Source organism: Coturnix japonica, chromosome Z (genome assembly GCF_054131305.1).
Source record: "Coturnix japonica strain WE chromosome Z, WE-NBRP24, whole genome shotgun sequence".
NCBI lineage: Eukaryota > Metazoa > Chordata > Aves > Galliformes > Phasianidae > Coturnix > Coturnix japonica.
In genome coordinates this window covers 8,970,286-9,256,692 of record NC_140702.1, presented here as the reverse complement: position 1 = coordinate 9,256,692, position 286,407 = coordinate 8,970,286, and the positions used below count along the sequence as shown (strand labels likewise).

Here is a 286,407-nt window from a genome sequence, read left to right as displayed (position 1 = left end):
GCTCTCTTCCATCCACTGGTCCCTCACCAGTCCCTGAGCTGGGATTTTGGCATCATGGTGGGCAAACAGGAAGATCCACATGGCTGCCTATCTGCCATGTCAACTAGAAACATCTGCAGTGGATGTCCACTGTCAAGGGAAGAATCCTCAATGCCCAGTGACAGTCTGAGAGGGGAGGCCTCATGCTTGCTGTAGCTCCTCATAGGGAGCAGAAGGCAGTGCTGAGCTCTGCTGTCTGGGGACAGCAACAGGGCCAGAGGGAACTGCATGGAGCTGCGTAAGGGCAGAGTAAGGGGGAGTTAGGGAAAGGCTTTGCCCCAGATGGCAATGGGCATGGAACAGCTCCCCCAGGGCAGTGGGCATGGCAATGAGCTGCTGGAGTTCAAGAAACATTTGGACATTGCTCTCAAATATAAGGTTTGGATTTCGGGTGGTTCTGTGTGGAGGCAGGAGCTGGACTCCATGATCCTTGTGAGTGTCCCCCAAATAAGGATATCCTGTTATCAGAACTTCATTTCTACTAAGAAATTTTATCTGCATCTGCAGCTAAAATTTTGGCTGAATTAGAGGTATCCATCAAGAGACTGCAACATGACAAAGAGACTGTGTGTGAGGCAGAGTTAGGACAGCTCCTCTGTTTTCTTTCCAGTGATAAACAACATAGCATGATAAATATCATCCCTGCTTTCTCTGGAGTTTTTTCTGCTTGTGAACTGAAGAGTACTGAAATTCAAATGTGGGTTTAGCAGATAATACATCTTAGATAAACTACTTTCTGGATTGTTGCTGAAAGTATAATTCTTCAAATAAATATAAAGCCAACTGTGTACTCTTTGAATTCATTGATTCATTGTTCTAGAAAACCATGACTGGTATTGAAAAGTTCAGATAAGCTTGGAAGATCAAAGAGATTTGTTCGACATGGACTTGGGATCCAAGAGCCATCAAGTCAACAGTGTGGTTGTACAAATGCAGTGCAGGCAGGTGACTAGAATCATAGAATATCCCAAGCTGAAAGGGACCCATAAGGATCATCAAGTCTATTGAGGTCTTTAAGTGACGACATCTAAACTTTTGTTGCAGTATTCAAATCCAGATAAGCAGCAAGTCCATGCAGATGTGCATTAAAAAGAAACCTAGAAGCAGACACGGGAGTCAAGGCACCAGTAGACACACTCTTCTAATTTTCATTCAAACTACAGAAAAAGTGAGACAGGATCTCAAAGTCAGACCTTCATCCACTGCACACTTTGCTGCAGCAACAGAGAAAAGCCCTAAAACTGCTTCAGAAAAACAGCGGACATTTCCCACGGAACCCGTATTCACACAAAGGTATTGTTACCTTGACCTCATAATGAAGTTAAATTGCTCTCAAAGTTTATTCTTAGACTTTAGAACATTTTTTAAAGATCCTTGTTATATCAAAGCACTTTCATTTCTAAGTCCACTGTCATTTATAAGAAGCATGCCTGGGGTAGTTTAGTGACAGCTACTCAATGGATTATCAGATGAGAAAGAAGAAAGGATAAGATCTGACTGGAAATCCTTACCAAAATACAGGCTTTATGTCAACTTTACCTACTTCAGCTTCTATATGCCTATCCTGTCCACCCCTTGGCCCCACCATCAAGTAGAAGATGGTCTATGACCCAGCAAGGCCAGATGGTCAAGAAAAGGTGGTAAGTGGGTATCACAGTTATTGCTGCTCTCTTCACTGATCCCAACCCTAACTTCAGGCCCTGAAAAGATTTCACAGGCATTTCTTCCAGTTTCCAACCCTGGCAGGATGTAAAATGATAGCAAAGAAATTGTAATATTTGGGGGGCGGGGAAGGATTCATTCAAGGAAGGATGGGTAGAGAAAAAAGCAAACAGCAGAAGGACTGGGTACCAAGCAGAAAACTGTTTTTAAAAAACCCAAAAGCTGCTGAATCTATTGGCTCTCTGGGAATAAAACACATTATCTTACGAGACACGCCGTATTACAAGATCATTCTGGCAGCCCGAATGCAAAAAGGATGAACAAGCCTAGTTGGACCCAGATCCTACAGTCTGTGCCATGCACTATCAGTTGCCATGGTAACCACAGTCAGATGATGTTGCCGTGCATGGGACTAATATCTTTCATGGGAAGCTTGAAGCGAGCAGAAGAGATATGATTGCCACCTCCTATTCATGGAGAAAATGTACTCTTCACAGAAACTGATTTATCATTGTGTGGGTGTTCCCTCTAAAGCCAGTCAGATGTTTTCCCCCCGCGTCTGTTTGCCCAACAAAAAGTGGCCTGTTCTATAATTGAAGAACCACCTCAAATTATTTCCCGTCTTTTATTTGATATTGCTTTTAACATTCCATATTTGCACTAATATTGAAAATACTGTGAATCAAATATGAAAGTCTTCTCTTCTGAAATGAACACAGTAAAAAAAATTACAACATTTTTCCTTTTCTTTTTCTTTTTTCCTAGCTTCCTTTTGTTTGCCAGTCTGGAATTTCTGTAAAATGTCTGAGAACTGAAATGAATGTATGCTAGTAAAAACTAAGAAGAAAAACCAAATAATAGCACTTTCTGTATTTCCATCACATTGGCACTTCAAAAGTTGTAGAATATTTTAAAAGACATGAAATGGGAAAAGAAAAAAAGAAAAAGAAATTAAAATGAGAAGGGAACGTCTGTTCTCTTGATGTCCTTCATTATACTGCAGTTGGTGATGAAAACGATTTGGAGGAATAGGTACTGTTCTAAAACTCAGAAAAAAAATGGAAGCACAGCAGACTGTTGAATTCACATCCCTTTGACATTTAAAGTGTTTTGTGAGATTTTAATTGTTTTCAACCATCACTAGCTACAATATTTTTTAAAGTGAATGCAGTGTTCTCATTTGTGTTTCACACCATATGCAGGATTTCTGGGCACATTTTGATGTTATAAAAAGATTTTAGCATGAAATAGATGCTCTTTAATTGTTACTTCATGAAAGAAAGTAATAGATTTCTCTTCAGGGAGGAATTCAGAAGTGTCTGAATACATGATGTGGAAGTTAGTAAAGACGTGACTAAAAGCTTACACTTGTCAGAACTTCCACAAATAAAGTTTCTTCTCTGCTGGATCTCCTCAGAATAGGGAATCTATATCAGATGTATTTTAGTCTAGAGAACACCTTCAAGTAAAATTTGGCTGGAGCCCTGCTGGGCCTATATTGTCTACTGCATTCCTCTGCAGTGTGGGCAGACTATGGCAATGCTGTATGTGACACGTGTGAAACATTCCATGTCTGATTGCTTTTTACTGTATTGTGAATGAGTCTCGTTGTGCAGATGTAAAGCACCCACATGTGAATGAAAGTGTAGAAATCCTTGTCATATATAGACTCTATAAAATCTAGATATATAATCCATGACTAATTGTTCATATTATTTAGGTCTCTCCAAAAATAATGCCTCCAATTTTATTTCCTTGGAAGTGACATCAGATACAGTAAGACACTGTCTAATAGAGCAAAGTCTCATCTACAAAATGCTGTTTTTCAACAGAGTCACCACCATTAGCTGTGCATTTTTGCTGGTGATGAACAAGTGTCTGATGCACTCATAAATGTCGCAACGAGTTAAGGTGGCAGCCATGTGTGGCTAACCAGAATATGGCTTGTCTTTCATATCACTCTTGCTACTGCTGAAACATAGCTCCCAATACCTCGCTGTGCTCACATTTTCACCAGTGATGGATGAGAGCCCACATGCCTCACTAATATACACTTGCACCACAGAGGTGACCCACTGTTGCTGTCACCACTGCTGAAACACATCGCCCACTGCCTCACTGTGCAGACTACTGTCTGGTCTCCATAAACATTCACCAAGTGCCAATGAATGTCAATGGATGCCATTTTGTCCACATGTGAGAATTCTGTCCCACACTTTTGCATCATCCACGCTTCCATGCCAGACACTATTCTGTCACATTGCCCTTCTGCTGCCATGGCATCAACATAGAAAACAGTATCGATGGGAAGGTTAAATCTCTACTACCAAACTTCCAACATCCACCTCTGACATCATGGGCAAACATAATAATACAAATGGCATTACTTTCAGAGCAGCCCTCATATTCTTGTGACAAATATTAAAACCAGTTTATCTCAGGGATTTAAATTAGGTAGGTGCTTTTGCAAATTGCTGTTTCTCAGAAGATACTGGCCTCTGAATGCTTTTTTATCTCAAGATACATCAACCTTAAGTCACCAGGATTTACTGTATAGAAACCTGGATTCCACTGCTGATCTTACTATGAAAGTGAAGTCTCAGCCAAGTCAGTCTCAGTCAAGTCTTCTTGCTGCACAGTATGTTTTGGCAGAGTGTTGGCAGTTTGTTATGGTTTGTTGCATCTAGCTACTCAAAACTAAGCTGAACCGAACAAAATCCTGTCTATCTTCATAGTATCATAGAATCACCAAGGCTGGAAAAGATGTTGTTGTTATCTCTGTGGTAATGAATGTGTATAGAAAGGTCTTGATCAAATTCTTCACTTGAGCATCAACTTGGGGGGAAAAACTGGAAAAAGGAAAAAAAAAAAAAAAGAAAGAAAGAAAAAAAAAGCATTGTGGCAGTTACCATTTGGTGGGTGTATGACTGCTTCTGAAATAAGGGGTCTGGATCAAGACAGATTCAGCAGTTTCACTAATATGAGAGCACTGCATTACCTTTTACAAACAGCTAGGACCTCTTTAGATTTGTAACACAAGCTCACCCCAAAGAATGAAATTTGTACAGCTTGTACTTCATGAACTTACCTGCACAGATGAAGACTGGCATGGTGTAGGTTCTTTTGGTGACTAACAGATCCCATTTTCAGTTCATTGGCTGGGGAAAAAAAAATCAATGAATACACTCATTTGGTGTTAATCTGACAAACGATTAAAAGCTCAGCTTTTCTGCTCAGGTAAATGTTAGCAAAGAATATTGTCAGCCTCCGAGGCAGCTGAAAGTTTAGCTATGTAGAAATAAATGGAGTGTTTGAGTGTTTGAGTCTTTTTTTTACTGGCATAGTACTAAGTATGTCTATATCAAATGTAGCATTCATCTCATATCAGGTTTTATAGCAACTATAGTATGGAATTTATTTTTATTATCTTTCCTATGTCATGATGGGAGCACATAAAATTTCAGCTTTGTCAGAATTAGTCTTACAGCACATTTCAAAGAAGTGGAACCAATTTTAATAGGATTTTTATGCATTTCCATCCAGATAAAATGCAGCTTTTTAGAGAAACAAAGAAATGCAAAAAACAAAGATATTGCAATTTATTTCTATGCTCTATTTCTATCTGCATTCTCTCCAACAAACAATTGCCTTCAAGAGGCATTTTGTTTTTAAATATAGATACTGTCACTGACATGGAAAGGGTCTATTAGGTTTATACTCATAGGAGCATCTAAATGTAAAATAAAAGCAAACAAATGAAAATGTATTTGAACATGGAAAGTAACAACACATTTAAGGGAGAGAATGTGAATGCGTTACACTGTCAAAAGAGGTTCTTCTGCTAACTTTTGGGCACAGTAACAAGCAGCACAGCCTGCCTTTACCATGGTAGCAGTCTTTTATTTTGGTGTTTAATGTAGCATAAAATCTCAAATTTCAAGCCCAGCCACTGGGTACGAAGGGGTATTTCAGAAACCTTGTTGAGGTTGACATAATTCTAAATTCTAGCTTAGACTAGCAAAAATATCCCAGCAGTGCAGAAGCATTTTTGTTCAGAAACCAGTTATGGTCCTGACTGAATGCTGGTTCCAGAAGGAGAAACCTTGCTCATAGATGCTGAGGCATGTGAATAATCCCATTTTCAGCAGCCACATAAGAATCAGACTCAGTGTAGAGCTGAGAGACAAACAAGGAGAAAAGGATTTGGAGTGGGAATATTTACACTTATTCCACTAAATGTTAATACCTGTGAAACAACTAGTGCTGCAGAGCAGCGCTGTGTATCAAAAATACTCAGGGAGAAAAAGCACTAATTAATATATTCTTCTTTAATTTAGTTCCAGAATTTGTTTTAGGGCTGTGCACAACATAAAAAAAAATATTTATGTTTCCTGATTGGCACTATGAGAACTACAGCCACTCAGGACCTTGGAGTCTTGGAGGAAATCATGACTTTGCTCTTTTAGGGCTGCCATAAGCTTCTGCTCCACATAAAGCAGCCTTGTTTCAGACAAGTGCTTGCTCCCCAGTGAACTTACTGCTGTATGGTGCCACACTGAGGTAGGCTGGGGAGACCCACAAGTGTGGCTTTGCATTCCTGGGCACTCTGCTTCTTGCTGCTTATGCATATCTCAGGGTCACTCAGACCTGCAAAAGAGTAGAAATTCATGGCTTAGGAGAAGATAACAGTCATTTTAGATAGACATTTCGTATTAAATTAAAAGTTTTTCTTGTGTATTTTCACCACACCAATTTCAGCATTCACACAAAACTTAAACTAGAGAAATTTCCATGGGTGTCTATTCTCAAATGCATGGGCCAGTGGATTCAATATGAGGTGGCTGTGGCTATGTTGGGCTGCTTGAAGCCTTGTGGGCCTACCTCCCTCAAAAGCAAATTGCTAGGAGGCCATTATCCTTTTAACAGCACTGTGGAGGCCCAGAGGGAGGCAGAATAGCTGGGCAGAACAGACCTACCATCAGTGCTACTCCAACCATGGAAGCAACCAGGCGCCTTTGCTTTCCCCACATATTGTGCTGATGTATTCCACCAGCTCTTAGTTCATTTTAAAAAACAAATTTCTATCTGCAGGGTTGTCACCAAGCAGAATATACCAGAAACCTATTGCAAGCATCTGGGAAGAGCTCTAGTCTCTGGAGAACACAGGATTATAGTGAAGTGAATGACAACACCTGCAGCCAAAACAGAGCAGTGCAGAGGAGAGAAGAGGCTGCTTGGACCTTGGACCTCCCAAGATTTGCTTTGACTTCTCCTTCACTTTCTTCATGATGCAAAATGCAATGAGAAAGAATTAGCTGTGAAGGAAATGGGAGTCCTCCATGTGCATGGCAGCTGTAATCTGAGCCTCCTCCCTTTTCTGACATCCAAGGTTTCCTCAGCTCTGGTTGTTTGTGCCAAGTGACAGCTCCATCCATTTTAACATAAAAATATAGCAATCCTCAGTTTGTCTTTATCAACAAGTGCCATTTTGACAAATGCTTTTAATAAACATTAAGAATACTGAAAAACTATACTAGAATGTTGACAGAGCCCACTGTGTCAGCTGGCATCATAAGAAATGAAGCTGAAATCCATAATGTTTCCTTACACTTATAAACTCTGGAATAGATGCAAATCCTACCATACACACATATTATCTATTTTTTGCCTTGGTTACCTTCAGCTAATTAACCTTATTCTTTCTAGTAAATTACTTTACAAATTACCTCTCAGGAATGCACCCTGTTTAATTAAAAGTATTTTTAATATTTTTGTGGACATGATTGCTTAAGTTACCTTCCACATAAGTGTCAACTAGGGGTTTAAGGTTATTATATTTTAATATCATGCTGTAACAAAGCTATGCTGGCGTTTGCTAGTGGCTAGTTGTTAAATTGCTAATAAAACAACGCTATTCTTACAAATACACAGATTTCAGATATAGTGACCCATGCTCTTGTTTCTCAGGGTTGCTCTGGCCTAATTTGCACATACCAGTGAGGAGTAGAACTCAATTGAACAAAACATTTGACTGCCATTTAGATGAAAGCTGCAGGGATAGAAGGAAATCAAATGAGCTTTGATAAACGAAAAAGCCTGCACCCAGAGAGAAACAGGAACAAGTTCCTGATGACATGCAGATAACCAAGCAGGTAAAACCAGTGCACTAAAGCAGATTTACTGTTTTTCAGTCATGTCTGGGAAGGCAGATTACAGAAAAGGAGGCAGATGAAAAGTGGAAATAAACTTGAATCCCACCAGAAAATGAGTGGCTAGAAGAACAGACCACTCTAAGATCCTTACTCCCAAGGTACTGTCAATAAATGAATAAATAAAGAAATAAATTGAAAAGCACTTGGTAATGAAAATAATGAGTAAACAGAATTTTTTTATGCTGCCACGTAAACATTTCACTGGTTTTAAACTAGGGTCACAAATCAGTACTTGGAAATTTAGGGGAAAAAATGTCTCAGAATATAATTTTTTACAGTTCTTGTTGAAAAATTATGAGTAATTCCAGAGGTATCTGAACAATTCATTTTGAATTTATTTTATGGATCGCTTTAATTAGGAGCGGCCTTTCATTTCAAGGGTATTTATGAGTGCATTATATATAATTTTATAATTCATAATAACACGTTTAAAAGACCTGAACAGTTTGTCTTGACAGTGTCTCCTGGAAAATTTCAGTGTAAATTGTAGAGGGATTTTCCAGAAGTCAGAACAGAGGGTATATATTTATTGAAAAAGGCATAACAAAGCCAACAATTCTGAAAGGAAAAATGAGATTTCTTTGTTTCCCTCTTCTGACACAGAACTGATCCTTTTCCTGTTCCTGTGCTGAACTGTTCTATTTTCAGATGCAATGCACCTGAAGGCTTTGAATGCTCTCTGATCTCTATGCAGGTAGAAACAGGTATCTTAAACAGGCATGTACAAACAAACACATAAAACCTCCCTGCAAATTTTGTGCTTGAAAGAGATAGCTGTTATCCACATTAATGAGTTAAAATTTACTTTTCATGCTCAGTAATTCTGGTGCATGAACCAATACAAAGGGAGGTCATTTCCCAGTGGTCTTCTGTGTAAGAAAGAGAATACTCTAAAAAGCTCATTTATTGCTGCAGTTGACTGCATAATTCTATTTCAGAGCCTCAAGGAGAGGGGAGAGACAGTTTTTCAGGGAAAAAATACAAGGGAAAAGAGCTGGCTCTGATCTAAGTTACAACAAAAGTGAACTACTGAGAAACACCATTTTATTGCTGGAGAAGGAATGGTGAAAAATCAAAACAAGATCTATCCTGTGCATAGTTATTTAAATACCCTCACATCAAGTGAACTTAAAATTCATCATTTGTCTATGTGCGTATATACATAGATAGGTATATGTATGTGTGTGTGTGTACATATGCATGCGTATAAATGCATGTATGTATATATGCATATAAGTATACAAGTATACTTATGTGTGTATATATTCTGCCGTTTTATATAGTAAACTAATAAATGAGCTACACTAGCAAAGCTGGAAAATGCATTGTCAATATTAAACCGTTAGTCTATCAGCAGGGATGAAAGAAATTAATATTCTTGTAGTAGATAATATTATTGTGAAGAGACTAGCAGGTGGAGATAGATGCTTGCTTTTGTATTTAATTTTTACTCTTTCTCAAATAAAAGAATAAACTCTATATCCATGCAGACGGCTCAGACTGAATTTTACTTGCATTTGAATAGCTGCAAATATTGACATCTTTAATAAGGTTTGCTTTGTTAAATGTGTAGTTGGAAATAAAAGGAACTATTAATTTGAAATAAGAGCATTAAAAACTATATAAATTAAAAGTTCTTCCAGACAGTACATTAGCTCATATTACATTGTTTGTCTAGGAGTCATCTTTTTTTTTTTTTTTCTTTTTTAATCTACTTTTCTTTCCTGTATTTACAGTTCATGAAGCACACACTAATAACAGCATAATATCAGTAATAAAAATAGCAATATGTAATCAAGTTATAATAGACAACCTGGATTATCCAGCTTTAGCAGAATTCCAAGATTTGTAATCACGTTTTCTTGGCTTTTGTCTTTTCAAATTATTTAGGGATGACAAGTAGGAAAAGATACATAAAAAAGAAATGGAATAGAAGTGATACCACTTAGGCTATTCTTAGTGGTGTTTCCAAAGTGAGAGAAAAAGAAAGGAAGTTCTGTTCTGAACTTTTTCATGTGCAATAAATGTATCAGTACTTGTCACTGAATAAACCAAAAACATTTAAACTGGCACTGAATGGCTTTAAATGATAGATATCTCCTTAATCACGTATGTAACTCTTTTGATAGTTAATCCCAGGGAAGTACTGGCACAATGCTTTCAATGCTGATCGAGGAGGAGGCATAAATAGGTTCAGGTATCTTAGTCCATGAAATGCCTGCAGGGTGAAGGGGGACAGGGGAGTGGGATGCAAACCTGGTAATCCAAAAAAGAAGCTGGATGCAGAGGAAGTAAGATATGCATGCACATATTGAAGGAAGATTGTTTGCAGAACTTGAGCAGAAATGCAAAACTTCATGAGTGACAGACTACAAGTGAGACCTCTTGCCATCTTTGAATTTTTGTCATGGTGGTTTTTTTGTTTTGGGTTTTTTTTTAATTTTTTTATTTTTTTTTTTTTTTTTTTTTTTTCTGATTTATTTGTGTCTTTCCTGATGTTGCAGTCTTCTTTCGGAAAATCTGCTCATGTATAAGGTGGAAGACAACTACCCATCACTTCACATGTCATTCTGTTATCTTCATACCTTACAGCAATGCAGAGACAGAGATCTTTGAGATCCCAAATATCCTACAAGGTAAAAGCAACTTCAGGAGAGTGACAGTGAGGCTTTCTGAATTATCAGCAATATGACTTCCCCACCTTTAGACCCCTCCAGCTCCCTCTGAGAGAACAGGACAATTCTCACCCCTTCAGCCACATTCCCACATGAAGAAGGACAGCAAAGACTTAGAAAATCTCAGTATTCTAAGTAACAGTTTAAGCAAGCTATAAATTCAGATTGCTTTGAGTAATGAAAGCATTTTAAAGATCAAGCTTACATATGTATAAATCTGCCATTGCTTATACCTTTCAGGTCAGTATATTTAATCAGAAGCAAATTGAGAAAGCACAAGGATAATATATGGCAAAAAATTAGGTATATCACTGAGAGCAGCAGGGACATTTCAGAGATGCACAGAGAATTACAGTGCTGAAACAGGCAATCATTTAACTCTCCTTTCTGCATGTTGTGCTCTATTTCTGCAATAAAAAGACCTCTAGTTTTTCCTCAAGCCATTTTAACAACAGTGCAGAACCTTCTTCTCTTATTAGCTGCCTTCACTAGTCACTGTGGTACAGGTATTGGATGAACAATGTGACTTCTGCACCCCCTGGTCCATGTGTACATCTGGATGCTGCCCTCAGTTCAAGACAAAATCAAGCTACTAGTGCTTCCAACTCCAAATCTGACAGGTGTCATAGAATCATTGAATTACAGAAGCATTAAGGTAGCCCAGTTATGGGCTACTTACCAGCTTCAAGAGGTAAATCTTTCAGAGTTCAGAGAAAACAAAATAACAGGAACCACACACTAAAGCCAGTTCACATAGGGAATTTGCCCATAACCTGAACACACACACTAGCAGAGGCTATCAGGACTTCAGTGGTATTCTCAGATTTATCATGAATATGCATGAAGTAGGGGCAATTTCACATAACATAAAGCCTAAGTAATGTAATGTTTGATGTAACTGCCACGTGACTGAGTTGTAATGATCATTAAACCTGATCAGACATTATTATGGGGTTGGGGTTTTTTTTGTATTTCTGAGAGAGTGGCTTTGCCAAGAGGTAGTCAATGTCATTGTCAAAGAACAAAGAAAGAATTTAATCAATTTTCTCTACCTGAATCAGAATGCTGTGTGACAGTATGCCATACCTGAGACATGTGCATCTTGCATGCAACTGATGCAAGATGAATTGCTTCCATCAAATATACGGTTCACTACTTTGTCAGAAACAGTGACATAATTTATATTAAGAATAGTATAATGTAGAGTCCTGCAAGTAATTTAATAACCTTAAGATTTGATCCACTCCTTCCAAGATTAAGTTGGCTCTAGACATCAGGGCACTGGTTAAATGCTACACAGAATTATCAAAGCTTTCCCTCTTAAAAGATACTTGTTAGTCTCAGGCTCAACTGTGAAGTATCAAAGAGCCTTTGCGTATTTGCAGATGTTTTTGGAGATTTTTGCCTCCAATTGCTAGGGGAAAGCATTGGAATTTAGTGGTTTTTGAAACTGATTTTGAATTTGGATTTTGAAATTGAGCTAAGCACCCGCTAATGTGCTACATGTACAAACAGAAGAAGAAAGTTCTCTGATTCCTTAAATTGAAGCACAAATTATTCTGCTCACAGAATCACAAAGGTGTTACAAAGGGAAACTTTAAGTAGATGTTCCTTAGTCATAATGTAATATAGCATTGATTTGCCTGAGTATCTTTGACTTCTTGCCAAATCATGACATTTTCTTCCTTTAATTGTCTGAATTCTTCAGTTGAAATCCTTGGTGAAATTTTAAATTTTATACTAAAAAACACAGCAAGACAATGAAGATTAGTTTTTGTTTCAAACCTGGTGCAGGTCTGTTCACCACAGTGCTCAGTGACAGATAAACTAATGATGAATGACATTTGCACCACAAATGATAGAGTCTTATGCTAGGAGCATCTGCCAGAATTTGCATTTTCAAATTACTGGGGTTTTGGGGTTTTGTTTGTGTGGGGTTTGTTTGTTTGTTTGTTTTGCATGTTGGTTGTTACTGATGTCACTTTGCAAAACAGAATAGTGACTCAAGACAGGACTAAGGCAAAGGAACCATGTTTCAAATTCAACTTCACTTACATACCCCAGAGACAACTTCCAAAGAATGCAATTTTAATATAAAAATATAGTATCCCTCTTTTATATAAATTGTGCTTACATGTTTTCGTATACATATTTTGGAGAAAATAAAAGCACTCTTCTGTTTTGTTTTTTTTTTCCCTGCAGACTCTTTACCCTTATCATAAATGGGGATTCAGTTTGTCAGTTCACTGCACAGGTTAGCCTAACGTATTTTACAGCAATGTTGTACACTAAACCAAGAACAATTTCCTTGTAACTGAAGAAAATATAATGCTGGAGGTGTAATCCACAAATCAAGATTCAGTTCACATTAACAACAGAGGAGGATGCCTAAGAAATATGATCTAGCAGTTACTTACTTGCATAGTATGCTAAAAAAACAGCCTTGAGCATCCACTTAGCATTGCTGGCCTGATGGCTGTTGGCACACAGGCTTTCCTGGCAGCTAATCAGACCAGGTGGAAAAGTGAAATGGGTAAAGGACTGCTCACCATGGAAAAAGCAGAGCAGGGATGCAGAAACTGAAGAAGACTTGCTTGTTATTAACCCAGGTAGGCTGTTGTTTCATTCCTCGCTCTAATCACACCGCTGTTCTGCTTTCCCAAATAATGAGGAGAAATTAAGGTGATTATGCTCCAGTAATTCCTTGATAAAGCAATTCCACTTCTGAAATGGGGGGGGGAGGGGGAAGAGAGAGAAAGAGAAATTGACAAAACCAAAATTCTTCTCTTTTTGTTTGTTAGTCTGTGTTCTCTCCATTTTTCATTCCCAGAAAGTTCAATGAAAGCACAGAGCAGGGATTCATGGGTTGCAAAACCAGAAGAGACTGTTGTAATTAGGTCATATCACCTCAGACTTTCAGCAGGAGACATATCTTCATAAAGAAGAGGGAAGCAAATGTAATCAGAGACCTTACAGCCTCACTTGCCTCACTGATCTTAAATTATTAGCTCTGAACTGCACCATCTTGAGAATCTAATCTAATCTACCCCACTGTATGATACGCCGTGCAGAAAAACAGGAAGAAGCCATCCACAAAGTAGAAGAGGAGTTCTGAGAGTCCATTTTTTAAAGAAAACAGTCTCCACTTTTTAAACAGAGCATCTTACACACTCACAATCGCATACAAGGTGGGGAGAACATTTTAACCATTGCCATCATCCCATGGATACAGAACTGATCCTGTCATAAAGTATTCCTGGAGGTTTGCATCAAAGCTGTAGATCAGTCCAGGGTAGGGGAGCTGCCACAGCCCACTCCTGGTGAGCACCTGTGGGGACCCACACAGGGTGGGGTGGGAGGGACTTTGTGACACCCAGGGCCTGGGAGGGGGTGAACACCTGTGGGATTACACCTTCTTAGGATTTACTATAGAAGGCTGTTTACAGCACTGTAGGTGTTTCCGAGTGTTTTGTAAGTGACTGTAACTGTAGTTTGTCTGTTACACTTTTTTTGTTGTGGATCCTTATTTTATAGTTTAATGAGTTGTTGGTTAAATACATCTTATTGGTATATCACTAACTGAAATCCTTGGTTAGAGTTTTGAACCGATAATTTTCTCCCCAATGATACAATGTCATTTTGGCTTTCCATCCCACGAGCAAGCCTCATTATCTGTCAAAATGGACATGGAGAATTTTGGATATCTAGATCATTCCTATCTTCAATGCATGAAAAACAACTGAAATAAAATGCAAAAATGTTTATAGATTAATCTACAAATAACATTTCTATATATTATTCAGGCAAATAACACCCCTGCCCTTACAAAGGGATGTTAGTTTGATCAAATAGTGGAGTAGGTCATTGCAAACCTGCTCTCACCATCTCCAAAGAGAGCTTTCTTCCCCCTGTTCTCCCCCCAAACCCCAAATGGTGTTGCTGGATACACTCTGGAGAAAAAAAAATATATATTTATATATATTTTATATATATACACATATATATTATATATTACACATATATATTATATATATCTACATATATATAATATATATGAATTCATGATTGCTTTTTCAGAACAAAGCCCTAGTCCCCCAACCAGACAAGGAGGGCAGTTAAGGCTCCTCCGTAGTATTTTCCAAGAGGGAAAATCCATTTCAAGGTGGATTATGTACTGATAAAGTTCCTAAATGTAAGGCAGAAGCATTTATCCCTAGAGTGGCAAGAACTTAGGCAAGGTGCTTCACATCTGTTATCTTTTATTATAACTCTGTTATTGAAGGGTGGCCTTTTCAGTCACCTGCTCTGGTTAGACTCTTTTTGTTTTTCCAAACCTTTGATCACCTCTTGCTATAAGAGCATGTATATTCATTTCCAAGTCACCATTTCTGAGATTCTTTCCCAGGCATCTGCTTTTGCTTTGCATCCAGCAATATTCTTTTCATACCAACATTTCCAGACATTCTGTTTCTGGGGCACATCCAACTTCTGTCTCTGTTAACGTGTCTAAAAGCTCACAAAATTATATGAGAGAAAGACCTAAAAGAGTGAAATATGAAGTGAAAGGGAATTCAGATGGCCAAGAAGGAAATGACACTGAGGTCACAAATATAGTGTTGTCATCTGAATCCAGAACTGGGAAGGAAAAGTTGGACAGATTCAACAAATTATCTGAGATTTACTGCATGACAAAGCAGAAATTGGGGTAGAAGCAGAATTCAAATAAATAAGTAAACCTCCATTCCTTAAAGTAATATGGGAACACATAAAGAAGAGCTGAGAAAGCCTGGAGGACTTTTTCCAAGCCTACTTTGTTGCATAATCTGCCCACAGTAAGAAAATCCTTCTCTGAAGCTCCTGCAAGCTATGTAGCATCTGTGAGTAAGACGTTAAAGCCTGCTAATTGGCGAGACCATCCATCTGAATGCTGCTCTGTAAACCTTCTGGCATTTCATAAAACACGTAAAGACAGAGCAATCAGCAGAAAATGCAGAGGGATAGCTGTGCTGCAATCCTTTCAGGTTTTGTTTTAAACCTTCAGCTATTCAGAAGACTCCAGGTAGTGTATACTGTACCCATTTTCTATAAAAAGCAAAGGATTGTTTTATCCCTCTGAGCACTGGAAGGCTCACCAATGTAATGGAAATAAAATTGATTGATCCAGAGCATTTTGGTTAATGTCTGACCTTTTCTTCTTCGTTTTCACACCAGCCTGTCCTTCACCAGACCCTCACTAGTTTCAGGCCAGATAAGATGGAGCAGCAAGGAGGGAAATGCAGCAAGGATAGTGGAACTTCTTTTTGTTGTTACTCTGTTTTGAGATTAATAGATGCTGAAGCAGCCAGGACTACCCCATGGAAAACATGAACTATTCTGATGCGACACCTTGGGATAAGAAAAGACAAATAAGTTTTTCTCTAATTATCCACTGATACTCTGTGATGTGTTATTGCATTTTGAACTCCAGAGCCTTCAGCCATGGGAGGTGGCACATGCAATTGATAGGAAACAGCTCAGTTCATTTATGTGTCAGTTTCCAGCTCAGAAGAGAGGGTTGTGATGCACAGACTTTCCAGGAGGGAAGTAACATCTATTACTTCAATATTTTCTGTTCATTTGTGCTTGGGTTTTTTTAATTATTATTATTATCATTTAAGTGCCTGAATTTGCTGAACAAACTTTATGCTAAAAATCAGCTTCAGTCAGATTCCATTTATCACTGCAGCTTTACACACAACTCTGAAAACTTAAAAAAAAAAAAAAAAAAAAAAAAAGATATCAGCTAGTCAACAGGAAACAGAGACTCAATCATTTCACAGAGATTCTGGATGGAGAGAATTTTAAAAGCTGTGTTTACAGTGATTTAGTAAAAATAAAAATTAGGAATTCTTACTCTGACAGGTGTAACTAAGCTTGTAACAGCACACTCACAATATACATAGGTAGGTAGGTAGGTAGGTAGGTAGGTAGATAGATAGATAGATAGATAGATAGATAGATAGATAGATAGATAGATAGATAGATAGATAGATAGATAGATAGATAGATATAGATCTCTAACAAGAAAGTCCTGGATGGTTAAGTTCATTTGGGGAAGTTGCACTGGCAACACTGTCTAAAGAATTCCACATTAAAAAATCAGAATCTTTCAAACTCTGTAACACCAAGCACACAATTATGTGTCAGTCCTGCCCAAGATTTTACATATGCAGAAGGATTTAGAGGGAATGCAGTGTAGATTGGTTCTGGGTTACAATTATTTGCAGGCATTTTTCACTGGAGTGCACCCATGCAAGGAGTCTGACTCTTCCAAGTACCAGAAGTACTATGTGTGAAGGATATGATTGATCTGAGCATGCACCGTAGAGGTATCACCACGTTTCAGATAGTGCGTGGCCATCTGGAACATGGGTTGTCCTTCACATCGCTCTTGCCACTGCTGAAATGCACCACCCACCACCTCACTGTGCTCACATCCACTGCTTGGTCTCCATAAGCGTTCAGTAAATGTCAGTGAATATCAATAGCTGCCATCTTTTCTGAGTGAAGGAATTCAGTTCCACACTTTAGTTTTATACATAGTTCCATGTCAGACACCTTTCTGTCAGACTGTCCCTCTGCTGCTGCCATGTGATGCAAGGCAAAATGGAATGGGATATTGGTGGGAAGACTCAACCTCCACTGTCAAACCTCCAGTATCCGCCTCTGATACTGTGGGCCAGCATCACAAAACAGGAGACATTACTTTCAGAGTCACCCTTGCATAGACTGCTAAAATCTTTTAAGTCCGAAGTTTATACAAGTGCCAGAAATTAATGTTCAGTCCTGAAGAAGAGCAAGGGTGAGTCTTTCCAGAGGTGATGTAAATTCACAAGGGTCTTGCTCAGCCCAAATGAGAGCCTGGGACAGGAAATCTGCCTGCCATCACCTCATAATATGGTTTGAAGGATGACGGCTGATGTTTCCTTTTGAGCAGAGCATTCAGTGCTGACCCCAGCTGCATTTTCAGAGCATGGTGCATGTTCACTTGGTGCAATACACTAATCTTCAGATGTGCCTTCTCTTAAAGGCTGGAGATTTGCAGCAATTTGTTATGCATTTCCTGGGGTTGTTTATTTTGCTGAATGGCAAAGGAAGATTTCAACACTGCTTTTCCCAGTTCCTCCTCCCACTTCTTTTCTCTTTCATACATACTACCCAAAAAATCAAGTTTCTCTGCTGATTTCCAATCTAATGTTTCATTTATTCCTGCAGATAGAGTAGCTATTTTTAATTTTTGTGTAATCATCAGCTTTTGAAGCAGTTTCCTTTTTACTTCATATTTGCTACTATCTTGACCCCTTTAGGCTTTGCTTTTATTCCTTTGAAATCCCACTGAATTATACATTTAAGTCCTTTCACTTATTCTTATAATGTGTTCTTTTCCTTTCTAGTTGCTACTTTTTTCAGTGTCATGCTGCTTTCCTGAAATCTCTTTGTAGTTTGCTAAATGACTTTGGTTTTCTAATGACGGGCCAATTTCAATTTCCTTAAGGTCCTTTCTTAATCCATTATTTTCAGATTCCAGCCACTGATTTTCCTACTTCAGCAAAATCAGAAGTTTAGTATTTTAGCATCCTCTCCCCACAGTCCCAGCAATAAGAGACATGTTAAGTTTCACTTTATACAGCATACAATTATCTGAGTTAATATCACAATATTAACAGCTCAATAATCTGACATATTTCAACATTTTATCCATTCCTGCATAATATATTACCTCAGGTAATATTGTATTACCTATATTAATATATTTTCTTCTTCTTCCACAGAAAAATGCCCCAAAGCCATGTTGTTTCCTACAGCTTAGCCATGTTTCTTTTTTAAAATGTACCCAGCCCTTTCCATTTTGATCTTGAACATTCTACATAATAATATTCACTACCAGACACATAAATTATAATCTTTCTACAAGTGTGACAGGAGTATTCAAAAAGATTGCCTCAAGAGAAATAGATAAATAAATAAATAAATGCCTTTTCTGCTCTATGTATCTTTACCTACCACTCTCCAGCAGAACTTCAAAGCACTGAAAGATTGGAGTACCTTTTAGGAATTCGTGAGTCAGGACCAAGAGTTAGACAATAGTCTTCTATTAGTCAAAAAAAAGAAAAATACAAAAATTCACCCTTGGCCATTTCCTTCTGTCAAGTGTTTCTCCATTCATACCTAGATGATTCATTCATTCCTCTTGAGGATGTTAATACGAAATCAAAACCACTCTACATAACCAAATACTGAAACATATAAGCACAGAAATAGAGATAGTCAATAGATAGTCATTCTTATGTACGTCATTCCCATTTACTGAGACGAAGTATGAGGTGGTAGATCTCAGCAGACTACTAGACTTCTGAGAACCATCTCAACCATCCCCTTGTCCTGCAGTCCCACATTTGTACTTCTCTGAGATCTTCCCCACTTAACTCCAACGTTGTTATTGCCCTCCAACCCCACAATGAATGCTTTTCTTCTCTTCATCATTTCTTCCTGGGATCTATTTTAATTCATTTTTAAGATTACTGGAGTTAGAAGTGGGTGGTTGTTTCTAAAATCCTTATCAGACTGAAGGATTAGATGAACACTTGTGCGAGTACTTCAGTACTCAGTGTAGATCCTGCTGGGCTTTTGGCACTGAGAAGACCACTACATATCCAGGCATTCCCAGAAACAGTAAAAATAAGGCACTGATGACATAAATTCTGGCCTACGCCCCTGAAGGTCTCACTGGGTTGTGAGATGTGTCCCACTTTTTTTACCTAACTGTCTATTGTCTCTTGAACACTAAGTGCTAAATTCTTTCATACTCCACTGATATCAACATCATATGTAGAAAACTGACTTTCTGAAACTCAGCAGCTTACAAGAAAGATTATTTCCCTCTTCATTCACATTGTTTTAAAAATGCACAAGCCAAGGGAGAAAAATCAGTGTCTTTTTCTTTAGAGCATTATAAATTATCTTTTCTTCCTGTCTGAACTAAAGAGACCATAACTGTGCCATGGAAATAGTACTGTGCACTTCACAGTGTGAGCAAGTCATAGGACAGACAGAAGTTCGTCTTCCCAGCTCTGTGACTATTCAGTAATACAATGATCAGCTAATTGAAGGCTATTATTTTTATATTTTTTTTGGTCTTGAAGGAAACATTTAGATTTTTATTACTTGGGGGCATTTTGCTGAGGTTACTGCAAGTTTAGAAGACTCTGCAATTAAGAACTATTTTTCTCTTTCTAGGAAACCAAATATTCTCTCCTAAACTGTCTGACTGACATTGCAGATAAAAATTCACAACAGTTCATGGAAACTTTATGTTGGTCTTTTGTGGCTATATTACCTTATCTTAAATATGGAAGTTAAACTTCAGTCAGGCGAGGAATCTGGTAAAGAATGGCATCCTGCTAAAGGAAAGCAAGAATCAGCCTGCCTCCCTGCCCACAAAGAGAAGCATTTCTTGATGAGGCAGTCAGTCACGTACTTTGAAGCCCAGAGAGTGCATGATAACATTCAGCACGATGAGAAGTCTCTTAAATTGGATCTATGTTATCAAAGAAATGTAAGAAGAAAAATTAGAAATAACAACAACTAGGCAACAGGTGTCAGTTTGGACATGTTTATCATCCTTCAACAGAGCATCAAAGATTAGAACTGTGGACAGAAAACTGTCTGTTGCTTCATGCCTGCTTGGAATGAAAAACTTTGTTAGACACATATTTTATGCCTGCCAAGCACTGCAACATAGACAAGTCTACTGAAATGCCTTCTTCCTTCCTCAGGGAGCCAGAGGTAGAATAAATCTTCCTTGAAAGGTTTGGTCATGTGTCCAAGCAGTTAGAAATTCAGTGAACCTAAAATTACAGTGACATTTTGTTCATGGAGGGTTGTCTCAGTTCAGTGTTATTAACACTGCAATATTCTAAGCATTTCTGACAAAATTTGTAATTGCTAGTAGCTTTTTAATGGTACATACTCCACATCATTTATCAGCATTGATACAAACTTGGGTAGCCTGGAAGTACACTAGCATGTTCAGAAAAGGAAAGAATATCAAGCCATCTGTGTAATTAAGACTGATAGGCTTGTAACGTAGGAGGGCTACTATTCCAGCCAGTTTTCTAAGGACTAGATTGGAAGCACAGTTTTGTATTTGTTTACCCAATGAACATCTGCACAGAAATCTGATGTCGTAGCTTGCCAGGAAATTCTACTGGAAGTGAGCTGAAATATTTAGCAATTTGATCAGTCTGTTTATCTGCCCCAAGGAGGATATGGAACTGTGTCAGTTCTTATTACTTCAGCTACAGTTCTTGTATGTCCTTATCAAAGTGCTGACTTAGCAATTCAGCAGACTCCTACACAGCTTAAGATGCTGATTTGGCAGTCCATATGCACACATACGTAGCTTAAGTGGGACCGTGAGATTCCACCTGAAGGTTACTAAGAGCCTAACTAGTAGTAAAAGCTTTAGGGAAAAGTATCTACCCACAGAAGCCACTGGAACTTTTGTTGCCAAATTCAACTGCTGGGTATGTGCCTACATCTACTTCTGCCATCACATAGGTCTGGAGTCTCTCACAATGATTTAGGTCTGCAGTAAAAGATGTCCTTGTGTTAAGGAGCTGCATGAACTAGTAATGATAGGAAAGAATTAATGCACAGGGAACTGAATGAGCTATAGTTTCCCTGTAACGCTCTAGCTGTGGCTGTTATTCACTTCTGTGATTGTTGCTTTCCTCATTTTTGAAATGTGACAGTTTCTCTATTTTATTTTCAAAATATGCCTCTCTGATTTAAAAATTTAAAAATAAAAAAAAAAAAAGTCTCTGAAAACTGCATAGCAACATCAAATCAAAATGAATCAGCATCAAAAGCAATTAATTACTAATCAACCGTCAGTTTTTGGAGTAACTAAAAGATCATTGGCTGACGTCATGCTGTGAGCAAGTAAATGCTCTACTTAGCAGAGAAGAATAAGGACTGTGTTCACCATGGTCACATGGTGAACAAAGTAAAACTATTTTGGTTGTGTATCTGAGTAAAGATGTATCTATCTCCTCTCCTCATTTTTCTAGGTTCTGAGAAGTGTGACAGCACTGACTTGGTATTGTTGGCTATTATACCTGCAAATGTTTTTTTTTTGTATTTATGTACCTTTTTATAAGCAATCTCCAACAAGAACAGTGCACACACAATTATAAGACACAAATAAAGAAATTTTAAGAGGAGAAAGAAATGGAGCAAAATATTTGTACCTTCAGCTCTATCACTTTTTTTCCCACCTCCCTTGAAGTCTTCTCCTTCCAACCTATACCAATGTATAAAAATGTCTGAGGACAGAAAAAAGGGGGGTGGAGAAGGGAGCTGATAAAAACAGACCTTAGAAATCATCCCCTCAACACACAGTAGTATGCCACTTAAAGAATTCTTCTCTCTTATCTTTTTATGGGAGAGGAAGATAGCTGTTCAATGTCTTCCTGTTATTCTCACACTGTGAGACCCTGGAATAGTCTCTACCCTAAAGAAGTCAAGAAAAAAAAAACTACAAAAAAAAGCTGTCCAGGACCAGACTACTGCACATGTAAAGACTGCTTGAAGACCTCTCTCACTCTCTGCACACCTAAGTGAATGAAGAAAGGCATCCATTTCAAATCCCACAACACAAATACCTGGATGCTGAAGATACCAGCTAACTGTCATCCTCTATTCACCTGTATGTGTACATTCATACTGAATTTCAAGCAAGTACCTCCTGTAATTGGATAAGAATATGACTTCTCAGCATGCCTGCCTCAAGTGAAATATAAACTGTCATGAATGTCAAAGACTGTTCATTAGTTTTATTTTGCTCTTCACACTTGTAAGATACACACGACAATGCAGACTTTTGGACAGCTTTGTCCAATAATAAAGTCAGAGTTTTCTAGCAAGAAATCAACCATGTCTCTGCACACTCCCTTGCTCTTAAGTACATTAAAACTTCAGGAACTGATATATTTCTGTCTACAAAACACCACAACCACTACTGAGCAGCTAGTCTTTATGATGTTTCTGATATCTCAGCTATCCCCTGACAGGTGTGTTACTGTGATTGTGGTGTAAACTAGCACAGGTCTTCTGTCCTACTCTTGCACCAGCAAGATCTGGATCTGACCAAGGAGTCAGTGTTGGGAAATGATCAAAGAACAGAGAGAAAAAAGCATCAGATTACTGTGTCTCCACACAACAGGACCAACTTCAACCATTCAGCACTTGTAGTGTTGAAACACAAATTGTAAAGTACAGTGTCAATATAACAGCTTCTTAGTGTAAGTCTATCTCTTTTCTGATGCAAATCAAAGCATCTGGTAAAGGGATCAGGATCACGCTGGCAAATATTCCGATATTTACAACAACTCTTCACCACAGACAGACAAGGAGACCTTCCTGTTTCCTCTTCCAGATTATATTTCTTTCTTGTAACACTGAACCTTGTATAGTGGGATGTCTCCACTGAAGGGGAGATGGTACCACCTGGAAAAGAATACACATGACTTAGTCAGCCTATCCAGCCCCTCCTCTGAGGGGTCTGTTCTTACCCACATCTCCTAGAAATGCCATCAAAGCTCAAGAAGCCATTGGGATGCATGGGTGTTATTAGAAATTAAAAGATTCCGTCTTGCCATTTCATCTTGATTCTCACTTTCTTTTCAAATTACCCTGTCTCTTGTGCCCTGTTAAATTGATTTGTTAAGCTAAATTTGTGCCAAATAAATAATGAGCTTCCTAATTAGCTTATGCAGAAGCAAGACAAGGATGAAATTATATCCAACCATCTCAGTGTCTGGGGCCCTATGAAAAAACACACTGAAGATATCAGACACTGCTCAACTCCTCAACACATTAGTTGCTACCATGTCGATTTTCAGCACTTTGATGCTGTGGCAAAGCAGTTACTTAAAATGCTTCTGAGAGCTCAGAGCTACACTCTCATCACAGCAGTCTCACAGCTGCAAACTGCAAATGAAAATTCCATTAAATAGTAGAGGAAAAATGTGCATTTACATAAATCCTGTGAACAACTACCTGGCACACCTTTCCGAGTTAATAGTTATTACTTTCTTTTTCTTTTTTTCTTTTTTTTAACTCTAAACAATCCATAAAATAAGCCAGTAGGCAAAAGTAACTTAGGAGCTCTAGCAACCTTTCAAGCTTTTGGCAGGATCTAAGCCCCTTTTGCCAGCTCCTGGGTAGGGTCTCAGGCTCACACAGCACATAAGGGAATTGGAAAAAAAATTGTCTTAGGGATCCCAAGGAAATCTTTGCCTCTATGTATATTAACAGCAAAAGATTCATGGACCTCAGGCAGCTCAGCCTGTAGCCCTGAGTTAACCTGATGGAGGAAAGAAAGAAAATCTTTGTATGTTTGGTTGTATGTATGTTATGTGTATATTTATTCACTCCCGTAAGCAAAAGAATATATATGATATCTGTTTTTATTATTAATCACACTAATGCTAATGCTAACAGTATGCTATTACAGACTTCCTCTAGTACTACTGATCTGCCCAGACAACTTTCAGTATTTTTATATGGTAATATTTCTGACCAGATGTACATACATCTGCTGCTGCTCTTTTCAAACATTGTTTTTAATGAGAAATTCAGGAACAACATAAATTTTTGTCAGGATTTAGATGATGAAAACAGCGCAGATGAAGCAGAATAAGTATCAGAAACGTTAATAACTAACCAAAGAACACAGCTAATCTATCAGCCATGACAAGTAGTTTCTGCTTGGGAGAAGTCTTGTGAAAATACATTATGAAATGTAATTAGACACATGTATTAACACTTTTGTCAAGAAAGAGAACTAATTCTTAGATACTGTTGTTCACAATGAGATAAATAACCATATGGTACACTTAGAAGCAGAATGAACCATAGATAAGGGAAGCTGTTCTCCAGATTTTACTTGAAGCTAGTGATGTTTCACTAGAAGGAAAAGAAGAGTTTATATTTAAACAACATCTTTATTTGCATCAAATAATATACAGAGAAAACCATGGATTATATGTCCAGAAATTAAATAATTTGGGATATGACTAAAAACCTAAGAATTGGTCTGTCTAGTTCAGTGCCAAGTTTCCACTACAGGCCAGGATCAAACACGTAGGTAGAAGGAAAAAATAAAATGAAGCATTTATATTTTCTAGGAGCAAGGAACTTCTTTTCCCTGTCATACTGAGACATAATGCCTTGAGGAACAGTGATGATTTGATTAACCCTCTCATTCAGTGAAATTAAGGGTATCCATTTAAAAATATGTTGCTGACACTTCTTGGAATTAAATTCACTATATTATAAAATATATGTATGTATGGATAAAATCATATACACAAAAATATATATCTGTGCATAAAGCTATATATGTGTAAAGGGAAAAGGCAATATTAGTCATCAGAAATATCTCAAACTTACAGTTTCCTCTTAAGTACCTCACATTAACAGGGAAGATGGAAACAGGCTTTGAAACTCAATTAAACAGGAGCATTTAATGCTGTGTTAAGACAGACAAGTGCTACAGAGCATGAACAAAACACAGAAGGTGCAATGACAAACTGCAAATTTAATATACATTCATTTCTGACATGAAACAAAAGTTCTCACGTGGCAACCATTTCCCTTGTGGATTTATTATCTGTTTTAAAGAAAATATGACTAGATGGTCAAATTTTTGTTCTCAACACAAAAGCATAAAAGCAGTAGGAAAAAAAAAAAAATAGATCACACCAGAAAAATATGAATAAGCTCACAACACATGACAACTATTCAGTATGTGATTTTAAGAAATGAAATCATTCTGGGAAGAGTCTGTGTTCAGCTGAAGAACTATTATCTTCAATTCTATACAAGCTAATTTATTTTAAGTGCATATGATTTGCTGTAATGATGATATGTATGGTCACTCTGAAACAAAATTAGCGAATGTAAACAACACAGTTTAGATTGTTTAGATTAGATCCAAGTTAGATCTAAGTGTCTTCCCTGTCAACAGCCTGAGGAAAGAGAAGTCCATTTTTCTCAGGAAACTTGGTCACAACCCAGTCAGACTCTGACTTTTATGTGAGTTCTGTCTCTCATGACATGACTTGGACAAGGGCTCAAAATGGGGAGAAAGTTGGGAAATAATAGATAATGACAGGAAGAGTAGCTTAAGACTGAAAAACTAACTGTACAGAAGTTTAGCTGTCCCTGAGTACCATAAGTTGAGCAGGAGGGGAAGAAGACTGGTGTGGATAAACAGGGAACTGTTGCTGAGACTTTGGAAGGAAAAGAGTGTCTGTCTACTGTGGAAGAAGGGACAGGAAATTGGGGGAGAGTGTAAGGAAGTTTTTAGGATATGCAGGGAGAAAATTAAACAGGAAAAAGCCCAGCTTGAACTCAACCTGGGCATTGTAATATAAGAGAACAAAAGACTTTTACAAATATATTAACAGTGAGAGGAGGACTAAGGAGAATCTCCAGCCTTTGCGAGATGCAACGGGGCATAAGACCACTGAGGATAAGGAAAAGGCTGAGCTTTCGATGCTTTCTTTACATCTGTCTTTAAAATTCAGACCATTTATCCTCAGGGCAATCTATGCCCTGGCCTGGAAATCTGTGATGGGGAGCAGAACAACCTCCCCACAACTCAGCTGGAAACAGTTAGTGAGTGACCTTCCACTCCACCTGGACTGCCACAAGTCCATGAGGCTGGATGGGATCCAGGTAAGGGTTGTAAGGGATCATCTTGAGTGAGTTCATACCCAGTGTGCGGGACAACCGAGGGATCAGGCCTAGGCAGCATGGGTTCATGAAAGGCAAGTCATGCTTCACCAACCCAGTCTCCTTCTATGACCAGGTGACCAGCCTGATGGATGGGAGAAAGGCTGTTGATATTATCTACCTACAGTTCAACAAGGCCTTTGACACTGTCTCCCACAGTGTCCTGCTGAGGAATCTGGTAGCATGTGGCTTGGAGAGGTGCAGGAAGAAAGAAGAGGAAAAAAAATTAAAGAAAGAGGAGAAAGAAAGAAACAAAGGAAGGAAGAAAAAAATGAAAGTGACCTTTCACAACAGCTTATTTCTGATTAGAAAGCTTGCTAATGTGAAAGCTGACAGAAAGCAATGTGCTTGTCTACTGCAGGGATAGACTAGACACATTCTGCTAGTTGAAGATAAGTGGGTTTAATAAATTAATTAACACTTACACGGTGGATATCTTGAAATTAGTGGAAGAAATAGCTAGACAAGGGAAGGAAAAAGCAAAGGGAGGTCTGCATGTGTGTGCAGCCTATTTGTTTTCCGCCCACCTCTTTTTGAACAGCTTGTGATCTCTTTCATGCAATACTCACGAGCATGGCTGGTATGGACTGGGGTGACAGAGTTTTTCAACACAGAGTGAGGGAAGCTGTGTGAATACACTATACCCTCCCTACCACTTGTTTTTGCTCCCTCCAGAACCTCTCTCAGATTCATCTTCAGCAGGAGCTGTTTCCTCTCCATGGTCACTGAAATATGTTATGTGAGACAGAATTTGGAGGAGTTGCCTGTGAGTAGAATTTTTATCAGAATAGTCACATCTTCACGCGTGAAATGGTGGCAAAGAGTCTTATGTCCTTTTAGTAAATGGAATACCAGACAGACTGAAAAAAAAAAAAAAAAAATCTTTAAGACTTTGCAGGACATAAGTAAAAGAGAATAATTTTGTGATAATTGGAATCTCTCTCAAGCTCTTTGCTCCCAAGATCTTAAAATGACAGAGTGGGACAAAATCTGGCATGCTAAAATCTGTTTGCAAAAATGCCAGGGGAAGAGTTAGCTTTCCGAATCCCTGTATGTCCTCCTTATTTTGTGAGATAATCAACCTTTCAGATGAGCACCTGGAATTTGGGTGATTAGCATTCACATACAACAGCAGTTATTAAATAGGTTTAATGATTATGCTGACTGTATTCAGTAAGTTGTGAGACTTACCTGGTCCTGGAGTGTTTCCTCTCCAATGCTTCCTTTTTTACTTTCATTAAGTGCCCCTATTATTTTATTTTCTGAGTCCCTGGGAAAAGGCGTACAGAATTAAAGTGTTAGATGAAAAGCTTTCATTCTGGTAAGTGCTTAAGGGTAAGCTCACATAAACACTGGCAGAAAATAGAAATAACTCATTTCCATTCCTTTATTTCTGAGGAGTGACTGATTTCTCTGTCAACAGCTTAACAAAGCCAGACCAAAAGTTGTTCCCCAAGTGAATAATAATGAGAAAAGAATGTAAATTGTGAAATCTTGCGCAATATATTGGCCTTTTCTTCAGATCTGGTAGCTTTTACACTAAAATGAAAGAGAGGCTTGGCCCAAATAAGTCAGTGAAAATCTCCTGGCTTTGTGTTGGGTCTTAAAAGGGTCATCCTTTAACTGGAAATGGAGGAAAGAGGCTGTTGTTTTTTTCTATCTATCTCATTAACTCTTCTTATAAATCATCATTTTCACTGTGAAGTTTCCTTCGTCCTTCTAGTGATGATTTTAAAGACCTTTAGTGTAACATTTGCAGTGCATACATATGCAACCAGAGAGTGCAGCAGAGATTTATTTTCTTCTTTCATACTAGCAGCATCTCACCTCAGAGACGCCTCTCAGGCTTACAGGCTATCCGTGAAGAGCTGTGACAGTGCTCATAAATCAGTGCAGAAATTAGTAGCAATACATTGCATTACAGTTATTATGCATGTTGTTTCTGCCAGATCAGTGCTCTCAATATCCTACAGCCCAGACTACCCTTGAGCAGAAGACTCTGTAATCTTCACTGCAGCAAGATGGCAAGACGGATGCAACATATCATGTATAACTCTTTAATATTCTTTTTTTAGTCTTGGAGCAACAAAAACAACAAAACAAAACACCGATATGTGTCTCAAGCATATATATTTCCAATGAGGGAAAAGTCAATAGAGACAGCAACCTGACCCAAGACTTATGACAGGTAAGCAAAAAACAAGCCAAGGAATTACCTCATTGCAGATGATGATTCCTATGGCATATACAAGGTTTGTCCATAACTTGTTTTGTTGTAAGCAGACAACAGACAACCAAGAGGTGCAAAATCCCTCATCCTACAATTTCACATGTACTTTGGCCAGACCACCTGAACACATACATTATAACAGCTAAGACTGTGAGTGCCTGAGGGGCACAATTACTCTGCTGAAGGCTTATGTATAATAAAATCAGCTTCCTCCTCCATAAGAACATGCATTAAATTTTGTGACATTGATTTTGAGCTGAAAATCCTTTTAGGGACATGGTCTAGTGGTGAAAATGGTAGTGTTAGGTTGGTTATGGGCAGATGATCTTTTGAGTCTTTTCCATCCTAACTGATTCTTCAGCTTCATGGAAAGGAAGAGCATACAGTGCTTTGTGAAGACATCCCAGGGACCACTGGGAACCTGTGGTAAATGACTTTATGGTGGTGAATATAAATTGCAGAAACTCAAGCCTCAAAATCCCAGACAGGGGTAGCCAGAGGAACCCGTGGCAGCCACTGAAGCTGTCAGAGCCTTGACCTAGAAATAAAAGACAAGAGTCAGTTCCCTGGGACTCAAAACAGGACTGAAAAAGAAACCCTCCCAGTCACCTGTGGGGACAAAAGCTATGCACAGCTTACTTCTGACAGAAAAAGCTATTTGGCTATAAAGATGATCAGTGTCTGAAGGGTTACACAAAGCCAGCAGTACCTTTTCTGAGTCTCAGTGAGAGTCTCCAGTTCTTCTTTAGATCTTGACTACCCTAATCCAAAGAGTAGACAACAGCAACAGCACAATATGAAGTACAGCAGGAAGCCCCGTGTGGAAGTACAGTTCTCCCTCAAATCCAGGGGAAAATTAAAAAATATCACAGCATTTCTTAAAAAAATAAAATAAAATAAAATAAAATAAAATAAAATAAAATAAAATAAAATAAAATAAAATAAAATAAAATAAAATAAAATAAAATAAAAAATTGTAGCTTCTTTTTGACTACTTGGAAATAACATATTAGTTCACCCAAGCTAAAGTATCCAACAAAAAAAGATGCATAGATCACCATTAAAATAATCAAATTAGCAGACTCAGGTGAAAGTCAGTCTGGACCAGTGAAATGGCACCACTGACCCTGTTTGCTCTTCTTCTTCATGTCCCTTCAAGTACTTCTGATTGGTTCTTTGCATTTTTTTTCTCTAGAATTATTTATTTTAAGATAAAATACATCATATATTGATTTGTTTATGGGTTCATGTTTGTTTATTTATTTTTATTTTTTTTACAATCCATTAGGTTTATAAACACTCTTTCATCTGTCTGTTTCATTTATTTGAACTACAATATATCAGACAGGATTAGTTGCTTAGCAACTTTTCAGTGGCAGAATCTATTTAGGAGAATTTGCAACGCTCATACTAGAGGTCAGAAAAATTTATAATAATGTAAGCCAACCAGAAAATGTGTTTCAGCAACAAAGATTTCTCACAAGGCTTCTGTTTCAGTAGGAGAGGATTGCAGATTACCACTAGAATAGGGATAAGGTAAATGTAATAGGGAGGAAGTAATAGAAGACAGGAAAAAAAGATTCGGAGAACATAGTAGTATACATTTCGTAAGCACATTCCATTTCTTCCAGTATTACAGCATTACTCTTTTCCCCTGCATAGGCTGGACTCCTGTATTTGCAGAAATGATAAACAGAATTAAATTTAAAGTTTTAAGTGAAGGTCTCGTACTGTTTGCATCCTACCAAGTGGCAATGCCAAGAAAACCTAACATACAATGACACAATTAAACAAATTGAATGCATTCGGGGAAGATGGCATCTGCCATAAAACATTTCACACTGTGCTGAGGATGCTGCAGATTGCTTGAAAACAAATTCCCTCAGATGGCAGAGTAGCTGGTGTGATTTCTGTCATCTTCTCAAACGTACAAAACATTCTCAAACATACGTTTCAGCACAACACTTGCACTACTGTACTGAGGCACATATGAATCGCATTCAGCTCTCATCTTGCTTCAGAAATATTCCTAACTCCCATACTGTGATTACAACAGTCTGTGTACCCTATCCAGAACTGCCAAATCTGTAGATGAATGGCAGCATCCCTGAGTTGTTTTGTTTTGCTTTGTGGTTGTTTCTGTGGGTTGTGGGTTTTTTTGTGTTTTTTTTTAGTTTTTATTTTCAATGCCTACATCAATATCCTTGGATTCTGTATTCTTAAAAGAAAGAGTTAATACTTTACTTGGGTCTCAGCAGCAACCAAGATTTTGGTGCATCCATGAACACAAAGTGCTCTGTGCACCAGCATATTAAATACCTCTTTTAGAAATACGCTATCCCTCCCCTGCTTTACACACCCTTGTGGAAAAGATGAGTGAATCTTCCCTCTTAGGACTATAGAAAAGTACTGAACACTGTGATCAGAAAACCACAAGGTTTGTTTTAGATTTTTCCCTGCTGAAAATAACAAAGCACACCCAAGATTTTTCTGTGACCTTTTCTCCTGAATATATCAAAAGTAGTCTGCATTCTAGAGCCTATGGAGGTTAATGTGTTTGCCACCACTCTAAGCCTTTCCCTCTGCACTTCACACCAAGTGCAAGTCTTCATTCTCTAACAACATGCATTAATCCACACACTGTGTTCTCGGGTGCAAGCTCTCATCACTCAACATTTGCAAGGAGCTGCTTTACCCAGACATTTTGTTTCAGCAAATGCATGCATACAGACTGGTGATTTTTTCGGGGGGGGGGGGCGGGGGGAGAAATCTGAACTGAAGATCTGAAAGCCACTCACCAGTTGTAGGAAAATGGTTGGTGAAACCAGATGCGTTCAGTATAAACTAAAAAATATTTCAGGCTTTTTCTTTTTTTTTTCCTATTAGAATATATAGATATAGATATGTAGATATCCATATGTGAGTTTTCAGTATTTCCTACTACTTACAAAATGGAGCCAACTTTAAAAACACTTCTCATTTTCACTGCTCTCTGCTTTATATAAACATTTCCTTTAGGCCAGACAATTTAATGCCTTTTTTGGACTAACAGGGATGACTACAGAATACCTTAAGTAACGGAGGAGGCAATCAGTTCTACTCCTTATTGTTATTTACAATACTATGTGAGAAACTGGCTTTAAAGGATAGGGTACAGCTTGGATACAGTGGTCAGATAAAGCCGCCAGGCACTGTTTGTCTGCTACTAAGGTATCGAATAGCAATAGAGAACAACAAGATTTAGAGATAATTAATTTCCAGTGATAGCACACTCATTATGAATAATAGAATTTGCCCCATCTTTCTCAGGCAGCCTTTTAGATTGAGATTTACATTATTCAAAGTTTTTTTGAGAGAGAGTTCATAGTAATTTTTCATTGGGAAAACCAGTAAGTTCTTCAAAGTAATCGTTCATCAGGATAAAATTCCCACTTTGAAGTTTCACCATTATAAATTTAGCTGGCTTTCTGATGACTGTTATAACAAAGTACAATAATATGACTGTTGTACAGTATCTGTGCATTGGCTAGATAGCAAATGCTTTAGTTAATGTGTCAGTGTATTTTCACATCCTAAAAAATTAATGAAACATTCATCTTTGCAAGTGGAGCTTCCCATGCAGGCTGTCACAATCACAGTTTTTGAAAAACCGAGCCAGTTTCCATATTTTCCTTCCAGGTCTGACAGAAATGATTATTACATTTCCTTCCAATACAGAAGAAAAATTTAAGCACACAGTGGAGGTCTTAATGGTGGGCAGATGCCCCCAAGAGTTCTGGCAGCAGAACTGCATGTCAGGTGCAGGTTTGACATGATGGTGGCATGCAGGGTGGATATACCTTGGGAAGTATGTCAGGCAAATGAGTGCCTTCTCCAAGGAACTAGGAAAAGACAAATAACTACTCTGTAGGCTGAAAAACAATTCAGATCATGCAAGGTCCACCTAATGCAGCTGATGGAGAGTTCACGCGGTGGAGCCTTAGATTCAGCTGTCTTCCAGTGAGCACAAATTGCACCCGGGCAGAGCAGTAACACAACAAAAGATTTGAGGCCAGCTTTAGATGGTCTGCACCAGACTGTATAGAGCTTCAAGAAGCTCGAACACAAAGCATGTCTTCAGAAACAGGCAGTTCCTAAACTGGGAGAGCTGTAAAAGGACAGTGAGAGACCTTATTTTTATATAAGATACCTATAATATCTTCAATTTCTGTCCAATGCAGTAAGTTGCCATTGATAAAGAAGATCAGAAGTTTCCTGGTGAAATTCTTGGCTATGCTGGTGAACACTCGCTTTTTCCCTGTCTGAAGTACTCTGACAGCACAAAACTTGCTTCCATTTTATCAGATAATCACACTTGATCATAATGTTTATGAATATAGTGGTGGGTTTCTTCATTCATTTCCTAGAAACACTGAAAGTAAAGTAAAGCATTAAAATATTGCACACTGTTAACTTGACACACTTCAGTACTCAAATCAAAGCCCAAATGAGTCCGAAGCCAGAAGAGCTGTCTAATATCCAGTGTTTGCTTCCAAGCTTCCAGAAGAATACTCTCACCGTGGAGCTACATGTTCATTCCACCACCTGGAGGTGGATTTATAAACACTGACTGATCTAGTAAAGCAACAGACACGCACACACACATTGAGAAAACATCTCCAGTAGTTCTCACAGCTCAGTCCACTGACGCACTGCAACCACAAAAAATCTAAACACTTCAGAATTAGTCCCCCAACCTTTTCCGAGTATTGTTTTTATCACCTAGTTCTTGTTTTGACGACATTCGGTAAATTCAGTCTGACTTAACAAGCAGGTATTTTTACACGTGGTTTCAGAACATGGTGATTTACCAAAAATGTGGCTGGACCCTATCAAAACATAAGAAGTGTATCATTGTAGATGTATAAGTGAAGGAGGAAATGTCTTCAAGGCTACCAGCAAGCTGCCTTATAAGTGTAGAGAGACAAAAATACTTTGAGATCCACAGTCATTCCTGTATTTTACCAGAGTAGTAATCACCTACATCTTGTTTCTACTCACTAGTTTGATATAAATCAGCATGAGTTCATGGAAACAAGTGAAACAACATATATTCTCTGGGAAATTACTAACTTCTGAATTGCACAAAGACTTTCAGTTCTGGAAATTAATGACACTGCGTACTCATGAGTTACTAACACATTGCATGCGTACAAGAAAGGCTTTAAAATGAGAGAATAATGAGTTAGAGGTATTCTGTGACTTGCCTTCACATCCAGTGGCACTTGTCCCAGACAATAGAAGGGTGAAAGGAAAAAGAATACTGTGTAAGCAAATGGCAGGAAATGGTTGTGGCAGCAGTGCTTTCACTTGGAAAACCTGATCACAGCTTGTACCCACTCATCAAACATACGGGTCAAAGCACACTGCCTGGCTCTCAGTATGAGTCTGCATTCACATTTGGCATACGGTTGCTTAGGAAATGCATTAAAACCAGAAGCACAAGACAAAAACAGGCACACAGATGAGCTTTCAGAAACAAGGTCAGATCCGGGACTGCTCAGGGCAAGGTGAGACTTTGTATGGTGTTCTCTGTGTGGTGTACAGCACCAGCCTATGCCTGTGTCACTGATGTTGCAAGATTCATTTGTATGTCCCAGAGGAAGAGTACTCAGAATATTTTTTATCTCATGCTGGCACAGGGCAAGCGTGGAGACAAGGTTTAATCTCACTTGGCATTAGTTGATTTCCCAACAGAAATGAAATCAGAACCTGTCCCATGGTCATTTATCCAAAATTAATCTATCCTGGCAAACTTCAGATTTTATTTATGGTTGTGTAAACGTCAGGATAATTCTGGAGTGCAATTTAGGCAATTTTTTTATTTTCATCATAGTTGTTGCACTATTAACATTCCCTAATAAACTGCAGCAATCAATGAGGAAAAGTATTTCCCTACAGACTGCTGGCTTAAGAAGCACTCAAAGTTGTAGATTGCTACAGTCATCTTACAGGACACAGCCTTAACTTCACCCTCCAGTAGTGCTGCTGGCAATAGAAGCACTCCATCTCCATGGAGCTTAAACATAATACATGATGTGTGGAAGAAACATAGTTAAGGTATGTCATCTTCATATGGAAAAGGTTCTGCACCAGAGGGTGGTGGACCCTGGTACAGGCTCCTCAGGTCTGTGGTCATGGCCACAGGCTGCCAGAGTTCAAGGAGCATTCAGACAACACTCTGAGACAGAGTTTGATTTTTGGGTGGTTCCATGTGGAGACATGAGTTGGACTCGATGATCCTTTTGGGTCACTTCCAATTCTATGATCCTTACCACAGGTGGAGGTGTAAATGAGAGCTGGGTAAGGAAAGTGGTTGAGATTAGCACTGCAAAGTAAAATAGAGCCATGCAGTGAGGTCTTCTGCTCTGCTTCCTTGGAAAATACAGCGCTGTTAACAACAGTCTTATAACTGCAGTCTTTGGGAATTTGCATTTGACTGGGAGATGCTGAGAAGGTGGGGGGTGGGGGGGGAAAGGGAAAGTAAACTGACAACTGGCAACTCTGCCATTCACTCATCAGGAGAGGTACACACTGTATGGCCTGTCAGCAACACTGTTGGCCTCTGGAAGAATAGAGCCTCTCTGCACAACTGGAGCAGGAGGGATGCTCTGGGACCCCCAGACACACCTGGAGTCACTGGGCTGAACCAGCTGAAGTAGGACACGTGATGGTGGAAAGTCATCCCCAACTGAAAGCAAAAAGCTTTGCAAAGACTAAGGGGTTAAACTGAAAACTGAAACAGGCTGATGGCACAGCCATCTATGTCTTCTAATGGAATATATATTTCCTTTCAAGATCTATTATGCTTTTCATGTCTGAAAGGTTTTGGCAGCTATACTGCATTCCCACAGGCCTGCATTTACCACTCAGACAAAATTTCCCATTTAATAAAGGTGAAGGACGTAATATTTGACCCAATGTGAACAAGTAAAAGAGGCTTCCACCTGTTCAAAGGTATTTCTGTATTTCTGCAAAAGTGTTACTGAGGTGCAAAACAGCTAAAAGTCATCACATTGTCATAGAAAACTATATTTTCTGTGCTGTGAAGGAGAAGGAAGCAGTGCAGTAATTATTAGCCATCTGTGGTGGGAGCTAGGGACTCTCTCACTCTCTCTTCCCTTCCTGCTTTTATACTTAGACAGATTCAGATTGATATCCCTTGAGCATCAACCAAGAGATAAAAGCACATGAAGATAGTCCCTGTTGTGAGCTGATATGCATCCCACAAGTGAACATCAAAAAATAAAAAAAATTTTAAAAAAAGATCAGATAATCACCAGTTTTCTTTTGATTATTAAGGATAGTGAAAGAGAAGAGCCTTCCTGACTGATCCTGTGATGCTTCTGCTAGCTAACAGTATGGTCCAGCCCTGGGCCCACACCCAGCCCCTGCATGGCATGTCTGCAGGAACCAAGGAGGGCTGCACAGTGCTGTGGACTACCTGACACTTCTGTGACTGTGGGATACAGCTGGCAGATCAGACAGATGTTTGGGATGGGCAGAGATGGGACATGCTCTTCAGACAGCCTTTGTCACCAAAGCAGAGTCTGTGCCTGGTAAAGATGCAGAAATAGGAGGAACTCAAAACACAACCCAGGTGATTTTTCTATCATTAGGAGCATACCTTTGCCATATGCTGCTTAGTGCGAGACCTCTTTACCTCTAGAGACTGAGATGTATAAATATTCCAGGACTCATAAGTCACACACTGAACATTACAGCGCAACCAGAAAAAAGCCAAAAACAGAAATTATCCTCTGGAAAATGTCAGAGTCTTCAGTTACATAATGATATCTCATGACCTGTCGCCTTTGGAAGAGCTACTGTGAACTCTGTGAACTCTCTTACCCCTGTGACACTTTAGGAAAAATTGGAGCTAACCTTTTGGACACTGTTTCCAATGCAGCTGTACAGTATTTGAACTTCATTCATTACTGGCTATGATGTGTTCAGCAACTTCCTGACTTTTCCAGCTTGAATAATCTAGAATAGTTAATTCTACAAGATACAGTATGAATTGTAACGTAAATTGTTTCAATAAAAGTTACTCCATAACTAAAATTTCAGCGAGACTCCCCAAAAAAGGTTGAAGAATAGAAGCTGTCAGTGATCAGTAAATTTAGGACACGTAAGAGAAAGACAACAGATAGCATTAACTTTCTAAATGAACTCCTGATCCATGGGGAGATGAAGCCAAACACACACACAGGGTCACACTTCTTTCTTCTTCATCCGTTCCTCTGACTCTGGGTTCCACTAGAAAGAAAAAAATGAGGATTTTACATGGGAAACAGGTAAGAATAGGTCTACTGTGTTTTGTAAGGCTGACGGGACATCAAGCCCCAAGGCTTTTTGTTTTGATTCTGCAGTGTGGGACAAAAGCAAGGCATTTTGGGAAGTGTAAGCAAAACATAGAATCCCTCTGTGTTGCTTTAACATGAAAAATAAGCTCTTTGGGAGCTGTGAGGGATGCAAAGACAAAGAGATCTTCTCTAATTTTTCCCTAACCTAATTCACTCCTCAGTAGTATAAGTTAAGTTGTACTGAGATGTGTAATTGCTATCTCTTAAATAGATCTTGCTGTGGATATAATAGGAAACTTTAACCTCGATTCTAAAAACATAATTACAAGTGAGAATGCACCGAGCAGCCTGATATTATCAACTAATAATGCCATCCCCTGTCCCAGTGTTAGCACTATAAATCAGGGTTAATGACATGAAAATCAGAGAAACACAGTGAGATAAGCCATACCAGAGAAGGACCATGACCACTGCAGCTTCAGAGTGCTGACACTGTTAAGTGCTTGACTTGGACATTGCCTATTTTTCACATTCGTTTTCCTCTTGATTTTTCACTGTTCCAGAATGAAATTGTTTCTTGTATGGAGAAGAATCAGTGGAAAGTTGCAAGCTGTTCCATTTCATGCTTGTCTTAGACACATCATCCTGTCTAGTCCCACCTAGAGTCCCAGGGAGCCAGGTCTGAGTTTGCTGTCAGGAGGTGGCTCATGCTGAGCTCATACCCTGCTGTAAAACTTGGGTTTGTGGCAAACTGTTCTGCCTCTCAGTGTAACACAAGACACAACTAGGAAAAAAAAAAAAAAAAAGAAGAAGAAAATAGCAAACATATCAAAACTTACCAGAACAAGCAGCCTGACTTCTTTGTACACATCCTTTGAGTAAAAATCTCCTTCTTCGATACATTAATGAGGAGAGCAAAAAGTTCTCTGCAACTTTTGCATGAAGTGCTTTTCTCCAGGCATCACAAGCACCAGCTCCGAATTGTTCATATTCTTGACTTTCTTTTACTTCAGCCTCTTTGTAACTGCCTCGTGTTCCCCCACTGAGCTTTCATCATCTATTCTACTTTCCAAAGAACAATTCTGTCCAAGAGAAGAGAGGCCAAGGCTTCATAAGAGGGGTAAGGATTACATCAGCTCTCCCTGCAGAAAGATGAATCACATGATTAAAAGCTACTGTGACATAGGAGAACTGAGTCCCAGACCTGCCACTGCTGCTCAGAGAGCTTATAGGGAGGTCAGTCTACCCGTCTGGAGTCTTTCAGGTTTCTGTCTTTTTTAGAAAGAAGAAGGAAAAAAAAAAAAAAAAAAAAAAAAAAAAAAAAAAAAAAAAAAAAAAAAAAGCATGAATATGTATTCCTGGTTTCACAAAATCCTGATGTTTGAAGTGATGAAGGGTCTTGAGGGTCAGATGTATAAGGAACAGCTACAGCCTCTGGGTTTGTTCAGCCCAGAGCAAAGGAGCTCAGGGGAGACCTGATGGTGGCTGCAGCTCCTCACAGGGAGCTCTGAGCTCTGCTCTCTGTGACAGCAACAGGGCCTGAGGGAATGGCATGGAGCTGTGTCAGGGGAGAGCCTGGTGGAGGTAAGGGAAAGGGTCTGCCCAGGGCAGTGGGCATGGCCCCAAGCTGCTGGAGCTCAAGGGTGGTCTGGGCAGTGCTCTCAGACACAGCGCTTGATTTGGTGTGGTCCCTGTGGGTCCCTTCCAACTTAGGATGGTCTGTGATTTTTTTCTTCTACCTTTTGCTGAAGAAATGCCATTAGAAAATGAGATCTATTCAGGTAATTATCACTTTGTTCCGCAAATACTGATTCAAAAGTGCTAGGGAGTCTGATATTTTACCATGAGAAGCAAATGCTGCAAGGTCATTTTTGGACATGAGGTCACCTTAATTTTTGAACATGAAAAGATGTTATTTTGACCCTCTAAAATAAATATTTTTAAAATACAGAAATTTAGACATCCACTATGGAGCGTGCTCGACAACTCTGTTTCTCCCCTCACATTTTGTTCCAAGTCTTCCTCAAGAGAGACCAGTGCAAAGGTACCATGGTGGATGAAATACTCTTCTGGGAAGAAGTATGAAGTCACTCTAGACACAAAGCATGGCATTAACACACCAATATAACAAAATGTAAGCATACAGCAAACTGTGGAGAAGAAAAGCCTTTTTCCTGTCAGGTGCCCTGCAGTTTCCTCCCCAAGACCCAGTCTTGTCAGATCTCACTAGAGCTGCTCTCCACCAGCAACTACAATTGTAATTGATTACTCAAGCAGAAAAGCTATAAAAATCTGATAGGAGAGCTGGAGGAAAGGAGAGATGTCAGCACTGTTAGCACAACCTAATTGCAGGGAATTTTGCCTTCCAGCCCTCACATGCCTTCCCACATTGCTATTACTCTAATGTGTGGATGCTCTTGAGAGCAGAAGCAAAGCTTTAAACACATGTATGTGTTTATGTAGAGCTTTATGTATGTCTGTGTGTGTTTGGGTGTACAAAATTCTCATTATTATTAGAAAATGCGATCAAATCTGTAAGTCAGGGAGGTTGAGGATATCTAATTTCTCTTCACAGAAAACACACAGCAGCACAGAGCAATAAGCATCTCACACTGTTTGCTGCTTTTGAACAGATCCCCACTTCACTTTTCAGATGGCTTTTCCTCGCAGCTGTGTTGCCCTATAATTTCAAATCACAAAACTAATCCTGAGCGAGCAACAGTAAAAGCAGCCTCAGTGCTTCCTTCTGCTCACTCTGCCTGCCTGCAGAGCATCCATGCACACAATTACTGCCCTCAGGCAGAGGTGAGGAGGCTGCAGGGGGATTATTGCAGTGCCTACTTTGCTGTTGCCCCAGCGGGACTATTTCCTGCTTTTCTTACAATGCACCCAGTAAACAAAGAAGTGCAGCAAGGATTTTGAAGCAGTGTTAAGAAGGAGTTGGGAGGGGAAAATCCAACAGGGATGTTGGAGGGGCTGCATAAATGCTACTGCAAGGGATCTGGCATGAAACCCATGGAAAAAGATGCAAAAAGGAGATGATGTACAGGCACTCCGCTCCAGAAGGGGACAGCACTGCAGCTCTGTCTGGCTCACATTGCTAATACAGCTGAGGGAAACAACTGTTCATCTGGATCTAGCTTTGGCAGCAGTTGGGGAGGAGAACAAAGAGGAGAACAAAGAGAAGGGAAAGATAAGAGGGGCGGTGGCTTTATGCACAGGGACAGGGAGTGAACTGCTACATGACAAGGGAGGGAGCAGCCTCTCTGTGACCGCACTCAGGTGCGGTCAGCAGTGATGACATGGAGCACAGTCCAGTCCCCATAGCACAGCTTCAGCTGGAGGCTTGTGACCAATGCCATTCATGTCCATAGCAGGTGCTCACAAGCAGCTGTGGCTTGTACAAGACTCTGGAGCACCCTGTGGAAGCCAGGTGAAGCACAAACCCCTTGGGAAAAAGCAAATCTTGACCAAAAAGAGCAACCTAGGGGAAACTCCTAGAGATCTCTCCATGACCACTATGTACCTACCACCAGCATCTTCCAATGGTCAATTTAATACAAAGCATTGGAGCAAACCTTTGTGGGTGGATCAATCGAGCCTGAAAATTCAGTGAAACAGAAAGTCAGTTATCTGCTGGGAATGAGTCAACATTGTTGTGGATCTCCACAGAGGACAGGGCTTTTCTCATTTTTATGTCTGCATCTTCCACAAACCACAGACACAGATGTGAGGGTCATAGTCCAGGTGCCAGCTTCATGCTAAGCAGGTGTTGAATTCTGTGTTATCCCTGTACACAAAAAGTACCCACACATCATGCAAGAATAATGCAGGCTCAAGTAGTAGGAATCACATCTAAAGAGAAGCAATTGAATTGGACAGGTGCATAGAGAGGGATTCTATGTCTGTGAGCAAAAGGAGAGTAAAATTGCAAAATTAGTTCTTTTAAGATGGGACAAATTGAATTTGAGCAGTCTTTACAAAAGAAAGAAAAAGAACGAGTAGCAAAAATTAGTGCAGTACTGGAATATGTAACACAGAGATGCTGTAGAATCTTACCCTGGGAGGCTCTGAAGGTGCAGACAGACACAGGCTTCCTGCTGGCAGCAGTCCTGCTTTGGGCATGAGGCTGTGCCATGGACCTCCTCTTGCACCATCATTTCTGATTTTATGAAAAGTGCCACAGCCTTCTCCCTGCAGAGGGCTGACTGAGCATACCAGAATCCCATGGATTTCAGAGTATTCAGTCTTCTTAATATCAGACATGAAATTAAATGTTTATTTAGCATGACCTCCTCAAACTTCATCTGCCAAAAAAGCTGCTATTTTCCTCCAACAGTGCTAACTAAAAGTCCATAAAAGATAAACAAATAAAAACCAACTGGCTCATTATGGGAATAGTTTTCCAAAGTGACTTGATCTTGCACCATTAAATGGCTACTTCCACAGACCTGATCTATTCAGTATGAAGGAAGGGAACACCTTTAGAATTGGACAATTATTTCTGCAATCAAGATACGTCAGTAGTAGACTGAGCGCTCTCTAACTGCATAATTTAATTTCACAGTCCGTTAACTTTCCCTCTTTCTTGCTTGCCAATGTACTGGCATTACATTGTGATCTTTAATCCAGTGTGGAAATATTTCAACCTTTAACTTTTAGGCTTCATATTATGACACTGTATGTTCTTGGTGTTTAAATAAAATGAAACTTAAAAAAAAAAAAAAAAAAAAAAATCTACAATCTATGGTTTTTGATTGACAGACATAAAATAACTGAAGACTGAGAGCAAGGATAGATCATGTAGTATCAAAACCCATAGGTCTTCCAGAAAGACTGTAATTAAGTTGCAGAACACAGAACCATAAGAAGATATGAATTGTCAAAATGGTTCATGCTAGCAATCTGAGCCCTGTAAAGAACCAAAGAATCTGCTTAAGTCTGCTGTTCTGCTGCAGTCACAGAGAAGGCTGTGCCACTCCAGAACTAGCTGGAGACTGTCATAAATAGTGTGTGAAGAAATGGCTCCTGAACAACTTTTATTTGGGTGGCAACTAAAACTTCTACTGATTTTTACTTTTCATAGAATCATAGAATCAACCAGGTTGGAAAAGACCCTCAAGATTATCAAGCCCAGCCATCAACCTAGCAGTACCAAGTCCATCACTAAATCATGTCCTGAAGTGCCATATCTATGTCCACATCCACATCCTGGGATCTCTCTTTAATTTCTGCTCAGGAATTTTTTTTTTATGGAGGATTATGAAAAGGGCCAAAAACAGAGCTGTACCCAAAGCAGCAGGGTCCTGATGAGAAAATACGTAGTGCAGAGCGTTACTGCTATGGCATTCCCTAGCCTCAGTTTAAAGCTGTTCAGCATCTTATTAATTTCTGAATGATGCTGCAAATTGAGCAGACATCTTCATCGAGCTTCCACAATGCAGTCCATAGCTTATTTTGTTCCCTGGGAGATGACAACTAATTCAGAAACCATTGATGTATATAAGGAGATTAATTTGTTCCATCTGATTTGTATTCCCTTGCAGCCATCAACAATGAATGTAATTTACTGTCATGTTGCACAACTGTCTTGAACTACCTGCAGTACTCTTTTCATCAAGTTTGGCCACTTTGCTATTCAGAGTCCTTCCCATTCAGTAATAGTGTGAACCACTGTGAATTAAGGAAGAAAATTCCTCTCCAGGTAAATTAAACTGGAGCTTCTAGTAGCAACCACTATGTGAAATAGGGCATAGGAGAGAAATTGTTAGGTGGGTTGCATAAGGCATTCCTGCATATTTATGCACATAAAATTAACTGTAAATTGCATTCTTTCCCATCATCCCACAACACATTTTCAAGGTGTGATACTGTTATTATCATCTCCTTACTTTTGGGTGAGCAGGCAGATTAAGGACTCCAGTATCTGGGCATGCTTCTGCTATTCTGTGATAATCACAATTTGAGTGTTTTCTTTTAGTGCGTGTGGAAACCAGGAGGCCATTTAGTTTCAACTAGCCCTTAGTGGAGAAAAATCGATCTTGTTCAAATTGACTCACATTCACAGACAGGAAATTACTGTGGACAGGCAAATGTCCTATAACTTGATAATGAGCCTGCCTGCCCAGGGTCACAGAAGAAGTCTGCAATGGATCTCGTAGGATGTCGCAAACATACAATAATTCTCTGAGTATCCTTCTGCTCATGAAGGAGGTCTGTGAAGTGGATGATGTGAAGTGCTCCAGGTGCCTTTTGTAGTTCATATATTGTGTTTATGTTCTGCCTTTCAGGTTTACCCTACTTCTAAGGATACGGATTACACTAATGCCAACCACAGAGGCACTGCTCAAGACCGTTTTGGTACCAGAATCAGCTTTACAGAGATTCCAGAGGCACTTCCCTCAGTTATGATGGACTTGACAGTCAAAATCAGACTTAAGCAAATGGTAAATATGGAACATCTGAAAGCTGCAAAACTCTGCTATGAGCATGACTTCAGCAGTGTATTGTAATTTTGTCAGGAAACATACCAGCCTGCCAATTTCATTTCACAAAATCAGTCAACTTAATAATCCTTTTAATACCAATTTCCCTTTTCTTCTGTCCAGCTTCCTTTCAGCTTCTATCACACTGCAGTCCAAGTGACTGTGCAGAAAAACATAATGAATCAGACAAAAAATTTCACTTGTGACTGACTCCAAGTTCTGTGGAGGAGGTCATAGTGGCCCCCAGGAGTAGTCCATACTCCCACCAAGAATGGGACTGCAAGGGGAAGGGAAAGGGGAAAGAGGATTGCTGTTGTTGTGAGGTTTATTTACTGATGCAGATTGGATATGGAAAAAGAAAACAGGAGTTGAACTTCCAAACCAGTCTAGGCTAATAGCAGTCCACCACTTTAGAAAAGAATTTCATATTCATGAAAGGCATTGATTAATTCACATGCTGAAAATGTACGTCCCCATTCCTGTAGCCACAGGTGATATCTACCAGTCATAATGTCTTCACTACAGTTGTTGCCTTTGCATATCAGACCTGATTTACAAGAGTAACCTCTTGATTTGAATCATCTGTTCTGTACCAGCATGTCTTTATCAGAAGAAACTTCCTCAAGGCATAACCCTCTGAAACAAGAGACACGGTAGTAGTCAAGGAGTCACCAACCATTCTGGCTTAAAACAATATACGTGGGCTGGCAGAGTAGCTGCCTAGGACCTCCCAGTTTCTTTTTTGTCTTGAGAAAAAAGGCACAGCTATCCTCTGCTTTTGGGCTGCCAGTGCAGAGTCCCTTTGTGTTCCCATGCAACACTTTTTTTAAAGGTGAGTGACTCTGATGATGAGAATTTATTAAATATTTGGGGAGATCCAAAAAAAAAAAAAAAAAAAGGATATTGATGATTGGGTGCAAAATAAGGTTCTTAAATTTGCAGGAGCTTGAAGACTTGCTATGGTCTTGCCTGTGCACGAACAGGAGCAAATGTGATAGTACAGAAAGGCTCATCATAAAACTCCAGCTGTTTTCAGATTATCTTCCATCCTAACATGCACTGAAAGAAAGCCAGCAAAAATTTCCCCAAGTGCAGTCTTGTCTGTGAAACTTGAGCCAGGCTTGCATTCATGAAGCAATGGAGAAGGATGATTTCATGCTCTGTGGGATCTCTGGCTTTTATAAACAGCATTGGCTTTGTTTTCCCCGGAGAAGCTGCACATCAATTCTCTCAGGCCATCAGCAAGTTATCTGGTAATAGGGAAGAGACAGAAAAACAATTTTCCAAATCTTAAAAGGAACAAAGGCTCTGTAGGAAGGAGGTCAGAGTGATGAGAAATAGAGTGAGAGGCACAACCAGGTATGCTGCTGTTACACGCCAACACGCCTTCAGATATTAGCAGCACAGCAAAGTTTTCTGAACAACCATATACCTGGCAGAATACAAACAATAATCATAGAAAGGTAAGTCACCAGGGCCAAATGAAATCCTCCAGAGAGAATAAGAGCAGACGGAAATAGAAACCTGCAGACTGATCATCCTGGAGAACTCATTTAATTCTGAAGAAGTCTCTGGAGTTTTCTCACATTAATATTCCAAAGTCATTAGTCTGAGGCTTCTAGCTTTGTGAAAGGATGAATACCTGCAGGCAAGATAGAAGAAGGCACTGCAGTGATGGACAGTGTATGCTTTAAAGTTTATGCTTTGACCTCCTTTTAAGGAGCAGAGAATTAAGTATGGAGGAGAGATGGAGAAACATTTGTCAGGTCTTTAGAAAGTCACAACATGAATGGGTTTTGCTTCATGCAATAATCCAAAAATGACAAAGCAGACCAGTAAATGAGCTAATATCCTAAAGACAGAGTAAGGGGTTGTTCATGGACATAGGCATCGGGTGACCCCATCTGTGGTCTTGCCAAGCTGCTTGGGCTGCAGCCATAAGAGGCACACTCTGTGAATGACCTGTGCAACACAAGACCAAGTGAGCTATGCTCTACTTCCAGCAGATGGGAGATCTAACACTCAAACATTCCTTGTCCCCACTGCACCAGAACTACAAATGCCTCTCAGCTTGCACAGATTCTTCAGGTGTTAGTGAGTTAGTTAATACTTGCATTGTATTTCTGCCACACAAGTCGTCAAGGAAAAAGGTCTGGAGCCTGTGTAAAGAATATAAAGAGGAAGTGTATCTCTTAAGGAAAAGTGTTAAAGACCCGTAAAGTAAAAATCAGGTCCTTTAGTAAAGATAATTGATTAATTTATGGTGGAGTAAAAGCAAATTGCACTTCTGAATGGGTGATCATCTGCAGTATATTTGTGAATACAGTGTCTTTGCTTGTCCAGAGACACTCAAAATATTTACGTTCATAGGATGGTTTGGGTTAGACGAGACATTAAAACTCATTCAGTTCCAGCTCCTTCCCATAATCAGGGCTGCCACCTACCAGATCAAGGCACCCAAGGCCATCCAGTTTGGCCCTGAACACCTTCAGGGATGGGATATCCACAGCTACTCTGAGCAGCCTGTGCCAGAGCCTGTAAAGAATTTCTGCCTAACATCTAACCTAAATCTCCCTTCTTTCAGTTTTAAATTTATCCCCTTTATCCAATCATTATCAGACCACGTAAAATGTTGGTCTCCATCCTGCTTGTAAGCTCTCTTCAAGTACTGGACAGCTACAGTGAGATCTCCTTGGAGCCTTCTCCAGGCTGAACAAGCCCAGCTCCCTCAGCCTTTCTTTTTAGGAGAGGTGCTCCAGCCCTCTGATCATTTTCGTGGTCCTCCTCTGGACCTGCTCCAACAGCTCTATCCTTCTTGTGCTTGGGGCTCCAGGCATGGACACAGAACTTCATCAAATATCTGCAACCTCGTTAGGAGGAATACCCACAGAAATAGAGACAGAGTTCCTCAAAAGATATAGGCACCACTTAAGTCACTTTTAGATAAAGCTTCCCTTCAAATAGCATATCTTTCATTTCAGCTAACATACCCGAGAAGCACAACTGAAGATGAGTTTGCTTTGCATTTGTGTAAATAATCTCTCATTATGCTTTTATACTGGCATGGCTTCAAAGGGTTAAATCTGCAGATCTATCCTATTACTCAAGAATGCTAAGGATGTAGCCTCCTTTTCTTCTTGCATGCAAGACTGCTTCCCAGCCTGACCATCACAAGCCTATCAGTTTCAGCATAATTTTCTCTCTCTTGTTGAAGATATGCTGCTACACAGTAATGATTTAACCCCACTCACACACCCTACCCTGAAATGTTTTATGCAGTATAAAGGAAGGAGGTACAATATCATTACTGAGGAAAATGACATAATACATTTTTCATAAATCATTTCAAAACCAATTGCTGCAGTTGTGAACCTGTCTTAATTCTGTGGATTAATCTTAATCTTGTAATACAAATGCCATCCTGCAGCCTGTAACAAAGGCTATCAGCACTTACGTGACCTGAACAGTACATTTAGCATTGCACTCTACAATATATAATTAACTTCCTATATGCACATGCAGCAGGCCAATGTCTGCCAAATTACATAGTGCAGTTTGGCCTTTAGTACCTTAAGTAGAAATATAATAGGTAAAAATGATCAACACCCCCACTTTGGCATGAAATTGATTTTCAAGGTATGCTATTTACATATATAAAGTTGCATTCATGTATTACACTGAAGTGTCTCACCTCAACAGCTACACAGCACGAGATTGATTTATTTTGTAGCTGGAAAGGACAAACTTGGAATCAAAAATAAGATTCTACTCCTTCACAAGACTCCATGTCAGCAATTGCTGCTCTTGCCAACACAACAAGGTTTCTCCTCATATCCACCCAGTCACCAATAGAAACACTCCGGGAAAGAACTGGGCCAAAGAGAAAGCTTTAATGAAAGAGCAGGAGTGGGTTTTTTTAAACAAGCTGGGTAAAAAGCTAGGTCCTAGCTTTCTGTATAGCACAAGCAGCTTTGAGAGTGACATGATTTCCCTATCAGGATCTCAGCCATCTCTGGAAGAGATGACAGTTGCAGCCAGATTTCAGGGTATCTTTTTTTGTTTATTTGTTTTGTTTTTTAATTAAGTAACTTGAAACATTTTCCTCTTTTTCATTTTTCTCAGTAACGCCTTAGTATCAATTGTCAGCGGATTGATGGAGAGATGAGAAGGAAAGGCATGGAGGATGGCACCAGAGTACCTCCTGCCATTTTAATGGATTCATGTCCAGGAAAACATCGGGCTGGTATGCAGATTTTGGGTGTCTGATCTTCACTTCCAGACTCAGCTAGGACCAGTGCCCCTGAGCACAGATGGGGAGATGCACACAGAATCACAGAATGACCCGGGTTGGAAGGGACCTCAAGGATCATGTAGTTCCAACCCCCCTGCCTAGCAGGGCCACCAAACATACACATTTACTAGATCAGGTTGCCCAGGGCCCTGTCCAACCTGGTCTTGAACACCTCCAAGGACGGGGCATCCACAACCTCCCTGGGCAGCCTGTTCCAGGACCTAACCACTCTCCTAGTGAAGAACTTCCCCCTAACATCCAACCTAAATCTTCCCTCTTTTAACTTAAAACCATTTCCCCTAGTCCTGCTATTATCAGCCCTTTCGAAGAGTTTACTCCCCTCCTGGGAGTAAGTTCCCTTCAGGTACTGAAAGGCTGCAATGAGGTCACCCTGCAACCTTCTCTTCTCCAGGCTGAACAAACCCAACTCCCTCAGCCTGTCCTCATAGGGGAGGTGCTCCAGCCCCCTGATCATCTTTGTGGCCCTCCTCTGGACCCTTTCCAAAATCTCCATATCTTTTTTGTACTGAGGGCTCCACACCTGGACACAGTACTCCTGATGGGGCCTCACAAGAGCAGAGTAGAGAGGGACGATCACCTCCCTATCCCTGCTGACCACCCCTCTCCTGATGGAGCCCAGGATCCCATTTGCTTTCCGGGCTGCCAGAGCGCACTGCTGGCTCACGTTAAGTTTCTCATCTATCAGGACCCCTAGGTCTTTCTCTGCCGGGCTGCTCTCAAGGACAACTCCTCCCAGGCTGTACAGGTGCCTGGGGTTCTTCCGGCCCAAGTGCAAAACCTTGCACTTTGCCGTGTTGAACCTCATTAGGTTCACCCGAGCCCAGCTTTCCAGCCTGTCAAGGTCCCTCTGAATGGCATCCATTCCCTCCACCATATTGACTGCACCACTCAGCTTGGTGTCATCAGCAAACTTGCTGAGGGTGCACTCCATTCCCTCATCGATGTCATTAATAAAGATGTTAAAGAGCACCGGTCCCAAGACAGACCCTTGAGGGACACCACTTGTTACCGGCCTCCACCTGGACATAGAGCCATTGACCACCACCCTCTGTCTGCGGCCTTTCAACCAATTGCTTATCCATCTAGTTGTCCACCCATCAAATCCACTTCCCTCCAATTTGGAGATGAGGATGTGATGGGGGACCATGTCAAAGGCCTTGCTCAGGTCCAGGTAAATGACATCGGTCGCCTTCCCTTCGTCCACCAACACCGTCACTCCATCATAGAAGGCCACAAGATTAGTTAAGCATGACCTTCCCCTGGTGAAGCCATGCTGGCTGTCTATGACCACGTGCTCGTTCTTTATGTGATCAAGCATGTTGTCCAGGAGGATCTGCTCCATAATCTTCCCAGGCACGGAGGTGAGACTCACCGGCCTGTAGTTCCCCGGGTCCTCCCTGCTCCCCTTCTTGTAAATGGGAGTGACGTGACCCTTCCTCCAATCATCCGGGACCTCACCTGACAGCCACGACTTCTCAAATATGATGGAGAACGGCTCGGCAACCTCCTCAGCCAGGTCCTTCAGGACCCTGGGATGCACGCCATCTGGCCCCATAGACTTGTACTCATTCAGTCTAAGGAGGCACTCTCAGACTTACTCTACCCTTACAGTGGGGAGGGATTTACCTCCTTGGTCCCCACATAGAGCTATGGGGGTGCAAGACTTAGGGACGTGAAAAAGACTAGAATCCTGGCCACCAGTGAAGACCGAGGTGAAGAACTCATTCAGCACCTCAGCTTTCTCTTCATCTGTTGAAGCCATTTCTCCTTTTAAACTTACCAAAGTAGGTACACACGTTTTGGCCTGTCTCTTCTGGCCAATGTACCTGTAGAAAGTCTTCTTATTGTTTTTCACGTCCCTCGCCAAGTTCAGTTCTGCCTGTGCCTTGGCTTTCCTGATCCCACGTCTGCAAGTCCAGACGGCATCCCTGTATTCTTCCCAGGTGATGCAGCAGAGGAGCTAATAATTCCAGCTGCAAGAAAATGCCTGCTAGTCTGGGAGCTAATCCCTTCTACTCCAGCCAATCTCTTTTCCATTACATAATCCCTTCTGTTAATTTCCTAAGCATGCATTCATACACCAAAATATATAAAATGAAGGAAGCATCCACTGTCTTCTAGGTCACCAAAATATACAAAATGTAGGAAGCATCCACTGTCTTCTAGGTGTTCTCACAAATCCTGCTGGGGCTGCAAGGGCTTAACTGGGCTTCTTATGAGACAGAGACAGAAAAATTATATCCTGTTTTCTAGTTTTTTACATGGCTAGAATGAATGGGAGATTTTGCCTGTGATGTTCTGGACCATGGCTGTAAAATATAATAGTGTAGCAGTTCTGAAGATCTACAGGTTGATATTTTATTATTGTTTTCCTAATAAAATTCTCAGAAAACCTCCCTATATGTATTGATGACATGACTGAAAAAAGTATTCTGAATTAACTGCTGGGGGGCAGGTCACTGCAGTGGGGAGCAGGGAAAATTTCACAGATGAGGGGTCTGGTTCTCTTGACAATAAAATATTCCACAGCTTCTCCGAAGAGCACACAGTCAGCAACTTGAGATTTGTGTGATTAACCGTGTGAGATTAAAATACTTCATGTTTTTGATGTCTCACCACACACTGTTCCCATCTGCTTTCTCTACCTGGAGAAAGCTCTCCTTTTATCTAAGATGCACCTTTCCCATCACTGCCAGAACCTCCTACATCACATCTACTTGAAACACTCTCACCGTCACAGCTCCTACATGGGCATAAAGGCACTCGGCTGATGCTGGGTGGCCATTTCCACTTCTCTCAGCTTTCTTAGTGTTCCCATCTCATTTCTGATCTAAGAACCATAAAGGTACTTCCAACACAAAATAACAGAGCCATCAAATAAAGTGGGTGGGAAGAGGCCTCTGGGGTAGGCCTGGTTTAACCCTCTCACTCAAAGCAAAGTCAGCTTTGGAGACAGATCCAGGGGAGAAAAAAGAAGAAAGAGTAAAGAGAGAGAGGGGGAGGAAAAAAAAGAGTTGTGAAGGAAACAGGGGAAAGAGGAATATGTTCAATAAATGTAGAGAAAAACCTCAATTCATATTTCTTGACAGACCTCTAGGAAAAAAGAAAAGAAAGGATTAAAAAGAGAGGAAAAACCTCAGATATCACTAAACTTTTTATCAGCTCATGTTTTCTGACAGCAATGTATAAACTCTGGCCTCATAGCCAGTCAAACAGCATTCTTCTGGTTCCACCACAGATGCACATTTCAAGTTTGCAATGGCATATATGCTGATAATAGATATCTTCTAGGATCGACTGCTGGCCGTCCGCACCTCCTCACTGTTCTCTTCTCCAGCCTGGTGTAAAACCATAGAGTCACAGAATCATAGAATGGTTTGGGTTGAGAGAGACCTTTAACTTTGTGACTGCCTCTGCTGTGCTGCTTTATAAACCACCTTGCAAAGGCAGCCACAATGGCTTCCATTTGGATTCATCAAACAAAGAAGAAATGAACAGTGCCTGTTCCTGTTCTCAGAGCTTAATGGGGAAGAAAAGTGCTCAAAGCAATGAGACACAGATGGGCAGGATGATCCAGTTGGATGCTCTATGCACAGAGGGCCACAGTAAGGATTCTTCTGAGCCTACAAGATGGTTGATGAGTATCCTGACAAAACCTGGTATTCTGTGGATCCCATCTTACTGTTGGGTTTTCAGAACCAATCTCCACTTCAGGCTTTTTTTGCAATTGCAGATTTCTGCCCCATGAGGACAGAGTTCTGCTGTGCCTTTTCTGAGTGGAGTTGTGCTGCTGGCCTGTTCTTCATCTGACAGGAATTTATCTTCTTCAGTACTAGTATGTGTCTATCAACTCAATTAAATTCCTTTCTTGAGTGTAAAATGACTGTGGGACAACAAATGGAAGAACATACAAATGGAGAAATAGCTGATTATACCTGTTTGCATGAGAGAAAAAGCAAACATTTCAAACTGAATCTATTTTTATAGATTCTTTTTTTTTATATAGATTTTTTTATTATTATTATTACTTAAGCCACTGTGCGGCAGGCAAAATATGATCTAGTTGCCATAATGGAAACGTGGTGGGATTGCTCCCATGACTGGAGTGCTGCAATAGATGGCTACAAACTCTTCAGGAAGGATAGGCAAGGAAGGAGGGGTGGTGGTGTGGCTCTCTATGTTAGGGAATGCTTTCACGTTACTGAGATTGTGACTGGGGACAATAAGGTTGAATCCCTATGGGTAAAATCAGAGGAAGGGCTGACAAGGCAGACATCGTGGTGGGCATCTGGTATAGACCACCAAACCAGGATGAAGGGACAGATGAGGTGTTCTATAAGCAACTGGCACAAGCTGCACGGTCACCAGCCCTTGTCTTCATGGAGTACATCAACTTCCCTTCTGGACAGGCTGGAGAACTGGCTGAAGCCAATGGGATGAGGTTCAACAAGACCAAATGCCGGGTCCTGCACTTTGGCTACAACCACGGGCAACGCTACAGACTTGGAGCGGAGTGGCTGGAAGACTGCACAGAGGAAATGGACCTGGGGGTATTGATTGATGCTCAGCTGAATATGAGCTGGCAGTGTGCCCAGGTGGCCAAGAAGGCCAACGGTGTTGGCAGCAGGAGCAGAGAACTGATTGTCCCCCTGTGCTCAGCGCTGGTGAGGCCACACCTTGAGTACTGTGTCTAGTTTTGGGCACCTCAATGAAAGAAAGACATGGCCCTGGAACATGTTCAAAGGAGGGCAACAAAGCTGGTGAGGGGTCTGGAGCACAGGCCATATGAGGAGAGGCTGAAGGAACTGGGAATGTTCAGCCTGGAGAAGAGGAGGCTCAGGGGAGACCTTATTGCTCTCTATAACTTCCTGAAGGGGGGTTGTGGTGAGCTGGGGGTCAACCTCTTCTCTCGTGTAATCAGTGATAGGACTAGAGGGAATGGTTTCAAGCTGCAGCAGGGGGGATTCAGGCTGGACATTAGGAAATATTACTTCACAGAAAGGGTGGTGAGGCACTGGAATGGACTGCCCAGGGAGGTGGTGGAGTCACTGACCCTGGTGGTGTTTAAGGAATGATTGGATGTTGTGTTGAGGGACATGGTTTAGTGGGAGCTATTGGTAATAGGTGAATCGTTGGACTAGATGATCTTTTAGGTCTTTTCCAACCTTGGTTATTCTATGATTATATAATTTTGCGTAGGAATCAATTGAATAAAAATGTAGTATTCAGTAAGTGTCCAACTTAAAAAGAAGGCCTATAAGTATATGTTACTGCAGCACTATGACTATTCTTGGAGGATGCCTTCACTCACAGCACCGCTCACACCTAATCAGATAGAAATTCAATATGGTATGGAGTTATTTCCAGTTCAGCATGAAATCCTTAGGTTCAGATAAGATCAGTGACTACACAGTTCCATAAAGCTCTTGAATAACAGCATTCATGATGATTAATGATGATCTTTCTGCAGACACTACCACCATTTGTCTGCATAAATGTATTGCAAGTATGCTAATTTATTCTTTTTTTCAACATGGAAGATTTATAAAGGTGAGATGTTGTGGTTATCTGCACTAGGAGCATTTGGTAGCTGAAATCATAGAAACTAGTTTTCTTTTATCCAGAATTACTAAAAAGTATTTAACTGAATGAAAATACAAACTTGGGGGGAGGAGGAGAGGGGGCAGGGAGAAGGGGAAAAAAAAAAGAAAGAAAAAGGCTCTTCGGGATCTCTTTAACTTCACTTCACTAGTTTTGCTTTAAAAAGAGCCTTCTAGATAAAACCAAAGTAAGAAAGTGAAGTTTACAGATTCAGAGATCCAAAGCTATTCTCCCCTCAAAGGCTAATTGCTATATCCATTTGATAGGAAACATTAGAAACTGTGAGATAATAGGGATGCCAGGAAAAGTCTGGGGATTAAGTTATTTTCTTTTCTCCTCTTACATGAATAAATATTAGCCATGCAGTAACATCCCTTTCAGTGTATTGCACTCTCGGTTGTTAATAATAAGATACCAATTAAAATACAAAGTCAATGGGAGACAAGAAACAACCTGTGACTATGACTGTGAGGAGGTGCAGGATCACCCAGATTAATCTGGGTTTGGAGCTTTGATAGAGCTAAATGCTGGGCAAGATCAGATGGCAGAGGAGATAATTAAAAAACATTAGAAGGAGGGCTCCACATTTTTGCATTCTGCAAGAAGCTTTAATGACTCCCAAGGTGCTGGAACGTACCATGTATCTTGTTGAGAGAATACAAACCTGGTGTTACAATAAAGTAATTGTTTGATTAGACTGGGGAGGCGGGCTGAAGATGGAGAAGGGGAATTAATATTCATTTTGCATTTTGTGGATAGCCTAAGGGAAGTATAATTTAATTAGGTCTATGTATATTTTTGTGAGATGCAGCATTCACAGCTAAAGAAAATGTCTGTGATCTCAGGCAGTTAGGGAAGAACAGTGCTGACCTTCTACATGCTCTCACCAAATAAATAAATAAAAAGGGCCATATAACTAATTTCCTAAAGGCAGTTGAGATCAGTCTGAATGAATTTTATGCTGAATAGCAGTTACAAATGCAAAATAATAATAAGATAGCATCCTGGTGTTAAAAAACATCCAGACAATACAGACAGGAAAATTTATTATACCAGTGGTAATGCACTGCAGTGATGCCAGAAAGTAGGACTTTAGAAACTGTGACAAAATGGTTCAGAATTTATTTGTATATATTCATTTGTAAGCAGTTATCTACCAGCTGGCACTGAGGCCTGCTACTGAACTAGCTCTTGCTCATTTTGTTTTCTTCTCATCCCATTGGAACGACTTGATGGGGTTAGCAAGAAGACTATGCTGAGCATGAAGCAGAGTCTTAATAAGAAACAGCATTGAGGAAGAGCAACCACAAAGAGGAAATTGTGAAAGCTCAGTTTAAAACCCAAGGAGATATGTATCCTGCAGCTGCCCTCAGGTGCCTCCCCATGGGCTAGCATGGGTGCCACTCAGTCTGGTCCAGAAGAGCTGAGCCAACAGAGACCTGGAGTCCTGTAATGCACTTGGCTCACTGTGACCAAAAGAAGCAGCTCTGGAACAGAGATACACTTCTATGGAAGAAAATGAAAAAAACAGAGACAAGCGACAATAACCTGATGGAAAAACAGAGAAGAATGGTAACTGAAGGAGAAATGGAGGGTGTTCAGGAACAGAGAAGTTTGTTTAAAAGCAAATACACACATGTACGTATGAATGCATGTTGAAAATTAGGAAGAAGGTTGACTTGGAAGGGGAATGAAGTAGTACTAACTATATATTTTTATACAGTAGGCAAATGTAGGAAAGAAGACAGATGTTTGTACGTCTGCTCAGTATATCTTGCAATGAATATTTTTAAAGGCATAAATTACTATAAGAAATGTCTAGATCTGCTTTACCTATTTTTCAGGACAGAAATTCAAAGCTAGAAAAATACCTCCTTCTGTATTTCCTTGAAATTTAATAGAAATAATATTTTTCCTTTTTGCAGTTTTATTGTGAATGTAGTGAGGTAACTACATGGCTTATTCAGATTTGATTACTCTGGAACAAATTACAAATAATCCCTTCTAGAGGAAGGTGATGACCAGATTTAATACACACTTCCTTGTAGTCCTTGATCTGAGGATGATGGCTCTGAACATGCAGCCACACTTCCCACCCTGTCAGACTCCTCAGTAACCGTGAAGGCTTCTGGGCTGCCCTGAGGAACCTACTGAATAAAATCAACTTTGAAGGGTTAAAATGTTTGGCTTTTTATGTACCACTTTCCAAAGTTAATTATCTACAGATTACTATGCCATACACAAACACTTCTTGTCATAGCAAAGGTGCATTTGCGATGGATTCAGGTTCAGAGTTGTTTTCTTCTGCAGGAAAGAAGGGAAACCAATTAGCGAAAGCTGAAAAGCCCTGATTTATTTGGAGAAAAAATATATGCTTCCCACTTCCAAACTTTAGAATGTAAGATTCATACAACCCACTCTTGTAGGAGATGAATCCACTGCTTCAGTTCTCCCAGAGCAATGCTTTAACTCATCTCTTTTTAACCATCTCCACCATTAAACCTCTGACCTGTAATATCATGCTCATGTCTTTTCTCCCCAAGTCTGTTCCTCAAGCTCTTCCAGCATGACATCCATTGCATCTCCTGAGCTCATTCAGCCTGCCATTGTCATCTGACAGCCACCATCTGCATCATTCTGTACTTTACTGCCCACTGGATTGTTCTAAAGCACTTTTTTGCCTAGCTCATGTACTTCATAGTCATGTTAGAATGCCTCAGTGCTGCACCCCAAGGCAGTTCTGACCTACTGCATTTGTTCATTGGATGATATTTTCAGCTGGAAGAGGAAAAAAAAAAAAAAACTTAATTGTGTGTGGTTTCTGCCTTTCTTTAGCTGTGCTGCAACAGCAAAAAGCAAAAAGATTTGGCCATGGTGTTTTCTTGGCTTTCATGTTAGAGTCTACCTCTAGTCCATAAGTGTAAGGCTGTACAAATGCTTCAGGTGCTATTCCTCGTGTCAAAATAAATGAATATATATATATATGCATAGAAGTCACAGAAAGTAAGCCCTTCCCTTCCTGATATTTTGCAGCCTCTAGGAAGCACTGAGATGTTTATCCCAAACCCATTTATAGGGAACCTAATATGTGGCTATTATTAGGTTTGCAAAATCTTACCAGCCACCACTGCTCTGATACGTCTTGTGTTACCTGGTCAGAAAGCAACCAGAATGCTCAAATTCCCTACTATATCCTCTTACTGGTGACCATTCCCTTATTTTTGCCAACCTTTCTTGTACTTCTACAGCAGCAGAGAGAAACAGGCTTTCCGGGACTAACACAAAGCAGATGCAGACTGTCAGAAAGATCTGGTGACATTTCCATGCTATAGAAGCAATTTGAATTACAGATTCACACAAAGCAGCTTGTAGCCTCTGATTTGGATTTTTATTTGCATTGAAGAGGCTACTTCTCAAGAATGAACTATGCCTATAAAAATAGAAAGCCAGGGGGGAAAATGGAAAGTTGATCAAGATGCAAGTGAATATATAGATTCCCCACCACCTTACCTTAGCGCTTGTTACCCTAGGTAATTCAAGACTGCAGCACATCACCAAACAGTAAAAATCAGCTCACTAAATGACTCCAGATGTGTACGAGGTGTGTTTACACCCCTTGGGCCACATTCTGCCCCTCAGGCTGCCCTGGGACCTCTTGGCATTGGGCACAGTGGGGCTCAGCAGGTGCAGTGTACTGACAGCAGGTATATCTGGTGGTTGTTTCACAAGCATAAATGTTGTCATTCTCACTTCTCTCAGAATTTGGGAAAGGAATTTGTTTTTTTTTCCTAATATCTGTGAAATCCTTTCTCCCTTCAGGGAGAATAGAAGAGTGGCAGAAGAACCAGACCAGATTTTTTGGCTCTCATCACAGCTGCTTTCTCCCTGCAGGCAGGAAAAGAAATGGCTAAGAGCCCTCCATGTGCAAAGAGCAAAAGCTGTCATTTTGATTTCTCCTGGATGCTCAACTCAAAATGCTCAGCAACAGAGAGAGAGTTTCCCTGCAGCTAATCCTTCCAATCACTCCCCACCATTGAATAAAGGCTCCTGGAATCCTCCACAGTCAGAATGGATTTCTGGCCAAGAGGAGATTGGTCACAGTCCTGTGGATACCAGGGAATTGAAGCAGGGCCCCCACAGTCTGATGGGGATCTGTGCAGCATGGCAGAAGAGCAGTAATTCCACCAGGTGTGTTAAATCCTTTTGCAACTACTGCTGTTCTGGGATCTCCAGATTCAGAAGGGGATACCACTAAAGTCCCATTAGGTGATATGGACAAGCAGATGAGACTTAGTCATTGCTTCTTCCTCCATTCTCATACCAGTTTCTTTGTCACAGTTGCTTACACAGGAAAAGACAGCAAGTCAGCACCACAGAGCTGAGACAGCAAGTCAAGCCAGAGGTCCACTATAAACCAAGATCCTGAAGGCTCTCTATGCTCCACACATACAGGATCAGATATACTTTGGGTTTACAGCTCACTCCAGCTCCAGGCAGTTTGCTGAGGAAGACGTCTGTCACAGTTGTTCATTGTGTAACTCAGGGCTGCACAGCATGGCCTCCTCTAAAGGATACACCCAGTCCTCACCACAGACAGGTATTAACTTTATTAAAGAATGCAGTTACAAGAGGAGAACAAACCTTGCAGCCTGTCAGATATGCTCCACATGGGAAGAGTTACATCCCACATGCACCATACGTTCACCTTCCTCCACAGAACAAGCTCTGGTATAAAGTATCAAGATATTTGTGCACAGATTTCCCTCGAGACAATGGGTTTCCAAATAAATTGGATGCTGCATTACATCTCTTTTCCATTGGGGAGAAGGGAGAGACAATAAATTTAGAAACAAACCAAGAGTGAGCCAGAGCACAAAAGAAAATGAAATCAGAGGGAGAGCGGGGAAGGCTCATAATAAAAGCATATCCCTTTGAAGCCTCCTTCACACAGATACTTTTTCCTCTAGCTGCAGCCATTTTGCAGAGCTTTATTAAAATAGCATCTCTACAGAGGAATTACTTAAAAGAGAGAAGTAATAGATTTTTTAGAACCAGTGAAAACAAGCCCCCTAGAAAGAAGGGCAGTTTCCTTTTCTAGACAGGAGTTCTTTCATTCCCTTCTCATCTTCATCCATCACAGGGATGGGATGGATCAAACCACAGCAGAGGCCTGTGATGGTGCTGCCAGCTGTCCTGGGAATGCACTGGGCCAGCCAACAAAGCAGTTAAATGGCTGAACTACTGTTGCTAATGCCTTGCAATACCAAACCAGGAGGCAACAGATATCCTCTCTGAGCGGCTGTGCTGGAAAAGTGCCTTGGTGATGACTTTGTGTTGTTGGTTTTGGGCAGCATTTCAGCAACTTGAACAAGAGAAGGAGGAGGAGGAGGTGTGGTCTCCTTAGGCAGCTTGCAGCCTGTAGAAATAAAACAGAGCAGATGCAGCCCTTGTATACAGTCAATCACATTTCCTGGCAAGCTGAGATATTTGAATTGCAGATTTATGGCTTTCCCTAGTTATTATTATTATCATTTTTTATGGAAGTGTCCATTTTAAAGAGGCTTTAAAACTATTTTGTATATAAATGATATAACAGGAAGAAATGAGGTGAAGTTCTGATGGAGCAAATGGGAATATTCCCTCTGCCCCTACATATCAATGAAAATTACAGTTAGTTTGTTACGTGGTAACTTCTTCAGGTTTCTCTGCTCTACAATGCTGCCCATGATGGAATTTTACCTTGTTTCTCCAATGATGAGGCATTCCACCAGAGACTGACAGCAACAGCCTTGGCTCTCCCTAAACTAAATGCCTTCAAGATCTGCAGTGGTATCGGAAGGATCTCAGCAAAAGAAAACCTAATTCAGTCTCTCTGTCTTCTCTCCTGATTCATTTGGCTGCCAGCACTTTCTCTCAGCTTGACATCTAATTGTCAGACATCAAAACTGCCTGTCCTCTTCAGTACCAAAGCAAAGTCCCAGTAGTTACAGTGACAGTATCAATAAACCTCTACCCTTGGGAATCCCTTATCCTGTGTGATCTCTCACAGATCCCATGACATTTCTTCTTTTGCAGCTACATAAGCTAACATAAATTCTGGTTTAGCACCTTCACAGTTAAGCAGTAAGATGCCAGCTCCAGTTATGCATTTTAGCAGAGATTTGTTCCTCAAGTTTTCCTTCCCAAGCACTTCTAGACCAAAAGCAATACAAACAACAAGGAAGCAGAACATTGTTTTGGAAAAAACAGCAATTAAAATAAATTAATAAATAAACATAGTACGCAAAGCAAACAGCTACAGCCCAAGATGAACAGAAGCATCAAGGCTGAACTCTAAGTCTAACCTATTACTACAAACACATTTGTTGTTCTTCTAAATTTAGGGTACCAGGTCTTTGAAAGGAAATCTCATTTCCAACATTCTGCAAGGATTCCTTCTGAAAGGTCAATCATTCAAACATCCTTTGGAAGAAGATTAAGGGATCAGAGAGCAAAACCAGCACAACCTCTGTAACTTTGTAACTAAATCCCTTTACCCTAAATAACGAGCTTTCTGCTCTAAGCCAGGCTTGTTTGACTTCTGCTCCTGAGATCCAGGGTCTTCAGCTATTTTATATCTTGTAAGCAGAAGGATGTATATTATTCTTATATTTCCTTTTTATTTAATGCTTCCAGACAATCTCTGGGACTGCACCGCACCGTGGCTCTGGCTTCAGATAATTTCACCAGGCAATTACTAATTTTCCTGCAGTTTTCTGGCTGACAGTACTCACTGCAGACAGAAAATAAATGCTTTATTGGAGTGAATGAGGGGAGAGAGGAGGAAAGGGAGAAAGAGAATGGATAATTTTTTTTCAGGTGTGCTTCATCCTCCCTGCTAAATTCCTGGCCGTGTTTCTGCACTGTTTCCTTCCTTGTGACATTAACACCAGCAACAAGCAGGATGTAAGGTGCTATGGGAACACACAGGCACTGCTTTCACCCTTTTCCGCTGTCTCCACATCTACTCCACTCATTATAGCACATCAAAGGGTTGAGGTCTGCTGCAGGTTGAGCTGTAATAACACTACTCTCAACCAGGAATAGAGGGACTGTAGGAATATAACAAGTAACCGCTGTAACAACTCTCATATAACACCATACACAGCCAGTGATGTTACCTGTTTATGGGCCATGAAAAATATCAGTTCTTGCCTTAATAAGAATAAGTACTCTTTACTGAGCTGAGGTAAAACTAAATATGCAATAACAACGTAATCCCAAGCCAATTTCTGCTATTTGTCTGTATAGCTGGCCCAGTATACCCATTTTATCTTCATGAGATCTGACTGGCTGCAACAGAGTTAATCCTGTCTGACAGTGTCATATGTGATAACTAACTCTGGAGTTTTCATAAAGCTGGTGATTTGAATTCTACACTGATTTGTAGCTCATAATTGAGACATTCCCTGCTCCATTAAAAACACCAAAGTGCTCAAAATTGCTGAGATGCGTATTTATTTACTGAGAACAGAATTTCTTTGTTAAATACCTGGGATATAGAAAGAGTAAATTATTCTCATATAAAAACATTGCCATCAGACTGTACAAAGCTATTTATAATTGAACTCAGGACATTGATTAAATGCTCTGGCTATTAAATAAATATAATCTGTTGAAGAGGACTGATAAAAATGGATCGGCAGCTCAGATTTAGCTTTGGCTTGGCCTCATGTCTGTAATCTACCCATCCCTGCTACAGAGACCTGTCAGAAGAAACAACATGTAATGCAAGATGCATTGTACCAGGCTTGACTTTCATATCCAGGCTATGTTTTCAGAACTGTCAGGAAACACGTGTACATATATACAATTGAGCATATAAAACCATGGAAGAACAATCTGGCTTTCCTGCAATGAGAGGTGATGGTGCCCTCAGAATTTGTTTCAGGAGCCCCATGATGCCTCTCCATCCTCACCTGGCAAACACCAGTATGAAGTGGGAATGGCTGTCACTTCATGTCATGCGAACAGATTCACAGGCTTAATTAACATCAGAAAGTTTGTTCAGACAATTATGTCTGCAGCACAAATGGCTCACACCCACACCCTCCCACCATCTTTCCCACCAGCTGGACACTTTGTTCCAGCAGAAAATGTCTTTGAAGCTGACAGAGATCTGACATTCAGTGAAACGCAGTAGTAGAGCATAGTGTCAGCCGTAGTTCCTATAGATACAACTTCAGCCTCCCCAGCTCACCCTCTGTCAGGATTTCTCGAGGTCCAACCAGCAGAAAGAGGTTCACAATCCAGCAGAAGCAGTTTGGTGGGTGGGAAGTTGCAGGAATGCCACCAAAGCAGCACCCACACTGCCCTGCATGATGCAAGTCCTGTGCTAGGTGAGTCAGGATCCCTGTTCATCTCACTGACAAGCCAGAACCACCCATTTTCTATCCATCCTTTTTTTTTCCCCATTCCTTTATAAGTCTTTCTGATTCCACAAAATCTCACATCTTTTACTGATCAGAAGTTTTGGGAAGGGTATTTTATTTTATTTTTAACTTTTTCTCTCTCAGCATAAGCACTGGGGAGATATTTGCTATCCTCAAGACACTGCTGTTGTCCTGATGCCTGTTCAGATCTTCGCAGAAGTTAGGCACAGCAGGGACCGTCAAACACCAAGTGAGCAAAGCCCATAAACAATTGCACAGCATGGGAAACCCTTACTGAAAAGTTAAGAGAAGAGCTGTGAACATCTGGCATCACAGGCAGCACTGTGAATTCTCCACATTTGTATTGCATACATGCACAGCAGTGATTGCTTAACAGATTGCCATAGAGCCTCCTGCCAAGTAAACACCCAGCAGCAGTAAAGGGCTTCTGTTGGACCTTTCCAGGCTGACAGCCTCAATGTGACAGAGCATCACTGTGGCCAAACTTTCCATCCAGTGAACGCTCAAAGCCTGCAGGGTGGAGAGGTCACTCTGCTCCTCAGGTAGGGAACCTGTGCAGCCAGGGCTGGACATGAAGAGCATCTCTCAAGGGAGTGAGAACAACTGCTTCCATCCCAAGGCCTTTTCTGTGCTGCTGGAACAGGAGAGATCAGTGCCAAGGCTGCCCTGGCCCTTTCCCACCATCCAGCCCCTAGTGCCAGGTGTAGTATCCCAGCCCACACCCATCATCATTGCAAAGCAGTCCAGACCAAACAGACATGTTCAAGCAGGGCATTCAGACACTCCTGTGAGTGCCACAGTCATGACTGCAGTGGAAAGCATGCAAACAACCAATAAACAATGATTTATGAATTAATATATATGTGATATTCATTCAATTATAACAAGCACTTTGTTAAATAGCCTGAATATGAAAAGTGGGAGTGAGGAGGGAATCAGCTGGTGCTGTTGCTTTTTTATCTTTTTTATTTATGTATCTATTTGTTTGAAATATCAGCTGAAAGCTGAAATCTCTTATGCACTTCGCTGGGAGAAGAACTTTTTATTTAACACACTGCGTACTTTCACCAGCCATTTCCAGCCCTAGACAATGGAGGTCTAAAAATGGGTTGTTTGGTAATGGATTGTTCATTTGTTACTGCTTACACTGCAGTGAAATTTAGCACAGGATCCCTGAAAAGAATGAGATGTTCCCCTCCTGTGTAAGTGCCATCACAAGGCACTACAAGACAAAGCCTAATGCCCAGAGCCTCGGTGATATATGGGTACTTCACTTCCATTGATTTCTCTGGAAAATAGGTCATTAATACTTCAGCAGACCGGATCTTACTCTGCAAATCTGAACACCGTCTAATTTTCTAGTGGTTCAGAACACCCTTTTACTTATTTGTTTTGTTTTAGCTGAAGCCTACAAATATTATTAATATACAACACAAGTACAGATGGAATAAATGCAAGAGATTTACAGATCTCGACCAGATTTCTCAGTTCTGCCAAAGTGAACTTAAAAAACATCATTTGTGCAGGATCACCTGGGAGCTTTCCACCCAGGCCTAACTCAACACAAGAACACCTATATTTATTTTACAGTATTCCCACACTGTTGTCATGCTCTGTGTCAAGTACAGCAGAAAAGGAAAATGAGGGCTCTTTCTACCATCCCAGCTTTAGGACCTTGTCTTTCCACTGAAATCAAGCTAGATCTCAGTACTGAGGATAACAAAAAGCTTGCTGAGTAAGTACTGAGGTTCTGCTTCTCTTTGTCATACTGCTGCCTGGTTCTCCTGCTCATGGGCAAATGGGCAAGAGAAGGAAAACCAGTGCAGACATTTTATGTAGGGCACTTAGCAACCAGGTACTGAGCACAGCATCAGTTTTCATCTGGGACAAAGTTCAGGAGTTGAAGAAGGGACATATAGAGAATAAACCTTTCAAAATTGGTGCAGCTTGGATTAAAGTTGTTACGATTTGTTCCTCGGATGCAAGAGGGAAAAGGGTATTTTTCCCACTTTGTCTTTTCTTCAGGCTTAAGTTACACTCTGAAATGAGTCCCAGCAGGAAGGGGAAAACACACATCTGAGAGAGCTTTCTGTATAACACAGGGTTTCTGTTGGTCATGATGGCTGGGATGTTTGGGTTATGTTTTGACTGAGAGTTACAGCATCTTGTCTTAACCCTGACAGTTCAGGCTCACAAGTGCAGCTTCTGCTTGGTAAAATAAATAAAATAAAATAAAATAAAATAAAATAAAATAAAATAAAATAAAATAAAATAAAATAAAATAAAATAAAAATAGATGTGGCAGTAGTTTTGAATAGGAGGGTGAACAGCAAAGAACAAGAAATAAGAAACATTTCTGGGATGGGGCAAATTCAAAGGCAAGAGTGAATCCCCTGTGGTGCAAGTGGTAGAAGTGCCGCTCTGCTACACAGAGGCTCGAATCCCGGGGGGTTGGACTCGATGATCTCTAAGGTCCCTTCCAACCCGTACAAAACTATGAAACTATGAAACTATGAAGAGTTCCCTCAGAGCGTCTCATGTGAGCTCCAGGAGATATAAAGCTTCTTCACCCATCCCTGACTCCCTGCACCCTGGATCCAGAAGTTAATAATGTCTCTCCCCACTGAAATTTCCTGCATGGAGAGTACATAGAGTATCAAGAGAAAGATGTGAGTGACACTGCTCTGAAGAGGGCTGGAATATCAGAGGTTGCTCAATCATACTGAAAGGTTATTTCAAATTGCTGCATGTTTACACTTCCCAGATTGACTTCAAATGGGTACAGCAAGGGCTTTTTGAGTTGGGCGCTGGCTTTTTGAGTGAATCAAACATCCGCTCTTCAAAGAAACAAGAGACAATATTTACTTCATAGCCACTCTCTGACTCAACAGGCACTTGGAGAAAAGCTGATGCGTGTGCTCTGATTCAGACGCCCGTCACCGTTTTTGAAGAGTCTCAAATCTTCCACCCTGTGTTATAAAACAGGAAGACAGGCAATGAAAGAAAGCAACCTTTAATTCAGTTTTACTAAGATATCCTCATCATGTTCTTTAAGCGGTTCTCTGAGTAATTCCTTCCCTTTCATAATCTGAAAGGTCATTTTAATTCATGGCCCCTTTAGCATTATTAAGGGGCTTTTTTTTTCCACCCTGAAGGAAAAATCTTCCTTTTTTTCACATCAGTCATTTCAAAAGGAGCAGACTTCTTTTATACTGAGGTTGTACTTTGTCACATCTTGCTCTGGTCTAGAATTCAACTATATTCTCCATCCTTCACATCTGTAATAAAAGTCCTGTTTCTGCATTTATTGATGTATTTCATTTAGTACTTCCCAAAAAATAAATAAAAAATAAATAAATAAAAATTTAAATTAAAAAAAAAAAAAAAAAAGAAGAATTTTGGGAAATGAATATTAGGAAAATACATTCAATTAGTGCTTTTTTACTTAAATGGTACAGATTCAGTTGAAATTCAGTAATTCAGTTAATAAGAAATTATTTCTGCTCTGTAAGTTTATTTCTGAGTGTAACTTTTATAACTGTAAATACCAGCAATATGGTTATAAAATCCGCAGATCTCATCACCATATTTGAATGAATATATTACATAGCCAACTTTGAAATATGGTTAGATATGTAATATCCTGCCAAGAAATTGATTCCTTTTCTATAAATATGGTCAAAACTCCACAGGCTGCTCTGGGTTTTATAAGCAGCAGAAGACAATGTTACAGGATTACTCATAGCTTAAATCTCGGTTTCCAGTGGTCTAACTTCAAAGTCTTGAATGGATTATAGAGAAGGGTTGCTTATAATCTCTGTTTTAAAGGAGACTAACTATCACTATCAGACCATTCGGGATTTACATTTATTATAAAATTTAATTTTTTCCTTAAAATTGGTTTCCAGCTATTCTTTAGTATCACAGTTACACCCAGATCCTTCAAAAATGCACTACCTACTAAATATGGCACGTGGGCTGAAGAAGAGCATTCAGTGTCATCAAAGGCAAACCGCCAACCTCATTCTTGAAAGAGGAAGACACAGGAATATTTACACCATCTGACTGTAATTCAAGTGCAGGATGAAACTGTAAATACTTGCAGGGTACCTCAGGCTAAGAAACATCATTTTTAAATACCTTTGAACCATCGTTCCCCAGGGCAGGAGCAGAAACTTTATTTTGCAGTACTTACTGGTGAGTTATCAGTTAAAGGTTCTACTTGGAAGATAACCTTTGGCATCATCAAGTTATGCATTCTGTAACATCTCACGACTTTCAAAGCAAAGCGACCTAATGTCTGCCCTTCTGTCTTTACCAAGAAGGCTAACAGCTGTGTAGCAGTTCTCCAGAAGACAATCAGAATGCCACAGATCAAGCATTTTGACTGATTTTTTTTTCTTTTTCAGATAAAATGTGGCTGTGTTTCAAAGCAAACCTCTCCTCTGAAATGGGGACACTTACTTTTCTAAACATTTTTCTTTTTTCCCACCCTAACTTCAACCATATAAAAGAATTTTGCTCAGTTCCATGGTACTTCATGACTAGTTTACTTCATTGCAATGCTGCTTCTCAGCTAAAGCCAGCTATCCACAAATTTTTCTCAGTTTCTTTACCATGGTCCCACATGAACTTCACAGTCTTTCTCATTATCTATCACACAACTGCTTGCACAGCACAGGGTGAAATGTGCAGACATACAACATCCAGGGCAGCCACTTTGATTTTATATCTGATAAAGATAGTGCTTGACAATGCTGATTTTGAATGGCAATCCAAATAAGCACTACCAGTCTCTACTTGTGGATGTGCTTTCACACACACACCTTCTTCAGAAGGAGTGATGCAGACTGGTTCTGATAACTTTGGCCAGTTATTCTGCAGTAACTCCAGCCAGGTTCTCTTCTATTAAAAAAAAAAAAAAAACAGATTGATATTGAGTTCAGCGTCCCATAGGATCAGACATTAATTCAAAAGAAGTGCTTTCCAGGGTAGTGAGAAACAGAATGTAGGACAATACTTCATTTATTTGACAGAGCCGTGATCAAGAGGTCTGAGGCCAGGGTGAATAGTCAGGGACTCACATGGGCTAATTCAGTTTCTTCTGTGGCCAGAAGTCCTTTGTTTCAATTTCCCAGCCTCTGAAGCAGAGGTGATATTTACTCACTGCATCTACCTTCCAGGACTGCTCTGAGATTAATCGATACCCGTAAAGTTCTTTGAAGATCAAAAGAGCCATAAGGAAACTAAAGGGCTGGTGTGACAAACAGACCTTTTCAAATACAGCATTGCAGCTGAGGGTACACTTGCTTGACCTGATGGCATTTTTATTTTCCTCCCCAAATCCATTTCAAGGGGCACAGCCAACCATTACCATATAACAGCAGAACTGAGATCAATGGCACTGCAACAGGGATGAGCTTGCCCCTGTGTGTAAATTCCTGGATAAGTCCTTTGAAACAATGTGAAAATCCTTTTCTATCAATGTCATCTTGCCCTGGCAGGCACAGTCTTAAGTTTTTAAGCTCATGTTTTATGATCTCTCCCTGCTTGGCTTTAAAGAAGTAATTTATGCAGCCTTCTACCATGGGCCCTCTCTGACTAAATGCCCAGCGCCATGAGTCAGGAGGTGGCAATACCACCTAAAACATGCACTGTTTTGTGCACTAACAAGCTCAGCTTCTCTTCTCCAAGGTGTGAGTGCCCAGATCTGCAAGCCAGCTATGAAGTAAAGCCAGGTCTGAAGCCTTTGCTATTAAGCCAGGCCACAGTTCTGGGCGCTAGGCTTAACAAGAAAGGTCTGAAATGAAAACTAATATGCAGTCATGTTTCTGCTGCCCACACATAGCTGGTAGAGCAAGAGAGCAGTCTTTTTAATTCAGCATTAGCTATTCAATTTAGATGACAAAATAGTGAACAAATTCTGTTTTGCAGCTGCAGAAGAAATGAAGGGATTAGCCCACCACTAACACTGAAATAACCTTTAGCTATTATTTCTGTATGCCAGATTTAACACTGATAAGGAAGTCTTTCACCAATCAAAAGAAAGCTGTTTTACTGCAGTAACCCTAATATGAAGAAAAACACATCTTGCTGCAGCTAACAATCCCCTCCCAAAGCCTAACTGATCTATTCATTTCACCGGCAATGTGTGGAAACTCATCTCTGATTATCCATGACAATAATTTGGCTAATGTTAGCACTTTTAGGAGCCCTTCTGCAGTTTGCCAGCTGCTGACATGTTACACACAGTGAGAAAATTAACCTAATTGCTTTGTCTACAGCTGAAATAATTCCTGGTTAGTACGTACGCCTGTGAGAGATGCATGTGTGATTTAAGCCACAAGGACAAATGTGATTATGAGACATCCATCACCAGTCCAGGCTGACACACAAGGCCCTCACTCTCCTTTCGTACTGAGTCTCATTGAACAGTGGGTCTGCACTACTCTCCCAGCACTTCATGATGCCCAGGTTTTTGCTACACTTTTAGTCACCACCTTAACAAAGGCCATGCAGCATAGCTCTGAACAGTATTCTCTTCCGATGTTCCTTCCTTTCTAATTTACTCATTGCAAACTTGTTGCTCTGCCTCTGTGCACTGAGGAAGGTAAATTATCTCACTTGAGGAATGGTATCACTTGTCAAACAAAAATACTCACTACAGTGAGGATAAATCCATACCTGGCAGGAAAAAAGTACGGAGAGCAATGTGCAAAACATTGAATATGTATAATCTTGATGAGCAAATGATTATCAAACACTTCGAAAGCATTACAGTGAGTGAACCTATCTGACCAGCAGACTGGTTTCAGATAATGCATAGATTATTCCAGCCTCCCTCTGGGCCGAAGAGCTCAGTAAGGAGAGTTCCTGTCAGTTGACACATGGCATACTTGCTCTTTCCACCAAGCTATTTGCTGAGCCAGTGACTCAGCCTGATGTCAGAGGGCAAATGCTTCCCGATGAGATTTAAAACTGAGGTCCTGACCTGCTGTGATAATTAAAGAACTTCAAGCGCCTTTTTTAAGTGCAGGTTTGTGTCCTGGCTAAACTGCACTTCATGTAATGGCATTGTACCGGCTTAAATTGCCTCTCCAGCTCAAATAGGACAGGGATTCCATTCCAGACATGGTTTCAATTGGCCACCTTTTCTTTCTGAATCAAATAGCCTCAGCATGTTCAGCATTTCACCTCAAAGGCAGAAGAATTCCAAGCCACCTAGCACTGATCCCATTTCTTGGCTTCTTTATTAATAAATGAGACACCTACTACTGGTGACTCAGTCCAGATGCAGAAGGGTTAGGATTTGCACATGGAGGACCTCTAACCATGTTTTCTGCAGGAAGATCAAGCCAGACTCCAAATTTCAGGTGGCCAGGAAAAAGGGAATTTTCCATTCTTAATCAGCCAGGAAATTGCATAGCAAAGCCAGTATTAAAATATCTTGGAAGGCTAAAAAGAAAAAAGTAAGTGCCAGAATAAGGCCAACTGCTCAACCTAACTTCCTGCTGCTATCCCACATGATTCTGGCAAGCAGGACAGAGATGGAATTAATATCATGATCTACGCAGGAATCCTACAAAGGACCCTATCAGCACCATGGGCAGAGTGGAGAGACGGAGGACCAGTGCACAGTCTCATATCGATACAACACAGGAGGCCTGTGGCACTCTCACCTAGCTGCAAGATGCTAGGGTGCTGTTTTCCCACTTGTTCAGCATTGCAGAGGATGCTGGGACTCTGTCTAGTCCTATTGTCTCAATCAGAAAGTGCAGCTTAGGACTACAAAAACTCCTCTGTCACCAGCTTGGCTGTTTTTATCTTAATTCTCAACCTTTTTCTGTCCAGAATCCTCCCTCTTTTCTCTGTCAACCCTGTACCCTGTACCACGACACACTTTCTCCCCAGCATCCCTGGCATTTTGTTCTTCTCTGTTTCCACTTCCATTTCCCACATTTCCTAGTTTCCTTTCTCAGCGCTAAGATTCCCACAAAGCAAAACAAATTCCTCACAGATATTAAATCAGGAAGCATTGCAAGATAGACTTTCAGTTTCTACAAAGACGCATCAAGAGTCTGCCCGGTACAGTAGCTAATGAACAGTCTTCCAGTATGAACACCACTGACACCCACACAGGTGATGGACCATAGAGATCCACGTGTGGCAGAGTGCAGATCAGACTTGCTCATAAAGCTGTTGTTTGGAAGCTCTTCTGGCTAAATCCTTTTTGCCGTAACTCCATAACAAGCACTGAGGCGCCATGGACAGGTAGAGTCTATTTTAGTTGACCCAGCAATGGTTAAAAGAACTAACAACTACCAGCATACAGCTGCTGATATTGAAAGGATTTAATCTCTTAGCAGTGTTTGCCAGCCAAAAGTTGCAAGGATGGTCTCATCATTCACCTTTAGCTGGTAAAAGTGAAGTGGGAACTTGCTAAGCAGCTTGGTGCCAAGTGTAGTAACTGGGGCCTTTCAGTGTCACCTCCTGTCTCTTCATTGGCTATTCTTACTCTGCTGCCTCAGGAAACCCAGCAAAAAAAAAATGACAAAAAGAATAGGGGAAAACACAGAATTATGCTTTTGATTCTACTCTCCTCATCCCACAGAATTTCTACATTTGCCAGCAGTCTGGAAGAGCACTGAGCCAAAAATCGTTGAAGGAAAAGTATCAGAGCAGACTGCTGCAGAAAACACACAGCTCATGTGTCAAAACATTGCGGGATGATGTGAAGCTTAAGAAGGAGGGAACAGCGCTGCTGCTTGTGCAAGAGCTGCAGCAGACCCCCTCATGTAAACAAAGCCAGCAAGTAGCTTCAAAGACAAACGTGCCCTTGCTCACCTTGTGTGGGATGCAGTTATTTTCCACTGAAGCTAAGTCTACAGGAGCTCCTCTTATCCAGTGGGAGAGCACTGAGCCCAAACGGTGCAGAATATGTTCGAACTTTGAGATGTGGCATTCCTTTCATCTTGTCTCAAGCAACATTATTTTCTGATTTCTGTCCCATACATTAAATAATTTACAATCAGGAGGCTTGCTGGGCTGGCTTGTACCCTCAGTTTTTGTGCCAGGCACGAAGTAGAGATAATTTGAGTTTCTTTTCTTCTTTTTAATTTTTCAGAAAGCAAGGTTTTTGGATTCAGTTAAAGAATTTTTGCCATTTTCTGCTTGTGCTTTCATTTGTTTGGGGTATTTGTTTTTTTGTTGTTTTTTCTCTTGTAATTAGGGTAACACAGTTTATATTGCCTTTAATCACAGCATACGCACTCTGTAATTACTCTGTAAATACATGCATATGAATTGTTTATATGTGTGGAGGTGGGAGAGCAAGAAAGTGGATGTAATTATGCGTATAGGGAAATGTAATGATTAATTATCTGGAGTACATAATCTTACCAAGAGGCTTGATAAAGTGCAAGCACAACTGTCTCTCCTGTGTGTTAATTACTTACAGAGAGCTTGATCCAGCTGTTTCTACTCATGCAAATTCCCATTTCAGCCTGCCTGAAGGGGAGTCCATAGGCTGAAAACAGCAAGTGCTTTGCCTGAGCAAACAGCTCATACCCATACAAGTTCACCCAGAACTTTTGAAGCTGTCTTCACTTTGTGGGGCTTGATCCTTATTTAAACCAGTTTAGCACCTCAGCATCATGCCAGCATGCAGCAAGTAAGGGGCGTGAACACTGCGGCTTGTTTTCTTCAGAGGAGACAAAAGAGAGCCATGCCCAGCTGACAAGAATGTTTTCCCATGTTGTCTAACCCAAATCAGTGCAGCATTTTAAAATGGCTTATGTAATAACTTAGCACTTGAAATAAAGCTTTCTGCATCAATAGCAGAGGGCACAGGGCCAGATGTTCACACCTCAGTAATCAGCAACAGGTTCCAATGAGCAGCAGGCTGTGAAAAAGGCTGCTTTTTCCTTCCAGAGCTCAGTGCTCAGTTGATGTCCTGCACCAACTAAAGCAGTACCTGAGCGTGGAACTTCCCAAGAGAAAAGCTGCCATGCTTACATGCCAATCCCTCAGGGCAGCAGGGCTGGGTCAGCCTGGTGCCACCATGGCATGGAGAGGTTCTGCACTGGAGAAGGGGCAGAGAAAAGAGCCCTCAAGCTCACTGCACACAAGGCTGCATCACCAATGTGTGGTATGGAGATAGCACACTGATGTAAACTCACTAATCATTCAAACTCCTACAGAGATTTTCTTCTTGGTTACTTATTTAAAGTGCAAATGAACAACAAGGAAAAAAATTACCTGTATCTTCAGATTCATCCATCAGACAGCAATGCCAGATTCTTTCCCATACCTGCTGTCACTAGCAGTCTCATTTTATTATGAGACATGGTGACCACAGGGGCATGAGGGCACTGTGATACAATGCAGGGAGGAGGAATTAAGCTTCACTGCAGCTCATTATCAGAGCTCCTGCTTCTGATGGCACTGGGGTCAGCACTTGGCCATTCCTGGCCGCCTTTTTCCCCTTCCCCTACAAACTTCCAGATTTCCTCTCCAGATTTCGCAGGCCCTGCATGCCAGCCACACAGCACCATCAGTTCTGACTTGTCTGTGTGCACACATTTCCTCACACCTCTCTGTTTTCCCCTTCAGTGATTATGCCTGTCTGTCATTTCTTTCATGAACAGACGATATTGAAAAGCGTGTTTAAAAAAATTCCCGTTGAATACTGCAAACCTAGATCTGTGGAAAGCCAAGTGTGAATAACACAGCTTTTCCTTACCCTCCACTCCTACACACTCATCCTAACATTTCAAGCAAGTGAAAAAACCTAGCAGGAAAAAAAATGATGCCACAGGACTTGTCTGAACAAGGACAGAGTTGGGCACATGCTGGCACCAAGGAGGCACTTCTGCATTGCTGCTGCACTGCAGCAGTCTGGCTCAGGAAGCAGGATACAGACACTCAGCTTCCTATCACCATTTCACACCTGGCAGCAGTGTTTTATATGAAGATGTCATTGTTTGCTTTGCCTGACTGAATGCAGGTCTCGTTTTACAAGAACTTATTTCCCTGGATTGCAATTATCCAATTTTGTTGTTTATAGTACTCCATTTCTCTTTTAAACGTTCCAGCTTAGTCTGCCTCTTACAGCTCATATACCAGAATGCATTACAACAATCATATGTTTAGAAAGCCTCTTGACATGGAACCCAGATAGAAAATTTTCTTATTTTTATTGCAAACCTTAACACTAGTTAGCTTCTGTCAAAACTACTCACAGGACACAAACAGCTCCCAAGGACAGTAGTCTCAGGACTGTCTACAAACCAGGATCAGAGCATTGATTTAGTACAGATAAAGGTACATTAATCCTCATAATTTCACCGGAATTCTATATGATGAGGACCACTTCAGTGTGAGCCAAGCTGCACTGTGTATTGTCCTGCCTTTGTCATTTCATATATCTCCTGTAGCACATAATGGGTGGGATGTTATAGTCTTATAACTTAGGCACTTCTCAGTTGGCTGTTTGTTGCACTGAAGCTAATGTCTCTTTTTAAATGTTTCTTCTTTCTTGACAGTCTGTTCTGTAAGTCAATGATATGAACATTGGGAAACATCAATAGCTATTAAATATTTGAGAGCAACGCTTCTCCCTTTTCTTAGAGGTGTTAGAAGAGTCATTTATCCTAATGCTGCTGGTGGCATTCAGAACAATCCCAATCAATATGTGGAATCTAATTTCACAGCCCTGATACCCCCATGGCCAGATTGTCTCAGCTGCAGTCACACCTGTCAAAATGGTTTGAGATCCAGACCACAGTCAGATGCTCTTATGCTGAAAGCAGGCAAGGCACAAATACCCTGTGCACATACACAGAAAAAGAGCTCCAGCAGGAATGTCCAGCTCCTCTGTCACTGAACTCACTGTAGCTCATTGACATCTGTCCCACCCTTGGCAGCATAGAAAATATTACCGTGAGTTAGTGAAGTGAAAGCTTCCAGCACTGTTACCTCATGCATACTGAGAACATACCTTAACACTTCAAGGAACTGGACTGCAATGACAGCCATGTGCAAAGTGGGCAAATATCTATTAGACTGACTGAAAAATAGCAGAAACCAAATGTAAATTATTTTCACTTTCCTACACAAAATAGCTAACTTCAGTTCTTCTATGAAAGGTGATAATTCATAGTATCTCTGCCACAATCTGAGTTGCAGGACTCAAACGCAATGCAATCATTCAGGTTTTGTGTGTGAAAGACAGCAGAACCACTTCAGGGACACCTGGAAAATGCAGATAACTTGTACAGGAACATGAAAAGCTCAATGAACAGAAATTTTGCAACTTTAACTTCACCAAGCACATCCCTTTCACTCTCAGAAGAGATTAATAGCTGCAGATATGGTGAAAGACTGTAGATGTTGTCACTCATTTTTGAAAGCTTCCCTTCCCCAGTCAGAGCAAAAAAAAAGATCATGGGGGAAAAAATGAGTACTAGATATGAAAATCTTTCAGTCTTTTTGCAATGGTGTGCAAAAGTCCACAAATTAAATGTAAGTTTATGCTGCCTGAGTTGGAGAGCAAGCTTGTTTAATGAAGCCATCATTACAGTTCACAATTCTTCAGTAATACACAAGAATTCATCTGGTATTAATAAAACAAAGATAAAAATCTCAAAATAATTTCTATTAAGTTTTTGTTCAAGTGGGTGCTGTATATCCATGAGGGCCTTGAAGTATGGACCCCAATGTCCATGACCCAAAGTAAAGCATTCTTGGTTGCTTACATTAAGAATTAGCACCTTGTTTAAAAGAAATGAGGGTTATTTAATGAATTCTGTATATTCATTTAGGGATAAATACATACAGTGCATTATTAACATTTTTAAAACTACAAGAGGAGAGATTTAGTTTAGCTATAGAGAAGGAATCCTTTACTCAGAGGGCAGTTAGACCCCGGCACAGCTGCCCAGGGAAGCTGTGGATGCCCCATCCCTGGAGGCGCTCATGGTTGCACGGGGTCATGGGCAGCCTGATCTGGTCAGTGGCAACTAACTCATAGTAGGGGATTCTAACTAGGCAGGCTTTAATGTCCTTTCCAATAAAAGCCACTCTATGGTTCTATAGTGTAACAAATGTCGCAGTGATGAATAATGCAGCAATGATGACATTTGCTTTAGTTGGAGGGTCATCAGAGACCTTCCTGCATCTTCGTTTGTGGAATATTTGTCTGCATACAGCTGGGGTGCATTAAAAAGAGTGTGGCCAGCAGATCAAAGGAGGTGATCCTCCCCCTCTATGCTGCCCTGGTGAGGCCACATCTGGAGTACTGTGTCCAGTTCTGGGCTCCCCAGTTCAAGGAAGGCAGGGAGCTGCTGGAGAGAGTCCAGCGGAGGGTCACGGAGATGATCAGGAGCCTGGTGCATCTCCCTGGTGAGGAAAGGCTGTGAGACCTGGCTGAGGAAAAAGAAGCCCATAAGTTAGAACAGATTAGAAATGGAGTTCTAAACCTTAAGCACTGTTTAACAGATGATTTTTCTAGTTTTGGAAGATGTTCATGACATTCACTAGTCATAGTTTACTCCGGATTCCTCCATGTTCTTCAAACTCTTTTCTGTCTGCTTTAAAGCATCCATTGACTTTGGTGGGCTTTGAATCAGGCCTCATAAGCTGCAGCGATTGTAATTAAATGCCTTTTTCTTCATGATTGGCATGACTATTAGTGAATCAAAACAAGTCATATCTGCACTTCTGCAGTAAATATAGGGTTGGAGTAGATCTTAGAGTAACTACAAAAGGTCCCTGCAGAGGAAAAATACTGTGGCTTTTTGTGTGACAGAAATCACTATGGATGCCCACGATCCCATGATTTTTAAGAGTGGGAGTGACTGTGATAATGAAGTATGGACTAAGGCCACGATCTCTGTTATTATTCTATTACATAGATATTGGCACCAGGACCCAGGAGGTTTATAAATGCTAGTCAGTTATAATGAGAGTTTCACACTCCATTTTGCATTGGGTAAATGACTGCTGGAGGAGCAAGAATCAGACCCCTACTAAATCACATCCTTTGCACCCTGAGCTGCTCCGTGACACTAGAACACATTCTGGAAAGGGGACTCGATGCAAACAGGAACAGCTCATCCAGTCTTTTGCAAATGCTGTGCTATACCTGAAAGCAAACACATTAGCACTGGCCAAGCAGTGCAGCTACAGCCTAGAGGTGTTTTTGAGGGGGGTTCACCCAGGACCTCTCCCAAGGCTATGTGCACACTGTGCCCTCAGTACTGTATGTGAGGTTTATTCACTGCCTTAGAGTGAGGATGGATACTGGAAATTAGGATGACTTCAGGCTTGAGTCCAACTTCTTAAGTATAACTGCTCAAATTTAGGAAGTGTTTAATAATTTTTAAATCTCTCTTTTTGTATGTATAATTTATTTTCCTTTGCACAGCAGTTGCTGCCGAAGCTAAAAGCTGGCTCTTTTTTATTTTTAAAGTGTATGTTGGGGAAGAGTCTCCAAAGCAACTTTCATGTGACAAAATGACTAGAGCTGGCTGACGGTCTTTGAATTCATGCCATTTCAATTAAAAAGGTTTTCAAAAAATGTTAGTTTTCACAGGAGCCTTGTTCATTGTAAGCACAAGACAAAAGACAACATCCACCATGTTAATTAAATAGGAGATAGGGAAAGAGAGAAACTAAAAGTTAGGACTTAATTATCATAACAAAGATAGTGCGTAAAATAAACCTTACAAATACAGGACAGGAGGTGGAGGCAGTAGGTCCTGCCAAGAACAGTATGGTTAATAACATTTTCTTCTCTGCTCAAAGACCGAGCACACTCTTGGCCACCACATTCTTTCCCTTATTCAAAAGTAAAATGGAATTGTGAAATTATTGTTCATGCAAGGACTTTCAAGATTTGAGGGGAAGATGAACAGGAGATTAGCTGCTGTCGGAGCTGTGTGAGCACCTATAATAAGAATGACCTTCTGTGTAAAAGAAAGAAGTTTCACTGATTCTAGATATTCTACAACTGTTGCTCATCATCACGTACACTTCAGTAGCCAACAGACAGATGGATATCTCTTTCACACAGCACAGATGCCCCAGTTCCTGTAGAAGCTTCTACTTCTCCAAGCATCAGAAAAGCCAAGCAATGCAGTGAGTTTCTACACAGAAAATAAAGGTTTAGCAGTAAAGTCAAATTTTATATTCAAGCAGGTAAAAAAACGTTGGAACACAAACCAAATTTATTCCCTCCCCCCCCCCCCCCCCCCCCCCCTTCCCACTATGGACTGGTTTTCCAGCAGAGGAGCAAGCAGCATCAAGCTTGGCAGCCACGTAGTTGTTACAGCTCAAGCTTTGATCAAGGACCCTGCCTGGCTGGCTATGCAAAGCACAGAGGTACTACAGGAGACTGCTGATTTTGTCTCCCAAGCAGATAGAAAGAGCAATTAGCAAGGCATCCAGAAAACATAAGTTCTTTGCGGTATCAGAGGAGCACCCCTGATGTCCTTGTGGAAGCTGTACTGCATCGTTTGTACGCTGAGTATTGCTCTCACCAGCAGCTTCTCCAGTCTAACAATATGACAGAACAGGTACTAAGAATGCATTCTTCACAGCTGCTAATTTTTCTGTGTCTTTTATATGATAGCTCATGCATATTCATAAAAAGCTCATCTGCATGTTAGCCAATAGCTCGCAGGTAGCTACAGATTTTGATTTATTCTTTTAACACGTGGGACCTGCCAGGACAGAAGGCAGTATTGCATGCTACGTTGTGCTCCTGATAAAACAAACACAGCACTCAAATATAACAGAACAATATTAGCCAGGCTATCATTTTTCCTGCACCTGTTTCTTCAGCAGTTGGAGGAGCTAAAAGGCAAAGCAGGCTGTAGAGCTGATTCCTCTGCCTGAAGGCACAGAGCACTTTGAATTGTTTTGACAATGGTTTGGTTCATTTTATTTCATCACAGTAGGGAATAAAGTCACTTGCACCAGAGAAGGCATAACAGGGAATCACAGCCGTGATTATAACTATAGGTTTATGGAGGGAAAATGATTAGTTTGTCACATTTCTATTAAGCCTTCTTGTTTCTGAGCCATGGAACAGGCTCCTGGTTTAACCTGTGCAGATTTAGGCAAATGCTGTGAGCCCCAGCCCTCTGCACCTCACTTAACAGCATTAAAAAAATGGGAAGTCTTGAAAAGTGATTTCTCTAGCATTTGAAACCGACACTTCACAGACTGCTCTCTCCTGTGGAAGAATTAGCTGCATCTCACCACGTTATGTTTTAGATATCAATGTCATAGCTGCAATAACAGGAACACTGGCTGCCTTTAGAATACCAGTCATCTCTTGTGTGCTCCACTCATAAGAAGCTGCACCTTCTGAGCAGCAGAGGGAGACCCCCGGAGTCACATTAATCCTGTGCTGGAGGAGGTCCTGCCCAGGCCCCCTTTCTGCCCATCCCACCAAGGCCATCTCAGGATGCCTTGCAAAAGCTGTGAGCTCCTCTTTTCATCATGACAGTGCTCAGGAAGCACAGCAAAGGCTACTGTGATAAATAAAGAGATGACTGAATGCTGCTGTGTGCTAACAAGCTGGCTGGGTGGGAAAGATTTCCGTAGCAGTTTGCTTTCCTTGCTGCTGTTCAGTTGTGGGCAGCGTGAGCAGGGACTTGTATTGATTGTTCTCCTCATAATTTAGCATAAATGCAAATACAGGTTGAGACCCAGCATGTTCTGTTTAGTAGAAACCATGAAAGGAAAATGAAATTGCTATAAATTAAATGTTCCTGTCTCTTCAGGCATTAACATGGGGTTTCTGATTTATTTTAGCTGAAGCAAAGAAAGGCAGTAAAAACAAAACACAACATTTATTTGAGGAGGATTCACTAGAAGCTTACATTAGTAGAAAAGGTTTTTTTATCTTATTACATATAACAACAGAGCTTAATAACACCGACAGATAATAGCACAGGAAAAAAAAAAAAAAATCTCACCTAAGTAACATCAGAGCAGCCGTGCATTGCAGGCTGAATATTCACACAGTGTGGAATCCTGGCTCTGGTGTGTCTGAGCCAGCAAGCAGCCCAAGAAGGAATGAGGACCAGGCCTGTGCCCTTAGCAGCCCCTCAGAAACTTCACCACATCCAGGCACCTACAGCTGAGGAATCATCCCAAGCCAAATGCAGGTACACCTCAGAACCTTGATTTATCTGCATCACACTCTGCAATATTTTTCTGATGGTTTCCATATATCTGAACCCAGATAGAGCGTTTCGCTTCAACCTCCCACCTGGTTCCTCTGATGTAAACAATTCCTTCAGTGCAATCGCAGATTTGTTTAAGGTGGAAAGTCTGTCTCCTGTCCACAAATGACTCAGATCAGTGATATCAGCTCTCTCTGTATTTGACAGATTAGTGCTTAAACAAATCCTACAGACTGCAAAACACCATTGAGCAAAGCAGTGTTCAGAGGAACTGAAAGCATTTCTCTTCTGAGATGAATGGCTTTAAAATCAATTTCTGCCCTTGAAAAGTTATTTATGTGGATGTGGAATCCTTTACCATTAGTTGAAATTTTATCACAGAACTTTCTTAGCGGCAAAAAGAAGTTTTGTTTGGTCTGGTTTATTATGGTTGAGTTATGTCATTACTGCAGTGTCATCATACATATGGAAAGGGAATCATATTTTATTTTGGCATCTGCATCAGCAGTCGAGCCATAAACCAAGAGGAAAAATTCAGAGACAGCAGTTTCATATTAGACCAGCAGTAAAATTTGAGCTAAGTAAGATGAGTTAAAAGATGTGAATAAATCCAAGGCTTTCCTAGGCTCCCACTTTACTACATGATGAAAATTTACCAGATGAAACAAAACAAAGGAAAAATACTTCTCTGCTCAGGAAAACCTGGCCTGGTTTTATTGCTCTTGTGCCAAAACCAGCAGATCAGTCTGATCCCTTGTGCTCTATCACAAAACCAAGTTAACTCTCAATTAATTCTGACTTTGGAAACCAAAGCAAAATTCAGAGCTGAAGTCCCCAGCAAGAGTGGAAAGAAAAGAAGTCTTCCCACAACTAAACTAGCACAGAACCATTTCTCAGTGGCATCTGGTAAGGGAGGATCAGGGTGGAATTAACCTATCTTTACATTGCTAGGCTTGCCAGCTTGGCACAACTCTCCTCCAGCCTGGGAAGGGCACCAGGTTCCAGTATCCCTTTGGGGATACTTTTCCTAAGGAGGCATCTCGAAGTCCCTGCCTACCTTTTCTGACAGCAGCTGTTCTCTCCTTGGGGGAATGCTTTCAAAACCTTCCTTAATTCAGAAGCATGGGCAAGGTGAGATGAGTCACGCTGACAGACAGACCTGCCCAGCTTCAGAGGGATACTGCATGTTTCCAGACAGGAGGTTGCTGTGCTGGAGTCACAGGGGGCACCCACTGCTTCTGCATGGACACCAGGAGTTCCCACAGAGCCACTGCAGGATTTTGCAGCAGCTTATCCCAAAAGAAAAAAAAAAAGAAAAAAAAGAAAATTAAAGTCATACACAGCCTCTAAGCACAATGTGAAACTCCAAAGCCCGTAATCCTCTCCCTGAGAGAAATGAAGCATGAGGAAAGTCCTCAGGGCATGACTTCACACACAGACGCGTGCAGCCTGACACCTGTATTGCTCAGCTGTGCTGCTTCACCAGTCTGCCTGCACTGAGGCAGCTCTTTGGGCTTAACAGTATTATCACTCTGGAGCCTTTTGTAAAGCTTCAGGTCTTGGAGTCATGTGATAACAAGCAATGAGTTTTTGCTTTTGGAAAAACAAATGTTTCCAGCCTCCCCTGATGCTGAAAGAAAAAGAAAGTAAAATAAGAGCATAAACAAGTAAAAATAGCTGAAATGTATGTATTTATTTTTAAGTCTCAGAACTAGGGCTCCTGAGTTTTAACAGCGTTCAATATGCCATATAACTGTGCTTGTTGCACAGATTTCCCTCAAGCTAATCTGCCATAATTCCATAAAACTCTACGGCACTGATTTACCTTTTAAAAGTTCAGTTTTTAGGAACAACTAAGCACAAGTCACGTTACATTCAGACTCAGATAAGTGTTTGCAATGAATGGCAATAGATGACTCAAAAGCGAGCTTAAGAAAATAAATGGGAGTTATTTTTCTTCAGTCATTAGGACAGAATATTATATGGTATATACTGGGGACAGACCCCAAGCTGGAGAGAAATAGCCATGGAGAGAAATGTTGGGGAAAAACAAACAAACAAACAGGTAAATAAATACAAGGGAAAAAATAGTAGAAAAAGAAATAAAAAGAGGAGATGGAACTGGATGCACCCACCTGTGACTGCAGACTTCCCACAACATTTCTTTCCTGTTGATGGAACTTTTGCTGTCCTGGAGGTAAAGGGACTCCATCAGCGAGGCCTTGCCTATAGGAGAGGCAGTCCTTGCTAGCACGGCTGCTTACAGGGTCACTGCTGGCACAGCTGCCCCTTCCCTGCTGGGAGATGTTGACTGTGTTGGCCCCAAAATTGGCTGGGAATGGGACTGAGTATACTATATGGTGGGAGAAGAGGGTGATTAGAGAAGAAGTGGAGGAAACCTTCAGTTCTGAATCAAACCAACCAGCACTTTGGGTTGGCGTTCAGGGTGTGGTTTGATGTCTTTGCTGAGAGGGAACAGGATCAGATTTTATCCCAGCTCCGAGATCACTGAACACCTATAGGTGGAAGGGAGATCATCTGCCCTTTGCTCCACGCATCCTTTAGGAACTGCTGTCAGGTTATGATGGCACACACATCACAGAGCAGCCCCTTCATGAGCCAAGGGTTAGTCTGGCTTTGGGGCAGCCTGAACCACAGCTGCACTGTGCAGCACTGGCAGCCTGGAACACCATCTCCATTTTGGCCCGCACACTTATTTGTGTAGAGCTTGGTGAAACTCAGGGATGGACTGTATATTCTGGCCCATTTTTCCTTTCCTTTTTGGCACCTGTCAGTTATTCAACAGGTGACAGCGAATGCTATCTTACTGATTTATTTATCTAAACATTACAAATCATGCCAAAAGATGGATGTGGGCTTCTTAGGGTAAAAGCATTTCTTTTAAAGAAAAGGGAAGGGGGAAAAAAAAGAGAGAGAAAGAGAAAAAATAGCCTATGAGCCAAGCTCTCTTCACCCTCTCCCCCAAGTTGAAGGGAGAGGTGCAGAAAGCAGCGTAAAGTTTTTCCCTAGTTAAAGAATGCCATCTGGTGGATGGAGAGCAGATCTGCTGCTCAGCTCCGGGAGTTACACGGGGGAAGACACCCTTTTCTTGTAGGAACAGCCGCCTGGTCTTCCTACAAGGCAGCAGCCAGATCAATCAGGCAGGGCTGACCTTGTCAGCCCGGGAAGCTAAATACAGAGCTGAAGGATGAATGTTGGCACATCAGTAGATTTTGAACCTTGACAGCACTGAAGCTTTATTTAATTTGATCAGCTCACACAAGAGGTTTTAAATTGCCCTCAGCAAAGACACACTGCCATTCTTTCATAGATTTTTTGAGAGCTAACATTATTTATGGTGTATAAGCTAACTATGTTTTAGGATTTCAAATGAAATGAAAGAAAATCTCTTGTGACCAAACGCAGGGATAAATATAAACACGGTTGCTTTATCCTTGAATTAGCCCTTCATGAGGCTTCCAAACAGCCAAAGAAGGGAGGAAATCATAACAAATAAATAAATAATAAAAAATGAAAGAGAGAGCGGACAAAGAGCAATAAAACAGTAAAGAGAGAAACAGCAAAAGGAGAGGGAGGAAAGAAGGAAGGAAGGCAACAAGGCAGGCAGGAAGGAAAACAATGTTATCCATCACATGGATTTTGATTGCAATAACAACCAGCCTAACTCCTCAAAGCAGCTGCCTCACAAACACAGGTTACAGAACTGCTGAGGAAATGTTGGGATAAGCTGGTGGGGAGTTAAGGTCCATCAGCATCCCTGGTGCTCATGGTTACAGCTGTGGACAAAACAGCCTGATGGGGAAGAAGCATCCTAGAAATGGGAGTGTCCTCACTGAAGTCTTCCTCCGACCAATTAACCCCAGCAAGAAAACATTTAGGAAAAGGCTAAATTACATGTATTAATTTAAAGCCCTAGAATTTATACATCTGTAGACAATAAATTGTCATGTAACAAGGATGATGGAATGGGGACTTAATCCTAAAACTGCAAGCTATATTTATTCCTCATCTTCTGTGAAAACAAGAAGGTATTTTAAATGTTTGCAAACTCCTCCTGCTGGAGAATGTGTGAGTGCTACTGACTTCTGATTTTCTACTGTACTGATACAGAAACTGGGTTATTTTTTCAGGCTGCTCAGAGAATCGGGAATCATGGGGGAGACTAAGCCAAAACTCTTTGAAATTAATGGAAAGCAACTGAAATATAAATGTTTCTAAACAGAAATAGAGAGCAGAATTAAATATAGATTTAGGAATAATTGGTAAAAGCAGTATCATATTCTACAAGAATGTCAAGCTAAATAATTATACTGAGAAAGATACCTTGTAAGTGATGTGGATGTCTGATTAGCAGCACTGTGATCCCCAGACTGAAAATGTCAAGTAAACTTGGAATTTTATCAAGGACACCAAGCCTTCCTTCCTGAATGTTAAAACTCAGAAAGCATCAATGTTTTGGAGTGAGTGAGAAACCTGGGGGAATTGCCAGTAGGGTCCTGGCACACAGCTTTCCTCAAGTAGAGAAATTCTACTGTCTGTCCACATTTTTGTCCACTTTAGTCCTTTTCACTCAGAACACTGAAAACTTAGCTACATAAAATTAAATATATGTTTGCCAAGCGTGTGTTAAAAGGGAGACATAATATCAGTGCTCGAATTAAGGCAAACAACATAATAGTAAGGAAAGAAGAGACCATAGAGTGTTCAGTGAAAGATATTACTATAATTACCTCTGTAAAAGATCTTTGAATGTGCCACAAGACTCCTTAGCAACCCACGGGGCAATCAGTCACATGCATGGCCAAATCTGGCTATTATTCTCATGTCTCACCAGTTTAGCTTTGGTGGCAGTATCAGAACACAAGGAACCCAAAAAGGGGCAGAACTACACTGCTTTTAAGTCTCTTTCTTTTCCAAAGTTGTCTCCATCATGGGACACTCCTTCCTCCTTGGGATCAACAAGAGGAATTGCAATGACTGAAAACCAGATCCATCTTTGGCATGCACAGAGAGGGAAGGCAGACGTGCACCTGCAAGCCTTCCTTTTATCTGAGAAGAAACACAGAGGACATCATAACACTTTGACCTCCTTCTCTGCTGCTCTTACTAATTGCGTGACAGATGTTGTTGGTTACCTTGTTTTGTACCCACAGTACCTTGAAGGTGACAGCTCTTCTGAATTAGGTAGCTGACAGTGGGAGCAGTAAGCAATAACACCCTTCTCACTGAGCTTGCAGAACTGGAGTCCCCTCTAGATCTGTCTTCTGGATCTGCAGGCTCAGAGAGAAGGCTACTGTGATACCACGTGCGCACCAACTGCCACCCACACCTCTGCTTCCAAGTTTGGATTGAGAAATGCAAAGACAGTGCATTAAAAATATGAGCACTGGGTCTCCAAATGTGCTTTAAAAATAAAATTGCATTAGCGTGACAGTTCAAAGAGCTTTCTCCCTACAGTTTCCCATCCTAATTTATATATATATAAATATATATGTGATATTCTTTTACAAGTTCGGGCTCTCAAATGACAGAAGCAAAAGAAATGCTCTTTATAGCATCAAACATGGTCTGAATACATTGAAGAACTGCTCTAAGTAGCAATAGCAAGTATGCCTTTAAAATTATGCAAAAGCAAGTGGGAAGGAAAGTGGATGAGAGAGTGAAGGTAGTTCACTGCAGTGATATGATAAGAAAGCACATCAGAAGGGGAAAATTGTGTCAAGTCATACACGTAAATGAAATATTTAAAATGAAACAAAATGTTTGGATCTAGAAGACCATCCCAGGCAAGTAAAATAAACATAATGGTTACTAATTAATTGTGTCATTTGTGTTTACTGAGTGATCACTTTTATTGTCTGGGATTTCTAAAGACTGCTCATCTCTCCTGCATTTAGCCTGTGCTGTCATTTGTAATCATTGCTTGTTCCCATCTGATTGCCATTCGTCAGAACTTTTGCTGAGCACGGCAGGATAATTACCCACTGCAGAGCACAGGGGGGTTCCCAGTCCCAGGCACACATGAAAGGCAAGGAGGTAAACCTGCATGGGAAAAGAACCGTTTTAATTATTTAAAACAGCAAGAGACTTTGCAGGTAAGAACTCTTCTCTCATTCCTCCCAAACTATCTGGCAGGGGAAAAGAATTATACCTTTTTCTTTCCCCACCTGGTATGCAGTATTGCTCCGTACAAAACAAATTACTTAGACACAGCTGTGGATGCTGAGTTTGGTTGGCTTAGTTGTTGGGGGAAATCTTGCATACAGCCCTGCAACTGGGAATACACTATCAAGCACTGTGCTGGTAGATTAGTTATCCTCAGAGCCCTGCTATCCCCTTTCATTAATGAGGTCTGACTGATGATTATCTTGAAGGCTGTTTACCACAAAGAAGGCAGACTTTGATGGGCAGAACAGAGCTGTGGTGAGTGGGCTGGAAGGCAGTATTTGCAGCAGAAGGAGCCAAGCATTGCCTTCCTGGTCTGACCCCGCTCAGATTTGAAGATGGACTCAGATGGGAGAGAGGAGGTCAGGCCATCAGCTGGCAAAGGGGCAGACACGTCACTTGTTACTGCGGTGGATATACTTACATGTTAGCCAGGGGCTGCAGAAGCTATAGAATCATGGAACCATGGAATCATTAAGGTTGGAAAAGACCACTAAGACCACTCGGTCCAGTCAGCAGCCCACCTTACCAACCCCACACCCAAGCATCCCATGGTGGGTCACACATACCAGTAGCAATGGCAGATTCCTAAAACATGTGCAATAAAGCAGTGAGATTCTCCAGCCACTGAATGGATAGAGTTATCAAGAGACAGCACTACAGCCGTGATGTGAAAGGTTGCACTTTATAATCATAAGCTTACAGGGTTGCTGTTTCTAGAGTGCTTTGCTGTTTGGCTTTTAAGATAACTGAATTAAAGGAGTGGTGTGAAGGTGTCCTATCCTTGCAGCAGTGCAGAAATAAAAATACAAAGTTTCTCCCTGCTTTGGGTAGATCATAGAATCATAGAATGGCCTGGGTTGAAAAGGACCACAATGCTCTTCTGATTTCAATCCTCCTGCTATGTGCAGGGTCACCAACTACCAGACCAGGCTGCCCAGAGCCACATCCAGCCTGGCCTTGAATGCCTGCAGGGATGGGGCATCCACAGCCTCCTTGGGCAACCTGTTCCAGTGTGTCACCACCCTCTGGGTGAAAAACTTCCTTAGTATCTAACCTAAGCCTCCCCTGTCTCAGCTTAAAACCATTCCCCCTTGTCCTATCACTATCTACCCTCATAAACAGCCGTTCCCCCTCCTGTTTATACACTCCCTACAAGTACTGCAAGGCCACAATTTAGACTCTTCTTCATTATATAAACAAACATTCCATTACTAAGACAGGGTGCCTTAATAATGAAAATTCTATGTATGGTCACATTACTTTATACTCCACCAGAAATGTAAACATGGTCATTCGTGGCAGGAGTAAGGAGACCAATCTTCAAAATGCAAACAATTGCTATAAACAGAAATCCCTCTAGCTTGGTGAAGTGTGGAGATTTACAACAGGTTAAAGGAGAGAGGAACACTTCTCTATCTAATTTAACCTCTGGATAATGCTGTTTCATGCACTGATCCCTGCCACTAGTTCACAGCTTTCATCTGAACCATGACATTCTTTGCAGACAGGTCTGAGATTAACCCCTTCAATCAGGGGGAAAAGGGAGACTACGTCCTGTCACAAGATATTTAGCTGGAAGATTAACTTTAAAAACAGCACCAATCATTTCTGCTTTCAATTGGCTGTGCTGCTCCTTGCCAGATTATTTTACACACGTTGTGCTCAATATCATGAATAGATACGGGAGAATAGACTATGCCTCCAGCAATAGCTCCAAGCCGTTTTATTATTAAATGGTTTCCAACTTTCCATAATCACTCTCAAGAGATTTAATTGCAACATAATAAGCACAAATGGCAATCTGCCACTCAACAGCAAAGACGCTTCCAGCCTGATCAAGGGCCAGTGTTTGGGAACAGATAATCTTTTAATTTTCAGGTTCTGTTCCAGAATATGAGGCTGTGGAAGAAAGGCACAGACATATCAGACAGAGACTGACAGACTGAAAAGAATCAGCAGAAGACCTTGCAGAAGTGAAATCAGGATTGGGGGAACTGTCTCTAAAGAGGGTAAGGAAAGTAGGTGAGGTGAGTGAAATGGTTTCTATACCTAAATTCACTGTCTTTTCATGAGTGCTCTATGACTGAGGGATGGGTGTTTCTCCTCGGGATGTCAGCATTGGCAGGGTTCCATTCTTGTGAAAGCCAGTCACTCCCTATGGCATCATCTGCATCTTCCTTCAGTTTCTCGGTGTTTTCTCTCTCACATCCAGCAGTTTCTTGTGTCACACCCCGTAGTCTCTCAGGATCTTTTTATTTGGGTTTTTCCAGGCAAATGCTGCCCAGTCTGCATGCCTCAATAATATCTTCTTCCACATCACTGATTAAAAAGTAATAACTATGGATTGCAAACCACAACCAGAGACCTCGACCTGAAATAGCCAGCAGGATGATGTGCCAAAATGATTACTTTCCTTTATCTTCCAGTGAACTGCTTCTAAACCTCGTTCATCCAGCAGACGTTGATTTTGAAAGATGCTGGTTTTTTTACACAGGTACCGTTCAGGAGTGAGCAAAACGCCTGTCAGAAATGTCAGCATCTTATGACAACGCAATTCTCAACACAAAAATAGCTGAATGCATACACTGTATTGCCACTTCTTTTACCACTGAATATGCCTTCCCAAACCTTTTTCCCTGTTTACTTCGAGCAATGGCTCCAACCTATTTAGGTTATTATATTTACGTTTCGTGAGCACACTCTTCTCTGTTTAATGGATGTTATTTGTTTCCCTTAAAAGAACAAAGGCTGATGATCACACACTTTCATAGCATATGCCATGCCCTGAAAAGCGAGGAATTCTTTTATTTCTCTGTAGAACTCCGTATGGAGACTCTGTGACAAATTATGCAACCCAGTTTATAATTGGCTTTCCCCACAAACTCTCTCTTGGGAAAGATTTCTGAAAGCTTCACAAATCCATGCTGATTTTGGAATAAACCTTCACCGGTTCATGACTTCACATGAAAATCATGCAATATGCAGACAGCTTGCACAATTCTTCCGGAGCTAGCAGGAACATTTTCAAAGAAATGAAATTGCATTAAAATATGCTGCTTTGAGGAAGCCAAGTATTGTTCAGAGACCTATTGATTGCAACAAAGTCCTCCTCTAAATCCTCTTGCTGAAGTGAAGAGGAGGCAGGGGAAACCCTGGATATTTGTGAATCAGTCTCAATAAAGGAAAACAAGCTCAGACTTCTGCCTTCCTTGTGGGCATCTTCATTTGAAATTCTCTCTGGAAATTGTGTTAGTTTTCTTATGAGAAAGTCCCTATAATTTGCCTAATTATCAGCCTGACAGCTTTACGTACAGCTTATCTGCAGAAAATGAAAGGAATGATGAGGGAATTTCAGGAAAGAGCTTTTATTTCCCCCGATAGAAACATCATCTCAGCCTAATTTGCATGTAACATTTCACACTGCCTTCCATATCATATTGGTAGAAATACGTTCACTCTGGTCTATTCCCATAAAAACACAAAATGAGAATTGACATTTGTTCATCTTGTTCCAGCAAAGCAGCTCCAAAAAAAGCAGTGAATTTGAGTCAGCCTACCATACAGATATTCAGACTTTTATAAGCAGATGATTTTAGAAACAAGAATGAGAGGAGAAATATGAATGCATTTCTTCTTTCTTTATTTTTTCTTTTTTTTGGAACTGTGGCATAATAAATAGAAAGAGAAACAAGAAAACCATGTTATGCCAGTAAAGTGCTGCTGCATCCATGTAGGGCGTCCTCACCCAATGTTTAAATATGCCTGCTGACATCCAAACTTTATCAACCTCAGAACTTCTGAGAGGCTGGCAGCTGCCATACACCAGCAAGACCTGCTGATGTTTATTCCCTCATGACAAGCGAATGGCAACCAGAACTCTCCCATTTTACTTGGAAAACAGTCTCCTACCTCCCTGTCTCCTTTTCACTCTTTTTAAATCCCAGTGTACACTCATCCACTGATGAAGTGTTTGAGAACACCAGATGAAAAGAGACTGCAGTTGCAGAGGCTTATATTACTGATCACTTGATACTGATCGACAGCATTTTTACAAACCCACCAACCATTGGTGCAGTCCCATTGTCAAAGCTACCAGGCTTCTGAAATCGCTGTGCTGCACCGATTTCTTCTGTATAAGAATACTTTCTATAACCCTGGACTAAGAATGGCAGTGCTTCAGCCTCTTTCAGTAAACTGTTCTCCATTTCATTTTAATTGAGTTCCAAGTGTCTGGCAGAAAATAAGATATCAAAGTCTGTACTCTGGGAAAAAAAAAAAAAAAAGAGGAAAAAGCCAAGATTTGGATGATTACGTAGATACATGTGGCTAACATGACGTGAATTCTCAGCTTCTGTGCTGCCTTGTGCTTTCTGTTTAAAACACAGTCCTGGAGTGCTGTTAGCCCACATTTCTGCAAATGAACAGGGCCCCATGGAAGAATTTGGCTCTGCGTCATAATACAAAGTGTAAAATTAATCTGTATACTCAACTATAGTTTTCAGAGTTCCTAATTTTTGCTGTGCCTCACTATGAAGCCCAGCACTGAAATACACACATTTCTACAGAGAATATGATGCACTTTCTCTCTCTGATGTTTTACTGTTTTCTGTTACACTGGGAAGTTTTCGATTGGTGCTTTTAAAATACCATCGTATATTTAGTTGGTAAAAGGTTTACAAATACATCCTGTTTCTTGACCTGAACAGTACTTACTGTATTCACATTCTTGAACAGAGATTTTCAAGACAACTCAATGGTAATGCTCTAAGCGTAGTACGGTTCATTTGCGTTCTTCCTTGAGGGAGAAGGAAACACAAACACCATTTTAATTAATTCATGAAAGACAGATTTGGAGTTAACAGTAAATGTGTCTGAAAAAGACCTCTTGGGAAAATATAGGCAAGTGTCATTACATGAAGAGGCAGCTATCCTGATAAGGAATAACTCCAGAAACTCAGAAGCTCAAATCATATACATACAGCACTTCCATTGTAAGCACAGAAAGTGCAGATTCCAGTTTACAATCAGCACTCAAAGCTGCTCTGAAGTGAGATTAAAATAGAATTAATGAATGCTTCCAGCATACGGAATTTAGCCACAACCAATACCATGGGTTCAATCTCCAGAGAGATTTATGTTTCATTTGGCTAATTGGTTCAATAATTAGTTTTAAATATCATCATTTGCTTTACAGATAGTTTGCACACATTCTTGGATTGCATCCAGGGCACAATGTAAAAATCACTTTTGCAATGAACATTTGAAGGCAGATAACACGTAAATAAGGTGGCAGGAAATACAAAAACAAATTGAAGAGGCTACATATGTGCTAACAGTATGGGATTTAGGAAGCCATCTCATGTGAAATAGCAATGTTTCTGTCTTTCTAGTCAACTACTGAGCCTCCTTTGGCAGGAAATGCATATGTGCCACTGTTAACTAGTATTTCAATGAGCAGGACACATAAAAAGTCTACTGCAATTATTTGAGTCCACTCTTCTCATAGCATTAATTTGAAGAAGAGTAAAATGTGCAGAAAATGTCACCTTCCTTTTTTTCTTTTTCACCCTAGTAGGGTGAAATAATTGATTTCAGTATCCAGAGGGAGAATAATTAGTTTCCCTTTGCTTTAAATATTGATCATTTCCAGTGCAGCTTAGTACAATAGTATTGTATTAGAATAGCAAGCTTCATTTGCTGTTCCCAGTATGTGTTTGGAAAACTTGACAAATGGGCACATATCAAGAATAGCAATGTTCAGTTTAAATTGCTATTGTTCAAGTCTCGGGTGAACCTCCATAAAGAAATCTTTTTCAATTATGCATTCATTTCGACATATGTTCAGCACACAAATGCTGCTCATTAAAGACTTACCTGCATTCTATAAATTGTGTTTGGTATTATTATTGAGCAGCACTCCCTAGAAAAAGGCTTCCAGATCACAGTCTCACCACAGAGCTACACAACCATTTCCTGGCACAAGGAAGTGCTTTTCTAGGTTTACACACTAAATACTGGGTTAAACTCAAACCAGTAAAAATTCAGCTTTGTGAAGAAATCAGTGTTTCACAGGATGGAATAAGGCTTGTTCAGTAATCCAAATGAGCAAACTGGAACTGGGCATCTTCAGGCAAGCACATCATCCTCTTAAAGCAATTTCAACTTCAATTTCAGGCTGCCTGCAAGAAATAAATCTGGGAGGCCCAATAGCCATTGTTGGGAAGAGGTTTATATGGTCCTAGCAGCCTTCTCAAGCTAGCAAAGAATTTTCTGATGAGGCTCAGAAGATATTAGAGAGGAAAATGACATCCCCTTGTCTGACAAGCTGTCTGAGGCACAGAAGAGCACAGCACAGAAGCATTGCTCTCTTCTTTCTATACCCCCCACCCATATCTGGTGAATCCAATCCTTCCAGTCTGCTCAGGAAATAACAGGACTCCTGTCACAGCATTTTTCAATGAGCTGTTTTACAACCACGTTTATGATAAACACTGTGGACAACAAAGTTCTCATCATCACCATAAATCAACATGTTTCAAGGTAAAAAAAATCCCTCTTCTATAGGTGTCCGTACACATTACACTGAGCCTCCCACTCTGACCCACCTGTGGAGGTAGTTGCACTGACCCTGGACTACCCACCCCTACAGAAAAACCTTCCAGCACCAATGGTCTGCTTCAAATCAGTACCTTAAGACCAGGCAGGTATTAATCAGTTAAGATCAACAGTCTGCATTAGACTGAAATAGATGAGGGAAAAGCTTATCTGACTCCATGAGAAATTGCACAGAGAACAACAACCTTCTGGTGACTGGTTGTAACCAATTAAGTAGGCTGAACTCAGAGACTACTAATGATAACCACTGGCTTAACAGCTACAACTGTTAATTGTAAAAGTTTCTAGAGCCCTTTGATACTCCTGCCTAAGTCTGTAACGTTTAGCTGTAGGACAGCCAGTGGATCTCCTAGAACTTGCTTGTCTCCAGTAACACATGACATTTTATTTCAGACCATTCCAATAACACTTGATCATAAGGTTAGGTATTGTCTCTTCTGAGGTATATGGAGGTTATATGGGATGCTCCCACCCTTTCATGTTCAATGTGGTTTCCACAGTGCTTTCTGAGAAAATCTGCTGACAGCAAATGCTTCACTTACCAGGAAAAGCTCTTCCATTCCCCGTCTCTTGAAGAAGCAGGGAGTCATCACATGGCGAGAGGATTTGATACGATAATGTAAATCCATCCTTTTCCCCTCCAGCCACTCCGTTACAATCCATGGAGTTATCTCAAGTGTTGGGATTAATACAATTTGCACTGGCTGTTTCTTCAAGCAGAAAGATGAAGTGAAAGCAACAGAAGCTCTCTTGCAAGTAAAACAGGGTTGATAAATCTCTGGACTTAATTCTCACAGATAAAGTAACTTTCCTTCCAGAATAGGCATGCTTTGTATGTTTATCAAACATAATTTTATGTTATAAGTCTCAGCATATCTTCATGTCTGTCGTGGCTTTTAATGGGATCTCATCTATATACGTGCAGTTCAGAGGCTGTCCTGAGCAGCAAAAACACATCATCAAGGTACCTAGAATAAAATAGCAGTGAATCTTTTTCTTATTAAAATTACTACCGGCAGAAATAGCTCTTATTTGCTTATCTGGCTCTGGAGATGATTTGTCACACTGGAGTTGTCCCCATTTCCTATAATGTCTTTTGCTGTCAGTGTAATGATGCAGCCCCTCCTGGTTCTATAACAGCATGAAAGTGTACAGACCAGAATCTGTGTGAGGACGCTGAGAAATTGCTGGGTTGCTGTAGAAAACTGGTTTTGCTCTCTACAAATCTAATTGCCCTGGAATAATCTTGTTTGCATCATAAGGAATCAGCAATCATTTGCATTATATGTAAGACAGTTGATGTGGGGTGAAATGTTCTCTCTGAACTGTGATGATGCAGTTTGAAGCGATGGGAGGAAAGGTTGAGATTGGTCCTTCAGAACTCATTTCCAGAGCAGTGATTAGGAATTATCACTGAGATGAGGAGGGCTGAGTCATTTGGATTGCACAGTGCCACACTCTGATGCCTGGTGGCTCACAGGACTTTTCATGGTTAAGCAGAGCTGGCAGGCACCCGGCATAGCCCTGTCTGAAAAGGCGCAGCATAAACAGCAGAAACGTGAGCAATGAGATGCCCAAGCAAGCCTCGCATTTGACTTCCAGCACCCCCACACAATCCCCTGCAAACCTCTTGTGGATAGAGAGCACCACTCACTATGCACCAGAGTCTATTCTGCAAATCATCTGGACACACACAATAATAACATCAGTTCTGTGAACAACCCAGGAACTGATTTCCAGCGAATTTGATTGTTCTGGCTGGCTGACTTTTAACTGAGACTTACTGAGGGAATGAAGTTCACCCTTCATTAGGCAGCAGATTCTTTCTAGCATGAAGAAGCAGTCATTGAGGAGTTAGGTCCCCAGTGGCTTGGGTAACTCTCCCATGCCTGCTTCCAGTGCTCTAATTAGTAACAGAGGTTGAGTTCAAATTTTATCTTTTTTGTTTTGTTTTTTTTTCTTTTACAAGGGAACCGATGGCATCTTTTAATTTAACAAACTAATCTCTTTCCATGAAATTGATAGGAAGTTGAGTGGCTTTGGCTATAACTATGAGTAAGGTGATGAGGAATAAAAGGAAGGCTGTGAAGGACTGGAGGATGTCCATTCACAAGGTTTGGAACAATAAATGGAGAGAATAACCCCGTCTCATTCAAATGTCTTTCACTGATTCTTTCTCATTATGACTTGATGAAGAAAAGTGTTGGAAGTGTTAGAAAGCTTGGTCTGTTTATATTGCAGCCAAATAGAAAGATTTTAGCTCTCATTAGAAACAGGTTATTGGTTGTTGGGTTTTTTTTTTAGACCAAGCTACCACATGCACAGTAGCTGTATCAATGCAGGCTGTAATCACTGAAAAGAAGGATAAATGTGAACAAGCCTCCATAAGCCTTGTGTCACACTCTCTCCCTTCTCCAGAGCTGCTTTCCAGTTGACTTGCTGACAACCAGTGGAGTGGGAAGGTGGGTTAAAAGCTGCAAAATGGATGGGTGCTTAGCTTAGAGGAGGTAGAACAAGAAAGTCAATACCAATCCTTTAAATTCTGACCTACTTTCAGCCTGTGAGTATATAATTGTGCTCACCAATGATAATTGCCTGTTTCATATTTTTTTTAAAGTCCATTTTCTAGAGATCTATTAGATCCATCTTAAAAGGGACATAGTGCACTGTATGACATAATTTCCTAAGGAACAGGATGCAGAGAAAGCTCATAATTGATTTTTGTGTGACTAAAACTACATTTAATTTTGGCTCAGGTAATCTGAGGAGAGAACTTTCGCCATTTTCCATCTTTAAAAATATGGGTATTTTTCTGATAATCTTTTCTTTGCCTTGCATTTGGATACAGTCACAAGGACATTGATAGTTTCCCATCCTGTCCTGTGATTAGCATCTCTCACCAGCATTTATTTCCTTCTTAAAGAAGAGGTTCTCACAGATTCTGGAAAGGAATTAGCATGTTAATCAAGGCTATAGTAATAATAACAATAATAATAATAATATGTAGACATCTTCAATAGGGTTTAGGAAAGACCTAAGGAGTTGTTTTCCCCGGGTTCTCTCCCTTGGGGACCAGTAAAAATTAGGTTTGAAATCTGTACCCACCACTGAAATATACCAGAGCACAGTAGTACCACTTGGTTATATAGAATACGTGCTTGTATAGATTTGTGACAAAAATATGAGGAAGTATGAATGAAGAATGAACAGCAGTGTATCTGTGACTAGAAGAAGAAGCACAGCTCCCTGGACACTACTACAAACAGCAGAACTGAGGGAAGTTACTGTCTTTGTCACAACCACCAGAATAACCCTTTGGCAGAAGACTGCAGTCTATGCACCAACAGTAGCAGACATTTCAAATGCATTTTACCCAAGGGAAAATGACTGGAGAGAAATATGACGTAACATTCACAAAAGGTGAAGTAAGTATGAACCCAAGGCAAAGAATTCCTTCATAACAGTAGATGTCTCCTAAGGGATATAAAATAATGCCCATAAAGTAACTTGATGTCTCCTGTCATGAACAACCACAAACAAAATGATGAGGATACAGTAGCTGGCATTCCTTGCCTTCTGTGTCCAGAACCAAGCAGACCTAAATTTTTCTGTTTATGAGTCTATGAGTGTTGGAGAATGAATGCATAAAGTCAGCTTGCTTAAAGACTTTGCAAATAAATACCACTGTTGTGCTGTATTCCTTCTACCTGAGAGTCACAGATTTGCATTTCTTTTCTGCAGTCGGGACTGAAAACACAGAAGCAGAAAAAGAGCAGAGCACATGGCTGTACAGAAATACAGAGCCTGTTCCTATATACAAGAAGTCTATGGCCTTCTTTCCATTCCTATGGGAGTGCAGACCCAGAAGAACTGAGCAAAATGAGAAGAACTTCTAGTTTAGAGGGAGTTCTGTCAGCAAGAGTAATGACGTTGAGATTAATTGGAGTACAGAGACTACTGTGTAGATTCTGAGAATCAACACTGCAAAGCATGGCCTCATTAAGTCTTTTAAGGAAATGAATCAAGAACTCGAACACTTGTCCTAGTGCATGGGCTAAATTACTCTGTATATAACATTGTGTGTAGTTTAACAATGTTGTCTGTCAATCAAGAAAATTAGTTCTACTCCTACTCCTACAGTCATTTTACAAAGTGAAATCATCTCCATCTGTACCAGTCAAAACTCAGTCTTCTGCTGTTCCTCTCCATCTCTGTCCTACTGAAGGATCTGAAGGTCAAGAGAGCCTCCAGTCACCTTGAAGACTTACCTGGTGTAACAGAATTGCAGAAAACAAAAAAGGAATTTGCTCTGCTCTGTAGATCATTGCCTGCACTTATGTATCATGTGAAATTCCTACACAGCTTGAAATGTATTATCAAAAGGGACTTAAAAGTTGAAGGGCTTCCCCTATCCTTTTTTTCCCCATGGCATTTTTTCACACCATTTACTGATTAACACTGACAGACAAGAAAACACCACTACGGCCAGGTTTCTGTCTCACAAGCACAAACTATAATTTAGTCTAGACACCCTTCTGGCAGCTCTTCCATCCATCAATGCCTGGAACTGTAAGGCAAACCTCCTGGATGTAGCTGGGCTGTGTGCTTCTGCCTGCCTGCTGCCAGCAGGCTGAGGTTGTCACGCTGCTCACCGGAGCCCAAAGGCTGCCTCAGAGCAGGTGGTCCTTTCCTACCAGTACTTGCAGAGGAGAATGTACAACTAAGAGGACAAGATTTGGGCTACTGGACTATGATTAATTCCTTTTGTTGAGAAGTTCTGTGATTTCCGTCTCATAGCCCTTTTCTTTCAGTCCACCCAAGGTTCAAACCCAGCCCTACCTGCACAGGTTGCTTTTTCAGCTCAACCTGTAGTAGCTCTGCTTTCTGGTTTTGCTGTTCTGGCTTTTGTTTCTTCAACACTGCATTCACTGGCTCTGACTGTGCACAAGACATTGCAAGACTTAAACATCCCTCCAGTGTCTTCTCTCACATTTACCACCCTGTTAATCCCTTTCCTCTGCAGCAACTCCTTGCAGTCTTCTTGACATCTGTCTCCACAAAATGCATCAAGCAGTGGAGCAAAAAGGAACTGATGCCTGTTGTGTCACGTGTATTCCTGGATAGTTTTTTTTCATCTTTCTGTCTGCCTATAGATTACTTCCATCTGCACTGGTGTCATCAGCTCACAGAACAGCATGGAGGTAAGGACACTAAAATGCATGTTCACCCCTCACTGTGGGCTGCTATACTGCAGCATGAGATTTGCCCATCACAGTGCCCAAGGGGTGGGTGTGATTTACATGGAGTGAGATGAGAGCCTTAACAACCAGAAAGCTGCCTTTTTACAGTATTTATTTCAACTCACAGCTGACATGAATAACAGCAGTTCTTTGTCACTGGCCTGCTGCAAGCAGGTGCACTGCTGTCATGTTAAAGGTCAACAAAGCAAACAAGCGTGAAACCAAAAGGCTGTGCTTGCCTCTGTCAGCTCAGCCTGGAGGTGAGCAACACTGAGTGAGAGCATCTCTTCCAGCCAGGAGACAGTGCTCAAGCAACACTACCCAACTGCACTGCCTTCCTCCCCATTTAACAGCAGGAAGCCTCTCTTAAAAATGTGCTGGTGTCTTCATCATATTCACCCTGACAGAAATCAGCTGCCTCAGGCACCAATACACATGCAGTCTTTGGTGCAGGGGTAGGTAATAGCCATGTTAATAGACACCTCTACATCCCTCAGCCCCACTGGACCACCTCAGAGACACGGAGGCCATAGATGAATTCATGTACCCATCTTGTGGACATGAGGAGAAGAGCTCGTGTAGGACCTGACCCTTATGTACTAGCAGACCTACCTACATCCATTACGTACAGGAAGAACTTGCAATTCTCTGGTAGCTGTATAGCTGATTTGCAGAGCACCACTTGTACATTTTGACAGCTCACCAGCAGCAAAATCAAATTAACAGCTGAGAGGGAATGTTAATTCTGCTTTTTCAAAATCAGGCTGTTGCTGGAAGCCACAATAATCACCAGTTCAGATTTCCAGTTTTTAGAAGGTAGATGAGATTGATCTGATTGATAAACCAGCTTTCTTTTTCTTTTTCTTTTTTTTTTTATTTTACTTTAAAATGATATTAAAGTCATATCTCAATTCTCCTTTAAAATAATTAAAAGTTATTACTTGTCAATCTTATTCAAGATTATTTTCACTGTCTCTTTGCCTATCATCTCTCTCTCCCTCATATCTTCCCCTCAGGTCGCAATTATTCTCAAAAATAATGTCATTATTTCTTATGCACCAATAGGAATACAGCTAAGTTTACTCTTGCTTTCTCCTGTTTGTGATCTGAACTATTACATTTAAAACAAAAAGAAAGGAAAGAGGTGGAAGAGAAAGAGGAATGAGAATGGGAAGGGGAAGAGAGCTCCTTGTTTTCATTACTTTTTGGATTCAAACTTTTATCAAAGACAGATTTCATCAGCTTGTGAGTCCTGATGTGATGTTAGAACTATTTCCACAATGGAAAACAGAAGTTTATTCGTCATCTGTATGGTGAACATGATGCTCCATTCCTTACTGAGCAGGTAGTGTGGATCCTATACATGGTGCACACAGGATTTTGGGAATCACTATCCTGTACTGGAAAGGGACAAGAAATTAATGATGTCCCACTTATGCAACACACACCTGCTTGTGAGCTCTTTGTGAATCAGTGGCTGGGCTCTTGGGTGCACGCAGTGTGTGTTTCATCACATCGCTTCTCTTTGTACACTTCTAAGGCAAACCACTTGCTGTTTCCTTTGGATACACAGTCCATCTGATATGCCTGTTTCCTGACTGGGTAGTGATAAAAGCTCCTGTTCCCAAAGCAAAAATGTGCCTACACAAATGATCTTTTCACAGACACAGCATGACTGCAGTGCAGACAGCCTTGCTGTCAGACAAAACTCTCTTCTACATCCTTTCCCTTTTTTCTTACTAACTTCTACTCTGCAGTGTAGACAAAAAGTCCATCTTTGGTCAGACTGTATTGTGTACAAATACCTCACAGTAGGCAGATTCTGTCCTCAGAATCTCAACACCTGAACTACAGACTTACAAGAAAAGGGGGAAGCATCACCACCCCCATGTCACAGAAACCATTGTTCCCAAATAACACAGCTTGTGACAGAAGAGAAGAGTGAACATGAGTCACAATTCCACCATCATTTTAAGTGGGCAATGTCCACTATCAGTGCCACAACCAGACTTGCACCTGCCCTTCCCTTGACCATGGCTGCTTGGTTTGGTAGACTTCAACTCTTCACTTCCTCATAGAATCATAAAACTGTGGAATCATCACAGAATCAGTAAGTGGTTTGGGTTAGGGAGGGAATCATAGAACTATGGGCCCATTCAGCTCCAGTCCCCTGCCATGAGCCAGCTGCCACACACCAGATCAGCCTGCCCAGGGCCCCATTCAGCACTGGGCAACTCCAGGGCTTGGGCACCCACAGTTTCACCATCCCCTGAGCAAAGAATTTCTTTGTAATATCCAAACTAAATTTCCCCCTCTTTTAGTTTAAAGCCATTCCCCCTTATCTAATCATTTTTAGACCTTGAACCTGTGCAAATGAAGTGCCAGTATGAAAAAAACCATGAAATTCAGTAGAGAATTGCCCACATGACTACACAGGCTCCTGAGAAGCTTGAAAATGGAGCACCTAGTACCATAATGAACACACTGTACAGTGGCTGTGATGTCTGTACATGAAAGTGTTGTGTTAAAGCCTCACAACACCATCAGAATGCCTTCTTGTGAAGATATTGTCCTTATAAATCATTGGAAGGGAATTTGCAATCCAGGTAAGAAAGAAAGGAATTATTCATGGCAACCCCTTTGCCTGTTAGGACTACTTAACAGCTGTCCCTTCATCCAGCATTCTCTCTATGGAGCTTGAAGAGTGAATGCTGCAGCCTATCATCATACAAAGTCATTTGTGCTCAAAGCAGCTCTATTACTGTTTCCAAAGCAAGTAAAGCACACTGGATTGCAGAAAATGTAAAAAATTATTTTGCATGCCTGCTGCAAAATTATACCTCTGTCCTGGGTCTCACCCTACTATATCTCAATGTGTGCAAGACATCTGTTGCTGGGCTTTCTGCCAAGTCCAGCAGGACTCAGTGTGAAACCTAAGCTGTTAAAGAAGCAGTTGTGGAGCTGCAACAACTATATCTTCTTAATCCTGCATCAGTCTGTTTTCTTCAGGAGCAGGGGGGATAGCAGTCTTTTCTGGGAACCCGCAGCTCTTGATAAGGCTCTCATACTGTATGACTTGGCAGGAATTCTGATTTTGTTCTATTCCATTTCATTTCCTCATGCTTTACTCCTTCCATTTCCCCATCTAGAATACAACACACTTCAGAAGAAAGAAACACAAGAAATCAAAAAGCCCAACAACCTATGTCACCAGAAAATACACTAATTTACACTAATGCCTTTGCATTAGGTTGAAATCAATGATTCCGGAAGCAAAGAGCTGCTCATAAGTCCACTGCCTTGAGTAGTTTTTTCAGCAGGGTAGAAATAATTGGTAAACATGTACCATTGAGACAGTGTGAAAGAAGAACTGCAAACACCCCAAGCATTTCCCATAGTGTCCCATGGATTCCTACTGAGGAGGTGGCTAAGAAACAGTTTTCACCAAGGGAAGAGAATCCACTGAAACCCACAGAGATCCAGCACTTGTTGAGCACATCAACATGGACTGCCTGTAGAAGATGATTTCTTCTTTCATGCCTACCTACCTCTCTTTTAGTACTCTGAAACTGCAGTAATACAAATGTCTCCATCTCCTTTCATTCCCATCATTCTTCCAATCCCTCTCCAGCTGCTCATGTCAGTGACAGGGTAATTTTTCCCCCTAAACCACAAATAAACAAATAGTACCAAGGCACATACAGAGAAGCTGTTTTGAAGTATTGTCTGAACGTGTGTTCTGTAAAACTTTTCTGTACTGAATGACATTCAATAACGATGCAATTCCAAGAAGCAGAGATTAATCAAACTGCATAAAGTCAATCCTTATCCTTGTACTATGCTCACATACTTTTCCAGATAAAACAACCTGGCACCTGTTTCAGGAGCTTTGGGGCTTGTGTTCATTTTTGTTTGTTTGTTTTCCAATTCAAGGAACAAAGCTGTGAGAAGGATTTGGTTGTGGACAGTGCTTCATATGAAGGGCTGGTTAGGAGACAGACGGGACTGACCATGGAGCAGTTTAACTCCAAAATGTGCTTTAGTTCAGAGATGTAGGGTGCTCTCGGGGTGCAATTTCAGTAGAAGCTGTCTTATAGTCAAGGTTCAAACTAATATCTGATATCTGGGATGTTTAACCCCACTGGGAATCTGGGCAACATGGATCTCATGTTTTCCTTTTGAATCTTTATGCTATAACATCTGTACCTTGGGTGTCCAAGTTTGGGGGTTTTTTTTCCTAATAAAGGCAGATGATAGCACTGCAGAAGCAGCAGCTACATTGGCCTTACCCAACACAAAATGTGAAGGCATTGCTGACATCACAATACTGTGGTGTATTTCTGTGACTTGAGAAATGCAGGTCTTCTCTCTGAGAACCGTATTACCAGTGGTATTTCTCCACCACTGAACTGCTCAGTCCTCTTCCTTAGTAAGAGCAGTGGAAAGAATGGGCGCAAGATAAATGTGTTTCATTTTGCTGTGCAAGTGAGTTTCTAAAGTGCTTCTTTTATCCAGAAATTAAAAACAGACAGTTAAAAAGAGAAAATGCTCATCCTGCAGTCTCAGGACAAGCAAACTCATCAAAAGGACAATTTTATAGAAGTTGTTATCCTGGCTGCAACCTCAGGCATGCTTAGACCAATATCCTGCTCTCTACTGCTGATTTCAGATGAATGTAAATGAGCAAACTCCTAACATACACTGTGACAAAATAGTTCGCCATTAAAGGAAGGGTTTTTTTAACACCATTGGTTAACCTTTAGCTCACTTCCTACACTTTAAGAGCTGCTGCCAATGATCTGACCATGCAGCATAAACAAAAAGCTCCAACCTTTTTAGAGCTCTGTATTTGTTAATTCATAAGCTTTCATCTAGAACTATCATTCAAAAAGGCTTTCTGCTCACTTTAGGTATACCATATCCACCTCCATGCAACATCCTGTATGTCCAGATTCCCCATGGGGGAAAACAGGAAAACACAAGCAGTGAGAATGCTTGCAGCTTTTCCTGTGTTATTTCCACCACATTTTGTGTCCTCTCTCTCAGTTGCACAGCTGCAGTCCCTTGCAGTATCTCTTCATTAGCCACGTTTTATTTATTGCTCCCCTCAGACCAACCAGGAGATCAGACAGCAAGGAGATGGCTCCGAAAGCCTGAGATGAGGAGGATGTCACTTTAAGCCATCCTGCCCCAGGGGGTGTCAGTGAGTGGTCATCTCATGAAGTCTTTTATGCCCTCTTCAAGGCTCGTGAAGCTGTCAGTGGAAGTGCTACATCTTCACACTTCAGTGAACTTCAGTACTACTTGTAAAAAAACATGATAGTAAATTTTATTTATACCCTGCTTCCTCTTTGAGCACCAGCCTTGCACATGTTATTAAAAAACACCTTCATCAGGTCAGCCCTGATATGCCACTGGGAAGAAACAGCCTGACATCAAATTGTTTAAAGGTTTAAAGTAAGAGTAGTCCACCAGACTAATTGGGCAGCATGCAAGTCAACAGTTTTTCAGCTTTTGACGTATGGGATAGTAGACAGGAGAGGGAAGGTATGTGATCTGCAGAGACCTTGACAGGCTTAGGAGGTCAGAGGGCTGGAGCATCTTCCCTGCTCAGCAGGATCACCCATGATTAATGATTAGTTCTTTGCATTGGGTCCATGATAACAGAAGAGAACTGCTTTCTCACCCAGTTTTTCTACAGCATTCTCTTACACCCACCAATTAATAGCACAGCACATTCCTGATGCACTTATTACACTCTCCAATTTCCCCCACTTTAGGGATGCTGTCTCAGATGTCAGTGTTTAGCACTCTGGCAGTGATGAACGGTGTTTTATTAATACTACAGAATTCATACTTCCTTATTTTCATCCACCTCCTTATTTGCTGCATCTTGGAAATACTAGCAGAAAATAATTATAATAATTTAGTTGACTGCTCTCTTTCTCTCTTGTGCATTCCACCTAGGATGCATTAATTTACTTGCAGCATATAATCAGGAACTATACTCTGAAGATTCACAGTAATGCATCAAAGCACCTGGGACCTATAACCTCTGCTGAGGAAAAATCTAAAATGTGTTGACACATCCCCAGCAGGCCCATTTGTGGACTAGGTGTAGATAATGAGAAGAGCAGATTCATGTATCCATTCCTCAAGGTCAAACCTGGGAGCAGGGAATAATTCATGGTTTATTACAGAACAGTGGAAGCCAGTACTTGCATCAAGGAAACCAGACCCTTGGATGAGTTAAAACAGTACATTGACTATGACATATAAATGTGTTTTTTAGACAGTCTCTTACATACGATTCATAACTGGCAGTGCTAAATTGCAACCAGAGCAGGAACTGCCTCCTCTGCAGCCAAAGCACTGGCAGAGAATTATTCAGGATCTTTGCAATATCTGAGAGCCTTTGTCCTGTCCCGGTGAATTAGCATCCTTCTCATGTCCTATTCATTGCGTTCTGCACAGCTGCATACAGGCTAGGCATGTACACCTGCACTTTGAACTGGTCCCCTCTTCTCTCAGCAGAGCCTTGTTTATTTTTAAGCAGCACCTTCATATGCCGCCTTCCTCCTGCTGAGTGCTGTAAGCACCGAGCACTGGGTACAAGTGATAGACAGAGCCACCTCCTGGGTGTGAGCACTGACTGAAGTTTGCACTGTGAACTATGTGGACACAGGGCATTTTTGTCATTTCCAGGAACACTTGCTGAATAGGTACAGCTCCATCTAAGCAGACACATCTGCTGGATCTCACCTTCCGTGTTCTTCTATGGAAGGAAGTCTCCTTCAGAGCTCTTATCCTCCACTACCCATATAGCAGAGATAGCCAAGGAATGTGATATCTCTAACTCACCAACACAACATTCTCTGCACTGATTTGGATTTACCCTGCCTGTACATGCCTACTGGAAATGGAAAAGGCTCCCTGTATCAATGGTCATGGCACAAAGCCTGCTTGAGTTCAAGAAGCATTCAGAAAATGCTTTCAGAAATATGGTTTGAATTTTGGGTGGTCTCATATGTAGCCTGGTGTTGGAACCAATGTGGATCCCTTACAGTTCAGAGTATTCTGTGATTCTATGTAACAGAGCATCAGAGAGCATGGAAAAAAATGTTATCTGCATTCCAGCTTCACCGTTTTTGCTAGAATCATTCAATGTTTTGGGTTGGAAGGGATCTCTGAAGATCACCTAGATTCAACCCTTTGGTTGCATAGGGGCAGGAACACCTTCCACCAGTGGGTCTCAATCAAAGTCCCATACAACTTGGTCTTGAACACATCTAAAGAAGATGCAGTGCCTCACCACCCTCTCACTGTGCTACTGACGAAAGTACTGTGTGATCAGTGAACAACTGGCTGATGAGTATTTTGCAAGACTGAATAGTTACTTCCTAAGTGTGGGCACTGATGTCAGTGTAGTGGTATGGGGCCAGCAGCCATTTCACTTGAGCTGGGGTTGGTTGTACTACAGAGTGAAGTAGGGGACAAGCACTTCTTGCAGATGTGCAGAGACAACAAGGGAGGAAAAGCTTTTGTCTTTTGGTTAGACAAACCGCAAACTGTACTAGAAGTCCATCTAATATATCTAAAATATAGGTGCCAGATGTTAGCCTGTCACTGATATTGTGAGGAGCAAACCAGCAAAGCACAGGGAGCATGAACCATTTCTAGAAGTGAGATTAGCTTCCTTAAACTAATATCTGTTTGAACTGGCCTAAAAACTGTGTACTTTCTTAACCTTACTTGTCTTCACTGCAGGAGAGGGCCGCTTTGTAGATGCAACAGTGTACATGCTTTGACCCCACATGTGACATGGGGGAATGTAAGGTTGTGTACCACTTTATGTTTGTGCAATTAGAGGTCTTTCTATGAATTCTTCACAAGTTACAATGATGCCCACTCCATAAACTTGACAGAGAGATTTGCAGACTGATGTCCATTCACTGGAGCTGGTTTTAGTCCATTAAGAGATGTGAGATGCCACCTGGTGAGTTAGGAATAGGCAATTGAATGTTTGCACCAGGCCTGGGAAAAATTAAGACTCATTGCAACTAAGCAGACAGAGACCTTCCTGTACTGAAGAAGAACTGGAGCCCTGCTGTTGAGGAGCTTTCCTTTCACCCCTGCAGTGCTAAAACTAAAATGTCACTTTGGGTTACTGTTTAAAATCAGCAGCCATTCAAAGAAAAACACACCAACCTGCAGCTAGCTGTTGACTCTTCTGACCAAATAAAGCTCAGGCTCTTTGTTTTTACCATCTCTTATAATATTTTCTGCCCTTTCCTCCCACTTTGAGTTGTTTTTATGAGCCAGCCAGCTTCTAAACACAGAGCATAGAAATATCCGTCTTCTCTACAGCATACAGGGAAAATTAGTAATAGAAAAGTGTGGTGTGGAACTCACTAAAGTTTGTATTTCAGCAGTGACCTTTAATATTCAGCCCCTAAACTACCATGGATTTATGAAAGCTGGGAAACAGTAGACTTAGGAATTGTTCATGGCCAGACTGCAGTCAGTAAATATAGTGTAGAAAGTACATGCAGGTGACCTCTCCCAGACATACACAGCCCAGATCTCATCGAGGTCTTTATTCTAGCAGTATCTCTTTATCTCTGGAAGAACTGCTCTGCCACATAATGCAGTGCTTCCAGCTGGTTTGAATGAGCTGTATGCACAAGGTTGGCTGCTTATTTCCTTCCATAGTTTATTGTTCCTTTTGGCCAAAGGCAATGAAGTCAATGAATCTGCAGTGCCTTTCCTGAGTGTTTGCAAAAGACATAGCAGCGTCACAATTAGAGTAAACAAGAAAAAAATATGTGTGATATATATGCATGTTTGCACTATTATATTCCCTTCAACAGCTTGCAGAATGATCATCTCTCTCACTTTTCTTCACTACCTGTTCCTCCACCTCTTCATTAAGTCAGAAAGCTTCTTCTGACCCTTCCCACTCCTCTGCTATGAATAAATGGAAAACCTCTTCAAAAGCTGGGTACTGACAGATTCTACTTTCTCAGACACTAACGTGCGTGTAACCTGCTGGGTGATGTTTTGTAGAAATAATGATGAAATATTCATGGGAGCTTGATGGCAACAAATAAATGGAGCAAAGAGAGACTACAAAGCACGACAAGAGGTCATTTATCACATTATTCTAAGCCAAGATATGAAATAACAATGCAGTCTTCCAAAGCCTGCTGGGTGAAACATGAGCCTTCAGCTAGGCCTGGAGGTATCAGACTCTTTGCTATTGCCATAGCAAATCAATCTGCTGGCATGTTTGCTCCTTAGCGTGATAGGTATTACTGTAAAATCTCCCAGGTGTACCAAAATGAATATACATTGCAATACAGGCAAGACTGTCTAGATGCAGCTAAATAATAATATACACAGGCTGCTCTAAAAGTAATGCCTCCTTTTTATTATGTTGGCCCATGACACCAGAGCCAGCTGATGGAGGTATGGCGGTAAAAGTTTGAACCTTCCCATCAATAGTCCATTTCATTTTGTTGCTGTGTGAGAGATGGCAGCAGAAAGGCAGTCTGGCAGAACTGTGTCTGACATGGAAGTGCAGATGGAGCAAAACCATGCCACTGAATTTCCCCATGTGGAATATGGGGGAATAAGTGTACCCACTGACATTCATTGGGACTTGCTGAATGCTTATGGAGACCAAGCAGTAGAACAAAGAAGTAAGTATGGCAAGGTGATGGGTAGTGTGTTTCAGCCACAAGGCCATCATAACAGCTGGGAAACTGTATGCCACCTCTGCTGATGCAGATGTTTACGAGCGTAGCATGCAGACTCTTGTTTATCTGGCAAAATCACGTAACTAATGGTGACTATACTGAAAAATGGTGTTCTGTAGCTGAGAACTTACTCTACTTTATGGCATTATTGTACTCTTTGCAGTTGTTTCCATGGAACTAAATATGAGGCACTACTTTCAGAGCGACCTACATATGTGACAAAAACTGTCACGAATGAGAAAATAATGCTGTGTAAATGGCTCAGAAGCCAAGGTAATGCTTGTGGCACCTTTAGCAAAGTCTGAAAGGAGAAGAAGGAGCAGATACAGAGAGATGTTGGAGGGGTTATTCACCCGTACTTCTTCCAGCAGTCAAGCAAGCAAATATAACTCTCAAAGGGTGTTTTGTTGTCTGTTTTTTTGCTGTGTTTTGTTGTGGTTTTTTTTCCAAACATTGCTAAAACTTCACAGTTGCCAGAGATAAAAGAGGAACTCCACTTTTTTGCGTAGTGAGTGGAGATTCAAAGCGGTTAAGCAATCAGGACTGTAACACTTTTACAATGGCTTCTCAGAGGTGTAAATGAGCTTGCACAAAGACCTCGGTACCCAACGTGCAGATCGCAGCTGGCTGAGAGGATATGGGAGCAGGCTGCCCTTGTCTTTGCCACTGCAAAGTCAGAGCGTTTTGATAGCAGATTTGATTCATCCCATTTATTGTCTAAAATGATAAAACGTTGTAGTAAAGCAAAGACTGTGAAAATTCCATCTACTGCTTAATCAGGACTGTGCTGACGTGAAACCTTCAATTGTACTTTAAAAAACAATAGCTTATTGTTCTCTGCTTCACAAATTTATAGAAGAGTCACATCCCAGAGATTCTGCAGGAGGCACAGGCCCAGAAGGTGCTTGCTCCTCCCTGCTCAAAGCAGGATCTCACCTCTGGGCTAGAAGCCTCTGAAGATGGAGATCCCACAGCTCTCGGGACAGCCCCTTTGGGGCATCGCTATTATCCTTGGGAAACAAAAGCAATTTCATATATGTAGTCAGGCACAGATGTAAAGAGCTCATCCCTGAGCCTATCATAACACCCTCAAGCTCTCTCTGCTGCCAGCCAAATCAAAGCCAGCCCCACGGCTTTGACACCCTCTCCTGCTCACCACCAGATGAGATAAACAGGACAGACCCCAGGAACTTTGCACCCCATGAGGCACTGGCCTCCAGGTATATCCCACCCAGTTACCATCACATCTGAACCCAGCCTCATAACCAAGGTTGGATGGGTCCATGAGCAGACTCAGTTCTCATCCTCTTTCAGGTTGATCTAATTCTCCTTGAACCCTGCCTCTGGAGAGCCCAGCAGGGAAGACTGTCAAAGAGACAGCACTGTACTGCTTTTCATTTTAAATCGTCAACCCTATTCTGCCCAGAATTTCCTTGGTTAGACTTTCACTGCTGAGGCAGAAGTATGACTTACAAGATTGTATTCTGATATTCATTTCATCTACGATGGAACAGAATTGATTGCTATAAAAATAAAAAAAAATGACAAATTCATTGGTATTATCAGACAATGCAGTTTTAGATTACACCAGGAGTCCATCATGCACTCTTATCAGGCAATGATTACAATAGAAATGTCCCTTAAAACTGTTACTTAATGAACAAAGAATCCCTTTTCTTACAGAAAAATTATTTCCGTAGATTTAAGGTTTATTTAATCAGAATCAGCTTTCCCATTTCCATTCTTTTACCTTATTTTCATTCCACCCAGCAGTTTTATCGTATCATAGCTTTCTTTCAATTGAGATCTCTGGAGATACTTTACCAGGAGATTGCCATACTTAGACTTGATGTTCCTAGGAAAGCACATCAATGTAACATTTTTGAAAGGCCAAGTTGTTTCCTATTGCCCCTTAGGAGACAATATCACTTCGTCCTATCGTTGTTTAAATGTACGAAGAGCTTTTTGGCACTGTGCCTGAGCGGAGCTGTCAAGATTGTAAATTCAAGTTATAACCCAAGGAGCATTCACAATTTTATCTTATCCTGAGTTGCCTAACATCAAAAGAAATACTGAGAACACATCCAGTTTTATGCATCCCTAAAAATGTGCGACTGCAAAAGCTTTTAATTTAAAACAGTAGAAAGTACAACGGCTGCTTTAGAGAAGGGTATAAATGATGCTGTGCTCTATGCATCTGCCAAAACAGACAGGGAAAATCACCTTCCTGTCCCTGCTGGCCACCCCCTTTCGGTGGAACTCAGGATACCATTGGCCTTCCAAGCTGCAGAAGCACACTGCTGGCTCACATTCAGTTTTTCATCCACCAGGTCCCCTAGATCCTTCTTTGCAGGGCTATTCTCAAGCAGTTCTTCTCCCAGTCTATACAGATATCTGAATTACTGTGACCCAAGTGCAAAACCTTGCACTTTGTTACGTTGATGTTGTACTTTTGCCCAGATTAGAAGATAAACTCTACCATTGTGCTCTCTTACTGTCTGACTTTGCCGGATCATGGACAGAAAATGCAGTGAAAAAGGGTTGAGGTAAGTACAAGGAGATCAATCATCAGTTGCCATGGTGGACAAAACAGAATGAATGTAGGGAGGTTTGTGTAACCTATCGCCTATTATTAACAGACAAGAGCAAACTAAAATCACCTTCACCCATCCATCTGCTCCTGCATGTGAACAGGGGAAGATATGTCCAGCCCATAACACTCTGTCTCTGCTGCTAGCCCATGGTCACTCTCTGCCCCTGCTGCACATGGGTCCCTCCCATAGATGCCATCCTTCCTAAGGTGAAATTGCACAAGCTTCCCCAGGCAGCAGCAGCTCACCAAGCACAGCTCCTGCACGGTGCCACCCTTCAGGCACTGCTCAGCTTTCTTGCTGCCTCATGGGCCACTCTGCTCAAGCTGCAGCTCCAGCCCAGGGCTGCTCCCACAGGGTACTCACAGTACATCCTCCAGGCTGCATCTGCTGCTGCACCAGGGGCTCCTCCAAGGCCATGCATGCAGATCTGCAGTAATCTTAGAATCTCCTGTTGAGCACAGAATTTAGTGAAAATGCTGTATTTCAAAATCCTATTATTAGGTTTTCTAGCTCAAGAATACATATTTTTCGCTAGAACATGGGCCAAGCTTAGAAAAATTCTAGGCAGAGGACTGTACGCAGCCTGAATTTTTCGTGCCAGATAGCCTTGAAAGAGATAGATGAGAGGTATAAATACATTTCCTATTTCACATGTTTCATATTTGCATTCTTACCATGCCATGCTATTAAGAAGTAGTATTTTCTAGACATTTTTCTTCTTTTCTTGCTATGAAATAGTATGGTCTGGTGGTCGGCGACCCTGCCCATGGCAGGGGGGTTGAAACAAGACATGCACAATAGTCCTTTTCAACCCAGGCCATTCTATGGTTCTATGATGATTCTATTTTTCAGTGAAGTGTAATTTCATCAGTAAGAGTCTACTAATGCCTGTATATTGTAATACACCTGGGAACCAAAATAACTTTTTGTCTACAGGAATTTTGCAAGTGCTGTTATTACAATAAATGCAGCAGATGCACAGGCATGTAAGTCAACCCATTCTGCACAAACTCCATCATATCAGAAGATGTCTCCCTGCACTTTACATAAGATATCACAATGCAGTTTATTTCAGGCTTCCTCAGAAGTGTGACTGAGAATGCTGACATCTCTCACTCCAGCCCCTGCAACAAACCCCAACACTCACTGCTTTGCAAGGGACTGGAAATCTGTGGCTTCCCCATAGAGTACCAAGCCCTAACAACCCTCCAACCCTATGCAGAGCTGATTCCAAGGATGGGAGAGGCTCTACAAGCCTTTCTGTGCTGCAGATAGACATTGAAAAGGCCCCATACCATAGGGTGAATCCAGTTCTGTAGCTGCAAGTTGGTGGGGATACAGCAGGGAGATGTGCATAGTCCATCTCCACATGTGTTTTTCTTCAAATGCTTCTGACAAGGAGCTTTCCTCCATGTGCTGAAGCATTAAAACCAGATCCCAGAGGTTTTCTTATCAGGAAGAGGAATACACATTGTTTACAGCAGTGCTGAGTATTGTCACTATGTGAAAAAGATATATATACATTAGATTTTGAGCTTGATTGAAATCAAATACCAAAATGCAGCAGTTTTTAGGAACTGAGTAGATGTATGCTTCATTTGGCGCACTGATTTCAATTAGAGAAGGAAAACACAGATTTCAGCTCCATGATGCCTGGTTCTTAATGCAAGGGGCTCAGATTCACAATAGTGGCTCATCCTTCCCTCCAGAGAGTTCCTTTCTATATTTCTGGTGAATTTCCAGGTGTACTGATGGTGGGACTCTGATCTCAGCAAAACGTCTACGTAGCACCAGCGCATTCAGTATAAACTGAATTAATTTGGAATTGCTCTTTGCCATTCCTCTTAGCATGATGATGAAGTAAACAGACACCAGTCTACCAGAATTACTTAAAGGCTGTCTACATAAATTTGTATTTTCGGGAAATAAAGAAGAGAAGATCCAAAAAAAGCATCTTTTTTTTTTTTTTTTTTTTAGTAAAAGCAAAGAGTAACAGAAACATATGAATCTAATGCCACAAAATGCATCAGTTGCTTTAGAAAACTCAAATACTCACTGTCTGTAAAAATGCTTGGACACAGTGGTTGAAAATGAGCTTACAACTAATATGCTTTAGTGAGCATGGTAGTGGCAGCTTTAAAGCTGGACTTGGTCTTACAGGTCATTTCCAGCCTTAATGGCTCTTCGAGCCTATGATACTGTGCTTACTTTCATGGAGATAATTTATCATTTAAAGTTATAAACTCTACTGTCCCAAGTAATTTTGTCTGGGACTCTTTAGTCCCAGAATTCAGTGGGTTTTTTTTTTTTAAAAAAAAAAAAAAACACAATGAGCAATTGAGATTAATGAAAACACACTCCTGCTACCAAATTGATTGTCATGGTAACAAATGTTACATCCAGGAAAAGAACGAAGTGGCCTACAGAACTAACCTTCCCACAAGCCAAAGCACAAAGAAGCTTCTCATGGTGGAACATTCCATCACAACTCACTCCTGGATGCCAGCAGCCACTCCTGACCCAGGAGGCAGAAGTCTGAACTCCATGTCCAGCTCAGGGAGTTTCAGTGGGTAAACCATCTGCTGTTCTTGCTGCCAAAGCCCAGTTATGCAGCACCACTTTCAAGTTAAATGATGGTACTTCTGGTTGAGGTCAGCAGCTGAGAGCACGGAGCAACTCTCCTGCACTAGCACCAGGACTGAGCACGTGTCAGCCTGCTGAGGACTACTCACATCTGAACTCTTGCTCTTATCAAACAGCAATACTGAACTCCAATTCTAAGACAATGCAGACCTCCACAGCTAAGCAAATCTTTGCGTGTTTCAATTATTAGGAATAGAGATATTGCTGACATTTACTTCACCTTGATTAAGCTGTAGAATAAATTGGATATTATTTAAAACACCCATTTCAAGGAGCTGATTTTCTGTCTATGATCTGCACACCCTTTGAGACCTACAGACTATACCTAATGCATCTGAAAAAGATAGTTAAAAGAAGCAAAATGTTATCTGTTGACTTGAACACTTGTCTCCATCTCCAATCTCCACACATTTTAGGAATTTACAAAATGAAAGTCACTGCTTTTCAGGCCCTGTCTGCAGTTCATATGAAAGCCTTGGCTGACAGAAGAATCTCCATATATCCCTGCTGAACAGGAAATCAAACTGTGCATGACATCCATTCACTGAATGTGCATAACCCTAAAAGAATGAAAGAAACCTTCCTCCACAGGGTATCCAGACCTATTGTAACTAGACTACCTTGTAAAGAACCGTGGTGGACCTGACTCTGGAGTGGACCTCAGCAGAACAACAGCTGATCCCTTCCTTTGTAGATACTCCTTTATGACCATGTAAAAGTCCCTGCTCCCCATCTCTTGTTGGCCACTGCACTGAGGAGCTAAATCTGGTGCTATACACCTCCCCATCACTGCCTGCCTTTGAAATTTCTCTCTCTTTGCACTGATATCAGAACTATAATGCAGACTTACATGCTAACTTAGATACCTTACTTTACCCACTCTTAGCAGTGAAGGATTTTGAGGAAGAAGGAGGGTGAAATCAGCTGACCGAGACCTGTGTCAAACGTCAGCAGTATCCTCATTTAATATTCATGTTATAAAACTAGATTGTTCAGTCAGTAGTCATTGTAAGAAAACACACTTTCACTGTTAATGCTTTGCTGACTCTTCCAATTCGACGTTGTTCATTCATCTCACAGACATTTAGCTTACATGCAGCCTGATCAGAAAGCAAATTAAAGCCTTGCCCTTGACTTCAGTATACTTCAGCTGGCTGTTTTGCTGCTGTTTTTGTGCTCCTGGTCTGAACTGTCATGCAGCATCTTTCAGGCCAGAGTGAGAGTTTTTATTGCAGTACTATACTCTCTGGAGGAACAACTTTTGTAATGAAAGCACTGTCACTGACCCTTAACTAAAGGACAGCTTTAGATGCTGTTACTGCTCTGCTTTTATAAAGTCTCCTACTAGCTTCACAGCTCTAAAGAAGAAAAAGCCAAGTCTCATGGTGCTGTCAAGGAGCATTTCACTCATGCTTACAAGGTATTATTTTTATTCAACCTACCTTTGCCAAATTTTAAAGCCTATTTCACTTCTTCACTGAATACACCTGCTGCTTTCATATCATTAACTTCACTTGCTCTTGAGCTATACGAAGCATTAGATTTATGTCATTGTTAATTTGCCCCTGTGCATAAAGCTCATAGGCTGATTTATAGCTTTAAAATAATTTCTAGGCACAAGCAACTGGGCCAACTCCATTCCAGAAGCAAATCACTGAGCATTTTCCTTCTGCCCTACATTACTCCTCTGCAGGCCTCTAAATGCAATTAATCTGAACAGCTCCAAGTGGCCAGGACCACCTTAAGAGTTTTCATCTTCTCCCTCTTCTGCCACTTTCTTCTCTATTGCACTCATGGCAAAAAGAAAAGTTATTCAGATTAAGGCAAATTATCACTGGTCAGGATGTCAAGGTCCAAGCCAATGATTCAGCCCTACATGTCACCATTACACAGCATGAATAAAGCATGACAGAGAGGGCACACTTCAAAAGCCCAGACCTCTTACCAGCTTGCCCTCATTGCTGATCCATCATTTCACTGATGAACCACTGCAGAGGGCTGTCAGTATTGCTGTCACAATGATAAATAAGTCCGCTAGCTACAACTTTCTCATACAATATATTGACCCCATCTGTTGTTAATGTTGCCAGCACCTCCCTCTCAAGACACTTCTGGGCTGCCATCACTTCAACAGTTGTGTTTGTTTATTTGAAATTGCTGGGGGAGTAATTGGAGTAAACACACTATGATTAGAAATGCAGGGACTTGCTCACAGATAAGAATACAGGAATAAGCATTTGGAGCAATCATCTTCACCTATATACAGAGACACAGAGTCATTTTAACCAATGCCACCAATATATTAGCTGCTTTAGCCCGTAATCATGCTTTCCACGGTACAATATGTAAATCATAAAAGGATATACACAGGTACATTACTCCTCTGTTAGCTACTGTTTCTCACTACTGTTAGCATCAGGTTCTATGATTTGATAAAGTACTGCCTTCACAGTAGGACAGCCTTAAAGCACTAGCACTAAGTCAGTACCCAGTGCACTCTCCTATGTATTCTTGTAGGATGTGTAGAAAGTTGGAACAGCAATCTGATCCCTGTTTTGAACAAGGTTTTGTAATATTACCTAATCAAACACTGATGCACTGATTAACGCTGATAATCAGTGTGGCTGAAATGCTAACGAGTTTCAGGATTGCATGACAGGTTATATTGCTTTTTTGGTTTTGGGGTTGTTTTTGGTTTTTTAATAATAGTCTTATAAAATAAGTTTTTGTAAGTGCTGATCCTTGAATCTTTGTTGTGAAATGTTTTGTTTAGGTAAGCACAATAAGCACACACTTATTAATCCAGTTTATAAATAGCTTTAAAAACAAAACTGAAATCAATTAATAATGCAGTTTCCACTACAGAATACTATTTCATTGCGTATTCTGAGAAGCTCAGTGGCAGATCCCAGGTCCCTCAGTTCCACTGTAATAAACTTCCATACTTGCCTTTGAATGTAGTCATTAATCAGCAAGCATAAAACGTCAAGTGATAGATTTTGTCTTTCTTGTGGTTACAAAAAAGAGGCAGGAAAAGGAAAACATTGAAGAGGAAGCCTTATTTTCCAGTTCTGGAGATAATATAATGATAAAAACAGCAGGAGCCAGACTTCACTACTGCTCATATTTGTTTTTCAAAGAGAGACTGCCAAGTCTTGTGCACCCTTGAAGGACATCTCTGAGTACCTTGTTCTAAAACCTTTCCAAGTCTAGAAAGGAGAGGGTGGCTCTTACTGCTCATCTCTGCTCAAGCACATCTTCATGAAACCTCTTCCTGTCTTACTTCAGACTGCACCCATCTCTTGGTTCAAGACAAATCCTTGAAAGGAGGAAAAGGTAGGAAGAATGAAGAAAAATGGATCAGCGTTCTTTAATCACTGGAAGGACATGAAAAGGGCCTATGACACAATACAGCTCAAAAGAAGCCCACAAAACTCAGGGTGCCGGTTTGTGATGTCTCCTCTGTTCAGGATGCTGTTACTGTCATTTTGTTTCACTTTGCTGTAATACACACAACACCATGCCCACATGCAGGTGGAAGGCACACCCCCCATTCTCCCTGTACATCTGCTGTTGACAGCCAAGGGTCACTAAACCTTAACCCTACGCATCCCTGGGACAGTAGATCTTTTCAAAATGTTAAAAAAAACTCATGCAGAAGGCAAAAACCTTACACCAGCCACACTGCTGAAATTAGGTCATAGGAGTGAATGCCATGGAAGGTGTTCTAAGGAAATGACAAAAGCCAATTAGTGCTGCCTAGATCCTTTTTCCACATCCAAAGTACATAGAGCCTTGCTGTGTTACTTGGGCACCAACAGTGCCTTTGTCCTCACTAAAGTCCTCTGAGGTAAGGAAACGAAAATTCCTGTATTGTGAAACTCAGGTCAGGGCTGAAACTGATCTACCTAACCCATACTCTTTGTTAATTCCTTAAGATCCTTATGACACAGTAGTAGGGATCTCTGCAACTTGCACACTGTCTTCCCCCTTGCCAGAAACCAATTTTATCCTGCCCAAGGCTAGAACCTCCTTCTCTGGAAGCACATCATTTTTCTGCGGACCCAGTAGCTGGCATGTCATTGGTCTGGAGCATTATAAAAGACATCAGGCAAGTAGGGTTAAGCTGGATGAATCCCAGAAGAGGGCCCAGAGTCACATAAGTGTTATCAGAGTAGAGAGCAGCAGTATGGCACGATCCTACCTTTTCATCCATTCCACTCCAGCAAAGATGCTGCCAGAGCTTCAGAAGAAAAAAAAAACAGAACACAGAAGAGTCATGTCTTTGCATACAAAGGTGGGCATGGTGATGATGGGTCCATGTTTGGACTTGACAGCCTTAGCAATCTTAATGGTCTTTTCCAATCTTAATGATTCTGTGATTCTGCGGTCTCTCCACCCAGGCAGGTGATTGATTTATCTGAGAAACATTTACATATTTTTTCATGGACAGGTATATAAAACAGTCCAGCACCATTTTCAAATTTCTGAACCTAAGAATTACCTTATGTATCTCACTCAGCTGTGCATGATGCAAGCACTATTTGCCAGCCCTTGCAGACAGCTTGGGTTTTACAGTTCAATCCAATGGTATTGTCACCTCAATGCAATGAGGTCAGCACACTGGAATTCCTGCTTATAACCTTAAACTTGTCTGAGTGCTTGGGACAGATACAAGCCCAGCCTTGTATGACTGCTTTCATAGACCCCAAGGAGAAGATACTTGCAGTCATTTCACAAGTCCTCCCACTTCAGCCTCAGCTGTCACACAAGCCCCATGCCCCAGTGTTCCTTCAGAGCAGTGACAGGAGCTGGCTGTGACCTCTGTGTACCCTCATGCCTTGACACTTCATTCAAAGATCTTAGGGCAACTCCGTGCTTTCTAAAGAACATTTTAACTTCTTTTCTATTTTTCACTTTTGGAATTACAGCTTTGCTTTTCTCCCATGAGTTTACCTGCCTCTCATTCACATGTAGGTTCATTGAATTTTTAGCAGACTTGCTTGTGATAGCCATTCCATTCTTCAATATGTGCAATCGTAAGTCTGGTAGACAGCACTATTCACCAGAAGACTGCAAAATAGTTGTCGTCCAGACACTAACTCTTCCAGAAAGAAGAAAAGAAAAGGAAAAACAAAGAAGAGTGCTTTTGACTGGAACTATTCTGATTCTGTAGTCTGAGACTACTCACTGCTCACACAAACAGTATGCTTCCACAGTTTAGTGTCCACTTAGCAAGCTTACTGCTAGATCTGCCACTTTTTGGTGACATAACATCTTCTATATCCTGCCTGCTTTGACTTGATGTACAACTGATCCCTTTGATGCAAAAGCATAACATTCACCTCCCAACCCTTGCTTGAATAATATGCCTGCCTTATGCAACAATCAGCCACCCAGTTAACCTCCTTCCCAACCCCACAGTTCCATTTAATTGTAAATCACTCAGGAACAACTAATGAATGTCTTTGGCTGGTATCCATATTGCACTTTGCATGTCTTTCAACTGTCAGTCTCTCAAAGGGCCCCTGGAAGAGTACTGTAAGGTTATAAGTGAATAGAATTGCATAAATAGTTTTAAGTGTAGATTATACTTCACATTTCAAAGATTATATCCACAGAAGATCAATCTTCCTGTCACAGGGACTTTGAAGTTTAAAACTGTCTACATCTTATGGGAGAATCAACATCACATACTCCTACAGAATCATCTAGACAGCAAATCCCCTTGTACCCATGTCAGCCCTGTCCCCATCTATCTAACTCTTGTCCCCTTGCTAATGCTGTCAGTTTTGCATACAACTAGGTGTCTGTGACTGCAGAGCTCAGTAAGAACTGAAGACATACATTTGCTCATGCCAGTATCAGCATGAGACAGCAGAGTTGGCATGTGACAGGGTCTGCTGCAGTCACTTTCTCGAGCTGGGAGAACGAAAGATCAAACAACAGTTAGCAATAATCTGAGCAGACAAGCCAGCGATTATGTCACTGTATTACCCTTGATGTTTTGGGGAAACTGACCTGAACGGAGGTCAGAGCAATGCTGAGGAAGAAAGAGCAGTTGGGATCAACACAACCAGTTGCCACTCAGAAAACAAATAAAAATGTAAGCCATTTAGGCTCCTTGAAAGAAGAAAAAAGGAAAAAACACAAAACTTCTTGTCACTGCTTGCTTCAGAAATAAGAAAGATGCTCAGCTGAACATGGTAAGGAGCCTAGCACCACAGTGCTTACATATGCATCAGCACTAATTCATTTTAGTGTATGTGCATGTGCATATGCATGAGAGCATGTATGTCCATGCACATATCTACCAACTGGTCAAGCATCTGTGTTTGTCTGTCAGGTGTTAACAGAAAGGTGAGAAAGTCATTATCACGGTAACACTGTTCCTATTCATTGTAGAACTCACTGAACTGAGACAGAAAGAGAAGAAACATGAGAGGAAAAGAAGAAAAAACTGACTTAATGATATCTCATCATAGTTCCACAGGAGAGGACAGAGAGATCATCCATCAGAAGGGAACTCATGAAAGGAAAATATCATGGAGGACTAATACTTCTTAGAAGTGATCATCACACAGAGTGCTGTGCATGTCCCTGTGGCAGGAACATAGCTCCCAGGAGCTGCGCTGCTCAGGACTACCAGAGTAGCTTATGTCTGATGGCAACTGAGAAGGTTAGCAAGAGCATCAAGTAGGAGGTGGACAGAAGATGTGAGTGGGAAGGTGAGCAACACCTGAGGAAGCTTCCTGGCAAACAAGTCCCACTTCGGTGACAATGGCTCAGTTTCTGAGTATACAGAGCTAGGTAAGCAGTTCCTGAATAAGGAATGCCCTGAAGCAGGTAAGTGCAAAACAATCCAGCACTGAAGTTCGACTTCACTGGCATAGTGGCTATTCATGCATTTCCTCCCTTTTGTCCTACAGCATCATTACAAATTAGATTCCTGCCCCTAAAACTGAAACAATAAAAGCCTCTGCATTGCAATATTATTTCAAAGAAGATGCAAAGAAATGGGTCATGACATCTTCAGCTGCAGAGCTATCTATCATAATGCACCACGGCTCCTACAAACTGCTGCCTTGGGCAGATAATGGCAGGCATTTCTAGTCATCCCCAGGTGGCTAATATATGGCAATGGTTTCTAACCTGCATATGCTGGACCACCACAGCTGCTCCACTGAGCAATCTTGCAATATTGATGGACACTGTTCTTGACCCGGAACACAGAATATGTTTAATAGTGAACTATTGCCACCAAAATCATTCCTTTATGCCTTTCCTCCACATCCTCAATTCAGAAGTCAGAAGTAAAATCAAGCTCTTTCAAAGCTGTCTGGTGTTCTCATTTTTGGAAGAGATATTTGTGCTTTCATCTGACAGCTCAGTTGAAATACTCTGTCCTGTTTCAATATAAAGGATGGTCCGCACATTAACAAGCAGAGTACTCTTACACCCTACAACACGTTCTTTGTTCCAAAGCCTAGGATCCAGATTTTCTCTGAAATAAGGATGTGACTCACTTTGGTTTTTCTTCATTTGTTTGTTGTTTGTTTTTTAAATGAAAAAGCCTTTTTCTTAATTAATCTTTATGAAAACCACAACTCCATAGAAAATAGCAAGCCACTGTCACCACACTTGTTAGTGTAGTTTGCATTACAGTGTCTTTCTGTCATGGGCCAAAAACAACCCAATTTTCAAGTTTGGTTAGATAACATTTCTAAATTACTTAAAACACAAAACACTTACCCCAGTTTCTTTGTGTGTGTGTGTGTACATATATACAGGTATTGGTGTACATACTTAGGGAACTATATGAATTACAGACAGCTTAAGAATCCAGATCAGAGTTTAAATCTGTAGCAGCATTTCATCTGACTCTAGTACCTGGAGTTGAGCCCTTACTACATTATTCATTTTCTTCTCTTTAGAAGTTGTTGCCTGTTCTGATTTTTTTCTCCACTTCTATGTTCCCCTTTAGCCTCCCTTTTATTATCACTTGCCTTTGGTATTGTTAATGGCCTCACTGATTGTTTGCTTGTTAAATGATTTCAAGCTTGAATAGACTAATAAATTGTCTGAATTGATCTCCTTCATGACGCAGTTCAGAAAGCCTCACCCAGGTACTTTTACAGTGAGACTTGTGACTCATATTTAGCTAAAACATGATGCAATAGACATCCCAATGTAATCTGGGGAGAGCAAAGAACATAAAGTTCTCCATAAGCTTTTTGTGATGAGGTCCTCTGAATCTCAGTATTTAACAACTGAAAAGGAAGGTTTAATTCCACTTTGTTTTTTCCTGTCTTCACTTTCTGCAAGCACCCTCTCTCTAATCATCCAGGTGGATGTTTCCCAAACATTTTTCCATATTTGTACTTGTATAGTAGCAAATGTACTAAAAAAAGAGGGATCTAGAGCACAGGCCTTATGAGAAGCAGCTGAGAGAGCTGGGACTGTACAGCATAGAGAAGAGGATGCACAGGGGAGACCTTATTGCTTCCTGAAGGGAGGCTGTGTCAATGTGAGAGTCAGTCACTTCTTCCATGTAACCAGCAACAGGACAAGAGGAATGGCCTCAAGTTTCACCAGGGGGAGATTCAGGCTGGACATTAGGAAAATCCTCTCCAAAAGAGTAGTAGGTGCTGGAACAGTCTGCCAAGGGAGGTGGTGAAGTCAATGAACCTGGAGGTGTTCAAGAAACATCTACATGTAGTACTAAGGGACACTGGCTTAGTGGGAAACATTGGTGACGGATGGTTGGACTGTATGATCTTAGAGGTCTTTTCCAATCTTGGTGACTATGACTCCATGAATTCACCTTTGTCCTCAGGCATTTGTGCAGTAAGACTTGAATGGGCCATCCAGGGATCAGCAAGATTAGTCCAGTGAAGAAGTAAGTTAGCTGAGGATACTTAATGGTCTTCAGCAGGGCATAAAGTTGCTGTAAAATAAAAAGGAGTATCGTCCTTTTTCACAAGACAGGACAAATAGGTGTGAGGGATGCACTTCTATTTCGTGTGCTCTGGCTCAGGAATAGCAATACCTGAGCTGATAAGCAGATCTACTTGGGCATAAGCACTGTAAAATCAGGCAGAGTCAAGAGCCCACATTCCAAAGTATAGCCAGTGTATCTGAGAAGCTATTGGTGATAGAAGAAAAAAAAAACAGTATGTACAAGATTGACTACAAGTCAAAAACTCTGTGCTCTGAGTATTTGCATCCACTAGAGCCCGTGAAGCTCTCCTGTACACTTCTCAACACCTCGAGGTCAAGAGATATCTTCTCTGACATCTGATATTCACAGCAACATAAGCAACATTTGCATATACATACAACATTTATGTATGCCAAAATAAAGAGACATTTTCCACACATCAAGCTAGCTGAGCCATTAGATGTGCAGCAAACATACTTGGCAGTGCAGTAGAGTACTTAACAGCTGCAATAACTGATTATTGATTAATAAATTCTTTTGGTTAATCTCATGATGAGAACTTTTTTCAATAATTCATCTCAGATAACAGGACTGAAATTAACATCAGAAACTGTAGAAAGAAAGAGTCGGGTTCAATATTAGCACATAGCCTCTTGAGGGCAAAGCTGCAAGCACACTGGCACAGGCTGCCTGAGGAGGGCAAACATCTCCATCTTCAGAGGTTTTCAGCAGGCTAAAAAAACATCTGCCACAAATGGCATGTATGTAGTTAATCCTGCTGCAAGCACAGGGATGACTAGTGACGACACTCATCTTTCTTAGTTCTACTCTGTACATGTCCTTCAACTCAGACAGATGAAGCTAATAAGGAAGTGACATCTGATTCAACTGTACTTATTCTTCCCTATTGAGTTCCACATCACATTTGCTTCTTCAGATTTGTTGTTTGGGTGTTGGTTTTTGTTGGGTTTTGTTTTTTGTTTTGTTTGGGTGTTTTTTTCTGAGACTGAAATACATTTGTTTTCTTACATAAAGCAAACCTTTTATACCAGTTTTATAAAGAATTTCACACCATGGCACATTTGTAAATGCAAATACATGTAATGTTTGTAGAAAGATTATAACATAGCCTCGAGCTATCATCTGGATTCCTATCTTTGTTTATCAACAAAGGAAGAGCTACTCTGAACTGCTTGTCTTGCCATCTTACCTGCAACACAAGTTGATTGGAAAACACAGAAAGAGAATGAAGTCATTAAAAATGACCTATTATTGGGTTGTTGTTTTGTTTTTTTTTCCAGCCACAGACTATAAGAAGTGGTACAGCTTCACTGTAAATTGCAGTGTTGATGTAAGATATCCAGAAACCTGTTCATTGATTTTATCTGGGGTTACAAAAGAAATACAATTAGTCCACTGATGTTAAACAGAAGTCATTGTACAGAGTCACCTCCCAGATAATACTCCAGAAATTTTGTTTTTTGTCAGTATGATGAACTGGTGATGGATAAGGGAGAAAGCAGAGAAGAGCATAGAAAACAGCTGCCATCATCAGGCCATAAGATTATTAGGACTAAAGAGAGAGACATGAGGATGGTTTCATTGGTCTGAATACCCTGCTTTAATGGTTAGCAGCAGCAATGAGAATAATGGAGTGATTTAATTGACAAGTTATTAATTGCAGTCTCACAGTAGCCCTTAGATCTCTTTCCCAATCTGATCTCACATGCTAGCCTTAGTGTTGGCAGTTCAGCAGATTTGCTTTCTTGTACTCAGTAGTACAAGGAACATCATACATAGGACACACTGTCTGCATTTTGTCTTGAAAACAGTTAAATTACCTTTCATTCCTATTCCCTACACCAGCCTACATAGCCAAAGCCAGACCCGAAACAAACTGACAGAGGTTTGATGGTTCTATACTATGCCTTCAGTCCTGAACTCTTTTACATGTTTTTATGCATGATGAAAGAAAGTGCAAAATACATCACAACTGAAATACTTCATCTCACGTCAAGATGAGACCAGCAGACCTGGAGACATAAACAGTCCATGATCACTAACCAGTTATGACAAAGAAGCACCTTCTCTAAAGCTACAAAGTAAATGACCATTAAATTCTCTCAGCATGTATTTACAACTGAATAATAATAATAAGGTCACTCCACTTAAGCCATTCTTAATAAAACTCAGAGATTTATCAAGCCAGAACACTGAGAATCTGTGTTCTCTTGAGAACATCCTTTTGAGAACACTCCTTTGTGATTCCTGGAAGTGGCTAACAGCAGTGCTGCAAACACCACCGTTTGTAGAATGAGCTTCTGATGCGTCCCAGAAGATCACAGGCATTGAACACAAATCACAGTAATGTCAGCTATGTTACCTAAGTAACCTAATTACAACAAATTAATTTGACATTCCAGAAAACAAGATCTCGATTGGTCCATTTTTATGATAAATACAGTTTGATTTAACCTACATAAGAATATACAAAACACAAAGACAGATTCCATTTTCTTGCGATCCTAACTTTTGGTGTTTAGTGAAAATCACTCGATAATTCTGTTTTCACAGTCCATCTTCTATTATCATTACAGCAGCTCACTTTCATCTTTGCCGTATTCGAAACACGTAGATGTAAAAAGGTTTTCTGAAGGATGTAGCGCTCGCTGTACACGAAACAACAGACCCCTCTTCTGGACGAGGATAACATTGCACTCCATTGCGCAGAAACGTCTGCAGAGGAGCAAACTGTTCACGGTTACTGAGCATGGATTATGCGAGCAAAGATCAGATCTAGTAGTCGACATGAATAATACAATTAGTCTACTGAATTCAGAGGTGACCACGGAGCAGTCACCTATGCCCGCGAGGATTGCATGAGCCTCTCACTGGCTTTGCAGGGCAGCAGTCAGAATGGCTGCAAGGAGCGAGCAGGCAGACCAGTGGGGGCTCATTGGGAGGGCTTTAACCTCTCACTCTGGGCACGCTGTGTGAAAATACACAACGAACTTGTCAGAAATGTGATTATGTATGACTGTTCTTGGAAATCTAATGCATATGTATAGCTACTGCCTGAAAGCAAGGTATGCACCTTAGGTGGAGCAATCCTCTGTGCATCCGGTAATAAGGAGTGTTGCCTCTTAGTGATGCATTGGTCATTGGTGTTAAGAGGTTCCTTTGGTCATGTTTTTGGTTTTTTTTTTGGTGACAGCAGCAGGAATAGATTGGTGTGTCTCAGACTTTTTTTTTCCTGAGAAGCAAGGACTGTTGTACAACATTTCATGACTGCAGTTCCGTGCTCCTTCTCCTTGCTTTGTATTTTTAAAAGTAGAATTGATGCTGCGTTTGATCAGAATAAAAGAACTGGGGAAAATGTGGGGAATCCTTAATTAGGCATGACTGAGAATTTAACAACAACAACAACATCCATCATCTTTGTCCTGTTGTAATCTGGAGGGAGTGTGAAACATTTCTTTTGGGGAGCATCTACATCGGAGAGGTAGGAGAGATTATGTGCAGAGAAACTGGCAAGGAATAGTGGGCTTCAGGTTTGAGTTAGGACAGGAGCACAGAATCATATAATGGCTTTAGTTGAAGGGGACCTCCAGGGCCATCAAGTTCCAAGCCCAAGCCACAACCATGATTGCCTGGGGCCCCATCCTGCCTGGCCTTAAACACCCACCCCAGGGACAGGGCATCTTCAACCTCACCAAGCAACCTGCTCCAGCATCTCCTCACTCCCTCATTAAAAACCTTCCCCAGTCATCTAGCCTAAATCTCCCCTCCTTTAATTTAAAAGCATTCCTCCTTTGTAAAATTATAATAATAATAATTAATAAACATTTTTTAAAAAATTGATTTCCCTCTAGTTTATGAGCTCCCCTCAAGTACTGGAAGGCCACAGTGAGGTCTCCCCACAGCCTTCTTTTCTCCAGGCTGAACAAGCCCAGCTCCTTCAGCCTTCCTCTGCAGAAGTGCTCAGCACTTGAGGCCCTACTCTGGGCCCACTTCAACAGCTCTGCATCCTTCCTGTGCTGGGGAAAAAAAAAAAAAAAAAACTTAATTTGCTAAATATAACAGCGGAATGTGAGATAATACAATATAATACAATATAACTGGAACTGAAGCAAATACATCAAATAAAACGAGTGTGTCTGAAACCAAAGTGCTCGTTCTCATGCTGTAGGTGAGACAACCAGGGAGCACACAAAGCAAAACAGGCAAAAAGAGGCAGACCTGTGCTTAGCATATACTTATACACAAAAAAGCAGTAATTAGTATGTATTACACCCACATATATCTGTATGCATATGGAATGGAATTACTGTGCTCCCCCAGCATCAAATTCCCTTGTGGTACATACCAGACATCCCCATTTTCCTCCATCACTTACCAAGTGATCCCAGGTCTCTGTGCAAAAACAGTTCCATGAAGAGGTTTGCCCTTTCCAGAATGTGGAAGGACCCAACACGCTCTTTAGATGTACTGCAGGGACCTTATCTCCCTCTACAGAATGTAGGGAGCTGGATCGGGTAGAACCATCTCAATTGACTGATCCTCTGGTGTTGACCAGCCAGGTGGCTTCTGCCAAACGCTTCTCCCGGTGCTTAGATGTTCCACCACCCATTGCTTTCAGCATAGTTTTCAACAACCCATTGTATTGCTCAGTTTTGCCAGAAGCTGGTGTAAGGTGGGGGGTATGATAAATCCACTCAATGCCATGATCTTTGGCCCAGATATCCACAGGGGAATTTCTGAAACAAGTCCCATTATTGGACTCAGTTCTTTCTGGGGTGCCATGTCACCACAGGACTTGTGTCTCCAGACCCAGTATGGTGCTTCAGGTGGTAGCATGGGGTACTGCACATGTTTCAAGCCACCCAATGGTTGCCTCCACCATGGTGAGCCCGTAACACTTACCATTGCGAGATCATGGCAAGGTGATATAATCAACCTGTCATGCCCCCTCATATTTATACTTTTGCCATCGCCCTTCTCCCCAGAGAGGTTTCATCCTTTTGGCTTGTTTAATTGTGGCACGTGTGTCATAGTCATGAATAAACTGTTCAATAGTATCCATAGTTAAGTCCACCCCTCGGTCTCTAGCCCACTTACATGTCACATCTCTTCCTTAAAGGCCTGAAGTCTCCTAGGCCCATCGAGCTAGAAGTAACTCTCCCTTGTTTTGCCAGTCCAGGTCTATTTGAGCCACCTCAGTTCTGGCAGCTCAATCTACCTGATGGTTATCTTGCTGTTCTTCTGTAACCCAACTCTTGGGCACAGGAGCATCTACATGATGCACCTTCATAATGGTATTATTTTGTTTGGGCAGCAATTGCTTTCCAAAGCTCAGCAGCCCAAATAGGTTTACCCTTCTGTTGCCAGATGCTTTGTTCCCACTGCTGTGACCACCCCCATAAGGCATTTGCCATCATCCATGATTCACTACAAAGATAAAGCATTAGCCACATCTCCCATTCAGCAACATCTAGGGCCAGCTGGACTGCCTTTACCTCTGCAAACTGACTTGATTCTCCTTTACCTTCAGTGGCCTCTGCAGCTTATCATATGGAGCTCCACACAGCAGCTTTCCATCTGCAATGCTTCCCCACAATACAACATAATCCATCGGTGAACAGGGCAGATTTCTTTTCATTTTCTGGTAATTCATTGTATGGTGGGGCCTTGAGTGATTTCCAGAAAGGGCTGGTTTATTCATAGACATAACATCATGGTGCAGGACATTTTGATATGGCTGAACCCTGCAGCATCAGGGACAGATGGGAAAGCTAAGGCCACACCTCCACGCAAGACAAAGAGACAACAGGGGATGCTCTTTTCTGAACTTCCTTAGGTCATCCATCCTCTGATTCAGCCTAGTTTTTAGTCACTTTAAAAATACGACGACAATAAGAAGCCAACAGCCTTGCATGTATCAAAAAACTTCTAAATATATTTATTATTCAATTATATTTGCTTTTCATTGCACAAATTTGTTTTTTATCCCCATGTTTTACAGGTTTTGGTTTTTTGTTTTTTGGGTTTTTTTGTGTGGTTTTTTTTTTTTTTTACAAAGCAGTTAGGAGTTTTAGAAACTGTTAAATGATCACAGAAGTCAATTTAGGCACAGTTCATTAGCCCAGAATTACATTTCCTCCCTTTTTTTTCTTTTTTATTTTATTTTTTTTAAGATTTATGATTGCTTTTGAGCTCCAAATTGAAGTGTATTTCACAGTGTACACTTTTATGGGCATACTGTCTAAAAGAGCAGTTTCGATTACATTGTCTTGCCTTATCACAGGCTGCCAGCAAAGCCTAAATGAATCTTTTTTCTAGAAATGCTGAAATCAACACAACCCTAAGATGGGAACCACGGTGGCTGACAACATTCTATGCTATCCAGTCATAGCATGATGAAGAAACAGACCTCAAGAGAAAGTACAAATTCTGTGGAAAAATTATTATGACTAGGAAATAATTTAAATAATTTATTTTGTAGGAAAACTAAGAAAAAAATCCAACAGATAAAATGCATACGGTGAGTGACAAAGTCATATCAAGCACTTGCACTTCTGATAATAATACCATGGAAACCAAAGTACCATATTCCTGGGACTACACTGTGAAAATGGCTTTGAAGCCTGAAAGCTGTCAGGTTTTCTTGGCATGGCTGGAGAACTGTGGGCTTTTAGATCTCTTGTCTAGTTGTTCTCTTTGGTGAGAAAACCTGACCACTTCTGGCGTAAGATGCACATGTTTGGTTTAAAGCTGTGTATCTGTGGTGTGTTGCTTTTGCAAATAAATGCATACTGCAGAGTGTGCCCAGGGTGCAGGAAAGCCCATTCCAGAGGACATGAAAGTTTGATTCAACAAGGCTGTTCTTAAGATAATAGGAATCATTATTTTTTTTCAAAAAGTAGTGTTAAAGAAGAGTTGGAATTGATGAACCTTATCAGACTCCTCCAGCTCAGAACATTCTATGAAATAAGTGACTGATGCAATCCTGAAAAGCATTACAACTACTCCCTCTCTTTAATAATGCAGAAACAAACAAAAATGTTTGACTTTTTAGCACCCACATCTGTTGTTGCTATGTAGAAATGAATTAAGAATTTTTGAAAGCCGGGTAAACTCGATGTAAAGGAAATAAGCTGCCAAAGTCTTTGTATGATTCCGATACAAACAAAGCAGCCCTCTTTCACCTACTACCAAAGTGCTGACCACTGGCAGCCCCAGTGCAACCTCCTGCATGGAACAGGACTATCCCCAGCACCAGGTGAGGGAAGCTGCAGTATCATTTAGCCCCCCAATGCAGGGCTGAGTCGTGAGACAGGAGGTGGCAGGAGGATCACTTTGGAGTCTGAGGGGGGAAAAGAAGCAAGCAGCTGCCTTTACTCTCCCATTGTGTAACGTGGAGGAACAGCAAAACAGGTTTTGGTCCTAGAGCTTAACAGGTGGCTTCACCAGGACAAGAGCAAGATTTTCCAAAGTCTCTCACTACCTTCAATGCATGAGCTTCAGACACAAGTGACTTGGCAGGAGACTGAAGAAGCACAGCAAGTCCATCAACAACTGTCTGGTGATGATTAGGGAAATGTGACCACCACAAGCCAGGGAAATCCATGCTGCCTGAAGCATCAGTTTTTCCGCCAGCAAAAAAAAAAAAATAAAATAGGAGTCTTCTGCAAGAAATGGAGTCTGCTGCAGCAGCTGAGGGTGCAAAGAGTCACAGACCAGCACGTTCAGTACCTGCCTGTGTCCATGTTGAGGTTTCTGAGCTCCAGCTCCAGTTGTTTAATTTTGACATCTCTGTGATTTAGGAGCACACGAAGTCTGCGGATCTCTTCCTGTTGTCGGTAAAACATCTGCAGAAGCTGTAAGAAAAGTCACACTTTACTTCTCTTACAGTGAGGAAATAAAGACTTATCCTAACAAACACCACCAATCCTGTCAACTTCTGAGAGAAACTGCACCTAAAGAGAGTGCTTTCAGCTTACAGACTGACCTTCAGCAGCAATCACCTGCACTGAAAAAGTAGGTCTTTGTCAGTAATGTTACATCTGCTTAATTCAACAGATAATATAACCATCCTCCTGATGGCTCATGCGGAGGAGTATTTGGATTCTAGATTCCAGGATCGCTCACTGTCCTTCCTGAGTGTTGGTTTTTTTTTTTCCCTTTTTTTCTTCTGTTCATGCTCTTTTCTCTCTATTTGGACTAGCATGACCTTTCACTGTGCAAGCACATGACCAGCTTTGAAAGACATGCATGTGTAGCCTCATGGGGCAGGCTCAGAAACATGAAGAATATCCTTCTTCACACCACTGGAAAACTGAGATCAGTACATTTCTACCTTGTCAAGCACAGATGCTAAAGCCTTTCCTGAGCGAAAGTGTCTAAGCATGACTATGGGGATAGAAAACTTTCCAGGGTTCCTAAGTGTAAACAACCTGCATATACTCAAAAATGTCCCTGAGCTGCCAATGGGCTTCCTGCTTGCCACAAAGATCTCACACTCTTCCAGACTCTGCAAAATAAACCTTCTCCAGATTCCATCATCACCTTGTGAAACACATCTTTTTGCCAGCTGACTCTGGGTATCCCCCACGCCCCCAACCCCTCACCCTACAATCTTCACACCTCATTTTCAGTTTTTGGTGGTGGACACTCAAATACATCGAAGCCATTGGACAGACGCATGTGTTCATTTTTTGGCAACCTCTCCTCCTCCTTCAGCTGGTTTCTGCTATCTTTAATCTCACTTTTCTTCTCCATCTCCTCTGGTGGCATTCTTCCTCTCTGACTCTTGTTCAGGTCAGGACTTTTCACACGTGGCTCTGACTCAGGAAGCTGTGGTAAGGAATTCACAGGTCCAGAACCTGGTCTCAAGGATACCAAGAGAGGCCCTAGGGAGGGAGGCAGGTGACTGGTTAGCACTCACAAACCATCTTCAGAAATCAGCAGAAAGCAGTTCATTCAAACAACCTGCAGGGATGGACATGGAGGCGCTTGACAAGAGAGGTCTCTGGAGTTCACAGTAGTGAACATTTCAGCCACTATATTATTATAGTTGACAGCTATATTTGTTACATCTCTCCTTTACCTCCATTCCTATTTTTCAGGCCAGAGAGCCAGCAGCAGCTTACCCAAGCCCTGGGGAGCTGAAGGGCTGGGGAGCTCTCCATGTGCTGACCTTTGTTAACTCCGTTCAGCCACTCTTGTGCCGTCATTGCTGGCTGGCTTCCTGTGGTCAAAGGGTAGATGTCTTCCTGGTATGACTCTGACTGCAAGCAAACAAAACAGTCACAACATCAGAGAGGTTTGGGCTTAGACTGTCCATACTGGAACATGGTGGAGGAAGGATCTCATTCCACCTCATAGCAGGGAGTATTCCACTAGAACATACATATAATCTTCTCACCTGTCCAGAACCTTTCTCCTCCTCATCTCAGCTCAGAAGGAGAGCATCTGACAGCCTATTCTAAATTCCTGCGAGTAAAGCCCTTTCACATCTGGACAACAGTCTGGGGAGAAGTTAGTAACACAGACTAACCCTATGTTGCCAAACTCCTTACATCTGTAAACTTGAAGTTCACAGCCAGCTAGTTGAGCTGATAATCAGAGAGACCTTTTGTTAAACCCAAGCAGAGCAGTCTGGTGAGGGTGAGTTTTGAAGGAAAGTTAGCTATTACACAGGGATCTTACTCTGAGTTACCCAACGCACAGTTTGGTGGCAGGGCTGCCCCACCAGCTGACTAACTTTGTTCCTTGGAGAAGGAAACTCTCTTGTTCTCCCTGCTTACCTGCCATCCAGTAGTCACAGAGAGGAGGCACTGCCCTCTTACTCATCAGTTTTTATCCCAGACACATGTGTGACCCGAGGCTAACTTACCCGTCGAGGGACAATCATGGAGACAGGCTCAATCAGGCTTTTGGTTGGAATCAGTTTGTAAAAACGGAAGATCTCACAAGCTGACACTTCAAGGCCTCTTTTTGGCATCATTCCTGTTGGGAAAGCAACAGAGAAACAGGATAGACATCTTTCTAGGAGAACTAATGTCATCTGTCATGGAAGAAGGGCCAACAAACGTGAGTCAGAGTGCCAGCTCAACAGCAGCATGGTCTGAAATCTGAGCCGGCACTCTATAGGCTGAGATCTAAGAGCTGAAAACCAAATTTATGGAAATAAATTAAATGAGTCAAACAATGGGTTGATGTGAGTACAGGTTAATGAGCAAGGGTCTTGATTTGAGGAGGGGTAACCTAGTTGCAAGAGGTCTAACTTGAATGGGAAATGCCAGTACTGAAGAAGGTAGGCTAGTGGAAGGAGCAAAGGCAGTGTGTGACATGCATTACTCACAAAGAAATCCCAGAGTAGAAACAGTGTCAACAGAGTGGAAATCTGGAAATCTTGAGGCAAAGCCTTAAAAGGAAGAAATATGCTCCACCTCTAAACCCAGACTACAATCCCTTCCATCTTGACCAGCTATGTGGAGGGGATTTAGCAGACACAGACAGAGTCCCCCAGTCCATATTTTGCTGGCCAAAGGAGACCTCTCCAAGTAGTGACCATGGTATCACCTGAGATACATAGGTGATACCTAGTGCCAAGCCAACCACTATTCCAGTATGGAGACTGAAATTAACCCACTCTCTTTACTTCACATGTTATACTCTTGTAACATTAGGCAAACACACTGCCACTCACCTATTCCCTTCTGTGGTAAGTGAGAGCGATATTCCATCAGGTAGCTCAGGTATGGTTTCTCAGGGCTAATCTCATAGTACCGTATATTTCCATCACCCTAAATGCAAATAAAATGAACATAAGCCAGGCTCTGCTGTCCAGTATGAGAGTCTGTGGAGAATGCATGGCCCCAGAAGCTGTGTGAGGTCAAGAATGTAAGCACTTCCTAACAAAATATTTACCCTGTATGCAGGGAAGTCAGGACTCTACTGTCCCTACATTAGAAGTGACATGTTTGCAGTAGAAAATGTGGCCTGATTCTCCAGCATTCTCCCATCCCCATCCCACTGGTCCATATCCCTAGGTTAACATGATCAGAAGCATCTATGACTTCAGCTTCAGCAATGTGGATGATGCAGCACTGACTAAGGGAAGAATCAGACAGCATTTGCTAACATGGAAAGCACTTACCTTTCCCACAATATAAAGCATGTTTGTATCTGAGTCGTAGAAAGGAAACAGGAGCCCTGAGGAGCCATCCAGATCCTCCTCCAGTAAAGGCACAGAAAGGTCATTCTGGGTAGGACACAGGAAAAGCAAACAGCTGGAATCACCTGGCAGCTACCTCTAGTCAGGAACATCTTACATGAATTCCACCTTGGAGTGACATTTGAGAGCTGCTCTGTAATATTGTACATCTCAGCACAGCTCAGCGTTGTGGAAAGTGTTTGGAAGGCAGTGCAGTTCTTTGCCATACACAGTGAAGCCACGTCCAAATACAGTCAAATAATACATCAGAGAGCTGGTCAACCAGCTCTGTCTGCTACAAAGGATGACTGTGTGAAAAAGAGGCAGAGGACCACGCCGCAAGGTTAGCAGATGCAGAGGGGTACAGCAATGTGGTGAACAGAGGAAAAGTGTCGCTGCATATGAGGGGGGCAGAGGAGAGTTTGGAAATGCCAGCAGTCATCATTGAAGCGTGTCTTGAAAGCAGCAAATACTACCTAATGTAAGGAACCATCACAAATCAATCAAAAATAAATAAATAAAGCACATCTCCTTCCTTCAAGGCTTTGCTTTAATGTATTTATCTAGAATTCATTTAACTTCCAGTATCCATAAGAGTTTTGCCAAAAAGACCACTAAGAGCTGCTTTTAACTTTTTTTGAATTACCTTTTCCTGCACTGGGAACAACATTATCTTTATTGTAGTGGATTCTATGTACAGAGAGTTGAGAGCATCTTCAGAAATTCATACTCAGTTAATAGTATCCTAACAGTACAGCCTATCACACTGTAAGAATTAGACAGACTGCTTTTGAATTGCTGTTACAAACCAATTCTTGAGCTGGTGGAATAGTGAAGTGACAATAAAGGAAAGAAGAATTAAGATAGTAAGGTTAGAATTGATGGTTCAACTCACTTGATCCCATAATGCAATTTGCCTGTTATTCCACCGGGATGTTCCAGTAGAGAGCAGCTTCTTCATGTTTCCAAGAAACAAGACTTTATTGGCTCTGTGAGACTTGTAGCTGGCTTCCTATAGGAGAAGAAAACCCATTCCTGAGTAAGAGACAGCACCTTTCCTTGCTGCAGTAAACAATTTCAGGAGAAATCACATCATGGCAAGAAACCACCTTCCATTGCTCACAAAGCTTATCTGAGTGGTCTAAGGCACACACCAGTTCGTTTTCGTGTAGCCACATTTCGTTTTACCTGAGACCTCTAGTCCAAGAAGCCATGCACAGTTGAGAATGAAAGAACCACTCAGAGTATTTACCCTTGAATTCTTATGTGGGGAAGTTGTGCATGTCTAACATATCTCCCCAATTGGGCTGAAACTACAGTGAACAGTATTTCACAGGGATCTGAGAAAGGTAGCTTGAACTCTTTAAGCGCATTCTCAAAAACCTAGTAAATCTCTCTGGTTAGTGATTCACATATCCACATCAGGGGAATTTCTGTTGGATTTTCTGTGCACACAAATGTGTGCAAGTACCTCCAAAAGGCAGTCAGCCTCACCTTACCAAGAGACATAAAGTACAGACAAATGTACACTTCCATCCAGCTGACATCCTGACATCCATCAGCTAGAGCAAGGAATCCCAGAGAACTTCAGAAGGAAGCTATTAAATTAGCGCACTTCACAAGGGGCATAAGATAGGTAGGAAGATACAGAAACCCTGTTAATAGTGGCAGCAATTATTTCATGTAAAATGGAAGACAATACCAACATTAAATGACTGTAAGAATACTGAGCTCAGATCTGTCTTTTTTAGTGGCAATTAGTCTACCCAGAAGTGGAAATGCACCACAGGTGAGATCAGCTGGATCTAAAAACCCTGAAGTCAGCCTACTTGTAGGACTGTTCTTGCACGAGGGTCTATCAGACGGATCTTTTTATCTCTGCAGGCTGTGGCAAGGAGGCTGCCATCAGTGTTGAATGACATGGAGAGGACCACATCTTTGTGAACATCAAGGATCTTCACTGGGTTTGACAGGACATCTTCCCTGGTATCAAGGTTCCAGATCATTATCTGAGGCAGAAGAACAAAATGTCAGCTCTTTGTTCCCTGGCCAGACTGGGACTTTGTATATGTACACTCTTCACATCTTCCTCTCTTCTCTACATGTATAGGTCATCATGTATTTAAAATAATTTAAAATAATTTCTGGTACATAAGTCAAATCATGGTTTATACATTTAAAAAAAAAAAATGGCCAGCATCAGTGCGGATATTGGCACTAGCACAAAAATGAAGTCAAAGGTATATGGCATTGAATATTGCTAGAGGAAAAAAGAAAAGAGTAGGCTGATGTTCATCAGAAGAAAGGAAAACGAGCCAGGTGTTTTGAAACCCATGACAAAGACCTCTTGCCTTTGGACTCAGTATGGAAGTTCCCTCTCAGGAAGGTTTCTGAAGTCCTTATCGTTAACTTATAGCTTAAAATGAAAACAAATTTCAAAAGAACCTGACAAACACAGCATCTCTGCAGAGAACAAACCCACCTTGTAGTCATGGCCGGAGCTGAAGAGGATGTTATTGGCAGTGGGATGCCATTCAATGAGGCCAACCCTTCGAGCATGGCCAAGAAGTTCCTTCTTCGGGGTGGTGATGTTTTTTGTTAGCAGGTGCTTGGGGATGTCCCAGATTTTAACCTGAAAGGCACAAAATGGGTCTTAGTGAGATTAGTGAGTATGGTGCTAATTAGGAATATACAAATTTCTCTTCACATTGCATTATTTTGTTGGTATATTTCCTGCCTTTATTGTTTACCAGCCTTTCAAATTTATAACTTTCTTTTTAGTGGATCTAATTCTCTGACTATAGGTGGCAATTTCACATTTTTGTTTTAAATTGGCCATCAGACTTACACTCAGCAGTGCCATCAGCACATTTATGAGGAACTATTGTTCAGGGTAAGAAGTAAGCCACAGATCTTAAAGACATCAAACCGCATCACTTGCAGTTTTCCGCTTTGTCTCATACCAAACTTCGAGCAGGAATGGGCAAATATAAAAGAAACTTCAGCAAAGGGTCCTAGGAGATGTTACAGCATTGACAGATCCAAGCAATCATCCAGTCAACACTAGTTTAAGTACACAACACTGGTTTAAGTACACAGAAGCCTATGTAGGTGGCCACATGGTAGGCACCCTGATTAGAGAGACCGGGCATCATCACACGCTGGGAGTCTGTTGTCTCATAACAGCTCTGCTTGCTGCCCTCCATTCATCTGGAAGGATACTACATGGAAACAGAAATAAACATTGCCTCACTGGTGTGGAAGGAGACAGTAAAGGTGACCTGTAGAAACAGATTAACCTGTGTGACATACCTGTGAAATAAGCCAATCGTCCCAGAACCTCAGCAGTCCAGGGGAGAGAGACACAGCCGTGGACACCGTGAAGTCTTCTCTCAATTACTGCTGTGTCACATTCCTTATATATAATACTAATTCCCACGCAGACACGTACACCCGCCACACACCCAATACACGTGAGATAAACCCATACAGACACCTACCCAAACCTCCCTCCCACTGGCTCCCTAATCTATAGGCCATAACTCAACTAATTCAGAGCACTCATCCTACTCAGAACTAAATTCTATGCACTCGTTAACCCTTACACAGAAAACTCCGTCTCCCAGCACCTCCCCCCTTTCTTTGACAAAATGGAGTTTCAGAGTCACAAGTGGATTATAACAGGGATCAAACAAACAGCAAGCAAAATAGCAACTGAAGTGCTCACGCCCAAAGTTAGAACACTCTCGAGTAAGCCGGGAGGGGTCGAACAGGTTGGAGAAGAAACCCCAGCCTAAGCCAGTCTGAGCGAGCAGGAAGTCCACCGCCATGCCAGGTTCAGTCAATGAATGAAAAAGGAACAATTGTGCTGTTTTTTGGCGTCTAGGAATAAAGCAGAAGGGATGAGGGTGTCCATGCTATTATTTTCATTGCTCCAGTGTAGTCAGCGTCTGTAAGCCCTTGTAAAACAAAAAGTCCCATCCATGTAACAGAAGAACATTGAAGTAAGAGGGTGCTACGCCCATCCCAAGGGGGCACATGACACCTCGCAGAATGAGTCACAGTGCTGTCAGTCAGCAGCTTGACTGGGTGGCGGCCGAAGAGGGGGCACACAATTCTGAAGTTCTCTCCTTGAATTACTCCAAACCAAAAATGGGAGCGACCCAGTTGGCCTCAGCAGGACAGGACGGCCTGATCCACATCTACAGCATGTCCCATAATTACTGACAGGAGCAGACTCTGGATGGCTGTTTGTCAGCTGAGGTGTTGGTCCACTTGGCAGGGAGTGGAGAAATGCAGCTCATCCCTTGAGGGGTTGATAGGAGCATTTACTTCTGCACCGGTCAGCAGCTCCTGGAGGGGTTGAGTTTCTCCCAGACACACCACATCACCAAGAAGACCACCCTATGTGACATGGATGTGGACACAGCACAGCAACATGTGGCCATGGCAAGCCAGGACCACAGCATGCGGGTGTATGGGGCCAGCAATGGGAAGGAGCAGTGCTGCTATAGGGAGGCAGCATCACAGCATGAGACGTATCACAGAATCACAGAATTGTAGGGGTTGGAAGGGACCTCTAGAGATCATCGAGTCCAACCCCCCTGCCAAAGCAGACCATGTCACACAGGTAGGCGTCCAGGCGGGTCTTGAATATCTCCAGAGAACGAGACTCCACCACCTCCCTGGCAGCCTGTTCCAGTGCTCCATCATCCTCACTGTAAAGAAGTTCTTGCGCACATTCATGCAAACTTCCTAAGCTGTAGTTTCATCCCATTACCCCTAGACCTGTCCCCATGCACTAAAATGTAGGTGGGACAGAGGGCAGGAAGGCCACAGCCAGTGTCAGGGCAGAATGACAGATGATTAATTGTCATACAACTTTATGAAGTTGCATGTCAGATAAAACCAATATTAGTGGGCCAGAATGTGTTGGTGGTGGATGCGATAGGGAGTGCCAGCAGAGCAAGCCCTGCTTCAGAGAGCACTTTAACTCACACACCCATCACAGATTCTGTCCCCTGCTCTTTTTTCTCTCAGAATCTGAAGGGTATTTTCCATTTCTACAACATATCCACATGGCCAGTGCGTGATACATGGCCCAAGTGGAACAGCTTGGAAAACTGTGGGAATGCAGTAAGGACTTTACAGAGTAGCAGCTATGGAGCAAGATAAGGACTTCACAGTGCAGCAGCTCTGGTGCAGGATAAACAGCATGAGAACCAAGGACACCTCTAGGAAAGGAATGCATGGCTCACAGCTCTGAAGGGGGATTTAAGGGTTGTTATTGCAGTAGCTTTCCTCCAGTTAGTCTGTGTGATTTTTTGAACTCCCTCATACGTCTGCTATAAAAGTACGGCATTTCAGGCAATCACAGAATCACAGAATCACAGAATCACAGAATTACCCGGGTTGGAAGGGACCTCAAGGATCATGTAGCTCCAACCCCCCTGCCCAGCAGGGCCACCAAACATACACCTTTACTAGATCAGGTTGCCCAGGGCCCCGTCCAACCTGGCCTTGAACATCTCCAAGGACGGGGCATCCACAACCTCCCTGGGCAGCCTGTTCCAGGACCTAACCACTCTCCTAGTAAAGAACTTCCCCCTAACATCCAACCTAAATCTTCCCTCCTTCAACTTAAAACCATTTCCCCTAGTCCTGCTATTATCAGCCCTTTCGAAGAGTTTACTCCCTTCCTGGGAGTAAGTTCCCTTCAGGTACTGAAAGGCTGCAATGAGGTCACCCCGCAACCTTCTCTTCTCCAAGCTGAACAAACCCAACTCCCTCAGCCTGTCCTCATAGGGGAGGTGCTCCAGCCCCCTGATCATCTTTGTGGCCCTCCTCTGGACCCTTTCCAAAATCTCTATATCTTTTTTGTACTGAGGGCTCCACACCTGGACACAGTACTCCAGATGGGGCCTCACAAGAGCAGAGTAGAGAGGGATGATCACCTCCCTATCCCTGCTGACCACCCCTCTCCTGATGGAGCCCAGGATCCCATTTGCTTTCCGGGCTGCCAGAGCGCACTGCTGGCTCATGTTAAGTTTCTCATCTATCAGGACCCCTAGGTCTTTTTCTGCCAAGCTGCTCTCAAGGACAACTCCTCCCAGGCTGTACAGGTGCCTGGGGTTCTTCTGGCCCAAGTGCAAAACCTTGCACTTTGCCGTGTTGAACCTCATTAGGTTCACCTGAGCCCAGCTTTCCAGCCTGTCAAGGTCCCTCTGAATGGCATCCGTTCCCTCCACCGTATCGACTGCACCACTCAGCTTGGTGTCATCAGCAAACTTGCTGAGGGTGCACTCCATTCCCTCATCGATGTCATTAATAAAGATGTTAAAGAGCACCGGTCCCAAGACAGACCCTTGAGGGACACCGCTCGTTACCGGCCTCCACCTGGACATAGAGCCATTGACCACCACCCTCTGTCTGCGTTCAAAGGGAAGTATGATTTATCCACACTGGTGAATGTCATAACTTCATTTGATTGATCCAACTACATTTAGCACCCGAATAGGGACCTGAATCGGTGTTGGAGCTGGAATTTGGGAAGAGCCAGATCATAGAATCATAGAATCACAGAATTACCCAGGTTGGAAAAGACCTTGAAGATCATCAAGCCCAACCGCAGCCTAACCAGTACCCTAACTCTAACAACCCTACACTAAATCATATCCCTAAGTACCACATCCAAACAGCTCTTAAACACAACCAGGGATGGCAATTCAACCACCTCCGTGGGGAGCCTATTCCAGTACATAACTAACCTTTCTGTAAAGAAATTCTTCCTAATATCCAACCTAAACTTGCCCTGGCGCAACTTGAGGCCAGATTTGGTGTTGGAGCTGGACCTCAAAACTTCTGTGGAAGACAAGAGGGGTCAAGGGAGACGGGGACGAACAGTGCTAGGAGAGCAAGTGGCGCACTGTAGCAGGAGTGGGGATTATCATCATAATCATCATAATAATCTCGTGCGGGTTGGAAGGGACCTTAGAGATCATCGAGTCCAACCCCCGGGATTCGAGCCTGTTGTGTAGCAGAGCGGCACTTCTACCACTTGTGCCACAGGGGGATTCAAACCCGGGCCCTGGTGTTGCAAAGCGGCATTCCTACCACTGCGCCACAGGGGCACACCACGCGACTCCACGGCTCATCAGGACTGCAAAATGGAAATAGAAGAGACGTCCCAGCTATAACACTCACTAAGAGAAGTGCACCCAGTAACCTGAAAAGACTGAGAGTTTTGGTAACCTGGGCTCAGAAAGAGGGGTTTATAGTGGAGATCCCCCTGGTTTTTACTCTGGATGAATGAGCAAGCCTGCTCCAGCAGCATTGCCCAACTGAACTTCAGATTGCTTCATGCACACCCACACCATTCTGCAGGACTGGTGAGCAGTGAGGAACTCAGGGGAGTTCAATAACTGAGGAGCAACAAGAACATCTCAAAATATTACAGCTAGATTTAAAGTTTCAGAGTCAGCCTGTGTCTATTTCAGCATTAGTCACTTTGCTTAACTGGATAAGATAAAGCGTCCCTGGATTTCTGAAAACTGGGTTCTCTCTTGATGGACAGCTTTGGGGCACACTTAGCACAAAACTCTGGAAGGCTTCTATTATTAAAGACAGAAGGTCTGCTAAACTTGTACCTGTTTGGCATCAAATAATGGACGTCAAATTAGACAAGGCAGAATTTCTTCTGACCGTTCCCCATTGCCCTCCCACCCTCGACGCTGTCCCTCAGTGCTGAGAACAGCCCTTGCCCGGGTTTGATCCGCGGCTCCGACCTCGCCCCAGGCTGGGGAGAGAGAAATCGCTCCCCCCTTCCCCTCCGCCCTCACCGCAGGTGGCGCCGCTGTCGCTCGACGGAGCGTCCCAATCGTCCGCTGCTCATGGCTGCAGCCTGAACATAACTTGGCTAAAGACCAGAATGGACCCGAACCATAGGAACCTTTTGATCCTACTTCAGTCGATTCGAAAAACAAACCAGTCATTTTCCCTCATGAGGATAATTTGAAGGATAAAGATAGATTTTTCTACAGCACGTCACAGTGCTTTAGAGCAGCGCAGAAAAGTCACACAGGATCACAGAATGACCCGGGTTGGAAGGGACCTCAAGGATCATGTAGTTCCAACCCCCCTGCCCGGCAGGGCCACCAAACATACACCTTTACTAGATCAGGTTGCCCAGGGCCCCGTCCAACCTGGCCTTGAACACCTCCAAGGACGGGGCATCCACAACCTCCCTGGGCAGCCTGTTCCAGGACCTAACCACTCTCCTAGTGAAGAACTTCCCCCTAACATCCAACCTAAATCTTCCCTCTTTTAACTTAAAACCATTTCCCCGTGTCCTGCTGTTGTCAGCCCTTTCCAAGAGTTTACCCCCCTCCTGGGTGTAGGGGAAGGGAAACTGTATTGAAAGGCTGCAATGAGGTCACCCTGCAACCTTCTGTTCTCCAGGCTGAACAAACCCAACTCCCTCAGCCTGTCCTCATAGGGGAGGTGCTCCAGTCCCCTGATCATCTTTGTGGCCCTCCTCTGGACCCTTTCCAAAATCTCCATGTCTTTCTTGTACTGAGGGCTCCACACCTGGACACAGTACTCCAGATGGGGCCTCAAGAGCAGAGTAGAGAGGGACAATCACCTCCCTATCCCTGCTGAAAGTCTCCTGAAGACCTTCTTGATAGTCCTCAGGATTTTCTCAGCAACTTCATCTTTAAGGGGGCGTTGCTGAGCTCCGCTCCCACTGTTGTTGCGCAGCCTGAGCTAACGATATGGAGTTAACCGAAAGCTGCTGCAATTTCTCTAACAGCGTCTCTGGTAAATCATCTCCCTCAGAATCCCCAGCTCTCGGAACGGTCCCGCGACCCCCCACCCTTCTTTTCCTCCCCCCTCCCCAACGAGCCGCCGATAGCAAACTAACGTCCGAGGGACGCGGTCGGCAGACACGGCGCAGAAGGAGCCAGCGGCGTCGCAGGGCTGACCGCAGTGCTGGAGGCAGGCGGCACCTCCTCCGCAAAGAGGGAATCCGAGGCTTTTTTTCCCTGGATAAGCGGCAAAGCCTGTGCTGACTGCCGAGAGCCCTCACAATCCTCCCCCTTTTCCTCTTTAGCAGATTTCTGAGACGAATCGCCAGAGAACTACTGCGGCTCTCCCCAGAGCTTTGAGGGCTCGAATTCTCCGGCTCTACCGCTCCCGGTGAGCCATTCACAGTACCTGCCGCCGCCATCCAAACACTCTGCGAGTCACGGAGTTCATAGAGGAAAGCTCGTAGCGCCTCTCAGGAAGGGATGAGCTGGAGAGCAGACTTATTTCCTGTCCCAGCAGCTAATAGCAACTCTGTCCCTGCCGCTTGAGCCTTATCCAGGTCCAAAGCCCGTACAGCAAACTCAGTCACCCCTCCTTCCTCTCCCCCACTTCACATCATCCATTAGATGAGCTTCTCCGTAGCACTGAAGGACAATGCACCCTCTGCACACCCTGCTAGCACTTTAAAAACTTATACCATCTCCTTAATAGATCCTGTTAACATAATAAAAAACTAGAATTCACCGAACCCAAATCATTTGCTCTCTCCAGACCAAAACCCGTCCGTTCTTTCCAGACCAAAAAAAACATCTGCTCTCTCTCTCTGGACCCAAAACCTGTCCACACTCTCCAATCAAAACACAATCAGACCCCACAACCGCAAATCACATTCACACTATCACATTCATCACATCACATTCATCACGTTGGGTCACCACTTGATGCAGCCTTCAGATAACCCGAACGTCCCAGAACCTCAGCAGTCCAGGGGGGAGAGACACAGCCACGGACGCCATGATGTCTTCTCTCAATTTACTGCTGCGTCACATTCCTTATATATCATCCTAATTCCCGCGCAGACGCGTACACCCGCCATGCACCCAACACACGCGAGAAAAACCCATACACACACTTACCCAAACCCCCCACCCACTGGCTCCCTAATCTACAGGCTGTAACTCAACTAATCCAGAGCACTCATCCTACTCAGAACTACATTCTATGCACTCGTTAACCCTTACACAGAAAACTCTGTCTCCCAGCGCCTGTGCAGGTAAAAGGAAAGAGTCTTTCTCACGTTGACCCAAGAAGCACAAGCACTTAGGATGACAACAGAAGGTTGATTCATTGGTTCAATGAAAATGACTCTACTTCAGACATTCTGTGTGGTGAAGGGTAAATAAACACAATAGGAGGAAATATGTGTAGGCTCTCTGAATAAAAAGCACAGTGGGTAGTCAGGCTCTTCACTGTCATAGACACCAAACCACACTGCTGATAGGCCATCAGAGAAAGCAACCTTCCAGTGGGTAGGTATTGGCTGATTTGTCCCTTATGAACACAAGTGGCATCTTTGTGCTCCTAAACTGCATCTACACTGAAGTAAAGTAAATCTGACATGTGGTATTTGCTGTTTATCTATTGCGTGTGTTAGCATTAGCGTTTGCATTTCTGGTGTTCCTCTGCACTTTCAGTAGGAAAATGCTCTCTTTGATGCCTGGGGCAGAATAAAGTACAACATGGAATCCTTAGCTACCCTAGCATGGCTTTACAGAAAAACTCAAGGCAGGAATAAGCTCATAGTTGCTACTCAGGGAAATAATCTGAAATAGCTGTTACAGATCGTTGCATGAAGCTTTTGTTTTGTTGTAAAGGAGGAGTTTCGTAGTGATTGACCATGAAACAATTTTAAATTCATATTCTTTCTCACATAAACATAGCCAAAAAGATGGAAGGTGCCCAAAAGAAACGATATTTGTCCTATCATGATTTTAATAACATCAGCTAGATGGGATTACATAGGCCTGACCCCAAGAGAAATACAGAGATCCTGCTTTTATATCTGGCTTTTATATAGGTACTTTCACATATCATCCCTGGGCCTTGATTCTTTTCTAATTTCTCTCCCCCAGAAGCACATTGGACAGGGAATAGCACAAAGGATAAGCTGGGAAACTTACAGTGGCATCTTCTGAACACGACGCTATTACATAGTCATTGAACGGGTTCCACTTGATGTCCAGAACGTTCCCTTTGTGCCCACATATTCTGGGATAATGTGGGTCAAGCTTTCCTGTCTGGAAAAAACAAAGATCAAAACAAAGATGAGCCTTGGAATCACAGGCTGTTTCCAAGTGAGACCTGAGCCAGCCCAAGTGAGAAACCCCCTGCTGTTGTTAGGTTCCAAATACCCTGGGTGGTTTCTGCTGAGAATGGGGCTTTGCTGTTCCTGCAAGGCAAGTCTCGATGATGTAACTGACTTGAAGGGAAGCGCTGCTGCTTAGGCCTTCCTTAGTGTACACTGCTACCAAGAAAACTGTACACATACAGCAGTCAGGAATGCTGTGGCTATAGAAGTTATTACTTGATTCAGGTGCCAAAGAAATCTACAGGGGGAAAAGGGAATGAACTGAATCTCTCAATTTTATTTTTTTTTTTTTTTAATTTTTTTTTTTAGAGATTTGGGGAGGACAGGAAAATCTCTTTTTTTTTTTTTTTTCTTGAGTTTACTTTTCATTTAAGCAGGAAAAAATGTTTTTCCTCTTTTAGCTTCTTCAAGTAGAATTTATTCAATTTATTGATTTTTAAGCAAGCTTACTCAAATGCAAATTACAACCCCGGCTTTTATTTCAACAAGCTGTCCATTTTTCTCTGATGGTTTTCAAATCCAATCATTCATCACATTAAATCAACATTCAGAACATTCTGGAAATATATCATGTTTGGGCTGTAAGCTCGCTGCTACCTACCATCCACAGTGAAACACACCAAGGACCTTGTTCCACATGGGGGCTGTGCTACACCAGGACAACACATACTGCAAACAACCTCTGCTACAAAGTGATCTCAGCCTTACTTGCTAATAAGGTTGCTGGGGATTTGATTGAGGTTGGAGCAGCACTGGCTTCTCCCTGCCAGCAGGAGAATAAGAGGAGCTCCAGGGCCTCTCTCCCAAGAGTGCAGGTCAGCCACATGAGAGATGGTGCCAGGCTGGTCACACTTCACCTGCCTTCTTTTATCCCAGCTGGAGGAATCATAAACCAAATGAGTGCAAACGTTTGCTCTCCTGGCAAGCAGGCAGTGCAGGGCTGTGCTCCCCACACCTCTCCAGAGGTGGGCACTCAGGGTGTGCAGTGGAGGGGCAACAGTGCTGACCATAGCCAGCATGTAGCAGCCATGTCATTTTTCCACCCTCAAACATCTACAGACTGACTGCTTTTCGTGTAGAACTGGATGCGATGTAAAACTACTCTGGCTTCACTGGAAAGTTTGTCACACAGACTGGGACTAACCTGCTTCAAGAAGAACACCCAAAGGGCTTTGAAATGTAAAATATAGTCTAAAACAAAGCATTTTTGTAATAGGAGCAATAACAAGTGACTCAGGAAGGGAAAAGACAAGAGATAAAAGGGTTTTAATGATATTAAAACCCAGACACACCTCTAGACCAGGCTCCACAGCAGTCAGGGGAGCAGGGTAGGAGCCCATGGGGCTACTGTCACTGAACCACAAGAGGCAGTGGCCACAAAGACCACCTCAAGGAATACAAGTCAAAATCTGCCACTTTTCACCAGCTGGCACCAGTTTATAAGCTTATAGTAAAAAAGATAACTGGTATCACAACTGGCAGGCTCAGGGAACCCCTTTCTGATGGCGAGTGAAGCAGCTCACCCCCACGGTTTGGGTTAGGAGAAGGTATGCAGAGGATGGCTGTAAGAAGCAAAGCATGTACAGATGCTTTCCCCAATCCACCGCCAAAGCTTAACCCTCAGGGGGCTTCCTGAACTAGGGGAACTGTCTCTGAATAAGCACAGCTCACGGCACAACTTTTCTCCATACACCAGTCCCATTTTGAACCCCTTAAATCTTCAGACTCTTCAGCATCCTGGTCTGTGAACTCCACATCTGAGCTGCAAAAGTGCTGGATTCTGTGTGCCACCACTCTGCTCCCCTCCACCATGTCCCCTCCACTACTCACATTAAGCATTACTTGCCAGATCTCTTCCCCACCCTATTTACTTTTTCACCTGTCTCACATATTTGTCTTTTTTTACCCAGATTTATCCATCTCACATTTTCATTTATGCACTTTAATTATCCTTTTCTGGTTACCTTTTCTAGTTCTACTTTGCTTTTGACTTCTGCAAACAGCATTTCAAAGCTGGGTGGAGTATGTAAGCAGGTATTACGAAGGGAAGAATTGTTGCCAAAGATGGGCTGAGCTGAGAAGAGGTGAAAACACAGAATTGACAGTAAACAGTGCAAGCGTCTTCATCTCGTTTTACCAGTGCTTTGAGAGCTGGGTCTCACACCAGGTCCCACACTCACCAGCTGCCTGCTCATAGAAGCAGCTCTGTGATGAAGATGAGCTATTCAGCTTCATCAGATCGTGGTCAAGGGGGCAGAAGTGACTCAGCCAAGAAAAACAGGGTTCATCTTAGGACTGCCTCTGAACAGCACCAGCGGTGAAAGCTCTGAATAAACAAAGTCTAGAAGGGCCAGGATCTGTGCTAGGTTCTTAAAGTGCACTCAGATCACTTTCATCCTTGGCAAATATATATATTGAAAAACTGGCATTACAATAACACCGTCAATTAACTTTTAATTAAAGGCTGAACTTTTGCCTTTCATCTCTTCTGGTCTGATTCCAGAGAGCTCATAACCTCATCCTGAAGGTAATCCACATTAATGCCTGCTGACTTCTGAAGCATAAATGTCAGATGGCCAGCTTTTCCCTCTCATCAAATCTCTAACCCATCAAAACCCACAAACATGGGATTTGTTTCTGAAAGGGAAGTTTTTCTAGTATGAGTGCTTGAAGCTCAAGAGCTTCATTGTCTCATAACCCTGTCTGCATTCCTTCGTGAAGGAGAAAGCAGTTATAACAAAATACATCATAGTCTCCTTTGGTGACAGCTGAAGCCATGCTACTAAAGCACCATTCAGATTTTGCCCTCTGTATCTACTAATTGCTTTATGATTTGCCATTTCTCCTAGGAGACAAACATTTGAGCATTGCAGTTCCTGCTGAGTACACAAGGCAACAGAGATACTACGTGAAGGAAGGTGCTGGAAACCTGCAAGCAGCTAAATAAGGCATTTTAGGTACAGGTCACCTGCCAGGGAACTTGGGGCCCTATCCACACTTTCTTCAGCTCAGCAAACAGCACTAATGGAATATCCTCTGTAAGATCCACCTCCATGTGAGCCCAGCACTCTTCCAACCCTCACGAAAACCTGGATGGAGCTCACCTGGTGGATGGGAATGACAAGGAAGGCCCCTCCGCCCGCACATTCGGTCACCACCGCGATGAAGTGTGGGTTCACAGCACAGAAGTGGTTGTCATGGACACTGTGGGTGATGGGCACGCAGTCGTAGCATTTCTCCTTGCTGGCAGCCTTTCCGTACACATGGCGGAACTTAGAGCTGCGGTACTGCGGGTGCCACGACATCTGTGGGGAGAAACACAGAGCATTGCAATGTGAGGGCAGGCTGGCAAGTACACCTGGCCACATTTCCCCCTTTCATCTCTGCTGGTGCTCAGGAGAGAAGCAGTTCTCCCTCCCCAGCCCCACTAGCCACTACACCAGCACTCTCTGCACTGCTGGGGCAGAGCCAGGTGGTGCCAAGGACACGGGATCCCAGGTAGCACAGCACTCAGAAAGCACCAAAGTTGACATCCTGAATGAGCCAGCCCAGACACGTATTTCATTTAGCTCTTTGGTGGTTTAAGACCAAAAAGAAGTCAACACTTTGCTTGCATGAAAGGAAAAATTAGACTTGACAGTTCACAGAAAGGCACCTGTTGGTTTATTTTCCCACTGACAAATACAGCGTGTCTGGTTTATAGCTGCACCACAGCCCTTAGCCAGACAGCATTTTAAACAGTATTAAAATTGAAGCATGCTAAACAGAAGAATTACCTTCCCACAGAGAGCAGTGTGGCTTTATAGAACACACAAAACTGATTTAACACAGGAAGCTATCAGTGCAGTAAGGAAAGAGCAAACCTGGCTACTGACTGCTCTCTCCACAAGAACCAGGCAGTAAGAGGCATATGGAGGGAATGGAAAGGAAAAGGCAAATAAATGCCAGACGAGGCAAAGAAGTTGTAGGTGAAAGAGTTCCACACAGACAACTGGAATTATGGGCAAAGGCTGGGACGGGATTTTGCACCTTGTTTGATGTGCACTGGTACAGTTTGATCAGTGATGCTAAAGCAAACTGCAGTTCAAGGGGGGGGATCCCAGACAAGCAGCTTTTGAGTTGCAGTAAGACTGATAGTGCTCAGTCATGTGGTTAAGCGCTGGTAGGAAAGCATGCATTCAGCACAGGGAAGCAAGATGCATCATCAGCATTTGACAAGAAGGGGTCCAAGAAACTGTAGTTTGAAATGTCCTTGCATCCAGCATATTTCTCTGGCATTCATCTCCCTCATGGAAAAGCTGTTAAATACCAGCAACCTGTCTTGCATGACTCTGGACAGCCAAGGTTGGGCTGTACAAGTACCCATCAACACAAAGATCCAGAGAACATGCATCCCACGTACACAGCACCATCTGGTCTGCAAATTGCACCAGGGCTCTGGTTCTGTCCCAGTCCCTGCCCTCCTCTCATCCACCAGCACAGCTCAGAGCCAACCCCACCCTCAACAAATACCCACACCCATAAAAACTCAGTCCTGGCAGATCAAAGTTGGCTCCTACAGTCCCTTCTGTGCCTCACTTTCAATACAGGATGTTCTACCTTTACTAAACCTGCATTAGTCCATATTTGTAGCTGATTACATTTCTTGTGCAGAAAACATTAGGCGCAGCGGATCTATGATAACTGTGAGGGCCACTTTCCCCAAACAAACCAAAGGAATGTAAACTACCCAGTAAAGAAATCACTGATCCTGGGAACCTAGGCTTGGAAGAAGGGATGTTCAGAGGCAAAAGGACAGCTGAGTTGCAAATGGCAGGCTCCCCTAACAGTCCCAGGAGAGCTGTGTTTTAAAACAACGTCATGTTTGTTACAGGCAGGAGATTGACTTTTTCCCTTTGCTGGGGTATCACCATGTTGTCTGGATGCAGCAAGTCCATCTTACAGCAGGAAAATTAGCTCTCCAAAAGGAAGTTAATTACCATGGTCCCGGGAACTTCTAGCTGAACTGCTCCTGAGCTGGGAGGGGTTTTGTGAGCAGGAGGCACTGCACTTCTCAGCAGCAACAATCTCAACTGAGAAATGAGTCACCAAGAACAGGGAAGAGTTCAATGTTAGATTGTCCTTCCTACTGGAAGAAGGAATACACAGCAAGATATTGATGTCCTAAAAAGTTTACCTGCAAGATTTTAATGACAAACAATAAATGAAACAAGGAACTAAATGCTCAAGTTCAGCCTGTGCTTAAGAAACACAGAAAAATAGCCTTTTGCTATTCCAATTTATAGATGTAAGACTTGGCTGCCACTGAAATGGACTCTGCAGCACTTACAGTTCTCCCAAGGGACAGAAGGGCAAGGCATGCCTTTGGAATAACAGAAAACTGGCAAAGACAGTCCTAGTGGAACTGTGATCCTCATGACACCACTGTAATGACAACAGATCAGCATTAGGAGATAGACATGGGGTGAACGATAGGAAAAGCTGTCTGGGAGGACTGTGGAGGAGTGCTGTGCAGCAGGTCACTTAGCTAGTGATGGGGGTCTCCATCCTTGGAAATCCTATCACAGCTTGGCTAGAAAAGGCCCTGTCCTACTAAGACTGTATCCCAGCCCATGAGCACATAGTCTGTCTCACAGTGGGCAAGATGTAGTTCCTCAGCAGGAAATGATCTTGCAGCTGGCTCTAATGAGAACAGCACAGCTATTAATAGCTGTCAGATATCAGCTATATAGACAGTGCAACAGGAAAATCCTTGCAGAGAAAATCAGGTCAGCATTCCTCAAAGTTCTCTGCGAGAGATTTCAACAACACTAAATGCTGTGTATGTGTAAATGACAGCCCAGTACCAAATGCACAAGTGAAGAGCAACCCAGACACAGAAAATGGGAAGAGCTGGGCTGGGCAGACCAGTGCTCTGCAGGGCTATCTATACAGGAGGTGGCCATCTGAAGCATCTGCTTTGGAAGAATGTTATCAGCTCCGCTCATGTAACATAGATAACTGGTCTTTCCTCCTTTGCTCTCCACCCATGTCAGTCAGTCAAAACAACTTCCTCACAGAACAGAAGCAGCTTCCTGGACAGTAAGGCTGCCAGCACTATTTCCCAACACTGGGAAACAGTGGGAAAGCCCACCTTGACTTCTCCCCTATCTTGAGTGAGTCCTGCAGCACAGCAGGACTTCTGGAGAAGAGAAGGTTCAGGGGGAATGTCATCAGTGTCAATAAATACCTGAGAGGAAGGCACAAAGAACATGGAGCCAGGCTGTTTTCAGTAGTGCCCAGTGCCAGGTCAACAGGCAATGGGCAAAAGCAGTGCACAAGAGGTTCCCTCTGAGTATCAGGAAACACCTTCTCATGCAGGTGACAGAGTACAGGGAGATATTTCGGGCTGCAGGAGGCAGAGAAAGGGAGGTTGTAGTTGAAAGTCCGCACACCTCCTAAAAGCTGGTGGGGGGCATGACAGTAAAAGCTTTCTCTGCTTCAGCCCTTTGCAAGCAGTAGGGACTGGGACCAGACACCCAGCATAATGGAGATCCAAGATAACCAAAGAAATGTCTGTAATGTGCAGCACAGAGTGCAGGCTTCAGTGAAAAAAAATGGGTCTGCACCTAGCCCTACTGTTTCTGGGTACGCACAACTTGAGTCACAGATGTAGTGAGAACAGCTAACAGTGGCTCATGCAAAACCTAGTATTCATCTCTAAGTCTGGTGGATCACAAAGACTTTTTGTTAAAGATGCAGCCATATTGTCCATGCCTCTCTTGGGTCCGATATTTTAAGAGAAACTAACAAAGCAGAAGCAATTCTCAACAGTGGCCAGAATGAGCAACACTCCTTTTCCAATGAAAACGTTGCTCAGAAAACCACAGGGCTGCACTGATAGCCTCAGACACATCTTCCTTGGTCCAGGCATTTGCCAGACATAAATGTGAAAAGACTTTCATGACATCTACAGGAACTATGGTTAAAGACAGAGACTGCATGTCTGCCACCTGCCCTCAAAGGTACAATTCTGCAACAACAAAAAGACTTTGCTGTGCTTTAGCAACTCCTTTATGAGGATCACCTGTAAAATCTTACTGCAAAAGTCCAAGAACCTTGTGGATGGTAGGACATCCTAACAAGGGTTGTGAAGTCTAAGGTTATCTAGAATAACCAGTATCAGTCTTGAAAGATCTATTCTACCAGGAAATGCCAAATAAATGGGAGTACACAGGTCTGATTGAACAGACACATGCTTCACTGCAAACCACTCACCCTTTTGTACAACACTCAAACCACATTTGCCTGCACTGCTGCACAAAATCTGTGAATTCTGGGTGAATTTCTCTTGCCCCTGAACAAAATAAGCACATGATAAAAGTGAGATCCTTGTTTGAGGACGCCCAGATATGTGGTAGCCTAACCCAGACCTAACTGAGAGCACTTTTTCCTCTGGTGCTCAGTGTTGTGTCATAGCAGCAATGTCAGCTCTAGAGGTCCGAAAACTCATGAGGTTGGCAGCAGCCTACTCTGGCCTTTGACCATTTTTTATGGTCTTGGTGTAGAGTGTAGACAGTGCCAGCAGCCAGAGGACCTACAGATCTGGTGAAGCCTGAAAGGAAGTTTGTGGGCACCTCATCTCCTGGAAATACCAACCCCAGCTTTGGCTCTAAGCACTGCCACCAGCTGACTTCTAGCACATAGTCCTGCTCTGTTCATATGCTGACACCTTCAGCCTATCCTTTGCTTTCTCTTGTTCAAAAAGCAGAAAATTAATACACTGAGGGAAGGGAAGGGGGTGGGGGTGGAATTGGACTTGAACAGAATTGGATCACAAAAAGCATGTGGTGTAGGACAAGCGGAGTACAAATGAATGGTCACATCACAGCAGGATGCAGAGGGAACTGCAGTTCCTTTGGCAGCGCTGAGATCCCCTCAGTTCACCTGGAAACCACGCAGGAGGTGCAGCTGTGCCACCAACCAGCCTGCAGTGCAGGGAACAGGAGCAGCAAACCAGAGCTTGCTTCCTTCATTGTGAGTTAGTGTCCACATCTCCAGCAGGGCTGTGAGCACCACTGCAGTCTGTGCTCCACTGTGCCAGTTCTGGGAGGAGTTCAGACTACGAAAAGGCCAGATGTGAGATGGGTCTGTAACCTAAGCAGGATGTTCAGGAGCAGGAAATCCCGCTTAGCATGCCCAGCTCCTGCATGACACACTGCAGGCGTGCCAGCCTCCTCTCTTTCCCTGTCCCAAGGGACTAGCAAGCTCCAAAGCAGATGCCATCTGCTGCCCTGCAACTCTATCACGTCACACACACAACATGTAACACCAGATCTCCACACAGGAGAGGGGAGATGATACCAGAAGGCATGTGAGCCAGGACCTCCATCTACTCGTACACTGGCTGCTAGGCAGGACCTTCATTTTTTATCTAACAGGTGCATGTAGCAGAACTGTCAGCTTCCAGGACCCACCCACCACACCAAAGGCTGAGCGTGCATGTCTGCTTCTGGAGCTGGGACTTTCTTCTGCCATCCACCCAGCAAAGAGTCAGCAACAACTTCCCTATGACTTCATGTGAAAGGAAGGGCTGAGCAGTACCACCATTTACTCATCTTGGTGCTCTCTGGGTGTTTTCTTTCATCCCAGGCACATTTCCTCCCCTGAATACACAAGCAGGGGATAAGGCAGCCCAGCTCTGTGCTGAAATACCAAAGCAAGGCACGAGCTGTCTGTTCCCAGGACAGACACATGATGCTCATGATACACACCAAAAGTGCAGGGAAGATCAGGCTGGACAGAGTGCTCCAGCCTTCTCCACAAGCACTTCAGCTCATGTTTCTCATCAGCAGCAACACACATGTCTCAAGACATCAGTGCTGGCACTGCAATCAGGTGCCAGGCACCTTGAGAATTCAGTGGCCAGTGCTAGCAAACAGTTCTAAGGGCATGTGGCCTAAAAAATCCTAAAAGCTTCAGTGTGGGCATGAGGGGGGAAGCAGCAATAATAGGCTTGAAACACAGAAGTCCACAAAGAGAGTTCAAATCGCTTGCTTTCAAAGTCTACGGGAGACAGTCAACGAGCTTGTGCCTTAGCTGTACCAGACTCTCCAGTTAAACAGCAATAAACTCTCAGTTGCAAAGAGGGAAAGTTATCAGTCTCCACCAAGCAGCACTGATTACAACCTAGCAATGACCACAGGGCTACAGCTGATCCTGATCTGGGCAGGAGACAGACTAACAGAGCAAGAACATAGAAAAAGTATTGTAATTTCATATGCAGCAAGCCTCTGTGCTGCAAAGCTTCATCTGCTTGCATGAGCCACCCTGTTCCTTCTGCAGGACACCTGCCATCTTCTTTTTATGCAGTTTACAATTGAAATACTAAAAGCCATATAAAGAGTTGCAATTCTTAACGTCCAAAGCAAAACTGTGGAATCAGATATTGCTACTGCAGAGCAAAGTGCTTCCACACGGCACAGTGCTGCAAGCCAAGCTGAATGGTGACAGCCATCACAGCTGCCAGTGATGGGTCAGAATGGCTGCTGTCAAACGTAGCGCTGCTCAGAGCTATGATCAGAAGTGGTACAATAGGAGGCGAACACCAGAAGTCTGAGTTTGGCTGATGTAGCATATCAGTTTTAGCCTTCTGCAGTGTCCCCGGGAAAACTAGCAGGCTCTATTTCCCCTAGGTTGAAAGCTGCATAGAACTGCAAAATGGGCATGCAGAGGGAAGGCACAACCTGGGTGCAGAGCTGAACAGGAGAGAAATGGGTCTGATGGGATAAGACCTTCGGAAGCAGAGGCTACAAAATATTGAGGGAAAGGAAGAAAAAGGCGGAGGTACAAAAGCCCTCAAAGTGACAGAAGATGGCATACAGAGAACTCACAGCAGATGGATGAACAAGTTCAGAGAGCAAAAGAAACATTTTGCTTGGACCAACTGGGTCTCTGTCAGTGTAAATTCTAGGAGGCCATTGAGCATGCAAAATGTTTCAAGCTAACCAGGCTTGGACCACTTGTGAGCTGAGGCCAGCTGGTTGCAATATAACTGGCTTGAATATATTTCCCAGTGAAGTCTGGCCCCAAGCTGGCCCAAAACAGCCTGAAGCCAATGGGCACAGAAAAGGTTCCAGAGCAGCTTGGCACAGAAATTCCCTAGGGGTGCATTCCAAGGCCTCCAGGCACAAAAAGGCTTTTCCTGAATGGGGTGAGACACACAGCTGGCAAAGGGTGTTGCTGCTGATAACCAGATGCTATCTCCAGTGTGCCCGCCCTGGCGCAAAGCACTGCGTCACTGCCGGGAGAAGGTATGCAGACTTTGTTTTATTGCTGTGGTCAAAACCACATCGGCTTTCTGAGCCCTCCTGACCCAAAATGTCCACTTCATCCATTCTTCACTACCTGTGGAGCGTCACATTAGCTCCCTCACAAGGCTGTGTCACAGTCCTGGTGCTGGAGCAGGGCATGTGAAGGCTCCATGAACTGCAGAAGCAGAACTCAAATCAGGCCAGTGCTGACTTTCAAGGCTGAATCAGAGCTTGTGAGGTCTGACAGAATGCTGCCCCGTCCCACCCATTTTCAGATAAGCAAAGGGAGAACTGTCTTCCTGTTTCTGCCACCGATCTCAGGGCTGATCTCAGAGCTCCTGGAGGGCAGTCTGGCATAGCACCACCAGTTAAACAAGATTTGCATCTTCTCCCCATCCAAACTCACACTCCTCAGTTCACCCCACACATGGGCTGAGAGCTTCCCAGTTCATCATGCACAATATAGATGGTACAATCCCCTTGTCAAATAACTGTTTTCTTTTTTCTCGAGCTGAAGGGCACAAATACACACCAGTGACATTTAAGATTAATGATTATCTTTTCTTCACCCTCTGTAGTTTCACCTCAATGAGCCTTCCCTTCCCATGGGAGCTGTGCTAAGCATGGCCTGTATTGCAGCCCAGCAGAGAGCTGCCCTGGCACCAGCAGAGCACGGATGAAATTCTGCCAGTCCCCTGAGTATCTCCTCAGTATCAGTTGGGAAAGCTGTGATGTGACAGTCTTCCACAGTGCTTTTAAGTGCTGTTTCCTTTTCTTCTAGGCAGGTTTCCATGCTCTGCCTTTCCCTCATCATCTGCTCTGAAAAGCACCATGCCCAGGTAACCCAGCCTGACAACTTGGATGCTCTTTCCCCCTGCTCTCCCATCAAGCAATTTACAGTCCTGAGTGGTTTTTCTGAGCTCCAGCAATAATTTGAAAAGCAGGAAAAAAAAAAAAACAAAAACAAAAAAAAAACACAGAAAAAATAAATCTACCCTTTGTTCCTTCTCTTGCAACCACGGTCAGAAAGAGATAAAATGGACAAATAAAGGAATGCAACTGCTGATAAGGGGAGATTTTGAAAGCTGCCATGAATATTTCAATGTGCAATGCCAGGAAAACTTTTCCCTTTTCTCTTTCCAAATGTTAAACTTATATGGTATAGATAATATCTTACACCTTTCAACTTCATAATTTTTAGGGAATGTTTCCATAGCCAAGAAATAAACCTTAGGGTGGCTTTGCTGGCCTCTTGAGAGCACTGATCAGAAGTATCCAAGGAGAGTGCCATAAGAGAATAAGGCTTCCAACTCCATACAGACTGAAATGTACATAGGATTGATGACCAAAAGTCTCCAGAGAAGCTGTTTGTCTACTTTTCAGCCCTGATTCACCCATTCCCAAGACAAAACTTTTGCACGCATTCAGCTAAAGGTAATAACACCAAACAAAGCAAGAGTCACTGGCCTGCCCCAAATCTGCTTAGGTCCATGGTCTTCTCTGGCAGCTTTCCTTCTACTGCCTTCAGCTCAGTTTTATTCTGCTTATCCTTCTCCTGCCAAGTCCTCTCTCCTTACTTTCCTGTCATCTCCACATTTACCCCTCCCTATCCAAAAATGAACTATGTAACCCGCTTCAAAAAGACTAGAGGAGTCACCCTGGGAGACATAAAAAAGCTCACTTGGCTCTGCTAAGGCTAGTCAGTTAATGGCAGCTTGCTCGCACACAGAGACAGATGACAAGATCAGGACATACATGAAATCAGCTTCACCTGCCCCACACTGCATATCATGCTGAGCATGGGCACAGGACACAGCCTTCCAAATGCACCAGGGTTTGCAGAAAGGAAGCAGTTAAATACATGGCTTTAAATAAAGTCATTAATATACCATGGAATGCTGCTGGTTTTCTGCCTGAGAGCCAGCTACATGCACTGTAAATTTCATGATGAAACTCTGTACCAAGCAGGCTGTACAGATCAGCCCCATAGAAGTACTCACCTTCTACTCCCCACGCTGTCCCCCAGCAGGTTCACACTGAAGCCAGGAGATTTCTGCTTCCTACTCCCATGCGATCCTTGCTCAGGCACAAAGTATGGGTCCCAGAGGCCCCACACGAAGGGCTGCTGACCCCTTCTCAGAGCTGCCCTGAAGGTGCCAGGGCACCAGAGGGACCGAGGGCTGCCTGCTGCTGGGCTCCCCACCGCCACTGTGTTGTCAGGGTGCAGCCAGGTACAGCTCTGCAGGTGTCAGGTCAGCAGGCACAGCGTTTCTTACACCACCCACAGAAAACATCCCTCCCCAAGGTGCTGCATCCAGCGAGACTCAGAAGAGCTTTCAGGAGATGCCCAGAGTAACCAAACAAGCTGACCAAGTTGCAGGTCCCTAGGCTGGGATCGTTACAGCAACAGCAGGAGAAGGACTCTAATACAAAGATCAGGTCGTTGTATTTACTCTGAATAACATTACCAGCCTTTCTCCACAGAGCAAAGATCTCTCTGCAGCACACGTGTTCCAGCAGACCCTGCCCCTGCTGTTAAGCAGCAGCACTCCAAGTGACAGACTGGAGAAACAGTGCGTAGAGAAACTTCTTACTTTCCGATGGCTTCACAACTTTCAACCTCACACAGCTCCACATGCATTTCTCACCTCTTTTTTCTAGCCCTGTGCAGAGAAATGTCTATTGGCTGCAACCCTGGCAAGATTGCAGTGATGACTAAAGAAGCAAGCAGCAAGAAAGGTGCCTGCTGTTTGTGCCAGTTTGAAGTGCCAATGTCTAGGAACAGCACTGGGTTTCAGTTTTCAGTCCTTTGTGTCCTTCTTTGCCACCAGCTTTCAAGACAATGAAAAGTGCTCCAGCAGAAAAGGAACTGGGAAAATGTGTGTTAAATCAAGCACTGTAGGAAGACAGTTTTCTGCCAGTAAGATACACTCATCCCTGAAGAGTTTTGTAAGACGGGACAGCATCCCTCATGCAAGCATATATCAGGTGCAGGCATGAGCTGTCAGCCTCCTGGAGCAGGAGCTGCTCCAGCCACCATTCATCCCACCCTGTGCAACCTTTGTTCTCAGGTGATCTCAGCAGAGCAGTCAGCCCTTTACAGCTCACCATGCTCCCTCCTCTCCCCCTTTTCTTGAGCAGCAGCAACAGGGACAGTATGTCACAAGTGTTAGCAAATAGCTCCCCTGCTCCCAGCAAAGCTGTCCCCAGCAACAGCATGGCTGTGGCTTTCTCCAGCACTGACTTACTGAGGGAAGGACAGAGGCTGCTCACTCTCCTGGAGCAGTGCACCACCTGCTTCAAAGCAATCCACCCATGCACCTGAGACCTTCAGTCTTCTGCTTACTGTACTTCATGCATGGCCTGAGAACAGGCAGAGCAGGGAGTTATTCCAGAACCACTCACCTCCAGCCCCCAGAGACACACACCAGCAGCCCAGGGAAAGCCTGCAGGGTTGTATTGTAAGTCACTTAATGAAAGGGTCACTAATAATACAGACCTGGTCATGAATAACACATCCCATGTGCCACCAGGCAGGTGGAAAGGCAGTCCCTGGTCTGTGAGCTGCAAGAAAACTGAAGGAAACCCCTCAAAATATGAAGGAAGCTACTGTGCTGTCAGATTGCTGCAAGAGCAGGCAGAGGCTTTGTGAAAGCACTCCTTTGCTCCAATGACTTTGGACCATTCTCATCTCATCCCATTAGCACCTGTTGCTTCCCCATGATAAAGGTCTCTATCATAAATGTGAATGCTCCCCTCTCCGGCTCTCTCATGCACAGGGACACTTCATTTATAATAAGTTCTTTCCAAGAAACTGTACATTATGAAATCAAAGCAAAGTCCTCATACAGCCATCCAGATGCTGTGCTCACAGGGTCACACTATCCCTTCACATTTTAAGCACTCTTCAGGTGTGAAAGGCTCTGGGTGAAGCTATGCGGCATGTGCTGCAGACAGTATGGAAGAAGTATTGCTAAGAACCGACTACAAGTTTAACACATTATTTCTTCCCCAGCAACAGTAGCCAGAGGCAACTGTGCAAGTACCTCTGAATCTTCCATTCCTCTGGTACCAAGGAGACTGATCTCTGATGTAACAGAAATGTGCAGGTGCCGTGGCAGTTGACCAGCATTTCAACTCCCATCTTAAAAGTCAGTGTAAATGTTTTCTTTTGTCCAGAAAAGACAGAAAGTCCAACATTAACTGCAACTCTGTTTTTAGCTCAGGAAGTAGATCTAAGTACAAATGGCAAAGCTTGCTGCACAGGAGCAAGAAACAAGGTAGGTAAAACAGTTAAGCCCTTTCAGTTGGCATGGAAAGAACACAGTACTGGAAGCAAAGGAAAGTGAAGTCATAGCACAATCAAGAAAATATAAGGGGGCCTTTAAATTTAGGCAGATCTGATGTACAAAAATGCCAAAAAAAAAAAAAAAAGAGAGAAAAAGAAAAAGAAAAAAAAAAGAGGTAAGAAGCAATTTCTAGATGGCACAAGAACTGCTGAATTCTTTCTCCAGTACAACCAAAGATGGATTTTCAAGGGTCACTTTCTTTAAGTTCAAGAATGACCTGCCAGAAAATGCAAGAAAACAGCACTGAATTGCATTACGAACAAGAACTTCTTCACTAATCTCAGCCATTAAAAGGATACACATAGGAAGTAGAAGTAATCACAGATTGGGCATGCTCAAGGGCCTGAAGGGACAAACGCAAGGGAGCTGAGGGAGCCACTCATGTCATTCCAAGGTGAGCAAGGGAACCTCTTAGTGTGGGAGTTGTCCAGCATCTGAACTGGTTGCCCAAAGAGTCTGTGGGGTCTGTGCCCCATCCTCAACATGCGATGTGCTGAGCATCGTGCTGCAGGCAGCCCTGTGCTGAGCTGGCAATCCGACCAGGTATCTTTGGCCATACTGTGAGTGTGAAATGTGCACAGTGATCTCCAGAGAGACAGAATGAAAGCAGAACAGAAATGTCTACATTCACTCACCATAAAGAAATTGGGAGAAGTTTCTGTTCCAGGACACTGTCTGGAGGGGACTCATCAGACCAGCAGTGCTTATGAGGAGGAAGATGGGCTGTAACAACTCAACCGGGTGACTGAAAGTAACAAAAATAGCTGAACTGCAGCACGTCCCCATTTAAATCCAGCTTCGTGAGATAAGGAGGAATACAATGTTAGGTTTTTGGGGAGGGCTGAAGATCAAAGAAGTGAAAAAGAACAAAGTTGGTGGAAACGTAGAATAAAGGCGAGATAGAGGGAGAGCCAGCATAGCTTTGTTAAATCCTCACCTGGCCTCACATGCCAAACTGTGCCAACAAACATCAAAATCTCCATGTGGTCAGGTTCCATTACCCAGCACAGTTCCAGACCAAAACAACGAAGCAGCACGAGGTTAAACAGAAGGTCCTTAAATTGACAGGATAAGTGAAAAATGGGAGGCTCCTACTTTTTGAGTGCTGCAGGCTCAAGTTCAAAATAGATTCTCACCACCCTTGTTATATGTGTGCATTCCCAGGAAGGACACATTTGTAGAAAACAGGCAGATCTGCACAGATCTCGGGACCACATCTTTCTCTTGTTCTTCTCATTCGTTTCTTTACACACTTTCCTGATTTCTAAAATCCTCCAGTGACAGAGCAGCAGATTCCTATAGAACTCACCAGTTCTCAGCTGCCTTTAATACTATGGAGCTTTCAAAGCTAAATCTCCTTTTGTGCAACCATGTCCTTTCCTTCTTATCCCATTCAGCCTCCTTACAGAGAAAAGACTTCTTCACGCAGCAAGCTTTCCCATGCATCTGACACACAGCTTTTCAGGCATACCAGATATACCTCGTTCTCTCACCATTGCCCATGTTTTCTCAACAGCTGATGAATTTGTTCTCCTTGCTTCTGCTTTCCCCCAGCTGATCTGTATTTTTCCAGAGCAGTTGCACCTAGAGCTAGCATATTTCTATTTTAGTTACATGGATGAGCATATGCTTTCTTTATAATTCACCACATTCTTTTCTGTTTGTATTTGTCAGCTTCCTGCTGCAGGGTCTCATTCAGTTCTGCTTAGTATAGGATGAACCGCAGACCCTGAGACACTTTTCTGCAGGACTGCTCTGAGTCTGCCTGCACCATGCCATCCAAATACATCCATCTATCACTGCTCAGATGCATCCTATTTTTCCTGTGCTGTACCCAGCTCATCAAGGCAGTTTCAAAGCAGAGGCCTGCCTTCTGCAGCCTTTCTGCTCCTCTTGCTTACTGTTTATTTTTCCTTTGTCCTAACACTATCAAAAATATCTAACAGCTTCAGATGACAGGGAGAACCCTGCAAAGCTTTTCTCGATGAATTATCCCATTTTGATCGTGCAGACACAAGAGCTGCTATACAGCTTCTCCACCAGATTTACATCTCTCTTACCATAGACAGGTCTATATATATATTCTTGTGTGTCCCTTTGTCTTGATTACATGCAGAAGCACTGAACATTGGTCTAAAGCCAAGATAAATGACATGCCCTGCTTTTACACTGCCCACTGGGCTTACCAACCTTCGTGAGAGGAAATTAGGGTGGGTAGACATGATTAGATTGCCATGCTTATTCTACTTCTTCTGCTCACTGTCTATCCTAGGTGTTACCCTTTTTCATATTGCTTTGATAACTATGGACAGGCTTGCAATTCCCTTTGTCTAGAGCTACAGTCTCTCATCCACTCTCTTTAGTGTCCTCAAAGACATCCCGTTCCTGGCCTGGACCCCGCAGACTACACTGAGCATGGTCCACACACAGTAACCCAGAACAGAGCCTAAACTCAGTCTGCCCCATTGGACCCAAATAACAATTTTCCCCTTCCTATTCTTGCAGAGGAATTTGGCCAGATTTCATCAGGTTCTGAGTTTGTCCCTCCAAGGAGACACTATCATCAGCATCTGTGAGCCCTGCCAGCCAGAACCAAGCTGATGGGTGATAGCAGGACATGTGAAAGCTGATGGGTGAGCAACAAGCAGATGGACTGGACAGCATGTAGAACAGCAAAGCGCCTGGTGTCCATGGCAGCATGACAGAGAGAGGTGCAAGTTCTCCATTACTTCCATGCTTTTTTTCTCATAGGTCTTTGGAAACTGTTGGTTTGTTGTTTTTGTTTTCCCACTTCATCAGACTGAGCTCCTGGTCCAGCAAACCAAACATCTGCATCATCAGCCATTTCATGAGAGCAGATCAATCTTGTCTTCTGCTGGGGAGAGCTCATATCTTGTCTGTGACTGGAGATCTGGAGCAACTCCCTGGAGTTCAGATTACAAAACAGTGAGCCAGGACTCCTGTCACAATGCATCTTCTCAGTGCTACAAAAAATCTTGCTGCTCCCACACCGGAAAATCAAGGCTGCAGTGATGTGTAGGGGAGGATGCATTACATCTCTGTCTGTGCTGGGTTTTGCCCAGCACACCAACAAACAAATGCCACTGTGCAGATATACAAATCTACAGGCAAAAATTAGCTGAAGAGTATCTTTGCCTTCTCCACTGTAAGAAGATCCCCTTCTAGACTAGTTTCTTTGTGCCGAGATGAAGTCTAACCTGACCACCACCACCACTGGCTTTATTAGTTTGAGTACATGCTTCAGATTTTACTAGGAAAGGAAAAGCTGGTAACAGGTAAAGGTACCTGGCAGTCCACAGAAAGCTCTAGAAATCCAGACAGATCATACTTTGCATCTCAAAGACGGGACCACTCCCTATCAATTCCATTTCTCCCCCTCTTTAATTTCAAACTAGAAATTGTGTTCTTCTGCATGAGAAAGCAATGATGGTAACAGCTACTGGAGAAGACTCTCTTCCAACATACAAAACCTAAGCATTCCTGCCAAATCTATTGCTTTTGCAAGTAAGCAGACATCCACCATGCAAGTCCCATGTTCTCTCCTGCCTTTTACAAACATTTTATCAGGGTTTGTATCCCGGTCACACTGTGCTGCATAAATTCCACATCTGCTGCTCAATAAAACTGCCATGGAGGTCGTATCTGGAAGAAGTTGCTTTGGATCCTGAGTCAATCACACAGCAATCTGAAGCCCTAAATGCTATTGGTATGTGTTGTTGTAAACACCACTCGAATCCTAGGGTCTACAGATTTATTGTCATGAGAGCAATAAACAGCAGAGATAAAATAGTTCTCACTTCCTGGTGCACAGCTCAGCTCCCCCAAACACAGGGCAAGGAGGGGCAGTTTCCTTTCCTGCAGCCCTGCCTGTACGGACATTGCCCTGGAGATGGGGTTTGTCCTCCTGGAGTCCCCAGATGGAAGCCTAGGCCAGCACACCCTGGCTCAGTAGGGATCAGAGCAGTTTGGGCTGTCACTAGGCTGCCAGTTCGTAAATGACATAGAAGAGAGCTACAGGATGAGATGCGTTCCCAGGATGACTTTCTATACATCCAGCCCACAGAGCAGAGCATGCCAGTGTCCGCAACTGGGAACCAAACCCCTCTTGCTGTATGCAGGGTCTCCCCCACAGCAGACAAAATGCAAGCAGAAAAAGCACTACCTATCTTTGACTCCTAGGCTTGCAGTGCAATACAGAGCTGCTTCTGAAAGAGGCTCGTGCTGCCTGCAGCTTAGGAGGGGCTTTGAAGGGGCACCAAGCACAAGCATGAATACTGCAGTTGTGCCCATTGCCACAAGAAGGGGACCTGGATCTTGGAGCATAGCCCTGCTGAGATCCCCCACCACACAGCAGAAAGGCAGGCACTGCCTCCCATGGCTCTGCTGCTGCTGCTGGAGCCGAGTGCCCCAGCATTCACGCTCCCCAGTGACAATTCGCACAGATAAAACTAATGCATATGCATTTGTGGAGCTGTATGCAGGGCTCCATTACTGCAAATGCTCAGTTTTCAAAGCCTGCCTTGGCATGCATGCCTCACCTCAGACACTTGAGCCCTTTCAGAGGAGCAGTTTAAGCCCTGTGCCACGAGAAAACTAAGCTACAGGTGAAGTCTCACGAACAGGACCAGTCTGGTTAGAAGTTTTATATAAACAATGCGTTCCAAAAATACTAAAAAATAGGCAGGTCATTGTTTGTAGACAAGAACGGAGCAGGAGAGCCACTAGCAAAGCGATCTCACATCCCTCAGTTTGCTTTATCAGTCTCCTCATTCATTAAAAATAAATAAATAAATAAATAAATAAAAATAAAGAAAGAAAAAGAAAGAAAAGGGAAAAAAAAAAAAAAAAGGCTTAAGTGTAGTCCGGGCTCTCCAGTGAATCAACAAAACCACAAAAAGGGCTGCACCACTTCCCATAGCCTCCAGGCTGTGCATTAGCTTTTAGCGAAGGTATCTACCACATGAATAATGCAGAACGTCCTCCAGAGCATCTGTACTCCAATCAATCCGCAGCAGCGAATAAAAACCTTTCAGCACGCCTTTCTGCCAGGCAGTAGGACCCTTTCACAGCTGCTCAGAGGCACGTTCTAGGAAAAACAACCCTATCTGCTACGCTGGCTGGAAGCCTTTCAGATCAGCCAGCTGGGAACCAGCCATTAAATCAGCCATCCTGCTACCGGCCCTGATTTTATCAATTGCTTTTCTTTGCCTTTTGTTCCTAAAGATCCACACCCACCGCTAAGGGGCTCAGATTAAGGGCTGGGTGCGCTTCTGGAAAAGGACACGTGTCCCCCTCACCCCCCTCTCCGCTGCCTCAAAGCACGGCGGATCTGCGGCTGCAGCTCTGCCTGAGCTCCCCCTCCATCCCAGACGGACCAGGTGCCTCCTGCCACAGCGCTTCTCCCACTGCTGCAGAGCATCCCCTTCCCCACTGCTGGAGAAAGAGCAAAGAGCCCCCAGGACTTGCTTTGCTTGCCTCCTATCAGCAGCCCAACCCGCATTCTAGAGGCTGGAGGATTAGGTGCTAGTGGAGGAGGGTCTCAAGACATGGTGGTGGTGGGACAAAGGGACAACTGCTAGCGAGAAGACAGAGGAGACCGCGTTCCAGCGATGCATGCCTTCCACCAGAAATCCAGCTGTAAACTACACTGCAAAATAGCAGCAGTTCTCCAGCGCTACAAAAATACTGAAATAGAGTGCCTGGAAACCTGGCTGTGAAAAACACTTCTGCCTGGAGTATCAGCATTACACAAGGAGGGCATGAACTGGAAGGTGCAGAAATCACTCAAGAAGGAAATGAGTTATTTCCTCATTCATGAGACAGTGAGGTCTGAGCCTTCCTATATGTGCTCAGGAGAAGTCCCACTGCCCCATGGTTTCAGTGTATGTACGCCAGGACGCCTGGGAGGAGGCACACACATCCATCCATGCCTGCAGGAGCCCAAAACACACATGGACCTATTGGGTGATGTGGAGAGGTGAGACAGGTGCCACATCACCTCACAGCATCCTTCCATTGTGGGGCCTAGAGCATCCTGACAAAGCCCAGGGGCATAACCAACACATCACCTGCATCCAAACCTACATTGTGTGGATTTTCTTCATAGTAGAATACACCAAGAGTTATAAACCTGAAAATAATTTTAAGCACATATGCCAGGAGTGAAATGAAACTGCCACCCATTACTACTGTGTGACTGTGTTCTTATCTCACTCTGATAGGGCAGGGAGATGGGCAAGGGAGCATACGTGCCTCACAGAAATAGCTCAGCCAGGTTATTTTTAACTGCATCATCCCAGCACAGCCAACAGCAGAGCCCAGGAGCAGAGGAAAGCAAAGAAAAACTGTCAGCCTCCAGCAGTTACCAAGGGGCCTGATGAGGACCCCAGGGCTGCATGTGGATGGGATCCCTCAGAAAACTGTAAAGAAAAGCCATACGATGAAAAGCAGGTTGTGAGCTTCTTATTGCACTGCTGGTCTTACACCAAATGTGTACTTGAACCTCCCCTGAATTAAGCAGGAAAAGCAAAAATGAAGCAACAGCAATAAAGGATGCAGAGTCACAGGAAAAATACAGTCCAGGTGGCAGTTCTGAGCATCACAAGCCCTGCCCTCAGCAAGACTCACTATGCAGGAAGTCATCCAGCTGAGTCTAGCAGACCAACATGGAGATGTTGCTCATGGTTGGAGATTTCAGAGCCTCTTTGGGAAGCTTGTCTCCCTCCTGGGCTGGCAGCAGTACCTGGGTGAACAGTTGAACTTATTGCCTACCAGAGTCCCCTGGCCTTCACTGAAGAGCTATTCTCTTGCCAGTTGGCCCCAGCCTTTATCGGCATTGCTGCAAATCAGGTGCAGAAGTTGACATTTACCTTCACTGAAGGTTACAAAGAGCTGTGTTTCTCTTAAGGCCACAGAGAAGTGTAAAGCAGGCTGCACAGCCTGGGAAGGGTTGCTTAGGAAGGCCAGAGGCTGGGAATTTCCCACAGAGGATCTATTGCCAAATCTTGGACTTCCCTGCAAAGGCTACAGATAAGCCCTGCTTTTCCCTTCAGCAGCAAAAACGATTCACCCTGGAGCAAAGGGCTCTGAGGTATCTGTGGCATCATGACAGGCGCTCTGCTGCCAAGGGAGCCTGGAGCTCCTAACATGACACACTCAGCAACACCACCACTTTCTGATGGTTTGGCCTCCCTCATCCCCACACTGCCCATGTCTGCTGCCCTCCTGCCTCCACTGTGAAAGCCCTGACAGAAAGATGAGGTGTAGAGGGCACAAACTGCACAAGTCAGCATGTTCTTTGAGAACTAAAATGATCACAAAACTCAACTCATTTTCATCATACTTATCAGAGCACCCAGGAAGGGCGGGAGCCAGCCCTCGCTCTCAGAAAAAGCCAATGCTTCCATGGGTTCAGCTCCAGCTCTCGAAGGTAGCCTGTGCGCTCCAACAGAAAGATAACACTGACTTGCTTGCATTCCCCAGAGACAATACCCTCTTTCACTTTGCTGGTTACCTGGGCAGCAAAGAAAATATTATTGCTTATCAGCTTCCTTGTGAGTACTAATGTGCTTCTGAATTCAATGAGAGGGCAAATTCCAACTCACTGAGCTTGGCAAGAATCTGCTGCGTTACAAAAGAAAAGCAAATACAACAATCCTGTTTTGAAGAGCAGTAAAAACTCAAAGCCCCTTCACCCCCACAAAAACTCAGCATAAAAAGGAAGTGGTAAAACACGTGAACTTTAAGAGACATTGCCACATTTACTGTCAGAAGACAGCCTTGAAAAACTCATCATCTAACCTGCATGCTCAGCAGCCTCTCCCAAGACCAGAACTCTCACTCTCATGTTTTGCAGGAAGAAGTTTCCTGCTGCCCAAGGCCAAGCCAACCTCTGAGTTTCGGGAGCCAAAGTTCAGGTCCCCATTGAAAATATGCAGTCAGGTCCAGCAGCCTGCCATCTTGTATGGCAAAGTAAGGAGGTTTGATCCCACTGCTCTTCACCATAAGGTCTAAGTATGCTTGAAGCCTTCTGTGACACATGGGTACCTCAGGTGCATCAGCTGGGATAGAGTTAAATTTCTGCCCTGTATCTAGTATGGTGCTGTGTTTTGGATTTAAGAGGAAAACAATGGGCCATCACTGGTTTAGGAGATTTGGTCACCTCCAGGGAAATCCAAGGCCTTAGTTTTCTAAAGGAGTCCACATGGAGCCCACTGTGCTGGTTAGGGACCTTCCCACATCTCTTCTGCCTGGTCCAAGAGCTGTGGTTGCCCTCAGGACCTGAATATGTTTGCAAGCCTGAAGTGGCCAGTGGGATGGTGAGGCAGTGGAAGGACACCAAGCACAGATACTTCTCTTGAGTTCTGTGGCAGCTGGATCTCACACTTCATGTGGATGTCTGAAGAGACAGCCCTTAAATGTCATATGAACTAATGGAACCATAACCTAATCAGTCTAGATGCTGCAGTGTTTGCAGGATGTGATGAGATTCTGGTCAGCAAGACTAAGCATGGCCTTAAGGATTTCATCTGCAAAGCTACCTGGAGAAACTCAGCCAGGTAAAACAGAAACTGCTACAGAGCTGGAGCACTGACAAGGCTCAGTCCGTCTGGGCAGGAAAGCACAAGCACAGGTACAAGTGGACAATCTACAGGTGTCCAATGCAGCCTCACAGCAAACCTGTCTCTAGTTCTAAACTAGGGTGGGTGTGAAGCCTCTAAAACCCCCAAAGCCAGATCCCAGTGCTGCATCACCATCCTGGGAAAGAAGCCTTCTCCATTGCCTGATGTGATTCTCTCCAGCTGCAGCCAGCATCCTTTCCCCTTGTTATGTTGTTACTGCCAAGAAGAGTTTGGCTATATAACTGCTCCCTCCCAGGAGCTGTATGCTACTATTGGTGTGGTAGCAACAGATACACGTATCTACTTACTCCCATGGAATTTAGAAGAGCCTGCCATGGGTTTCCTAGTCATGCAGCCAGCAGCAATGGGGAACATCCCCCACCCCACTGGGAATGGTGGCAGTGGGACCTCACTCACTGAAAGACAGTCAGCAGCATCAGAGGTCTCCTCTGAAGCCTAGAGGTGCAAAGTCCTTCCCCCTCCCTTACAGCATCATCTACATAGAAAAACATGTAAGGGTCCCCAGAAATGTGGGGTGAGCTGTCCCACACATATGCACTGCCTGTGGAAATGCTTTCTAAATCCAGCTGAGGCTTTTCTCTTTGACTTGCTGATTAGATCAAAATTGACACCTCCCTGTTCTCTGGAAAATTCCTAACTCACTTTTGAGCTCTCTAATGGTAGGTCCCATTTATCTGAGGCATGACAAGCTAGCAGGAGTGTGTGGCAAAGGCAGCTGTTAGCAGAGGCAAAGGCCACTGCTCTCTACTACCACATCACAAGCCTGAAAATCAATTTGCCATCTAGAGAAAGGATAGCCAGTCCACTTTTTGCTCTTTTCAGTTCTTACTCTAGCTTTGATTTATGTTGGCTAAGTGGAAGAACTACTGATGCATTCTCTGCCAGAGAAGTGAGACTCTGTGCCTATTCATTCACTCACTGCACTTGGCAAATGAACAGTGCCAGAGAAACCAGTAGTGATTTTCTGAACCTAATCCATCAGAGGAGGCACAGGGCTGCTGTTTGGTTCAGGCTGTGAGCAAACGTTTGAAGCAAATCACTGCATTTACTGCATTCCAGCTTGCATTGCAAACCAACCTTGGAACGTGCAGACAAGATTCACTCCAGATGAAATTAGAGGTGCTCCACAAATCCACCTGCTAATGGGATTGGCTGGGTCAAATTAAAACAGTCAAAATGCTGGTGGATATGAAGTCTAGGAAGCACTTGTTTCAAACCACAGGTCTACTTCTCTTGCACTGTAGATGTGTCTGTACTTAACATGGAGGTGACCTGGGTGAGGTCAGTCATTGCACGCCTTTCCAGACATCCTTCTCTGTTCTTCAGCCTTGCCCATCTTCACATGGGACTATTTTCTCGACCTCCCCTCCTCCAAGTATTACTCATCTATTATTTATTGTTTGTGTCTCTGTCTCTGATCATTTTCTTCCATATCACCCCACAGTCACTGCTCTCCTCTGTAACAAGTCCCATTCTTCACATGTCCCATCTATCAGCAATGAAGATCAGCCTCTCTTCCCATACACTGGTTAATTTCCTACATGCTTCATTCCTGCTTGCTCCCCTCTCCCAGAGGGATGGGGGAGAGAACTGGGGGAAAAAATTGGTAGCATTCATAGAACTTCCTTTAAAAGTTAAGTCAGAAAAGAGAGAAATAAGAGTAACCATGTATATGTATTTATAAAGCAAGTGATGTACAAGTAATTGCTCCTCACCTGCTGACTCTTGCCCAGCCAGTCCCCAAGCAGTGGCTGCCCACCCAACCAATGATATCATATGGCATGGAATATCCCTTTGGCCAGTTTACATCAGCTATCTGGTTCTGTGTCCTCCCAGCTCCAGGCATAGGAAGGAGAGCAGATGATGGCATAGGCAGACACCGAAGTAAAGAAAGTTATAGGATATTAGAAAGAGCTGAAAACAAAGATGCAAAGACTCTTTCTGTGGGAGCTTAAGACAACATACCAAAAGACACCATGCAAACGTTTGTCTGTATTGCCGATGGCCCCTAACCCAAACATCTGCTTAAAGTCCCTCTGTCAGGTCTCCCCAAAACGCAGCCTGGATGCCAATAGAGATGAGAGCGTCACGCTTCCACTTGAGCATTTACTTACAAGAGCTCAGTGAAGTGCTGCATGTGCCTGCTTCAAGAATTTGCAATGCTTGACAGCCTGCATCACACCCATAGCTATTGCACAGGGCCTAGTGAACAGTGGAGGGCACAAGTCTCAAACAGACACCATGGGTTGTGAGGTCAGGACCGTCAGGACTTTCCAGTCCCTAGCTCAGCCTTTTGACACGTGCCATGATTTATAAGACTGTGGGGCTCTAAAGCTCTATCGATTTCTATGGAAGACGTCAAATGATCATTAGCAAGATCAATCTTTTCAATGAAGACTTCAGGCATCAGTTACTAACATGAAGACCTCTGAAAAACCAAAGGGAAACATGAGCCACCACTTTGGCCGCAGGTGGGAGGTGTCAGATGAGAGGCTCTGATCCTCCCTGACTCTAAGGAAAAAAGCCTCTGTGCACAGGAGGAGCTGGAACTAATGAGAACATGAACTTGAAGCAGTGCTATCCTGATTTTTTGTTCCACTGTATGCGTATTTTGGTATCCAAATTAAATTAGAGAAAATGGCAGAGAAAAAATAATGTAAACTAATTACATTTAAGTAGATGTTACCAAGACAATCTTTGACTTCTTCTATTTGTCTGCTGCAATTAAAGAGCTGTCTGGCTTTTCTGTGCCTATTATCCCACTGTTTCTTTGCCAGCAAAGGTTGTTTTTGTAGGCCAGATAGAATGGAAGAAACCAGAGGATCAAAAAGGAAGGTTGGTCCTTCCTGGCATCTTTCAAGTAATCAGACAGCCTTCTCAACAGAGTCAAGGTGAGGTTCCTTAGGAAGGAGTGCTGCAGCTTTACCAGCAACTGAGGCACAATGGCAGCTATGCTTTTCTAAAAGCCTGTGTAACCATGACCCAGCAGCCCTGACAAACCTGCCTTCCCTCCCCACTGCTCACCCTGTTCATGCACAGCTCTAGGGGCTGTGGGAGGAAGAACGAGATGGAGCTCCTCAACCTCTCCCACTTTTCTGGAAGTTATCTAATCAGGTTCCGTGGACTTTGCCTCAAATTCAGTCATAAAAATACCATAGGCACTGTGAGTTGCTGCTGCCTTGTCTTCCTTATTGTCCTTCTTGGTAACTTTGTCCTTCAGTGACTGAGAGGTGGTGCAGACAGGTGCAGAAGACCATCCCTCTGCAGGGTGAGCATCCCTGCATACCAGAACAAAGCCCAAGCACAACCCCTGCACATCCCAGAAGGGTACCCCATCCCTGGAGGCATTCAAGGCCAGGCTGGATGTGGCTCTGGGCAGCCTGGTCTGGTGGTTGGTGACCCTGCACATAGCAGGGGATTGAAACCAGATGATCATTGTGCTCCTTTTCAACCCAGGCCATTCTATGATTCTGTGATGCTATGAAGGGTGACCTAAAGAGAGAGGGACTGAGAAGCCAGACTTCAGACTGTGCACCACAGGGTGCAGTGCTGGGTGAAACAAAGCAGGTAGACAGTCAAGAGGGAAAGAGGGAACGGTCTCAGGGCTGAGTTCTGTTAGTGGTCCTTCCATGGGCTGTGGCATGCCCCTGAGTCTGAGAAAGAGCTTTGCTTGGCTGAGGGCTGAGAAGTCCTATTTGTGAACGTCAGAGTGCCTTGGGAAGAGCAAACGTCAGCATTACCCTAGCACAGCCCTGCAGGGCGTCTTTTCAATATGGAGAATTGCTGGCAAGCCTGTCATACCGCAAAGGGGAAATCCCTGGAAATACCAGGCCAGGTTGACTCCACTTACCAGCCAGCATCACCCTGTGTGTGTCAAACCCCTCTCGGCCCACAGAGGGGGTTTACCCCAAGGTCTTTCCTGTTCCTGCTGCGAGAAGGCAGAAGGCGCGCCAGTATAATTGTCGCACGCCGCTGGCGGTTTGTTCCAGCCAGCTCTGCACAATCCAAGCAGCTCAGCTTGCACCTGTGGGAAGCCAGGGGCACCTGGCTGTGCCCTGCAGCAGGAGAGCAGGCTGCTGGCGGCCCTGCCTCCACCTGGAGGAGGCCAGTCTCATCCAACCAATGCAGCCCCACACAGCAAGGCATCAGCCCCACAGCCTCCGCAACACTGGCTACAGCATCCTTGCCAAAAATTACCACTGCTGTTTATAAGTGGAAGAAAGGAAGATAACGGGGGGGAAGCAGGAGGAGCAGTTGTTCCTTCATTTTTCCATTGAAGCTAACACACCAAATATATATAAATAACAAGTACAGAGGTCCTGTTGCACCAACCAAGAGCAGCTGCAGAGAACTGCTCTGGGCTGGTCTTCCTGCACCCTATTCCTTCACAGAAGTCCTCTCATGCCTTACCACCCTCTGACAGGTTCTCTGTGAGATCCTCACTCTAGAAACTGGGGCCCACTGAGCTGGGATGAAGGCTTCCGCTGAAGCCACTGTTGGCCAAGCAATACAAAGATGTCAGGACCACATCTAGAGGAGCCCACATGGTCATGCAGAACACAAAACTTCCCTTAGCTCATCTGTGAGGCATCCATGTCCTGCTCCAGGACATCATCTTCCTTTATGGGCACTTACAGATACCTCCAGTGCCCTTCCTATATCTCTGCAACACCAAAACACCTGGATATCCACAGCTGGAAGGACAGGGAACCTCATGCAGAACAGGGGCATTGGCAGCCCCACTAGGAGGAGAAAATGGTCCCCATGCAGGTCCTACAAGACAGCTCCAGGGACCAGCAGCAGGCTCAGTGCCAAGAGAGCTGCCACAAATCCAGCACAGAGCCAGACATCCCCAAATCCTCTCATTATCCAGCTGCTAATAACATTACCAGATGCAGAAAAGTTCAAGATGTTATCCATTCACTGAAATGTTTCCCAGGTTACAAACCAGTGTGTTCAAGGAAGAAAATATCACAGACACAGAGTCAGAGAGCCATCACAGGTCCAGATAACAGCCAGCAGGGAGACCACTGCCATGGACACCAACCAGAAGCAGGAGGGCACCACTCCCTGCACTGTGGATGCTCAGAGAGGCACCACACATCACTCGCCTCCCCAGTGCAGTGGGCCCAAGAGAAATGCTTTATCTGTGGTAAGATAAGAGCATTGCTGTGACAGCAGACAGGCAGCTCGAAGATGTGGTCAAGAGGGAGCCCTGTGGAAACAGGATGGGCTCGCTCTGGCCAAAACTCCTGTCCTAAGGGAGGACACAGTGACTGTCACACAACGTGGGTCTGACTGCGGACGTGTGGACCCCGCAGGCATAGGATGGCTGCGAGAAGCTCAGGTGGGACCTGGGGACTTAGGGAGGAGAGCTGTCATAGACTAAGAACCCTGTGGGCTGCATCAACACTGGAACCCCAACTGATAGTCACCTTCTCCGTTCCTGTCTATCTCTCTCTCTCTTTACTTTTCCCACTAGAAGTTGTTAAGTAATACAGGGTTTATTGCAGTTTCTTTAAAAGTCACACAGTTCAGCTGCACATCTTAGATACGAGAGTGACAACACTTCAAAGACCATTTTAGTACAGGCATTCTCTTTAAGACTGATTATTATGTTTGGACCTTGAGTGGACCTTAATCTAACAGAGCCGACTGGTGAATCCAGCCTCCCTCCCTTCCAGCACGGGTGGGACACGGGGCACCCACCCGCGGGACCCGTGTGTGCGGCGCAGCCTGCACTGACATCCCACACCCCGCACTCCTGAGACTCCAGAACAAAGGCTCCTCGTTCAACCTGCCGCTCGCACATACATGGGGCTGCTCTCGGGATCGCAGGCGAAGTTTACGGATGCCCAACCGCTGCATGGCCAGGCAGGGCGGCCAGCACGGCGAGCAGGTGTCGGGCGGGCGGGGTTACATCGCCGCGACCCGAGGGAGCCCCGATGCAGCGGCGGGCTCCTCGCAGGGCCGCCTCGGCAACGCGGTGATGCCGGGAGGCGGACACCGCTCCACGGGGATGCAGCCCCGGCCGAGGGACAGCCGCTCCCCGCCGCGTCCCCGCGCTGTCCCCGCGTCCGCGGATGGCGGCGGCCGCTCCGCACAAAGCGGGGTGGGGCTGCAGGAGCCCCGCAGCGCCGCACCGGCACCGCCCCCGGCTTCCCCGCACGGCAGCGGCTGCACGAGCCGTCCCTTCGCCACCGGCCGTCCCGCTCCCGGCAGCGGCAGGTGCCCGACCTTCCCCTCCCCACGCGCGTCTCTGCCCCGCGCCGCCCCGCTCCTTACCTCGCTGCTGGCCGCGGGGTCCGGCGGCCCGCAGGGCGTGCACATGGGAGCAGCGCCGCGCCAGCCCAGCCCGCTCCCCGCCCCGGCCCGCCCCCATGCCGCGCCCCGCAGCCGGGAGGTGTCCGCGGGTTCCCGGTGCGGATGGTGTTACGGTGCTCCGGCACCTCGCCCGCCCCCCGGCAGCCTTGTGCGGTCCCCCGACGTCGCCAAGGAGCTGCGGTGCGGTTTGGGGCGCGTTTAGCAGGGAAACACCTTGCTGTCATCTGCCCGCAGTCACAGCGCTGCCGCGGCTCGGCGGCCCCAGCAGCGCGTGTTTGCTGGCATGTATGGACTCGGAGCCTCATGCCTTCATCCGCAGAGCCGCAGCCCGGCCCTGGGGCCATGCCTGGGTAGCTGGCAATGCCCAAGACCAGTGACAGAGTAAAAGACACGTCCCTGGCCGGTTACCCGGCTGACATCGCTCCGTCCCGTACCCACGTCCCGCACACATCAGTCGGTCGCGGCGGCAGCTCTGGGCTGTAGGACTGTGCTCTCATGGGGCAGGATGCTGCAGTTCGGGTGTCCTCGCACTGGTTGCGGTGCACACGTGGTGGCAGGTGGTGTAGAGGCATAACATGGAGTTCAGGGGCTGATTTAAACACTGCCCTTGTCAAAATTAGTGGGTTTTTTTCAGTTTCTACATGCAAGAGGATTTTATTGTGTTGAAAAACATTAAACTATCAGAGGATAAAGCAAAATATGACTGTTGATTTGAACTTGCTTTTGGAGTTTCTTTTCCCAACAAAAAGAAAGAGGAAAAAAAGAAAAAGCCATAAACAGCACAAGCACTGCAGGCAGGTCCTGTGACAGGGCCTTGTCACTCCACTCTCATGGCGAGGCCTTCACTCCCTGCTCTGTCATTCCACCTGGAAGAGAAGTCCGGGACTGGGATAAAAATTAACCCAAGTCAAAAATAAAAGAGTCCTGGGCCTGGCTCTGTCAGGGCAGCACGCCAGGGTACAGGAGTGGATCGAGTTGCTCTGCTATGCACCGGCACTTTTACAAGTAAGGGATTTGCTAAGGGGTATGAAGGCAGTGGTGGTTCAGACCTGGGCTGAAGCCTCCCATAGCCACCTGTTGTCAGCCCAGGAGCCAGCAAAGAGTTCTGTGTAGTTCACAAGTGCCCGTGCAGGCAGGTGGAACTACTGGACTCCAGGTGCTCCATCTCAAACTCTTGTTTTCCAGCCATAACAGGTGGCTTTGGCAGCACAAAGTATCCTCGTGGATTTCATGCAGAGATAACCTCTGTAAAAGCTGGTGTTTGGTTGTTTGTTTTTGTTTTGAGATACTGTGGTAAGACATGAGTAACACTTTATTCTCACCCTACACTGTCAGCGTGCACAGCTGTTACTGACACACAGCGGACCTATCTGCTGCAGGGCTCCCACTCTTTCCAAAACCCCAGCTCCACTTTGAATGTAAATTCATCCTGTGTGTCGGCCTCCAGAGGGCTCTGCCAGCTCAGACTTCTGCCGTTCTTTGAAACTGGCTGATAGGAGTCCTTGTATCTCATGCTGTATATTCCAGCTCATCCTGGTCAGCTGTGGGTCAGAAGACTCAGCTGTCCCCAGCAGTCCAAATTGCCATGCCGTGCCCATAGCCAGCTGGCTTCACACCAAGGTGAGACCTCCTCTCTGGTGCAAACTCAGTGCTGTCACCAATGACTGCTCAAAGCTAAACAAAGAGCAAGGGTCGTTCCCAGCATTTTCCAGCCAGGCAAGAGACACATCTTGTGCCCCTACGGATTCCCACAGGAACCAAAATAAACCTGAGAGACAACTCCACCTTCCCACATTTCATTTGACTCGTCCCAGTCTGAGCCCCACAGCAAGATGTCCTCCAGCTTCCAGGCCTTCTTCAGGCCTAACCTGGTGAGAGCAGCATGACTCAGCAGCTGCAGGCTTATGTGCATGCTTTCCTGGCAAGTGAGCCATTGAAGGCACCATGTATTCAAAAAGCAGGTTCCCCTCCCAACCAGTTAAGAAGCTTAGACACCAATGAGGAAGTGCTCTTGGCTTATTTATTCATTTGCGACTTTACATGCACAGAAAAATCTCTTTCGAGCCTCTTCAAGAAAAGCCCTGCCTGGTTGGATCGTTTGCATCAATGGTACCACAACCATTATTTCCTACAGATCTTTAGCTGCATCCCTCAGTTGCACAGCATGGGGTGTACAGGAAGGGTAAAATTCCTTTGACACCTTTCAGTCACAAAGCCTGGTTAGGTCCCCACACGGTCCTACATCTACAGCCTTTCTTCCAGAGGCAGACAGGCCTCACAAACACCTCTATCTTTGTCATATACAGATAGTTGTTACTGGAGACCTTCCACAAGGTGAAAAAGGAGTGATGAGCTCCATTTTTGCTATATCTCTTCTTCCTCCTCACTTACAGCTTCCTCCAAGCCCCGAGATCCCTGCTCTGCTCTCCCTTTTACGTAGGCTGCTTTGATCTGTTCCAGCTCGCACAGCTCTGTCTCCAGCTCTCCCCTGTGAATTCTCCTCCGGTTCCTCAGCAGTTTCATGGGGAAGGGGTTCAAATCATTGAAGGCAATGTTCAGCAGCTTCCTACAATGGAAAAGAGGCCTGGTGAACCCATTTACTGGCTGAAATGGTAGCAAATACTTAAGTGTTTAAGAAGAGTGGGATTTCTCAGACCAACCCAAGTGCAGCTTGTTATTCGCTCCCTCAGGATGCTGCAGAAAGTATTTCAGCTCTGTGCTCAACAGTCAGCAAGCAGCAGAGTCATAAAGGAATCACAGGCAATTGCTTCTTACACAAACAACCACCCAAGGTAACCTTTTAAAGCACACTTTTAAGGTACACTTTTAAGGTATGAAGCACACAGTGAGGAAATGGGCTCAGAACTAACTCTGATGACTCATCTTCCTTGGAGAGGAACAGCCCCTATGCTCCACTCTTCTGATTATACAATTGTCATTCTTAAGCAGTTTGTGCCATTAAAGGCCATGAGCAGAGCTGTGTTCTCAAATAACCTGATCATTTCAGCTGTGAGAAACCCAGCAGGTAGGACTGCCAAGTTTCAGCTGCTGAAAAAGAGGAATAACCCAGACTTTCTGGACAGGCCTGTTGTATCATGACTTTGTCCAAGCCAAACAGGCCTTAAGTAATAGCATGCAGGAGAAATCAAAAAAGAGGCACATAGGTCTATGTCCTGTTAACATGCTAGTGTATGCATCTGTTAACAAGCTAGTCACATCTCTTTTTAGGTTGATGTAACAGCTGAACAAGTACAGGCCTCAGATATGAGACTGACAGCAATTCAGTCTGTCCTACCTGCCATCCACGATCATCCTTGTGAAAAAACGCAGGTACTGGTAGATCTCCACACTGTCATGAATTCTTAGGATTTCCTCCTCATTGTATTTAAAAATTGCAAGTGCATAGCGGAAAATCACCTGGAAAGTTGAAAGGCGTTTCAGTTGGCAAAGTCTTGGCAACCAAGGGATTGGTCTCCCCTGGCTTAAAACATAGGATAAGGGATACACACTACAGTATATGTGGTCGCTGGGCTACTCCTGTGCTCAGTAGGCTGCTTTAGGGTGGGCCTGAAGAAGCACAGAGCTAAAACCAAAAGAACAACCCTCTGTAAGCTAACTTACAACTCTAAAGCTTAACAGAACCTCCAAAAGGACCCTGAAACTAGTCTCACAGGGTTTCCCAATTCTCCCTATACAGTGGGAGTGCAAAATTCACAATTATTTTTAGGAATATTAAATCTCTGCCCACCTTCTGTTCCCTGTATCTGTCCACTCTGAGCTGTGTCTGAGTTGTAGAGCAGAGGGGACCTCATCAGAACTGTTTTACATCAGAGCTACATGCTAAGAAATGCCAGGGGCACCACTCACAATAGATCTGCTTGAATGCATCAAATATACAGCAATATTAGACAAGGAGACAACAAGGCATTGCACTAAAGAGGCAGGACAGGACAAGAGGCTCATCCCCACACCTCTCTGACACATGTGAATGTTCATCAATCTACTGTAATGTCAGATGTGGTGCAGATGGAAAGAAGGCCTAGATTAAGGGTTTCACCTTAGTTCCTTCATACAAGAAAGCATCCCACACTCGCAGGAGGATGTCACTGACCAAGCTGTCCACAAAGGCCACCAGAAACCAGTTGAAGGTGATGAGTGAGACATCAATCTGATACTGCTCAAAATGAGTTGTGAGGCGAGGCAGCTTCTCTGCCAGGAAGTCTTTGAAGACTCTCTGATCTACCTAATCTTGACCAAAAAGAAAAAAATAAATTGATTAATTAGCAAGCACAAACCATCTTAGCAGTGAAGGAGAGGAACAGTGCAGCAGAACAGTGGCCTACATATGCCACTGGTGCTGCCTTCTAGCCTAAATACATCCCAGGTAGAGCATAGAATCTCATTGTCTCTCAGCCCTTCAGAATTACAGAGCAGTAAACTTCTGTGTGGTAACACGTGAAAGGTGTGGAGTTGAAACAGGGCTGAGATGTGCAGAAATGTGCTCTTCTCACACAGTGAGAAGAGTTCTCTATCTCAGAGTCATGAGGGAAAACACCGACGCATCTTTCCACATTAATCCTACTGTTATTTTCTCTGATGTCATGAGAAACCAGCTGAATGACAGGGACTAAAAGCATGCCTAGGTCTGAATGACTGCACATCGCCTAATAGACTGAATACGTTAGACCCCTGTCTGTCTTCACAAGAAAGAGCTAATCTTCTCACTTCACTTCTTTGTGGGATCACTGCTGTCTGCTTTGCTTGTAGCTGCATGAACCTAGACGCATAAATGCAGCTGGTGAGATCCTTTAATTAAGTTTATAAAGGCTTCATTTCAAGGAAGCTATGGTTTTATGAGAGGAAGTGTTCAGAGCAAGACCAGGGTTACTGTATCATATTACTATACCAGTTCTGTCAGCCTACTTACCTTTGGCCCTGTAGTACAAACCAGACAAAGTGATACGCTTTGGTCTTTCAAGTCTGCAAGAACTAAACCTTAACACTCTCAGCCAGCTTTCAGTTTATCAAGCCAACCTATAAAGCCCCTAGGCTTACTTTTGTCATTTGATCCTAAACTGAAACACAGTTGATATAAAAATTCCAGTACCTTCCTTCATCTGCACAGGGCATTCCAAAGATGGAAAGATGGAAAGCAGTTTCCACAAAGACACCTTCTTTATATTTGGTTCTACATGTCAGAGTTAGCCACTTCACTTTTACTGGATCTTCCTTGCAATAAATAACTGCACAGTTAATGGGCGCCTCTCCCCTGACTAGCCTGACAGCCAAGTGATTATTCAGGAGTGGTGCCCCATTTCTTAAACAACTTTGTAACTGTAATGGGAAGAACTACAAGGTGATGTCAACTGTCAAAAGTTAAACACATTGCAAGATGACTGCATGTTTTTAACCCTTTAGTTATAAATCACCACATCAGAGCAGTACAAGCAGAAATGGGGGTGCCAGCTCACCTGTGATGTTATCAGAGTGTCACTATAGTAGTCTGCTGGCATTAGATTCTCCACAATATGAACCAGACACCAGAAAGCATTTTCCTCATCTTCCAGGACCAGCAGGGCAACAGCTGCCAATCTGTGATGAACAAGACAACATGAGGCAATACCACACTGTATGAGAAGACACAGTCCAACACTGGAACAGGAGAATCCAGTATTCTTACTGGCCTGTCTCTAGCTCTGTGAGGGAGCACAGTTGGTCAGAGAATGATCTGTTCTGCAGGCTTCTGAAAGATAATTCTATAACATCTAATATCAAGGGATTTCTGGAATGGAAAACGTCATTCTGAAGAACACCGAAAGAGCAATAGGAATGCCTTACACAGATTTTCCTCCCATGAAAATGTACAGTCAGAAACTTCCTTCTTGCAGCTAGTGACTGGTGCCTCTTTTCATAGACTACACACTTCTAAGAAGTCTGTTGGTTTTTTTTTTTAATCTTTTCTGTAGCTAAAATTTGGGAAGTGAAAGAAGCTTTTAGATTCCTTGAGCCTCACAGACTGATAGAACTGGGCTGTTTGGCCTGGTGAAGAGGAAGCTCCAGAAGACCTGGTGATGGCCTTCTAGCATCTAAAGGGGGGCTATACAAACAAAGGAGAAAGACTCTTTAGCAGGATATGCTGTGATAGGATAAGGGAAAATGATTTCACACTAAAAGAGGAGATATTTAGATTGGCTATAAGGAAGGAGTTTTTTTTACAATAAAGGTGGTGAGGCACTGGCACAGGTTGCCCAAAGAGGTGGTGGATGCCTCATCCCTGGAGACATTCAGGGTCAGGCTCGATGGGGCTCTAAGTGACACGATCTATCTGTAGGTATCGCTGTTCATTACAGGGGAGTCGGACTAGATGACCTTTAAGGTTCCTTTTGCTTCTGTAATTCTTCAGATATAACAAGATCAATTTCGTTAGCTTCTCCTCATGCGTCATCTGCCACAACTGCTAGCACTTCCAAATATTTCCTCCAACTATTGCAAGACAAAAGCAATCACTAGGGTGCTCTTCTGAGCACAATATGACTCACAGATTCAGCCTCTATCTCTTGACGTTAATCTGAGACTGCATCACCCCACCTCCTATAGCTTTTCCTGTAGAAGTCACAAAATAGGAAGAAGACAAACAAGTGCATTCTGTCTGTTGACTGCTACAACACAGCAACAGCAGTGGGTGGAAAAAAGACACCATGTGCCAAATACAGCAGGAAAATACCTAGAGCTAGTAAAGATCTAGAGAAGGACAGGAGCCTGGGACTGTTTGAATCACAGCCTAGAGAAAGTATCTACACCATCTCAGTGCTATCCCATGAAGAAGCAGCATACCTGGTTCCTCACCTATTCAGTCCCTGGCAGTATCCAATGGCAGGATTGTGCCAGGAGAATGCCAGAAGTACCCTTCGGAGCTTGGGGATGAGCTGGGAAGTGGGGGACGAAAAATGTTTGTTGTTGGTCAGTGTCCGGGGCAGGTCAAGCTCAATCTGCCGACAGGCAGGGTGTTCAGTGCTCTTGCTCTGTCTTAACAGCTGCTGGTAGTGGTCAGGCAGATAGCTGCAGTGCTGGCTGACAATCCACTTCCAGACCCGCTGCCGATGCTCCACAGGAATGCCACTTCGAATAAGGCTTTTCAGCTCTGCAGAGGGACTCAGTTCTACAATGCTATTCCACCTGTCACGAAGGGGTTTCTCCACTGCTTCCTGGCTCCGCAGGTTGTTGGATTTCATCTCTAGGGCTTGAATTTTGGCCAGGAGTTTCCAGTCCTCAACTTCGTAGTCAGGTACAGTCATAAATCCATACTCATCGTACTCACTAGAAGGGTACAAGGCAGAGGTTAATTCAAAAGCCAGTTCTAGGCCACTGCCATGTTCCGCTCCTGTCACGCATGCCAGAGCACAGGTATTTCTCCTCTGCTTCTCTGGCAGCCATGCGCATGAGCCTGCCATATCTGCTGTCACAGAATCATGAAGACAAATGGTAGTCTGCACCAGTAGCATAGACAAACACATGAACTCAAGTGTAGCTCTGCTCTGAGCTGCAGTCTGACCCCAACAGACCCTTTTCTCTTGCTCCATCTGTTCCCCTACTCACAATGTAGCATTTTGCTCAATCTGTGCATCTTCTCCCTGCCATGCCTTAGGACACAGACAGTTCTGCAGTAACGAACTGCAAAAGCTTCAGAGCATCAGAACAAAAAACAGAGACTAACAGCACCTTCAGATGTCTCCGGTGCACAGCGCAGATCTCTTTCTAATCAGAAAACTCCAGGAGCCCTATTGGTAGTGCTTGTTGGAGGTTTGTGCACCCTCAGTCCACAAGCAAGGCTACTTCCAAGGTATCACAGAATCACGTGGGTTGGAAAGGATCGCTGGGGATCATGAAGTCCAACCCCCTGCTAAGAAGATACCTCACTGTAGGCTGCACAGGAAACAAGTCAGTCCATGTCCATGCTTGTTTTATCTTCCCTAACATATCTATTACTTTCAAATTAATACAGTGTTTATCTCAGCTAACATGGGGAGGTAAAGGCATTACAGTTAACCTTAATGCTTCCTGATCTCAATAGAGAGCAAGAGCCACACACCAAAATCCAGAACCAGGCAGGCATCGTCCAAGTGAACTGACAGAGTGACCAAGCACGGCCTTAGATTCTTAGGGCTACCTGTGAATCTGAATTTGATCAACCAGATGTAATAGAATTTGCTATGAAACTAGGGCAGTAACTTTGTAGAAAAGCATTAGTATAAATGCAAAGTCCTCAGTAGCACCAGTAGCAGAGCACTCTGGAGGACTGCAGTCTAGCCCCACCCCTTAATGCAAGACTGACCCAGAGCTAGAAACAGGGCAGCCATGGCTTTGCATGGATGGGTCTAGAAAACTCTAAGGGATAAATATTCTCTACTTTCCAGGGGACTTCTCAAGCATTTCTGTACTCTGCTCTGGTGAGGCTGCAGCTCAGGTTAGTTTAGTTAGACAAGAAAGGCATTGAGGCACTGGAGCATGTCAAAAGAAACAAAGCTGGTGATAGGTTTGGAACACAAGACTCGTGGGGAGCAGCTGAAGGAGCTGGGATTTTTTAGTCTGGAGTCTCAACAGAGATCTCATCATTCTCTACAACTATCTGAAAGGAAGCTGTTGTGAGGTGAGAGTCAGTCTCTTCTCCCAGGTAACTAGTGATAGGGTTTATGTAACTTTTATATCCCCTTCCTGCACTGATATGCTACTATCAGGTGTGCGTAGTTTCCATATTACCACGTTTTCTTTACTAATCCTTGTGGGTTATGGCTCCCATTAGCTGCCATAAGAACTGTCTCAGACTTCTCTTGCCCGTTCCACTGACAGACTTCCACAAGGGTGTGAATGTCCCCATGTGTTTCCCTATTACCTCACAGGGTTCAGGTTCAGATCTGCTCCTTCTTTCACATCCCACCGCAGTGCTTCCTGAATGAGGTTCCTCACCATCTCAGCATGTGAGCTGGGCAGGCCACAGACAGTCTCCTGCAGCTTCCGCAAGACCGTCAGGTATTTGCTCTCCATCTGGCAGTTTTGGGCTTGCAGGTAGGCACACTGATGTGAATACAAGAAAGAATTAGGTAGCTCACCGGCAGTTCTTCCTGTATCACCACTGCTCTTTGCTATCCTGGCCCACACATAAAACAAAGATTCCTGAATAGCAAGACCCCAGAAAACATACCCAACAGTTTTCTACAGCCATGCGAAGTGCAGCCATGAATGAACCACCACTGTCAATGAACAAACATAAGCTTCATAAGCAAGAAGTTGCTTTTTGAATGGCAGACTTAATACAGCATCACCTGCACTGGTCTATTCAGTGGCTGGCCATTTCCCGGGCAGCACAGATCAGAGCCACCACTCTGCATCTGAGTTCTTTTCAGGTTTTTTCCCTACTGCTTAGCCACATTCCCTACCACAGACCGAGTTGTACCCTGACAATATACAGTACTCAAGGGACTGAGATGGAACCTCAATAACTTGAGGATACACAGCAGCATCACAAAGTGAACATGCTCCTGAGCAACCACAGTACCATCATACTGCTACACAACATTTCTCAAGCATGGGAAGCTCAAATGAGTTCAGAGTGAAACCACCATGCTCCAGGGCATGCACACAGGAAAGAAGGGGGGAAAAAAAAGAGAGAGAGAGAGAGAGAAATGAGTATTGTTATCACCACTCCACAGTTCACAACTGAGGCTATAAAGGTGACAAGACTCACCTAATCAATGTGTCATAGGAAGCACAATGAAGAAACCTGCTCAGTAGGAAGCAGCAATTAAAAACAAAGAGGAATCACAGAAAGAATTAGGCTGCATAGAAAGTGGATAGAAAAGAGCATAGGACACTGTTACACTACCACTTTAATCAACATTTTGCGTTGTCAAGCATGTCGGTCTGATTACTTCCATTCTGAAAGTAACAGCAATTGCAAGATCAGAAAACAGCAATAAGCTGAGGTGTACTGGGTTTCAAAAGACTAGGGAGCAAACAGATGAAAGAATGACAACACCTCAGAAGTAGCTGCTTGCTTTGTTCCAGAATACAAGGCTATGGAGACATTCTTTAAAACTAAGCGAGGAAAACCCAGAGAACAAATGCCAGCCTGAAGCAGTGGTTTAAGACCAGAAAGACAAGTCTAAGCATAACTAGTTCATGCACACTTACAGCACGAGAAGTAAAAACAGAGCCTAAAAAAAAAAAAAGAAATGAACTCTCAACTAGCTGACAACACCAGGCCTTGTGCAGAAATCAAAACAAGAAGGAGCCAGGACTTAGTCAGCCTGCCAAATCTCAAGAAACACTTCTCATTCTCTTAGAATAGCTATTTCTTTAATTGTATCCAAAAGTACAGCTGAATCTACAGGAATCTGATTTAGTTTTCCGCATCCCTAAGCCTGAACTTTGTAAGCGTTTTACTTTGGAAAAAGAAAACAATCACATCTAATCTGGGAACAATACAAAGCAAGGAAGTGTAAAACTAAAAATAATAATTAAAGTAAAAAAAATAGGAAACAAACTTCTTCCTGGTGAGTTTTGGTATCAAAATCATCCCAGTGCCCACTTTGGAAAGAACTTATAAAAAGCTGCCCCCGAGGAAGAAGAACTATTTTGCCTCACCTTCATTAGAAGGGCTTTTTCATTCTCAGCAACTCTTGTCCAGAGTCGAGTAACCTGATGGATCTCTGAGTTGAGAAATTGGTTCTGGGTTTTGTATGCATCAATATCATCCTGCCACAAAACAAAACAGTCATGGAAGAAGAGTTTTTGAGTTTTTTCTTTATTTTATTTTTTTAAAGAAACAGATGCAGATTTCAGTCCCACAGCTGGCAGAAAAAACATTCCCCACAACAAAGCAGCTCATTTGGCAATTCTCCACCCCATGCTAACAGTTCATTATAATGGTATATGTGGTAACAGTACAACAGGCTGGATTTGAAAAAACTAAAATACGTTGGGAAACTGTTTGCAAGAGGGAAATACACACCAACAGAGCCAGTGAAGGTAGCAGGTTAAGCTGCAGTAAATGAAGCAGAATATCGAACACAGAGGCAGGTACTCAGTGTTGACAAGAACTAGATCAAAACTAGGCTGAAGCTGAACTTCATACTTCTGAGAACCCTCCTGGTACCAGGTTAGGCCTTCTCACCCTGTCTAATGCACGCAGAACTAGAAATATGGCCTGTACTTTCCACTAGGAACAACCTCCCACTGAACCAGAGGGTACAGGAACGGGAAAATAAACCCAACAGTCCATGTCATCTCCACATACCTTCAGGTGCTCGATCTCCTCCTGTTGTTTATACAGTGTCTCTGCAGTAATAGTGTTTGCTTCTTGCAGGGAATCAGAGTGTTCTCGAGCCCTCTGCTCTGTCAAGGCCATGATGACTTGCTGTTTGGCATGGTTCTTCTCCATCAGAAGCTGCACATGCTCTTTGAGTTCCTGGATATGGCTGTCTCTTAGAGCAACTATCTGCTCAAGTTCCTTCTTTTCCTGCTCAACAGCTTCCAGTCGACTGGTGAGATCTGAAATTTGTCTCACTTTGTGGCGCACTAACTCCAGCCTGTCCTTATCTTCTGCTGCAGTGAGATACATGCTAGATACTCTTTTCTCCTGCTGAGCTGCCTCGAGGGCTTTGTGAAGAAGCTTAACCAACTCCTGGAAAAAGAAAACAAACTGATTAGCTTACAGTGCTGTTCAGGACACAGAAATTAATGGATACTACAGACCTGCCTAGTAATATGTGAACAGCTAAAGATCCTCAGGATCTCAAAACTGACCCCTCTCTGGAGAAAAACTGAATGGAAATTGCTGTATCATTTCAGCTTTCCCACTGCAAAAGTCCTCCCTCACTCCAAGCCACATGAACGCACAAAAGCTTGTTCCAACACTGTGCTGCTGATTCATGCTCTGCTGTCTCAGACATTTAAGGAACCAAATCAAGGGTGTAACTCAATCACCCACCATGGGACCTGGCTCTCTTGTCTTCTTTGCTGGAAGAAATCATAGCATTATTGGGGAGCCTGGCATTGCTCCAGGCTTGTGGAGAACAGTGTCACTCAGGAGAGAAGCCTTGCAGTGACCCACGTGCTGGGCTTCTGCAGTCACATCATGTCTTAACGGTGGATTGTTGTTTAAAACAAGCATGATACAACTCAACCTGGCAGCTCCTGCCAGCATCATGATACCTATCCATGACTGTACTTCATACACCTGTTAAGCAATGTACACCAGCATGACAAGTGCAGAATACACCTGGATTTATTTTTTTTAACCTCTCTTTTCCAACCTGTCTGCTAGATGTGTTTCCTAGCAGTGGCTGATGGATATCCATGATTCCCTTATGCCGGGCACCATCAGATTATGTACACAAAGGCAACACTAGGAGCTTCAGCTGATTTCCTGCTTAGCCTGACATCAAGGTCAAGGGAGTCCCTGTCAACACTTGCAAGGTCCTGCTCTTAAGAGCAGCAGATTCTTCACCGCACTCACCTTCTGTGACTTGACCTCCTCTGTGAGTGTCAGCATCTGTTGCTGTAAGACATTCACTTTGTCCATTGAGTTCCTTTCCCGGGGCTGCTCTTCTGTCAAGCTACTGTTCATCCACTTGGCTTTCCTAAACAAGTTCAACTTAGACTCCATCCTTCCATCCTCTGGGGTCTCCTTCACTGGAAGGAAATAGAGTTAACTTACACAGAACTGAGTTTCTTGCTATAAACTCCTATGTGTTGCTACGAGGGAACTCACAATAGCTCCAACTAGAAAACTAACACACAGGGTAAGAAATATTCACTTGCTGGGATTCATGAATAGCAGGAATCAGAACTACAGGCGTCCCCAGAATAAATATGATTTATGGTACCTGTAAATCCTCGTCTAAACCCTCCTTTCACCCCACCTGTCTTGCCCACAGCAAATGGCAATTAGCATCCGTGGAGAACACAGGCTAAACTTAGCAGCTCCACCCTACATTTGGGAAGAAAGGGTTGAGGAGAATGAGGCTGTGCAGTAGTTTAACTTCCAGCTCAAAGAAATAGTGTGGGCTAGCAACATGGATTATCATTTTGCCTCTGGAAAAGATTTCACAGGTAAGAGACAAACAGATACAGCCTAAAGCAGAGCAAAATAAGTCTTGTTTATGGCAGCAATGCTCAGGAAGGAAGGAAGGAGTGAGACAACATGCTCAAGCTTTCATGTCCCAGAACTACTTGCCACTCTATCCTTCACTTTCCTGCTAAGTCTGACTGGTAAATTACATCATACCCATACACATCTCAGTAACAGGCACCTGTACACTGCACTTCCACTTCTCCCTCTTGTTCAGAGTGCTCCTGGAATTTATTGAAGTTAAAGACATTCCCATCATTCCCCCAGAGCTGCTTGGAGCCACAGATATTGTAGACAGTGTTTCTGAAACAACAAAAGACCAAAAGAGACTAGTGAACAGAAGAAGTCATGAACACTGCAGCCAGTATATATTCAGATTACCCAGTGATATACGTCTTCTCATTTATCATCCTTCCTCACATCTCATCCCTCCTCTCAGAACCTGCCTCCACCATTTGATTGAAAAAAACAAACCATTCATGGCACTGGTGGATACAAGGGGAGCAAAGCTGAAACTGGCACATATTAGAAAGATGCCTCAAAATTGGTCCCAGCATAGCCAAGTGAATCAGACAGAGATCTTTCCCACATCCTTCAGCCTTGTACATAAAGGCTGGACAGAATTCAACAGATCAACTACAATCGTTCCTTCCTTCCTTCTCTCCTTCTCCTCTTTCTCCCTTAGCTCAGTTCCTTGCAGAAGCCCTCAGAGAGAAACAAAAGCTCAGTTCTCTACAGGACAGCCAAAAGTGCCTCAACAATCACAGTTGAAGCTGTCACGGGTCCCGTGATCTGAATCACATTTAATAACCTTGCCACAACTAATTTGATAAGCTCTGATACAGCACATAGATTCTGGAATAAAATTGCAGTCCATCACAGACTGTTTGTTGCAGCTGCTGCTTTCAGATGCTGTCAGAAGAAGGTGACTCCACAGGATTATAAAGAACCAGCAACACGCCAGTGTTCTTTGTAAAACCTATAGAAGGGAGTGAGACAGCTGCCTATCTCTATACAAGTCTTATCCCTTCCCATCAGCTGAAAGAAAACAAGCCTGTTGTTCTAACACATACAAAAGATTTTATGTTAGCCATGTCTTTACTGTTAATGAAGCTGGGACTATTATTCTCCTTTTTGTCTTTTTACTGTGAGGCACTAGAGTAGAAGAGCAGAAGTTTCTGACCTAAGGAAATTTATTGGCAGAAGAGATCAGCAGACCTCCATCCCCTGTGGGCTGCTGTGGGCATTCACTTGATGCAATTTTCCTGCCTTTCTTTATCTCATGCTACGCTATTTTTCCCATAAAACCAGAACAACTCAGAAATCAGATGAACTCAGATGAAACCAGACACTACTCAACAGAGCCCACAGAAACGTTCACAGAACTGAGGTAACAACTGGATCTGAGGATGAAAAGAAGCAATTATTACTCAAGCTAACAAAAGTAAGGATGGGGAAGAGTTATGAATACAGTATTTTTAATCAAAGTGAAGAGGAAAGAATGCATATCCTGCAAAATAGTACAGCTGAGATGGCTACTGTTAGTACCATAGGAAGTCTTCCTTCCTATCAGCATCAGATTGTAACCAGAGCAGCAGTGATACAAAACTACAGCCAGCCTCCCCAGCAAAACCCTTTGGCAAGTGCCAGCCTACCTACTGCACCTGTGACCACCCGCATGCTGTTGGTTATATGTAAATAAGTGATGAAGATATGCTTAAGGACACACTGGTGCGGACTGCCTTTAAGCAACAGTAACTGCTGAAGGTTTGCAACCCAGATGGAGCCAAAACCTGCAATCACAAACATGAAGTCAGTGCAGGCCGGGGGACTATTCACATGCCTGAAACTCAGCCAAGGAACAGCAAACTGTGTAATATCAAGGCCTTGCAAAGTACCCAAGATCCTTTCAAACCACTGGAAAGGGCTTTTGGTGCTAACCTACAGAGTAAAGTTCAACCTGCCCAAAAAGTCCTTCCAAGAACAATGTTCAGATGCACCGCAGAAGGCAAGTAAACCACCAGCTTCACCTAGGAAAGCTTAACCAAGCTCCTAGTCTGCCTCTAGGGTCTTTTGCAAGACAGATAGATTTTGTGAAATGCATTAGAACAAGGGCATGTCAAAGAAAGTTTGTTTCTTCATAAAAACACTTCATGGTTTATCTACCTAGAAAAGAGTCCCAATTCAAACAATATAAAATAAGCAAGTAGCACACAGAAGGGGCAGGCAAGTATGTGAACTGCACTGCAACTTTCCTCATGCACTTACTGTATCTCTGTCCAAGGGTGCTTAAGGGAGATGTTCTGTAAAGCAGTAGCTGTTTGGGGTGCAGGCAAGGAGGCTGCCTGTAAACCCACCACTTCTGTTGGCGTTTTGACTGGAGGCAGAAAGCCCTCATCATCAGCAACATCTACATGGAAACAAACCAGAACATGAAAGCCAAGTATCCAAGGTAGTCTTTCATTAGACCTTGACTCCTTAACGTAACTTAAGAACCACTGCATTTTCTTACATGTAGGCATTCTGTGTACAACACATCAGTAACAAAAGCAGCAGAGCAGGTTTCCCTTACATAAGATCAAATTACAGAAGGTTCCAAGAAGTCCCTGAGCAGGTAATTTATTTCTACCAAGTGACTTCAAGCACTTGTACATGAGAAAGACCTTAAGAAATCAAAATTCAACCCTCTAAACAGATAAAGAGTATAGTTATTGCTGTTCCCTACCCCAGTCACAGTGTTTCTTAATGTGTAGGTAGGAGATTCACAACCATAAGATATTTGAACATTGCCTAACACATGCTGTGGTGGATCAGGAAACAGTATATTCATGTTCATCTCCAGTAAACTATGACCTCCAAACATCAGTCCAGGCACTGGTAGTTGGCACATGCATTTAAATAGCTGGGCAGTGTCTCCTCTCACTTATAGATGAGGAGCACCATTCACCACTTTGAGGCTGAAAGCAAATGAAGGGATGACATATATGCCACTTACTTGTTCTGCCAACTAGAGGTTCATTTACAAGCTGGGAGCTGCCCACAGGAAGTCTGCTCTGAGCACTGCAAAATTCCCAACGTCTCACTTGTAGCTGCTGCAGCCAGTACATCATTGCCTGTTTGCTGATTGCCTAAGATAAGAGAAAACAGGAAGCAGGCAATCTTAACAGCATAAGACATGATCTGTAGGGCTAACAGCCACTGCTCTGCCCATGTTAGCAAAAATAAAAGCCAGCTGAGTCATGCTGATGCTATATTCTCCAGTCCCAAGTCTTAATTTGGAAAGACAAAGCAAGTCTTCAGCACAGACTTCGCAACAGAACCTCAATAGATAGCTGATCAATTCTGTTTCTGGTTTACTGAGACTAAGCAGAAAGGATAAGATTACTTCAGGTGGGAGTCATGAACAGATTTCTCTCAGTAGACACATTCACAAAGATAAGAATCTACGCTTCCTGCTGCAGGAACCATTTCACAATGGAGCTAATTTCTACTCAATAAGTTATGCATGGGTGCAGGGCTTTTAAATTACTTCAGTTCAGCACCTGGTTTAGCTTTTACTCCTATCCTGTTAAAGAAAAGCCACCTCAGTAACGAAAACCCAGCCTTGCAAAAACAGAGCAAGGAACTTAGGTCTACAAGGTAACAGTCCAGGCTGAAAGGGTTAATACAAAACTGAGGCTGAGGTACATTAGCAGAGATGTATCTATCCTAATGGGGAATGTTTTGTAACAGCCCTCAAAGGTTCTGCCTCTTACCTTCAAAGTAAAAACTCTGTTTGGTGTTCTGATCTCAAAAACCCCCTCATCATTCTCTACTTTGCAGTCAAAGCTAGCACTGGAGAGATCAATAGAGCCCAAAGGGTTGATGTCCTGTGCAGTCCTGTAGTATAGTAAGTGACATTTATTCTCATCATAAATGAACCATCGAGACTTCCAGGTCTTGATTGGACCTCTGATGCCTAGCTTATTTAAATAGCCACAGAGTTTTTTTCTGTGTGTTTCACTGCTGGGTTTCAGCTGTATATTTTCTAGTTCTCCAGGAGAGGAAAGCACATCCTTCTCCATTGCTGAGGCTCCGTTGCTCCTATTGTCATCTGAGTTTGGCTCTGTTATCTTGTCTGGAACACCAGCACTGGGACAAGCACCACTTCCTGGTCCTTTCTTCATCTCTTTCAGGAAATATGCTCAGAATCAAATCAAAACAGGAAAATCTCCAGGTAAATGAGGTACAGCAGACAACAGCTATATGAACATTATTATGCAACCTGCAGAAGACAAAATTGAGGAATATGCTTAGATCTCATACATGACCAAATAAAAAATAAATAAATAAATAAAATAATTAAAAAAACAAACAAACAAAAAAAACCCTAAACCCACCACATTCCCTAGCTTTCATATTACCCAGCAGAGGTCCCCAGTGTCTAATTTTGGTCATCACTCTTTCCCTTCCTGGGCTCTAATCACCTCTACCTCTCAGTTTTCGGTCTGTAATTCTTATACAGTTTCTACTACCAGCAGAGAAGCCGCTACAATCTTTCAGGTGAAAAACAAGTACATCCTGCGGGTGTTTCAAGTCAATAGCAACAAAGGGGGCATTTGAAGTCACAGACAGTACTAAGCATTAGCTGCAGAAAAAGAAGTAACAAGCTCTGAAGGAGCACGTATTCAGGTCAATGGCTTTCAGGTAAGCTTACCACTGCATGTTTAGCTAGTATTTTAAACCATAGCACCTGGAAAAAGACCCATCCTTATACTTATGTCAGCTGAAAAACTGTTGTTAAAAAGCCTTCATATCATGTACTGCAGAATCAGAAGCAAATACGTTATTGCAGGGTTGAGTTAGTGGGAATCCCACTGCAACCACAAAACCACTGAACACTGAACCAGCAGTGTGATGACAACAGGCCAGTGGGGATAACAAAAAGGAGTACAGAAAGACACTGGCCAAGCTCTTGCTTTTAGGAACAACATCCTCCTTACTGATACAGGCTGACAGATGTTAGTGCTGTTTAAGCTCCATCGTTGTAATGCCGCTTCCTCCCATTCACTCATTCACTTTTCAGAAAGCTACCGATGATTCTCACTTTTCATTCTTTCTTATCTGCTTCTTTTATCCGCTCTCCTACTGCTGAAACTACAAATGCCAAGGAATAAGGACAAGTTACACAGGTGCCACCGCAAAAGCTTAATTTCCCTGCTAGTTTCAGCTGGTGCAAGGGAACCATTAGCAGGAAGAAGCAGCAGCCTCAAGCTCCCCTACCAGCACAAGGTTTTCTCCTGCTGTCCAAAGACTCCAACATGGTCACTGTGATACTCCATGGATCCAGCACACAGATTCAAGAACCTTGTTAGAAGGGCACTAGTCAGATCTAGAGAAAGCCTCACCTATTTGCAGGAACTGAAGAGATGATGCCCTTGGGACCCACTGTCTGCTGCTGTAGAGCTGCAGGCACCCCAAGCCAGGTAACCACGGCCTCCAGAACAGATCCGGCACTGAGGGAAGCCTCTGCTTCAAGCCTCCCTCTGCCCAGCCGCTGCCCGTTCAGCTGAAAGCGGCTGCGACACTGACTGACTCACTGACGAAAAGGGAAGATCAGGGTGGGCCCCGCACATGTGGGGCACAGCAGGCAGCTCCCCCCGCCCTCACACAGCCTCCACAGCCCAGCTGCATCCCCGGCCGGGGCACGGCAGCGCCTGGCACCGGGCTGCACCGCCTGGCGCGGGGCGGGGAAGGCGGGGAAGGGAAGGGGACACAGAGAGCCCGGCCGGGAGCGGGGACAGGATGGGGCAGAGCCTGTCGGTGTGGGACGGCACCGCCTGTGGGATGGGATGCGACGGGACCGCGGGGCGAACCCGCCTGAGGGACGAGGCGCTTGCGCGCTATGAGCGTCACCTACTGCGCCTGTGCCCGCTGCGGGAGTGATGGCGGCGCCGTGTGAGAGCCGTGTGCCCTGACACTGAGCTCTGCCGACATGAGGAACCTCCGGCTGCTGAGGAACGGTGGCTGCCGCCCCTCCGGAGCACCCGGCAGCCCGCAGGGCTTTTGTCTCGGTGTGGATCATGGCACGGTGTTCGTGGGATCCCAGAGCGGCCTCCTGGAGCTGGACTGTGCCGCGCAGTCGGTGAGAAGTCGGTCAGGGCCTGGCGGTGTGGTGCTGCACTGCTTGGGCTGGTTCTGTAATATGTACCGGATTGTGGTTGGGTTTGTTTTTGTATAAATCAAAGTGAGGTGATACGGTGTTATTAAGCTGTCTGCCTTTCTGTTGTCAAGGTGGTGAGAGAAGTTTCTTTGACTGCAGAGGGTTTTATGCCAGAGGATGGAAGCGGCTGCATCGTTGCTATCGAGCATCTTCCAGAGCTGGAGTGTGTGTGTGTTGCCACGGCGGCTGGAGACATCCTTCTGTGCAACCTCAGCACAAAGCAGGTAATGTGGCAGGAAAAAGAACTGGGGGATTGCAAAGGAAAGCTGAAAGTCTGTGGGCTAGATGTGTGTTTGTTCCATGCCGCTCAGAATAGGTCTTGCAATTACTTAATGATCTTTATGAGAAAAAAAAGAAAAAAAAAATCAAAAAGAGAGAACTGAGGAAAATGGAGAAAGAATGAGTGTCAGAAAAATGAACAGGAAAAAAGATTGGTCTGTTTTGAGGGTCTGTTTCATGAAGTTCCATTGTCAGCATATGGTGCTGGAGAAGCAGGAAGGGGATGAATGTGCTCATCTGGAGGTCATAGTCGCAAACCAGCAAACAGCTACAGTGACCACAAAGAAGGCAACTTCACAGGGTTCTTCTCAGGCATCCTTTTATGCTGGTTGAGTTTGCAGGTGCTCTGTCCCAAGGGAGTAAATAAGCAAGTTTGCAATAACAAGTTTGTCAAAAATAAGTTAATAGCCAAAACTTTCTTGTGGGAAGGGTAAGAATGTAGATTTCGATTAGATATTAGAAGCAAATTTCTCACTTAGAGGGCAGTGAGGTGTTTGCACAGACTGCCCAGGGAAGCTGTAGATGGTCCACCCTTGAAGGCATTCAAGGCTGGGTTGGATGGGGCCCTGAGCTATGTCACATGGGGGCTGGTAGCAGTACCCACAGGCAGTGGTTTGGAAATGGATAATCTCTAATGTCCCTTTTAAGCTAAATCATTCTATGTAGGTTTCTTGACTTCTATTTTGTCAGTCAGTAAGGAATATTATTCTGATATGACTTAGCTGAAGATACAATCAACTTGTTATATTGTGATTTGAAGATTACTTGGGATAAAATAATGGAACTGGAAAACACTGAAGGTAAACTTGATATATCCCAGCTGAGTAAATGGGGCAAAAACTGAGATACTTGCTTTCTATTTTCTCCTCATCATCCAGTTTATACCATCTTCACTAAAATACCGCAGCAGAATCCTCTGAAATTTGCATCTCTCCCTACAGTATCAGCCTAAAAGTATAAGCAGGTGGAAGTAGGTTTGAGATGTCACTGGTTACTTGCAGCTCATCTTTCGGTTTCTGCTTGAGTTTGATTTGTAAATACTACTTAAATGTAAAACCATCTGTATGTGAAAAATGTGCCCTGCATTGCAACTCAATAAACATCATATAAGAATAAAAACTAACAAAAGATGTGACGTGTGTAACTTTTCTTGCACTGTGTGTTAGAGTACAAATTTAACTTCAAAGCTTTTTGGCTCACTTTCTTGATTATAAACTTGTATACTTTTGGTTCAGTTTGGGCACCAAAACAGAAGACTTGATTACTCTCCTTGTTCTGAATCCTTTTGCATGTGGATGGTAGTTACTCTGTATACCACTGTGTGTTCACACTCTGAAAAAAGTGTGCTACCCAAGCTTAATTTCTTGAATAGAATTATCTTGCTATTCGTAATAATTGTTCTGTTCCTTAGTCTTTTACAATTCAGGGTAACAGTGAAGTGGGTGGAGATTTTCTGTCACACTGTTGATTATACACCCATAATGGCTCACAGAATCACTGAAGGGGTTGAAAGAGAACTCTGGAGGTCATCTAATCCAAAACCTCTGCTAAAGCAGGTTCCTTATAGTAGGATGGATGCACAGGAAGGTGTCCAGGCAAGTTTTGGATATCTCTAGAGAAGCAGACTCCACAGTGTCTCTGGGCAGCTCATTCCAGTGCTCTGTAACCTTCAAAATAAGTGTTTTTCCTCATCTTCAGATTGGACTGCATGTGTTCTAGTTTGTTCCCATTTTTCCCTTGTCGTGTTACTGGGCACCACTGGAAAGGTCCTGGCCCCATCTTCTTTACACTGTACAGGCACATCCAGGTACGCAAGTTCATAATTACATGTGTCTGTGGTGGGAAGAAGGAACTCTTGCCAAAGACGAGATAGTTCAGTAAGTTACTGATCACCAGCTGATCACGTGCATCTGATCGCATTTTCCAGTCAAATTTGTAGCATGTGGTTTTCCATAAAAGGTTTTAGAAATACTAACCCCATCCTTAACTCTAAAGTTATTTGAATTCTCAACAAAAGTAAGAACTTAGACTCATTTCAGATGTGCTTCATACATGATTTCTTATCTGTCTTTTTACTGTTTGGTTCATTCTCTCTATCTGGCCACCTGAGTGCAGTATCCATAGTATGTAAGTCCCATTTCATATGCAGGAACCTAGATATTCCTTGGGTTATTTCTGCACAAAATGAGGTCTTCTATCTGGAATGAGTCTTCCTGGAACGAAATCCCCTTTTTACCTCTCCTGGGTTGGATCTCGTCTGAATTTTAGAATTGTTTTGTCCCAATTTTTTGTAAACTTATTTAGAGCTTGTACAGCTGTATACACTTGTCATATTTAATATCCACAAGCAGCTTTGGGATCAGATTTTCAATGGATATGGGGCCTCTTAACTGTTCAGTGGAATTTTGTAGGCAAGGTCAGTTACATATGTTATATCCATAGATTTTTCTGGCTTGTTGTATGAAAACATTATAGAACCATCTTTGATTAGAAACGTTTCTTTCAACACAAAAAGTGAAATACATCTTCTGACTTCTTTAACCATGAGAGGATTTCCCACAGACAGTGACTGACAGCTTTTGTGCTGTGATGGTGCTATGCTGGTGTTCTTGCTCATCTGTGATCTTAATTCTGTCTTACAGGTGGAATGTGTTGGAAGTGTGGACAGTGGCCTGAGTGCCATGAGCTGGAGCCCTGACCAAGAGCTTGTTTTGCTTGCAACAGGTAGTAACAGCTAGTAAGCTTTCTGCCCTCTGGCATGAAATTTTGTGATGCAAATGTAGAATACAGTTGATTTTAAGACATGAAAAGCAAGATATAGTTACAAAATCGGGACTAAGATACAAGGAAGCAAAAAAAACCATCACATGATTCTATATATTAGGTTTTGTTTAATTATCACTGCAGTGCATTGATGGTCCTAGCTGAAGCTGTTCAGGTCCAGAAAGTGGAGCTTTGTAGAGAACAGTTTTGCATTAATCTTTCAGGTCTTCACTGGAGGTGTATTTTCCATGCTACCCTAAAATGTAAATACAGGGTTCTAAGTCCTTTTGATTGCTTAATAACAAAAATTTTCTTGTCCTGTGAGAAGAAATATCTGAATTAAAAGCTCAACTTTATTGACTGGAGACACAGATCTGTAATAAGTTTCAAGCAAAACAGAACTTGTGGTTGTTGGGGAACTCTGGAGATCACCTATTCCAACAAAAAACCCCAAACGGCACATTTTCTTACATTTAAATGGAATTGTTTTTCAGTTCCATTTTGTGTTCATTGCCTCTTTGATACCACTAGTAGCCTGTCTTGTCTTCTTTCCTGCACTCTGCCTCTCTGTTCCTTCCCTCCTCTATAAGATGTTGATGCACACCAGTAGTTCCCTCAGAACCTCCTCTTCAGAGAATTTTTTTTTCTTAGCCTCTCCCCATCTGTCTGATTCTCCAAGATGTTAATAATCTGTGACCATTTTCTGAACCCATTCCTCTATGACAGTGCTTGCTGTGTACAGGTAAGCCCAGAAATGGAGCCAGTGCTCCTTTCCATCCAGTTGGTTCCCACATCTGTCATAGTTCCTGATGTGCAGGACTTGGATTTTCTCCTTGTTAAACTTCGAGTTTCCTGTCAGACTCTCTTCAACGTGCATCATTGTGGCAGCACAACCTCCTGCTCTACCTGTCATTCTTCCCAGTTTTGTGCTTTCTGCAAACTTGGCTAAGAATCTAGTCATTTAGGGCACAAATAAAGATGTTAAACATTAACCCAAGGTCTAGCAGTGGTGATGTGCTACAGGTGATGGGCCTCAAGCTAGGTTTTTTGCCATTAATAATAAGCTTCTGGACATGGCAGTTCAGCTGGTTTTGAGTCCACATTCTCTACTGATCAATCTATGCCATCTTTCTTGAATTTTTGAGTGATGTGGAAGACAGTGTCAGAGGCCTTGGAAGAGTCAAGATAAATAACATCACCTGATCTCCCCATATCCAGAAGCCAGTCGCATGAGTTCAGTTTCATAAATTCATGCTGACAGCTTTTCGCCTTTTTCTTGTCTTAAGTAAAAATGTTTAAGAAGTGCCAGGTACTTATTTTGAAAGTGGAAAGAAGTAAAGGATAGTCTAGGAAATATGTTTCTGAATACAGACACTTTAAGGTGTCCTTTTCCAGTCTGAGATTTTCATTTTTGAGGGATGTGTTTTGTTTTTTATCATTAGAAATGTTTCTGTGTTGTCTATCACAGAATAACAGGATAATTGAGAGCATTTTTTAAAAAAATCTGCTGAAGATTTAATTAACTGTATTGTATTTGATATCTCCCCTGCAGGTCAGCAAACACTCATAATGATGACAAGAGATTTTGAACCAATTACTGAGAAGGAAATCCACCAGAATGAGTTTGGGGAAGGTAAGAGATGCTTGAAGTCAAGTTGCTGAGACTGGTTGCATTGGTGTGTTGTGAGCATATATAACGAGCAGAAGTGGAGTACTTACTAGGGCCAGCAAAGCATTTCACATTATGGGGGTGCTGAAGAGCTGGAAGGGAATGCCAATATGAACTTGTCAGTGGAAATTCAAGCAATTTTTTAGAGTTAAACTTGGTGGGAGCAGGTGGCATGGTGCTGTAGTCGTTTACCACCCTTTGCAAAGTAATTCTGTAAATCTTTGACTACAATGATTATTTCTTCCTCAGGAAAGTTTATTACTGTTGGCTGGGGCAAAAAGGAGACACAGTTCCATGGATCAGAGGGAAAACAGGCAGCTCAGCGCAAGCAGACGGTACTGTGCTAGTTTTCTTGTGTTATGCTTGTGCTCTCTGCAGAGAGGACGTGTATAAAAAGAGTTTCTGATATTTCTAGTTGTCCCTATGTGCTCCTTTTGTTCCTATTGTCTGAAATTCAGCATTTTATCCTCCTTATAAATCAGAACAGCAACTGGAAGTACATAAGACTGGCTCATATAGAGCTCAAAGCAAGATTTGCAAGATTTAGTGCTTTTGCATGTAAAGCCTCATGGCAGACATGGTTGACTTTTGCTTTTTTTTTTTTTTTTGCTATTTTTTAAATCAAATTATCTGTCTGATCAAAATCTGTATCACTAGTTCAGCTGAGGAGAAATGGTGATGATTTTTTCTCCTTGGAGTCAAGAATTTAAGGATTTGAGCTACTGAATATTACTAGTCACGTGGAGTGACTCCTTGTGCCTGCAGGTTTTAGGTCTTCGCTCCCCTGTCTGAGGCTTCCTAAAATTATTGAGTAATGAATTCTTAACTTCGCAGTATTATGATTGTTTAATCTGTTGACTTCATGTCGAGGCTCTTGAAAGAGCAGCTTGGCTGTGTAAGTAGGCAAAGCCAGTAGTTGCCTTTCTAAGCTTTTGTGTAACTTCAGGAAGTGTTACCTGCTTCATCCTGGGATGATGGCAAGCCTCGGATGACGTGGAGAGGAGATGGGCAGTTCGTTGCAGTGAGTGCTGTCTGTCCAGAGACAGGTATGGGATTAGTTTCATTGTAATAACAACTTGTTTAAAAGGCTTTTTAAGTGGAAATGTGACAAGGCAAGGACCAGCTAATGTTCATAATCTCTTGGCCACTTAAAATCAGAAATCTGAACTAATGAATTATTTCTTCCTCTATTTCGATCTCAAAGATATGTAAAAAAACTTTTAATATACATGATGTTTTGAAAACTTTTGAGCAGTCTGACTTCCAGACCAGTGAGAGGCCAGGAGAAATTACTACTGAGCAGTTATTACCCAAACTGCTTTTTTTCACCAGTTTAAAGTTATTGCTCAAACTCTAAGTAGTATGTAAGAGGCTCCTAGTGCCAAATGGGTCTGTTTGGCTGCTGTGGTACTCAGTCCCTCATAGTAAGAATTCAGCCTTGCACGCTCATGTTTAATTACTGGTAATGTTTTTCCATAGGTTTTGCCATAAAGTCAAAGAGATAACAAGCACATACATTTTTTTAAGACCGTAATTGTTATCTTCCATGATTAATATTACTGAGAAGTAATATTAGATACCACTATCTACCACTTAGATACCACTAAGCTACATCAGACTGAAATTTCTACTTCCTTGTGTAGAGTTACTTGATTACTGTGGGAGAGCAGCCTGAGACATTGGAAGTTCTGATGTGCTGTTATTTAAGAGTCTCTTTGTATTGTTTTCTCACACCCTTTTCTCCCTGCCTTTTCAACCTGTAGGTGCTCGAAAGGTTCGAGTATGGAACAGAGAGCTCATGTTGCAGTCAACAAGTGAGCCTATCTCAGGATTAGAACAAGCATTGGCCTGGAAGTGAGTAGCAGTGTGTGCAGGCAATAGACTGCTCTGGCCACATTCTTTGCTTAGCATTTATTTAATTCTCCGGTGTTAATTTTCCTAGAACTTTAATAAAGCTTGATCCAGCATGTGGACCAGAAGGTCCTTTAAACCCTGGAAAGAATAATACTTGCATTGCAGTTTCTGTGTACTGTCTCAGTGTCAGATGTTTTGGGATTGGACTGTATAAATAGGAATATTACAGGGGCCTTTTCCTGTACTGACATTTAGTTGCTCACCTGAAGATGTCAGGAGCTCTAGGGAAATGTCTTTGCTGCACCTATGGCTTTGTCTCAACAGAGCTGTGGAAAATGGTGCTCTGCTGTCCTTTTCTTGATACCTTGTGTGAAAACTTTGTGTCTGGAGAAGATGATGTTTAAAGTGACAGTTTTGATTGAGCAACTGAATTTTTGTTTTACTCATCTATTTATTTTTTTTAAGGCCCTCTGGAAACTTGATAGCATCCACACAAGAAAAACCCAACAGACATGATGTGGTTTTCTTGGAGAAGAATGGACTTCTACATGGGGAGTTCACCCTTCCGTTCCAGAAAGGGCAAGTCAAAGTAAGTGCTCTGTCTGAGCTTCTTTGATTAGGCTATAGTGAAAGGGAGAACTAGATCATTTTCACTATCATTGGAGGAAATTGTTAATATTGCAGTTAGTGCTGATCCTAGTGGGGGAAAAAAAGGTGGTCTTTGCTTTTAGGCCTGAAAATAGAACTGAAGATGCAAAATCCTTTGTAGGCTCTAGTACAGAAATATCTGGGGGGTTGTACGCCTGAAGCTTTTCTCATCTCTGTATGCTTTCTATCAGACAAATGCTTCAGGAGTGCTCTTCTGGATGTCAGCTTGTGTAGGCAGATTATTTTTCAACACTGAGGAGAACTTTGCATTCACATGTGGGATTGTGTCACCTCCTTAGATGTGTAGAACTGCTGTGATGGGTTCTGCTTTGAGACACTGCTCTGGCTGCCAGAAGCTTCACAAGTGCAGTGTTAGTGCAACTCTTGTACTTTACATTGTTGAAAGGAAGAAATAACTGGTGGTCTTGCAAATCAGTCTGGAGTACCCACAATGTGGAGCTGCAGCAGTACCCTGTAAAAGCAATGCTTGTTTCTGCAGGTTAATGAACTGATTTGGAATGCTGATTCCACGGTCCTGGCTATATGGCTGGAAGAGCTGAAGAATGTAAACTCCAACCCAAACAGTTACGGTGAGAGGACTATGTGAAGATACAGATTTTACAATTGCCTATGAACTTGCCTAGAGTGGGTTATTTACAGGAATAGAGACTTTGGGGGAGGCTTACTGAAAGCTTTGAGGTCCCTCTACAGCTCAGGAAGAAATGCTAGTTCAGCTTGAGCTTGAAGCATCTTCCATGTTGCTGGATTTAGAAGTGATATTAACTGTTTATGACGCCTTCCTAAAACTATGGGTGCCTTCTCACAGTGACTAGGTGGAGGAATTCTAAGATTGATTCTTCTGAGAAAAATCTGTGGTTAATATCTTTTATATTTCTGGGTGTTGCATGACAGAGCACATGGGCTGGAGGGGTAAAACTTATTTTCACTGCAGTTTTTTCCATCTGCACAAGAGCATGCTAGGGAGCATTTGAGATGGGTTTGAAGCAGTAGTCTCTGGTAACCATTTCTTTATCTATAGTCCAGCTGTGGACTACAGGGAACTATCACTGGTACCTGAAGCAAAGTCTGCATTTTGGTAACTCGGAGGAAAATAAGTTGGTGTCACTGCTGTGGGACTCAGTGCTTCCGTATAGACTGCACATACTCTGCCAGGGTTGGCATTACCTCTTCTACGACTGGCACTGGTCTACAGATCGTGGAATGGGAGAGAATAGTTTGCATATGGCAAATGTGGCTGTCATAGATGGAGGTAAGCAGTGGGACTCCTTTGCAGATAAAGGAAGTTTCATGGCCCTTTGAATGCAAGCTATTGGAGATTATGGTAGTACTGCTGTCTTCTGTTTATGCAGTGCTTTTTACTGAGGGGGACATCTGATATTGGGGACAGTTTCAGAGGTGGTTTAATGGGATTACCTGCAAGGGGTGCAGCAGCTGTATTTTCATAGAATCATAGAATAGTTTGGGTTGTAAGAGACCCTTAAGATCATCTGATTCCAAGACCCTTGCTGCTACAGGCAGGGACACCTCCTTCTAGACCAGGCTGCTCACAGTCGCATCCAACCTGGGCTTGAATGCTTCCAGGGAGGGGGCACCCACAACCTCACTGGGCAACCTCTGCCAGTGTCTCACCACCCTCATGGTAAAGAGTTTCTTACTAATGTCTGGTCTAAATCTGCACTCCTCCAGTTTAAAACCATTTCCCCTTGTCCTGTTGCTACATGCCCTTTTAAAAAGTCCAGCACCAGCTTTCCTGTAGGCCCTTCAGGTACTGGAAGGCTGCTGTAGGGCCCTCCTGAGCCTTATCCTCCAGGCTGAAGAACCCCAACCCTTTCAGCACTGTTGTTACATCAGTGCATTGTTAGGACATTGTTAGGACATCTTAGTTTGTTCTTGAGCACTGTTTCTATATTCAGTGGAGAACTCCAATAACATTTGAACTGTGTTACAGCTTGATTTGTTTCTCTTTTCTTCTGCAGCTAAAGTACTTGTCACAGCATTCCAGCATGCTGTAGTGCCTCCACCCATGTGCACCTATGAGCTGCAGCTCAAGCAGGCAGTTAATCAGATTGCATTTCACACAGATCCCAAATGTAGTGGAGACATGGCTATCCTGGATGCTGATAACAAGATCTACGTGTACAGATATGGTGAGAGCATGTTGTACTGCCTTTTTAAAGGAAACCATCTCTCCTTGAGAGTGGCGTAGTATTTGATATCCTTTTCACAAGGGGCAGTTGCTGTTATCTCAGTGGGTTCTGTACTGTAACATTATGAGGTAGTTGTGTTCCACAAGGTAATCGCTAATTAATTGTTAATGAGGAGTAGGTGGTGGTTGTGCATGTAGGTGTGGTATATTTCGACTTTCATAACTTCATGTGACATCTGTTTTTCTCCATAAGAGTGAAGATGGAAGCAGCTCAGCTGGAAAGATGTATAACTTCTGCTTTGTTCTGTGTTTACTAGGTCAGAGCATGGTGAAGGACCCCACTGTCAAGTTAGGAGCTATAGGTGGAAATGGATTTAAAGCAAATGTGGAAATGCCACACCTGGATAAAACATACAGGTAATACATAACTACTGCAACCGCAGTGGAGAGAAAAAGACTGTGTCTGGTTGGCTTGTTTAGAGGTCACAGCTGTGACCTCTGTCTGAAGCTTTTGAAGTACTTGTCTGGTAACATGGCTTCATTGTACTGAGCCTGTGGCTTCAGTTAGGCTTCAACCCCTAGGGCTTGCACAGTGCAGTTGATAGTTTATTCTTAGTCCTTTGACTGAGGTCTTGGTCTATCAGGAGTGGTGACAAATCGCGGAAGGGAGCAGTGTTTGGCTGTAGTACTGAGATGGACCAGAAGAAGGACAGGGAGCAGGACAAACAGACAAAGAAAGGCCCAGGAAAAACAACACAGTTGTAGAAGCAGTAATGACAGGAAAGGGCATGGAGGGATTGAGATAGAGAAAGGTCAAGTTTAAGACAGAGATGGAGGAAGAAAGTGTGTCCAGTGATGGGCAGGAGGACTGAGAAATGGAGCAAGGCAAAGTATGTCTGGGGAGCAGGTCAGGTGTATAGAGTGGGAGAAGTGGGCAGCCAGTTGAATAGAGGATATAGTGAGAAACACTGTGATGAGAAAGGGATAGAGAGACAGAGCACAGAAAGGGACAGAAAGTGGCACATGGTTCAGATTGGATGCCAGGAAAAATTTTGTTAGTGTGAGGGTGGTCAAAACAGTTGGAAAAGCTTCCTAGATAGGTGATCAGTGCGCTATGCCAGTCACTGTTCAAAAAGCATTTAGATAATGCTCATGGCGGGGGGGTTGGAACTAAATGATCTTTAAGATCTCTTTCAACACAAACTGTTCAATAATGCCCTCATGCTTTAATTCTTTATAACTCCAGAAATCATCAGGTAGTTGGACTGGATGATATTTGGAGGTCCCTTCCACATCAACTATTTTATTCTATTGTAGTTTTTATTCTGTTCTAAGTCCTTGGCCTTCTGCAGTGTGGTTCTTAATGTTGCCTGCTGAAATCAGGTTCTACCTGCTTACAATCTCTTTTATTCCATGACAGAGTTGATCTAGGCAGCAACACCAATGAGGCGATGAATCCTCTGGGGCTCCGTTTTCTGACCTGGCTGCCAGATGACAGCTTCTTGGTGGTTGGTCAGGATCAGCAAGCTGCCCAGTCTGTCCTCCATCATCTCACTGCAGCACCTCACGTAACTGGAGCTGAAGAAGAGCACCTCAATTTACGGTACTAGAGATCTGTCAGTAATGGGTGTGATCTGAGGGTGCCTCTGGACAGGATTTAGAGGAAATTAAGTCTCTCATGTGTCCTGGAGGCTGTGGGGTGGATTTTTGTGTCTTCCTGCAGAAGTAAAAAGTAGCTAATGAAACTGCCTATTATGCATGTAGTTCCAGTGCTCACAGCCAGCTTGACAAGCTAACATGATGTGCTAACATGCCTGTATTGGTAACAAGATACCTCTGGACTTCAGACAAAGGAGCAGGCCTCTGAACTCTGAGAATGATTTTCTCTCTTTACCCTTTATCCACTATTACCACTGTCTAGAGAGCACTGGTAGCCCTTGTTATTCCTGTCCTCTACTGCTGGGCTTTGTGCAGTCAGAGCAGAAAGAAAGTCAAATGGACTGAGGTTTTGAGAGTCACTTTTTTTAGCACTCACACAACAAAAGCAGTTTGCATATAAACATGCTGTAGGTATGCAGACAGTGGCTAGGGCAAATGCCTGTTGTCTTAAGTTGTTGGTGCTGTTCTTTGCCAGTCTCACCTGACACAGGTGTGAAATGAATAGACTGCAAGGAGCTGCCTCTGAAAAGCAGACCATGAACAGGTTGAGAGTTTGTGGGTAAAAATCTGGGACCAGACTGATAAAGGACATTGTGGTTGGGGTCTACTTTGGGCCTCCTGATCAAGGAGAGCCTGTTGAAAAAGCCCTTCATGCTTCATCTACAAGAAGCATTGCATTGACAGAATCCCATTCTGTTGGGGGATCTCAACTGACTGGATGTCTGCTGGGAAAACAAGGCAGCAGGTTGTAAGCATTCAAGGGTCCTGAAGAAGCCTGGAGATGTTGCTACCAAGCCACTCTCCATCATATTTAGAAGGTCATGGCTGAAGTCCCCAGTGACAGGAAAAAGGGATTCGTCACTGTGAGTCTTAAGAAAAGTAGAAAGGAAGACCCAGGAAACTACAGACCAGTGAGCCTTGCATCTGTGACTGATAATGACAGAAGATAATGAGACAGGTCTTCCTGGAAGTTATGTTAAGGCACATGTGAGACATGGAGGTGATCTGAGACAGCCAGCCCAGCGTAACCAAAGGCAGGTTGTTCCTTGCCAGTCAGGTGGCTTGTGATAAAGGGACAGTATCAGTGTACAAAGGAGAAGAAACTGATACCATCTACCTGGACTTTTGCAAGGCCTTTGACATGGTCTCTCACCACATCCTTATCTCTAAATTGGAGAGATTCATTTGAAGACTTTATTATTCAGTGGATAAGGAATTGATTGGATGCTTGCAGACAAAGGGTTTTGGTCGACAGCTCCATGAATGGTGTCCCTCAGAGGTACTTTTATCAGTGATGTGGAGAGTGAGACCGAGTGCACCCTCAGCGAGTCTGCTGACAGCACTGTGAGCTGAGTGGTGCAAGTGATACAATAGAAGGAAGGGATGCCACCCAGAGGACCCATATAAGCTTGAAAAGTAGGCCCATGTGAGCCTCAGGTTCAACAAGATACTGCACTTGGGTCAGGGCGGTCTGCAGCATGAGTACAGTCTGCAAGAAGTATTTGAGAGCAGCCTTTTAGAGAAGCTTGGAGGTCCTCATGGATGAAAAGCTTGACAGTGTGCTTGCAGCACAGGAAGACCACCGGTATCCTGGGCTGTATCAGAAGAGATGTGGCCATCTGGGCCAAAGAAGTGGTTGTCACACATTGGTGTGACCTTGTTAAAAAAAAAGCCTGCTTTACTGCATCCAGGCCTGAGGCCTCAGGATAAGGAAGAAATTGGATGTGGGAACAGGTCCAGAGAAGGGGCCATGAAGATGATCAGGGGGCTGGGGCACTTCTTCTATAAAGAAAGGCTGAGGGAGCTGGACTTATTCAGCCTGGAGAAGGTAAAGCTCAAGGGAGTCCTCGTTATGGTCTTCCAGTACTTCAGCTTGTAAACAGGAAGGAAATCAGCGTTTCACGTGGTCAGATAGCAACAGGGCCAGAGGGAACAGTTTTAAACTAAAAGAGTAAAGATTTGATTAGATACGAAGAGATTTTTTTTTTTTTTCTCAGAAGGCAGTGAGGCTGTGGAACAGGTTATCCAGAAAAGCTGTGGATGCCCCATCCCTGGAGGCATTCAAGGCCAGGTTGGATGGGGCCCCGGGCAGCCTCATCTGGTGGTGGGCAAGCCAGCCTGTGGGCAGGGGCTTGGAAATGGATGATCTCTAATATCCCTATTAATCTAAATTGTTCAGCGATTCTAGGTTGTCTCTCCAATTACTCTGACATTCTGTGTCTTTTGTATCTTCTTCTAGCTTGTCTCTGCCTGTAGGTGGAGAGGTGATCAGCCTGTGCTGCAGCCCAGTGATGAAAACTGTAGCTCTACAGCTGGCTGATAGACAGATCCTGAAGTACCTCTGGGGTAAGGTGATCTCTGTTAAGGTGCCTGGTCTGAGGTCTAGTTGTTAAAAATGTATTAAAAGGTTTAATGACAAATTGTCTTGCTCTGACAGTGGGTGACTCATGCTAGTAGTTGATGCAGCATTTCATGTTCTCTCTGCTCATAGAAATTGATGGAAATTGGCGATTTATTTTTTTTAAGCACTTAACTGTTGCTGATAATGGTAGCTGACTTTGTGATTTGAAAAGCACACAACTGTTTTAGAGCCTCCAGAAGGGCTGACTGACTGCCACCCCATTGGCACTTCACAATATGTAGTGGAATAAAGGTGCTGCAGAGCCCTAGAAGTTATCACCTTTGTTTTGCTGTTGTCATAGACTTAACTTCAGCATTACCCTTCTGTCCGTTAGATACTGTAGCTTATTCCCAGATGAAGTTTTAGTGAGATTTATTATACGTGGTTGTAATGTCTGGATCTTTGATTGACAGGTAAACTATCTGGTCTTTGCTTTCTAGGGGCTTCTACTCCAGTTCTTGAGCCCTGGCAGACTAGCAGTGGCTGTGCTCTCCAGTTCCCTCACCTTTGCATGCAGACATCTATCACAAGGATTGGTGGTGAAGTAAGTAAGACTGAGCAGTCTGACTTCCTAAGTTAGTTGCTGTCTGCATCAGATATACACCATCATACTCTGCCAGTGGCCCAGTGATACTTCTCAGCTATGTTCTTTATGAGATGCTATGCAGAGCTGAGAGCATATATTTCCATTTTTTCTAGAACATTTCTGGTGATTTGCAGTTAAAAGTGAATCTTCTCTTTCTGTTAATGTAATAAACAATGTCGTTGAAGAGCAAGAAATTTCATTTTTAAGATTTCCAGCAGTCACTGCTATGCTTTCTGAGAAATCAGTATTTTGCTCTGTTTTCTGATGTTATTATGTTAGCAAATATGGCTGCACTGTTTTACTGTATGTCATGCTACTGTTGTCTCCTATTTGCAATGATTGGTAGACATTCCTTAAACTATTGTAGCTAGCTGTTTTGCAGGTATTTTCAGGTTTTCTGTCCTTCAGTGAGTATCCAGGTGAAGGCTGCATGGAGTTACTTTGTCCTCCTCTTCTATTCTCTGTAATTTTGGACCAAAAGCTGGTGGGGAAAAAAAAAGCACAGACTTAATGGTCTGTTATGGCTCTGCATGTTTGGTTACTGTGCTGTTTGTGTGACAGGGTAAACCAAGCTGAGTTTCCAGCTAAGAGAGTTTAGAAATACTTAAGTAAGTTCCAGGTACTGTGGTTGCATGATTCCTGTCAATTCCTCTAGGTAATTCACGTGAGGTTCTTGATACTTAATCAAAAGGTGCTTTAATCCATTGGTGGTCAGTGTGGTGAAACTGGAGACTGTGAGACTGATACCTTATGCTTGTCATCCTTCTTGTTTGTAGGAGGTGATCTTGGGCCTCACAGATCGATGTCGGTTTTTCGTTAATGATACTGAGGTACCAACATGTTTACCCCTCATTCCACCCCTTTTTTCCCTGCCAAAGATTTGTTCTGTTTTGCTTCAGACAGAAATAAAAGTAGTCATTTTTTTGCAGGTTGCATCCAACATCACCTCGTTTGCAACATACAATGAGTTTTTGTTGGTGACGACCAACTCCCACACCTGTCAGTGCTTCTGTTTGAAGAACATGTCAGTGAAAGGTAAATGCCACTTCTGCCTGCCTGCTCCTGCCAGCTCATGGCCATTGTCTTGGAATTAAAATCTGTCCCCATTTTTTACATCCAAACCTGCTGTATTTGGGTCACTCAGAGCAGCTACTTAAGATACAGAGGTAGAGAGCTGTTCTTAAAAATCTGTCAGATAGCAAAGAGCACAAGGGATGTTAAAAATCATGCACTCCTCCCAGGTAGCAAGTTTTGCCCTAAAATTGTTGTCCTTTTGTTCTGTCCTTCACCTTCAGAGACAAAAAAAGTTCTCTGTTCTTCAAAAGTGTGTGGTGGAGAATGGGTCCCAATAGGAAGAGTTTCTGGTAGTATCTTACTTTGAAAGAAGTGAGAACCTCAGAAGAAGTATGATGACAGCTTACTGGTGCTGTACGCTTTTCCCTGCTTCTCCCCTCTTATGCATTAGGCATGAATTCAGGTAAACAGAGGACATCTTCCTACTTTGTACAGCAATGCTTAGCACTGAAAGGCCTTCAACCTGTAGCAGCCTTTCAGGATATCACTGACTGAGATAGTACAACATTGCAGAGCTACATGTGAAAGCCTGACAGGGTGGCACAGTTCTGTGGTCTGTCAGGATACTGATAACTGTGCTATCTTCAGCCCTTCAGGTAGGCCTGAGCAGTGTTGCAGCCCCAAACAGTGAGACCTTGCGCAAGGTGGAGCGAGGATCACGTATCATCACTGTTGTACCTCAGGACACAAAGGTTGTGCTTCAGGTCAGTGCTCTCTACTCATGTCCGTTGAGGTCTGCTGTCTGTGTGTACAAGGGTTGTCTCAGCAGGTAGCTGGTCAGACTGCAAATAACACATGCAGTGCTGCAAGGGTGCTGTCCTGTTGTTCTTCAGTTCAGTGTCAATCGCCAGCTGCCTGGTTAGATAAGGAGTAGTTTTGGGCATGGCTCTGGGAGTTAGATTGAGCACAGGCAACTGAGTGTGTAGTGAAGTGAAGAGTTCAAATTCCTATGGCAGAGTGTAATGGTATATGTTATGGCCTCTCCTGTGAATCTCAGAGCTGCTTCTTAAATGAAGAAGCTCTCCATGAGACATGAAACTGAGTTTGTACAGAATTTGCAGAGCTATGCTCACTCATGAGAATCAGCACAAGCTCACATAGAAGAATTTTGTTTGAAGTGCATCTCTAGAGGTTGGTAGTTTGACATCCTCTTTAATGCACCACTAACATGAAAGTATGGTCATACTACTCAGAGTTTCATCCAATTGAATGGAGTCCAATCTTCTGAGGAAGCAATGCTTTTGAGCTGAATCAATTTTCAGATATTTTTCCAGGTTCATTTGAACTGTCCTTTGAAGTGAAAAAATAGGCCTTTGTCACCTGCAAGTAGCAGCAGGCCTGTCCTTGCTTCGCCTTTCATGTAGGCAGAGTAGCTACAAATAAATGAATGCATGGATCTTTTTGCTGTAGATGCCAAGAGGAAATCTGGAGACTGTTCACCATCGAGCTCTGGTTCTTGCCCAGATTCGAAAGTGGCTAGACAGGTAAATAGCACCAGTGTTTTCTGGTCTTCCCTAACGCATTCTGAGCTGTTGAGCAGCTGGCTGATCCTGTGCTGGAGGTAGATTTGAGACTAGTCTGAAATGTACTGTCTTGTCGTCACTTGGAATGAAACAGTTTCCAGGGTCACCAGCCTACCAGTCTAGTTTTTGGCAGTACCTCCTTACAATTTATCACTGGGGGGCTTGTTTGTTGAGACTGTGGATGGGAAAGGTCTTGGTTAGTTCCTTTCTCCAGATGTCTTGATAATCTCATGGTTTAGCTTACTATTTTTCATATTGTACTGGTTTAATCGCTTTACATTCAAGTTTTCTAAAACAAAATTAGATTCATGAGACTGAAATGTACTTCTCTAAGACAGGAACGAGAAGCCAATGGCTGTCTCAGTTTTCCAGCATGACCTGTTGATCTGTTTCACTGCAGAGGCTGGCAGTGAGCAGAGCAGACCTTGCACATTTTTTTCTGGAGAGTCATTTACACAGCTTATTGCCTCAGCTATTGTTGCCCTCCTTGGCTCTGTGGTTGCCTCTGGTCAGTTACCTCTGTTTGTGGGTATTGTAGCTATCCAGAATGTAAACTATCCTGCTTTACTCTTCCCCTTAGGCTTATGTTCAGGGAAGCATTTCAGTGTATGAGGAAGCTGAGAATCAACCTCAATCTTCTCTATGACCACAATCCCAAGGCAAGTATACCCAGTTCTGTGGTGTTCTTTTTCATATCCATCCAGGCTGGTGGGATTCTTTCATATTGTACGTACACAGAATAATAGAATGGCTTGGGTTGGAAGGGACCTCAAAGATCATCAAACTCCAACCCCTCTGCCTCATCCAGGACCACCAACCTCCATATCTAATACTAGACCAGGCTGCCCGTTCAGATAAGGTCTTTGAATGTGCTCCTGTAAATAATGTACTTTGTCAGAATAACAGTAGTAATACTCTTGTTCATTTTCAGGTATTTCTGGAAAATGTAGAAACCTTTATCAAGCAGATAGATTCTGTGAACTATATCAACTTGTTTTTCACAGAACTTAAGTAAGTATAGTTCTGCAAATGGAAGCTAACAAGTCATCAATGGTGGTGGATTATTTCACCAAAATATTGGCAGCTCTTCAGTCTGAGTGGAATGACTCAGCCTGAAGTCTGGCATGTTGGGTCATAAAAACTCAAGTAAGCTGAATAGTTTCAGTTTATCTGAATTCATATTTGCAGGCTGTCATTACATTTTTCCTGTAACAAATCAGGACACCATCTGATTGCTTTGGCGCTTGTCTGCTGTTTTGCTCTACCAGGGTAAATGTGAATAGAGAATGTTTTGTACCTTCATAAAGAGGGGCAAGACAGCCTACTGTCAAGACAAGAGGCTTTAAAGCATTCATAGCTTCAGGGCTTTTCAGGCTTGTTGAAGTATATAATTGTTTGGGAGCTGGAGTTATCAGTCAGCTGCTCTGTTTTATTTTCATTTTTGACCTGATCTTAAATCTTTGCCTGGAAGTAAAAGCAGATGGCTTAATTTTCAAAAGTGCTTTGTGCTCGGCATCTCCACAGTGGATTTAGTAGAATACGCATAATGCATTCTGAGTTTTATAAGCTAAGATAGTTCTGACCAGTTGTTTTTCAGTACCTCTCTCGGTTGAGAGTCACTTCAGATGGATGAGAAATGTTGGAGAGCTTTGTAATAATGGGGCATTTTGTGTCTGTACTGAGGGACTTAAAAGCTATTTTGTTGAGTAGTTATCTTCTGGAGGTTTTAATATTACTGAATATTACTGTTTATTGGTAGATGATGAACCACACTGGTATTCACAGTGTATGTTTTTATTTAGAGATGAAGATTTCACCAAGACTATGTACCCATCTCTGAGCAGTAGCAGTAATGATAAACCACATCAGCAACCTGAACAGAAAAAAGTGAACCTCGTATGCGATGTGATGAGAGCTGCCATGGAATGCATTGACCCTGAAAAGTGAGCATTTTATTATTGTGGGTGAGGGAACAATTGGAGAGACTTGTTTTTAGTCATTTACAGAAAAGGGAAGCTGTCCTTCAGTTATTTTGCTTTGGATCTCCCGAGGGGAACTTGTGCTCTGCAAAACTTATTCAGCCATACCTTTTGTCTTCTGAGGATGGTCTTCTGAAAAACACTATGCATAGTAAATTCATCAGATAGTAAAACTTTTTTTCCCATAAGTGTTGAAGTAATAGAGGCAGGAGACCTACAAGGGTTTTGAAAATAAACCCAATGTGGGAAAACTGTGTAGTATGGAGGATGGGAGATGTGAGCAAGATTGTCATCCCAGGGATGCCATAGAATCATTAAGGTTGGAAAAGACCCTCTAAGATTATCTAGTTCAACCATCCACCTACCACCACTATTGCCCACAAAACCACATCCCTAAGTACCAAATGTACCCTTTCCTTAAGCTCCTTTACTTTGGGGAGTAGATGGCCTTTCTGAAAAATCTCAGCTGTTCTCTCTGAGACTGAGCTATTTTTGTACATCTTCTGCTGTATTTCAGAATGGTTACCTTTCTGCCACCACCCTTGGATGAATTAAGTCTAGACAAGGTGGCAAAGGAAGATCATAGCAGTGATTAGTGAAGGAAATCATTATACCATGGATAGTCTATGTGTGAAACAGTGGATAGAGGAGCAACAGACAGTGGTTTGCTGCTGAGCCCTGAATGTTTAGACAGTTTACTTAAACAATTTTAGTGAACAAACTATGCCCCTAGAAACATGGCTGAAAACCTAGGAAACCAATTTTGAAATAGTGCATGGGAAGTATATCAGAGTGTAAATAACCTGCAAAAAAAGCTTTCTTGCACTGGATCCAGTTGCTTGAATCTCCATCTAACCTTCTATTTCAGTGTAAACTAGACATTTCATAGTATATGCTAAAATTCGAATAAACATTTTTACTGCTGTCCCACTTTTTCATTTACTGCTTTTGTTTTCTTCAGATACTGCCTATCAATACTAACAGCACACGTGAAGAAAAATCCTCCAGAATTGGAAACTGCTCTCCAGAAGGTTCATGATCTTCGAGGTGATGTATCAAGAACCCAAAAGCATTGAAAGTGTGTGGAGTTTGCAGAAGCTTTTGTTGTTAGCATAATTTACACTGAAAATTAAATTTTAACATGGCTGTTTGTGGAGGCTGTCAGAAAACAAATGTTTCCAAAACTGTCATTAATGAAGAAGCAGTTTGTCAGCTAAAAATGTTGTATTTGCCCTCAGCTAATCCTCTCATCTAGGAATGCCAGCACAGAGCCCAGAGCTGGAGCTGCTCCCCAGTTCAGAACTCTATTTCTCCCAGCATGAAATAGGCATTTCCTGTTCTTGTCCTGGTATCTCAATTAAGCAAATTTTACTTTGTGTTCTGTGCTGTTGATTCTGACTTGTCCCTATTACACATTTTAAAAGTTACCATACATAGGTGAGTCCTTGAAGGTACCTGGAAAGCCTCTGCCAACAGCCAAAGTAATCCTCTCCTGCAAGACAGAATGAGTCATGAATTTGATGGTCTCTAATGCAGCATTAAGAACATTCCATACATTGCATCCCTCCTTCAGGCCAGGGTTCTACCGATAATAATGAAATCTTATGCTTCTTTCTCTTATTACAGAGAACATTTCTTCGAACGCTGCAGCTGTGAGTGCAGAGGAAGCACTGAAGTACCTGCTTTTCCTTGTGGATGTGAATGAATTATATGATTATTCCCTGGGCACATATGACTTTGATTTAGTCGTCATGGTGGCAGAGAAGTCTCAAAAGGTCTTAGCTTATGGTTCCGGTTAATCATTTTTCTACATTCCCAAGGGTTTATTGTAGTCTATGAATCAACCCACACATTTTGCTAGTTGTAGCTCTCTGCCAGGCAGGATTTCAGTCACTCAGAAGTCCTGAGTGTGTTTGGGATGATGGTAGGAACAGGACATAACTTTGCCTCCATTATCAGCTGTTGAGAGCATTTTAGGAAACTTGCTCATACTTGAGGTGAAGTAGGGCTCTTTTAGAGCAGCATTGCCAAGCTCGGAAGGACTCCTAAGGATTTTTTCTCAAGCTGGGAAGAACTTCTGAGGTGTTGCATCTGCATGCATTATGTTCCCAATTCTGTGCCCATTCAGTCTTTACTTAGTTAGCAGTGGCTGCAATAATTGAATGTGTCTTGCAGTGTCTGAAGTTTGAAATTTTCTCCAGAGGGTCTTCACAGAGCTTTCTGAGTTAATTAATGAGCCCAGCAACTGAAACCCACTGCTTATGTTAATAAAAATGTAATTTTTATAACCTGCAATGGAAGATACCAATCCATTTTATAACTGTAAATTTATACGCGATAGTAGCTAATAGCAAACAATATTTGATGTGATATGTGGTGTATAGACAGACTTGAATTTTCATAGATTCATAGAATGGCCTGGGTTGAAAAGGGCCATAATGATCATTTAGTTTCAACTCCGCTGCTATGTGCAGGGCCACCAGCCACCATACAAGGCTGTCCAGCGCCACATCCATTCCTTGGATGCTGCTGAAATCCATGTGAGCTTTGTAATTTACTAATACATATTCTTTAACACAGCTTACATTTAAAGAAAAAAGCTTTCCTAATGTATTATCACGTAATTTCAAGTATGGGACTGTCTACAGGTGAAGATGGGGATGCATAAGGATCTTAGCAAACTAACTAAATCACAGTTTTTATTCTTCACAGGACCCAAAAGAATACTTACCATTCTTAAATACTCTCCGGAAAATGGAAACCAATTATCAGCGATACACAATAGACAAACACTTGAAAAGATACACCAAAGCACTTGGACATCTCAGCAAATGTGGTAGGTGTTCTGCACATGCAGTGTATTTAAGGAGAAAATCTGCAGTATAGCATTTTTGAGAACCTGCTGGGGGAAGAAAAAGGGATTGCACCAGGTCATCTCCTCTCCTAGTAATTCATGGTTAACTTGCTTATTCTCTGTGGTTTCTGTAGTGTAGCTTAAAGCAAAGAGAGAGGTGTTTACTGCCCTTTAATCATGAAGCACAAGTCTTGATTTCTTCTGGCTATAGGTGATGTTTCCCCTGTAGATACTGTTGACCAAAGTGAAGCAGACCTTAAGGAAGTGAATCCCTTCAGTTTTACAGTGGTAGAACAGGTGTATTTGTGCTCTCATACCCAAGATTGCAATATTGCAGTAACAGTAAACCCTGGGAGCTGTCAGAGACACTGCTTTCTATTTTGTTGCTATAAGAATTAAAATATTTCTACAGGTCCTGAACACTTCTCTGAATTTCTGAACTTGGTTAAGGATCAGAATCTATATTGTGAAGCCTTGAAGCTGTATCCCTCCAGTACCCAGGAGTACAAGGTGTGTAAGAATGTGACCCTGCAGTATGCAGGTTTTTAATTCTTTGCTGTGTTTGCATGTGTCTCCAACACCTTGAGTGAGGGCAGGAATAAGACAACAGCTGCTTGACTTCAAGTTCTGCAGGGTGTTTCCTGTTTCAGTGTTGTCCGAGGCCTTTCTCCAGCATAATATGGGGAATTGCCCTCAGCACTGAGCCTACAAGGTCTGGGCATCAAGAGGATGACTGTTATTTCTTTGATCCGATGACCAGGAGAACACCTGGGAGTCTGGTGTTTGCTGCACTGTCCTGTGGTGTGCTAGTGGTGCTTGCGGTACAGGATTTCAGTGTGGCCCTGAAGGTTGTATGGAGACATTTTGTTGTGTGTAGATGTTTCTGGAGAGTGCTTAAGAGCTCGCAGTTCTTCTAGATAGACTGTAGAGTCTGTTGTTGATTTCAGTGCTGTTGAAAAGCTGTAGCTCACTCAAAGCTAAGGTGAATTATAAATGAATGCATTTTAATTTGTTTAATTTGGATTATGTAAATATACAACAAACAAGCCTTTATAAAAGAAGTTGAAGAAGTAAGAGGGAAGAAGCAGAAACTGTCCTTTTGTCACAAGGTGAGTGCAGAGAGGATTGATTCCAAGCAGCCTGTACCTGCAGAGTTGGAGGGCCTGTGTTATCCCTTGTCTTTCACTCCTGGAGTGACAGAGTTTGGACAGATCTTTTCACAAACTTTGCTCATCTGATTAGGAAAGAAGGGGCTGATTTTCTGCAGTCTCTGGTATACCCAGCTTGGAAAGTTAAGTACCTTCTGAGGTCTCTTGCTTTAGCTCTGCATGAGATTTCTGTGTATGCTGATCATCAACTCTTGGGCTGTTACAAAGTTTGAAATGTAGGAACATTGTGCCTGGAGGTTCCTCAGGGAAGGGTGGAAAATGACTTTGTAATGGTGGCCAAATAATTCTTACTAGTGGAGGACTGCTGCTGACTGTACAGCTAATTTCTTACTTTTCTTTTGTCCCTGTCTTACAGGATATCAGCAGTGCATATGGGGAGTATTTGATTCAGAAGCAGCTTTATGAACAAGCTGCACTGATATTTGCTCGAGCTGGAATCTTTGAAAAAGCACTGGATACCTTTCTGAGCAGTGGCAGCTGGCAGCAAGCCCTATGCATGGCCTCTCGTCTAGGTTACACAAAGGAGAAGCTTTCTAGCCTGGCACAGACCATGGCAGGTAGGCCTTGAGAAGATGGAAGCGTACAAACCAAAACTGATTGTTCCTATTTCTGTTTCATTGCAATTTTCACTGAAAATTAGTGCAAACCTCAGTCTTCAGCAGTGTTTTTCTTTAAGGCCTGTGATTCCCAAGGGTTCGCATGATTGCACATTGCCTTTGTTTCTCACTGGAGCCAAAAACCGCTGGAGCTGAGTTGCTGGGCACCCAGAAGTTGCTAAGCGAGGTGTGGCCTTGGTTGCCCCAGACTGACTGGCTCATTCACTCTCCTTGCAACCAGTTGCTGGAACCAAACCTTTTCTTTGGTTAACCTTAGTAAGTGGAGATTCCTTAAAGTGTTGAATGTGACTGAGGTGCTGACCTTTAGGGAACTGGAAGTCCTGAACCTCACAGATTTGGTGCTTCCTGTCTATACCTCAGAGAGCAAGAGGCAGTCTTCTCCCAGCGGATAGCTGGTGTGTACAATACACTGAAGCTTTCAAGAGAGATTTCCTGTTTACATCCTGCCTCCTTCCTCTTAGGAGGTTTCTATCCCACACTGTCAGGAAGAACCTCTTCTAGTGGCAGTGAGAAATGTGCACCAGCAGTTTTACAAGCAGCAGGCAGTTGATGTGGTATCATGCAGCCCTTATTTTATCAGGCAAACTAAGTAAGCACATAAGCAAATCAAAAGTGCTGCAGTGAATGTCATGTCCTTTAGCTTCATTGTTTTGTGGTAGAAAATTCAGCTGCTCCTGAAAAACCGAACTCCACCTTTTCTTATAGGAAAACTGGTTGAAAAGAGAAAGCATGCAGAGGCAGCCATGCTCCTGGAACAGTACACTGAGGTAATGTAATGACTCTCTTGCCTGTACCCCTCTTTCTCTGTTGTCCTGTGCCACACATGGCTCAGTGCGTGCTGGTTATTGAACTGTCCATGCCATAGGCACTTTGGGAGAACAGAGCAGGTTCGGTTGGTACAGTGAGCAGGGAATGGATGGAAAACCTGGTTCTGTTGCCTCCATTTTGTTATTAAAAGCTTTTGGTTCAGAGATGTGTGCTGGAATAAAGAAGACTGAGTTCCAGAGGGGCTTCCCCTTAGAAAGGGCCTTTTTAATGCCAGCCTTAGGTTTCAGTTTTAGTGCTTCAGAGTAGCTGTCACAGCAGTGCTGTCCGGTACTGCTGATTAGAGGTGTGCATCTGAGCAGCTGCTACCTGGATGTGAGTTAGTAGCATCAGCAGCAGCACATGGTTGTTCTTTCTTTACAGGACTGTGAAGAGGCTGTTATCCTACTCTTAGAAGGGGCTTTCTGGGAAGAGGCTTTAAGGCTGGTAAGACATTTCATATCTCAAGAACAAGAAATACTGTTTGGATTGTAAGAAGTGGAAATACTTTTTTTAGTGTGCAGGAACCTGAATGGAATCTGGGTTGCATCTTTAAATAATACTTTGTTTCCTTTTCCTGACCCAGATTCACAAGTATGACAGACTGGATATTTTGGAGACCAACTTCAAACCTGCCATACTAGAAGGTGAATATGTGCAAGAATCTGACGCTTGCTTGTGTTTTATTGGTGAAAGAAGGTCTTTACTGGGTCTACAGAAGGCCATGGCACACTAATACTGGAAGCTCTGTGGAAGGGTGCTTTGATTCCACCCAACTGATGCTGGCCAGTTAACTGAAACAATTATTGTATATCTTTATTCTCTCTTCAGTCCCTAAAGGATGATTCATTGATATCAGATATTCTTTGTTCTTATGCTATGAGCAGTGAGTTCTATGAATTGAGGAATATTTTTGTTTAGTTTGAGCCTAATTAATGTGGAGACATGTGGCCACAGAGCATTCTCTTCTGGTATCACAAACACTTGTTCCAAAGACACTTATCTGGCAAGTTAATTCACTCCATACACAGATGCACATAAGTCAGTGACCTCCTGTGCTACAAGCTTCAGATTTTTTCCACTCTAGTTATATTACCAGCTTTGCTGCTGATCTCCCATGTTCCTGAAGGACTGTGCTCCTTCAAGGTCCCTGTGAAAAATGCTCTTCTGACTGCCCTTGTACAAATCTTTGTGTTCTTACCTTGGACCTGCTTTTTTTTTGTTGAGCAGCACAGAAAAGTCAGCTGATGTTCCTAGATTCTCAGAAAACAGCATTTCTTCATCATAAGAGTCGCCTACAAGTGGTCCGAGAACTGAAGGAGAAGGCCTGTGAGAGCCTGCAGGGTTGGTATTGAATTGCATATGGCTTTCTCTTGCATGAGTATATGTAATCATTTTTTCTTTGGTTGTTCTCTGTGGTTCCTATATAGCCTCATGCAGTTGTGCTCTTGTGTCTCCAGTGGTATCTACAACTGTAGAAATAGCATTTATCTCAGCCACCACTCTCGCTGTAGTTCATTTGACCTCATTTGCCTTTATTTTCAGTACTACCTGTGTCACAGCTTTCCTGAGGTAAAAATGCTACACGCCACTGAGAGCTCTTCAGAATGAGACAGCATTGTCTCTGTAGTGCCATCTAACTTAGTGCTCAGCATATCCTCTGTGCTAAGAATCTCTGCTATGTATATTCACCTGCCAGCTTACACAGGCTTGGGGATATTTTCTAAAAGCAGAATGTTCTGTTCTGGTCCAAATCTCTTTCTCTGATATTGTTGTTCCCCTGACTGTGCTGCTTAATAATCACAGTCCCTGCCAGGGCAGAGGAGCAGTGTTCTCTCAATTTCTGTTCCTTCTTGTGAGCTGAGTCGTCTTGGGAGCCCCAAGGCTCCAATGTGGCAGCAGGTAGGATGAATCTGCAAGGCTTCTTTTCTAGAAAGTACATAGATTACCCAGGGAGAAAGCCTGAAATAACTGACCTTTTCCCTTGCTGTGACAGTTGTTAATATGTTTTGCAGATTATGAAGCACCATATTGCCCAGAATTTGACCTTTTGTCTGAAACCAGCAGTGTTGTGACAGCCAGCGACATGAGCAGCAGATATTCACACAGCAATTCAAGAATATCAGCGTAGGTATCTGCCTTTAAATTAGATGGTGGCTGGTGTGGCATCAGCCTTTGTTTGGCATCCTCCTCCTAGCAACTGTACGTGTCTTGAAGCTGCTTTAATTACATGCATTTCTTGTTTTTTTAATTCTTACTGGGGGAGATAGAGCAGAAAATGCCAGAAGCTGGTAGTGCAGCAGGAACAGAATGACCAGCAGAGGAGCTGTGAGCACAGATTCTGCAGGAGCTGTCTCTGTAGGCAACCGGCGTGATGCCAAAATAGCTGACTGTAGGAGGCTTGGCACAGGAAATAGGCAGTTTCTCAAACATTAACAGCTTGTGCAAAGCGCTTATTATCTTTGCCTTAAGTTTTGCATTTTTAGTAGTTGATAGAATGATGGAAGTAACCTTAAAGCCCACCTGGTTCCAACCCCTTTCCATGGGCAGAGTTTCTTCCCTCCAGATCAGGCTGCCCAGACTGTCTGGCCTTGAATACCTCCAGGGAATGGGGCATCCACAGCTTCTCTGGTCAGCCTGTTCCAGCACCTCACCACCCTAATTGGGGGTTATTGCTCAATTTAATAACTATTATATTTCCACAGTGGGTTTCTTTCTTGCTTTTGAGCACTTTCAATATAAGCTGCAGTATCAGGTGGCTGCATTAAAGACTGATGCAGTTTGTGGTACCACTTCTGAATTACCTGTCTGAAATGTAGAAAAGATGCGGGCTCTTGGGGGCACCAGCTGTGGCTCAGATTAAACAGAGAAGAAAATATAACCTTAATTTTCAGCATATCTGTATCAGAGTGAGGTGGTCATATTGAGGCACTAAGTTACTGACTCGTGATAAGAAGTTGGTTTCCTGTGATAATGAAGAATAGAGAAGTTGCTCAAACGTTGACTTTCCTTCAGACTTACCCCTGTGCACAGTCAAATTAAGAATCCTCCTTTCCTAGGCGATCCTCAAAGAACCGCCGCAAGGCTGAGCGCAAGAGATACAGCTTGAAAGAGGGGAGTCCTTTTGAAGATATGGCTCTTTTGGAAGTTCTGGGAGAAAATGTCCGTGCTGTTGATTCTGTGAAGGGTATGATACGGTGATGTTAATCTGCTCTCTGACTTTAGAACACGGCCAACTGGGGCAGTGTGCTCCCTCTTGTTCATAATGGATATGTGGGGAGAGGAGCTTTGTATTACATAAGCTGTCTGTGGTGGACTTTGATTTGGTTTATCTGCCTCTGCTGTTGGAGGAGCACCTAACAGTGTGAGCTCTCCTCATTTGGAAGTTGGGGAGCAGAGAAATTAAGACTTCTTGGTGCCAAGACAGGATTGACTCACGTTTCTACTGAGGCATTGTAGTGTCTGGGTAGGAGCAGAGAACCAGTTCTGATCTGCAGCTCTTTCCTGTGCTTTGATACCAGACAGTACTGCTGTTAATTTATCACACCTGTGTGAAGTGCCATCGCTTGTGTTTCTGTTCCTTCTGCAGGAGACGTGCATGCCCTTCTGAAGCAGCTTGTGCTGTTTGGGTTTGATGAGCAGGCTGAGGGGCTGCAGCAAGTCCTGGAAGAAGTTCTGCAGTTGATGGAGACCTCAATCCCGGAAATCTGGACTCCAGCCTTGCAGCAGAGTTCTCTCAACCCGGTTTGTGCTTATCCTCATTACCTGTAATGTCTGCTTCACAGTATCAAGAATTTGGTAGTGTTCTGTGTTTTCTACTAAAGATCACAGAATATTTCCTTGGCTTTCTAAGTCTGTCCTTTTCTATAGAGTTTAAGCAAATACTCTGTAGAGATGGAGATGTATTGGTTGCAGATGTATTGGAGCACTGTGCACACAGTGTTTATTTTATACACAGTATAAAATGTATGACAGATACAGCTTCTGATGGAACGGAGGAATACTGTTTTATTTTCTAGCCCAAGTGGCTGAATTTTAACTTCCATTCTTGTCAATAATTTTCTGTGCAGGCATCCTTGCTCTGGGACTTGCCTTGAACATGGCTATTAATTCTTCACAGGTCCTGGGACCCACTTCAACCGCAAACAGCATTATGGCTGCCTATCAGCAGAAGAGGATGGTGGTTCCTGCTGTACAAGGTTAGTTCTAACTCCTGGTAGGGTGTAGCTGTGGAGCATCGTTGTGGCCAGCAGCATTGTAGTGTTTTTCATCTGTAGGAGTTTATTGCTGTATGTTATGGTGTCATCTTTAGACAAGTGAGCAGCCTTCTTAGTAAGGATTTGTTTGCTCTCAAGTACTTTATTAAAACCACTGCCTGAGTTGTGCTGCTCCTGATTTCTGTGTGTTTAGCCTCTGTATGTTGTGAGGGAACTGGAAGTCTCTTTTCATAGGGCTGTGTCAGGTAAGTCTGCTTGTCCTTCCTGAGTTTATCTTTTTGTCTAATGTTGGCACCTTGGCCAGGTTTGGGAGCCAGGTTAGTCTATAGGATTTCATGGTAATTTGCCACCTTGAAGCCCTTGCAACTGTTACAATTTTAAAGAGAGAGGCTGGTGATAGCTGCTGAAAGGTGATGCTGTCTGAGACTTCTTGGTGTTCTTTGATGGAAACAGAAGCAAGCTGACTAGATGACAGGTCATGAGGAAACCATACTGCTCTTACCTTCTGTTCTGACATTTCTCATCTTTGTCTTTCAGATCCAGAATTACTCATTGCACCAAAACTCAATAAAAATCTACAGTGGAAACTGCATCTTTTCCAGTAATGAAAAGTCAAGGAATCCTGGTGGACTGTTACTTTTCATGTACTTTTATTACACCTTTATTAAAACATTGTTGTCCTGGTATTCCTGCTATACTGCTCTTGTGGCCATGCAAGTGAATGATCCTTCTGACTGATGTAACTTTGACCCATGGTTGGTTTGTGAGGCTGTGTGGCTCTAAGTCCAGCTTCTGCCACTACTGTTCCCTCCCTTCTGGATGAAGCAAATCCCCCACTGCTCAATGGGTTCTGTTCACTGCTGTCACCTCCTCCCATGGATGATGAAGGCAGGCCATATTTTAAGCCGTTCATCCTGATTTAGCTACATCACCATTATTTTTTTGTTGTGCTGGTGGTCAAAGCTGGAGGCCCTCTGGTTTCAGAGACGTTCTCCTGTCAAGATAAAATCAATTCAGATCTGCCATCTGGGAGGAAGACTGCTTCATCTCTAAGATCCCTTCTTGTTTCTCTCTACCTTACCTGTCCTGAGTGAGCTTAGACAAAGGGGTAACAGCTGGAGCCAGCACCCTTACCATGACTGAACTTCAGCTCCTGCTTCAGCAGCAGCCAGGAGTTTCCCTCCCCTGCATTTCCCCACTGATGTTTCTGTTTTACCCTTTGAGAAGTACACTGATGCTGCCCCTCTGGCACATCCTGTTCAGTTTGCTCTTGAAGCAGTCAGGACAACCCTCCATCACAGCACTGCCCCCCAGGCAGCAGGTATTCCCACCTGTGTTTCTGAGGATGCCCTTACCAGTTTTTGAGACAGCCGAGTGCCAGCTGCAAAGACCTTGTCTGCTGTGGATCAAATAAGAATGGTTTGAGAAGTGCTCCAGCACACAGGAATCTCTCCTTTCCTACAGTGATGAGATGGCCATCTAGCAGCTGGTAATCCATGTGGTCTTCCTTAAGAAGCAAATGTAACACCCTCATAAGATCCAGAGATCTTACAGCACAATGTGTGCACAGAACCCAACACTACAGTGAGATGGTATTCTGTGAACGTGTTTCCAGACTCACATAGTAACTGAGATAATGTGTGATGTCCAAGGCAGCATCGTCTGCTCTCCCAGTGCTGCTTCGTGGATGGGAACCACACACAAAGCACCACGGCTGCTGCCAACTGCAAGAGCTGAGGTTTTTCTATAGTGTTCAGGGATGTGTGGTTGTGGTATGCAAGGTGTATGGCAGGCATGTAAAAGGCTTCTAACACGACAGTGTATTTCTTCTTGTCAGCACTGGGACACAGGGAAGGCACTGACCTCAGAACAGCGCAGTCCTCTGGCTGAATCTTCATCACTGCACACAGACACAAAGATAAAGCACCAGAACACGGTGACATTTCTGTGCCCTGCTCAAAGTAAGCAGCCAAGCAATTGCAAACCTCTAAATCATTTCTTTTCCCCCTCTCCTGCTGAAACCTATATCTGAGTGCAGCTCTGAATTAAAATGAATTAATTCACCCAAACAAAGCACCTCTTCCAGACTTCCATTCACACACAACACAGTGGGGCAGTGTCACAAAGCTGCAAGCACCTTTCATTTCAGAAGTCATTTTATTTTATTCTTTTTCTCTGAGCTCTGACAGTGCTGCCGTTGATACGATTTCCCATACCTTTTTTCCCGCTCCAGTTAACAAAAACCACGTGTCCCTTCACACCCTTCGTGTTAACCTGAAATCTGAGCACACGGGCTGCCAATGATTTTTTTGTAGTCAATTTGTCCAGTGTTTCTTGAGATGTTCCTTTAGCTGTGGGATAGTGGACAGCTGCTGTTTGCAGATATGGCACTTGAGGGGCAATTTGAGAAGTTCAGAGGCCTGATCATTCACCGTTACTTTCCCTTCACTTCGTACCATCTCTATCACATCTGAAATGAAATCAGACAGGAGGTACTGAGGCCATGAAACACTGTGAGATGTGTGGCAGTACCAAATCTGCACACTGCTCAACACACTGCACATCACTACTGTGTTGTTTTACTTAAACACACCACACAATCTGACTGACTTCCACTTAGTGCTGTTCCTCAGTATCTGCAATCACATCAAACCTTTCTCTTACTTTAATAGAATTTATGGCCTTTTCTAGGGAAGAAAGCCCAAAAGTCAGAACCCACAATCATGATTATGCTGTGAAAAACCTTTTCTAATAATTACCTTTGGAGTTGAGGAAGTATTCTGTGGTAAAGGAGTTCCAATGCTTTTTGGTTTTCAGAGCAGGGGAATCAAAATCTTGGCTGATTACGTGCAAATGCAGTTGACTACAACAGATCACATAGGTAAGACAGAATGAAAAGTGTTAATGCATGAAGTTCTCTTGCAGTAGAATCAGTTGCAAACATGTCTGCAAAGAGACAGACTGCCAGTCTTACACATCAGTCTTAAAGGTCAGTCCTGAGACACACTATCCAGACACAGAAAGAAGATGAGCACCTTAGAAGGCCATACAGCCCCAAACCCTCCTGCTGTGGGTAGGACAAAAGCATTGTGCTCCAGGTGAGGCTCGAACTCACAACCTCGGCATTGCTCATCGTCAGTACTGCTGTATAAGTACCGCGCGCTAACCGGTTGCGCCACTGGAGCCGGCACATGCAGGGCAGCAGCAGCTCAGCAGCAGCCATAAGCAGAGCTAAGTGTCTGTGGGGATGGTGCTGGTGCTGGTCACCATCAGACCCAGCTCTGTACATCCAGGAAAGCAGGGTGTCTGCCTGACGGCTCCCCTGGGCTTACCTCATGCTGGGAATGGCGTGGTAACCCAGCCGGAACTCCAGGCTTCCTTTGGCAGGGCACTGTTCAATCATTTTTTGCCCAACTGAGTGCATATGTTCCAGGAGCTCAAGATGCTCTCTGGTGACTGATTTGAGGCTAGAAATGGAGTCCCACGGTAAAATAAGCCAGTGGTAACGTGCTTTGGGATATTTATCCTTGATGACTACAGTCTTCTCATCCTTATAAACCTAGTAAAAAAAGAAACTCAATCATTTATTGAAGTTAAATGCCCTGTCCCTATCTGCACTGCATTTACTGAGTGAGGTAACATCCATCTGCACATCCCATCATGGCTGCAGAGGTCCTGCAGCACATGTATGCGTTGCTAGTGGAACTGTGACTGCCAGGAAAAAAAGCCAGGAAAAGTCTCTACACAGGAGAAATACTAAGCAGCAGAGTGCTTCCCTTCATGGCTTTGGCTGGAGCCATGCTAGTCCAGTGTGTGCTCCTCTGCCACACCAAGCATACAGTAGCTACAGAGGCATTCTGAAGAGTGAAAAAGGACCCCATAATAGATAAAAAGGGAACACTTTGCTACAGATAGGGAAAAGAGGCCTCATCTATCTGTAGATACAGATAGTTTATGTTAAGGGGAGGCAGAGAGAGGGGGAATTGCAGACACTAAGTCTGAGAAAACAAGGGGATGAAGGCCATGAAGATAAGGGTGGAACAGCCCGAGAACAGTGTGGTGATTAGATGTCCACAGGGCAAGCTGGAACCAGTTTGGGGGGTGCCCCTCCCGCAGGGCTGAAATATACCTGCTTTATAACTACTTTGTGGTTATGGAGTTTGATTCCGCAAGTCATTCTACAGCTTTTCTTTAAGGAAAAAGCCTTCTATTCTTGTTCAACAAGAAATACTTCAATCATCAATGGGAACTCTCTAGAAAATAGCCTGGACTCACAAGTGCAGTTTGCAGTTGAGGATCCTTCCCTCCATCAGGCCACATCTAAACTTTGTGGGCTCTGCAGTGACAACGATGGCACTGCACTCAATGCAGAGCACATATGAGTGGACTCCCTGTGCTCTGTGGTGAAACACAAGTCTCAGAGGTGGAGCAGGACGCTCAGCACTGTACATCTCATCCAGCATTACAAAGCCAAGACTTTAAGATCCAAGCTAATTCAGTTGATGCTACCCAAGATGCTACTTTTAAAGATCGTTCACAAAAAGAACAGGTTTCTCTGTCTCTATTGCTCTCCTTCCCCTTGACCTTTTTGTTTGTTGTGTTTTTCTTGCCCTGTGCATCAACTAGATGCAGTTAATCAATAGAAACAGTACCAGAGCATGTGGAGAGCAGGACAGCACAGCCTGCCCATGGCAATAAAAATCTATCAGCTTCTGAAGCAGAAACAGCGTGCCCTCTCTCTGCTCTGTTAACAGCAAGTCTGCGGGTGAGAGATGGACGATGTCTTTGTCATCTTTGCTAACTCTTTTTGTATGTTTATGTGCAGAGCTGATCAGTCTTGCTCTACAGGAAAGAAGATTAAAATCTTATCAGCATACAAATCGTTACTGTAAGCAAATGCTTCCAGAAAAAAAGATGTTTTCTCCTTTCTTTAAGGTATGTTTAAGAAGCGAAGATGGGAGATCTGTTATTTGTATATTTAATTCTGAACCACAACTAATAAAGCTAACACTAAGCCGCACCTACAGCATTCTAACGTTCAGACAACAGTTTTAAGAACAGCTTGTCTTTCTGGTCAAGAAAACACTGTCTTAAGTGCTACGGGAATCTCAAAGAGTGAATATTGAGCTTCAGGTTTAAAAGGTAAGCAAGTACTTTGATAGCTTTATCATTCCTGACAGACTCATTTGAAATTACTGACAGACAAAAAGTGAGGGGGGGAAAAAGAAATTGGGACATTCTGATGGGTAATCAGTGAAACTGCTTCCAGCCTAAGGATGACAGTCTCCTGGAGGGGCCTACTGTGGCTGTGGAGCCCTCACGTTTGGAAGCCACCTCCAAACTCAAACACACAGTGGCTTGGGTGGTCAGACTGGCCACAGAGCTCAAAGAAAAGCAAGATGCAGCCACAGGGAAACAAAGGAAAAAAGAAGCACCTGGAGTATCTATAGAGGGTTAGAAGAAGGCACCCAGGAAACTCCTGCAGTTATGAGGAAATGGGGTAGAGAAGGAGCAAGAGGTCACATCCTTCAGCTGCTGCCCAGGTGCTGCACAGTTAAAATTACTGTAAATGATGAAGCTGCACCACACTTGGAAATACAACAGTGCTGACTGCCAGAAAATAGGAATCTCAGCTTGAAACCACGGCCTTGTTTTAATTGGTTTCCATGCTAAAGCGGCCGCACAGTGCACCTGCTCTCCATGCAACCTTTTTAAAACATCGGATAAACTTGACAGTGTGGGGAACGCCAAGACAAGGAAGTTCTGACACTGCACAAAATCAGCACAGCAGAGCCTCCCAGATTCTATCAGATGCAGCTCTTGTGCAGTAATCCACCAGTGAACCACACTATTAATGTAAACTGCTGAAGGAAAGAAGACTGCTCACTGACTCAGACAAGAAGTACTGTGAAGTACAAGTGCATAGTACTCACCTGCTCTTTTGGATCTTGCATGGCACTCTTTAAACCTTGACTCCAGTGCCCCAAATGTTCCTAAAACACAGAAAGAAGAAAAAAAACTCACAATTTTATAAGTGAATTAAGAATCTAATTACGTATTTTAAAACATTTTGTTACATACTTTCACTGGAACTACAGTGATACCACATGAACAACGGATGAATCGTTTCCTTTCCATGAACACCAACACAGCCCTCCATCCAAATGACCCACAGAGCTACTCTTGTATATTTTAACCTGGACATTTTCACATTTTAAGCTGTAAATTTAACAACAAAGAGCTCTAGATCTGCTCACATCACAGCACAGACCTTGATTACCACTGATGACAGATCATTTTACTACAAGACCTGCTGCTTCATGCATCACAAGGGCCAGAGGAGATAGAAGGATCACCATTTACTGTCTCATCACATGTTGCTCTGCACAGAACAAAGAAGCACTGTTGTGGTGCCTGGCCCTACTCTGGGTGTATTTATCTCCCAATACTCTGCAAGACAGAGTGGTTTGTAAAGAAAACAAGAAAAGTACCAGAGAATCAAGCCAGAACTGGCACATTATTTCTTAATTTTGTTATCCAGCTCCAAGTAAAAGATGCTTAGAGTGCACATTTTAAAAATACATCATATTTTATCTATTCAGAGTACTTCACAGGCATTGCCAATGATGATCTTTATGACATTCTTACAAAGCAAGGCATCTGAATGTTATTCCAGTACTGACAGGGAAACACTGAATAGCCATCTTTCTCTGATCACAGCATCTCAAATCTGATCCTAACATAATCAGCATGAGGTCAGCAGTGATGTAAGTGGTCAGCCCACCGGAATTTGAGACTGAAATTTGGTCCTGCACTCTTACTGTCTGAATGGTCTTATGCATTTTGCCCACGTCAGTGGAGCTAAAAATTTCCTTTCAAAACACTGTGGCTGGCAACATGAACATAAATACAGTTCTACCTTAAGGAATGAACCAAACAGCAGGAAAAAGAAAAAAAGAAAAAAGGTCAAGGTGTTCCATTTTCTGTATGTAAGCGTTTAGATAACCACTGTTCTACTTGTAAGAGAGCAGATCTCATCTCAAGTGCCTGCACACTGTGCAACTCCAGCTAAGCAGAGCTCAGTGGAACTCAGCTCTTCTGAAAGAAACTGCAGCAGGAACCAGAGATTAAGACCTTACTTGCTGAAGCAAGCTCCTTTCTTTAGCACTCCCCAGCTCAAGCTAACATGGGATCCAGGCTGTGCTCTCAGGAGCTACGTGACATCAGGAACAGACCTTTGTATGTGACAACTCATGTTCTGAACACTCCTGGGACACAGGTTCACCTGAGAAGTTCCCCACAGACAGCACCTACAGAAATAAAGATGAAAACTTTCTAATGGAGAAGACAACTCCAGGAGAAACAGCAGAAGTACTGATACAAATACACTTGCCTTTCCGCTCGTTGACTCTTCAAATAGAGGTGTGCTACTCTTGCTTGGCCTGAAGTCTGAAAAACTGCTTAGTGTATCCATCACCATCATCTTCTTTGCCTTTCTGGGAACATTTTCTGTATCATCCACACAGGACTCCTCAAATGGCCTCTTTTCAGTTTGTGTTTTCTCTTCTTCTTCCGTAACAGTTTCCTCTGATTCTTCACTAAATTCACTAAATTCCACCACAAAGGGGTAACGTCTGTTCACCATATGCAGAACTTGGCCTGGCCTCATTTTCACCTCTTCACCCTTGCCAACATCCACTAAGTCAACACTAGTTGTGTTGACTCCTATCTTTGGTAGAGAGAAAAATAATTTTAAAAGCTGATGTTGTAACTGAAATCACCAGCAGCGACTGGTCAGCTACCCCTGAGAACCACCATGCTGTAAAGCTTATGTGTTTGGTTTTTACTCCACCCCATCCCATTCTGGGAAGCTCAAGATTGGCAGCACCAGGCAATGACCAATCTCATGACTGCAGCCATTTGGACACAAACCAAAGCTTCAGCAACAATTATTTCTGAAAAAAATAACAGCAGTTTTAACAAGCTATTTCAATACAGCAATTCACAGAAAGCTCACTTCACATTATTTTCTGTCAATCCTCTTTTCTTTGTTACTACATTTTGCTATCTATCCAGCACCTATCGAATGCCACCCCATCAATACATCTACCTTCAAATACATAAGCCTGTACTTGCAGCTCATCTCAAGAGATGGTTGTTTAGGCTCACAGCAGCTAGCTCTCATTTAACCACAGCACACTGCTAACACTTGCAATGCACTCCCTCCTGTGTAATGAAAAGAGAAACGAGGAAACAAGTTTACTGGAGCTCCCAAAGGACACTGTTGCACAGGGCTCAGCTCCCAGCCCCCATTCTTGTTTCCCAGGCCAGATGTACCACTGCCCAGACCACAACTAACTGTTCAAACACAGCCAGTGAGAACATGTGTCTGTTCTTTGGAGTTACACTAAACCTCTCTGCCCACCTCAGCTCGTGCCAGGTATATACAGGCTGAAGTACATTTTTATGCTTTTAACCTTTTATAACCTTTTTTATATATAAAAGCATAAAACCTTATGCTTTTAACACAACTTGAAAATTGTTTTCTATTCAAAATAATGTTTTAAAGACTCAGAAGCTACTGAAGTTCAGCTGGTAATGGAAAAGCAATACCTGGTAACACAACATGGCATGGGCAACCTACATGGGCCAACTGAGCAGATTTTGTATGGCTATGCAGACTACCCTTGGAAACGAGTCCCTGCCTTCAGCTAAATGCTTCTGGTTCATGTTTATATACAAAACAAGTTTTGGAAACCAGTTCTTGCTTCTGACTGATAAACTCTTCTCATGTTTCTTTAACCCTGTCGGTCATAAACATGCTTGTTTCACAAGACATCACTATGCTTCTCATCACCTCATCTTCAATCTGATGGAGTGACTGCCCAATCCTAGCCAAAGCCTCCTCATCCTACAGTGCCAGTTTCAGTCAAACAAAGCACATGTCACATTGCAGGACAGCAATACAGCTGTGCGCTCCTGCATTGAGGTACAAATGGAAAACAGACCCTTTCTGAGGACTTTCTGACGAAGATGATCAGGGGGCTGGAGCATCTCCCCTATGAGGACAGGCTGAGGGAATTGGGTTTGTTCAGCCTAGAGAAGAGAAGGTTGCAGGGTGACCTCATTGCAGCCTTTCAGTACCTGAAGGGAACCCACACCCAGGAGGGGAGTAAACTCTTTGAAAGGGCTGACAATAGCAGGACACGGGGAAATGGTTATAAGTTAAAAGAGGGAAGATTTAGGTTGGATGTTAGGGGGAAGTTCTTCACTAGGAGAGTGGTTAGGCCCTGGAACAGGCTGCCCAGGGAGGTTGTGGATGCCCCGTCCTTGGAGGTGTTCAAGACCAGGTTGGACGGGGCCCTGGGCAACCTGATCTAGTAAAGGTGTATGTTTGGTGGCCCTGCCAGGCAGGGGGTTGGAACTACATGATCCTTGAGGTCCCTTCCAACCCGGGTCATTCTGTGATTCTGTGACCATCTGATGAACTCCTGATGGCCACAAAATAGCTCCAGGACTTCATAATCTAGGATGAGATCTGTAATTCGCAGTATTAGTGGACTTCAAGCATAACAGGCCAGTAAGCATTAGAAACACTAAGAAACCGCTTAAAAACATACCTGCTTAACAGTAACATATCCCTCGTTACAGTCTGCTTTCAACACAACTGAAAGAACAAAAAGTCATGAAAAGCCGTGAAAAGAAAGGCCTGAAATCCACCCACCCAGCCCTTGGGGAAAACACTCGTGCACCCTCAGCCTTGCGGCAGAGAGAAGAGCTCTGCCTCATCACCCACGTCCTAAGCAACAACACACAAGGATGAAGCTGACATGACAGCACTCCCCCCCCCCCTTATGCTCGCTGCAGCAGCCGGGAGGCGCGGCCTTACCTTGCCGCCGCGAGCACCTCCTGTCGGTGATGCCTGTGAGCGGCCCGCGGCCCAGCACCACGTCGGCCATGTGGGGCAGCAGCACCCGTAGGCCTCGCTCCTCCATGGCCAGCAGCCAGCAGTCCCTCATGGCCGCGCTGTGGAGCCGAGCACACACCGCGTTACCGGGCCGCGCCGCCCGCCATCGCGGGCCGCACCATGGCAACGCGGCCTACACCGCGCACGACCCCGCACAACCTCCGCCAAGGACGCATGCGCGCTCCCGTCTCGAGTCCTTCTGCCTGAGTGGGCGGGGCCTCGCTGAGGCTGAAGGCGCTGATTGGCTTAGCGCGCTCCGCCTCCTTCTCCTATTGGTTGTTCCTCTCTTGAAGCTGACTTCCGGGGCGGGGCGGCGCCGTCTCAAAAGCGCCGGATACGGCCCGGCTCCGAACTTTCCAGAAGAGTCGGGAGCGGAGCGGGGCTGTGTGGGCAGAGCGGGCAGTGAGGGCCCAACATGGTGAAGGAGACCAGGTACTACGATGTGCTGGGCGTCAGCCCCAACGCCTCGGCTGAGGAGCTGAAGAAGGCGTACCGCAAGCTGGCCCTGAAGTACCACCCCGATAAGAACCCCAATGAGGGAGAGAAGGTGGGTGAGGGGCGGCAGGGAATGAGGGCCGGGAGCGGCGGGACCGCGGGGTGTCTGAGGTGTGTGTGTGTCCATCCCGCAGTTCAAACAGATCTCACAGGCCTATGAGGTGCTGTCCGACCCCAAGAAGAGGGACCTGTACAACAAGGGCGGCGAGCAGGCCATCAAGGAGGGCGGATCGGGAGGCGGCTTCGGGTCCCCCATGGATATTTTCGACATGTTCTTCGGCGGCGGTGGGAGGATGCAGAGGGAGAGGAGAGGTATGAGCGGCTTCTGACCCCATCCCGGGCCCGCAGAGCAGTTCTGCTGTTCTTAGGATGTTCCCGTAGGCAGCCTGGGGGTGGAGGGCTGCTCAGGGAACGCGAGATGTAGCGCTGAAGGCCGTGGTTAATGAGCTGAGTGGGGGGTGCGGCTTAGTGAGCTTCCTTACCTTAAGGATCCGATCTGTGCAAGCGGCCGAAGTGCCGTCCCTTAACGCGCGAAGCAAACAAGGGGAGGGTAGTTGCATAGTGCAATGTTTGAAGCCGTGCTTTGTGTTGGTCTCTAACCGGGCTTTGTGCTTGGAAAGCTTTGGCTGAATGGTTGCCTAGCTTTTGTTACTGAGTAGGAAACGCAGGAGTAACAAGCCTTAAAGTAAGTGCTAAGTAAGGTGCCACGATATCAAAATGGAAGTTGATCTTACATTGTAAGTGGCCCCAGGTTGGACGGGGCCCTGGGCAACCTGATCTAGTAAATGTGTGTGTTTGGTGGCCCTGCCAGGCAGGGGGTTGGAACTACATGATCCTTGAGGTCCCTTCCAACCCGGGTCATTCTGTGATTCTGTGGCTTTATCTAAATAAGATAACCAAGTTACTTTGACTCTGAAGCCTTCTTGTGATATTTAGTTGAACTGGATTGAGTGCAGCTGCAGTAATGTTCTGCTCAAAAGTTAAAATCTAGAGGTAGCATAAGGGAAGGCTGATGTTAATTAAACTGCTTAAAAGCAGCACTGGCCACAGCACTTCTCTTCCTAGTGGGACAAAGGGAATTTAAAAGGCTGTATCAGAGTATTCTTAGTAAGATAGAACTTGCTGTACTTCCCTGAACTGGTTCCCTTGTTCCTAAAATTCTAATGAATTCCTGATTGTAGAAGTGTAGTTACTCAGATTAGTTTCCAGAAGTCCCTTCATGAGAGACAGAAAAAGCCTAACTGGCTTTAGGTTGTGCCTCCCACTTCCTTGTAGAAGAACTTCAGTTAAAGCAGAAGTTTTGAATCTGGAAGTAAAATGTAGTGTTTCACACTTCTGTTACATCTATTGTGTGTTCCCTCAGACGTGAGTCAGATTTCTTCTAATAGAGAGGTGTTAATGCCTTTAGAACCCTTACCTAACTACAGTACAACTGGGAAACTGACTAATACAAGTAGTGAGAGAACTGTGAAACAAGATGTTAAAGGCTACAGAAGCTTGTTTTAGCATGATATGGAAATTGTACTGTTACTTTGAGTCCATTTGCAAACTAAAGTAAATGTTTTCTTTCACAGGCAAAAATGTGGTCCATCAGTTATCAGTGAGTTTAGAAGATATGTACAATGGTGCAACAAGAAAACTTGCACTGCAGAAGAATGTTATATGTGACAAATGTGAAGGTAACTGTGAAATGTTGACTATAATTCCTTCTCTCTGGAGATGCAGAATTAACTTATGCATTGCCAGAAGCAATGAGAGATCTCTGTTACCCATCTCTGATTTTTCTCTCCAGGTCGTGGTGGTAAGAAGGGTGCAGTAGAATGCTGCCCGAACTGCAGAGGGACAGGCATGCAAATCAGAATTCACCAGATTGGGCCGGGCATGGTGCAGCAAATCCAGTCTGTGTGTATGGAGTGCCAGGGGCATGGAGAGCGCATCAGCCCCAAGGACCGCTGCAAGAGCTGCAACGGCAGGAAAATTGTTAGGGAGAAGAAAATACTAGAAGTGCACATTGACAAAGGTGAGGTGACTTGGTAAGATGCAGGGTTAACCTTGGTTGTACTGACGCTGCCTTTGTAGTTCTTAAACATTAACAAATGCGTAGTGTCAGCTTGGTGAGTGGCACCCTTGAAAACAATGGACTAGACTTTTACCGTCTTCAACAGTAGACCTGTGTTTAGGGAATGTTTGCGCTATGTTAATTTTTTGTGTGCATAGTGAATAACAAATGGAGAAATGTGCAATATTGTAAGTAGTGAATTATTTTTATCTGGTGCTGTTCTGTAAGTGCAAGTTGTGATCAGGTAAACATGTCACTTGGTTCAGCTTTCGCAATGAGTTTTCTGTGTGTCGGGAAACTATGCAGACTCCGATCACTTCTACTGTGTTTCAGTGTGAAGGGGAACCAGGTCTGCTACAGTAATTGGGTGCAAAGATGGTGCTAAGCCTGTAATGCTTGGAACTGTTTGCAATGCAACCCCTACAGTACTGCTCAGCATAGCTGATATTTGCCTGGCAAAATGTAATTTAATATATGAACCCTCACGGTGGTGGGAGAATGCAGTGTGTTGAGTGTGACAAATACTTTTCCCCTGGGGATTTCCAGAAGTTGGATGGACAAATCTTGGGAGTAGTGCAGCTTTTCTGACAAACTGTGCTAGCAAGCATGTAACTGCTACAGAGTAACTACTGATTATTTTCTGAAACTATTTTGTTTAGATGTACCTTACACATTATATAGTATCTGGGTTTGTTTTTAGCTGAGAAAACATTACTTTTTTTTAATAAGGAGATAATTTAGAAAAGCTTTTCTTCTTTTACTCTTTTCATAGTTGGAAAAAAAAACTGAGTTAGCATGATTCAGCTAGAATTTACTTACAGTGACTTCTGCGTAGGTGAAATGGGTTTCTTACTTGACAGGAACAATCTTGAGGAAAGTAATTCTTGCACTATGTAGTTGCTGAAATCAAGTTTCTTGTGTATCTCCCACATATAGTTCTAAAACTTAGGTTGATATGTTGTTTTTCAAAACGAATTCTGTGTGCAGCATTCATTTTCTTGTCATACTGTTACTTATATTGATGCCCCTTACAGTTTTTATCTTGACAAGTGGTAGTTCCAAGCTTTTTAGGTGAGCTTAATAGTTTTGAGCTGTATCCCAGTTTGGCAGCATTAAGATCTGCTGGAATTGTGAGTTGATTTGAGGGGGAGGAAGTTCCTGATATCTTGAATTTCAATATAAAGTTACATCCTGATACTGTATTATGCCTCTAAAAGTATTTCTTGCTACTGTTCTTTGTTTTTAAGAAGCTGACAAAGTTGTTTTTTCTTTAATAGGAATGAAGGATGGTCAGAAAATAACATTCCATGGTGAAGGGGACCAAGAGCCAGGACTAGAACCAGGGGATATTATCATCGTCTTGGATCAAAAAGACCACTCTGTGTTTACGAGGTAAAAATTTAAGTCCTCTGTGTTAACACTTGAGATACTTGTTCAATTGCTTCCATGGTTACAAAGGACTTTTTTATCCTGGGAAGATGAGTAGATAGGATCATGTGGCTAGAAGTCACCCGTGAGTACTGATGTGTGCAGAAATCCTGTTTTCTTTTTAGTTAAAACCATCTGTGTTCTAACAGCAGCAGATATGTTTGTGTGAGCTTTGGCAATGGAATATCTGAATACTTCCTTGCTTTTTTTATGACAGTTCTCTCCCTTGTATTAGAAGTCATGGCTTAGTGTAGGCCACTATTTATTGCCCACTTGACTCCAAGGCACTAAAAAGAAATTGCAGTATTTTATTTTTTTCTTAAGGAATCCTGTCTATAACAGACTTTTTCAGTGTAGCATATACTTTTCTGACCAAAAGCAAATTGCCACACTCCCACCTAAGTGCACTAGCAGTGTAATCATTCATTTACTTCTGGGAAGCATTGAGCATGTCTAAAGTATTTTGTTACCTGTAGTACTGCCTTGGTGTTGCAGATGTCTTTGTTTCAGGTTACTCTTCATGGAATTAGCCTATCCACTACTTTTTAGACTTAAGTAGTGCTGGTCATCTTAAATGTCTTGTGTTGCATTTGGTGTTTCATTGCTTCTGTTTGGAGCATTAAGGAAGAAGCCAATGGAAGTAGAAGGACATTTCATACCCACAGCTGGCACTGTACTTGTGGATAGGAATTAAGAGTAAAGATTGGTAGGAAACCAACAGCTGGTCTGCATGACTGTCCTCTGTGGTGCTGAACTCTGTGCCAAAAGAACACTGTTCTATGCTCAGGTTAAGAATCAGTTCTGTTCATGTTGGTTGAAATTTGCTGATTTTTCTTATAGTTAAACCAGGTGCTCAGTCAGTTATGCTAAAGGGACAGCTTGAACAAACTGTTGGCATGGCTACCTGGGTATTGAATTCATAGCTCTGCTTGCTTATTTTTGTCCATCTTCCTTCCCACTGCCTTCATTGCTAGTGTCCTTAGGGAACCCTTGATATTAATGGTCTTCTAGTCTTGTGCTGAGGTCATGCTGTTTCTGGGACAACTGGAGTGTTGCTCTTCTCCCTTCGCTGTCTATAATTAACTTCTCAGGCAAGTCTTATTCCTGAGACCTTTAAAATAGAGTGAGTGAAATAACTAAGTTCTTTTAATAGGCCTGAAGATTTCTTAGCCCTTGGACATGCATTGCATGCAGACATCACTTGCACTGCTTTACTGAGATCAGAATAGGTAACTAAAACAGTTACATCTGCATACTTTGTTGTTTGTTCTTGGTCTTCCACCTGAACCCAGAGTGGGCACAACGTGCTTACGCTTCCCTAGTATCAGGTCTTCAGAAGTTGACTATAAGAGAATGGTGTCGAGTTTGCCAATGCAGCCAAGAGTGTTAATCTACATAAAAAGGAGTTAACCATCCCTGGTGCAGTTCTTATGCTGAAAGTCTTTCCTAGAATAGAAAAACAGTACTGAAGTAAAACTGAATACAGCTAAACCTTATTGCATGTGTGTCTTTTTAATAAATGTTTGTTTTAAATAGTTAATAACAGCTCTTGGTATGGATACTGTTTCATAATTCATCCTTGAGCTGTTGCTTTAATAAATACTACTTCAATTGTCCAGACTTATATTAAAATTATTTTCTGTAGTAAGTTTGCTAATAAGGTGAATTTGATCCTTTTATTGCTTCCTTGTCACTGTTATTGATTGGTTCTACTATAGACGAGATGAAGACCTTCTTCTGTCCATGGATATACAACTGGTTGAAGCACTGTGTGGCTTTCAAAAGCCTATCACAACGCTGGATAATAGAACTATCATTATTACCTCCCATCCTGGTAAGTGCTTGCTTTCTGCTGAAGTCCAAGCATAGGTAAGCTGTAAGCTTAAAGGAACAGAAGCTGTCCCTCTTCTTGCACAGAAGGAACACATCAGTACCAGGCTTTTTCTTCCCAGCCTTTGCAGTACCAATCTTGTAACAAGAAGGAACTTTTGGATAGTAGTCAGCAGTGACTTATTTCTTTATGTGATACAGTAACATGAGGGAGAGGTCAGCTTGGCCTTGTCAAATGTTGATTTTCTTATTATGAGGCTCTGGAAAGATGGTCTGAATAAATGAACAGGTGTGTTTTGTACCGTGGTGTAGGGTAAGCTCTGCTTGTTATGGCACTTGCTTGCTTTCTAGCCAGTGGATTGTTAGTGGAAACATATTGAATGCATGTGTTAGAATACAAAAGGCTTGCTTAAAAGTATAAGCAGGAATACAGAAGATGATGCAGATACACATCATGATCATCACAGCAATAAAGAAATCTTCCTGGCATGAGAACTGCGTGTCGTGTTGCAACTTGTAACAGTAACAGACCTTCCCTCATGGACACTTGAAGGCCACAGGTCTCTGAAAACCACTTTTTCAGCTCTGGAACTGATGGAACACTTAGCATACTTGTAAGTGTGCTTCCTTGGGAAGCATAGCAAGGTTACAATAGTGTAATGTGGATGTCAGCCAGCTTTCTTACTTGGAAGTTAGCAGGCATCAAGTCCCTGTCAGAGTGCTGCAATCAGTGTAGTTGTCTCTACACAGTGCAGAAAGCTACATAAATCTTGAAGGGAGTGGAAACTAGATCTGCTACTGCTTCCTGCCTATGTTCCTTCTTTTGCTTTTGTTTTTTAGGCCAGGTTGTGAAGCACGGGGATATTAAGTGTGTTTTAAATGAAGGCATGCCAATTTATCGCAGACCATATGAGAAAGGACGTCTCATCATAGAGTTCAGGGTAAGTGTGTCAATGTAATTCCAGAGCACACAGGTCAGCACCTGATTTCCATCCAGAAGCTTACTTATTCTCTGGAGAAAAGCTGATGGCTGGGAGCTGTGGCAGGAAGCTCTTTGTGTGAGAGGAGATTTGACATCTCTGATACCTGATATTTCCTAAAGCACTAGGGTTAAGTCATCTGTGATGATAAAGCTGGCTTTGGCAGATAATTTGACCCATAATTTAATGGAAAAAGGTAAGTTCAAGTATCTCAACTCCATCTCTTGATGATTTCAGGTGAACTTCCCAGAGAGTGGCTTCCTTTCCTCAGATAAGCTGATGTTACTTGAAAAACTGCTGCCTGCGAGACAGGAAATAGAAGAAACTGAGGAAATGGAGCAAGTGAACTTAGTGGACTTTGATCCATCTCAAAAAAGAAAACATATCTATAATGGGGAAGTCTATGAAGATGATGAACACCACCCTAGAGGCGGTGTTCAATGTCAGACCTCATAGAAGGGCCATCAGTAACTTGTGATGCTCGTTTTGTATACATTAGTGGATGAGTGAAGGACTACAAAGCAGTTGACCGTCACTTCCTGCTATTCGTTGTTATAACCAGCCATAGTTGTTCCATCTAAAAGCATAAAGGAAAAAAATAAACTAATGAAACTGACTCTGCAACTTGTGTAAAGCTCCAGGATGCACGCTCAAATCAAATTGAGCACACTTCACTTCTGCCTGATGATACAAGACAACTTTCTCACCTGCTAGTCTTTTCTTTCAAGCCTTGTAATTCCTGTATTTGTGCAATTGCTGAGGCTTACACTAAGCTGCTGTGGTGATCTTTTTGTGTATTCTAAGTCTTATACTCCAAAATATGCACAAGTGCATATAAGTCACGGTAAGACGTAGTTGCTAAGTTGTGTACCAGTTAGGATAACATGTTAATGTGTGGGGTTTGCACTGGTGTTTGTCAAGTAGGGACTGACTCTTAACACAGCCACATAGTACATGAAGCTAACAAGGATGTGGACAGTCTTTGTAAACCTATTAAAGTCACATGATCTGTGAGTTCTCAAGTTCCTGCTCTTAAGGTCAAACAGTGGTGTTTTTTTTCTTTGCCACCTCTGTTATAACCTTGGAGCTGAATGTGAGGCTTCATTCAGGTCATTGCTGACTGCTTTTTTGCTGATGTTCTGCACAATACTGTGTTTAGAGCCAATGGTTGTTTGGCTACTGCAGGAGCTTCCTTTGCTACCATGCATGAGTGAAAAACTCCAGGCCTTTATCAGCACATGTGCTGTTTGGGGATAGCCTGCCAGCATGCGAAGCTTTTCTTTGCCCTTAATTACTGAAATTGGATACCCTACAGTGGTATGTCATGGAGAGCACTGCTCACCCTGCTTGTGGGCATATGCAAGCCTGCAGGAGACAGAAATTTATTATCAGCCATTGTCCCAACTGACACATCAAGGATGTTCTGAATTCAATGTGTTGTGTGCATTATTTTAAGCTGACTCTTGAAAATTCTGTATGAATGTTCTAATTATGTAGATGAAGCGTTTCCAATATAATTGCAAAATTGTTCATTGCCTCTTTTCTTAGAGCAGCTGTTGGTTTAAAGATACCACACCCCTCATTTTTAGCAGCTATTCACAGAAAGATCCTTGTAAAAAAAAAAATCTTCTTTCATAAAATATGCTGAGAAGACAAGTCCAGATGTAACATCCAGCGTGGCCTTCTTAATACCATCTGGTTCAGGACACAGCTTACACTTCCCATACCATGCTGAAGAAGTTGTTGTATAGTGAATTGTTCGTCTTTCACAAAATGGCTGCCATGGGGCTGGTGTGTTTGTTATGTTGCTGGAAGCAGCTCATGAAGGAAACCTCTTAAGTTGCAGGTTTCATTTTATATAAGACAGCTGGTGATAAAGTTCCTGAACCTCAACTACACTTCCCTTTCTGGTAGCTACAGAGTAGATATCCTCTCTAGCAGGACCTTCTCAGCAGGAAAAGGTCCTGCTGCTAATACACAAAGGGTAGCAGGAGTAACACTGGTTTAAATACTCCATTTTAAAACCAGCTTGAGACTAGCAGAGTCCACGTTCCCCCCCACAAATAGATCTCAATTCTCATTGCTAGGGCTATGAGGAGGAATGGAACACTCCCACTGCCTTCTACTCAAGACAACCATCATGAAGGCAGACATCTGTTTCTGGTTGTCTGCCTCAAGGGAATGAAAGCTAGGAAACAATAGCAGGGTGAGCCCGTTGGCCCCCTGCCCCTACACAGCATGTTTTACTGCCTGGAGAATACAGACTACATGAACGCACAAGCTTTGGTGTGTGCTTGCCTTCAGGAATGCCCACATCCTGGAGACCAGGGGCAATTATGGGAATTAGATTCTCAGAGGCCAGCAGCCACCTATGAGGATTATTTAATCCCTCTAAACCAAGGAGATTTGGCTGCTGTGTAAGCCATTCTCAAAGGATGTTTTTGTTCTGAGAAAGTTTTGTACAGAAGAGACCAACTCTTCAGTTCTCAGCTGTGCTAAACCTTACTAAGAAGGCAGGGAGGGACTGATTTTTATATGCTGTACCTGGTAGGTAAGTTCAGATTTGTGTGTCACTTGGACAAACCCCATAACATCAGAGAAAAGTTCCCAAGCATTCAGTGAAAGACTGAACCACCATGATCTGCCAGGTCTGAACTGACCTATGGAACTTAATTTCATAGAACCCCAATGCCAAAAACACTGCATGCTCCTACATATCACAGAACCAGCCAGTTCCAAGTAAAATAATTCAAGAGCAAAAGTAAGGCCCGTTGGTGAAGAGGTGAACAATGCTTTCTTTAATGCTAATTAAAGCATTCAAGGTCATCTTGTTGAAATCAAGTAACCCTGGGCTGATTCTCCAGAGATAAAATCTCTCCCAAGATTACACTAAAAAACAATTAGGAGTATTTTCAAGATTACCATTATACTTCCATGCCCTTTGTCAGTAATTGTACACATTAAAGCCACAGCCAAGGAGGGAAGTCGCACCATGGTCCTTTCACAAGCATTAGTACCTACTATTCCCTGCTTTTAAGCCCTGATACCTGAAGCAATAAACTCTAAAGGTTCTAAATAAGGACTGTAAGAAAGGCCAGATTTCCTCTGAAAATGTACCTAAAAATCTTTTAAACACTCAGCATTTGTACAGACCTATTTGATAGCACGACTTTTCATTCAGAGAACAGTGTAAGATCTCATTTAATCATCTGAGGATTAGCTGTTCCAATGTAACCTGAAAGTCAGAAACAAGTCGGATAATAAAAACAGTGTCAGACACTTCCAACACACAGGTGTATTTTCAGGCAGAAAAAAAATAATAATCACTTTTTGCTACCTAAAAAATAACTTTATTGCTATACCTAAGGGAGTAAAAAACAATTTAGGAAGTAAAACATTACAGCTAACACAGAACTAAACCTAGATTTGCAGTGAACAAGCAGTGCTGTATGAGAAGTTACGCTAACATCATTTTACATTTCTTATTACCAATCACACACAGGTCAGTGCTGACGGGTTAGTCCCTGGCTGACAGTCAACACTCGCATTAGTATCCTGCCCACCAGCTGAGAAAGAGTGTGGGGTTAACTTGGAGCTCATTTATTAAGTCATTATGTACTGCCTGAAGGAAAGCATTCTACAAGAGATAAAAACAGGAAGTAGAATCAGATCTACATGCATCTGTCCAATCATTACATACAAAATATTTATTTTATCTGCATCCTACAAAAGCTATTGTCAGACTTGAGAAGATCCCAGTGAACATCTGTAATGGTATGCACTAGCCAGCATCTCAAATGATCATCTGTTCCAAATGGAAGAGCCTGAGATTGTTTTACCTTAGTGTGGGACATATGCATCGCTGGTACCATTAACTAGGCCCACTTGAGTGTGCTATGCCTTTCTCAAAGAAGAAGGTAAGTTGAAATTCAAGGTATTAATGTAAGTGCAACATCACTGCACTGGGGACTTGGTCTGTGTAAAACAGGCCTGTTTTAGAATACTGATCCCGAGGCCTGTTTCAGTTACAGCTGGTCTGGAGACAGTTTACACTCAGGTAACTCCTTCTAGCCTGGAAGCAAATGAAAACAAATGACAAATACAAAGTAGAAACAAAAATACATTTCACTGCCACGTCAGGCAGTTTTATAAAGGGAAGCCCTATGAAACTGGGAAGAAAATGCATTTAGTTCTGAGGAAGCTACTATGCATAATGAAAAGGAAACACAGCAAAACACACTGGTCTAGAAAAGCTCCTGTCTTCAAGGAGAGGACAGAATAGTTTTATCTACATCCCAGGAAAACTGCTTTCATTTCAGCAGTGGAAAGTAGGATGCCGCCTTATCCCCATATCATGTAAAGCCTTCTTATCCCCATATCATTTACTCAAAAAACAAAGTACTGTTCTGTATTCTGGTAACCTGTTGTACGTTTAATTCCGAGCTCATTCAGCTTTATGAAGAGCATATGAGCACACACTTCAGGAGACAGAGCAACCATTCGCACAGAAGTTGCTTTGGCTAATGTGGTAAGAACAGGAGTCTTTTAAATCAACTGATGCTATACCTAGCATAAATCTAGCTATTTTTTGATCAAGAAATAGAAATGATATTGTCTGTAAAACTGAACTAAAACTGAGCAACTGTCATGCTCTGTGTATTGAGACCTCGTAAAAGCACAAACATCAACACCCCGCAAACAAGAGGCACACTGCACAGCTTATTGTAAAACCAAGTTAGGGCTTCCAGAGCTTGAGGAGGCCGTCTTCACTGTACGTGGCAATCAGGTTCTGGTGCGGGTGATGAGCAATGCCAATGACATCTTTTTCGTGAACCTAGAGAATAAGCAGAAAAGAAACTTCAAGATCCTTCCTTTAGCATTAACTCAAGCCAAATATATTCAAACACTAAAAACTAGAGGGAAACTGGACTGAGGGTCAAAATAGTTTGTGCATACACTAAAAGCAAAAAAAATAGAACCTTGCCAACATTAAGTTCCAGCTTTAGTGACATAGCAGTTTCATTTTTGCTGGGAGGGACAGTTTCATCTCCTACCCATTGAAATCCACTACGATGTTTCCCCATTAAATGCTGACATTTCATTTGGCACCTCTGTTTGGTGTAATCCAAGACAAATTTAGGCCCGATAGCTTTAACTATAGAAGCTTGGACAGATTCTCTACTAGCTAAAGACCAGATCAATATTTGTTCTACGTTATTTAACAGTTTCAACCAATTAATTCTTGTCCCAGGGAGAAACACCTTCAGAACTACTAAGATGAAAAATGTTCTAAAGAACAAAGCCTCAGCACATTTCACAGTCAACCATTCTGGAATGCATTTGCTATCAACCAGATAGGCAAAGACTAGAAGGGAAAGACTCATTGCTACAAAACCCCTTACAGACCTCACAGGTAACAAGCACTTTGATCATCAACTCCACAGAGCTGCAGACTTACAGTCAGTGTTCTCTCCAGCTTGCCAGTCACTGTGCTAAAGCAATAGAGCACAAAATCTTCACCAACACAGTAGATCCATTCACCACGAGGAGAAAGCGCACAGCAGACAAAGTCACCACCTTCTCTCTTACCAGAGCTAAAACTTCTTACAATCTGTAAAGACACCCCCCAAAAAATCATTGCATAAAATTAGACTGGGGCACACAATTGCTATAATCAAGATAAAAACATTCAGGCAGCACTAGGTCTATTTAGAAAACATCTCTCTCCATATCAGTCATCACTTCCTGCAAGTGAAGACATTCTATGAACTGCATCCAGAGCAGCTTGTCATGAAAATGAATTGGAAAAATCAAGTTCAAACCCTGCCTAGGTTTCTGGCATTCTTAAAATGATTGAAAGACTTGAAAGGACACCAGTGAGATCACAGACCTGACCCTGCATGTTCATAATGACGACTGTATTCGATCTGTTGCAAACAACGAAGTGTTCTGGGTTCTTAGGCAGCAGAATGACACTGTTGACAGTAATGTCTGTCCCCGCTGTGCTGCCAAGAGACTTGAAGGTGTTTGAGCACTCTGTCGTCTTCACATTCCAAACCTAGTATGAAAAACAAAATTAATTACCTTTAAAGAAAAGGAAACAAAAATTAGTTTTTTGGAGCTGACTTGAGGTACCAGATTCAGATTTTTTAATGCTACTGAGGGGAACTATGAATAGATGCATACTGTAAAATAGGAAGAACTACTAGATTTATTTTGAAGCGTGGACACCATGAACAGTTTCACTACAAGTGATCTGAAAGTGAATTTCTACTGCCCAAATTCAGCCTGGATCCCTTCAGTTAAGGAGTCTGCTCTTAGAAGTGAGTCCACACTTGCTTTCTGGTTTTAACTACCACCTGTTAATACATGTGTGGCCTCTGTACATGCAGCCTCCCTACACAAGAAAGACATGAAGATGGTGAAAAAACAAAGCTCTGTGATCACAGTAAGTGATGTCCCACCTTATAGCTGCTTCATATAGCACTGCAGGCTCTTCCTGCCATTTTGAAACAGGAAGTAAAACTACTTATTTAACATTTAAAATGAGATTTAACTCATTAACTCAGCTGTGGAATACATACATAGTTTACATGTTAGTGTAACCAAAATGGAATACAGTGTTCTCTTATGCTATTCTCATTATTGGGATAGTCTGGCAAATAATACAAGTTTGAAGTTAATGCTCCCCTGAATACAAACAAGATCCATCACAGTATCATTCCCTTCACCCCCATCCAAAAACCACCTGTCTCCTTAAGACCACAACCCCAGTTCTCATTTACAGCAGCCTGCAGCAAAGGTCTGTTACTAAAGAAGGGCAAACACCATCTTACCTTCACTGTGCCATCAGAGGATGCGCTGATAATATAGTGCCCATCCTGGGTAAAAGTAGCTTCATTAACGAAGGAGGAATGACCACGGAATTCTTTTAAAGTTTTTCCAGATTTTAAACCATGAATCCTGTCACACAACACAAGTCATATATGAGTGAGCAACTGGAGTAGTCTGAACCACCACAGTCTTTTAAATCTGAGCTACGTCTGACAGGTAGCAATAAGAAGTGCCAAAAACTTCCAAACTGTCATTCTTTACCACAAACCCTATTCAAAGATGCTGTGCACATCTTTGCACTGCACACCTCCTCCAGAACTGTCTGACAATCACACATAAAACAGAAAAATGCCAACCAAAACCCTTCTGTGAAAGGTGTCTCTTTATACTGGCACTTTTCATTTGAAATCTGTTCCCATAATCTCCTATTTATTTATTTTTTTGCCTGCTTATGCTATGGCTCATCTGTACCATGACTTCTATGGACTAATAGCTCCCATACAGATACTTTGTAATGCCTGCTCACTGTACAGTTGCTCCCAGATATCGAGCAGTACCCCCAGTTTCATCTACAACAGACCCATTATTGTTTCTAGCACAAGCAAGAGGCTAAGGCTACTAAAGGTTATGTATTCCCATTCAATTATAAGTAATCCTATGAAACTGATAGGCACTGGATCAATTGAATTCATATTACAAGTCACACACCCTGTTCTGAGAGGCAGAGATAAGAAAGTTGGAACCCTCAGCAAGCTGGACAGATGGGGTGTGAAAAACTCTATGATGCTGAGAACTGATAAATGCGAAGTGGAGAACAACCTCATGCTTCAGAATCAAACAAGTGGCAGAAGTCCTCAAAAGAGGACCTGGCAGTCCTTGTAAAGAAGAAACTGCTGCAGGAAGGAAAAAAAAACACATACTGGATGGAATCAACTACTGTCACATCACCTACTGAAGGCAGTGAGTGTTTGCAATTAAGCTGCTGAAGGGCCACTTCAAGGAATTTTACTGTCCTATTAGACTTAGATTCTTCTTAGTCTCTAAGCTTGTTACAGAAAATGTTACTTTTGAAAGTCAACACATCTGTCTTTTAAGTTAGGAATCTCATGGGGAAAAAATATCTTTAAAGTCCATCTAAGGAGCAACAGAGATAAAGAAGTACTGTGTCCCTGCAGCTGGAATAAGGCTGTTAAGTTAAGCATGGTGAAAAACCAGACTTTCAAACTGTCCCTCTCCAACCCCCAGAAGTCAGCTGTCCTACTAGTATTAAAACTATGAAATACAGACCTAAGTTTAACCAATTAATGTGAATGCTATTTTTCTCTTGTTTTCTCTATGTTTTCTCTTTTTACCTGATGGTCTGATCAAAAGAAGCACTAAGAATTTGGCTGCTGTCCTTAGAAAAACTGAGGCACGTAACACCTTTGCTGTGAGCTCGTTCAAACCTCCGCAGGCACTGACCGCTCTGGATTTTCCACACCTGCAAAGGAGAGAGTAAATGAAACAAGGAGGGTTACTTTGCACTGAAGCCAATACATCAGAGCCAATCTGTTCCTGAGTCATGCTAAACTGCCTCTGTTTTCATGAGCAACTGCAACATTATTTCATGATGGCAAATTAATCTTTCTTGTCACCACCCCTGGGAAGGTATTTCAGGAAGGATTCCTACCTTGATCTTTCCATCTTGTGCTCCAGTTGCCAGCATTTCTGTATCTCTGCTGAAGCACATGCACAATACTGCATCATCCATCATCATAAAATTATCTTGTGCCTGGTATTTGAGATCCTAAATGAAAGCAGAAGATCCACCAATCAACAGCAAATTAAACAAAACACAATTTTATGCTAATAACTACTAGTGCTTTACAAAGTGCTTCTTCAGCTACATTTTATAGTTTATCAGCAAACCTCATTGCCTTACAAAGACCAGAAACTGCTGTTGTCACCATTTTAGAGGCAACAACAAATACCTGGTAAGGATCAAAATAAGAGTCACCACAGAAGGAAGTCAGCGACAAGGGAGAATTAAATCAATGTCAGGATTCCAGGCCAATACATGGAACACCAACCAGACATCATTCATAGCCTCACAAGTGTATAGGCGACCTGCTCCAGCCAGTGAGCTGTCCACAGAACAAACGTACCTTCCGAATCTTCCCGGTAGTGAAGTTCCATACTTCAATGAAACCATCCACAGAGCCAGTGACCAGATACTGACCGTCAGGTGAAAACCGAGCACACTCCACGTGGGACTTCTGCCCAAACTGTTTTATAGGAGAACATAAATTAAGCGGTAAGCAACCTGAATGAAAATAAGCAATTCATGTTAAAACAAAACCACAGCCCCCTCTTGGCCACAAATTCCAATGTTTCCTAGAGATATGCAGCCACATATCTAACATTAAGGTACAAGGGCTTTTTTTATGTATATATTCACCTGGAATTGTCTGCTAAACTTAAGCCAAGCACTTCAAGCTAACAGAAGCAGTAACTTTGGTTAACTTTTCTTCAGTGAACTGTGAATGTTAACAAATACCTTCCCAGTACTCAGTACATATCAGCAGATTCCAGAACTCTTGTTGCAGTGCAAGTTAAAACAGTAGAATTTCTATCCAGGAAAAAGGAAGAGGAATACAAAAATCAATTCCTAAAGATTCCATATGGTGAAGTCAAAGAAATATTAAATGCTTCAAGCACGTTCAGAAGTACCGTGAACACCTAATCTTGTTAAGGCACTTTATTTCAGGCTCTTAAGGAAAGCCTTTGTTTCTTTGATGAAACAAGACACAGAAGACAAGGAGGGAGGGAAAGAGGGAGAGATTACTTGCAATAAAGACAAATTCAAAGAATCTGTAGCTCCTAATATAAAGCATAGGAAGGAACAAGCAGCAGTAACAGATACACAAAGTAAACAGAAAATCACCTTAATATGTCTGCTCAGCTGCGTGGGGAACTTTTCTTCTTCTACATCTTTCACAGCTGCTTTGCCTCTGAACAAGTCAATTGTCATCCCAGGAGGAAGCAGGCCCTGGTGCTGCTGCCACTTCAGTGCCTTTTCAGAAGTTGAAAACAACACTTTCACTTTATCAGTTAATAAATACCTTCCTCATCAAAGCTTTTATTTTATTTTATTTTAAAAATCAAGTTCAATTCAAGAGCAAACAAGATTTAGACTAAGCTTCCTAAATTATAGCTACAATAAGAAAGGAATAGTGTGAACGACCTGATGTCCACCCTTTTCACTCTCCCTCCAGAATGCAAGACGCAGTATGTACAGGGTGTGATGAGTTTGATATTGTTTCAGCATAAATTACCTGACCTGCTGTTCATTTGCCTAAAACAGCTTATATTAAATCCATAAGACAGGCTGCGTTAATTATGGCAAGACACTTTTTAAGCCTGTAAGTATAACAAGTCATGAAATAAGCCACAAAACAATAAAATACATGAAAAATTGGTTATATAAACAAGTATAATTTGAGAATCAGAAAATATCCTAAGTACAACTGCAAAAAAAAAAACAAAAAACCCTGTGTGCTGTCATGCTTATTTTGAAAATAATTCCTATACACTGAGTATTTATTCTATGTGGAAAAATCTACTAGATAGATTTAGAGGGTTAACATCTGCTGCAACTATTAAATCCTTGGGAAAAAAGACCATTTTCAACTATGCTACATATATACACACAACACTTAAGCTGTTTCCATGGAGTTGAAAGATGAGCTATATCACGTTTAATTCTGTAAGACAAAGATCTACAGAAACCAATGAAAACGGTGATTTTCTTCTCCAATTACCTGCCCCAGCAATGCCATAAGACGAGATGGAGGTACCACGCTGACCTCTCCAGCTAAAGCTTGTGCAATAGCAGCTCTCCGCTTTTCTTTGCTGCTTCCATCAGGATATGCCTAGAGAGAAGTTATCTTTATGAAGTGGTTATTTTTATGAACTGATTACTCCAAACTATTTTTCATACAAAATTTCATTGCTCCAAACTGAATACATTTGCATTTTCTAGCAGGCACTTGGAAACAGCCCTTGTCTTTATTTCCAGTTTCAAACACTAAAGGTGTGCTTTCACTAAGAACAACAGATCTACACAATCAGAGATCATTCTTTCCTACTACTATTACTACTATACAACATCAGTTTCATTTACAAAACATTTTCTCTTGCATCTGTAAGACATGGGAGCTATCAAATGATGAACACAGCATCATCCTGTGGCAGGACAGCAAAACAAATCCTGAACTCACACCAGCAAAATGTTTCACTGTTCTGCTGCCCTGTGATCAAGAATCAGTTCTAAATACTTCATAAAAACATCTGAAATTCTGAAGCTGTGTGTTTTTACTCCCAGAATATAAGAGAAAATGTTCCTTAAGCCTTTAACAATTTGGACCAATATTAGGAGTCAAGCAAGACTGCCTAGCATTGCAGAGTACCTGGGAAAAGCATAACCTACCTCACGAGGATCAAAGTAAGATCTGGCCAGAAGGTTTTCAAGGTGGATGTACCGCTCTGGCTGAGTCTGCTTCAACATGATCATGGGATCTGTCTGCCTGAGGAGGGATCTGGCAGCACCCAGCTCCCGGAGCTCAATCAGCTCCAGCACAACCTGCAACAAGGGATTAGCATCTGTGTAAGCAAAGATGAACCGTGCGGGAGGGTAGAGTTGGGGGTTAGGAAAACAGTTTCCACCAGAGGTTGGTGAGCATGGAACGGGCTCCCCAGGGCAGTAGGCACAGCCACAAGCTGCTGGAACTAAAGGAGCATCCTCATAATGCTCAGATGCAGAGTTCAGTTTTTGGGTGGTTCTGTGTGGATCCAGAGGTTGGACTCACAGAATCACAGAATGACCCGGGTTGGAAGGGACCTCAAGGATCATGTAGTTCCAACCCCCCTGCCTGGCAGGGCCACCAAACATACACATTTACTAGATCAGGTTGCCCAGGGCCCCGTCCAACCTGGTCTTGAACACCTCCAAGGACGGGGCATCCACAACCTCCCTGGGCAGCCTGTTCCAGGACCTAACCACTCTCCTAGTGAAGAACTTCCTCCTAACATCCAACCTAAATCTTCCCTCTTTCAACTTAAAACCATTTCCCTGTGTCCTGCTATTATCAGCCCTTTCGAAGAGTTTACTCCCCTCCTGGGTGTAGGTTCCCTTCAGGTATTGAAAGGCTGCAATGAGGTCACCCCGCAACCTTCTCTTCTCCAGGCTGAACAAACCCAACTCCCTCAGCCTGTCCTCATAGGGGAGGTGCTCCAGCCCCCTGATCATCTTCATGGCTCTCCTCTGGACCCTACTCCAGATGGGGCCTCACAAGAGTCCCATCCGTCTCACAAGAGCCCATAAAAGGCTCTAGAATGGAGCACGTATAAAGCAGAAGAGGCCTTAGGGAAGGTCTCACGCTGCCCACCTGCTCATAGAGGTCGATGAGGGTCTTGTCCGGCAGCTTCAGCGACTGTATGGCCTGCAGCACCGTGTCCCAGTGCCCGCTGTTGATGTCGGCCACGAAGCTCTCGATGCTGTCCACGGTGTTGAGGGACACTGTGGTCTCCTCCTGCAGGGTGGCGAGGGCCCGGTGCAGGCTGTTCTCCTTCAGATACTGCATGATCAGCCGGATCACACTGCGGAGCACAGACCGGGTTACAGCACGGCCCTGCCCCGCTCCCCAGCCGTCAGGGGATCCCAGCGGCCCCTCCCAGCCCGACACGGCCCCATCCCGCCCCGCCACACACTCACTCGGAGGACTCGATCTCGATCGACATCTTGGAACGCGCCGGAAGTCAGCACCGCTTCCGGCCTCACCATGGCGTACTTCCGGCAGGCGCCGCAAGGCCTTCGCCACGTGACGTGGGAGGGCGGCGCGCGTGCGCAGTGCGGCACTCCGCGAGAGTGCGCCCCCTGGTGGTGGGAGGAGCTAATGGGCTCGTCCTGCCCCTATGAACTGGGAGCAGGATGGACGTTGGTGTAGGTTAACATGGTCAGCAGGGACAGGGAGGGGATTGTCCCTCTCTACTCTGCTCTTGTGAGGCCCCATCAGGAGTACTGTGTCCAGGTGTGGAGCCCTCAGTACAAAAAAGATATGGAGATTTTGGAAAGGGTCCAGAGGAGGGCCACAAAGATGATCAGGGGGCTGGAGCACCTCCCCTATGAGGACAGGCTGAGGGAGTTGGGTTTGTTCAGCCTGGAGAAGAGAAGGTTGCGGGGTGACCTCATTGCAGCCTTTCAGTACCTGAAGGGAACTTACTCCCAGGAGGGGAGTAAACTCTTCGAAAGGGCTGATAATAGCAGGACTAGGGGAAATGGTTTTAAGTTAAAAGAGGGAAGATTTAGGTTGGATGGACCCTCTGGGTACGGCACTGCACAGCATCGGGATTGCTAAGGGTGTGGGATAACATCTGGCCTGCCTGTCTGCATGTGTCAAACAAAGGATGTTACTCACTGTTTGCAGGCCTGAAATCAACCCAGTGGGAGCATGGATGTGGTTGTGCACTGCATAAGGCAGTGTTTAAATAGGAAGGGATTTGTTGGCATATAGTGAGTGCTGTGCTTCGGGGCTGTAAGAGATATAAAGTGGAGCTGCTCTAGGCACAGCCTTCCAGAGTGAAGGGGACACAACACTGCTAAGCACACAGAGAGGAGCCCATCCGTATTGCTGGACTGTGACCGAGTCCAAAAGTCTGCAAGCCCTGGTTAATGCTAAAAGTCAAATAAAGCTTACTGTCCCTCCTCACTGCCTCCAGGCTGAGGTGGAGCTGCCTGGAAGCAAGATTCTTACGTGGGTTGCTGGTCACACTAAGGGTCTCAGCTTATCTCCCCAGCATAGGGGTTTCCTACTCACTCGCAGTGAGTGTCTGATAGCAGAGCTGGGCTGCCAGCACAAGGGCTTGTGAAATCTGCTGCAGTCAGCCTCTCTTGGATAGACTTGTTCCTTGCTGTTTGTTTAGGCTTGGTGTACAGTTTGCTGGATGAGCCACGGAAAACAGCAGAGTGTGAGAAACTGCCTGCCTTTGCCAAGGAAAGCTGTTCTTCGCTGTCTCTGTCCCCTGAGTACTTAAGAAAGTAATCCAGTAACATAAAGTTGAAGAAATACTGAGCAAGGCACAGAGTCAATGTTTGGCATGCTGTTGTTTCCTCTCAGCAATCCCAGCTCTTTTGTCCAGATTGCAGTTACAGAGGTGTGGGGATTACTGTGGAGAAGTGTCAGTTTATCATGCCAGGCATGTCTCTTTTCAGCTACAGGTATATAGATGTCTGCTGAAGGTTGTTTTGAGAACAACTCCGATCCAGATGGTAACAAAGCAAAGCCAGCTGTTTGCTTTAGCCAGGCTGCATTACACGGAGCTGCAAAATCCAAAGATGGCAGCTATTTTTGTGCTGGCAGCACATGGGAGTCTGACTCAACTCTGTAGGTGAATTAATCTGAATGGCTGATCATTTCCTGCCCTCCCCCTCGTGTGTTCCTGCCATGTAGCAGAGAAAGTCAAGCAGACCTAACCCACAACTGCTGTGTCCCCGGGCTGATGTTCTTCTGAAAGGTGAAGCAGCACAGAAAGACAATCAGACAAAGTAGATGGTGATGGCGTTTACACCACCTGGCCCTCCTTCCCTAACAGCAGAAGGAGGGGATGGACACCCCAGCTAAACCTGTCTGTGGGGCAAGTCAGAGCTCTCAGTAACTTCAGCTGAGGAGGGGGGTCCCCATGTGCCTCAGGCTGCGCATGCACGTTGGAAGCAGAGTTTGGCTCTGTGGCTAGACACAACTGCAGCCAGCCTGATCTGGAGCTGGCAGCAGGCCTGCCTTAAGAGACATCTGTCCAGACCTCCAGAGGTCCTCGCAGCCAGCAAAAACAGGGTGCCAGCTTTTGAGGTGTGTTACATGAGAAAAGGGAAGGTTTGGAATTTACTGTGTGACTTGAGAAACAGATGTGAAGAGAGCTAAGCAGTCTTTCTGCAGCTAGGCTGTGCAAATGATTCCCAGTGAAACTGGAAGTTAAAGCCAGACCTCATCAGAATGGTTTGTTTAAGTGAGAGCTGAGCGCATGATTTGGAATTAGAATCATTTTGGGAAGAACTTCAGCCCTTCTCCCAGCTGAAGGTTTAATATAATAGTGCAGAGTTCTCTTCTGATTCAAAAGCAGCTGGTTTTCTTCAGCAAGTAAGGGTTTGCTCATGGTTAATCTGTAAGCCATGGCTTTGACAAATGTGGGGTAGCTTGGAAGTTGTGTAAGCTGGGGGGGCTGGATGGTGTCACTGTGCTGTTACACCCCTGTGCAGTTCCTGCTGCAGCCCTCCTGCTCTCCTCCCAGAGCAGTCTGAGGACCAGGATTTTTGCTGGCCACTGGCCTGTGATGGCTGGGGAGTAGTGCAAGGAGCCTGCAGTGGTGCAGTGACCTGCATCTGTCTTCATCTGAAGACCTGGATTTCCCAGCAGCCAGATGCCTGGCATGCAAGCACCTGCCTTGCAAGCCGCAGGGCTTTGCTTCCCACGGTCACAAGCATCAGAAGGCCACATAAACTTACAGTGACAATAATGTCTTTTTTCTTCTTTCCAAGTTATTTCCTAGTGGGGAGTTTGTCTTTCTCAGCTTCCAGGCCACAGGGCCGGAAACAAGTCCTTCCACCAAAGCAAAGTTACTGCAGTCTGAAAATAAGAAGCACCTCTCCAAGGCCAGCATCGTGAGAGGAACTGTGTAGGAGAAATAGGCTGTGTCGTTTCTGTCTCTCTTCTCTTGGGAATATTTTTAGTAAGTCCTGAAAAAGAAACTCCAGAAAGCTGCATCTTTCAGGGACAGACGTGTGGCTTGAAATTGGAAGCAGCTTAAAGCTTATTCCTTGCATTTGTACAAGAACAAACTCGTTGTTAGTAAGGCAAATTGCATGCTGCGCCATGCAGATGGATGGATGTGATTGTCCCCTCTGCTGGGCACTGGGTTGGGGTGTGGGAAGGCTGGAGGGGACCAGTGAGCAGCTGCAGGACAGGAAGGACTGTGGGTAGCCTGGCCAGAGGGGCTGAAGGTCAGCCTAGAACTCCTAAGAGGGCATTGTCCAATATCTAAATACTTTCTGGTAGCCCCAGCCCACAGCACAGGGACAGCAGGCAGCAGCACAGCACTGTCAGGCTGTGGGTTTGGTGGGCAGCCCTGGGATGAGGTGGGACAGTGATGATCTCAGTCCCATGGAGACTACTGCAGTCACAGCCATGCAAAGCCATGGCCACCCTGTTCTGGAGCTGAGGGAACCTCTGCTGGCGCCGATGGGGTGCTGCACGCTGTGGGTTACATTCTGACTTTATCTGAACCTTGGTGACATGGCAGGGAGGATTTATAATCCAGGCCCGTCACTGAGAGAGAGCCAATAAAATGTAGCTTGGACTAATTAGGCAGTAGGGCTCAGGAACTCTGTTCCAGTTGCCTGGCCTCTGTTTTGATCCCTCTTTTCTTTGAAGTTCATGGAAAAGAGGGAAAGGAAATGAGAGCAGAGGCCCTGCTTTTCCTGTAAAATGCCTCGTTCCTTATAAAATTGTTTGGCAGAAATCTCTTTCAGCTGGACAAGCTGAATGCTTTAGTACATGCCTGCAGTCATTTTCCTCCTTTGTCTTGTTCCTCTGCCCGCTCAGTCGCTGCTCTGCATCAATAAAACCACCATGTGTGTGCAGGCAGAAATGGGACGTTAAGAGGCAGCGGAGAAAATCTCAAAAAGAGCATTAGGGGACTCTGAGTTGCAGCAGCAGTATTAATTCCTGAGCTGGCTGGGAAGAAGATGATGTCAAGTCTCCACACTGCTCCACAGTGCAGTTAAGGAAGCCAATTCCAGCTCCGCTCTGCATTTTCAGACCTTTCTTCCAGACAGGCCTGCTGGGACACATAGCTGCCTGCATTTGCCAAGCCATGGAGCAACCACACCTACCACCCACCCTCCTGCATGCCGGCAGGAGAGCAGGCCAGGGTGGTGGAGAAGGCACATATCATCTCAGGTCTGTCCCAGACACTGGGGGAGTTGCTAATGAGCAAGGCTGATTGCCTCAGAGGGAGGCAACTACCCTCCTCTCTCCCTGACTCCCACTGTAAGTGTGTGGAAAGACCTGGCTGGAATCTCTGGATTCTGCAGTCCAACTCCCTGCTCCCAGGCTGGGTCCAGTTGTGCTGGGCCTCTTCCAGCTGGGTTTTTGAGTATCTCCAGGGAGGTAGATCTGCTCTCTCTGTGGTGCATTGCCCTCTCAGAGAAGGACTTTCTCACACTGAGCTGAATTTTCTCTTGCTGCATGATATAGGTGGGCAGTCACATCTCACTGTGAAATGTTTGGAGGGGAAGCCCACCTCACAGCTGTTTCCAAGGCTAAACCTTTCAACCAGTTGGGGTGACTTTAATATGTAACTCATGACAAAGCTACTTCAAGGTCAGACACAAAGTTAGGAACCAGGCTGAGGGAGCTTTTATTCCCAGAGTTTGATCTGACACTCGTGTTTTGTTTTTAAGGGCTGTGTGCAGGGCAGAATCGTGAGATTAATTTCTGCTTACCCAGAGGCTAATTATATCGGCACTCTCTGGTGACGTTATAAATTGGGTTGATTATTTGCAGGCTGTGCCTTGTGTCCCAGTCATCGTCGTAGGCAGGGCTCCCGGATGCCTTTACAAACGAAGCAAGGTGTGATAACAAGGAGTGGCAAAGGAGGGGTAGGTGACAGGAAGCAGAGCTGTGCCTTGCCAGCTGGCAGCCTTCCTTCTCCTGCACTATACAGCTGGGACCCTCCCCTTGCTGTTCCTTTAACCAGGCCCTGTGCCCAGTGTGAGGAACCCCAGACCTTCCTAACGAAGGAACAAAAGCCAGGAGGATATTCAGAAGAAGTAAAGCTGCCTCTGAGCTGTCTCGTCGCTTTGCAGAAGACCCCTAAGCCAAGCCCTGCACCCATGCTGTGTAAGAAAGGTTTGGCATTTCAATGTGCTGGGTCTTACAAGACCCAGCGGAGCCCTCTGAAGGTCGTCAGCCCTGACTTACAGCAGGTCTCTCCCTAGCAGCAGGTCAGGCTGGCTGTGGCTCTGTACAGTTGTGTCTAGAAACACCCTCCATGATGGAGACCTCCTCTCTCCCTGCTGCACGCTCCCAGGGAAGGCTGCCCTGATGCCCATGATAAGGGCTGCACTTTGAGGCTGCTGCTCCCTGTTACATCAGTGGGCACAACCAGGAAATACTTCGCCACTGGCAGAGGCCCATCCAACTAATACTATATCCCCTGCCATTCCTCTCCTTCTGCAGTGGAACCAGGTGCAGACTCCTCATGTCTCCTCATGGGGTTCTTCATAACCTGGCAGATGTTTGCCTGCTCCTCGCCCATTTTCTCATGCCCCTCTTGAACTGCAGAGCCACATACCAGATGCTGTTTCGGGTACTTTCATGCTCTGGCTTCTGATGTGTTGTCACCTTTAGCATCTCTGGGCGATGATCACCAATAGTCATGCAAGGTCCTGGGGTCACAGCTTCACCTCCATCATCCATAGGCTAGCACAGGGCCTGGAGATGGTCCCCAAGAAACACTGCTGGTTTCTAAGGAACACTTCTCTGTCTCTGGTGTGATGTGTGTGCCAAGGGGAGCCTAGGAAGCATGCAGTGAGGATATTCATCAGTTACAGGCTGGCTGCAGGTGGGGCTAGGGCAGAGCAGAACAGCTGCAACACTGGTGCACTCCTGGTGCAGTGGCCGTCTATGGAGTTAAACATCAGCAGGCGTTACTTCCTTCTCTCGATGGTAGGTTGTTACAGCTCTGCCCATTTTATGTTCTTGCCCCAGCAATGCTGAAACCCCAACAGCAGGGGTTAGATATTTGATTTGTTACAGCACTGCAATGCCGTTATGTCTGGTGCTTTTTTCTGTTTCCGGGATGTTGTCTGGAACAGGATAATCACTTACTCATGTGCAACCAGCAGCCACATGGAAGCTGCTCACAGGAGAAGGCACAGCCTATGCTAACAAAGGAACTCAGTTCTGTTTTATTTTTCCAACATTTCCAAAACAAATTAATCAAATGCCTCCCTTTGCCCTTTGTTCTGGCTTTTGTGTGTGCTCTCACCAGCAGCTGGGGACAAAAGGGACAGGGAAGTTGTAGGATGCTGGTCTTAGGATAAGGACCTTGTCCTGAATTTTTCCTGTAGGTAACTGTTCCTTATCCAGAAATGTCTGAAAATTTTTCTTCTTAGGTCTCATTCGTGTAGTGCATTCACATGACCATAGATGGAATACTTTGGAGAAGTTTAATCAGGTCCAGGCATAGATTTTGGACCAGCAACTTAAACAGCAGAACACCAACAGCGTCTGAGTCCTCTCTGCTCACAAAGCCGAACGCTATCCGAGCATTTGGTAAGATTTTCTTATTCAAGAACCACCTCCACTTTTCTCCTCTTCTGTTTTCCTCTTCTCCCAAACACACACGACTAACCCTCATTAACAGCTTTCCTGGGAAATACTGTTGTGTCAAAAGTGAATATGGATGCGTGTTTGTTTGCAGGGACTTCAGTCACCTGGGAATATGTCAGGAACACCACCATGAGTGATGACTTACACCAGGTCTCACCATCCATTCTGGCAGCAGTGTGAGAATGGAGCAGAGCTGAGCCAGGATTCCCAGAAGGAAGAGCCCTGGGCAGGGGCAGGGTGATGAGGTCAGCAGTGTCTCTGTTAGAAACTCCATCATTTTCAGGGGGAGGTTTTTAGGCAGAGGGTGGAGGCACGTGGCCTGCTCCCACATCCCAGTTAGTCTTGCTCAAATTAGTTGTTGCTTAAGCAAAGCAGGACTGCTCCAGTGTGGAAGGAAGTTCTGATGAGTCAGGGCACAGATGGAGCACAGAGACATGGCTGGAGAAATACTGTTGCTGTGCATGGTAGCTTATTGGATCCAGAGCACGCTGTGGGATCTGGGCTGCATCTCTGCCCCTGGTGGGGTGAGGTGGGGCTCCTGTGGGTATAGAGGGGCAGAGGAAGGCTCCTGACAGAGTGGAAACAATGGTATGGGAGAGCAAAGGGGTGGGAAATGTGGGAGGTGCTCCCACGGATATGGTGGGCTGGTCACCCTCTGGACCAACGTGGGATGTGCTAATGTGGGCCACCCCAGGTTGAAGGGCCACACCTGCTGGGGCCAGAATGCTCATCACTGACTGTTCTGGAAACAGGACATGAAAGGGCCTCTGCCATCTCTATTGTTTTCAGGCAGGAGTGATGTGAAGGTGGGATGAGCTCAGGTTCATGCTGCTGCATTACTTTCCCTCTTCTTTCACCCATGGGAGTGACATTTTGTGGCCTTTCCTCTATCTCCTCCTTCATCTTTGCAGGGCACTGGACAAACAGGTCAGAGGCAGTCAAGACCAAGTCAATCTGCTGTTAACCACCCACTCCACAGATGCTGAGGCTTTAAAGCTGGGTGACCCTGTGAGCTGGGCTGATTTAGCCAGTCTAAGCCACTTCTCTTTCTTGGTCACGTCCTCCTTAAGTGAAATGTTCTCTCATCTGAGATCAGCTGTTGCCTGCCATTTCTCTCCATCAGGTTAAACCAAAGTTCTTTTAGGTCCTCTGTCTGGGTAGGTTTGCACATGCCCTGCCTCTCAGGGAAGCGACATAAGTGACGCACTGCCTGTGTACACACTACCTTTATTCACCACTATACTTCAGTAGGAGGCATGACTCAGCTGGACAAATCACTATCCTGAACACTGAGGATGGGGACTTTCCATGCAGCAAGCCCTCCATGTGCTCTGTGAGACCTAGGCAATCACTGAGGGCACACTGTCAGCAAACTGTAGAAACTAATAAGTCAGAAGGGAGCTCAGAAGTTGCGGTGCATTCCCTGCTCATCTAACTCCCACCAAGGAGCTCAGTTTGAAGCTGGTATTTCCAGGTCTGGCAGAACACAGTTTGCAGAAGTGAGCATATGGCAATGTGATGTCAGCACTGATGGCTGTAGTTTCCACAGCAACCTGCAGGCGTGAGTCAGGATGGCTGTGATGCCTGGGAGAGTGCAGACCCCCACCCAGCAGCTCTACTCTGGGCATGGCACACACTGAGTGGCAGCACTGAGTGTCTGGGAGCAGATAGCCAGTAGCAGAGGGAATTAAATCAGCCAAACATGGGGATCCCTTTTTGCAGGATGGAGGCTGCCTGGGTAAGGCTCTCACCCCAAGGCTGAGCTCCTCTCAGCATCCTGCATGCGTTTCTGCACTATCTGCTGACCTTTTTGCCACATAATGGCTGGAGCTGTGCAACACACTGTGCCCAGGCCCATAGAGCAGAGAGCCCTCCTGGACGTGCCACAGCCATGTGAGCTCAGTCTGTCTCTGCATTCAAAGCAGTCTGCAGTTCTAAGGACAAGACGTGTGCAGCAGAATATGTTTTCTTCTGAGATGGAGCAGATTCATGCATTTTGGTCTACACCTAGAAGTTGTCTGAACTGCATCAAATCCCCCATGTCCTCACCCCCACCTTGTCAGCTGTGACAAATGACACTACTAGCCGTGGGGAAATTGACGAGTGCTTCTATAAGTGCTGTGTAAATAAAGTGTGCTGGGAGCAAGCTGTGCTTGTGGCGTGAACCTCTTCTGAGGTCTGGTTCTTCATCCAGATGTATGGCTGGAGCAGCCCTAAGGACTGCACACCCATTCCACGTTGTCCCTCGCAGCGCTGCACCCTGCACATCTGCTGTCCAGCAGTGATTGTAAACCTCTCATTTTGCAGAAAAGGGGGACTGATGTGGACGTGGCCCAAGAGCTGCCCCAGCTCTGGTTCCTCTGCCATAAGGTGTTCCCATGTTGCCCCCCAGCTGCCACAACCACGAGTGAAAGGAGAGGGCAACCTCTGCCCCTGTCCCACACCGGCATCCTTCCAGATTTCAGGCCTGAAACTGCTCAGAGGAGGAATTTCCAAAACAAATGTTGCTATTTGAAGAATGCAGGGGCCGGGCCGTGGGGGAGAAATAATCACAACAGAGATAAGGACCTGACAGCTGCACAGGCTCTGGCTCAGGCTGGTCTGATCGCCCGGAGCCAGAGCTGAGGGACAGGATGGGGAAATGGCAGCACAGAAGGGCTGCTCTGCTGTCCCCCTTCACCTTGGGCTGCTGAAGGTCCCTCCCCCCGGTACTGGTTCTGCTCAGCATCCCTACAACCACGTGGCACTGCTGTGATGTTGGTGATAGTGTGGAAAATACCCAAGACCTGGGGTCTGCTCCCCTCCTCCCAGTCTGAGGGAAGGAGCAGAGCAGCTCAGGGCTGGGAGTTCAGGAAGAACTGGTTTGCAAAAGCCAGATGTCTGCACCCGGTTTGGCTGCTCCTTCCCCCGGTTTATGGCAGCTGGGTATATGCAGAAGCAAGATCCCTCTGTCTGCAGTGCGTTCGCCTCTTGATGGCATCTGGGGTTGCCTTATCCCCATCAGCTTCAGCACAAAGGGCTCTTGGTGCTGCCCACAGATGCACTTCAGTCTCTGCTCTCTAGGGCTATGCTCACATCTGGCGTTATTGGCCCCCGGCTGCACTTCTGTCATTTATTTATTAAAGTTAATTTCATCAGGCTGCAGTGATTTATTCAGGTCTGGAGCCTCCTGTAACAGGGAGCCTTTATTTGCTGTGCCACTGCCTCTCTGCCATCTGCAACCTCTACACACGTTCCATAACAGCTGCTTTCCAAAAGGTCAGCAAACTGCTTTGTCAGACCAGTGTCTCATTTCTTGGTCTTACCAAACCATCAGGTGATATTAATCAGAAATATGCGGATGGAAGCTGATTATATAACAGGAACACCATTCTCTTTATTTGATTAAAGCAGTAATCCCATCTTGTTTTTCTCTAAAAGGGGGTGAAACAAGGCTGACGATACTGTGCCTCACATCCAACTGGAGCAGCATTTCAGCCTCCTTGCTGACCTGGATGCTGGTCTGGTGCTTGGATTAGTGGACAGCTGCTCCCTGGATCTCACTTATTTTACCTTGGTGCTAGCACACTGCCAGCTTCTCTTCTCTGCAGAACTGCAAGGGAACCCCAGTGGATTACAAGGTCCCTGCTGTCCTCCAGACTACCCCAAAAACAGGGGCTCCACCTCTGCTTCACCAGAGGCTTCAGCAGCAGCATGCTTGGTGTTCTGCAGTATTTACATGGAGAGGGACCTTGCTGAAAGCTGGAGGGGATCTGCAGTTATAGAATGTCTAGGGTGGGAACGAACCTTAAAGCCCACCCAGTTCCCAATCCCCTGCCGAGGGCTGGTTGTTCCCTGTAAACCAGGCTGCTCAGGGCCCCATCCAATGCAGCCTTGAGCACCTCCAGGGCTGGGGCACCCACATTTCGCACCCACATTTCTCTGGGCAGTCTGTGCTGGTGCCTCACCATCCTCTGGGTGAAGAATTTCTTCTTAACAACTAACCTAAATTTCCTCTCTTTCAGTTTAAAACTGTTCCCCTTTGTCCTTTCGCTATTCAACCACCTAAATATTCTCCCCTCCTGTTTATAAGCTTCCTTTAAGTACTAGGAACCTCACCACACCCCTCGGGGCTTTGTCCAGGTGAGGACAAAGCTCTCACCTCCCCTTTCATCCAGCTTATCCCCTCAGCTTTATGCTCAGACCAAACTCTGGAAAACAGCCCAGACCTGAGAAAAATCATAGTGTGCATTTCCAGCAGCTGGGTAAAGAGGTGGGTTGTGTGTATGAAAGGGGAAAATCAACGTTTTATGCTTGGAATGGGGAAAACAGAGCCATTTTGTTGGACTTGTTTCCACTTCTCACCTTTGCCACTGATGCCTGAGGCAGAAGGTGAGGCCTCACAGCAGCTTCCCCAACCCTGCATCACTCCTGGGCCCACCCAAACAGCGAGAGCACCCGGAGGAGCCCCTTTCATCAGAGCAATGCTGCCAAACATCATAACCGAAAATACTTTATTTGACACCAGCAGTAAAATAGGAACATTGGATTATACATCCATTGGCATATAAATGATAGAAATGCAAAAGCTAAACCATCTGCAGGAGACCTGCGAACAGTCTGGTACATAAGTAACATCCAGGGGAAAAGCTGCATGCCAGGACCCTTCCTCATCCCTGCAAGCAAACAGCAGCACCCAGGAAAATGAGCATTGGTGCTTCCCCTGCAGCTATTTCTTGTAGGTGCCCACCACTATGCACAGCACTGCTTTGAGTGTTGCTGCAGGAGGGAAAGAACCACCCCGCACAGGTGAAAAATGAGTTCTATGTAAACATGAGTTCTTGTGGAAAAGGCCCCCGAGGACAATTCTGGGGCCAGGCTGAACCAAAAGCCTTCACCAAAACAAGGAGCACAGCTTAATGCAGGGACAAGAGTTGGATACCACAGGTTGGCCCCAAATGGTGAAACAAACAAGAAGCAGCCCCAGCTTTGACACAAGCATTTGTGTTGGAAAAGAAACAAGGCGGCAGTTCCTGCTCCACCAGTATCTGTGTGCTGAAAACCATTTTCAGGTTTCCTGGTTTTCCAGTTCCCATTTGCCCAAAGGATATCAAGGCACATCTGTAGACAGCTTCGATTGCAACACCAGAAGGAAGAGCTCAGACCACCTGCACCGATATTCCGTGATTCCAGCATACAGCAAAACAACAACTCATTACACAAAGGTTTTCTAATCTCCAGATAATCAGAAGAAAAAACAAACAAGCAAAGCCCAAAAGAACACTCAGATGCAGAAGACGGGCACTTTGCATTGCCAGTGTGTGCAGACGGGTACCTCCACAGCCACAGGTTCCAGCTTTCCAGAGCACAGAGGCTCAGGGCTAAACCAAAGTGCTCCCTCAGAGACCCTGGATTGCTAGTAGGTGCTCAGTGGGGTTTGGTGCTGAGCTGGCCTGTGGAAGCAGGGCCCAGCCTGCAAGGCACATCAGAAAATGTAAAAACAAAACCACCACCCCTTGCCTATATCTCAGTTACTGGTGCAGTCTGTGGCTATACCAGGGTTCTGCAGATGGGTATCTGGTCTGGCTTCTGCAACACATCCTGCTTTTGCACACCCCCTTGTATCTGCGTGCACCAGAGCCTGACCTGCCAAAAGGTCATTCCTTCAGTGTGCTCTGCAAGCCTGCCCTCATGCCATGCCAGGTGTAGCCGGTGCAGCAGGTCTGGCCAGAAGCCGTATGCAAGTACTTGGGGTGAGCATGATTCCAAAGTGACACTGGAAATGCAGCTGGGTACCTCGCTGGGAGCATGGTCTGTGCATCCTTGGGGCCACTGCTGGCTAGGAAGAAATATCAAGACAATAGAGCAAGGCACTGTCCCCCTGGCCCTGCAGGATCCCACCCCTGTAGTGCAAGGATTCAGCAAAACCTTCAGCTCCTAAGTCCCCAAAAAGGGAAAGGAAAAAGAAAATAAACAAACAAACAAACAAACAAACAAAAAAAAAGCAAAAAAACAGGAAAATAGTTAAAAGGGAAAGAAAAAAGGCAGTGCTGAAGATGATCCCCAATACATGTGTCCCTGATTTCAACAGCCTCCAGCACAGGCCAAGGGAAGTGCAAATTGCTGTGATCAGAGCTGGCGGGCAGAACTCACCAGAAGGAATCAGGTTTTCTGCATTGGCAGAGAGAGCTTTACACCGCTTGAAACAGCTCCGAGGTGTTGGTGCCCAAGACTTTCCCTGGGCCGTGGATGGGAGCAGCGGTGCCCAGCAGAAGGCAGTGCCCTGCAGCACTGCTCTGTGCCTCCCCGGAGTGCTGCGTGGAATCCTGGCACAGCAAAACTCTCAGCAGGCTTCTGAGTAAACGCACCGTGGGTCCTGCCTGCACCTCAGCAGCCCATGGGCAAACACCAGAGCAAATTCACATATGTGGTGACACAGAGGAGCCTACCAGCCTGAAGATAAAGGAGGCCTTGAAGCGTATGCCATTGTGCTGCACCCTGCTTTAATCTGGCATTAAATATACCACTTACGATATACAAATTACTTTAAAAAGTTATCAAAAAGTTACAACAACAATGAAAGTAATAAGTGAATTCAAGTTTTACACATGACCTTGCTAGCAGAATGCTGTTCTTAAGAACCTTCAGACCATGTTTAAATAGCGTGGCAGCTTCCTACCACTGGTAAAAAGTGTCTGTAAATGTTAAGGCTATCGATTCCTTGTGCAATTTAAACCCATCCACTCTTTTGGGGGAAAAACAAACAAACAAGCAAACCAGAATGACCCACCAACCAAAGAGATCCCCCAGGTGTGTCCTGCTCTGCTTAGGCAAGAAAAAAAAAATCACACCCAGCAGGCACATTATGGGAAGCCAGCAGGTGCTGCGGGTCACAAGGAGCTCCCGCACATCTGTGCAGCTCCCAGCCCATGCACAGAGCTCTCTGAGGGCACATTCTGCCTCAGCTCACTCAGAAGTCTCTTTGGAGACCGAAAGAGATTGCGACATCCGCTGAATCCACACGTGGTTATTCGTTATGTGCTCTGCACATGGAGAAGACTGTTTGCTTTGGTCACTATTAAAAAAAAACAAAACAAAAACCCACGTAATTTTGTCTCTCTTAAAAAACAACCTAATGAAATGAGTAAACTTGTACAATTTTAGCAGCGTCTTACAGTCCTTCATAAAGTAAAACCAAGGAATGAATTAAAAGGAATGTTTTCATCCACCCAATTTAAAAAGCCGTAAGATGGGCAGTCACTGCTGATGCACCACAGCTGCAGTTGGTAAACTAACCTGGGACCAGCAATGACAGAACACGGGAAGCGCTGTGGCCGATCAGATTCATCATTTTCTGGCAAGAGGAAGTATTTACAACTGTTATGTACAGCCTCTGAACTTACAAAACAATGGAGAGCTGGAGGTGAAGTTATAAAAACAACCAACGGGAAAAGCAGTTGTCCAGCTCGTCTGGAGAGGCTTTGACATGCAGAGAGAGCTCCGTGTTGTTCATCACAACCCTTAAAAAACCCGATGACACAAAGAATCTGCCAGCCCAGCGTCCGGGGGACCTTCCCGAGGTCTCCGCCGTGCCGGCCGTGTCAGCTGCCGGGAGATCCAATCGCCACTGTGATCCTCGTGTACAGAGGGAACCTGTCAGTCCTTAGCACCTTGTAGGAGAGCGAGTTCAAGCCATCAGAGCTCATTGTCTCCCTGGTGTGAGCAATTCGGTCAAACCTGCGGAGGGGAAAAAGCAAACAAAAGCCTTTCAGCGACCCCCAGCTCCCGTTCTTGTTTGCCCTCGGGGCAGTCCCCGCTCCGGGGAGCAGCAGTGGGTTCTGTCAGCCCATGCACAAAGTCAGCGTGCTCTCATTGAGCTCTCCGTGCAGGAAAGCGAGGGCTGCACCCCCAGCCGTGCTGCTAACAACAGCTCGCAGCTCGTTCATGGTATGCCCGGGGCTTACAGAGGGGAGCTTTGCAAGGTGTGGGAATGGGGCTCGGGCAGCAGACACGCACCTCTCCGGGTTTGGCTCGTTCTTTCGATCACGCGAGTGGCGAATCATTCTGCACTTCCCGATGATGGCATCTGGCCGAGATATGCCCATGCCTTTGAACACCAGCCTGCCAAAAGCAAACATGTTAGGTGACAGGGGACAAAGAAGGGCTGTTCCAGCACCTCCCAGTAACTGCCACTACCCTCTTTTCATTGCTGCTGAGGGCTGATCTGTGTGTTTGCAGCTTGCTAACACACAAGTGCACTGATGGGAATGGGGACGCCCCTGCCAGCACCAGGAACCTGCTAACCCACCCCACCCCACCCCAGGTAGCTCTGCCAGTATCAGTGCTGACCTTGCTCCATGCCTTAGCCTGGAACTTGAACAGAGGGCATCCAGCTTTTAGCCATCTGGACAGCAGCCAGACAACCATGCATTTTTCAAGATGTGGAAGCTGAAGTGCTGCGCTGGTGGAAACTGAACCGAGTGGTGGTGATACCACATGGGAAGGGACAGCACATCTCATTGGTATGCTCTCCACAAGGCACGTGCACATTAGGGACCAATACTGGAAACGTACTTGACCTCTTTCCTTCTGTATCTCCCTGTGTTTTTTTGCATAGCACTTCCCACCCCTAGAAAGCCAAGTGCCCTAAAAGATGAGACTACCACCTTTCTTGGTTTATTACACAGAAGTGCTGAGGATCTACAGTTGTCCCTGAAGCCCTCCCTGAAGCTCAGGAGAGTTTGGAAAGCCCAAAGAAAAGACCATGCAGGGTGTATCTTGCAGTCAAAAGCTTCTCAAATCTGAGTTCCCATGATTATTTCTCAAAGCAATTGCCCCATCTTCCCTGGAACACAAAGGTAGCAACCCCACAGACATCCCTTGCCTTCACGTTCAAGCAGAGATGGGCCCAGCCTGGCCTGCACTAAGACATTCCACTTCATCTGCAATTCTGGACATCGCTCAGCCTTCCTCCAGATGGGAAGCAAGGGCTTGCAGCATTGTTTAGAGCTTCTCAGAACCTGACAGACAAAACCCTCCTGGGCACAAAGAGATGCACTAGCAGCCTGCCACCTGCACAGCCTGGGGATGGGCTCTGTGTGTGATGGTCTTCTCCCACTCCCACTGTGGGCCTCAAGCCCCCTCAAGGCAGGTCCTGATGGGTAGAGGTGCTCCAGCTGCAAGGTGGGTACTCTACCTGTTGTAGATGTCATCGTCTTCACCACCCCAGCCCCAGTAATTGTTTGGGAACCCATTGATCTTTGTGAATTGTTCTTTGCTCAAGGCAGACACACCTCCAAAATACTGATTGTAGGGTAACCTGGAATTAAGCAGAACACACCATTAGGGGCTGTAGTGATCTCTGACCCAGTCTATAGTCCAGCCAACAACGCATCAGTGGGACCCCCTGCGACCCTGATCTTGTCTGCTTCAGCAAGCAGAAGTCCCTGGAGCCTTTCTGCTCTAAGCTTCATGGGGCTGCAAGGAGAAACCACCCGGCTGCTGACAGTCCTGCAATGAGCAGGGCTTGTGTTTGGGCAGAGATAGGCAGTTCTGGCCATGTGGGGCCAAATCCAGCGCTCACTTAATAATTATTTTTTACACTCCCACGTGTAGATCTGGCATGGAAAAAAAGAAAGGAAAGAAAAGCCACAGCTGTGTTGGCAGTAGCCTGAGGAACACATGCCAGCAGGCACTCAGTTTGGTGCTGCCCCCCAGACACTAAGGCAGGCCCCTCTGTGGTCTGAAATGGAACAGACAAAAATACTTTATTTTGCTCTCAAAATAACACCTGGCAGCCTTTTCTAGCATCATGGATGGTCCTCACTGCTGTATGAGAATGCTTCATTTTCCAGGCTGGACAGAAACAAGAGCCATCTGACACTGAAACACAAGAAGGGACGTGGGCACCTGCAGGACACCAGTCTACCCCTTCCTCCCAGCCCCGTGTCTGGCTGCTCAGCCACTATGCGTGGCAGCAGATAACTTTGCTCCACTCCCTGCTCCAACCTACCACTTCCCACAGGGACACGTGTCCCACGGTAGAACTTTCCAGATATGTTTTCCCAGGTTTTCACTGGCGTGTGGGGATGTGCAATGCTGCACCTGGCCTACAATGCTCACGGCAGTGTTAGGAAGGAAACGCCCCTCCGAAAGGCATCTCACCGAAATCCGAATTTATCCATGGAGACAGAAAGGTGCCTTGGTTGGCTGTAGCACTTGTAGGTGTTCCTATCATCCATTGGGATCAGGTCTACATCACTAAACACAAAGCAGTCATATTCATACTCCTTCAGAGCCTCCACGAATCCTATGTTCAGCAGTTTAGCACGGTTAAATTCTTCATCTCCATCCTGGTTTAAAACAAATAAACACTGAATTAAGCAGTGGAAAACAGCAGTCTCCTACCTGTTGTGGGGTCACGGGCCTTTGGCATTGCTGGGAAGTGGCCCTGAGCTGGTCCCAGCTGTAGAGCAGCCACATGGTCAGAGAAGTGGGCCTGGCCTTCTGCACAGAGGCATTTTGCAGCACGTGCAGTGCCACACAGATGTGGCCAGCAGGTCTCTGGGGTGCTCTCAGGTCCAGCAGTGGGGCTGTACACATGTGCCCAGCAGTGGCCCAAGATGGTTTGTCACCCAGCACAGGCCCTGGCAGCAGCTCCAAGCCCTGTGCAGGGAGCAGCATGAGGCAATGCTGAAAGAGACTGGAGCTTTTTGCCAAAACCCAAATTGCCAGCCCCTCCCTGCTCTACCACATCCAGCCTCCCACTCTCCACAGCTTCAAGCAATGTCAAGCAAAGGACTGCCTGCCATGCCTGGCTTCAGCAGCATGTGCATGCACGCATGCAAGTGTGCAAATCACCTCCCTGCTCTGCTACAAGTCTGGTGTGGGACACAAATCAAGAACAGATAAAACTCAAGAGAGCAGCCTCAAGCCATCACGTTTACCTCCTCTCTTGAATGGCTCTGCTTGGTTAATAAATAATCTGTTTGGAAACTGATTAATCCAAACTGGTTAATGGCTTTGCAGCCTGAAAGCCAACAATTTAACCATGAAACAGCCACAACTATCTTTCAAATGAAGGATTTAACATGCAAGTGTCAAACCACAGCTTTCAAAAGCTTTCAGTGCCTGCCTGGGGCCTAAATGACTTCACAGAGAGGAGTGAGCTTTAGCGGAGGAGGATCTGAGCCAGTTCTCAGCACCCTCACCTGAAATAAAAGGGTTCATGCCTTAACCAGGGTGGTGGGAAACTGATCACCATCATGCATAAGCAAGATCTGTGAAAACTTGAGCACAGAAGGCAAAGGAAAGTTGAACAAAGGGGATGGGGAGAGGGAGCGGCTACAGCTGTGGGAACAGAGGGCTTTGGTCTGTGAGCAAAGGGGCTGCCGAGCCCACGCACACCCAGCCTTGCAGCTGGGGGCTCGTGATGCTGGCACAGCTGGGGTAGCCAGGAGAGCTGACCCACAGGGCAAGTTTTGGGCCATGCCAGAAGCTGAGCCCCAGAAGCAACACTCAGGGGCTCTTCTACACCAGGAGTTGTGCTTGTTCATTTTGTCCCCTCTGGCTGCTCTTCTCATCACACCACTTCAAGGCAAAGAGTGTTCCACCTTGGTTTTGTGATCAGCAGAGGCTCAGCCTTATTTAACTCATGCCATCAGATGGCCTCTAACTCACCCAGGGAATAACAAGGGATTCATAATTCTACTAGAAGCTGCATTTTCAAACCTCTTGAAATCTCCCAAGAGATTTTGCTTTTTGGAGAAAGCTGTTCCATAACCAAGACAATTCATAATCATCAGCAGTATGTGGGATTCAAATCTCTCCAAACTCTGAACGGCCTTTGCAGGTTTCTGACTCTGATCAACTCCCAGCTTTGTGACGAGAGACCTTTCTATGCAACTGTCCCATGCAGGTGGTGTAGGACCTTGCACCAGTGCTGACAGGAGAAGAGGTGAAGCAGAATGGAAGCAACCTCCATCCTTGGCCTCTCTTGGCAGCTCCATGTACTGTAGGTGCTCTTGCTCTCTGCAACATGGGAAGGAATTGGTTTGGACACTCTTTGGCCAAGAAGCACTACTCTAAAGAGCCATGCAACAGACAGAGGACTGCTGCTCCAACACTGCAGACAGGCTCCAAGCATAGCACTTATTTCCTGGGCTTTCAACAAGAAATGGTACAGTGCAAACATGTTTCTACTAACCATTTTTTTCCTGGACAAACTTCTCCCTGTGTTCTCTCATCTCAGACCTCAGCCCACATCAGAAGTCATCACTTGTGCCGAGCACCAGTGGCTTTACTCCCTGTGCCTCTGCCAGCACATACAAGCTTGTCCTCCGTCACTGATCCATGAGATCTGTGAGGCCAGCTGCCTCAGTCTCAAAGACCAGCACTGGCTGCTGCTCACACATGCAAAGGATCAGCCAGCAGCCAGGCTTAGTCACTTCCATTGCTCACCTTTGCTGGACCTGGTCTGCTCAGCCAAACTCGCCCAAGGACACTGCCTTGTCTCAGTCTCAGTCACATCAGCTGGGGTGTACAGAGCTGCCACTTTTACTAACAAACTTCCAAATCAGAAAGGTGCTATCTGAATGCTAGTTTTACCCCAGTTTCATCCTGCTTTGTGTTCTCAGATAGGTGACAGCTCTGCGATGCCTGCTGCAGTTACAAAGCAGTGCAGGTGACCTGGGGCTGCACCTCCGATGTAATTCTGAACTGATGAGTCTAAGGCAGGCAATGGCAAGGACATGTGTTTCTAGTTGGCTAAGAGAGAACCATCACCCCCAACAAGAGCCAAGTCAGGGATCTTCCAAGCCAACCTGATCCACACACACAATGTCCACATGCGTATCCACACGCAGTCTTCTTTCAGCAGGTGGAAACAGATTTCCAGGACAACAGGGAGATACCAACAAACCCTTGCTGCTTCTCTGTTGGGGTATTTTGAAGTGCTATTCACTGTGAGAAGCCATAGCAGCATGATCGACCTCTGCCCTGCAGGAAAGGCAGCCTCCTGCACCCCTCTGCTGGGCACAAGAAGAGAGCAGCTGCAGGAAAATCTGCTGCACCCACCAGCAGGAGTGGGCAGGAGCCAACACCTGGGTTGGTGCTCCACACCTGGGGAGCTCTGGTACACCTTGCAAAATGACATGGATGAGCACAATGGCCCCCACACACACAGACACACACAAACACGCTCTGAAAAACCACTATGAAGGATGCTGCAGGTAACGCTGGAGGCCAGTGCAAAATGGTTGGATAACTGGAGCTTTTAGGTAATTTGCTGACTCTCCTCGCTCACAAACTTCAGCTTGAGGCACAGGGCTGCCACTGGATGGGCATTTGCACAGGTTGAGCCACAGTGATAAATCTCATTATGAAACAAGAGCATGCAGATGCCTGGATATGTGCAGCTGCAGCACACACCAGGCAATTGCAACAGCACAGCTGCAGCAAGCTCACAGTCCCATGAATGCACATGTAAGCCCACAGGTGACTGCAGGAGCAAGTGGGACTATAGAACACTTCAAAATTCATCTCCTGTGATGAAGCTGAGTTTGTGCATAATCAGATGGATGCTGCCATGAGTGCACCCAGCCACCTATCTCCCATCTCAAACTTATCTAAAGGACCTTAAAGCCGCTGGCCCATGTGTCAGGTTTGGGTTTTGCTGCGGTTGCATAATACACATTTTCCACTGGCTCCTGTTACACACTGGGCATCTCAGAAACATTGCTCTGGCTTCAGCCAAACCCTCCTCTGACACATTCAGGCACACAGGACCAGTGTGGCAGAAACACAACGGGCTCGAGACAGAAACGCATTGCTCCGAAAGGAAGAAGTTTGACATTACCAGTGCAGCAGTAGCAGGGCTCAAGCGCTCCTCTTTCTTTTTATGAGATGCAGAGGACAGAAGAGCACGTAGGCAGCGCGTAAGAATCAGATCACACAGTAATTCTCCTTGCTTCAGTGATTGCTTTGCTACAGACAGGATTAACAAGTAAAGGTAATATTTCCCCACTAGAAGGAAAAATAAAACAAAAAAACAAACAAAAAAAAAAAAAAAAAAAAAGGAGGGCAGATGCAAAGGGAAGGACAGACAAGAAAAAGAGAAAAGCAATTGTCAAGACAGCAGAGAAATAAGACTATTTTCCTACCGTAATTCTGGCAGAATTAACTCATTTTCTGCAAATCTCTCCATTCCATGTTCCCGCTCACCCTTGAGAGACACATCCAGTGCTTTTACAGCTATTGACTCTGCCGCCTCTCCCAGACATGAATGACTTCTTAGAGGCATGCAGAAGGAGTGTGTTTACTTTGCAAATCTAGCAGCCTTGCTTGCTAACCTGCATCTGACCACAGAAGCGTCCAGAACTCACACATCCAGTGTGCTAGAAGTTGCTCTCACTCCAGCTTTGCCCAAGGGATGCATTTGAAAAGAACATTTGCTTAAGCCCACTCTGCAAAGATTTGCTTCAGAGAGCCCCGACAGCACCACAGGCACAGCACTAGATGAGCCAAAAGGCAGAGCAGTGCAAGCCCCATGGCACCAGGGCAGCGCCGTGGGATCCAGTTCTGAGCTCTCCAAGCCCCAGCTATGCCACCTTTAAGCATCTGGCTCCAGGCTGCCAGCATTTCCTCCCGGTGTTCCAGGGAAGCTGCTGGCAGGCTCTGGCTCACTGAGGCAGCCACTGCAGGGATTGCCATCCCAGCACAGCCTCACAGCTGAGCAGTACCATGCCCTGGGCAGACCTGCCACACCAGGGGGACTGGGATGGCCAATGCACCAACACAATGACTGATCCAAAAACTGCAGGAGGTTATTTATGAGGAAGCATGCTACTTCTCAGTACTGTGAAACAGGCTCAAATAGGGCAGAAGTACCTACTGGAGAGAGGAGCTGTGCTGAGAGCTGCCCATCCCATGGGCTCTGCAGACCAACAGAGCCACACTGCCCCTACTACAACACAGCCCGCACAACTACCTGCATGTAGCTTTCCAGCACCCAATATCTAACCACCACTGTGGTATAAACTGAGACTGAGGGGCTCTGGAGTGAAAGGTACCCATTTTTCTCTTTAAGAAAGGTCTATGGCTCCCAGATATCAAAAGGAAAAATAAAAAAGCAAAACATAACCCAGAACTCCATTGATCGTTTCCTTTTCTGCCCTGTTTTACCCCAAGACAACCACTTACCTGCTGCACTGCAGCACCTTTGCTTTGTCCATACTGACACTCTGCATGCTTTTACTAACGTGAATAAAAGCTGCTTAAGGAAGTGAGTGAAATGCTACCCCTTTGTGCCATTCCCAGGATTAGGTATTAATGCTGCCTGTTCACCTCAAAGATCTCTGCATGCAATTCCCGTAGCAGATGTGAGAAAGGAACACTTCAGCTGGGTTATACCACTAGGAATTCTTTTCCTACTGACCACCTACAACCTCTTCAGGGTAAGCCAAGCTGAATGGGAGCAGAACACCCCAATTTTTTCATCAAAACCATCAAAGAAAAATTGCTCATATTCTATTTGTTGTGCTTCAGCTTCGTTTTTACAGCATCTCTATCCCTACCCATCAGCCTATTGACACTCAGGATAGAGCAGCCACTCCTCTGTTCCAGGGGGCATTGCTATAAGTGGCAAAAGCCTCATGACTTCAGCATCTTACCTGGTTGATGACATATACTCCATAATCTAGCTGCTGCCTTTGAAGAATCGGGTGCATGTAATAGAGCCAGTACTTCAGATGCTCCTCTCGGTTTCGGAACGGGATGATGATTGCTACTTTCTGCAATGCTTTGCAGTCCTTTGGAGCAAAACGACCTCCTTCCCTGACATCAGGGTTTGTGTTCGCCACCTCCTCCAGGTTCACAGGCTGGGAGAACTCCACGCGCAGCGGTCCGACTGGAAGGAAGGCACAGCACAAAAGCAGTTAGCAGATCCTGACGGCCACGCACCATTTATTTCTCTGGGCACACATTCTTCACGTGCAAGTATTCATTACTACTTTTAAACACAGGTTTGGATCCAAAGGAAATCCCACTGATGCATGGAGGTGTGAAGCTGGGGCCCACAGTGTCCAAAGCAACCACACCTCAGCACTCAGGGCAAGCCAGCAAACGCTCAGTCCTGTGGTGCCAAACCCCAGCGGACCCACTGAAGCTTGGTGGTTCCCAAAAACCCTTCTGTCCGCACTGCAGCCACACAGCCATGCTCTCTCTAGCAGTATCCTGAGTGGGGAGGGAGGAGAAGAGGGGGGTGTGCTGCCCTCAAATCATGCAGTGCAAGAGCCAGGCACTTGGGACACAGCCCTGCTCTCCTGCAGACAGAGCAGATCACGCCGAGATTGGCCACGTGCACAGCCAACAAAACTGCCTTTTGTTGTTTTTTCCTTACACATACTTTCAGTGTTCTGCCAGTGTGGCCATTACTTATGCCTTGTTAAAAATAAAATTAAAAACGCACCCAAATTTGCATGCAGGTTGGCAGTTCCCACACTCAGTTTCAAGAGTGGCAGTTCTGAAACCACCAGATCAATCTGTGCCAAAGCCAGTGTGTACAACCCAGAACCACTGGCAGCACACAGACAGCAGCTCCTGGGATGCCTGAGCTCCCACAGCAGTGGAGAAACTCCAGGTCTAAGCAACACACAACTCCAGTAGCCCCACAACACACCGCTCTCCATGAAAAGGTAATTTATCAATGGTGACCCCAATGGTGACCCTGCAGTGGTGGAAGACTTGTGAGGAATCCGGGCAGGAGAGTCACAGGTTACAAGGTATCACATCTCACCATTCCTCCTGCAGAATAGCAAAGGCCCCACCAACAGCAGCATGCCCCCCAGCTAAGCACACAGCAGCTGTGCTCAGGGTGGGTGCAGCAGGGGGACAAAGGCTGCATGGCTTGGCTGAGTGGTACCAGATCTCCCTTCGGTTCACCTGGAGCAGGAGAGCCTTTCCTCATCTCATCCAACAGGCTGGAGAAAGGAAAGGATGGGCAACAAAACACAGTCGTGACGAGCGCTAGATGCAGAAGATAGAATTAACAGGCTTGGAGGCTGGAAAAGAGGCTGATGAGAAGTTATCAGTAGCACTCCACTCTTCATCTTAATGAAATCAGCTTTAAATACAGTACATGTTCCAGTCAACACTGCCCCAACAACCAAGGCAGCGAGTGCTCCCCAGGTACAGTTTTTGCTGTTTTAGCAGTGAGGTAGCTACTTCTAAAGTCAGAAAGACACAAAGCACAAAGCCAACACACTTTACTGGTGTCAGTAGGAACAGCAAAACATGGAAGTTGGGGTGAGTTAACTTCAAATGCAGAATGGCTGTAATAAACAAGCCTGGAACTTACAAAGCCAAACACTCACAATGAATAGCAGCAAAATTCCACCTGCACAAACTGATGTTGTCCACTCCTTTTCTGTTTGAACAAGCATGAAACCAAAGATGCACATACACTGCATGTCCAGCAGTGAGCAGAGCCCTGCTCCAGTCCCATTTCAAACCATTTTGGCTGCACTTTGGCCACCTGGGCAGTGAGCAGCTCTGAGGCCACTGTTGCCCAACAACTCTGACCCAGGGTAAGAACCATGCCAGGAAAACACGCAAAGTTTGCTGCGGCTGCTGACCCATTAGCTAATGTTACACCCCTGTGTGTGCTCACCATGTCAACTTTCCAACCTGGTTCTCATCCTTCAGTCTCTTCTGTTTCCCGTCCAGATGCCTGCCTGACAATGGAGTTACTGCACTGAGTCTCAGTCAAAGGCACACACGTGTGACAGAACAGTGTGGCCATGCAGCCCCAGCAGTGTGTATAGCCCAGGGTTTGCAGATGGGCATCTCTGGGGCTCACAGTCACACTGCTCCATCACAGCACCTTCGTGAGCCTGACTGTACATTTTTAGCTAAAGAACACCTAGAAGACATGAATAAGCAACTGCCAGAAGTTGGCAGAAGATGAAAAAGCAACACCTACCATCCAAACAGCTCAGTGATCGTTAAAGGAGGATTTAAGTGGTCATGGTTGGGCAAGAGAGGGAAATCAGAAAAAAAAACATGAGAAATGAGCTACACCATCATCCCGTCCCTCCCCCACTTCCCTCCACCCAGCAATGTCTCACTGAAACATTTCTGCTCAGCTTCAGACAAAAGGTGCACAGGAAAAGCCCTGCACAGGCACAGACACCAGAGGAGCCAACGTGGTTCATACAAACAGGAAACAGATTTTCAAATGAAGCAAAAGGTGAGGCTTGCAAAAAGCTGCAGGGAACAAAATGGTCAAGTGCACTTCAACAACACAACGTATACTCAGTGACCTCCATATTCCCCACTACTACACAGCCACGTTTGCCACATCAACCCAAATTGCAGCTGTACAGGCTGCCAGTACAACTTCTCAACAGTGCTCACCCTGCTTACCCTCAGGGCTGCCACAGGACCCTTGTACCAAAAGACCATGACCTGCTCAACTTCATGCCGTCATCAGTCTAACAGCTGCCCTAGCCTTCCTAGGCCACAAATGTGGGGGAAACAAGCACTAACACCCTGCAGAGCTACCCTGGTGCCTGCAGGAGGGAGTAACCCCAGACAGCTCAGGGTGCAGCAAGGTGGGCTTGGTTGTGGATGCCCTGTCCTTGGAGGTGTTCAAGTCCAGGTTGGACGGGGCCCTGGGCAACCTGATCTAGTAAATGTGTATGTTTGGTGGCCCTGCTAGGCAGGGGGGTTGGAACTACATGATCCTTGAGGTCCCTTCCAACCTGGGTCATTCTGTGATTCTGTGGGCACGGAAGGGCAGCAGCCCTGCAGTCTGGAGACAGTGCTGAATGGCTCCTCTGGAAAAGCCAGCATAGCTCACCCATGTGGTTCACGGCCGGCACAGATCTCAATGGAAACAAAAGTTCCTAGCAGGGAGGCTTGAAATGTGCTCCCCACAGTGGGTGGGAGAGAAGGATTCTGTTGCTCCAGCAGAAAGCAGCACGTGCTCTGCTGCTGCCGAGACACGAGCAAGCATGTGCTGCCAGGGCAGGCGAGTCTGTGCAGGAGGAAAGCTAGAAAAAGGAAGCAGCACTCACACAAAGAAACAAAAAAGCCTCTCTGCAAGGCCTGAACAGAAAAGGGAAGAGCTGCTGACTGCACCAACCCATTCCTTGCTGGGAAAAACAACACGAGGCGCACCCCAGAAAGCAGGGCCAAGCCACAGGCACGGGAGCAGAGGACACTGCAGACCCCAGACCCACAGCAGCCTCAGGGCAGGCGTTGGCTCTGTCCCACAGTACAGCAGAGCAGGCCACGGATGGGTGCAATCCTGCTCCTTCTGCCAAGGACAGCATCAAATCTGTCTGCAGATATCCTGAGGGGAAAAAACAAGAACAGCTTCCCAACCTGCAGGATTTGCTTCCTTCAGACAGCCTCTTCTCACTGAGCGTCCCATCACAGAAGTCAGCTTTGCTGGTGCAAAGCCTGAGCCTGGAACCTCAGCACATGCCCTCACCCATTCACCCCTACGGGGCCCAAGGAGGAAATGGACTGAAAAAGAGGAGGGATTGCCACACACACTGGCAGCAGCTGGTTTATAGGATCAACTCTTAAACAGTTATTCAGAGCAAAAGTTACAATCCCGTCCCCAAATGACACCAGGTCTCACATTGGTGTATACAGTGTCCTTACATAATAACAAAAAATATTGTCTTTTCCACCAGTAAATACTCAGGGGAGAGAAGCAAAGTCCTCAGTGATGGCCACAACCCAGCATAGGCTGCGGGCAGTGGCTGTGCACCCCCTCCCCCATGGGCTATGGGCAGTCTGCACGCGATCGGCCTCACTCGTGCTGGCACTCGCTGCGGGCTGCCACTGCAAAATTAAATTCCAGGCCCTTGAACTGCAAACTCTAAACAAACAAGCAGAGAGACTTCCCTGGCTGCCTCAATCAAGGAAAAAAAAAAAAGCCGAGCTGCCTCTGCCAGGAAAACCCCACCCTGACGCAAGACGCATGAGCACAGACAGACAGACTGAGACCTCCCTGACAGACAGGGCCAGCAGCAGATCCTGCCCCGTGCCCTCCAGCCTGGTGGAGCCCCGAGGAGGGAGGGAAGGAGGCTGGCAGGGCTAGGTGAAGTGAGAGGAGCAGATGGCTGCAGGGCCTGGTGCTGCACCGAGCACTGGAGAACAAGCACTGCTGGGAGGCAGCTGGAAGAGCTGTTGCAGCTCCAGTGGCCATGTCTCATTGCACTGAGATGGAGGTGGCAGCCTGAAGGGGCCATAAAGCCCCTCCAACCCTCAAAGCCAGGCCTCAGAGCTCCAGGTTGGGCCAGGAATTGAGAGCTCAGGCAAGCTTGCATCCAAACGTAGCTTGGGAAGCTGCAAGTCTCTGCCTTTTTCCAAGCATAACTTGGCCCAGATTCCAAGAAAACTTACTCTTGCCCCAGATCTGTGCTGGCAGGAAAACGAACACGTTACAAAACACGGGATGCACAAAATAGAAAGTCTCCTCATCTTGCCTGCACACCCCAATTGCTGGGCCACGTCCCCAAGGCAAGGGGAACCACCCTTCCCAGGAACACACTGTACCCTTCCAAAGCCTAAGGAACAATCCAAACGGTTCCTACAAGGTGACACAGGGCTGGAGATGTCCACTGCTCCATGGCAGCAGAGAGGCACAGTCCTGCTCCACATGGAGCTCCCCTGGCTGCCCCCAGTGCCCCAGCTGGTGGGAGACAGCAGTGCCAGACAGAGCCCAGCCAGTCCTGCCGCATGGCAACTGGCATTGCCAGCACCTGAGGATGTGGAATACCCACCCACAGGCCTCCACACTCAGCCCAAACCATGCTATGATGGGATCCTGCTGGCATTCTCTATCTGCATCATCCACAGACACAGGGCTGACGCACCTCTTGTAGCAGCAGACTGGCTTCTCCCAGGGCCAGCAGCTGTTCCCACACTCCTTCCCCCTGGCCCTGCTCCTCACATTGATGCCCTGCTGATGGTGGGAAGCACCCTTTTTTTGCCCAGGATTCTGACTGCTGGGAGAAACATCTGGAATTTTTGTCCCTCTGTTGTCAATATTGCATAAGTACTTCAGTGCAGTGCTGTCATGTCTTCCAAACTTACATCTGGGGTAGAAAACCATGCAGCAAGACGTTGCCCTGTGGCACGGCACACTTAGGGCTCTTGGACTGTCTTTGCTTACAGGGCTGCAAGTGACACCTCTTCACCTGCCACTCCTCTGCCAACCACACCTGGTATCTAATTTCAGTCAAAAAGGGCCTGGGTGACAGCTGTAAGCAAAAATAGCTCCATAAACAACACGTGCTCTGGGCCAGGCAGGATTTGAAAACGACATCCCTAAGACACCAAGAAACGTGCCCATGAGAGCTTGCTCTGCAGCCATCTGGCACCAAAAGATAAGCGCTGCTTTTGGATAAGTTCTTTGGCAGCAGTGTCACCTCGCAGAAGAAGTTGGCCCCTTCCTCGCTCCATCCTACACGACAACAGCACCATCACTGAAACAAAAGCCTTGAGGTAAAACAAGGAATCATTTAACTTTTTTGAAGGCATGAAAGCCCACACAGACTAGTCATACCGAACAGCACTTATTCTCTTTTTCAAATGATGTTATTCTGGATAAACAGAACACTCTCATAAAGAACACTCCATTTTGGGGAATGATCACCTCCAGAACAGAGGTGGACTTCATTTTGCCTTCCAGGCTTCTCAGAGGCAGCTCTCAGCCACAGCATAAATCCAAAACACTTTGAGAACTTCTAATCCAAATTTCACTTACAGCATTACTTTCCCAGCCCTGGTCTATGCTTTCAAGTTACAAATAATGGGAAGTGAACCATAAAAGCATATTAAATTCAGCAGGCTCTCTCAGAGATTCAGACTAAATTCAGGTCATGTGTTTGCCCAGTAGCCAGACAGCAGGGACCATTGGGTTCTCACCCTGAGCATCATCAGAGAGAAGCCCCCAGGCCGCTCAGGAAGGCCTAGCAGCTCAGTCACACTTAGCTTGCGTGATTCATCACATGCCTTCCAGTGAGAGGAGGGGGGGAGGAAGAGAAAGAAGAGGAAATCCAAGAAGGAAGTGCTGGAGGAATGGGGCCACAAAGCCACCTGCTCACATCAGAGCAGAGCCCTACAGCTTTGGGAAGGTAGGGATGCCAAGAAGATGAGAAATACCTGTGGACAGGACACCATTCCAGTGCCATGCTGATCACAGAGACATGAGCAGGTCATCAGGGCACAGAACTCTGACCGACATGAAGCACGGCAGGGCAGTTTTACAACTGTGGTCTGCTGCCAGAACATGAAAGAAGCAATCATAAATTCAATATTGCAGAGCAGCTGGGTTCCTCAATGACATGCTGGCTGCAGACCTGAGAGCCACATGGGTGTCATTCCTACACCTGAGCACATCCCCAGGAACTAGGGCTGCTGGAAACCATCGGATCCTGCACCTCGAGGACCCTCCAGCTCTGAACAACTGCGACCAATGCCCACAGCTGTAGCGGGCCACCTGTATGGTGCATGTGTTGCACTGAAAGGGACACAGAGATGGTGAATTACAGAATCACTCAGTCACTAAGGATAGAAAAGAAGGCCACTGACCCGTCAGCACCATGCCCACTAATTATATCCCTCAGAGCCACGTCTCCACATTTTTGGAACAGGTCTGGGGACTGTGACCCTGTGCGTTCAGCTGACCATCCAGGCACTGATTGGATAATGCTCTGAGCCCTGGGGACGGCTACTACCCCAGCTCCCAGACGTTCAGAGCGACCAGGAGGATCAGGGCAAGTGAGGATCCCTCAAAGCGAATCGCTTCCAAGGGGCTGAACACCCCTATGTGCGGCCTGACTGCACCGCCACACTCAGCACAAAGCGATTGAAGGGGAAAAGTGAAAGACACTAATCAAAAGCATAAGGAAAAAAAGCAAAAAGAAAACAACAAAACAAAAAACAAAAACACACACAACACAGTCCCTTTTAACGACCTCAAAACCGCCTTCCCGAAACAACCCCCAGTCATTTGCTATTCAGATACATCAGATGCAGCTGACCAGCGAGTGAAACTACGAATTTCAGCGTCGGTTTCGCTAACAGAAAACCACAGGGAACTTCTCGAAAGTCTCTGCCACCCGCTGCGATCCGCGGTAACAACGATGCCCATCAGCTCAGCGGGGCCGAGCGCTGCCCGCCCTCCATGTGCAGCAGCACAACGCAGCGGGACGCCACGTATCGGAACGCCGCACCGCGGGGCTCACCAAGCGGGGAGCCCCTCCAGAACCGAGCGCTGCTGGCGGCGGAGCCTGGGGCAAAGCGGGGGATGCGCAGCGCTACCCGCGGGGCTGTAGGGCGCAGGAAGCGGGGCCGCTTCCCGAGCTGCAGGGGCCGCGCCCCCGGGAGGCTCCGGTGCTGCGCTGTCACTGCGGGGCGGGGAGCGGGACTTACCGAGCAGCGGGGACGGGTCGGGGCACAGCCCCGGCTGCGCTGAGTCCGGCCGGGTGCGGGGCTGCGCCGAGACGGGCCGGAGCTGCTCGGAGGGCGGCAGCGAGAGGTTGGCGGGCGGCGGGCGGCGCGGCGGCGGCTCGGGGCTGCGCGGCGGAGTGAGGGAGCTGCCCGCCAGGTAGTAGAGCAGCGTGGCCGAGAGGTGCAGGGCGCAGAAGGCGACGAGGAGGCGGCAAGCCCGCTGCAGCGAGGTGCCAGGCAGCGCCGGCTCCTTCATGCCGCCGCGCTAACCGGGACCGCCGCGCGCCCCGCGCCGCCGCCGGGGACGGGATGGGGTCGGGGCGGGGGCGGTGATGGCTCCGCCCGATGGGGGCGGCACCGGGCACCGCGCCCCGCCCGCACCCTCCGCCCCCGCGCATCCGCGATCCCCGCGGGGGGGCGGTGCTGCCCGGTGGGATCCATCGCCCGCTCCGGGCTCCGCGTGTGTTCTGCCGGTAACAGCGGCGGGGCTGCGGGGAGCGGCACCGGGGGACGCTGGGTTGTATGTCAGGAAACGTGCACGGAGCAGCGATGCGTTGGCACGGGCTGCACAGGGGCGCAGTGCGGTCACAGGAGGGTTGGAGATGGACTGGCTGTTCGTAGCCGTCTTTTCTAACCTTAGTGATTCTATGGAAGGCAGCAGGACGTGATCTCAGTGAAGCTGTGCTGACACAGGCAAAATAAAAAGAGAATGCCTGCTGCCATCAGCGAGTCATCGTGGAGACTGTGCCCGTCTTTAAAACATGAAATGCTGTGCCATCCCCAGCAGCAATCTTGAATCTGTATGGTCTTCCCTGCTTGGGATAGAGGAGCTCTGTTTATCTCGCTCAGGTCTTGGGGTCTCCTTGCTTTTCCTGAGTGGCTCCTAATCACTGCTCGAAAGTGCCTCTGCATTTGTGCCAAGGAGAAACAGTCAAAGTGCATGACCACAGGCTTTTGACTCCTCTGTTTTCTCTTTTCTTACACATTTCTTGTTCCTTCTGATACCTCCTGGAAGCCAGTCTGATAATTACTGTATTGGTTGAACCCGGTGTTGTCAGCACCAAGATGATGAGGCAGCTGCCTAAGACACTAGTGCTGTCTGCTGGTGTTCTCAGCCGTCATTCAGCTAAGCACCTTCTCAAATGAGCAAGCCAGGCTTTCAAAGCCTGCAGGCCCTCTGGGCATCTCTTATGGACTGATCATCAGAAGGCAGCCCTGGCAACCTAACTGAGCAGAGAAACCATTTTTCAACACTTACAGGTCAGTCCGGAGTTTCCACGCTCCGCTGCTATCAGCAAATACCGGATGCCTGCTTGTGAAATTTGTCTTTCATTTCTTTCCTGTTTGACATGGGTACTTGTAGGGAATGTTCCTGCAGTGCAATGACAGACCTCAACTGTGATTCAGGGCAGAGTTAGTTTGATTTCCCGTAATGCTTTAAATATGTCGTGCCTTAAGTTTAGCAAGCACAAGGAAAGAAGTCACAGCGTGCTGCTGGGTGCTAATGTCACCAAGTCAGGAAATGCTTAACCATGTAATTCCACATAATTGTGCTGCAGTAGCCTATACCACTGTATTTCCTCAATACGACTGTATTGCTCTTGCTGAATGTGGCTTTGGAAGCAGGGCAAGGATTAAAGATGAAAAAATTACTCTGTAACAGCCAGAGATCATTTCTATTATGCAGAGATGCAGGCGTGCCCTCATGAGCGTATGAGTAAATATGAGTATATATAGGCAAGTACGTAATGGCACACCTTCTTTTTTAGCACAGAGATAAGATGTTCTAACGAACCGGAGAATAAGGAAATGGAATTGCATTCTTTACAAGAAAAATGTGTGCATGCATACACACCCCTAGGTGCTCCTACGCACCAACGCTTCTGCCCTCTCCGGCTCACAGTGGCTTTTTCTACCTCAGCACAGCATAATAAAAGTCCTCTGAGCTCTCACTTTGCCACATCACCAAATCAGCTTCCAGCTCCCTGGCTTCACTGGAGCGGTGATGCTCTTTTCTGGTGAAGGTTGATTTTCAGCGTTACTTCCCTGTACAAAATCCACCGTGCCTAATGACTTCTAAGTTTGATTCTTATCAGAGTCGGCAGTTTGAAGAAGGCATTGTAAACATCCAAAATGAGTGCTGAAGCAGGCCACTAGGATGCCACTGAATGAAAGTTCACTGAAGGGTGTTTGCAGGCAGGCAGGAAATTATGAGGAGGACGGAGAGTACAGAGGGAGATTACAGGCAATTTAGTGATGAGATTCACTAGGTCAGATTGATGGTTGGATTTATAGGACTGGCACCTTCCTTCCTGCATGCTCCCAGGGCAGGGCAGGGCAGAGCATGTCTGGGTGCCCCTCAGGAACAGCAGTGTGGAGCCCTGCTGCTGTGACCCAACTCCTCATGGCTGCGGCTGTGTGGGCTGCAGAGCTGCTCTGCTGCAGGGCAGGGAGGGGGCTGGGAAGAGCTGAGCTTGGCTGAGGGACAGGCAAGGCAGACAGACAGCGAAGGGGCAAGGTGCACAGGTGTGGAAAGCAACATCCAGCTGCCCTTCGCTGGAAGCCCAGAAGAGTCAAATCAGGGCCTTTCTTGTCATCCATTAATTGCAGTCTCCTGCACTATTAACCTGGATGGCTCCTTTAGCTGGGCTGTTTGTAGAGTCAGGCACCATGGCTGGGTCTGGTGCAACCAAAATACATTTAACAGGGCTCGTGAAAACCTGGCTGCAAATCCAGCCCAGATTGGGTCACTGCTGCACTTGCACAGCTCCTCATCAGGCTTGTCTTCTGTTTCAGTTGGCTGGTGCTGTAGTACTTCCCAGAGCATACAGCCCCAATTGCATGTTACAGCAGTCCAAATGTAAATTCATTACAAGGGTACTTGTCATTTTCACCAGTGCATTTGTTGTTTATCCAATACAGTAGTTCTTGTGACAGAGAGCAGCAAGTGGAGCGTTGTCCAGAGGTGCCAGGACCTGACCACACCACTGAGTGCCTTATTTTCTGGAGCATTATATGGGATGTAGTTTGGTACCACTGTTGACTTCAGTTTGCCAAGCAGTTTCACAGAGGAGAAATGTTGCATTAGTGCCTGGATCCTCAAAAATAAGCTGTTTGCAGTGCTTACAGCTCTTCTCTAATCCATCAGTATGGATGTAGATGTCTGTAGTGTGAAGACAGTGATAAGAAATAGATCTGAATCAACTGAGAATGTTGCTGCCTCAGCATAAGTGACTGCAAATGGCAAAGTTCTCTCTGCACCTCTGAAGAGGAACAGAAACCAAAAGCTGCAGGAATGACTGGGAGAAACAGAACGGTTTTCACTGTGGGTGACAATGCCCTCCTGTCTGATGCTATGTGAGGTGGCTGCCTCTGAGTGTTTGTGGGTACATACCCAAGGATTTGGACACACATCCCTCATGTGGGATGATGGGCAAAAGGAAGGTCAGCACCACCTCTAAGCTGCTGAGGAACTGCAGGAAAACTGCAAATCCCCTGAGCAAATCTAGCCTCCTTGGGTAGTCGTTCCATGACACAGGGGTATCCCAACGAAGCAGGACCAAGAGCAGATCAGGTGTGAGCCACAGCCCCTTCTGACCAGCTGTGGCTATTCCGGTGCTCAGCCAAAGCAGATGAAAATGTTCACTAATGGATGCTGTCCCCAGCCTGCCTCTTCCCCATGCCTATACCTCTGAGGCTTGGTGGGAATTCTAAAGATGAAGGTGACTGCAGTGCTTTCTTTCTTCTTTTTAACTTTCTGCCTGGAGTGATGGGGGTATGTGATGTGTACCCCAGCATGGGCTGCAAGAACAGGGCAGCCCTCAGCCCCCAGGCTGACACTTTAGCGCTGGTGGGTCCCCAGCATTTGCTGGAGGTAAGTATGCAAAAGCACCAGGGGGAGTAGCAGGACAGGATTTAAAACACCATGAGTGAGGCAGAGCAGTATGTGAGAGCAGATGTGAAGGCAACAGATAACAGAAAGGAGCTGGCAGGTGCTGGGCACAGCAGTGACAGTGCTGGTAACAGCACCAAGGCCACACTGCTGATAAGGCCACTGCACAGATCTGGAGCAAGAGTGACATGATGCAGTCTGGCTCAGTCTCCCATTCCCTGCTAGATGGAAGACCTGTAAGCTGCACTGTGGTCCCCCAGAAAATACAAGTGTGATACAAATCACAGCACCATGACTGATGCTCTGCAACAAAGCTGGGGACAGCAGAAGGGGATCCCACCAAAATAAATGCAGCACGGAGGAGGAGGATTAAGTGCATGACTGTCTGTGTAGATGGAGCTGTGTGGACAATGCTGGGGCATGCAACCAATGGGAACATCCTGGCCACCTAAAGGAAAGACTTCCTTCTTTAGCTTGAGGGGACAGTTGGTGGGACTTTTGTCAGAGGCTTCAAGCACGCACTTGAAAGCAAAATTGAAAGAGGTGTGAGAGGCCTCTGAGAGTTGGTTTCCTCTGAGAGCCTGTGAGGGTGGTTTCCCATTTGTCACACCTCTAGGTGTCATTTCAGCTCACCATGTGAAGATCACAGCATCTGAACACTGCTGAGAAACCAAGTGGAGAAAGATCAAGCGTCACGTTGGCCAGCAGCGCTGCAGAACCTGTTGCTTGTTGGCACAGGAGGGATGTGGGTGCCTATTCCATGAGAAGGGTGAGGCAGAGAAGGCAGCATACCCAAGCTGCACAGCCCAGCCCATCATTCCTGCACTGCTCATGGTGCAACCCCAGGAACCAGGCCATGCTTGGGACAGGCAATGCAGTGTACAGGCAAGGGGGCTGACAGGGGCCTTGGGGTCAAAGTCTAGCAGTTTTTTTGTCAGTAAATACCTCAGAGAAAACTATGAAGGCCCCAGACAGCCTTCGTGCAGGGCATTGCTGAGTGGGAGCAGCTCATAGGACACAGCACTGAGTCATCCTCCTGTTTAGTGTTGGCTGGCAGCAGGTTGCCCAGCTGGGGTGTGATGAGATTAATCATTGTGTGCCAGAATGTGAGAGCTTCTGGCTTCATCAGACCCATCTGTACTGGTGAAAGGATGCCCTGGGACCTTGCTGGGCAGCCTTCAACATATCAGGGCTGTCCCCACTGCTTGTCACAATGCCTGTTGCTTTGTGCAATCTACATCAAGGATGTAGATCTCACACCTTCCTGCTATTCAGGTTTCTCACCCTTCTGGGGAAGGCTGGTTCCTGATGCCCAGTGTGAACTTCTGTGGTCAGGAGTTTGTTCATGTGGCTTTCACTGTATGATTTGCAGCAGCCAAGAAGACACTGGTTCCACCAACTTAGATAAGACTCCTTCCCTTAGTTGTAGGCTGCTGGCAGATCTCCCCTTTACCAGACTGAAAAACCCCTCTAGCACCTTGGGAATGACTGCTAACGCAGTTAAATATTTACTTTACTTGTAGGATTTTCCAAGCAGAATAGTAATAAGCGTCAAGTGTTATTGAACTGTGTAAACAGGGAATGTAATCCATGTGCACAGCTATCTAAGTAGAGCAGAGGTATGTTCTGAAAGGGAAATGTTAAAGCTCTGGCCAGTCCATGCTGAGCCATGCCTGTCTGACCATGAGGGATGTTTGCTGAGCCACTCCTGCTGATTTCTACTGTCCAGGGCCAGCAAGAACCATGCTAAGACTCAGGTAAGACTATGGGGAATAAAGGTCCTGAATGTGGTGTGTCTGTCTCTACAGCAAGTGCCTGTGAGTATGCTGTATGAGTCTGCAGCTCTTCCAGCCTGCTTGTGGTTTCTGTAGGACACTGGCCCTTGCACAAAGAGCACCTCCTACCCCCTGCAAGAGTGAAGAAGACCCCGTCACTGCTGGCCCAGACTTAATCTGGCCAGGTCTGTCCCAAAGGAGTTCTAATCAAAACTGCTTTTCAGCTGTGATTCTGACTTTCTGTCCAGCAATTCTCTTTTCCATCCTTCAACCTTTATGGAATATTGATTCCATTGTGGAAAGCATTGGTGGATGTAGTAAATTGTCTTCTCAGAGGCAGTGAGGATGCTCACATGGAAAGACTGATGTTGGGCATCATCCTCAAAGGTGAAGCAGCCAGGTCTTTTGGAATGGAGGTCCTTACTCAAAAGTCCCTCAGTGGCACAGCCTCCTAGATCAGCCCCAACTTTTGCACTTTGCACATGAAGTATCCCAATCTAAATGGAGACCCGTGTGGTGTAGGAATCACAGAACCATAGAATATCTCAAGTTTGTAAGGGATCTGCAAGGATCATGAGGTCCAACTCCAGGCTCCACATGGGACCACCCAAAATCCAAACCCTATGTCTGAGAGCGTTGCTCAAGCTCTC

At 44.0% G+C, this 286,407-nt stretch overlaps 7 protein-coding genes, 2 long non-coding RNA genes and 1 other non-coding gene across 42 annotated transcripts; 3 read left to right on the top strand and 7 right to left on the bottom strand.

The window, feature by feature from the left end:
• Positions 1–28,474: 28,474 nt before the first annotated feature.
• On the bottom strand, positions 28,475–38,148 carry LOC107306686 (uncharacterized). 2 transcript variants are annotated; one of them, XR_001552238.3, is made up of 3 exons: positions 37,846–38,094; positions 36,861–36,959; positions 28,475–29,199 (listed from the first exon to the last, which is right to left on the bottom strand). It is a non-coding gene; the product is annotated as an uncharacterized LOC107306686 (long non-coding RNA). The 2 variants fall into 2 exon arrangements; XR_004305640.2 differs by lacking the exon at positions 28,475–29,199 and having other exon boundaries at positions 36,719–36,959; positions 37,846–38,148.
• An 88,799-nt stretch (positions 38,149–126,947) lies between these two features.
• CORO2A (coronin 2A) lies at positions 126,948–173,132 on the bottom strand. 4 transcript variants are annotated; one of them, XM_015849995.3, is made up of 12 exons: positions 172,992–173,128; positions 146,507–146,707; positions 143,215–143,331; positions 134,712–134,861; positions 134,059–134,238; positions 133,125–133,241; positions 132,173–132,277; positions 131,723–131,819; positions 130,907–131,019; positions 130,208–130,298; positions 129,655–129,920; positions 126,948–128,888 (listed from the first exon to the last, which is right to left on the bottom strand). In XM_015849995.3, exons 1-12 carry the CDS (start codon positions 173,034–173,036, stop codon positions 128,757–128,759), a joined length of 1,614 nt encoding a protein of 537 aa, XP_015705481.1. In that variant the 5' UTR covers positions 173,037–173,128; the 3' UTR covers positions 126,948–128,756. The 4 variants fall into 4 exon arrangements, 3 of the variants coding, with proteins under 3 accessions (XP_015705481.1, XP_015705482.1, XP_085384073.1); XM_015849996.3 differs by lacking the exon at positions 172,992–173,128 and adding an exon at positions 155,695–156,154; XR_014939086.1 differs by having other exon boundaries at positions 127,490–128,888; positions 130,161–130,298; positions 172,992–173,132.
• A 1,896-nt stretch (positions 173,133–175,028) lies between these two features.
• TBC1D2 (TBC1 domain family member 2) lies at positions 175,029–192,020 on the bottom strand. Of its 8 annotated transcripts, none has more exons than XR_014939076.1 (15): positions 191,547–191,960; positions 191,142–191,295; positions 189,915–190,423; positions 189,155–189,287; positions 188,428–188,569; positions 186,341–186,462; positions 185,545–185,720; positions 184,324–184,710; positions 183,672–183,782; positions 181,921–182,102; positions 179,877–180,347; positions 178,502–178,622; positions 177,088–177,278; positions 176,326–176,447; positions 175,029–175,596 (listed from the first exon to the last, which is right to left on the bottom strand). XR_014939076.1 is itself a non-coding variant. In XM_015849951.3 (15 exons), the coding sequence occupies exons 3-15, from the start codon at positions 190,323–190,325 to the stop codon at positions 175,395–175,397; spliced, it is 2,766 nt and encodes a 921-aa protein (XP_015705437.1). In that variant the 5' UTR covers positions 190,326–190,423; positions 191,142–191,295; positions 191,547–192,003; the 3' UTR covers positions 175,029–175,394. The 8 variants fall into 8 exon arrangements, 4 of the variants coding, with proteins under 4 accessions (XP_015705437.1, XP_015705436.1, XP_085384060.1 ...); XM_015849951.3 differs by having other exon boundaries at positions 177,088–177,273; positions 191,547–192,003; XR_014939078.1 differs by lacking the exon at positions 191,142–191,295 and having other exon boundaries at positions 179,865–180,347; positions 191,547–191,966.
• A 56-nt stretch (positions 192,021–192,076) lies between these two features.
• ELP1 (elongator acetyltransferase complex subunit 1) lies at positions 192,077–221,310 on the top strand. Its single transcript, XM_015849949.3, has 36 exons — positions 192,077–192,283; positions 192,433–192,585; positions 195,283–195,364; positions 196,956–197,036; positions 197,322–197,407; positions 198,019–198,118; positions 198,836–198,926; positions 199,392–199,515; positions 200,074–200,164; positions 200,614–200,844; positions 201,572–201,742; positions 202,059–202,158; positions 203,162–203,344; positions 205,640–205,746; positions 206,242–206,345; positions 207,164–207,217; positions 207,317–207,422; positions 208,050–208,165; positions 208,872–208,945; positions 209,565–209,643; positions 209,916–209,995; positions 210,787–210,927; positions 211,925–212,010; positions 212,590–212,738; positions 213,676–213,799; positions 214,230–214,327; positions 215,342–215,543; positions 216,309–216,370; positions 216,792–216,854; positions 216,994–217,054; positions 217,638–217,751; positions 218,423–218,534; positions 219,467–219,594; positions 219,997–220,151; positions 220,528–220,606; positions 221,162–221,310. Exons 1-36 carry the CDS (start codon positions 192,134–192,136, stop codon positions 221,227–221,229), a joined length of 4,005 nt encoding a protein of 1,334 aa, XP_015705435.1. The 5' UTR covers positions 192,077–192,133; the 3' UTR covers positions 221,230–221,310.
• Positions 221,253–230,782, bottom strand: APTX (aprataxin). Of its 19 annotated transcripts, none has more exons than XR_014939079.1 (10): positions 230,514–230,782; positions 230,245–230,291; positions 228,018–228,353; positions 227,860–227,934; positions 226,558–226,617; positions 223,957–224,183; positions 223,384–223,487; positions 222,246–222,524; positions 221,980–222,131; positions 221,253–221,618 (listed from the first exon to the last, which is right to left on the bottom strand). XR_014939079.1 is itself a non-coding variant. In XM_085527939.1 (10 exons), the coding sequence occupies exons 1-10, from the start codon at positions 230,641–230,643 to the stop codon at positions 221,605–221,607; spliced, it is 1,071 nt and encodes a 356-aa protein (XP_085384065.1). In that variant the 5' UTR covers positions 230,644–230,782; the 3' UTR covers positions 221,253–221,604. The 19 variants fall into 19 exon arrangements, 16 of the variants coding, with proteins under 16 accessions (XP_085384065.1, XP_085384062.1, XP_032297286.1 ...); XM_085527939.1 differs by having other exon boundaries at positions 221,980–222,020; positions 222,488–222,524; XM_085527936.1 differs by having other exon boundaries at positions 221,253–222,020; positions 222,488–222,524.
• Positions 223,715–223,809, bottom strand: TRNAI-UAU (transfer RNA isoleucine (anticodon UAU)). The gene is made up of 2 exons: positions 223,772–223,809; positions 223,715–223,750 (listed from the first exon to the last, which is right to left on the bottom strand). It is a non-coding gene; the product is annotated as a tRNA-Ile (tRNA).
• Positions 230,783–230,940: 158 nt separating the features above from the next.
• On the top strand, positions 230,941–238,913 carry DNAJA1 (DnaJ heat shock protein family (Hsp40) member A1). Of its 3 annotated transcripts, none has more exons than XR_014939084.1 (9): positions 230,941–231,138; positions 231,221–231,398; positions 232,661–232,765; positions 232,879–233,106; positions 234,423–234,537; positions 235,727–235,802; positions 236,292–236,407; positions 237,244–237,344; positions 237,621–238,913. XR_014939084.1 is itself a non-coding variant. In XM_015849954.3 (8 exons), exons 1-8 carry the CDS (start codon positions 231,007–231,009, stop codon positions 237,837–237,839), a joined length of 1,194 nt encoding a protein of 397 aa, XP_015705440.1. In that variant the 5' UTR covers positions 230,941–231,006; the 3' UTR covers positions 237,840–238,913. The 3 variants fall into 3 exon arrangements, 1 of the variants encoding a protein (XP_015705440.1); XR_014939083.1 differs by lacking the exon at positions 235,727–235,802 and adding an exon at positions 236,820–237,017 and having other exon boundaries at positions 237,621–237,999; XM_015849954.3 differs by lacking the exon at positions 235,727–235,802.
• A 1,797-nt stretch (positions 238,914–240,710) lies between these two features.
• On the bottom strand, positions 240,711–250,018 carry SMU1 (SMU1 DNA replication regulator and spliceosomal factor). The gene is made up of 12 exons (XM_015849953.3): positions 249,970–250,018; positions 249,644–249,854; positions 248,686–248,838; positions 248,018–248,128; positions 247,141–247,269; positions 246,362–246,481; positions 245,887–246,003; positions 245,570–245,697; positions 244,220–244,346; positions 243,274–243,441; positions 242,842–242,994; positions 240,711–242,217 (listed from the first exon to the last, which is right to left on the bottom strand). Exons 1-12 carry the CDS (start codon positions 249,993–249,995, stop codon positions 242,119–242,121), a joined length of 1,542 nt encoding a protein of 513 aa, XP_015705439.1. The 5' UTR covers positions 249,996–250,018; the 3' UTR covers positions 240,711–242,118.
• A 6,139-nt stretch (positions 250,019–256,157) lies between these two features.
• Positions 256,158–258,788, top strand: LOC146753707 (uncharacterized). The gene is made up of 3 exons (XR_014939085.1): positions 256,158–256,585; positions 256,734–256,887; positions 257,554–258,788. It is a non-coding gene; the product is annotated as an uncharacterized LOC146753707 (long non-coding RNA).
• A 2,330-nt stretch (positions 258,789–261,118) lies between these two features.
• B4GALT1 (beta-1,4-galactosyltransferase 1) lies at positions 261,119–280,396 on the bottom strand. 2 transcript variants are annotated; one of them, XR_014939082.1, is made up of 7 exons: positions 280,073–280,396; positions 272,290–272,525; positions 270,477–270,643; positions 266,786–266,973; positions 265,818–265,940; positions 264,638–264,742; positions 261,119–264,358 (listed from the first exon to the last, which is right to left on the bottom strand). XR_014939082.1 is itself a non-coding variant. In XM_015849999.3 (6 exons), exons 1-6 carry the CDS (start codon positions 280,344–280,346, stop codon positions 264,223–264,225), a joined length of 1,062 nt encoding a protein of 353 aa, XP_015705485.1. In that variant the 5' UTR covers positions 280,347–280,396; the 3' UTR covers positions 261,119–264,222. The 2 variants fall into 2 exon arrangements, 1 of the variants encoding a protein (XP_015705485.1); XM_015849999.3 differs by lacking the exon at positions 270,477–270,643.
• Between the last annotated feature and the right edge of the window lie 6,011 nt (positions 280,397–286,407).

Coding starts and splice junctions, on each gene's coding strand:
- CORO2A (XM_015849995.3), bottom strand. CDS start 173,036: ATGTGCACGCCCTGCGGGCCGCCGGACCCCGCGGCCAGCAGCGAG. Junction 134,239..134,711: donor GCTCCGGCCATGACTACAAG/GTGGGTTTGTTC, acceptor CTTCTGCCTCAG/ATAATGATCTGGAACCTTGA. Junction 129,921..130,207: donor GCTGAACGGAGTTAACAAAG/GTCAGCACATGG, acceptor CTCCCTCCCTAG/GGCCTCTCTTGGTATCCTTG.
- TBC1D2 (XM_015849950.3), bottom strand. CDS start 190,325: ATGAAGAAAGGACCAGGAAGTGGTGCTTGTCCCAGTGCTGGTGTTCCA. Junction 185,721..186,340: donor AGTGGAAGTGCAGTGTACAG/GTGCCTGTTACT, acceptor ATTTCCTTCCAG/TGAAGGAGACCCCAGAGGAT. Junction 184,711..185,544: donor AGGAGGTCAAGTCACAGAAG/GTGAGTGCGGTG, acceptor TTCTTTTTCCAG/GAGTTGGTTAAGCTTCTTCA.
- ELP1 (XM_015849949.3), top strand. CDS start 192,134: ATGAGGAACCTCCGGCTGCTGAGGAACGGTGGCTGCCGCCCCTCCGGA. Junction 205,747..206,241: donor GATCCTGAAGTACCTCTGGG/GTAAGGTGATCT, acceptor TTTGCTTTCTAG/GGGCTTCTACTCCAGTTCTT. Junction 220,607..221,161: donor GGTGGTTCCTGCTGTACAAG/GTTAGTTCTAAC, acceptor TTTGTCTTTCAG/ATCCAGAATTACTCATTGCA.
- APTX (XM_032441391.2), bottom strand. CDS start 230,643: ATGAGGGACTGCTGGCTGCTGGCCATGGAGGAGCGAGGCCTACGGGTG. Junction 228,354..230,244: donor GATATGTTACTGTTAAGCAG/GTATGTTTTTAA, acceptor TCTCTACCAAAG/ATAGGAGTCAACACAACTAG. Junction 226,618..227,859: donor ATGAGTTGTCACATACAAAG/GTCTGTTCCTGA, acceptor TCTGTGTTTTAG/GAACATTTGGGGCACTGGAG.
- DNAJA1 (XM_015849954.3), top strand. CDS start 231,007: ATGGTGAAGGAGACCAGGTACTACGATGTGCTGGGCGTCAGCCCCAAC. Junction 231,139..231,220: donor ACCCCAATGAGGGAGAGAAG/GTGGGTGAGGGG, acceptor TCCATCCCGCAG/TTCAAACAGATCTCACAGGC. Junction 237,345..237,620: donor GTCTCATCATAGAGTTCAGG/GTAAGTGTGTCA, acceptor TGATGATTTCAG/GTGAACTTCCCAGAGAGTGG.
- SMU1 (XM_015849953.3), bottom strand. CDS start 249,995: ATGTCGATCGAGATCGAGTCCTCCGA. Junction 246,004..246,361: donor CTACCGGGAAGATTCGGAAG/GTACGTTTGTTC, acceptor GCTTTCATTTAG/GATCTCAAATACCAGGCACA. Junction 244,347..245,569: donor TCTTTTGATCAGACCATCAG/GTAAAAAGAGAA, acceptor GTTGTGTGACAG/GATTCATGGTTTAAAATCTG.
- B4GALT1 (XM_015849999.3), bottom strand. CDS start 280,346: ATGAAGGAGCCGGCGCTGCCTGGCACCTCGCTGCAGCGGGCTTGCCGC. Junction 266,974..272,289: donor GAGTATATGTCATCAACCAG/GTAAGATGCTGA, acceptor GTTTTAAACCAG/GATGGAGATGAAGAATTTAA. Junction 265,941..266,785: donor ATGGATAAATTCGGATTTCG/GTGAGATGCCTT, acceptor GCTTAATTCCAG/GTTACCCTACAATCAGTATT.